Below are 225,911 nucleotides of genomic sequence, written 5' to 3'. Positions count from 1 at the left end.
TTGAGCGGATTAAAATCAGTGGAAAGTTTGTTCCAGTAAGCAACTTTCAAACATGATGTTTCCGATATGGTTTAACTCAGATAAATGCTGATAAATACTTGTGCTTGCAGGTGACATCTGCAGGAAGTTTACTAAGAAGTTTGCACAGTAAATTCAACCCGTCCCTCTCTGCGGGAATGGAGCATTGAAATGCTTTTTTCAGCATTTCCTGAATCTCTGCAGAGATTGCTAAGCTTCAGCAGTGGAAGAAAGTGCGTTCTTCTGACTCGCCCACTTTGAGCCATGTGTGTGACTGTAGGTGAGGAGTGCCATGAAGGCAGCGGTACGTCCCTGCTGGTTTCTTTCTGCTGGTGTAGCTGTGGCCGATTATTTCACTTCTAGCTCTGCAGTTTTAGTGGATTTGCGAGATCATGCTTGACTCACAATAAATGTTTCCTTTGTAATGCAAGCATGAGGATCCTGGGTACGTTGGTGCTTCTGTCAGATAATGTGATCTTTTACAGATCTCATTCATACAATGAACTTGTAATGTTTTTGGAATATAATAGGAAGTAGAAACCCTACGTGAATTAAAGTTTCAGCTTCTGGATCAATTCTGCCCTCATTGCAATCAGTAGGACTTTGGCTATGTAAATATTTGTTCTTTGTAAATTATGTTTCTTTAAATACTCTTAGGGTTTGTTAGTACAGTAATAAGCATTATAGAAATATGCATTAATATTTTATATACAGTTTCCAAGTTATGGGTGTAATATTCAGATATGAGACCTTCTATTTCCAGATACAAAGAGCTGTGTTTTCTTTACAATTGTTGTTTGTAACAAAGTGTTTATTTTTTTTCCCTTCTCTCCAAATGCTTACTTAAGATTGAAACAAGAGTCTCCAGCAGATGTGAGACCTCTTTGTATAAAGAACATTTGAAGAGCTTCATTGTAATCATCTTCAAGTGATGCCCTGTATACCCACCTCTATTCTATTAGCTCGTTGCTAATTTAGGTTTGGTTCTTGTATATATTTTATACAAATATAGTGTGTCTCAAAGGGAATTCCACTGAAGAAAACAGAGTAATACGCACAAGTGTCTGTAAACTTGGAGCCTTACTATGGACAAGGTATTTTTCTCATGAACTAGGTCCTTCAGAAATGATCCAAACCTGCTGTATAACTGGATGTCTGGACAATGCAGAAAGCTAAATTTCCTGTGAACCTCTGATTCTGAGAGCAAAACTCAAACTTCTCTAACTATAGCTAACTTTAAAGGACTCCCTAAAATATTGGCTCATGGCTAGCTGGTTCTCATCTAACTTGTACCAAATTATTTTAATGAAGTTGCTGTTGTTTGCTTGTGGCACTGTGATCTGTAAGAGATGTAGCCTCGTCTATTTGCTGTATGGCCTGGCTGCAGGAACCTCGTGAGAGGCCCAGGCCTGAGGTGATGGCTAGGTGTGAGCCTGGGGGAAGGAGGTGAGGGTGTCACACAGGTGTCCCTGCGAGGGTACTGAATTGTGTGTCTGCTTTACCTGTGCTAGAGCCCAAGGTCTGACCCAATGCAGTTGTGCTTACAGTTGCAGCAATTGCATTTATAGGTTAATCTTTGAATATTTGGAAATATGTGTGTGTGCATATTTGTTAAAATTATAAATGTTGACTTAAAGAGCTGAAGTTGCTGTGATGATCAGTCACTGAAAGAGAAGCCCTTGACTTCTATATTCTGTAATTTGAATCCACGCAGAACCATGCAGAAATCAAAGTACTACTCAAACTCATTAGTGCTGCCTGCTGCCCTTGAGCCTAACTTCATAGCTGGCAGCAATTCCTAAGCAAATAGGAAGTATAGGCTTACTTATCCAGAAGCACTCGTCCCTAAGCAAATTAATTCAGAGACCAGTTAGATGTACAAAGAATGAAAATGCAGCTATTATATTGAGTGGTGGCAGCCCTGGGACTGGTGAATCTCAAACACATTTCAAGCAGACACCTACCCACCAACCCTTCTTCCTGCAGCCACTTGTGCATGGCACTGCGGCCCCCCATCAGATTGCTCCTGCTCGCAGCATGAAGCCAGGAGGGTGCTCAGACAGACCTCACTGTGGCACGATGGGGTCCTGGCAGCAACTGCAGCAGCAGATTGCCTTCCACCGAGTCAGAAATGGATGAGCAGGATATTTTGTTTTACGCTTCTCCATCAGCTCAGCATTTAGTGGTAACTGAATTGATTTCTATACCTAATTTTGTGTTTTCTAACACTAGCCATGCTATTTAATGTCACTTCCTGGAGTACTTGACTTTTCAGGTGATCCTTCCATACACTACCTTCATAAGGACTGTCTGGCTTCCGAGATGTGGTAGAAAAGGGTGTGCTCAGTCAAGCATGGCACTTGAAATATATTTGTGGGGTTTTCTGTATAGTTTCTAATTATACAATCCATTTAAGATTTTTTGGGAAAAAAAGGGCCATAATGTTTTTTGAAGAGGGATGAGATTGCTGTCCTAGTATCTGATGCAAAATCCAGCTGATGGGTTGATATCCTGCAGCTCCAACAGGATAGAGTGCTTGTGTGCATTGCAATTTTTTTTGTTCTATGAGATGGAGGTTTTTTTTTTTTTTTTCTGTTTGTTTCATTTACTTGGTGATGTGCTGCTAGACAACTGCCGTATTCTGCACTAGTAGTGACTGCATTTCTGTGGTAACTGAGACAGAGAAATCTCTTACTTGTCTCACAGGGCTCCCAAGCACCTCAAGTCCACATGGTACGGCGTATCACAAAAGCAAATAAAGTGTCAAAAAGACGCAAGTGGTCTGTCTTTAAACCAGGTAAGTACAATTCTGCTGAGCTCTGTCCCCTGCAGCTGTGCTGCTGTTGGAGAGGTGTATTTTGTGCTGCAGTCATCACTGTGTCTGTAATACTGAGCATCCTTGGGAAGCTTGGTCCTCTCCATGTGGTTCTGAGAGGAGAGCGAAAAGACCTCTGACAATGGGAGACTTTGACCTGATGCCTAAAACCTGAGTTCATCTTTGGCTCAGCTCCCTCCTTGTTTCTTTTGTGGATGGAGAAAGGCATGTTGGAGAGACAGGAGGGAAAGGTAAAATATCTGGCATAGAAAGAACAGATTCCTCCTCCATTGTAGGTAGGAAAACCTGTTGCCTCAAAGTCAGTCCACATGTGGGCTAACATCATGCATCTACTGAGCTCCCATGCTGTAGAACAAAAAGTGTCTATTATTAATGAGTGGTCATCCACAACTGGTGTCTCAGCCGATAATAACCATCTTCTTTAATTTGTGGCTGTTGAGGTGCACAGACTGTTTCAGGTACTTACTGGTTGGCTTCACTGTTCACTACACGATTGGAATCATTTATCTTTTACGAGAAGCATATACATACATTTTTTCTTTTATGTTCCACATTAAAAGGCTTTGCATATTAGCTGGCAGCAGTGAGCACTAGGTACTTCTCATTTGCTTGTGGCTGTCTGTATTTCCTGCTGCTACCAGTCCAGCAGAAAGCCAAAGGACAAGTTTACCTGAGTAGCAGTGCTTAGGCTTTTTTTTCAGTAGATTTTCCAATGATTGCTACTTTCACACAGGACTGTTTAAAGAATATGGAAGTTTACAGGTCAACAAGGATAGAGAGGCAAAATGAGTGGAGCACCCCTCCTGCGCAGCCATTAGCACTCGATGTGGGATTTCAGTCACACCCCATGTCACACCGTCTGCTTTTCATCTCACACTGAGAAAGGATGCACCCCTTTTTCAACACAGAGCTGATCCCCGCTCCAAGGCTTGTGAGCTTTGGTGCTTGGTTCCTGCACAGCCTACAAGGTTTGGAAACATGCGTACATCCTTTTATGATGGCGAACACAATTAGCGAAGCCACCGGGTGATGTGTTTTCTTTCCCACTTGCACAACAAATGGGATGAGACAGTTCCTCCCTAATGGACCGGTCTTTTTCCCCGAGGAGACAAGTTTCCAAGACTCGCGCTCTTAAGCGAACTTGCATTGCGCTCTCCATCTCCTTACAGCACACCCACCTCGCTTGGCCATTCCTGCTTTATCCCCCCCTCCCCAGGCACACATACACTTCTCTGGGACACCCGGAGCCCCACGGGCGGGCAGGCTGAGCGGGGGGATGAGCATCTGAGCATCTGGGGGGGACCCTGCCGGGGGGGTCCCCAGCCTTCGGGGGGCACCGCCGCGGGGAAGGGGGGGGGGGGGGGAGGGGGATCGCTTTTTCCCCCAACCTGCCGGCACCGACGGGACCGGGGGGGCGGGCAGGGGGGGGTGCGGAGGGGAGCGGACCCCTCCTTGTCCCGGGGGCGGTGGCAGCAGGGGGATGCTGCTGCCGGCGAGCGGAGCGCAGCCTGACGCAGCGGCGGCCCCGGGCGGGCGGATGGCGGGGGGCGGCGGCGGCCGCGGGGCGCCGCGGGGCTGAGGGGCGGTGCCGATCCGAGCCGAGCCGTGCCGTGCCGTGCCGTGCCGTGCCGTGCCGTGCCGTGCCGTGTCGCGCCGTGCCGCGGTCGGCCGGGCGCCGCTGCAGGCTGGCCCCCTGCGGCTGCCTGCGGGGCGGCGGCGGCGGCGGCGGCGGCAGCGGGCGGGCGGCCGGGATGATCCGGTTCCGGAGCTCCAGCATCAGGTCGCTGAGCCCGGAGATGAAATGCACCGTGCGGCTGCTGGACGACTCCGAGATCTCCTGCCACATCCAGGTGCCGGCGGGGAGAGGCAGGAGAGGGGCGGCGCGGCTCGGCTCGGATCCGATCGCATCGCATCGTGGGCGCAGGGCCCGGGCGCGGCACCGGCACCGGCAGCTCCTCGCCCCCCGCACCTGGGGCTAGGGCTGGGGCTGAGGCTGGGGCTGAGGCTGCTCCTGTCTTGGTCTTGGTCTTGGCTGGAACCCGCCCAGGCGAGGAGGGGGAACGGGGATGGCGGCGCCCCGGGGGTTCCTCTGGGGAGGGGTCCGGGGAGCAGAGCCCGGCTCGGGGGGCGAGGTCCGCGGCGTGGGGCGGGGGCGAGCGAAGCCCGGGGGGCAGCACCATGTCCCCACAGCCCCCCAGCTCCCGGTGAGACGCTGGCGGTAACTCCAGCCCACTCCGGAGGGCTCTCGATGCCAGGAGCTCTGCGCGGGGAGGCAACTTTGCTGTGGTCCCCGACACTAATCCCGTGGTGCCGCCACCCCGTGGTGCCCCCCTATCCCCGCGGGGAATAAGGGTGAAGGAGGCAGAGGCGAGCAGCCGGTGGGGTTCAGGGGGTGGGCAGCATTTGTGTCGTGCGGGTGTTTTGCCTGTGCCGGGCAGGTTCCTGACGAGACCCAAACTCTGGTAGGAACCAGGCTGCACCGATCGGCGCTTCGGGGGCATCAGCAGAGGCACCGAGGTGAGCTTGGTGGCCAGGTGAGGAACCACGAGTGGTTTTCTGCAGAGTTGTTCAGCACTCGCAGTTGGTCTCCCCTGCTCTCTTTTTCCCCGTGATAGGATGAGACACCAGTGCTTTAAGCCACACCGGTAGTCTTGTACAAAGACCAACTGCATCTGAAAAATAAAGTGCCGTGAGACACAAGCTACCTTTCTGCTTGAACCAAGTTCCTTATTCTGTTAGTTTTGGTGGGGCCATTTAAAGGCAGTGACACTCAGTCAGTACAGAGCCTGGAAGTCACAGGAAATAACTGAAACATCTTGTACCCATATCATGGTAATGCTCTCGCTAATGAATAGCGTGGTTATGAGATCATGGCTTTAATGTCTAAGAAGCAGAATGGCCTTCAGAGTCTTTTCTCAGAGCCCAATACAAGCTTCGCATAACTTCTCTGATATCTTCAAAAATTAATCCCTTTAAAGTAAGAATCTGAGATGGTGTGAAGCATTACAGCTCTGTAGATTTAAAGTGTTCAACAGACTTGCTTGTGCTAAAGAGTATGCCCTTTTGCTGCCCACGGGGTACAAAAAACCAACCATTACATTACATTTTCTGTTGTGCAAGGTGAGGTAGTGAGCTCAGAACTGGTTGAGTTGTGCTGCATTGTTGTGGCCCATTCCACCCTTAAGGCACGCGGGGGAACTGTGTCCTGTGGCACAGTTTAACATGTCTTAAGTATTCTGCTTCTAAGGCTAACCCTGAAAGTCCAATTCTATTATCAACTCATCTAGAACTGCATTGCTTGAATCAGCACTCCAAAAATATATAAAAGATGGGAATGGCGCATTTTTTTTCCTGCGACTTTCAGGCTGAACTTCCAGCATGTAAATACAGATCATGATATTAGGAAGTACTTTGCTCTTGGCCACTTTGACAGAAACACCCAACTTAAATGAGGACAATTCCTGGTTCTGAGTTACATTTTGCTCTTTTCCCTTGCTTCGAACTGCCTAATCCTATGTACAGGTCACTACCACTTACGTATATACAGAGGAGTTGTAACTTAGCTGTACTATTTATTTATCCTCTAATACATGTGTAACTGTTGAGACACTAGACATTAACAAACCCCAAATCACTCAACTTTTTAACTTTAGCCTCTTGAACAGATTTGTATTTGAACTTTGTAATGTGGATGAAACTTGCTAGGAGCTTTCACAATACTACAGTTTTATAAGTGATTGGAAAAAAAAAGTTTTGAGTTTGTTGTACATATGCATTATTGATGCATGCACATTCAGCGGGACAAAATAGCCCAGATGATGTGCTGCTGGGTTAGCAGCAGAGATGCCAGGGTTGTGCCAGCTGGAACATGTTGGACAGCTGTGTTTTGGTCATTAAGAGGATAAGAAAGCCTAATTCTACAACACTGCAAAATGCCAACAGAGTCTCTTAAGGACGCAGGGTGCAGTAAAGAACAGTGAAATTCTGGCTGTGCATTTTCAGGGGGAACAGAGGGGAGACAGGCAGAGTCTGAGTGGTTCTGTATGTAGCTGATGGCATGCTGCGTGTTAACCCTCCCAGTTTTGCCAGCTCCTGCTTTTTCATTTATATCTTTCCAGCAGTTGGCTTGCACACATGGTATCCAGCACCACCCCAGTGCTGAGGTGTCTGCTAATTACAATCTTTGTGGATGCGCTGTTGATTTCGGACTCTACAAAACATGCAGTCAGTTACTGGGCTGAAGTGTTGTCAGGTAGCACTGGGAAGAGCAGAAAAGAGATGTGTTCAGGTGCAGCAGCATATATATGTATATCTATACTTTTGCTGTGTGAATTTCATAGTGCTTAGGTAGGAGCATAAAATTCAGTTTTCTTTTTAATATTAAAGTCCTTTCAAAGCAGTGCTTCAGCTACATAGGAGGCTGACAGTGCCAGCTTATGGAAACTGCATTTTGCAGCCAGCAGTCCAGTGACAGCACGCGGGGTAGTGTGGGGAGAATCAGAGATGAATCACGTGTTTGCAGGCTCCAGCCAACTAGTTACCAAGCTGTGCAACTGCCATGTAGGTCACCAAGTCGCCCAAGGCTAGGTTCCCTGCTCAGGGGTCGAGGTTCAGCATGTCGTCCTCTTCGTCTGAGAGACTTCATGACTGCAAATTAGCTGACGTGGTGACAGGCACAGTGACGGGCTGGGGCCCGAGGGATGCTAAACTAATTCTTGTGGTGACATTTATTTTCCTGTGTCTTTTGCTTGTTTGTGAAACTTCCCTGGGACCTGTGTGTCTCGCGGTCTTACAGCAGCGCTAGGGTGAAGTTGTAGTGGCACGACTGAAATAGAGAGGTTATGAAAAATTGCCCAGAGGGCCAGCGGCCACTGTCTGTCCCTGTTTGCTAAAGCGAGAGATGACCTGCTTGTGCTGACTGCCTGATACAGCGCCTGTAGGCCTGAAGGAGAGCAGTGGGGGAAGTAGGTCTTCAGAGCTACTGGAAGTGTGACTGGAGCAGCAGGAAGACCTCCTTTCTGGAGGTACTAATGAGATACTTATTTTCTGAGTCACTGAGATAACAAACACTTTACTCTTTTTGCAGGCTTAATGCAAAAACTTCATGCATCTAGTTAACCTTTTGCTGACAGTAACCTAAACATTGTTAATAGTAAGGAAAAAAATTTATTTATTTATTTATTTATTTTTTCCTGGCTTGTTCTGTAACATTACTTGTGCTTATGTAGTGAGTAAAGCCAGCTGTCAGGGTCCTGTTTTGGTAGCATGTTTGTTATTAAATAAGTGAGTACACCTTGGCTTTGGTGGTTCCACTTGTGTGCTTGATATAAGGTGTGGGCTTAAGTATACCACGTTTAATTGAAGAGTCTCTCGAGCATGCTATTAGTGTTTTGTTAATTTTTTTTTAAGCTATGAGTAAGCATGTATTAGGAACCACTACAGCTCTAAATTTAGTTCTCTGTAAGAACTTAAAAAAAAGCCCCTATCTAGAATAATGTGACATTTAATATGTTATTTAGTTTTAAAATTAATAAAAGTTCTACTTGACTCCTTGAGCTGTTCAGTTCCAGCTTTACTAAACTGGAAATGAGATTGGTGTGAATAGGCTTTTCTCTCTGCTGGAGCTTATTAATGGCAACAGTAGTGAACTTTGCTTTCTCTGTGTTTGTTTGTAGAAATACTGTATGGCTAGATCTTCCTGTGCAGCAGTCAGCCCATACGTAAATTCATTGCATCGTTGTGGAGCCTTTATAATGTCAGAGGCTTTGCTTTGTAAGAACTTTCCCAAACAAAAATCTGTATAGATATCCCCCAAAATATCATCTGGCTGCACTACTTTTTAGTTTTTACTTTTATCCTTTTAAACCCATCTAAATGACTATTTGCTGTCATTTAAAAGCACAAACTTGAAGTTCTGGATGTGTCCTACTTTTGAGCAGGAGGGAGCCATAATTTTAAGAAAGTGGTGTAGAAATCAGGAAGAAAACAAGTAGAGCAAAGCTTTGGTTTACTTGTCTGTTCTTAGCCCTTAGCTGAAAATGAAGGTGAAGAAGTCTGAGAAGGGTCATTACTTCTGCCAGAGATGATCCAGTAGCATAAGACAGTCTTGTGCTTTCTTACTCCTAATGCAGGATCAGCTGCTGTGCAGGATGAGTGCTGCTGCCTGTAGTTTGGCTAGTAGTGCACGCTGTTCTCTCTGGCTCTTTTTGTAACACATTGAAAACCGGAATATTAAGTTCTTGCTTAGTATTTCCTTCTTTGCCTGTATCTTGCAGACAGATGATAAGTTTAATATAAATCTGTTAACGAAAGAACTCTTTGTAAAATTCCCATCCTTCAATAAAGTGTAGAAAACAATGCGATATGCTGAAGCAGGCTGTGCAGTAGAAGAGCAGTGTCCATAGGGAAATGAATCTCACTGTGAAAATGTGCTGAATATGTTGATGATTTGGGAAAATAAGTGGAAAAGGGAAGCATGCGTGCAAAATGAATGAAGCAGAGAGGCCAGAGATGAGAACAAGGCAAAGAACCATGGCTGCGGGAAGCGAGAGGTTAAGGGATTATGCAGACAGCAGGCAGGAGATTTAGTGAATTTATATTTATCCTGTAAGCGATGTCAGAGCCGTAACCAGCAAGCGCCTTGAGCTGCGGGGATGATGCTGGAACGGTTCAAAATAGTAAGACGAGATAAGGAAGGGGATGCAAGTGAGGAGGGATTCTGTGCTATGTTTTCCTGATGTATTTTAAAAGACGCACACTAGGGCTTGTATTCATAACGCTGTGCTGGAGCCTCTAATTGTACGATCGCAACAGGTACACTTGGAGAGAGGTGCAGGTGAAAAGCCTGCCTAATTAAGCTAAGACTGTGGGTTAAACCTACCTCTGTTGTCATTTCATGTGTTTGATTAAATCTGCAGTAATGTGTTTTCTTCTCAGTAGCACTTACAGGTGTGCTCTGAGCTTCTTCCAGGGCTGGAAGTGAAACAGTGAGTGGAAGGTGTTACTAGAAAGTTACTAGGATGTTATGAGCTCTTACTTATAAATGAAGTAATTAGCTTATCTGGAAGGATTCTGATAAGTGTTTGTGAAGCTCAGTGGTATCTTAACAGTACTTTCTGTATCCCAGGTAGGGGAGAGGCACATATCTACGTGTAATGCTAATGTGTTGCTACCACTTCACAAACTCTTTTATTCTCTATTACTTTTAAATGAAAATATTTAAATTTTTGGCTTATGCAGGACTTTGTCCAATACATACTCAGCTGCAGTTGAATTGCTATTCTGTTGCATAAACTTTACTAACAATGTTGAATTAATTTTGTTTCCACACTCTGTGTTGTTAGATTTTTAACAAAGTCTGAAAATCCTGTATTGGTAAGGCAGTGCTCTCACTTTTCATTTTACTTGTGTATTTCCTGTGGATTGTAGTTGGTGTCTTCCTTCGTGTTTTTGTTGCTAGTATAAAAAGATAGGCTACTTACCTGTGTGCTTAAGGACTGGCCTGATCCAGGGTTGAAGAAGAACATACATTTTAGTAAACACAAACAATGTAGTCCAATATTTCAATGTATTGGTATTTCAAGGTATTGGTGGGGCCTGGTGCTGCAATGTGGGAGGAAGAGTATGAAAAAAGCAGGTATCTGTACTTGAAGTAGCTAGTTAACAGTGACAAGCTAAAAGGGTAGTTAGTGATTGAAACATTGGTATAATCTTTTCACTTTTACCCATCTTTCTCTTTTTCTTTATAGATTTGAAACAAAATTTTTATGTTCTTTGTTGCCATGCACGTTTGGGCACTGGCTGAACAGTAGGAGGGGAGCTGTAGGAATAACAAAAGGCAACTGGAAAATGGATAATGCAGTGCAGGACTGCTTAGCTCTCCAAATCTGAAATTGTTGGTTTGTTGGAGAGTGTCTCCTGTGAGATGCAGCGTGCTTTCTGCTTGCATGAACTTCGTATGCTCGTTTGTCTTGACTGGGCTTTTGGCACCTCTTAATGAAAGTTAGCCTTCTTGCACCTTGAGATGCTCTCATCTGTCTAAGCATCTTCAGTGCCTATATACAGACCTAATACATGAAGCAGCTGAGAAACGATCGTTTGGCAGAATCAGTTGGCCCAAGATTAGAGCCCAAGTGAATCACTGTTAAGGAAGCACTGTGTTTTCACTTTTTGGTTGTATTTGCCTAGATTGAATTTTCCTTAAAATGCATGAATGGTTCAACAAAATACATCAATGTCCCTGAAATTATCTTAAAAAAAAAAAGAGAGGTTTGTGCCTTTTCTGTCAGAAGGACAATTAGGGAGATCTGGATTTTGCTTGTATGGATGTCGCTGGTCCTCTGGAACTGACAGTATATAAAAAGCATAAAGCGTACACATTTAGAGAATGGGAAAAATGGTAGCTGATTTTATTGTTATACCTCAGAAAAATCAGCTGGGTTGGGAAGACAGGAGGTTGATTCTCTGATAAAATGCTATTTTCTGTAGTAAAGGTCTCTGTCCTTTTGGGTATTTTGGCTCATTAAATCAAACATACTGGAAATGTCTTTATCATCTTTTTTTTTTTTCTTTTTTTTCCCCCTTTTTCTTTTATTGCCCTTCCCCACTTTTCACCAGCCTCTGGTGTGGATAATATCAACCTGTTAGCAAGGTTCATAACATCCAGATAATCTTTCTCTCCTTTTTCTGTTAAAGTTAAGCTGTCACCAGATGAGTTCTTCTGTGTCTTTCTCTGCTACATACGGAAAATATCTCCTTATAGTATTTCCATTCGCTAAAGCTGCCCGTCTGTTCCTTCATTGCTTGTTTGCTTAATATGCCTCATTTTTCTCTCTAATCTTGCTTTCTTAATGCCCTTTTCTAGACCTTGCAAATTATCTTTTTGTCCAGACTGGCTTACCTTCTTGTTACTCTGTTTTAATTCTTTGTCTAGTAATGAAAACACAATTGTAATAATTCCATAACAATTAAATTAATACTAAATCTTTTTCTTTCTGGCATAAAAATGAAAAAAAATATCATACAAACATTCTTTCTTCTTTTCCTCCTCCACTTTCAGTTTATTTTATTCTTTCCAGCCACAGGCACTCAGCTCATAAAAAGCATTCCTGATTTCCTCTTTTCAGGGTTTAATACTTTGATTTTGATGGAGGTGAATGAATAATCAGCTCTTGCTGTTTCAGTCTTCTGTCAAGGTAGATGCTGTTATCCAGCTCACAGTTAACTATTTCAGTAGTAGGCCAAGTGTGAGTAGCAATCATGCTATTCATGGTTGCTGTTTGTGGGAGTTATCGAGTAACTCGATAAAGAAGGACCCAGGGATGAAGAGTGTACGTCAATATTCTGCTAATGTTACATTTAGAGGAAATAATTGCCCTGAGTGAAAGTAGAGCTGGAAACCTGAGATAAAATGGATCATACAAATATGTGTAATGGTAAGCATATTTCTCAAGGTTGCTCACAGCCAGAAATTAGAAGATATGAGCTATATCCAACGACTTATTTTTCAGCAGAAAGGTTCATGAATACAAGTAACTCCTAAAGCTGCAAGAATTGGAAATCTGGCTATTCAAGATTGTTACAATACAAAACTTAAGTGAGTCTTAAGTGGCAGCAAAATAATTGCTCTTTAAAAGTTTCCTTTGGAAAAATGTTAAATGAGTCAACACCTTCATTAAAAGCACTTGTTATTTCTCCCTTGTTTACTTAAACTCTAGAAGAAGTAAACAATCTCGACTGAAGACTTTCTTTGTTCCTCCCAAACATATGGTCTCACAATTATATTTTTCCCATAGCAACTCTCTTTGGAGAGAATTGTGCTTAAAAAAAAAAATTCTAGATTTGCACCTCTCCCTTTTTGGCTTGATGTTGAAACATACAAGCTTACTATACAAGGGTGTGTGTTGCAAGCATGACTTTCATATTTCTGACAAAACTGCATAAAACCTTTTTTATACAGTCTGTATGCCCTCATTTTTGTTGGTCTTTCACATAACTGCAACAGAAGCAAATAGGAAAGGGGATTCCAAAAGAATCTGCTCTACCTCTCCAAGCCCAAACACTATCAGGAGAATTTACAGCAGGATTTAATAATATAAGTCTAAGGAGCCTAAAAAGCAGGCAGTTTCAGTATTAATAGTGAAATCCTATGGAAATTGATGCGTGAAGTTCAGGCTGTATTGGTACATGCGTGTAGTTTCCAGGCGCAGAGGCTATTGAAATGCTGTTGTCTCTGGAGCAGAGTAGGCTGCATGTGAACTGCCTTTCAGGAATGGTTCCTGGGCCATTCTATCTGCCAGGCGCTGCCTGGGAATCGCTCAGGATAAATGTTCAGTGGCACAGGGCAGATTGCTCTCAGGCAGCGGTCCTAATAGCATGGGCGGTGGACTTCAACACCCCGGAATGCTTGATGGGTTTTGGAATAGATGCAATCTCTGCTCTCAAAAAACAGACAAACAAACAACGACAAAAAGATGTTGTGAATGACTGAAGATATATTTTGTAGCTCTGATACTAATTCTGTGAAATGTTAACTGTGTTCACACCACTGTCATTCTAAATGGGAAATCTGTAGTATTGTGCACAGCATCATAAGCAGTTGGTAGTAGTTAAACTAGGAGCAGTACTGATTTCGGTGAGTGCTTACAAAATCACTGTGTTTAGGATCTGCAGCTGTAATCTTTGATATGAACCTGCAGTCTCTCCTGGGATGACAGGTTGATTATGATAATGATGATATTATCTTTGCATGCTCTGAACAACAGGGTCTAATACAAAAGTACTCTCCAGGATCAGGAGATCAGGACCTCAGGTTGTGTTGTTCTTTTATTTATTTTTTATTTTTACTGGCACAATAAACTCCAAACCCTGTAGTGGAGCAAAAAATAGGACATGGCTATTTCTTTGAAAAGTAGTTGCAAAGATGCAGACGATGCCACTCTCCAGAGATACCAGAGGACCGACTTTTACTCCTATTTCTTTAGTCTTTTTGGATTACAGTGCAGCCCATCCTTCATTTCTGCTCTTTCGCTTTAAAATTGTAAAATAAAGATAAATACTTCAGTAGGAGAATGATGGTTACTTTTGCATTAGATGGGGCAGTTACCCGGGGTGTGAGTTAAGATCTGAAGCTGTGTGCTATCAGCCTGAACTCAAGTGACTCCACTGATTTACCTTGAGACACTCAGTGTGCCAGTAAGTGCAGTGCACCGACTCTGCTTTCTCCCGTTCATGTGAATTTTCTTTAGCTCTGTCCTGGAAAAAGAAGAGAAATAACAGAGGCTTTTACAGACGGTGCTGTGAATGATTCAGTGTGCAGACTGAGCCATTCACACAAAATTACTCCAGCAGCTTGCTGTGCTTCAGTCAGTTGCTAGGTGCAGAACCAGAGAGGCTTTTCTGTTTTGACTGGAGAATCCACTCACGTTGCCAGGATTTCCGGATTAGTTTTCTCATACAGTCTGACAGTTTGTACTTTACAGCCACCAGAACTGGGAAGGCTGAAGCAGGAGTCATTGGTCCCCAAACCAAAAGGTCCTGAAGGCTAGTATGCCTTACAGCAGGCAGAGTGGCACATCTAAGGGAAAAAATGAACAGTAATCGACACAGTTTAAGGACAATCTGTTGTCTGCCTGGTGTATCTGGTTATTTTTTGTGTGTGGATTACGTGCACCAATTAATAACTTCATCCAGTAGTATGTTGTGAATCAGAGGCTGGTTTGCATCTTGCCCAGAATAGTTTATGGTGTACTTTCAAGGAAAGCGCAAAAAGGGAATGCATAATTAGCCTTGTGATGATGAGGCTGCACCAAGTAGTTTGTGTAGTCGTCTCAAATTTGACTTAAGCTGGGGTGGGAGGAATACTACCATTGAAGAAGAAATTCTGACTTGCATGCTGGTTTGTGTGGGGCAAAGATCGAGAATGTAGAGGTTTCAGCATTGTGGAGAAAATGTCAGTATTCACTGTGCTCTCCTGGTGCTTGTACACGGTTTTTGTGTTAGTCTTTTAGGTGCGCTTTCTGATGAAGGAAAATGTTGTTCATAAATCTGTGATCCCAACTGACAAGGTAATTTTTACTACTCTAATCCATTTCCTCCCTTATTGCTGACTTCATGTTTGTTTCGAGGTAAGAAGTGAGCGGTGTTGTGGTTAGGGTCATGTAAATAACCTGCCATCTCCCTGCTGTACAGAGGCTAGTGCAATTTGTGAATTTAGCAAGAACCACAAGGAGATGGAAATGTTAGGTGTAATTCTGCCCTGTACATTCACTGGTTTTAATGTCTGCTCCTGCCCTTCAGCAATTTATAGCTTACTGTCTTCTTCATCACAGAGGAAGATATCAATACCCAGAAATACCCTAAACCCAGATCCCTGCAGTACCCTTCTGAGACTGTCATCCAACCCGCCAACTAGCATTTCTCTTCCTTCAGTCCTCTGGACAGTTTCCACTCCTTTCCACAGTGCCACATTGCTTGTATTCATGTTACTTCAAAGTTATTTCTAGCTTTTTTTTTTTTTTTTTTTGGAAGTGGGGCAGCATGCTGTTAGATGCACAACAGAAATCTGTTAATAAATGTCATTTCCTGGTTTGCTGATTCCTGTGATTATTTCATAGAGAAAGTTCAAAGAGCTTTTATAGATTTATGCTAATCGTTGCTTACATTTGTCTCATTGACTTTTTTTTCCCCAGGATACCTTTTTGGTTCATCATTTTGATGGTGATCTGGAGTTAGTCACTGGGTAGTAATTACCAGAAGTAGTACTTTTTGATGTTCAATGCTTTTAAGGTGTTTTTTTTTTTTTTTTTTTTTTTTTTAGTAATGTGGTGTAGTTTATTGGCTCAGTGAACTCTCTTGACTCCTTTCTTACAATATTGCTGCTCTTGGCCACATATCATCAACACCTGGTAATGTGCATGTGTGTGTGTTGTATACCTCCTATAACTTACCTGTAACGGTCTGTGCTGTTTTAAGACTTTTACAGTCTTCATTGTACAGTATTTCATTGTTCGTGTCTTTGTTTTGCCAACTGTGACTTAAAACAATCAGGTTTTCTAACAATGAGGTCTTACATTAGAAACTACAGTTTCTTTACTTTTTAGTCATTAACTAATTTATTCTTACCAGTTTAGTTTCTTTTTATTGATGTAAAAAATCTTTTATTTTCATGGTTTGCTAGCCTGACCCCTCTCATCTCACATTGCATTTTTTTCAATCTTACCCAAAGCCTTAATAGATTTTATATATTTTTTAAATTGGAGTCAACACTTTTGGTCTTTATAGTACAGATTTTTCCCCATTCTTTACATTTCGACTGTTGTGTGAAATATTGAATGATACTGGAGTACTTCAGGAATTCTGGAAATATTTCTATATCCTGAAGGGTTTTTTTCATAACATCAGGAAACACAGATAATTTTTGAAAACTAAAGCTGCCTTCCTCTCTAGAATGAATTTCCTGTTAAAACTCTTCGCACTGCTGACATGCTTTTCTGTATGCATATTCACATCTTTTAATTTTTTTTGTGTGTGCTAAAATTTATTTAGACATCCTGTCTTGTTTACAGAAAATTATGTACAGTTTTCCGTCACGGGCTGATAAATAGTTCAGTGGATATCGTGTGTCCTGAAAAATTAGATACAAACTGAATGTTTTTGTATTCATAGCTCTAACATCTGTCATTTTAAGTGCTTTTTCACTCTGTGAATATTTATGTTATTGTTGCTTTGTGCTCAGAGATATTGTAATCCAAAAACTGCAAGGCAGTTGTATTTCCTTCTCAGTTTTTCCATACATACCTGATATTCTGAGCACAGAAGAAATTTTGCTTTATTTTATGGGTTCCTGTTAAGTTGCTTTTGATATTTCTGGGTAGCAGTATCTTTTATTGATTAGGAAATAAAAAGGAAGATGCAAATATGGATTTTGGCGCTTTCCCCTTTCCTCCACCCATGCAGGTGGAACTCTTGGTCGGTGTGAGGGCACTGATTTCTAATGGTGATTCCAGTCCCTTCCTCCTGCTTAGAAAAATGGATGATGAAAACTGCACCAGGCATTTGCAGGTTTTGGCAAAGCAATCTCTCCTTGATGTCCAGGCAGATCGCTAACCAGCCCTGTGATGTCCGTACCCCTCTCCTGGCCCATGCTGACCTTTGTGGTCCCCTGGCTTGCCTGTCTCAGCAGTGGGTGCATCCCGTGTTTGACTTGGGAGCAGAGCAGTGGAACACACACCAAAGGGCACATGTGTGGTAGGCTGGTGTCAGGGTCAGGAGGAGAGAGACACAGCCTTGCTTTCTCCTGGAACGTTGCGGCTGGCCCCTCCAATGGGTCTTGGTTTATGGAGGTGGATGGGTGGTGCAGAGTGTGGTGTTGTACAACTTTGTTCTTTTTTGGTCTTTGACAGCAGAAATAGTCCGCATTTTCCTTTTTCTCATTGAAGGAAAACTTCACTTTCCTTTCAGAAGATCTTTTTTCTGTTCACTGCATCAAAGTGGTCTTTTTCCCCTTTTCTAGTTGCTCTGTTTCTTTTTTTTTTCTTTTCCTTTTTTTTCCCCATTTTTTTGTTTTGTTTGTTTTTTAAGAATAAGCAGGTTGGCATGTAAATATACAGATGTTTTTTGAAATTCCTAATTTGCTGACTTGACATTACTTAGAGAAGACGAGAAGAGCTATGCTCACTGTGAACCTGCAGAGCTGCTTTGTGTCCTACATAATGTTTGGCACCTCTCTGAGAGGTACAGGAGGAATTGCATTTCCTAACCTATTGTCGCTTCCTCTGTCTCCAGAGGATTCATGGCTTACTTAGAAACCAAAATGTTTGCTTGAGGAAGATGATGAGTGTTTTATACTGCAGGCTGAAGGATGAGAAAAGGTTATGAATCCACAGGGAAGTGATTTTAATGAATTCTGTTTTCCTATAGTGTCCATACAGATTTGACATTGCTTTGTAATTAAAATTGAATCTGCTTCTGCAGAATGCTGTTTTTCTCATTTTGAACTATGTAGCCTTTCCTATGCATTCCTGAAATAGAACAGCTAAATGTATGCTCCAAAAAAGTAGAAAAAAAAAGAAAAAGGGAAGGCAGTCTGTTTTCCCAGAGGTGTACCGGGATTCCTACAGCAGTACTTCTTTGCAGAAATATCACGAGATGAGTTTCTAGCCAAGAGAGAGAGATTTTTGCCTTACGAACAAGATAATTGTATATTTCTGTTCAAAGTAAACATCATCCTGACACATTTCATGACCACAAGATATTTTATGCGCTCACTGGAATAAACAACACACAGGGCTGTCTCCAACACTTGGTCAATGGGTAATGTTGTGCCTGCTTTTACGCGTCTTTCCGCTTAATCAGAGATCAAAACTGAACTCCAGCACTTGAGGGCATTCAGGGAGGGTTTTTGACACTCTGGAGGAAAGTGAGTCCGTGAAGCCTTAATGATTGCTTCTTCATCTATGCAGATTTGCTTTAACTGGTGCTAAATCTGATGTAATATTGATATCATTCCTCACCTAATTAATGTCCTGAACATAGCAGAGTGTATGCTGGTAGCGTACTTTAGTTCTCGATGCAGGGAGAACACAAATGGTAAAGATTGCATATAAAGATGTAAGCTATGACTACAAATTTGACGTGCCTTCTGTTAAGTGAATGAGAAGTATTTTAATCTCTAATTTTTGTACGTCGGGCCATTCCATGGCTTAGCTGGCATAAGAAATTTTATTAAACGTATTCTGGAACAGTTCCGCATAAGAAATTTTATTAAACGTATTCTGGAACAATTCCCTGACAGGGAGGCAATTAATTAAATGTTGCGAGCTATATTGCTGAAGAAGTAGGTTGAGTGACTGACTATCTTTATTGCCAACAGAGTATGTGAATTCATGGAGGTGAAAGTTGCCTTTTGCTTTCCATCCATCCTGGTCTGTGTGGTTTGGAGATTTGGCAAAGAGTCTGGCAGCTCGAACACAAGCAGTATGAATGCCTACCCACACAGGACTGGGCAGCGGTAGTGTTTGGGTTTGCTGGTTTATGATATGGACTGAAATTTAACTGAGCTGGGGCTGTGAGGAGCTGTGGTTGTAGTCAGGGTTGCTCCTGGGAAGTGGGTGGCTCACGAAGCCTAGTCCTTCTGAAAAATAAGGGGTGAAGTGAACAGAAAAGCTTCTTTCCATGACATTTTATGGTCTTGGTGAGACAATTCATTCTCAAATGTCTATTTCTAGTGTTCCTATAGGGCACGCTGTAAAGTGCAGATCTAGATTTTAAAGATAAAAGTTGCTGTTGGGGCTGTGGTGGAAACTGTTAAGTGCCCAGTCACCCGTGAAGTGGCTGTAGTGGAAGCTGTTTAATTTGGAGCTCCTTAAAAGCTTTGCAACAATGACTACAAACTTTCCAAATCTGGGATAGAAACACTCGTGCTCCTCTGTCTGTACTAGATGTGTTCACATATGAACATCTTCCCTGAGGTTTGCTAGAAGCATTTAGTTCCTCAGGTGGCTCTGTAGGTGGAGTGTCCTCCTCCCATCTGGAGCTCAACTGCTTCAGGGTGAATGAGAGTGGGCCTTTCAGTGTGTAGCAGTGGTGTGGAGACACAAATTAACCTTCGGTTTTGTTGTCTGCCTTGTGAGCCTCTCCTGCTTTGCAGAGAGGAGTGACTGAGCCTGCATTGCTCGTGCTGTAGCTGTAGCACTCCTTTCTCGTCTGCGGGATCACTGCGTCCCTCTGTAGTCCCCTCTGCAGTGCCCAGGGGAGGAGTAGCCATCCAGGCCGTCTCCATATTGGCACTGCTCCAGGGCTGGAGGAGATTAATTGATGAATGTCTTTCTCTGCTGGGTGGGGTAGATTTCATCGTGTCCCGGAGAGTGCCACAGCCCGTAGCTTTGCTGTGTCTTGTGATTGTCATGAGCAGAGGTATGGGCTCATCCATGGCCCTGGTTACTGCCAGGCCTCAGGTACCTCAGGTGGTTTGAATGTTTGCTGTAGATGAGATAGCTGTTCAGGAGTACAAATAGAGAGCCCAGCACAGGAAACACTCAAAATTTAGCAAAGACAAAGAAAAAGTCACAACAAATGCCTTTTGGAGGATTTGTTGAAGGCAGAATCACATTTCTTTCATAACCCATTGTTCCGCAGTGCTAGCATTGTTACAGATTTTTAGTGGACCCCTTTCTGTTTTCTTGCTAAAGGAACTCATATGTATTTTTCTCCCTGACAGGAATTTGCTTCTCTTTAGCATATTACCATTTTATTTTTGCAGAATTTTCCATCATTAAATAAGTATTTGTCTGACAAGTTTGGGTGACTTTCATTAGGAAAGTCACTCTTATTTCATTTCTGTAATTAAAAAAAAAAAAAGAAAACTCAGGTGCTTCAGTTGTCTCAGTATACCTAACGAATGCAAGGAGCTTAGAGCTAATGCACAAAGGGCAGCTTGACACAAGGAACTAAACATGCAGAGCGCATTTCCAAGGGTGGTGATATCAGTGTTCACTGTGTTATCACAGTGGTAGCTGGGAGCCTAGGGTGTGGATAAGGACCCCATTTTGCTATGTGAACACGAAGTAAAATAGTCTTCCTAGGCATGCCTGAGGTCATAGACACCTGGTGGAATAGTGAGTTAAATACATAACAGCTTATTGCCATTTAGATGAGAAGTCTTACTTGAATCTGTATGCGTTCCCAGTTTGTGGCAAGCAGGATTGAAAACATAATAGTGTAAATCCTTTTTGCTGGTACATTTTAATATATTACAATTGGACAGTGTTCACTGAGGCAGGCAGTAATCTGTTCAATCTTCAAATGAGACCGAGTTGTTTTCTGTGCCCACATCCTTAATGTAAGATTGCTGCCCAGGTGGGCATGGGCACACAAAGAAAAAGGATTGGAGAGCGTGATGTAATGATCTCAGCATGTTGTTATTTTTGCAAAAACAGGGGCTTAGAAAATTGTAATGGAGCGTGTTTTTGTGTTCCCTCATTCCTGACTGAAGGGCTTACCTGGAAGGAAACAAAAAGTTACTTGTTTTGGAAACTCAAGAAGGGGACTGGGGTTTCTAAGAAAGGTTGGTGATTGCTATCCTCTCTCACTTGGCAGTAAGAAGAAAAGGAACGAGAGGGTCCTGATAGGTAGGGGTGAATTACAGATGAGAACAGATGGGTGAAGTGTGACTGGTAGAAAGGATGAAAACTCTTGGTGGCGTGCATGAGGGACACCCTGAAGCAGTAGACTAGGGACAAGATCTTTGCATCAGCATCTGGAAGGAATATGAGTGGAATGAAATGTCATTTAGCAAGGTCAGAGGATGTGATACTGGGATAATATAGACATAAAACAATGGTAACAAAATAATGTCTTGTTTCATTATACCCTTGTCTACTTAGGGGTTAGGAGGAATAATGATGATTTGTAATAATAATATGGTTTGAGAAACAAAGTAGGTGTGTGTTAGTAGAACATCAGCTTTGTCATACTTTAAAAATTAATTGAGCAAGTAAGAGCTTTTTAAAAGCTTTCTTTGACAGGCCAAGGATTCATGGGCTATGAAGCCTGTTGTACTATATTATAATTGTGTTTCCAAGAAGGTAATAAATCTTTGGATGCCTAGCAGTAGAATCCCATTTTCAATTAAATAATATTTTAATACTTTCCTGTTTTGAATCTGGCATGGAGGATCCATGCTTAGACTTAGTCACTATCTTCTGCCAGGAGGGTCACTGTCTTCTGGATGATGTCATCTAGATTAAGACATGCCCTGTTTTGGGATGTTTCGTAATGATATCTACAGACTTTAAAGCTGAGTCTCAGCTATGACCTCTTCAGCTACTAGTGTTATATTTTTTTGCAACAAATTATGGGTACTCTGACCATGAATGGTGCAATTTTCAATACAATCAGTAATTTTTAATGCTTCAAATTATGTTAAATTCTGTAACAATAGAAAAAGGCTGGCACCTCTAACATGAAAGTTCTGGTGTGCAAAACCCAGGAGTTTTTAAGAAAAAGTTAGGGAACACTGGAACAGGGTAAAAGTGCTGATGAGCTGCTCATTGTCTTCCAGTGTGATTTGCTGCTTTGGATAAAAAAGTTGAGGCACAAGGGAAAATGAAAATGAGTTTACAATAATAATGTAAATGTTTCTGTTGATTTGGGTTTGGAATTTGACTAGCTAAAGTTGAATTAGACTAGATTACTTTAGTTTAAAATTACGCTAGATGAAAGACTTTATGAATGAGGCAACCAGCTTAAACATTAGTGCTGAAAGACTGCAATATAAGCAATGTCTGTTAGAAAATTAATAAGCTAAAGCACTTAAATACTTTTTAATGAACATTTCACAGTTGGCTTTTAAAGGATTGTTTAATGTGATTAAGGATTGTGTGGTGAAGAATGCTAACAGACTGTGAGTGTTCTCAATTCTTGACCAAAATGTGAAGGAAATCATTCCACATTTACTCCAGTGTTCATGAATTATGTAGAGGTATTATGCATAAGGTTTAATATGGTGTACCTGAATTATGAAACTGGTGTTCGTACTTGCACCATGTTTCCTCTCAACATTATTGGATAATCAGAGGTGAATGCAAGTATGTATACTGCTCTTCTTACCGCTGACACCAGGAAAGTATGAATGGGATATGCAAATACACGTACCTTTCATTACACAGAGTGAATTTTAGAGTATTTAAGATGTTTTTCTTCATCATCTGTAACTGGGCTGCGTGACAGATTATGTTTGTTAACTGCAAAACATACACTGAACCAATGCCTTTGAGTACAATGGGACAGAAGTTCAACTATTTTAAAATGCCTTGACACCAGTTACATTGGTGTGTAACTAAGTGGATGGATCCGTGCTCGTTGAACTCTGAGCAGAGTGGATTTGGAGAGAAGTAAATGTACGTATATTGCTTTACAGCTAATGTATATTGCTAGGTGAATAGGGTTTTAATTTATATCAGCTTTAGGCAAAGCTATACCATGAATAATATGCAAAACATACACAAAAATTGTCTGTTTAGATTAAGGTGTGTACAGCTACTATTTGTTTGACCAGTTAATGACATCAGTTAAAAACAAATCTTTCATGCAAAACATCCAGCTGGAAACAGATTGGTTTTCAAGTGTAAAATACTTCAAAAGATCAGTCTGGGAAGCAAAGACAGAAATTCATGTGTAGGGATTTTAGTTGGGGAAAATGATTTGCTCCTTTTCAAGAAATCCTCCAAAATACGTTGAGGTGAGTGGAACCAACTGAGTGGTCCCAATGCAGTGGAAATCAGTATGATTTAAGATACATGGAATGTACATTGTTATATGGGAGTCGCCTCTATCTCCCAAATCTTTCTTGGAATCTAGGACTAGCATGTGCACAAAACATTAGTAGCTCTGAAGTGTATGTGCTTTCTTATAATTTTGATATATTTACACTGATCAGAGACATTTTCTTGAATAAAGGTGTTTTGAATATACTGAAAGTAGTTTTCTAGCTTGCTGTTTTGGAGATAACAGAAACAAGATTTGGAATATTGTAACCAGGTCTTCTGGTGTAGAGGTACCCATAGGCTTGGAATTTGGGCAAGAACACCAATTGCTGTTTAAAATGTTACAGCTAGTACTTTCGGTACTGGTTTTCCAGGAGATTGAGGATGCACTCCCCAAATCACATGAGCATCACAATCAGCTTTGAAAGTTAATTTCATGTAACAGCTCTGAGATCTTGTCAGACCAAATAAATAATTTTCATGAGGCTGCATAGTTCTCATGAAGATAGTCTTTAGCAAGCACTTGGCACGCTGAGATTGTTTGCTTTATGTACTATAATAAAGCCTGATGCAAACAGATAATGAACTGGAGTTTCCTGTGGTGGTGATGTTAAGTCTATCCCCGTGTGTGAGTTGCAGGCAAGGGAAAAAGGGAGAGTTAGAAACTATCCCACTGTCATAAGAAGTCACTAAACCATGTTTTGGTTCATTTTCTCTGCACAATATGTTAGCGATTAGATGATATAATACCAAGTGGAATCTGATCTTTGACATGCCTAATGGTACCAAATAAAAAAAAAAGTTAAAATGACAGACCTCATAAAAGCTGACTACCTACTAATGGTCTTTCTTTATTTACAACAGTAGCTTTTTCTTGAACAATCATAGAAATTGTTCATCTCAGTGACTTGTACAAACTTCAGAAAGTGACGAGGAAGAATTTTTTTCCTCTGAAGCACTATGAATGAAATGATAATAAGATGACAGAAGTTCAGAAACATACATGGAAATAGTAACATAAATAGTCTGAATCTCCCACTGTAGATGGTACTTTGGTAAGTTTTTTGTACCTAATGTATTTAAATGACCTGCTGGATTCCATTCCAATCTATAATTTAATTATTAGACATTTATTTTGTTTACTTTTCAATTGAATTTTCTGATGCACATCCAGTTAGAACGCAAATAGAAATGGAGTATTGATCATCTTCTTACATCCAAGCAAATTCATGCATAGCAATATAATTGCTTAAATAATTATATATGTATACTCAATGCAATGGCGTGGTTAAGTCAGTTAATGTTTTAAGGCTTATCAACTAAAGATGCTTGAATTAAAGAAAAAAACCACAAATATTAAAATGGAATTGTTTGTGTGTCAGTAGTCTTCTGGTTGGTATTGTAAATCATATTTAAACCACTATTACTTAAGCAGTACATTTCAATATGCATAATGTCTGCAGTGCCAGTTTGGATTCAGGTTTTACTGGCAAAAATAAGCAAGGAAAATCCTAACTTGTTAAGAGCTTAAGGTCCCTCCCTGTCACTGTAAAGTGTGCCTGCAAGGGGTTTTTGTAAATGTTTCCACCTTTGCGGTTTTTATTGCGGGCTAAATCCTGCCTTTAATTTAGAACCTCTGCTTGCGGTCGATTTCACAGTGCAGAGGATGTCAGAGCTGCAAACTGCTGGGCTCATGCGCTGGCTGTGCTGCTGAATGCCTTTCTGCTCCTGGTGCAGCCTCTGCTGTTCTGTAAAACAGAGTGAATTATCCATTTAAAGAGAATGTGTAATGCTATGTGTTGTTTTCTTAAAATCATTGTGCTTAGGAGGGGTCGAATGTAAAGGTCTCAAGTATTCACATTTACTTAAATATACATATTTTTAATGTGTATACATATAATATATATATTATATATATATATTTAATGTCACACAGAAGTGTGACAGTCCTAACTTTTATTATTTTCCTTTTATCACAACAAAGTGATCTTTCAAAGCATTTTGAAGGAAAGAGCCAGAATTAGGTTGGAAATTCCTTTCAACAATAAATTATGTTCTGAGAACAGGAAGACAGCGTTTTTGGAAATGCAAGTCTTAACTCTGCTTACAAACTAGCAGAAAAGAATCAAATCCATTAAGCATATGGATTTTTGTAATTATTTTAAGAGCAAAGACCTAGCTTTTGCCATTTTCAGTCACATAAGCCTGATTTATCCTGTATAAAACAAGTAAGTAAAGCGTATTATTTAAGTGGGAGACTATAAACACCCATATTTCAACTGAAGAGAGGGAATGCGGGGGGCATGCAATCTGTCCTGAAATGTAATTCATAGGAGGGATTATTATGAAGGTTTTTGCAGTTCCTGCTGATTGTGTCACTGAATGCTACATAATAATGCTATAGATTGAATTACTGGTCACAGAAGATGTCCTTGTGTCATCAGAGGTTTTTAAGTGAATGAGAAAGAGTGCATTTTATTATTTGGTCATAAAAGCGTTTCTTTGTTTATCTAAAGAAGGTATATGTGCCTGAGGGGAGAAAAGCATATGCAGTATCTGCTTTGCTTGTGGAGAATTTTTTATTTTTAATGGAACTCACCTTACTTTGGGACGGAGGTCATTCATCAGGCAGTGTTACGCAACATTTCCCACATCCTAGGTATATGGCAGTTCTGCACTGAGGTCTGCCGTTGCCATATGTGGGAAAGACCCGTATTTCTTTTTTAATCTTTAAACTTTTTCTTGTTTTTTTTTTTTTTTTTCTCTTTCTCTCTCTCTCTATGTTATGTTATGTTATGTTACGTTATGTTGAGTTATGTTACGCTATGTTATGTTATGTTATATTATATTATGTTATGTTATGTTATGTTATGTTATGTTATTACGACCATGCTTTTAGTTTTTGTTTTGTTTTGTTTTGTTTTAAATTTAGGGCTAGTATATTCAGGTATAGATTCACCTGAAGATCCCTGAAGTCAAGAAGCTGCTACTATCATCACCAGAAAATTTTGGTCTGATTATTTGGCTCCAGGACCAGCAGGTAGTTTAAAGAGGAAACCTTCCCTGCTCATTTTCTTTTGATGTATGACTAAAGTCTCAATCATCTGACATCTCTGGTCTGAAATCAGGTCTGTCTCTCTGTGTTATTGTTGCACAGTGTTTCAGAGAGTATGTTCATCTCTTCATACAACCCTCCTTTTCCCTGTACTCTTTATATGGATGTCTTATAGGTGGTGGGAAGGCCTAGTTTGTTTCTCAGGATTCCAAGTGGCAGTGACAGCCGTAATAGCTATAGCCGTAGGGCTTAGGCTTTTTAACCCATATTTGTCCTATTTAGCATTTCAAAGGAACATTTGCTTCTCCTAGCCATGCTACCAAGATAACAAGTCTACATTCTCATTCTCTCACAGATTTAGATTTCACTTTTTTTTTTTTTTTTTTTTTTTTTTTCTGACCTTCCAGCAGTCCTACACTGTTTCTTTCTCCGTTTGGTCTGTGAAATACTTACTTTATTGAGAGTGATTTTTGGCAAAAAGTCCATGAGAGTTGGTGAGCTTTTGGTTGCTGTGTTAATCCAGTGAAGGGATGTCTGTAACAACAGCTGTCCTATGGTTCCTGGTCTGCACTTTGAAACTGTGGTGTGCTGGTTCTTTCGGGGATCCACATAGCAGTATCACGTGGACCTTGACCTGAATGCATTTCTCACATGTGTGCATCCCAGCTCATCTGTACAAGACTGAGGGGAGACCTCATCGCTCCTTACAACTACGTGAAAGAAGATGGTGGTGAGGAGGGTGTTGGCCTTGTTTCTCAGGTGACAAGTGATAGGATGCAAGGAAATGGCCTCAAGTTACAGCAAGGAGGTTTAGATTGGACACTAGGAAGAACTAGGGTGGTCAAACATTGGAATGGGCTGCCCAGGGAAGTGGTGGAGTTGCCATCCCTGTAGGTATTTGAGAGACTTGTGATGTGGCACCTAGGGACATGGTTTAGTGATGGGCTTGGCAATGAGGTGATGGCTGGACTTGATGATCTTAAGGTCTTTTCCAAACTAAATCGTTCTGTGATTCTGTTTTGCCTACTGGGATGGGAGGTAGCATCACTGGGTGACACAGCTTCTGCCCTGGCTGAAGTTTTTAGCAGTGTGACATTAAGAATAGAAGCATTGGTATTGTAAGCGCTTCACATGTCGTCTCCCTTGCCCAAGTTACTTTGTGCCCCAGCGGAGCAGGATATCTCAAAGCTGCTGTTCTGAGAGGTGCTGTTGTTTGCACAGGCAGCAAGTAGGCAACTAGAGGCAACTTCCACAGCTCTCTGCTGATGCCAGTGAAAAGGAGATGAGTAGTACCATCTTCTGTTGGAGGAGTCTGTGACTGTGCCACCAGGAGTACAGGCCAGCCCTTGGTGGCATCTGCTATGTCTGTTTCCTTGCCCTGAGGCGAGGGAGGGTGCTATATCTGTAGGCTGGGGAAGGATGGGGGTGATTAGAAATGATGCTGAAGGGTTACATGGGGTACAGGTAAGTGGCTGTGCAACTGCAGTGCAAAGTGAGCAATGGAGAGAGGTTGGCATGTGTTTGGGGCTCCTGTGTTGTGCTGGGTATAGTGCCATTTCAATTACATGGTGTATCTTGGAAAGTTTTCCGCTCTAGTATCAGTACTGTGTCTGAGTGTAAATGGTTCTTTAGGAATGGGACAGGCCCATTGGTTTAAGCCATACCGAATGGTTGAAAATATAGTAACATGACACAGACGAAATACAGCAAGTCTGATTTTGTTCTTTACCTTCTTGCTTTATGGACTATTCTTATGCCACATCTTATGAACTCATGTGAACTCAGTCTTTATTAGTAAGACTAATAATTCTTGGGGTACCCAGCCTGCTGAGCTGGAAGACAGAGGCAGGGAGCAAAACTAAGCCTTTATAATCCAAGGGGAAATGGTTAGTGACCTGCTACACCACTTGCAAACACACAAAATCTATTGGGCCAGATGGGATCCAACTAAGGGTGCTGAAGGAGCTGGCAAAAGTGCTCACCAAACCACTTTCAATAATTTACCATCAGTCCTGGCTGATTAGGGAGGTCCCAGTTAACTGGAGGTTGATGAATTTGGCTCCAGACTACAAGGAGAGCAGGAGGGAGGATCCAGGAAACTACAGGCCTGTCAGTCTGACTTCAGTCCCAGGGAAGTCATGTGTCCATAACAGAGCAGATCATCTTGAGTGCCATCAAACTGTACATGCAGGACATTTGCATGATCAGATGCAGCCAGCATGGGTTTATGAAGGGCAGGTCCTGCCTGACAAACCTGATCTTCTACGACAAGACGACCCACTTAGTGGATGAGGTAGAGGCTGTGCTTTTTGTCTACCTAGATTTGAGTAAAGTGTTTAATGCTGTTTGCCACAGTATTCTTGTTGAGAAACTGCTCATGGTTTGGATGTGAGCACAGTTTAACGGGTGAAGAACTGTCTGGATGGCTGGGTTCAGAGAGTCATAATAGTTCAACACAGTTGGCTACCAGTCACCAGTGGGGTTCCCCATGACTCAGTACTGTGGCTAGTTTAGTTTTGCTGGAGTGGCCAAGAAGGCCAATGGCATTCTGGCCTTCATCAAAAACAGTGTGGCCAGCAGGACCAGGGAAGTGATTGTCCCTATGTACTTGGAACTGGGGAGATTGCACCTGGAGTACTGTGTTCAGTTTTGGGCCCTGAACTATAAGAAGAATATTGAGTTGCCTGAGCGTGGTCAGAGAAGAGAAATGAAGCTGGTGAAAAGACTAGAAACTGAGTTATGAGGAGCAACTGGGGGAAACTGGGGTTGTTTAGCCTGGAGAAAAGGAGGCTGAGGGGAGACCTCATTGCTTGATGACTACCTGAAAGGAGGTTGCAGTGAGGAGGGTGTCAGTCTCTTTTCTCAGGTGACAAGGAGGCCAGTAAACAGCCTCGATTTCCACCAGGGGAGCTTTAAATTAGGTATCAGGAAGAGTTTCTTGATGGAAAGGGTGGTTAGGCATTGGAATGACTGCTGAAGGAAGTGGTTGACTCACCATTCCTGAAGGTATTTAAGAGATGTGTGGATGTAACACCTAGGGATGTGGTTTAGCGATGGACTTGGTAATGTTAGGGGCTGGTTGGAATTGATGATCATGAGTATCTTTTACAACCTGAATAATTCTATGATATTTAAACTCAGTTCTCCAATTTAGTTATAACTTGCATTATTTAGTAATCCTGAGGAGTTTGCATCCATTTTTGATACTCTTAATTGATCTTTTTAAAATACTGAATGTATCTTCACAGAAGGCAAAATATTCCCATTCATATGGGATATTGTAAGAAATGTATTTTCTGTTATGTTCCATCCGTGTATAAAGTATCAAACCTTCCAAAATGCTTCCTGGGATGCTTCATTTTGTGGCTGTTCTGTGATTTAGTTTCGGAATGCCAAGTAGACTTCACATACCTTTGTAGCCTTAACATGATGGAGACTGTGATAGTCTAGTTTCTACATTCACTACTTTCCCTGCAAATAAGCAGGTGAATAAGTAAGTAGTATTCCACAATATGATAAAAGGGACTGAGAAAATCTGTTGTGTTTTCTCTCCTTGATAGATTTTTACTGTATGCTGTTCTCCTGAAAATATTTTCTTCTGTGATACAGTGATGTCAAAATGTTAAGCTGCAACTGCTGCGTGATAATGATGACCTTTATATATGTTGGTTACTATACTATTCGATTATTATTGTATATATATACACTGCTGAATGATGATGGTGATGATGATGATTATTATTATTTCATGTATTCCAGGACTGGTTCCAGATACATGGACCAGGTTAAGTAGAAATATGAAACTACTGGGTACTAAGTTTAATGACTGCCATGCATTTTGCACAGCCTGTGGCGCTTAGGTTAGAATGTCTAATGGTAATTTTCTTTATTATTATTACTATTTTTAATTGTTCATATAATACAAGTAATGTGGTTCAGGTTTATGTAATTCTGGTTAAGTATGAAAAGTAAATACATTATTACCTAGTATACTAAGAATCCCCTATGGACAGTTCTGTAACCTGAGCTACTTAATTCATCCCTTATCTCTTCTGTCAAATGGTGCCTGCAGTGAGAATTTTCATTTACTCTTGTGCTTCTTGTATTTTGCATTGCCCTTCAGTGCACCCCTCTCAACAGCACGGGCTTTTCAAGGGGGTTGCATGGCGTGACAAAATATCTGATTCAGCTACGAAAGCTAATGACACATCTGGCTCAGTTTCAGAGCCGGTTCTAATCCTATGTGGAGACTCTGCTTTTTGCAGTTCCAAATATGTTTTCTTCTAGTTGCTATTGCCTCATTCAACGTGTTATTGCTGGCTTTTTAAGTGGAACAATGCATTGTATGGTCTGTCACTAGTTAAGCTTTTTTAACCTCTCCATAGTCCATCTGTCTCTCTTCCTCCAAACCATCTCTCTTCTTCCCTGCACACAAATCCATTTGTGAAGTTAAGATGTGCTTCCCTAAAAAAGTTATTATTTATCTTGATGCAAGTTCTCCCAATAGTTGATTTGTAGAGAGATTACATATGTTTCTTTCACAAGGGTTAGATGCAACACCTGAATTGCTTACAAGCACCAACTTTCTAAACAAGCTCCACTCACAGGCTTTTGGTGAAAATTTTGTGTCTTTTTGATGATCTGTAATCATGTTATGAATTGTACTGACTTGGTCATTGAGATGTTTACTCTGTGAATATCATAGCTAACAAAGGATACATAATTAATTTGAGTCTAGTGAAAGTAGACCTTGATTAATTCACTGTCCATGAGGTCAGGCATCAGGGAGTAGTTGCTGTGTGCTGACTCTAGCTATGCAATGCCAAAAGGCACTACATGTTTTCTAAGCAATTGGGAACTGGAGCAGCACATTGCAGTTACTTTCCAAAGCCCTGGGAGAAACGAAGAAGGATTTCCTGCCAGAGCATAAGAGGCATTGCATATCTGGGCCATTGGTGAAGCCTTGAAAAAGCACAGAGCTGGCTGTGGACTGGAATCTGCCATTTAAAATCATTTTATGCCTGGGTTAGCTTGTTAGAAACCCATAAACAGCAGCAGCTAGTAAGAAAACAGAATTGTTCATCAGCCACTGCTTTCAAAACACTGAAGAACTGGTTTGAAAAAAATGTATATGTGCATGTAGCAGGTCCAGAATTTTTTGCACTGGCTGGCAAACACTGCCGTCATTTTATAACATATTTATGGCATTATAGTTAAAAGAAATAAAAACAAGCTACAGTCTACTAGTACTGCTGTTGACCTTTGCTTCTTTTTCTTTCCTGCTGTATTTTTTCTGCTTTCTTTGAAGTGCTAGTTTTTAGTAATTTGTAATGATGCTTACCCATAAATCTTATCTGGAGAAGACTAGAGAAAGAAAAGGGGAAAATGACTGAAATAAAGCGTGAAAACTAAGAAATAAATGAGAGTGGAAAATATAATACTGTGGCCAGAGACTGAATTTAAAACAACTAACTACTCTTACAGCTTTATAAAAGAATAATAGATGGTAATTTGCAACTTTTTCTTGTTCTCTTTAATCTCTGTCAAATTATTTAATATATTTTCAAAGTGTCGTAATTAAGCCTGCTGTCTAAAAATGGTTTAGAAAATATAAAAACTATCTATTAAACCAGAGTGAATTTATTATTATTATTATTATTATTATTATCAGAAATGGGAGGAGAGTGTATTTCATTCTTGGGCTAAACAGCATCAAAATGCTTTCATGGTTTGACCTCATGCTGGGTTTGAGGCCAGTTTAAATTTTTCACTGTCCTAAATTCAAATGAGATTGTTTCACATTTCCTAAATGTTTGCCCTAAATTTGGACATGTTGACTTATATATTATTACTGTTGCTTTTGTAATCCTTAATTTCTGTCATTTGCACACATGCATGTACATGTATGTATTTATTTATAAAATTGGATACAGAGCGGAGGTGAAATGAGATGTATCCTAGATAAGCAAAGAAGGTGAGAGTTAGGATCATCTTTTCTTGGGAAACAGTCTGATTTGGGTAAGTGTGGTCTTGCCTCTAAGTTTCATGTATTTTCAGTGAATATCCTAGTGTCATGAAATATCTTTGGGTTTTCTCTCTGTTTTTGTCATAGAGTTGGTGTCTGTAGCACTTTCCTCAAAGCTTCATATTTGGTTAACTGACATTGCTACGAAATTTTTTTTGTGTGTATGTGATTAAGAAAGGAATCAACTCTTTGAACTAGAGAAGTTTACATTTAACCTATCTTAAATTTACATTATGTGTTCATAAAAGCACATATAGATACGACAGAAATTATCTTAATGGCTATAGTTTTTTTTTTTTTAATTATCTTCAGTCTGGACTGTTAAGGTTTCCCTTCTCCCTGTTGGATATTGGGTGCATTGCATGCTATGAATTTTATCGTATGAGCAGTTATGAGAGGACAGCATGAGTGACATTTTCTGCATTTAATGCTTGAGTGTTAGATGATGTGTAAGGAAAATATGTCAGTTTGTTTCTTGTCCTCAGTAAGACAATAATTTACTTTTCTGTCATCATCTCTTACTGTTCCTTTTAATTAAGTATCAATTGGCACTGTTTTTCCCAGCGCCACCTCAAGCCATCCAAGCGTGGGATTTGGAAGGGACAGACTGATGCTCATTTAATACTTTGCAAGAACTGCATTCTCCTTGGGATAGATTTTTCTTGCTTCACTTGTTCAGTTCCAATTAGCTGTTTGTGTAGGTGTCAAAATGTGCAGGCAGTATGGCCAGTTAGCTCTGAAGTATTTTGCTGACATGCTTCAAAGGCTTTGGTGTCTATGCAGGGTTCTTCTAAGAGAATGTATATCTGCCTAGGATGATACGCAGCTAGCAAAATGCAATTATCTTGGTGCTTTGGGGGCAGACCTAGAAAGTCTGATAATTGTTGTTATTTTTTTGAACTGGCCGTGGCCTCACAGACTGCCTGAACAAGGAGGGACTCAAGACTGAGACTACCAGCTCATGCTGAATTGCTTAGTGTATGCAACTTCCAGTGCCTTTGTGATGAGTTCATACAAAGTAGTGTATTAAGGCCTATTTTCTGTAAGAGGTTTCACAGAAGAGTGGAATACAGTTGCAGTTTTTTGCACCATTTTCTTGTATGGTCTCTTGAGTTGAAATGTATGGCATGTGCACTGGGGGAGGTCAATGGTTCTGCAATAATTTCAGTCCTCAATTTTTTTTGAAGAAGCAGTTCCAATTGGTTTAATTCATACCTGTTCTTCTTGGTGTGATCTGATCTACTACAGTAGTACTTGAGTAAAAGTTGCAATTGCAAGTGGAGCAGCTTGCAAAAACACCTGTCTGGGACTGAGCTGCTTGCTACCTGCAGGGCAATTTTCAGAAGCATGTTTTGCTGAAGTCAACTTGACTCCTTATGTGAATAAGCCTTCTCTTTGTCATAGTGGGGAGCAGCGGTTGATGGAAAGAACCATGGGGGGGGGGGTTAGATCGACAATCATGCAGGTCAAGCCTCTGTGTTAGTTTCTCTTTTTAACAAAAACATGAAATATTGCATATGGGGAGCTAGAGACACAATCAGATGAACTGTGGCCAAATTGCATTTTAGTAAAAGACAGCATCTGTTGTGTAATCCTTGTTAAAGGAAAACACTTATCTCATTTATTTTTTCATGACATAGTTTTCTCCTCTTGCGTAGCTCAATGGGAGTGGCTTATACTGTTTACTAGGCAAGATACATATTGTAAGAGTTGACTGAAGGCCTTGATGTGTTGTTTAATTAAATCTATAGAGAAGGTTAACTATAGACTTGTAACACAATCATGCATAAACTCAGTGTTCAAGGCATTTTAAATGAAACTCCAAAGAAAATGGAATCGATTGAGTGATTTATTGTAAAAAAGTAGTAATGGGAAGAAAATAATTTGAATATTGATTGTGAGCTAAACTTGTGTTATAAAGATACATAAATCTGATAAACAAAAATGACAAGATGAGGTGTGTTCAACTTTTCCAGTTACAAACTCCACCTTGCAATTAAAATTTGCATACTGCAAAAATGGCAACACAATTAGTTCAATATTTGCTTGTACTGGGATCTACTTAGGCAGATAAGCGGTATAGCGAATTTTAATCCAGGCATAGAAACTTGGATATGGTCCAAGCACTCCTTTAATTTCTGCCAGAAGAGTTCTGTTCAGAGCTTATGGGGTATTTTTACCTGGCAGTGCATTCTGGTACTTTGATGCATGCCAAATGTTGAGTCTGTTGCTGCTATTGCTAATGCATCATGTGCTTTCCCTTCTCTGCATCTGAGAAAAGGCAAAGCTGCAGCTGCTAACAGGAGATGTTAGCAAAAAAGAAACAAATTTAATTATCTTCCTTCCTAGCTACAATAATGTCCCTTTGTACCTCATCTTAAAAGAGAAACAGGAAATGTTTCTGGAAATGGAAGTATCATGGTCTTAAGTGGCCATTGCGTATTTTCTGAGAAATGGCATTGCATGTGGGACCTACAGTGTTCCTAAAAGCAGCTGGGAAATCTGAGACTAAGGTTCTGTAGCTAAAACATCAGAAAAGCAATTACAATTACACCAGAAAATGCTTTTATTTCACAATTGCTCAGTATTTCAAAATGTTTTATTTCTGAATTGGGCTGCTATCTTTTTTTTTGACATTGTAATTTCAACATGCTTCTAGCTGATGTTATCTCCTTCTAGAGTAGAGATTAACACTGTATATCATTTGAAACTGTGATTACAAGCTTCCAGTTGGAATGCACAGGAAACTACTAATTTTTTTAGGAATTATAGGTAGTCTGGGTCAGTTTCTGTACTTACAATCCTCAAATTCATGCTGAAGATAAAAATGCTGACACGAAAGAGTCCAGCACTTTTAAGAACCGTGCTGGGGAGGAAGGCTTATGTTCTTAATTTGGGTTTTGTTTAGTCATTTTACATGCAAAACTCCCAATAACTTCAGTTAGACCTTTACTTCTAATTATATCCCTAGAAGTGATTACTGCATAGTACTGCTTACCAGTGCTTCAATCAATTGTGCATTTTTTTTTCACGGGTCATGAGAGAGATGTGTTGAGAAAAGTGGGGTTGCAAAGTATTGTGATGCATTAAGTCTTTATGCCAAGGTAAGACCAGAGAGAGACCTGCTTTTCCAGCACATCGTGCTTGATTCCTGAGAGGGAGAATTGTAGGAGGATGGCTAAGATTTTTGAATGCCCTGTATCATGGCTTCTTAATCTTGTGGGTCATCTTGAGACAGGTCAATTTTCTGCTTTTCTGTGGAAGAAACACAAGTAAAGATGAATTTGGGTGCCGAATAGGTAGGGTTATTGTCCCCAGTGTCTTTTATAAAGTGATAATTTATTATAAAAAAATTACTGAACCCCCAAATAATGCACTCTAAAATGTTGTTGCTGCTTTGAAATTTTTCCTCCTTGTAACTCTAATGTATTACACTCAACTTTTATATAGTACTGTTAGTCTCATATTTCAAACTCCTTTCCTTTTTCTTTGATTGCTCAGCTATCTTTAGTAACTCCCCAAACAGGGCTAAAGATGAACACGAGAGAATGTGTGGTGGGGGAGGGGCAGATGCAATTTTAAAGCTGGAAACAACTTCCAGACAGAGCATCTCTATTGACATCAAGGAAAGGTCAGAGCTACTTGAAGAACTAATACTAACACTTCAGCCTCGGTCGAAGGCTTATCCTGTACCAAAATCAAATTTTTGCAGTACCAGATGGATCAAATTACTGGTGGGTCTGGTTCCTTTGAGATCTCTTTGTTTGGCTCTAAGAGGAGGAGAAGTTGTCCTAAGGCAAGCGGATGTCAGACCAACCTCACCTGAAGCCATTCAGGGACTCCTGTTCAGGAGCATGCACAGTGTGTGCCGGCAATATTGGTGGTGCAGTCAAGGCATGCCTCCTGAGGAGCCGCTTCTGCAAGCAGGCAGTCTCTGTTTCTGGGAGCAGTTGTGATCCCTGCACAGCCAGGTGACAAGCTGACATGCAGAATATGCACAAGTAGGAAATTTCACAATATCATGTTCTTATAACTGCAGTCAGCCATCCAAGCTTGAGGAGTCCCATGGAAATTATCTACCACGGGGTTTAACGGAGAAGACTTCTGTTCTTTGCCCCGTAAGAAAAGCATTCTAGGTAGAAGTAGCCTCTCTCTCCCTGACCCTTTCCTCCTCCCCATATCTTTTGTAGGGACAATGCTAGGGTGGGGTGAAAAGGAAAGGAATAATGACCAAGTCCAGACAAAATCATACCATTTTACTCTTTTATCAACATGTTCCTAGACCTAATTTTGGATATAAAGTGACACTGAAGGTAGATTTCTACTGCAAGTCTAACCAGGATAATCAATTTCAAATAATAACGATAAGCAATTAGGATCAGATTAGTAAAATTTAGAGGTTCACACTGTAGTATGAAATTGTGTTTGCATTTGTTGCACTTGTCCTGCATGAACACAAGTGGGCTTACTGTTGAGTTTCTAACTATCAGCCTCTATACTTGCTAACTGTGGAGAAGCATCTCCTGGAGTCAGTTGTGGAAACATGGATGCATACCTGCATGCACCTTTTGTGACTGTCTCTCACACCTGACTAGTGCAGTTGTGGTCTGTGCATTGCTGAAAGGTCAAACAAGGGTGATGTATGGACTCCTCCAACTTCTCAGCTTCCATCTGGTTGCAGGTTCAGCAAATAAATCCTTAACGAGGTACTTTGGTAAGTTTTGATTTTTTTTCCCCTGCAAATTTGAACTCTGCAGTGGAGAATAGACTCAGCTAATAATGATGATTTAATGAAGCGGCTAGGCTTGCTTTAGTACATTTCCTGTCTGTAACACATACTGTATCCCTCAGAAATGACTTCCGAGGAGACTGTTGTGCTCCTGTGTTAACTGGCTTGGCAAATGGTAAAGGGGATGGGGTAAACAACAGTTCTGGTTTGCCGAATGGGGTCTCTTCAGAGAAGATAGGGATATTTATGGGTTAGTGGAAATTCATGAGTGAAAAGGAAATGTCCTTGCTATCACATAATTAACTGTATCCTCCTCCACTTGCTACCTGGCTGTCTGTAACTCTTTCAGGCAGTTTGTTGAGGACTATATCCTGCGTAATAGTTTCCATAGAGACAATGTAGTGAGTCTCTTCACTATTGGTAAACAGAAAATAAATCCTCTTTTGTGTTTTTCTGGTCATGCAGTACGAATAACAAATAAGAAATAAAACGTCCACTGAAGAAATTTTTGCAGTGAAGACCCAACTACTAAAAGATTTGAGGAACCTTAAGGAGTACTAAGAACTGATCTTTCTCTGTCTTTGGTATTATTTTATCAAAGCAAGAATCTGTACTTGAACTAGTGATATTTATTTTTCTTAGGTAAATGCTTCTGAGGGTCAAGTAGAAACATATTGCAAAGGCTTTAAATGCACAAATACAAGTGCAACAAATAAATTGAAGCCGAACTGCACAAGCAATGATATTTCCCCTGTGTCTTAAGCATGTGCTCAGCTGCTTGATCTTGGATGATTCAGACTCCATATATTTTACCATAAGAATCTCAGCTTCCAAGGACGCAATCCCTCTCCATAATGATTTGAGGAAACAGTCACATTTGTTCATATAGATACAATGGTGATTTGTGTGGAGCTAGTGAGATTTTTGTCAGCTTTTTTGTGCTGTCCTGTAACTGTTGTTCTTAGGAAAGTAAATGAAATACTTAACTTTTAGTCATATGTATTTAGAAAGAACTGGGATATGGAGGCAGAAGAAAGTGGTAAAACTAACATAACTGAGGCTGATTGTAGAATGCGCAGTGATATCATCATCGTACTGCTTATCCTAGAAGGTGCGGTACAGGGGGGATATTTAGGATACTGCATATTCTGTTTTTCGGTTATCTCATTAGTGGTATTTCATAATAGTTGCTGGAAATGCTGTATATGGAGTTGTTTTAGTATGTTAGATACCACTCATCCTGTGTTCAAAAGTAGCATGTTTTTGGATGCATCTCATGTTTATCAATAACTGTGTCCGAAAATTTAAGATGCTATTCTACATCATGCTATTTTTTTTCTGGAAATCACCACTGACAGAAGCATAGTTCTTTCTGTCTTTAAATAACTATTCATTCTTCTCTTTTCATGGCTAGACCTCGTACCGTCTTTTGAAAACTATTTTTAGCTTTTGTAGCAAAAGTGTGCTACAGTCATTCATCCTCTTGCCTCTGTCAGTTGTTAAATGTGCAAGTCACGGGAACTTGGATGTTACCATGCTTCTCAGAGGATTTGTTTATGCTTTAGGGTTTGTATACGTGGGCTTCATCACATATTTGCAAGGAATAAATATTTCCTACATCCGTACATACAAAAAGATTTTTTTTTGCATATAGTGATTTGTGACAGCTCCTGAGAATATAAGTGGGAGGGTGGAGGGAGAAGATATGCCTCTTCAATCTAATTATATATTGAGTTTCTGTTTTGATGTATGTTTAATAGTGTTATTGGTTGATGTAGATTGGTTGTTTTTGATGTGGTGTATTTCTTCAAAGATATTTCACAGGTTAAGTCAGAAGTTGAACAGCTGTTCACAGTGAGTTGCTGTTGGCACACAGGATTAGTTCACACATGTTAAACATCTGAGTTAGAATGATACGTACTGATCAGTTAAGGCAAAGTAAATAACTAAATGCAAAGTACTGTTCTATAAAACACAGTTCTGCCTTAAAAATGCTACTTGAGATTTATTAACTTGTCTAAGAATAATTGAATACCAAATACGGTAGTTTAAGTAGTTTGCAAATGAGCCGTAAACTTATTGCTGTAGGGTCTGGAGCAGTTTTTAAGCCAAAAAACTGCTGGAACAATACGGTATAAGTTGGAAATTAAATGGAGGGCAGTCCCTCCAGTCTTCTTCACTCATTCCATAAGTACGATTGTATTGAGATAATGCATTGCCACATCCAGGGCTTTGCAATTAAAGGCTGTCCAGCTTGCTGTGCAGTTATGACCTGGACTGATGGATTACACAGCAACGGCTGATTTGCACTTGCACTTACTTTCATGTTAGGGGGTAATCTGAGGGCAATAAGCAGTAGAGTATCTAGAATGAAATCCATAAAATATAAAAGAAATTGAAGCAGTAAGTGATTGAACTAATACAACGAGACATTTCTCTAGCTTACATAGGTTTTACCTTGGTGGTAAAGGTAGGTGCCATAAATACTTGTGTTGCTGCAGTAGTTGTGTACCTAGTCATCTCTTGATTTACAATAGCTGCTCTTTTGTGTGTGGGTTCATCCCATTTCCCATGCTTTGTTTTTAATTAATAGTGAAATATAACTTTATTTTGATCTTTAGAATCTGAAGCTGCCCGATGTTTTATATGGTATTGATTATACACCTGTAATTTATTAAATGATAATAAATTGGATAAACCATGCGCCATTGCATTACTATTCCCTGTATTTTCCTGTGCTTTTCTGTGTGTGTTGGTACCTACAGAACATCTGAAATGTGAAACACAGTAGATTTAGTGCATATTCACATCATACTCTCAGCTTCTGATTGCTGGGATGGGAAGGTCTGCCCTTCTTACAGACTTAAAGCAAGTTTGTTGTAAAATTTTACATAAAGGTTCTTACAAATCATCGGCAATTTACCTAAGACTCTGGATAACATTTGGCACAAACTTTTTTTTCCCTTTTTCTTTTTAGTTTGTGTTCTGATTTAAATGCTTTTTTTTTTTTTTTCTTTTTTTTTACAAGTCCTTAGAAATTGGAAGCTGCAATGTAGCATAGAGGATGTTACAGCTACAGCAGAGGCCTGGAAGAGCTCAGGTTTTATCTGCCTTTGCTGCTGAATTCTTAGCAAGGAATCATAAAAATGTAAAGCTGGTACTTCACTGCTACTTTGTCCTTTGTGAGCAGTTTACATGGCAAAAATACCATGTAGTGTTTTCAAGGAAGAGAATAGGAACACAACAAGGAAGCAATTCCTTTATTTAAATATTTTACTGTAGTGAGCTTCTGTTTCTATACCAGCTATTTACTAGCTATTTTTGAACTTGAACTTCAAGTCCTATGAAAATTTGCACTTACCTTCTCTAGAGGGTATAGACCCTAGTTTAGGAGGAACAAGACGTTTTGTATCTTTTTCATAGGAATTTTCTGATAAAATGTATCACAGGTGTGCGGACTGAGGGAGGTCAGTGTTAACCCTCTATATTTTACTGCCATGTGCATTTCTTCCTTTTCTTTTTCATGTTTGCTGCAAATAGATGTACTTTAATATGTATACAAACTTTCATGTTGGAAGCAGAAAACTAAGTATGAAGAGGCTGACAGAAGTGAATCTGCAGTTAATGAAACTGTCTGAGAGACACTTTTAATAAAACTGCAGTTGCCTGATTTTAAAGAGTACTAGTGCTCAGCTTAGAATTTAGATATCTGTAGGTGAAATATCTTTGCCCGTTCAATTTTGTACATAAGCATAAATGGTGTGCATTATCCTGTCAGTTGACCAAGAGGAAAATACAGAAGTAGCAGGAGCCAAAGCTCAGACCACTGTATACCCATGTGGTGAGAGGGAAGACTCGAAAAGCCATTAACAACACTGGGGCAGGTTTTGTTAAGGTACACAGGTTTACTTGAAAGTGAAGTGAAAAACAGATAAATGAATTCAGCAGCACTGTCTGTGTATGTACTACTTTTTCTTTAATAGGTAATGTGACTATGTTGATTCTGTCCATGGTGACACAAATTTGTAAGTCATGTCCTGCTGTAGTGTTTGCCTAAAAGATAATTTGGTTGAGTATCAGTGAGTCTTTCATTTTTGGGGTCTCTGAAGCTTCTGGAATAGTTAAATTTAGTTTTCAGTGTGATTGCTCTATTCAATTTTCAATCTGTAAAATAAAATTATAATGTGCAAAATACACCACCCCCACCCCCCACCCATATTGAGGAATTTCTTCTTCTCAAAATGAAGATTCTAGCTTCTGCCAGGTGAAAGGTGAAATGAAGGTGGTTTTCTTGCTTGCTCCCCTGTGTGCTTCCTCACTGTGGGGCTGTAAACCCTGGTTCTACCCCATGCTTCACATTGACTCCCCCTGGAGCACTGGGAGTCACTTTAAAAGGAGTGTACTCTTGCAAAATGTACAGGCATCCTGCTTTTGAAAGTAATCTTTAAATTCCAGACTCATGTTCTATAAAGGGAGGACTGTTTTTGTGGGGAGAAAGAAACTTAAGTATTTTTACCATCTGTAGACCATTCCCTGAGATCTGATATATTGATATCATAATTATATCACTAAACTCAGCCTCATTAGGCACCGGTGTTTGTTTATTACAGGTTTATTTTAAGGTGAATTATTAAGGAATGCAACTAGTTTGCCCTTTTATGTCAACAGTTTTGAAGAAGTTTTCTGCTAAGGTTTTATACTAACTTATAACTAGATATAAACTGTAACATTAGTATATAGTTACCTTTATTTTATATATACAGGTAACAAAAATAAAAACCAAAAAATCATGCAAAACTTGAACAAGTTATGGGGTTTACATTGATAGGGAAAAAAGTTGTTTATCCCCATGAATTGAGTGGCATCACTATAGTGCAGGACTGCAGGGGTTAACTTCTAGTGCTTACACATGAAAATTGGTATGCAAGTGGGAAGTTGAATAAGTGGTGGGAGGCTTTTATCCCTTCTCCCCACAAGAGTTTGGCAGAGCTTTTATGAGAACAACGAGACATACTCCTCTGTTGTCCTGTTAAAGAACAGTGGTCTTCTGTATTCTTGTTAAACGCAACCTCTGTGGTATTTTTAACAGGGAGTAGATCCCTTGTTCATGCATGTTTCTGAAGAAAAATGACGTGCAGATGAATAAAGTTGTAGGCTGTTGTTACATCACACAGCTACTAGCCAGGCTGGTTGGAAAACAAGTAGGATTGTCAGCTGGGGACACAAACTGGCACTTCTGCAAAACAATACTCTATTGGGGTCTGCTGTAAATATGTTGAACAGTCTTGGGGCACTGAGCTGATAAGGTCCAAAATTGTTGTGGAGAAGGATGAGATTGAGGGGGAGTGGGCAGTAAATATGAATTTACATTGCCAAGCAGTAGGTATCTGTCCATGTTGGCAGCCTGCTGGAAGTGTTTGTGCAGGTCATTGGGACCTGGTTTGTAGTAGAGGCAGAAAAGGAGTAGGAGGGACACATTTATGAGTTAAGATTGGATCTCTGCTAATTCACTTAGTTTCCTGCTTTCCTGTCTGAAATAAGAAGCATGGTGCTAATTTCCACCACAAAGATACCATGAGAACGATGAATCCATTAATTTGAGAAATGTTACATGATGATGATGGGACCTTCTATTACTCATTAAAGTGGAGGACTACAAAACTTTCTGCATACATTTTTTCAGTGTTGTGATAAATGGCCAACTTGTTAATGGAATAGAGACTTTGGTTAACTGGGCTTCTGCAGCTTTTACCCATACAGAACCTTCAAAGGGATGCTGTCATACTGGCTGCTTTTACCTAGGAAGTTCACAGATCTCATTCTGCTGAATCTGAAAGCTCAAGCCTCTTCATTTCTGAGGAAACTAATGTTTAGGAAGTGAATTTTCAATGGTGTGTGTAAGAACTATTTCAGCCCTTAACTTTTCTCATGTTCAATCTTCTAGTACTTGTCCATTCATTTTATCTATTAAGTAATTATTTTTAAAAAGGCAAATCTGTTTTCCTGCATTTTTTGTCTCTAGCTATGTTTTTTACTAGAGACATGTTCCATCATCAGTAATGACCTCACCTCCCTGTTTGTAAATTTGTGAGCTTCAGGACAGATCAATGGCAATTTAGTGCACAGTTTATAAGTACAGAGGTTTCAAAACCTTTTTAAGATTTTGTTATTGTTGCAGAAAATATTAAACAATCTCTCTGGACAAAAAAGCAAAAATTGTAGTGAATCTATATAGTGAATAAAGAGGAGGAGGGAACATAGGGAGGGAGGAATACTCCAATCCAGTGAACCTTTGAGTTTCTCTGATGAATCAGAAGGGTGTTTAATTTTTTTATTTTTTTTCCCTCTTGTTTATCTTATTTTCTTAAGGGAGCAGGCACTGAGGACTTTTTCCATTTCATTTTCTGTCGCTTTAGGCTTTCAGTTCATTCCCATGGTGACTGAGTGTTTTGAAAATTGGCCCAGAGCACACTAATCCGTGATGACATTTTCATCATATTCTGTGCTGCAGTATTGCCATTGATACACTGCTTATCGCAAGGCTAAAAAGCTTGATGTAGAGACAGATTGACTGGAAAAGAATTACATGTGTACCCAAGAGACGGTTCTTTTATGGCTAGGTTAGACAAACAAGTCAGTGTGGTAACATGTAGGTCTTCTTCCCTTCTCGTTTTGTGAAGTATTTGCTTACATGCCCATAATGTTGTGCAAGTTTGAGTTTGTAGAAGTCCGTAGCCCTTTTTTTAAGACCGTAAAAGAAACTTACTTTAGAGGAAGTAATGAAAATTTAAGTTTCAACTGACGTTTTATGGGCTTTCTAGATGTTTCAATAGTCTGAATATTTTAAAATGCTTGCTTTTTGTGAACCCGAATTTTGTAGGTATTTTCAGAAGACAATGTTTTACTTTACAAAAAGATTGAAAATAAGTTGAGGAGGTTGGCAAACAGATAGTCTTATTGTAGCCCTTGTGCCTTAACTAGAAAAAAAGGAAGAGAGCAGTAAGAAGCTTGGTAGTGGATATTGTTGTAGCTCTATGAATAAATCAGAACTAACCAGTGTATGAGTGTGTGTATGTGCATCTGTGCATGTAACAGTTGATGCACAGTGATGGATGTGTTTTGCTTTCAGATAAAGGTGACTTTGCTATCTCTTGACGCAGAAGGCTACATTTTTGTAACAGGAGACCCCAGGTGGCAATGATCCATTCTATTCTGGCACAATGCTGAATGGCCATGGAGTGCACAGTAGGTGACTGCTTGAAATCCTAGGCAGAAGGTAATTTACTTTATTTTATCCATTTATTTTGTACTGCAGAAACACATTTTTGATGGTCGTTCTAGTCAGTTGCCCCTGCCCAGGTCTCAGTACTGCACTTTTGTACTGCTTACCTATCCACCACAGTGTAGGGACAGAGGCGGTGGGTTAGGTCCAGCCTGTGCCTGGGCTAGGCTCTGCTGGTACCTGGGATGAGATCCTGAAACACAGCAGATTGCTGTTGTAGGTCTCCTTTAGATTGCCCTTTACCACTCTTGTGCTTGTTAAGGCAGAAATATAGAGTAGGAGGGAGAACATTTTTTTCTGTCTCCTACTCTCTCTCTGATTTCTTCATCTGGTTGCTTTTCTCATCAGAACTCATTTTTTATTCAGCTTTGGGCATGCTGGAGATCAGTAAAGAGTGGTACTCTACAGGAGTTGGTATTGGGACTGATGCTGTTTAAAATTGTTGTCATGGACATGGACAGTGGGATTGAGTGCACCCTCAGCAAGTTTGCTGATGACACCAAGCTGTGTGGTGCGGTCTACACACTGGAGGGAAGGGATGCCATCCAGAGGGACCTGAACAGTCTTGAGAGGTGGGCCTGTGTGAACCTTGTGAAGTTCATCAAGGCCAAGTGCAAGGTCCTGCATCCAGACCAGGGCAATCCTAAACACAGATACAAGCTGGGCAGAGAATGGACTGAGAGCTGCCCTGAGAAGAGGGACCTGAGGGAGTTGGTTGTTGAGAAGCTCAGCGTGAGCCGGCAATGTGCTCTTGCAGCCCAGAAAGCCAACTGCATCCTGGGCTGCATCAAAAGCAGCGTGGCCAGCAGGTTGAGGGGGGTGATTGTCCCCCTCTGCTCTGCTCTCATGAGACCCCACCTGGAGCACTACATTCAGCTCTGGGGCTCCCAGTACAGGAAGGACATGGACCTGTTAGAGCAGATCCAGAGGAGGGCCACAAAGATGACCAGAGGGCTGGGGCACCTCTCCTGTGCAGACAGGCTGAGAGAGTTGGTGTTGTTCAGCCTGGTAAAGAGAAGGCTCCAGGGAGACCTTATAGTGGCCTTCCAGTACCTAAAGGGGACCTACAGGAAAGCTGGGGAGGGACTCTTAGTCAGGAGGTGGGGAGTGATAGGACGAGGAGTAATGGCTTTAAACTAAGAGAGGGTTGATTTGGATTAGATATTCATAAAAAAATCTTTACTCAGAGGGTGGTGAGGCACTGGCACAGGTTGCCCAGAGAAGCTGTGGATGCCCCATCCCTGGAGGTGTTCAAGGCCAGGCTGGATGGGGCTTTGGGCGACCTGGTCTGGTGGGAGGTGTCCCTGCCCATGGCAGGGGGGTGGAACTGGGTGATCTTTTAGGTGCCTTCCAACCCAAACCATTCTATGATTCTATGCTCTGATGAAGAGGAAGCATCAGCATTTAAGCCTCACCATGTGAGACAGGAAAGCAGCCAGGTGTAAAAACTAAGAAGGGATTTGTTTAGGTTAAATTTAAAACCAAAATACAGAGAATAGCATGTGACATGAAGAGTGATCACAGTTGTTGAAAGCATTTTTCAGTGCTAATAATCATTTTTTTTTGATCCAATCCATTTCTTACTGAAATAATTTCAAAGTGATTACTTTGAGGAATCATTCTAAATATTGTGTGTGCTTCCAGAATATTACATGGAAAAGATCTTTTTTTTTTTTTTTTTTTTTTTTTTTAATTTGGAACTGATGATCACTGAAGAGCCTATCATTTGCATGACTCCCAGGCAGATACTGCAGGGATGGATATTTATTCTTTGTAGAGCCCTTCTGAAGCCAGTAGCATCTCAGTTGACTTCAGCCAACTCCCCAAGGCAACTTCAGAACTCCAGGGCCAAGTGGTGCGCACTGAACTGAATACTAGGCTTAATTTAACCCTTAAATGGATGTGTGTGGAAAAAGAAATAAAAGTTTAATAAGGAAGGAAGTATATTTTGTTGTTATAGGAAAATTACATCTTTTTCTGAGAAAGAAAATTGACCGTTCTTTGAGAAGGTAAGTAGTAGCAGTGCAATGAAAAGGCTGACCACTTTTACAACTGGGTGACTTAGGGGAAAGGCCACAGTGAAATTCCTTTATAGTGACCCTGATAGTGCATTTTTTTTTATGTTCACCCTCAATGACAGTTCAATATTAGTTAATCATGACTGTTTTGAATTTAAAGATTTTGCATATATAGTGTAGCATCATATTTTTAGACCTTTTCACATTTCTTTCACTGATAGCTTCCCCTCAGTACTGATGTGATCTATTAAAATGGTCAGAACTGTCAGTATGTATGAAAGTAGCAAGAATTTCCCATCAGTTTTTGAAAATATATATTATAATTATACTTCCCTGTGTTTTTGCAAGTCTAAGTGCTGTCAAATCATCACTGTTTAGTGCCTGCATAACAAAGGAGCGTGAAAATGTGGAAAGGGGCCATGCTGGCAGCAGTGCTGTCCATTACAAGTTTTACCCAAAACAGTAGCAGGAAAACCTTACTGTTTTGATTCAGTGAATGTGAGAAGAATGTGCTTGACATTAGTAGCAGGCTCACTCCTGCCTCTGCATAGTGATCACTTCTGCTATAAAGCGATCTTTTAAAGTGGATGATGGTCCAAGTCAAATGCTAGTCTCCACTGTATGCTGGTGCAGTTTTTTGTTCGCTTGGTGTTGTGCTGTATTTTTAATTTTCCTGGCACCTTTGTCATATCAAGAACCATTTTTTTTCCTTTAAAAGTTATTTACAAGTGCCAAATCCTCAGCGAAAGAAATGGGGATCCGCTTTTGAAGTCAGAGCAAGGTCTAAGTGCTGTAAGCCGTAAACCATATGTTGTTCCACATCAGCTATTTGTGCAATGACACCCAGAGGAGAACTGAAGAAGAAACAGCGATAGGTGGATCACTGAAATGTGTGAAGCCACAGGACAATTCCCATTACCTACCATTAGAGGTAATGCATGGAAGGCATGGCTGCAAAAATGGCCAGAATGGTGTTTTGAAGTGGGAAAACACTTCATTCCCTCACTTACTGCATTAATCATACATGCAAAACCCATTTGCTTCATCTTTATGTATAAGATGAAAAGATGACCCTAAGTGCTGCTTTTTCTGATTCCATTTTTTTATCTAAATGACTTATTTTTCAGCTGCAGGCAACAATTGTCCAATAAACCTTTAGTGATATATTAAATCTATTAGAGTGCTAACTGCAAAGAGCTTTTTTCACTTTTTTTTTTTTTTAAATAAAATCAATATCAAGTTCCTGTAGGCTGAGTTGATTTAAGATGTGCAGTTTTTCATTTGAAGCATCTTTGGAAGCATTAGGTATGCTAAAACATAACAGGGAAAGCCTGGCATTTCCTGGGAAGAACAATTAAAGACCATAAAGATCGTACAAAACAGAGATCAGTTGTGTTACTCAGTTTCTGAGGAAATTTCAGTGAAAATGTCAAGCCCTGCTACTTTTAAAATATTTAAGAGTTATGCAACTTATTGGTCAGCTTACTTTTGAACTAATGAGCATAAAAGCAGAGCTAATTAATTAGCTTTTTCATCCTCAGAAAGAAAACTTTAAACTTAATCATAATTAAAGAAATTAATACACAGATGTCTTTGCTTTATGTGAAGGGAGAGCTTAGGCCACAACTTTCTGTTTCATTGCATAATTAATTCTTATATAGAAATCCATTTGCCTTGAAGATGCCATTGTTCTGCTAGTGCAAGTTCCTACCTTCCATTGAACAGCGCTTTTCATGTAATTTCCCATGACTGTACCAATTGATAACTGGGGACAAACCTAGTCGTCCTGTCTTTCCTCTGGGAATACAGCGAGTTTTTCAAAGGCTCCTGTTGCAAGTAGGTTGAAGGAATCCAGCCATCCCAATGTTTCATTCTTAGTAGTTCTCCTGTGTATTTCAGGATCCCATGAATGCTGCACCTTGAGTCCTGCAGTGCAACAGTCCCTGTAGCCACTGGTAAAAAGCTGTGTGTATTTGCACTCTTTCAAGTCGATGCCTCTGGGCTATTCCTGAGTCTTATGAATGTTGCCAGTGTTTCTGGTTTTCCCTGCTCTGCACTGAGGACATGCAAGTAGACAGGGTAATTTGGAAGAAGAATGCACACACTGGGCCTGTATGTTTTCCACTGCAAACCTGTGGCTGGTTCTCCTTATGTTTTTTCCTGAGAACATGATATGCATTGGAACAGGCTCCCCAGGGAAATGGTCATGGCACCAAGCCTGATGGCTTGTTGAAGAAGCATTTGGGTAATGCTGTCAGACATATGGATTGATTTTTGGGTGGTCCTGTGTAGAGACAGGAGTTGGACTTGATGTTCCTCGCGGTTCTCTTCCAACTCAGGATATTCCATGATTCAGTGATTCTGTATATACATGTGATATTACCATAATATATGCACGTATTTCAGACCATCAGAAATCTGCATGATGTGCAGTGCTGCATTTTGCTACGTTAGTGCACTGAAAACAGAAAAGATTTAATTTGAGAGTAAAGAATGTAGGCAGGCATGTCAATGCAAAGGCAAACACAAGAATGGGTGACTCTTGCTCATGTTATATATACCTTGAATTTTATTGAGACCAAGACAAGGGAGCCTAAGCACTGAAATCTTTATTCCACTTTCGGAGTTGAGTGCAAGCTTCAGCTCCATAAATTAGCACAAAGAGGTCCTTTTGTGATGTGCATATAACAACTTGCATTGTAGGCTGTGACACTGACCTGAAACTGCAAAATGCTGCACAGTGTGTTTGCTTCTTTTTTCTTTTTTTCTCCATCTTAGATGTGAACTTGTTCAGCCTCCATAAAATGTGAAGTTAGGGGGGTCTTTGACCCTTTGCAGATTTAAGCTCTGAACTTTTAAAAATAAAACTAGTCAGATTTGCAGAGTTGGGTCTGTGATGTATAATAAATAACTTAAAAACATTGCCTTTTCCCGGAAGGATCCCCTAAAAACAGCCTTTGAACTAAATTAAAAAAATAAAAAATGAAATTCAAAAACATACTGAACTGAATTTACTCAGTTAGAATAGCCTAACAAGCCTTCTAAAAATTCTTCTTATGCATGTGTTCTTGAAAGCAAGGAAGAATTCGTCATGGTAGCCTGAAAGTCTGGGTTGCTGGCTTAGAATCACTGAAGTTTATTTTATGTTTATTATAAGTTGGTTATGGTACCACTCTTACTGTTAAGTGCTTTAGGTGTGGGACATCCTAAAGTAAATTAATTTTGATTAAATTATTTTAAAATATTTTAATTAATATTGAATGTTTGAAGGTTATCCTTGCTTTCCCCTATCTCGGATGGTAAAGCTGGTGTAGAGCTAGCCTCAGCAACGTCTGTCAAGACCAAGTTATGTCCACTGATGTATGCCTCCTTAGGTGCCCTTGTAATCTTTCCCTCCTCTGGTATCAGATGGCTCTGCTTTGATGTACCCTGTACAACAGCATCCTGGCAGTAGAGTCATCTCCCTGCACTGGGCTGATACCCAAATGACTGGCTGGGGGATTAAAGTGTTGTCCATATTTCCTTTGTGTGATCTTCAGGATATGTTGGACCATGACTAATGGGCAGAATAAGACCTTGAATTTGCTTTGATCTTCTCTGAGAAGCCAGTATATATGTAGGGAAGTTTGCAGTTTGCCTTTTTATTTCCTTTTTAGTGCTTTGGGATAGTGTGGGGAGAAGATCTTAGACTTTTTCTTAGCTTAGGACCCATGCAGCAAGGAGCTGGTGTACTTCCATAGTTATGTTTCTGAGAGGAGACGTGCTCTAACATTCGGTGCTGCTGCTCTTGACATTTTTTTTTTTAATCAGAGTAATACAAATATGCAACTTAGATGTTTTCCATCAGTGCACTAGACAACCTTGCAATGTTCTTATCAGTAGATAAACTTCCTCGCACATCCCTAATACATCTCCTGTCTGGAGGAGTTAGGTTATATATTGTTCCTTAAGTGGCCAGGAGACAATCATTCCCATATTACAGTGAAAAGTTAATAAGAATTTATTCACCGATTCTTTGCACAGGGACTGATTCATTGTTCAGGATAGTCCGGAGCAAGACTGTCTTCTTAATGGAAATGCTGGTGTTAGCACACCTGAAGATGAAATGGATTGATGACTAAATTATCAAGCGTCATAATGTTCCTAAGCACCCAGTATTTTTGTTGCTGTATTTTAGGGTGTTCAATGCTAGTGGAACATAACAGAGAAGGACATGGAAGTTTGTTGTTCCTTGCTATACTGAAACAGTATAGGCAGTGGAATACAGCCTTTTTTTTTTTTTTTTTTTTTTGTGCACATGAAGATTGATAGGAAAGAAAGTGGGAAAGCAAAAAACTGTCAAAATGTAATTCATTAAATCAATGCAATTTGTTTCTAAAATTTTATATTACTGAGCACTAAAATTTACGAAAAGGAAAAACTACCTGATGTTTATCGTAGATTATAAGAGTAGAGACAATTTATGCACTTGGTGTAGCATTTAGACAGGAGATATTTTTCTGCATTGTCTTGGTTCTGCAGTTGAAAAGCAATGCTGATATTCTTAGCAAATCAGTTTTTCAGGTGTTTATATTTTATTGTTTGAACCCATTAAGCCATCTCAATAAAATTTGGCACTCTCATTCCCAATTTAGATATAATGCTGAAATGTATTTTTCATTTTTTTTTTTTTAATTTCAAATTTTAAATCTCTGATGCAAACACCTTTTAAATGTTTGCTTTTTTCACAGTCTAGACATGAAAGTATTGCATTAGGAAAGAAGAATCTTTGTTCTTGACATGGATTAATATCTCTGTGTGCAGAAAAAAAAACCCTGAACGGAGTCTAATTTATGTAGTCCTGACAGGATTCTGTTGAAGGCTGATTGTTCACTGATACTGTTTTGGTTGAATTATTACATTTACTGCAAGTCATGCAACATATTTGCTATTCTTTTCCAGTACTTCCAATAGCAAGTAAATGGAAATCAACCCCAGAATTGCAAGGCTGGCTTATATATAAAAACAAATTGTATTTACACAGTGCAGTTTGCTTCCTTATTTACTTTCTGGTGTGTTGAGGAGGATGGGTTTTCCTTAGCTTGGGGCTCATGTTTTGCTTGTTACTTGTTTACAGTTTAACCAGAGATTCTTGTCTAATTGTATGGCAGCTGAAGCCTTCAGGAGTGGATCGAGTATCATAACAATTTTAATGCAATAATGGGAGCTGTCAACATCAGTCTGCTAGCATCAACCTTTACAGTAGGTGATGTGCAACAGGAGGCAGATGTTGCTGTGGAGAAAGGTAGGATGGTTGATACCTCATGCAGTTGAGAGGTTGTGGTTTGCTCCTGTTGTAACCCTTGTTTTGGAGTATCAGTGATTTGTCTATTGGTGATTAGAGAAAGAAACTGAAAACAGTATGTGAGTTGTTAAACTAATGTGTCTTGATGTGTACTATGTAGTTATCTGATAATTTCACAAGCAGCAGAAGCTCTGTGTTGTAGCCTTCTGTTAATTTTGAAGCTTTCCAACAGAGACCATAGGTCGGAGTAGCAGGTGAGGGTGGGTGAAGGAAACTGGGAAATGTTCTAATTTAAAACAGCAGAAGTCTAAAACGGCCACATGGAGCACAGTGGGTGGAATTTCTACACGCTGTAGTCAGAATCTGTTTTCTAAGTTTGTTCCCTTAGCAGAGATTTAATTTTTTTTTTTTTTGAGGGGGGCGGGGGAGAACTTGGCAAATACGAAATTCAGCTCGTGTTCTATGCATGGCTCTTAGGATTTCCCTTATTTCTGCTAGCAGAGAGGGGAGACACATGTTTTCCCCCTTGATGGGGTAGCATTAGAAAGGTTCTGTGGCACGGTGAGAAGGGGACTACAGACATTGCACAGCCAGGGCTGACATCTGCTCCCCTGTGATTTTGGTGTGGGGGCACACACCATAATTTCCTCCCAGGCTGCCTGCCTGCCTTCTGTTTCACTAATCTGTCATTAACTTTTTGGAAATGGGAGCTTGAGTGCAATGGCAAGTGTTGCTCCTTGAGGTCCATGGCATATGTGCAGTCGACAGAATCCAGTGCAGAGGAGCTTTTGGGGTATGGGAAATTCCTCAAAACGTACATGGAGAAAAACTGCACTGAGCAAGGAGCTGAAAACCAGCTGGATTCAGCAGAGCTATTCTCTTGTCAAATAACAGCTTTGCCCTGCATTTATAAGAAACTTCAAGTCTGTAGCTCTCACCTAAAATTAAGTATACAACAAATTAACTGCTTTCAGCATAAATTAGGCAGCCGAACTAATTATCATGTGGGATTCTCCTTGGATGTTGTTGTTCTGTTCATAATTTTTTGAGAAAGGATATCTAAACTTTATAGCTGTTTAAAATATTAGAAACTGTTGGGATGGTGAAGTTTTGCATCATTTTAAAGGATGATGCTGAAAAACAAGGTAGATGTCGCTTGGTTGGTCTGGAAAAAGTTTCACCCATTATGGTGCTTCAAGTTGGCTGCTCATTTTAGGGACCCAGTAAGATAAGGATGAGACTCTATTCAAAACCTCTTAGCAAAAGTTGTGCTTAAAACTTTGGAACGGGTTCAGGTTCATGAGAAACTGGACATTATTAAATATGACAGCATATATTTTTTAAAATAACTGGTTTTGAATGCTGTCAAGTAGATCCTGGTCTGTCATTAAAAACCATTTGATGAAAGGAGATTGTTCTAGGTAGCTCTTTTATTTTAGTATTTTTATTTAAATAAAAATATTTGTAGGCAATTATGGTACTCCTTGATGCTGTGCAGTTTAATTGAAGCATGATTTTTCCAAGTTTTTTTTTTTTTGACTTATAATACAGTAGAATAAACCAGCAACAGAATTTCCATCTCTCTTTTTTTTTTTTTTTTTTAAAGCTGTAAATTACAATTGACTGCCTCAGCTGAAGACATACTGTAGAAAAATGTAATTATTGAGCCTGACAAAAGATAAAGCTGGCTAGTATAGGACATAAAATGAATAAAATTGTGTTTACCAAATTTTACAGACAGCCCAACGATCTAATTGCCTTCTCTAATTTTAGAATCCTTTAATCTTTTTCACTGACATCTTTCTTATGTATTTATATAAAAAGGTGTGTCTGTGCATGCCTGCATAGGCACGGATGCATAAAAAGTATGGTGTATATCTGTGGTGAGGTGTCAAAGATGCATTATAAGTGAGGCAAAGAAGTGCATTTTATCACCTGAATACCGGATGACGTTCAGCATTTTTGATCTGTGAGGTATTGCTATTCTAGGATCTTAAAATTAGTATTTCAAGACTATCATCTGTTGCAGTCCAAGACAACCACAGATGAGTCTGTGTGGCAGTGACTCAGTGGGGTCACTGTATAAACAGGTAGTCAGTCATATGTAGAAATAAATATCGGCAGATAATTACTGGAACATCTTTCAGCCACACAGTGAAGCTGTGCACTTCCCTTCATTTATTTCTGATGGCTGTGCACTGCTAACCTCTTATGCCTGCTTTCATGCCATGCCTGTAGCTCATTGCAGATGCTTGGAGCTTGGTAGATGAAGTTCATTCAGTTTTAGTTTTCTACTTCCTATTGAGAGAAAGTTGAGTGAAGACAAAGCTGCAGAGCACCCTGGCCACTGGGAGTCCTGATGTGCTCTTCTCACCCACGTGGGAAGGGGCTGGACATGGTCTGCTGTGTGCCAAAGAGGACAAAGGGCAGGACTGGAAAGGTTAGCGAAGATCGGGTGCGGGAGACAGGGCAGCCTGAGAGAAGCATCTGGGCAATGCTGACAGCCATGGTTTAATTTTTTGGTACTCCTATGTAGAGCCTGGGGTTGGACTTGATCCTTGTGGCTCCCTTCCAGTCTGGGATGCTCTGTGAGAGGGGGCGTTGGTGCTCTTCTCAGGCTTGATCTCATGGTGAAAGGGGACCCTCTGCCTTGTCCAGCATATTTGGTGTGGTCTGGGAGTCCAGTGTCTGGAATACTGTTGTGCTTAACTGTAGTGCTTTCCCAGCTGATTTGGGAATCCAGTCCTTTCTCTTGGGATGAACATGTGCCTGTGGATGGGTTTGGGTTATTGACAGAAATGTCCGTGGTGCTGGGGTCTTCCCCTGCCTCTCTGTCCGCCTGCTGCTCATGCGTGTACGTAGGGCCCACGATCAAGTGTTGTTGCTGTATCCCAGAGGAAGCGTGCAAGGTTACTGAAAGGCTCACTTGTTCTCTTGCCCATTTCTGTGCTGGGCTGTTTCTTGTTTTATTTCCTGAAAGTCCTTTTTTGTTTGCTGTGTCAGGCAGAAAGAGAAATCCAAAATGTTGCCTTGTGCTGTAAGACAAAACTAGTTTTCTGTCTTTGGTGTCATCTGCTCATTTATGCATCTTCTTTGATTTTGAAAGAGAAAATCATTATAAAATAATTGCATGCTGAGGTTTTACAGTCAGTTTTGGTGCAGCAGGTATGAAGCTGTCAGAGCTCCGCTTGTTATAATCTGCATATCAGCACTGTGCTGGCTTTTTTTTAAGAGATTTTTTTTTTTTTTCCATAAGCCCATATCAGCCATAGATGATCTGGGTGAAGATAAGGGAGAATGTGGCCTTAATTTCCTCCCAAATTACAGGATGTTCAGTGCAGATGTTTTAAAACTTTTAGGGGAGAAAAAGAAGCCTTTTGTAACATTGTACCTGGGGAAGATATTCAAAACTGTTCACTCCTTCACCAAGTTACTCAGTTTTCTTCCTGACTTCTACTGTGGCTCTGCTTTAACTCTGAATGTGACAGGAATATAAAGAGAGGCCTTTCTAGTGCAACAGGTGTCCTAGGAACAGCTGTACAATACATTTACAGATGCTACTGTTTTTTGTTAGAATTTTTGACTGGCCTTCTCCCTATGCCAATTTTTTTTTTTTTTTTCCCCAGAAGTCTGCTTTGGTGCTTAAGTACCTCTAAACAAGTTCCCATTTAGGAGCTTTGACTTACCTGAAGAGACTTGCTTGGGAGAATTATGCACTGCTTTATTGCCTACAGAACATAGTTTTCACTATGTGTCTTTCTTATCCAACAATTAAATGAATACAGGTGTTCCTGTTCAGTAACTTCCTTTGGTCTTTTCTTATTTTAATGAGTTATCTTCTACATGTGTTCAGATGTAATAGGGAAGAGGGACAATTAAGGGAAAATGGTTAGTGTTTATAAAGATCCTTTGCATATATACCATAACTGAATGTCTTTAAAATGCTTTTGTTAAATGTTGTCTGCTGTGGAGTATGTCAAACAACTCTGTGTTAGTTTTGTTTAGAAGTATATTCTGAGGTTTGGTGTACAGCTAAAATGTTGTAAGACAGCAAAATGTATTGTGAATTGCTATCCACGGTGTTTTTGTGAGATCATGGCTTGAATTGGGAAAAGCGTAGCTGTGCTATGAGATGTCATTTGGTATGTAATTCAGGACTTTGCTTTCCTTTTTCTAGGTGTAAGAAACGTTTGCAGTATCATAGGATTTATTTCAGATGAATCAAGAGTAACTACTACTGAGAACCAATCAAGTGTCAAGAGTTCCCGATTCAGTCAAAAAATGTACATTTTAATAGCGTATATGTAGTAGGTATCAAAGACGTAGAAAATAGAGCAATTACTGAAACAACAAAAAGAAAGGTCAGTTTGTGTTTCGTCTTTCTATTACTCTGCTGAGTTAGTGGAAACAGGGAGTCTGGGAAAAGGACAAAAAATGAACATGAATCTGACTGAGTAAGGGAGAAGAGTGAAATCCAGTAAGAGGAACAATTCATTTGCTATAGGACCTGTAAAATGTATTGCTTTATTATCTTCTTTCTGCAGCTGCAGTTAATGGAACAAGCCTGTAGAATCCTTTGCTTGGATTTCTGCCACCTATTATTTAAGATGTTTGTCTTGTGTCTTTTGTAGTGATATTTAAAATAAATTAAGAAGTAAGTTCTGTTTTAAATCTGGTTTATATCTAATCATTCTTCAAAGAATCACAAAATATTTGCCATAACTGTAATATCATGGGTGATGATTAGAAATGGAAGGGGGATTTGTTCTGACTGTGCTACCAAATAGAGGTATTATTTTAGGTAGTGCTAATGAGGCAGTTCGTGTGGCTTTCAAGGACTGAATGACCTCCGTAAAAAGAGAAAGAAAGAAAAAAATCAATCCAACTCCCCCTACTACAAAAAAACTGCGAGCTGAGAACATTTTTTTTTGGCACAGAGAGAGAAGCTTATATGGCACAGAGAATGAGTTCCTCCTCTGACGCCAACAGCTGACTTTTATTAAACATATTGGGGTGCATTGGTATAGGCACTCTATCCAAGGAATGCTTCTGGAATACTTCTATTCTCCATAGTTTTTAATCTAACATAAATCTGCTTTTCTGAAAACTGGATGTCTAATCTTGCAAATTTCATGTTTGTTTTGCTTCTCAGCAGGACTTTAACATCTGGCATTTACAAGGATGCAGGGGACAGGAGGGGGAAGTATTGATGAAAAAGTTCATTTTGTATTATTATTTCTGATAGGAAAATAAGTTCATATATGTGTGTCTATGAAGCACTAGTTAAGCAGTTTGGAGATACACACACACACATATATATATATATATATATATATGTAACTTTTTTTTTTTTTTTTGGTGGTAAAAAATTTCTTTCAGTTCACTCCGTGCCTAAAGGGTATAACTGGATAAAACACTTTAGCAAGTGGGAAATGACTCAGTGTGCTCCTTAAAGTTATGAAATTTCTGCAGTCAAAACACATGAGAAAAGTGAGAGAGCATAGTGTAATACTGATAAAGACCAAATAGTTTTCTCATAAAAGGAGTTATTTGCCATGGACAGGTGAGCCAGATGAGTATTTGAAAGGCGAAGTGTGTTGATGAATACTAAATTACTAAGAGGTGGGAGGGATTTTTGTGTGTCCCCACCCTCTTCCAATCTATAATAATCTTTTTGGATATCCTCTGAAGGTATTGTGATGGGTATCCTCTGAAGCATTATGATATGATTATATGGTATGACTATCAGACAATTCAAGTGCATGGCATGGTGAGGCTTCCTCAGCTACCCAAAAGGTTTCACCTAGGCCTTTATCACATTAGATTAGCATATGAACTGTACTTTCAGCTGGTTCACTGGGAGTTGTTGAGTTCATCACTGTGGCTGAGGGTCTTGCCTGTCAGGAGACGTTATCTCTGATTTGCAGCACTTGGAGAGACTCAGCGTGCTTCTCAGTTGATATTCCCAGACCACTACCTACACAGCTGAGCTTGTGATTCTGGAGTAATCCACATAATGGTGGGTTGGACTCCCATAATATCTAGTCATATATTCTGCTTTTTGTGTAAGCTTTTAGCCTCACACATCACTCTGATAGCTTTTCAAATGGGCATTAATCCAGCACTTTTCCTGTCTCTGCCTCCAGGGATTATCTTCCATGATCTTCCATTTCTTTCTCCTTCCTTTCCACCCTGTGCATGCACAAGCAGTGTTGCAGTTCCCCGAGCAGAGGAGAGGGACGTGGGGGGTAACCCCAGCTCTGGGGAGATGCGTGGAGGTGCCATTACCAGGGGCTTCAGCTGCCCTGTGGCAACAGCAGCTGCATAGCTCTATTTATCTGTTTATCCAGCTTGCCCTTCTCTGTTGCAGTCCTGCTTTTCCATTTAGTGTGGAAACAGCAGTGTGGCTGCTCCTGCGTGACCCTCACCATGGCTTGGGTTCAGCGTGTTCAGCTGAGCTCTGGAAAGCAACAGGGTGCTCTTGTCCCTCATCAGTCTGAATATTTTTCATGCACTGAAAAGATTCAGAAATGCCTGGAGTCCAGAGAAGTGTTTCTGACCATCAACCCATACCTGGTGACATCAGGAATCTTTTGTCTAAAACGTGATTTGGCTTTTAGGTTGCTCTGTAGATAAGGGCTGAGACCTCCTTCTTGGGATCTGTCATTTGGTTTGCTGGATGAGGTGCGACGGTGCCTGCTAGCTGCATCTTCCAAGTTAGTTTTGATTTTCAGGGTACAAGAAAGAAGGCAGCATTAGCTTTGTCAAAAAATACTGGGAATTGTGTAAAATGATCGGAAGTTTTACTGACAGAAGCACTCAGTTCCTTTTAAGAAATCAATAGTGCCTCAGTTGGCATCACGAATCCTGCACTAATGGAAGCTGTTACCAGAAGTGAGCAGCTAATGCTGCAAGCCTTCTGTGAGGCCATCGTTTCAGGGACATAAAACCTAAATGGCCAAGTATTGCCCATGTGCAGAAGGACAGAAAACAATGATGAGTGCTCTAAATGAGTACTGCATTTGTGGTTTCTTTAGTGCCTGCCTGCCAGACTGGTGGCAACTTCAGAGAATTGCAGTACGCGAACTATAAATATTTCTTTTTATCATTTATAATATAGTAGTGGGTCAGAGTAATTTACTTGCAGAATAGCAGTAAGGTCGAGAGCTGATTGTGTGAAAGCATATTCTCTCTTGTTATCTGTTTTCACTCCTGCCATCCAGATTTTACTGCATAGTAGAATACAATTTCCATTTTACATATGATTTTGTACTTATGATAGTTTCCCTTGCATGGACTGGCATAGTGGAATTTTTCTATGGTGTTATTGTTTCTTTTTCTCTTTCATCCTTTATTATTTGACCAGTATCATCCTGCAATAACCTCTAATTCAACAGAGAGCAAAAATACACTGTTGTGTGGATGAAAAATACATAACCTCATATAATGTCCTTCATTTCCCAACTGAGATAGCATGCAAGAGGAGCCGTCTTCAACAAATTTGTTTGTGACCTCAGTACAGGAGATACCTGTGGGTAAATTTTCAGTGCTGCGTACATTTAGCTATGCAGTTTCATTTAAGATTAATAGAGCCGCCACAGCTGCTCTCACACATATAGCCTTGTCATTGCTCTCCACTTTTTCCTTCTCAGCATAGACACTTTTCTCCTTTTTTCCTTGCTTTCTCCCTTATCCTTGAATGGTGTTTGTCTATTTGTTGCCTAAATGAAAGAGTGGGAAGATAGACAGATTTAATTTAGGTCTATTAATTAATTTATAGCACTTGGGGCTAAACTGATAATTAATTAAGAGCTCAGAAATCTGACTTTAAAGACTGCTATCGTTGTAAAAATGATGTTCTTCAAAACTCATTTCAGCTTAGCAAATGAGTTTGAAAATGGAGAAGTACCATTTATGAGTGAAAAATTGTCATGTCACCTCTGTTAATTTCTGGCATATCTGCTAACATAAATCCACTGGGCATTTTGCGGGGGGTGGGAAGCTGTAGTGTAGGTGTGGGATTTGTTGTTTTGTGTATGTTCTTCCTCCTTCACACCCTCCAAATAGCTCCTGAAATTTATCTCTTGAAATACTGCACTTTGGAGTAATCTCACTATGGTTTCTCTTAAGTTCATATCTTCTGTTATCACTGGGGAGAAATACAACTTTACTACAGAAATCTGGGAAATGCAAAGCCTGCAGTTCAAATGCTTTTGCAGCTTAATTTTTTTCACTTTTTTTTTCTCTTAACAACAAAAAAATAAATAAAAGTTTCTTTAGAATAACAAATTCTAGTTCGTAGGCTTGTTTGAGACTTATTTCCTGGGTGAACAGCATATATCATGGAACCAGAGGTAGAAGAGAGCAGCTGAAGTCAGAGCCTTAGGCTAAGTGCTTCCTCTGTGCTTATGCAATTTGTAAATAATGCTCAGCTTCTCATATGGGATGGGTGTTCTTTTACAGTGTAACTGTGGTAATGGTGGTTTGCCTCTGACTTGAGGTGTTCTTGTGGACAAAGGTTATCGCTGGTGACTGCTGAATTCTCTATGAAATATAACTCTGATGCTTTCACTTGTTTATTCACATCCCTCCCTTTTCTCCCAAAAAGCCTTTCCTGCTTCAAAGTGGGGTAAAATAAGATGAAAATTCAACTCTAAAGCTCTACTTCCTGTAGTTTTGAGTGAGTTGGTGCTGTTGCATCAGTGTGCATTTCTACAGCATGTGCTCCTGCGAAGGCCTCTGCTGAAGCCATGCTGTGAAAGCATAGCAACTAAGGGAAGCGTGTATTCTGGTTATGGGTTGTAGTGGGGGGCTTTTTAGGAGTGAGATGCACTTATCTACTCACTTCCTGAAGATGCAAGTATAGTCTTCCTGTAGTATGTCTTGATACCGTAAGGTACATTTCTGTTTTGTGCACTAAACATAGTAATGTTTAGTTGTCACTCGCCTTCTTAGAGAAGGATTTTCCAATACATCCCTCAGATCCTCACAAGTCCTGAGCATGTCTTGTCATGCAGCTTCGTGTGGCTGACATTTGTAATGGGGTGGTATTAGGGCTGGATTTCCAACAATGTAATAGAGTGCCCCTTTTTCTCTTCAGTTAAAGAAAAATAATGGAAGCTTCGCTATGCGGGCATGTTTTTTGATTATTTCTCCTGGATTAGATGAGTGATGCAGTTCATTGGAAAGACCTGGGACGTACGGAAGTAAAACCTTCTTACAAAACCTAATTCCATAAAGTCTTGTAGTTAAATGAGTAAACTTATGCATAAGTAAATATATTTACAGACACAGACTTAAAAAAAAAAAAATTCATCTTCAACTACATTCTAGTGTTAGGAAATGTTGATACAAATTATGGTTGGGTAATTGAATAAACAGAATGAAATATATCATTTGCAAGAGGTAAGTCATACAAGGTAGTGTATGGAAGAGTACTCTTGTAATTAAATAAATGCCAACTGCTTTATTGCAGTGTTCTTTTTTTTAAAATCTTTTTATTAGTACTAGCATTCCCCTCCCCCCCCCCCTTTCAGTTTTGTAGAAATACAATTATTTCCTCATTGTAAAGAAAAGAAAATTCTGTTATGTATCCTTTGCTTCTAAAATGAAATCTGCCAGTTCCAAGTCAGGTTTTGATAAGAAATGTTCATTTCTCCTCCCCAACTTTAATCAAAAAATAAATACAGCTGGCCTTTATTACAGTTGACAAAACTTTCCAGTTAAATGTGTATAATAGATTTCCATTGTATTTGCAAGTACTTTAAAATACTGGAGGATACCAATTATTAGAAGGCAGGAAATCCTTTTGAAAGGTTATAGCATTTTACTTCAGGAATGAATCGGGAGTGGTTTTAATCTTTATATTTCAAAGAGATTATGTGATGTTCAGTTCTTGCTAAATGTCTGCAGTGGTGTGTTCCTATCGCTGTCTCAAAAGGTGGAGCAGTAAGGGCAAAGGTTACCAGTGCTTCTTCCATCTCATGAGTAGCTGCAGTTATGGGTAGTCCCAGTGACTCCATAAATCAAAGGAGCTGTGAGAAGTTTGCTCAGGTGCTGGGGGCTGTCAGTGTTAGGGTTGGCCATTGCCATCTTGGAGCTGAGCCTGTTTCTCCTTGCTGCCTTCAGTTGTTGCAGGGTTGGGATTCTTCTCTTGATGCTTCTGTTTGGGCAGGACTTAAAAATTCAGTTTGAGTGTGCTGCAGAATTCAGGCACACCAAGGTACCTGCCTTCTCTGTGCCCTTGTCACTCCCTATTCAGCTCCCAAGGGTTGATTTTAAACCAGACCTGGTACACTGGTTAGGTAGCATGTGGCCCCGTCCACCAGTGCTGCCAGGTGAGCTTATCACTGTGCCACTGGAGACAAATGCAAGCGTGGTGACAGCTGCCCCAAAACTGAAATTAATGGGGAATTGCACCCAGGTGTCATTTTACAGCTGCATTTCATTTCTGTGTAGGAGAGTAGCACCTAGTACCGCGTCACAGAATAATTACGAGTGAAACGACAGGTGTGTGCCTGTTGGGAGTCGAGGTGTTTCTCTTGCAAAAAGCAGAGCAGGATTTTGCTGTGTCCAAACAGGAGTCAGAAATGAGAGAGGTGGCAGGTGAGGAAGCAGCTTAGTTGTGTAAATCTCTGCTGCTTTTTGTCAAGTGTGATGTTGTACTAGTTCAGTTTTCAGTGGGCTCAACTAGTTGCTTTCTGAGTTATGTTTTTACCTTCTAGGAACTTCTTTTTTCACTCTGTTTTTCTGAGCTGGTTAGGTTTCATTCAGTGGTGGTGTTATGGTTGTTCTTGAATTTAAATATTTAGGATTTTTAGGTCCATAGAACTTAGAGAACTTTGAAATACGTCACACACTAAAGAAAGCGAGCATCAGAAAATCAAACATTATTCCTGTCTTGCCTGAGAGCCTGAATTTTCTAATATTTAAATCATAGAAATATTGGTTTGATTGTGGCTTTATTTTATTCTTAGGGTAGATTTACATTAGTCTTGCAAACACTTTGTTGTATGATCAGCTTTACGCAGTTAGTTGCTATTCACACAAGGAAAGACACTTGTAGGATGAGGATTGAACCCCCGTGCACAAATAAATGCTATGCTTAGAACTATGTGCTGCTGCTTAGTGATGTCAGTGGCTTCCTGACTGATATAAGCGCAGCTGGCAGGGTTTCACTGGTTAGGTAGCAGAGCAGAAGTGTTGTTTAATCTGCTCATGACGCTTCCTTGTGACAACATGCAGATAAATAGACCCAGAAGTGAAACAGTGAAACAAATGCAAACAGAGAATTCATTCCACTGAATGTAAGATTTCAAACTTCTATAAAAGGTTTTCCTCTTACTTTCAGAATCGTGAAACAAGAACAAATGTTTTGTGGTTTCATTTTACATCATCAGAGAAGGCTTGAATTGGCAGAACAAGGTACACTCTCCCCTGATTTTTTTAATGTGCACAAAGAAACTAGGAATTAAAACAAGGAAACAAACAACAAAACAACAACAACAAAACTCGAAAACAAGCCCAAGTTTGGAATATTACTCTTGTGTTAGATTAAAAGTGCCCAAGAGCCACTGAGACCTTTGGACTATTTTCTGCATAACATAGGAGTTACCAAGGAACTGGGTTTCTCAGTCATGTATTTGCAGAGTTGCAGAAATGGAAACAGTAAAAATAGTATCTGGCAGTGAATATGAAACATCTCTGCAGTGTCTTCCTCAGTTCCTAGAGCTGAGGAGTAAAAAGCAGGCAGGATTGTCTTGTGAGTCCATTCATCGATGGAGGACTGTATTTGACTGTGTTTTGTTGGAGTGGAGAATGTCCCTTGTTTAAATTTCTGCCAGAGCTGTTAGTTTAATTTAATATGTACTTGTTCCCATAGAAAATAAAACTTTGATCTGGCTTAAAAAACAGATTTTAGCAGTTATCTGCAAGTATCTGCAATCCCTGTTCAGGGATTCTGTCATTTATATTGTATGATATCCCTTGCATATGTGTAGGGGTTTGTTGTGGCATTTTAGTGGTATTAAGGTCAGATACTCAAATGCAGCCTTAGGAAGAACATATGTCTTGTTTGTGCCTACTTATCTGAACAAAAAAGATAGTTATTCTTCAAATTATTTATAGAAATCTCCTAAACCTTATTTTCCTGTGCATGTGTGGAAAGGATACATTATAGAACCTGAAGGCTTTTTGAAAAAACACTTTTCCTAGAGTATGGGTCAGAGAAATTTGAAAGAAAGTATATCTCAGTTGAGATGACTAGATATTGTATTTCAGTTAACAGACCTAGAGAAAAGTGGCTTAATTAACTTCTTATTCTGTTATGGAAAAGAATGCACTGATTGCAATCCATAATATTTTGGCTCTCTTGCTTCTACGTTTTAGTGACGGTTGTTTCTGCCTGGGTTGTTTTTCTCTACTTGAGAATATTTGATATTTTCTGGGTGAGATATGGTATAATTATCAGCCTCAAAGCTTTTAGAAGTCTGATGTGATTTTTATTCTCAGATTCCTGTGGTCTGCTGACATTTTTCAGTGGTATTTCAAATAATGGCTTTTTTATGATGTCATTTTTGTCTCGTTCTGACAAAGTTCTGAGATGTAGCATAAAAATATTTTTGGAAGCAGACGGCTTTATTGGTATAGCACTTTAAAAAAAAAAAAAAAAAAAAAAACAACACAAAAAACCAGGATCATATAATTGGAAAGCCATATAGCAACTGTGTGAAGTTCCAGGCAATATTTTATATTCATTATTCTGTGACCCAAATCCATTCTTGTGCTCTGTTGTGGATGACTGACAGTTCCTAATTTAATTTATCCATATTCTTTCACAAATTAGGATAAGCTTTGGATTTAATGTATTCTTTTGTACTATACTATGTAATAAGTATATCAAAGAGCACAGGAGACAGCAAAGATTATCAGATGCTAAAGCTCAGGAGAATTTGGAGCATTGTTAGAGAAATCTAGAAAATGTTTATGGATGCTATTTGCAGTAAACAAAAAGAACAACCATTGCCCACCCCTCTTGACATACAGTTTTGAATTCAGACTTGAGGTGCTCTGTGCCACATTGAGTATTTGTATTTTGTGTGTGAAATATGATCAGAATTTTTTCAAATACCAGATATTTTGAAAACAAAATAGTGGAGTAGTTAAAACAGTATTTCTAATGAGAGCACATTATGTATGTATCTACTTAACCACTTTTGTCAATTTAGAATCTTTTCTTATACCTCGTAATGAAAGGTGGATCCGGAAGCCTGACTGAGTAGTGCTATTAACTGAAGTGTATATTAACACAGGGTGGACATATTAACTAGTCCCTTTTATTCATCTGTGGAAGGTTTAAGAATTCCTAGAGCATGAATTTAGCTTGGAGCCTTTTGTTTGCTCTTTTTTGTTCGGTTGATTTCCATCATCTACCTTTCAAGCAAGAAAATTAGGGCAGCAATTCATTTAAGAAAGGGAGCTTTGTTATTGGACTGAAGAACACAGTATGTGTCCTCTCCTTTTATCAGATTCCTCAAGAACTCAAATGTTGTTCTATGATTATTTATGTGGATGAAGCCAAGGACTTGTTAAATGAATGGATTGGAATGTGAACCTATAGGGCTGAGCAGATTTATTGACTGTTCTTCCAGTAATGCCCTTTACTACCGTCAGATGAAAATCTGATTAGTCCATTTTCCTCATTTACAGTGTTCTAAAAATTGAATTTATTTTATATGCTGTTGTCAATAAAATCTATTTTCATGTTCAACTGTACCTGAGTCACCTAAGAGCTTTTATTCTCCAGTATAATTTAGTTCATTGTATGTTTATCTTAAAAGCATGTGGAACTGAAGTTTCATATCTGTGTTCACGTTTTTTCTTACTGCCTATGTATTGAAATGTCACCGTGCAATTCTTGCCTTAATATTTTGATGCTCTTGCTTGTAGCACAGTCATATAAGTTAGCAGGGACTTCTAAGATTTTAAGCTAGAAAATACTTCATTAAGATACAGACCTGAAGGAGTTTTTTTATTTCTCTCAGTCACAGGGAGAGAAGCAATCTTCTTTAAGTACTTTCCAGCCTTTGATAAAGGCTTTGCCTTTTAAGGAGAGTTTTCTCTATGCTGTCACTAGCATGCCCTTACCTGTTACTGCATACAGTATGAAAAGCCAGTGTTTCTGTTAATCATTTTTAACACCAAAGAAGTAATTTTTTTTAAGTGCCCGGAAGCTGGAGAGAAACAATTAGAAAAGGAAATGAGTTGTTGCTATGTTGCAAAGGAGGAAGGTAGTCACGCAGGGTGCAAAGCAAGAGGTTGAATGAGCATGTACAGAAACAGACAAACTGGGTTAACATCTCTTGCCACTGGCTGTTTAAAAATAGGAAAACAAAGTGCAGAAATACCATGGTGCAGACAAGGCAGTGATATCCTCTGGGCAAGGTGTAGCATGTAGAAGAGTAAAGGAGGCACAGTGAAAGGTAAATACGTAGGAGGTAGAAGGGAGCAGAAGAATGGAGTGGTGCAAGAGGGGAGAAAAGCAGAGGCCCCAGACTGAGGAAAAGACATCTAGTGAGAAATGAGTGGTTTCCTTGTGGCTGGAGGTGACCTCAGGAGGACAGAAGGTCCATGGGGCGAGGAGAGGGACAGTGCAGCAGCCACTGGTGCATGGGAAAGGCTGTGTGGCACTCTGGTGGTGGCTTAACTGAGGGTGCTTTCTATTTAGTTTATTTATTCACTGATGGAAGTGGAGGGACAAGCAACTATGTCCATGACAGAGAGTATCTTATTAATTGCAAAAGTAACAAAACAGTTATCAAAATAGTGCAGTGATGTTCTTGTCTGTGTAACATTCCAGTCTTGAAGCACATCTTGTGTAGTCTTGAAGCACATCTTGTTTTTTTTTTTTTCTTTTTTGTGGGAAGTAGTAAGTCTTACTGGATGGTGGTGGTCACAAGGCCATTTAGATCATTTATAGATCGTTTTAGATCATTATGCTCTTTAGATCATGACCTTGGACAGGTAACAGCACTGTTCTTGCCTCAGCTGCTCCTGTGTAAAGTGCAGATGAAAATGATGTCCAGTTTTGTAAGGGACTACTTTGTTTTTTGTCCAGCCATGCTGTTCACATTTTAAATTCCACATAACTTCTTAATTGTTGAATAAGCCATAGCATCCAGTTTTCAAGGAATCATTTGGAGGAACAATTAAACATTTTTGAATCTATGGTGATTACATATCCCATACAGTTTTGATTTTGTAGACATTAAAGAGTTAAGTACAAAGACTCCAGTAGAAAGAGGGACAGAAATGCAGAGACTCTGTGACAGAGGGAAGCACTTCTGCCTGCTAAGAATGGACTACGAACAGCTTTGCCCCACTGTTGATACTCACAGGCGTCATTTTTTTGGTAACAATATGGAAAAAAATACACCACAAATCGCTTGAGTAAGAAGAAATGTGAAGATTTATGTCAGTTCTCTGTACCAGGCAGTAGATTAAGGAGACATGAAATATAGTATTAACATTGAAGAAAAGCAGAAACAAAAAATGAGGTCATTAACTAAACATCATGTGTATGGCAAGTATCCTCATGGTTGTTGTTATTCAGTGACAATGCAAAGATGAAAACATCCAGTCATTCATCTGTGCATTTCTTCCTTGTACTGTAGTGCTAGCTGGGAATTAAGTATCAGGTCTTCCTTGCTGTGGACATTGTGCGTGGATCCAGTAAGATACTTGCTCCCAAAAGTGCTTGAGGACTCAAAAAGCCACACACAATTTTGAAATTCTGTATGTAAATAACTGTTATGCCATTAGAGCATCAAGTGGACATATGGCTACATATTAAAATGTTATAAATGTGCTGCTATTAGAGTACAATGAGTTTTCCTGAGGCAGAAGTGGCGATGGCATTTTCTTAAGGAATCAATTTGTTAATGTGCAGGGAGTATATTGATCACTAATCTGTTGCATCTTTTAGAGGAGATGAATTCTCAGACCCTTGTCCTCATGTGAATAACACTAAATGCCATGTGATGTTTTCCTTGACACTTTGATTATATGTAATTAAAGTTTATTATAGCCAGCAAGTTTAGAATATTCAGAATAATATACCAATTCTTTTTCTTTTTACAGAGGGAAACTAAAGGTCAGTTTCTCATAGATCACATCTGCAACTATTACAGCTTGCTGGAAAAAGACTATTTTGGCATTCGATATGTTGACCCTGAGAAGCAGAGGGTATGTATATAAACTCTGACTATGTTTGCTTTTAATTAATGCTAACTTGATTTTTTTTCAACAAACAGAATAGTTCTAATGCAAAGTTATGTATCTCTGATGGATTATACTCTGACCATAATCCATAGAGATTCCTGAAGTAGCATTATTAGATTATTTTTTCCCTCAGTTCATGTATTTAGTTTCAGGTAAATTGATGTATTCTGATCTGTGTAATTCTCCCCGGTACTGAACGTAGAAAAGATTTATAGACATGACTCAGGGTAGCTCTAGGCTATGGCAGTGCACTGGAATTTGGGGATTCTCTCTTTCTTTAAAAAAAGAAAATGTTTCCTGGGAGATGTAGGCAGGAATCCTGTTGAGCTTAATAGATAAAAACAGTCATTCTAGGTTGCGGGGAGTTCTTCAGGTTAGTTCTGTCTGTGAGCATCCTTATATTTGCAGAGTAAATTCTACAGGCCTCTGCTCACAGTAGTTATGTGGACAGTGAATTGTCTTCTCTCCTAGGAGGAAGGTCGTCCTTCAGGTTGTGTTCTATAGGTGCTTTGCTACAGCCACTCCCTTTTTGGTTTCAGATGAATTTTACTGTGTGACAGTGGGAAGGGATGGTCAACACAGGGAGCCAACAGTGAAACTCAGAAGTGCTTCTTCCGTCTGTGATTCTGCTGGTCTCAGGTTTAAGATTTAAATAGGACTTTGCATATGGAGGGCATATAATGGCATTTAATCTGTGGATTCACTGCTATGATTGAGGAAGAGAAACACATTTTTTTGGGTATCTCTTGCTATACCCAAATTAGTTGTCTCAAAAATCACTGGAATCAGCACTCTCTTCTCAGACTTACGGAACTGGAATTGCTTTGCAAAGCTGCAACAGGTAATTTCCACAACATTCTCATTTTAAAATTAAAAAAATTGCAGAATAATTAGCTATTGTTTTGACCAGTGTACTTGATCATTCATGATCAGTAAAATTATAGAAGTTTTAACCTGGTTGGAATTGACTGAAAATGTAGGTGGACTGCTGGATTAAACAATAATTAGGTAGGACTTAATGAGTAGTTATTTCTGTTAGTTCTTTCTCTGACAGTCATTCAAAAATTGCTGTGGTAAAGTTTATTTTACTGAACAGCATAGAGGGGTGATTTTAGTAAAAACATTAACTTTTTTTGGCAGACTACTACAAAAAAAAATGGTGCACTGGAGAAAACCAAAAGTTACTCTGATGTGCCTATTATATCATATATTATACAGTTTGCCTTTTTATCAAGGAAATGCTGGAGTACCCTATCCTTGTTGGCTGTACAATTGCCCATTTACATCTTACAGTATAGTTAATTCTGTATAATGTTAATGAAAGATTATATTTTATACTGAAGCTTAAGTTTGCTCTTGGCTGCTAGTGAAATATAATCTGAGAAAACTCTGAACGTTCTTACCCCCAAAAAATCTTATGTTCTCATTTCACTTTTTATTCAGTGCCTGAGAATACTGTGGCCGTCTTGTGTCATAGTATGTTTTATATCAGCTGGCCCTCTCTTCAGCTGAATTTTGTTAAGCAAAGTTCTCAATCCTACATTTTCTATATGTGTGTTTTTAAAGCTGATGTATAATTACTCCAAAGTTTTAAAGCATATTTATAACTTCTCTAATTACGTATTAGTTCTTGATTTTAAATTCTCTTATGAATTAGGACATGAATGGCATTAAATTATGTGGGACATTGCTTAAAACAGACTTAAATTCCCTGGGTGATGAGTTGAAAGCAGCATACACTTTTCTTTTAGGTTTATTACAACTCATGAAAATAAGTTGTTTTCAAATACACTATCTTCTGTTGTCCCTTCTTTGTGCTGTTCTGTTGCATTTCTAGACATTTATGTACATAATGCTTCCCCTCAGAACAGATGTTTACTTGCAACAAACCCTGTCCTAAGAACTAGAATGAGACAAGTGTTATAGTAAAGAAATACTGGTTTTATGACATCTAGGTCTCTTTGAATCTGTGATCTTGCTGTGGTTTGCTTACCTGAATTTTATCTCTGTATCAGATACACAAGTACCTCCCAGCTGGATGCAGGAAAACTGTGAAACTATTATTGCATTTTTTTTCTCCCATCAATAGAAGACTATTCTGATCTTTGTCTGATCTTAAAAACACATGCTAACCAACAGTCTCCAGTACTATCACAGGCATGGTACATTATGAATAAGTATGCTGGGGCCCAAGCATTGTAGCTAGATGAAGTTGATCAGCAACTGGATCAGTAGAAAACTAGAAGAAATCACAGTATTGAAATGATGAGGTTAAGTAATGATTCTACCTATGGTTTTATATTTTGGTAGTTGTGAGTTTAGCTTGCTGAAATCAAAAACAAATCAAAACAAAAAAATACTCTTCTGTAATTGCAAAGTTGGATTGTTTAAGTATGTGGTTAAAGAGCTAAGCTGCAGCAAGTAAAAGATATAGTTCAGTAAAGATCTGTAAGTGCAATTCACTGTGTGTCTTGCTTGAAAACAAAAGATCCATTTGTATTTTGTTTAAAAAGAGCTTCTTTCTAAAGTTAGATTTGGTGATTTGACTGAGAACAATTGCTTTGAAGGGAGATGATAATTCATCCTAAACCCAACTCTGAACTTGTGCGGAATTTGCTGCTGTGTCTGAATGCACATAAGTCTATTGGGCAAGATAGGATTTATCCCAGGGTACTGAAAAAGCTGGCAGATACCATCATGAGATGTCTCTCACCTGTCAGTGGTCTTGGGAATCTGGGGAGGTCCCAGTCAACTGGAAACTGGCAACTGTTGTCCAGATACTCAAGAAGATTAAGCAAGAAGACCTGGTAATCACAGGCCTGTCAGTCTCACTTCAGTGATTGCGATGTCTTTCAAGTGTTTGTCACTATCTTCCAGAATAATCTTCTTCATAGTTTTAGCAGTCATTGGTCATAGCCAGCATGGGTTCATGAGGAGAAAGTCCTGCTTAACTTAATTTTCTTTTACAACAAGGTTACCCACCTAGTTGACCAGGGGAAGCTATCTGATGTAATCTTTTTGTATTTTTACCAAAGCTTTCAATATCTCACAGTATCTTTCTGGGCAAAATGTCCAGCATACAGCTAGACAAATAAATAATATGATGGGTGAACAGTTGGCTAATGGGTTGAGCTCAAAGGGTTATAATAAATGGGGTCACATCAGGCTGGCTGCCAGTCACTAGTGGGATTCCCAGGGCTCCATGTTGGGACTAGTTCTCATCATTTTTTTTATGAATGATCTGGATGCAAGAGGTGAATACACACTGAGTTTGCAGATGATGCTAAATTGGGAGGAGCTGTTGACTCCCTTGGGGATAAAGAGGCCTTGCAGAGAGATCTTGACAGACCCAGAGGACTGAGTGGTCACTAACTGTGTGAAACTTAACAAGTGTCGGACAGGGCAACCCTGGCTATATGCACAGACTGGGGGTTGAGAAGCTGGAGAGCAGCTCTGTGGAAAGGTATGGGGGGGTTCTGGTTGCTGGCAAGTTGAACATGAGCCAGCAGTGTGCCCTGGCAGCCAGGAGGGCCAACTGTACCCTGGCGTGCATCAGGCACGGCATTTCCAGTCGGTCAAGGGAAGGAATTGTCCAGCTCTGCTCTGTGCTGGTGTGGCTTCAACTTGAGTGCTGTGTGCAGTTTGGGGCACCATAATAGAAGGTGGACAAAACTATTAAGAGAGTGTCGCTTGGTTTGTTTGTCTTAGCGAAGAGTGGACTGAGGGGAGACCTCATGGAGGCCTACAGCTTCCTCATGAGGAGGAGTGGAGCATGAGTCGGACTCAGTCATCCTTGTGGGTCCCTTCCAAGTCAGGATATTCTATGATTTGGAGAGTTTAACAACGTGTGTGACAATATACATGCCCCAAAGGAAAAGAAGTATAGGACAATGAATAAAATGAGCATTGCCTGGTCTGTTTTTGGCAATATGCCACCAGCATGATGTAGCAATGATAAAAGCAAACACAGTCTGTTCCTTAGGATTGTATTTTCAGGAATGTATTAATGTAATTACATCCTAATGAGGCCTCAGCTATTCTGATCTAGCTTGTCTGCTTTCAAGAATGATTAATTTAAATAAAGCAGGAGGAGTATTTGAATGATCAAGAGAATGGAAAGCTTTTTTTAGACAATATTAGGAAGGGCATAACCTATTTAGTTCACCAAAACAAAGGATAAGAGGATATGGTTCTGTGCGCATCAGAATATAAAGCAGAGGAAAAAGAAAGTTTCAGGAAGAGAGTTTGTTTCTCATTTAAACCAGCTGTCAGCACATCTGGAAAAACCTAATGGGAGCAATGGGGCAAAAATTTTAACTATTTTTTTAAAGTATTTTAAGATCTCTATCACTTTATTGAAGGTGTTTGTATTAGAGATCAACAGGAACAGAAGCTAGGCACTAGATTCTGAAGTGTATTTAAAAGAATATTTAATAAAAGCTAAAACAAGAAAACAATATTTTTAGGAGAGTTACTAAGAACACTGAAGATAAGGCAAGGAATGGTACAGTGCTGTCTGCCAAGGCTGAGGAGAACATCTACGCTGTTCCAGGGAGTACTGCTGTTGTAGAAGCACACCAGAAATGCTTGTATACCAACATAAAGCAGCATGAGGAATGACTGGTATGAACTGGAAGCGTTGGTCCTTTCCCAGAGCTATGATATCACTGGTATTAACGAGACTTGGTGGAATGCATCCCGTGACTGGAGTGCTGGGATGGAGGTCTATCAGGAGCCTTTAGGAGGGATAGGCAGGGCAGGCAAGGTGGAGGTGTTGCACTGTGTGTATGGTAGAGGTTAGATTGTACAGCCTTTGAAGATAGGTGTGATGCAGTAGAGAGCTGCTGGGTGAGGATTAAGGGGATGGATAGCAAAGCTGATGTCATGGTGGGTGTCTACTATTGATTGCCCGCACAGGTGAGTTATTCTATAGGCTATTAGGAGAAATCTCTGGATCAGTAGCCCTTGTCCTTATGGGGGATCTCAACTTCCTAGACATAGACAGGGAATATTTTAATGCTGTGATAAGCAAATCTAGGACATTTCTAAAGAATGTTGAAGATAACTTACTGTCACGAGTACTTAGTGAGCAAAGTAGGAAAGATGCCCTCCTGGACCTGTTGTTTGAGAACAGAGAAGGCCTTGGGAGAGATGTGGTGGTAGGTGGCTGTCATGGCAACAGTGATCATGAAATAGTTGAGTTAATTTTTTTTTTTTGGTGTAATAAGAAAAATCATCGGAAAGGGTTGACATTCTGGATTTTAAGACAGCAAATTTTAAGCTGCTCCCAGAGCTAGTTAGTAGTATCCCTTGGGAATCTGCTTGAGAGAGCTTAGGGGTCCATAAGAGTTGGTCATTTTTTAAGAACCACCTTTTAAAAGCATGGGAACAGGCACTCCCATTGTGTTGGAAGTGATGAAGACTGGCTTGGCTGTACAGAGAACTCCTTGTAGAGCTTGGCCAGAAAAACAAACAAACAAAAACAAAACCAAACCAACCAACCAAACAAACAAACAAAAAAACAAAAACAAAACAAACAAAACACCAGATGATATCTGGAAACAAGATCAGGCTTCACAGGGGGATTATTGTGGTGGTTCTATCCTGCTGGAAAGCCGAACTCCACCACAACCACTCCCTCACTCCACCTCCTCACAGGAAAAGAGTTAGAAAGTACAATGAGAAGGGCTCACAGGTTGAGAAAAAGATAGGGAGATCACTCACTGATTATTGTCATGGGCATAACAGGCTCAGCATAGGGAGATTAAAATAAGTTATTGCCTATTACTAACAGACTAGAGCAGTAAAAAAGTAAAAACAAACTAAAACCCACCTTCCTCCCATCCATCCTCTTCTACCTCCTCCCCCTGAGCAGTGCAGGGGAACGGGGAATGGGGGCTGCGGTCAATCCCTAATGCTGTGTCTTCACCACTCCTTCATGGTCACTCTCTGCCCCTGCTCCACTTGGGGTCCCTCCCACGGGATGCCGTCCTTCCTGAACTGAGCCTGTGGGGGCTGCCCAGAGGCAGCAGCTTTTCAAGCACTGCTCCCACATGGCTCCGTACCATGGGGTCCATCCCCCAGGAGCAAACTGCTCCAGCACGGGTCCCCCATGGGTGGCAGCTCCCCCCAGACCTCTTGCTCCTGCGTGGGCTCCTCTCCACGGGCTGCAGCTCCGGCCCGGGGCCTGCTCCTGCGGGGGCTCTCCATGGGCCACAGCCTCCTCCAGGCCACCTCCACCTGCTCCACCGGGGGCTCCTCCACCCATGGGCTGCAGCGTGGAGATCTGCTCCATGTGGGACCCGTGGGCTGCAGGGGGACAGCCTGCTCCACCAGGGGCCTCTCCACAGGCCGCAGGGGAACTGCTGCTGCGTGCCTGGAGCACCTCCTGCCCTCCTTCTGCACTGACCTTGGGGGCTGCAGGGCTGGTTCTCACTCCTTGCTCTCCCAGCTGCTATTGCGAAGCATTTTTTTCCCTTTTTTCAGTCTGCTGTCCCAGAGGCCCAACCAGTGCCTCTCTCTGGCTTGGCTCTGGCCAGCAGTGGGTCCCTTTTGGAGCCATCTGGAGCTGGCTCTGCTGTGACATTGGGCAGCTGCTGGTCTCTGCTAACAGACGCCACCACTGCAACCCCTCACTATCAAAACCTTGCCATGTAAAACCAATACAATTACAGAACTGCAGTTAACATTTGTAGGGAGAAAACAAGAAAAGCTGAAGTTTAGCTTGAGTTAACATTGGCCAATGTGGTGTCAGACAACAAAAAAGGCTTTTTAAGTATTTCAATTGCAAGAGGAAGTCAAAGGAAATCATTGGATTGATACTTGATAAAGATGGTCACCGAACAAATAGGGATAAGGAAAAGTTTGCCTCAGTTTTTAATATTAACGATAGGTCTTGGGCTGCCTGGTCATCTGAGTTGGAGGACTGGGGCAGCAATGACTTCACATTTGTGGCCACTGAAATTGTAAGGGACCAGTTTTATCAGTTGAATGTTCATAAGTCTGGGGAACCTGACAGGATTTGTTCCAGAGTACTGACGGAATTAGCAGATGTTATCTGCTATCTGAACCCTCTTAACAATTTACCAGAAGTCTAGGGAAGTCTGGAAACAGGCCAGTGTCATTCCAACCTACAAAAAGGGCATGAGAGAAGACCCAGGAAACTACAGGCTTGTTAGTCTAACCTCAATCCTTGGAAAAGTTATGGACAAGTTTATCCTGGGTGATGCTGAAAGGCATTTGAATAACAATACTATTATCAGGTATAGTCAACGTGTGCTCATGAAGGGAAAGTCCTGCCTTAGTGATTCAACCTCCTTGTGTGATAAGGTCATCCACTTAGTGGATGAAGGGAAGGCAGTAGATGTAATCTTTCTGGACTTTAATAAGGCCTTTGATAATAGTCCTTACAACATCCTTCTGGAGAAATTGTCCAACTTTGAGATGAACAGGTTCATGCTATGCAGGTGGATGAACGGACTGAATGGTAGCACTCAAAGTGTTGTAGTGAAAGGGGCTAAAACCTGGCTGATGGCCAGTCACTAGTGGTGTTCCCACAGAGCTCAATTCTAGGGCATGTTCTGTTCAGCATTTTTTATCAGTGATCTAGATGCTGGAGTGGAATGTCTCCTTAGCAAGTCTGCTGATGATAGTAAACTAGGAGGTGCTGTTGGCTCTGTGGAAGGACAAGAGGCCTTGCAGAGATATCTAGATAGATTCAAGCATTGAGCAATCATCAACAGCACGAAGATCAACAAAAGTAAATGCCAGGTGTTGCACCTGGGACAGAGTAATGCTGGATACCAGTACAAACTGGGAAATGATTGGCTGGAGAGCAGCTCAGCAGAAAGAAATCTGGGGGTGCTGCTTGACAGTAGGCACAACACGAGCCAGCAGCGTGCCCAGGCAGCCAAGAGGGCAAACCGCTTTTTGGGGTGCATTAAACACAGCACAGCCAGTTGGTCAAGAGAGGTGATTCCCCCACTATGTTTAATGTTATTGTGGCCTTACCTTGAGTATTGTGTGCAGTTCTGTGCTCCGCAGTATAAAAGGGATATTAAGATACTTGAAAGCGTGCAGAGGAGGGCAACAAAATGGGTAAAGGCTCTGGAAGGTATGGCTGATGAAGAGAGGCTCAGGGTGCTTGGGTGGTTTAGTTTGAAGAAAAGGAAGCTGAGAGGTGATTTATTGCTCTCTGCAACTTCCTGGGGAGGGGAAGTTGAGAGGGAGCTGCTGGTTTCTTCTCCCTGGTTACCAATGATAGAGTGCGTAGGAATGGCACAAAACTGTGCCAAGGGAGGTTCAGACTGCACACTAGGAGAAATTTCTTTTCTGTGGGGATCGTCAGACACTGGAACAAGCTTCCTAGCGAGGTGGTTGATGCCCCTTTCCTGCAAGTGTTCAGGAGGCATTTGGGCAGTGCCCTCAATAACATGCTGTAATGTTCGGTTAGCCCTGAAGTGGGCAGGCAGTTGGACTTGATTTTTGAAGGTCACTTCCAGCTGAACTATTCTTCTTCCCTACTATTAATGATTCTGATGAATGTAGCATAAAATACCTGTTGCTTTGTTCATTTGTCTTGAAAGTGTAATTGCCTCTGTTGTAGTGTATAGCACTGCACAGTCTCTGTGTTTGCATGCAAAGGACTGTATCTGTGGTTCCAGAAGAAAATGACAAAATCATGCATTTGATTCTAATGATTTGTTCTGGATTGGCTCTTTGCATAACTAAGCTATATGAAATAATAGTATATATACATGTGTATACTGCTGTCTGAATGTGAGCCAGCAGTGTGTTCAGGTGGCCCAAAAGGGCAATGGCTTCCTGGCTAGTATCAGAAATAGTGTGGCCAACAGCACTAGGGAAGAGGTTGTCTACTTGTATGCAGTACTGGTGAGACCACACCTTGAATATTGTGCTTAATTTTGGGCCCCTCACTGTAAAAAGGATATTAAGTTGCTTGAGCCTGTGCAGAGAAGCTGGTGAAGGGACTTCAAAAAACCAAAACAACAACAAAAAAACAACCAACCAACCAAAACCAAAAGAACAACTTACGGGGAGTGACTGGTGAAACTGGGGTTGTTTAGTCTGGAGAAGAGGAGGCTGAGGGGATACCTCATTGCTCTCTACAACTACCTGAAGGGAAGTTGCAGCAAGGAGGATATCAGTCTCTCTTCTGAGGTCCCAAGTGATAAGGCGCAAGAAAATTATCTCAGGGAAGGTTTAGCTTGGATGTTAGGAAATATTTCTTCACAGAGAGATTGATCAGGCATTGGAGTGGGCTGCACAAGGAAGTGGGGGAGTAGCTGTCCTTTGAGATGTTTCAGAGATGTGTGGATGTGGCATTGAGAAACATGGTTTAGTGATGGGACTTGGTAGGCCAAGTTGACAGTTGGACTTGATGATTTTGAAGGTCATTTCCAACATAGATGATTCTATGATTCTATAAATATTATGCAAAATTTTTTTAATGTTGAAATTTAGTCTACGAGTCATGTCTACCTCCCTTTTATTTGTTTGTAATATTCTGTGAGAAGGTTGTCGAGTTGCTCCAAAAGCTCATTTGCAGTCCCATTGAAGTAGCTCAAGCAGGGAAAAATACCAGCTTTTATTCATCCTAGATGTCTTCTTTCAGAATATTGTACCAAAACGTAAATTTTGACTTAGGAGTGTTGAAGCTCTTGACTGAGTTTGAGAATTTAAAAAATAAAATGTTTCAATATTTCTGATTAGAACACTCAGAACTTTTGGCTATTGAGCTAATCATCTTAAATTGAAAGGAAATGTTGACATTTGGGAATATTTCCACAACTATGTTGTGGAAACAGTTTTTGTTTTTATAATTATTTTTCAAGTAAGTTATAAGGTATACTACTTTCCCCCTTCCTTCCCTCCCCATTTAATAATGACTCTTTCTTTCTGTATAAGTTAATGTGTGTGAATATTTTAGGCGTATTTGATCTATGTAAAAAGTTTCTGTAGGTTTCTATTCCAAGCAAAAAAGAAACCCTGGAAGACATTCTTGGCTGAATGCAGTGTGGTAGCTTTTTGTAGGTCTTTGGATGTACAAAAAAGGAATGATGCCAGTGACCGCAAGTTGAACTAGTAGTTAAAAGACTATTGGTTCTACTCCATCTCTGCTGTTTTATCTTCTAGTGTCACACTTGGATGTCCCTTTGGGGAAACTGCACCTTAGAGTATCTTTGGAAAAGCCAGGTTTATACTAAAAGTTTGTGGTAAATTGCAATGCACCATTTTATGTCTAATTGCACTATAGTAGGAACTAATGAGTTCTTAGTGTTCGTAAGTCAACTGTTGAATTTTTATTCTGTATTCCTGGGGAAACTAGGTATATGGCATCACCTTGCTTTTCTCCCTGATTCTCTACTGTAGTAACTTTTGAAGCCAGTTTCAGTCAAGTCTGGCTGAGGATATAAGTCTCAAACATTAAGTTCCCATAAGATTTCACAAAGGGGAGCTGCCATATCTGTGAGTAAAACCCTGTTTTTCTTCTTACTAAGTGAGACGCTGCAGTACAAACAGGTCCCATAGGGAATCTAAAGAGAGTGGGGAGAGACACTGTGAGAACAGACGGATCTTCATTTGGAACTTATACATTTTTTAGGCATAAGTGGAGACATACCTGGAAGATGTGTTACTGACTCTGCTGCTCAAGGAACTATGTATTGATACTTTTTCTTTGTTTTACCTATTATATTGAGGTCAGTTATCACACTCTCACCCTTGAGGATATACAGCATGGCTAATTCTGTGCCAGAGGCCCCAGGTTAACACAGCACCTGTTTTGCATCATTTGGGCTGGTAGGAGATGGGGCTAAGGTGAAATAATGCACCTACTCTTCAGCAGCTCTGGCTAGAGGGAGGGTTCTTGTTGAGGGAGGCCACTGGTTTTCAGAAGGATGGAGGACTGGACCGAAGGAATATGGTAGTGTGATGAAATCTTTTCTTTAAATCTCTTTAGGAGAGCATCTGAGCAGGTTTAAAGTTGGAAATGTGCAAAATTAAACTGGTGGTTTTTTTGTTTGTTTTATTTTTATATTTTTTGTTGGTGGTAGCTAGGTAAAAACACCTTGGAGCTGTCTAAGGGGTAGATTGGAAGAGTTTGGTGTTATGAAAAGCCTTTGTAGGACCCTATAGCAGCTGTGAAATCTCACCGTTTGCTGTAGGAGTGTTTGAGACTGTAGTCACCCTGAAGCATTAAGGTACTTTCTCATCTGAACAGGCTGCTGGGTTGAGTGGGAACAGTGTAGTGTGTAGTAGTTCTAGCTCTGCAAGTGTATGCCTGACAGTATGAAAACAGAGCCTTTAACTCAGAGAAATTGTTGTGTCAATACACTCCCACTAACAGAGCAACAGAGCAGATCTGAAGCAGTGGCTGTGACTACAGTGGGATTTTCTGACTTCCCCAGAGCCTGGAGCCTGTCTGTGTATTGTTAAAAAGACGACACTGTGCACTACTGTCTTGCTGGTACTCCTGTCTGTCGTCCCTTAGAAAACTGTCACAAATCCAATCTTCATTTTGCTTTCAAGCTTAGAAGCACTGAAAACTGATAAGCACATCTTTACACAGGCAGTTGTCTGACAGATTATATGCTTATTTCACTAGCAAGGCTCCCGGAGAATCCCTTTTGTATTCTAGGGTACATCACATGTAATGGACCTGGACAGAGCATTTGTTTAATCTTACAGCCCAAGTTGTTCAGCATTGTCTCAGTATTTACTAATGAAGGAAATTGGAGACTTCTGTCCTTGAGTAATAGATTTTTTTTATCATGAAGTAACAGTTCTGTTTTTAATGGGGCATGTACATGAAGTGTACAGCAATGCCTCATCAGAGAGACTTTTTGAAAGAGTCAGTAAGTCTTGGGCACAGCTGATCTCTGCTTTAACAGCAGAGACGTTTTTCAAGTTGTGCGCTTAGTACCATGTGAGGGTGGTGAAAGTTGACAGAAGGAGAAAACAATCAATTTCCAACCTCAGTTTAACAAAGCTACATCTTTGCATAATGACTTGTAAGACTCCATACACCTACAGAAAGAGAACTGAGACTTCTCCAGTTTCTTTGAAGGGGTAGAGCAGAAGTATTACAGACTGAATGCTAGACTGCCACAGCCATAGGTTAATTAAAAATTTAATGCTCCTCTATGTATATGAATACTCTGTACAGAGTTATCACAAAAAATTATGTGCTTTTGCATAAAGTCTTGATGTGGTATTGCTCAGTGTGTACAGTAAGGTCGTGCTGTTTCAAAAAATATAGTAGAAGTAGAAAAGGATCAGAGAAGGCCATGAGAATGACATAAAGGCTTTCATGCAAAGAGAGGTGGATTAGACTAGGATAATTTGGCCAGGAAAAGAGGTAATAGGTTGAGTAGAAGATACAATATAAAATGGCTTGGAGAGGATGACAAGGGAAACATTGCTAGGTAATTCTTAGAACTTAAGGCACTTAAAGTCATGAATAATTGATGTACTAAAACACTTTTTAAAAATTACTGTATCTAGCCATAACATTTATTGTTGTAAATGCCAAAAATACCAAAAAAATATGTTGAAAAATAAATGTTCGGATAAATTGGTGAAAGCCTGCAAAGACTAACAAATAAACGGAGGCTAATGTAAAGGATGCTGCTGGACAACAAGCCCAGTGAATAATACAGCAACTACTCTTGTTCTTTTTCTAAGCGTTTGCTTCAGGCCATTTTCAGGAATAGAGTGATGAGTTAAATGGGCGCTTGTTTTTAGCAGTAGAGGTGTATTTGTGAACAGTAAACAATTTTTTGCACAAGTAGAAAAAACAGTGTGAATATACACACACTTAATCCAGCACTAATGCTGCTAACTGAAATGTCTTTGATTTGTAACCTTGTAAACTGAAAAATTGTGCAGGCTGGTCTGATAAAAATAAAGATCATTCTTCCATCAGTTGTGAAGCTGATGGCTGCAAGAGCGTGGCGGCTCCATGCATACATCAATAAGTGAAGATTTTAGGACCAGATGTTCAGCTGATATAGAGGTTATGAATCAGTTGAGCTACTCTAACTTAGAGCATTGAACAGTCTCTGAAAATGCCAGTGTGTTTGGAATAACAGAGTAAGAATTTGGAAATTTGTTTAATAAATTCCAGCCTGGAGTTGTACAAATGTCGCTTCTGTTCCAGTGTGTGGTACTGTTTCTGGACCAGATTCATTTTTGTGTTGGTGACGTCTGTTTCTTTTTGCTTAGTACACTGCCAACTAGGGTCATTGCCCTAATATGAGAACAGTAGAGAGGAGCAGCTCCTTTACTGCAACAGAACAGTATTGATATTCTTGTTTTAGATATTCCTGAAGGCGTGAAAAAATGGTGTCAGCCCCAGGGCATGAAGAAAGAGACATGCAGGTGCCATGGGTCATTTGTCTGCTATAGAGCAGGCACCAAATTAATTTCCCCTGTCTGAGCTGCCATTAACTTTGGATACTGTTACTATTTTTTTGAGTCTAAATTTTGGCAGGCAGTGACCTGGTGCAAGTCACTGCCTTGAGGCTAAAGCAAATTGATTTTGCTTTCCCTTTTTATTAAAGGGGAAGGGTAGGTATTCATTTTAAAGATTAATACAGGGATGAGGTTTAAATAGAATTAATTTTGTTATTTTTTTAGCAGTGTTTTCATGCATCTCTCCATTTTCCTGCTCTCTTCTGTTCCTTAAAATCTTCAATCAAATCCTTCCTTGGCCAGATTATTGTGATATCTGCCGGCTCTTCTCATTCTTTCACTGTATGCACATGTGAGTACCTGACTGGGTATTGCTTGCTGAAGACGATTTAAATATTAATGGCATTTCACCGCTTCTGGTTGTCCCTTCATTACCATTCCTCTTGCAAGCACAGAGACTAGATCAAAAACCTTGTGTTGAGTCCCTGAGTTCATTGCCCTTACGGTTGGTCAGGTCCCAAGAGCCTGGCTTGGGAATTGTTTAGGAGCTTAGCTTTGTTTTAGTCCAGGCTTGCACAGAAGTCTGTAGGAAGTGGAGATGGAGCACACATCTTTGCATTGTAGAGTGTCTGTCACTGCGTGGAGGAAGAGCAATATGGGGATTATAATGAGACCTGACCCCTTACAAGGACTGTGAGAATAGGTACAGAATATTGTGTGCTCTTTTCTTCCCACTTTTTATTCTAAAAGCCTTGTCCCTGTGCTGTACTGAGACCAAACTCAGTCTTGCCTGAGCTTTGCAGTGGATGACTGCATTTGAAGCAGGTTGCTGGCTGCAGTATCTTTTCCAGAAGCACATCAGTGTTTGCAGAGTTAAATCGACTTACTAGAATGGAGCATTTACCCTTGTGTGGTGTCCTTGCTTATCCTGAGCTTTTGCAGTGGAAGCTGGTAGCACATCAGCTACTCAGCATTCCTGGGTAAGCAGGCACACACCTGGCCACGCTAATGATTACTCAGTGCCACTTAAATGCTGATCAGAAGTGAGGGCTGTATTTACAAAGTAAAAATTGCTCTAGTCTGAAGCACAGCTTGCAGTTGCAATGAACCCTTAGTGAGAGAGCCTGTAGTTACTGAAGGACAGACCCAGAAGACAATTTTAAGGATATTTTAGGATCTCAAGACCAAAGGTGGTTATCTGTAGTATTTTGCTTACTCACCATTGGCACTTGAAGCATGAAGAGTCAGTAGCTATCCTTGTGACTGATCTTCAAGACCTCTAAGCGACTTGCTCTCTGCCTTCTGCTTATGCAAGGACGTCTGTCTGACCATCCAGATACCCAGCTCCCACCCAAACTTCTTTCAGCACTAGAGACTAGAAGTTGTCAGTGTGGAGCATGAATCTCCACACAAGGGCCTTGGTAATAGATGTTAGTTGGATTAGGATCAAAGTCTTTTCTTCAGTGCTGGTGATGACCAGGTTGTCCCTCTCAGAAACAGGAGGCTCAGCCCCTGAAGGAATGATTTATGATCTTTATTAAGGACTATCCTGTATAAAGCCAAGCTAGTGTGAGGGCATATGTGATTGTCCAATTAAAGCAGCCTGTACGGACCGTGGTGAAATTCATCAGGCAAAAATGAAGCTCTGTAAGATTTTTTTCGTTGTTCCTAGTTTGTGCATTTCATTAGATGGAGAGAAATTAAATTCTTATCTAGAGTTCCAGGCTTAAGTCTGGTTTATGTTGTGCGTCTCTTCTATTTGTCCTGTTAGGTGTTAACCTTACAGGAGAGTTTGAAACACTTGTGCTCTGTTCCCACAAGACAATGTGGCATACTGTAGTAATGAAACTTTTTTATAATTGAAGATCTAAAATACTTTAAAAATTTTGCCTAAAAAGCTAATTCAAAATGAAACATTGTATTTTCCTTTCAGGTGTGTTTTTTTCTTTTCCAGTAAAAATGTGAAAAACAAACCCCGCACATTTGAAACATAAAGACATTTTGCAATGACAAATGCTTTTCAATTGAAAATTGCTGCAGAAAACCTTGTATGAATTCATAGGAACCTTAATCTGGTCCTAGCTATAACAGCTAATTAATCTTGGAATAAATATAGCATGAATATAGTAGAGAGGAGGAACAGTTATTAATTATTAATAGTTAACACTGTAAGACTGGAAGATAAGTACTCAGGGGAAAATCTTTCCTAAAAATCAAATTGAAATATGCAAACAATATAGGGGTGGCTATTTTCAGAAGTACTAGCAGTGACTAGGTGTTTATCTTCCCCTGACACTCAGACAGCACTTGGCACCTAATTGCTGTGTCTTTGAAAATCTTCACAAATTATAAAGTAACTGCTTAGTTTTCTGGGAAATTCAGTTGAATCGCCTACATGTTTGCACCAACAGAAGGTCACCACGGAAATCTGAGCTTCTAAAAACTGCCTGTCAGTTCTCTGACCTGCAAGTGAAAGTCTAGGCTGCTTAATTGCTTGTTTCTTTTCTATCCATTTTTAACCCATGAAAATCAGGTCTTGGTGAAACATCTGTTTGCTTCTGGACACATGAGCTAAATCTGCATTCCTGGGAGTTTGGTGCATGAGGCATTTGATCCATGTTTGCACAGCCTATTTTATGTAGTGCTCAGGGTTTTTTTTCAGTCCCTGCTCCATTCACTTCTTGCCTTCCTTAATTAAATAAAGAAGATAATTGGATTAATTGTTCTGTCCAGGTTGCCCTTTTTCACTATTCATATGATGAATCGTGAGGGTTTCATATTTGCATTTTTTTTTTTTTTTGCATTTGCTTTTTGTTCGAATAGGTAATTGACTTTTTCAAATATCTATAAAAGCTGACCTGGTCTGTGCTGGTATTTCAGCTTGGCCTTTCAAAGGGAAATATCAAGCAAATTGTGTCCTGCTCATGCTAGATGAAAATAATGAAATACCTCTTAACTCTTAGCTCCCTGGGAACAGCACAGGACTGCACCTTGTCCAAGTTCCTCTTTTCTGTCTGAGTCTTCTAGAACTGTCTGTATCCTGGTGGAGGTGAGGTGGGCATGTGAATAGGTTAAGGAAAGTAAATTTGCGTATCCGTGTGACTTTACTGGTATCCTGTCTGCTAATTAATTCTGGATTATATATCTATAAAGTACTGCAGACTGCAGCAGATTTCTTGAATTACTTTACCATTTTCTGAACAAACCTCACTGCCAATCCATTCACCATTCCTTCAGAGCAAGATGAGGAAATAATGTATCTCTGTGGTCTAGAAAAGATTAAAACAAGCTAGACATTTCTGGTAAGCTGGTAACAGACATTGTTTTCTTGGTGTTTCTTTCTTCTTCCCTACCCTCCAAAAAGAGATGTACTAGGTAGAGGGAAGAGGAAGATTTTTATTTATTTATTTATTTTTGTTAGTTGGTTAGGGCTTGGGGTTCTTTTTCTCTTTTGTTTGGTGGATTTTTTTTTTGAGTACCAGTGTTCTGTATCAGTCTCAAAGTGGCAGGCAAGTTTCAAACAGAAATACATAATAGAAGTTATCTCCAATATTGCTGTTAATTGCTGTGACAATTTCTGAAAAGCCACAGAAGTTTGGAAACTTCTTTCCAAGGTATTTTAATATTACACGTTTTTACAAATGCTGTTTTCTTTTTGCAGTATATTATAGGGTTTTTGAGATAGAATGAAAAGGGTTAAAAATGCAACCCTCTTGGTCCAAGGCCCTCCAGTGTTGATTATGCTTATTAAAACTGAATAGTATGCTTTTTGACCAGCTGCTTCTGCAGCACAAATCTCATTTTAGTGTGGAGATTTTTTTGCTTACGGGAAAAATCCTTGTACAAATGCTTTTGGCTGTGGTCAGAAGTGGTGCTTCAATACCAGCATGTTCTTTTGTCAATCAAAACATCCTCCTGAACGGTTCAGCTAGTGTTAGCAGGAGATGTGCTAAGGCTCTTAACTGAAATGTGAGCATAGCTTTTTATCATGGAAGCATCTGAGTTTATTTTCTAGGAGAATAAAAAGTGATTTTTTTTCCATTGCAGTCCTTCTCTGCAAACTTAAAAACCAACTGGTGGGCCTGGTGGGCATCCATATCTCCCCATTGTGCATTGACTATCCATAAAGTAAACACTTCATGGAAAAGTATGTTCTTTTCCCTTTCAGATTTTTAATTTTTCCTAGGAAACAGAACATTGCTCTTTTTTGAGGGTACTGAGTGAGAGTACAGTATTGATAGATACTTTAGTTATAGGGACTGTAAAAGACAGCAGTAACAAACAGATGTTTACTTTTCTGAGTAGTCTATCTTACTTGTTCATTATGATCATTCTTCTGGAAAAAATGGTTGAAAGTGTAAGACTGAAATGTCCCCTGCAAATTAATCAGTAGAGCATGACCACTTTAAATTTGTATGTGAAATATTTGTCTTATATTTGTGTCAACTACACTTTACAAATGTGGTAAGATCAAGTACGTTTGCACACTACAATTGTAGTATTATAACTGCTTGGAGGTGGTTTTTCCAGTTTGTGTGCCCGGTGAAGCAAAAATCCTACTTCCTATTTTTGGTACCACATACATCTTCAAGGATGTTGTTGCCTCTGTGATCTGTATTAACCTCTGATCTTTGCTTTGCCTTTCCAGCACTGGCTTGAGCCCAACAAGTCCATCTTCAAGCAAATGAAATGTAAGTGTTGAGAGCTCATGTTTTAATCTGCTTTTGAAATGCCCAAAGCTTTTTTCTATGCTCCCATGCAGTAATTTAGGACGTACTTTATTTATTTCCTGGTGGAAAGAGGCCTTTCATGTCCTATCTACTAGAAAATCCATGCTACCCTCATTTCACTTCTTTTTTTCCCCCACAATTCTGCACATCAAGAGCTTTTCTTTACTGTGCAAGGCAGGAGACAGCTGACATTTGTGGAGCAGCAGATCTGGCGAGGAGAAGACCTGTATGTTCTCTCTCTCTAAGTCAGCTATAGTCAGCCACTGGAAGATGGAGTGTGACAATCTGCAGTGTTGTTTGTGTCTGCTTGTTTGTTGCTGCTGTTGTTGGTGGTTGGTTGCTTGCTTGCTTTCCACAACCCCTTGCTTCTTGCCAACGCAGAACATTAGTTTAAGATCATTGCTGCAGCCAAGTAAACTCGGGTGCTAGGGACTGGCAGTTTAGGTAGTGAGTTTCTGCAATAGACAAGTAGAAAATTATAACTGTTATTTCGAAACAACTCCTTAAAATAGAAATGTATCATTTGAATTGTCTTTTTGACATGCTCTGATCTGGCTCATCTTTTTCATTAAATGGTCCAACTGTGCGAACTTCTTCATTAAACAGACGTACTTTGATATTCAGAAGATTACATCCAACAGCAGAAGAGTGTTTATTTTGCTGTTCCTGAAGACTTGACCTAGGTCACTGGGAGTTGTTTAATAGAAGTTGTCTCTCGACTTAGTTTATGAAATGAAGGAGAATTTTACTCACATACGTACCCCTTTGTGTGCAAGTCCTTTGTGTTTTAAGCATGAATACAAGGCATCTTTTGTATGGGAGACTGTTTATTTTAAAATGAGATGAGGTTAAAGAGATTGTCAGATATGTAAAAACAAGCAAACAGGAAACCCCCTAGGTGCTGGCTGGATGACATGGAATACTTCAAAAAATTCTTCCACTAATGCAATAATAACATATACTGCAAGATGGGTATATGTGTACATATAAGTGTGCACACACGTGCCTAGCATATTCAATGTGAACTGTGTCTAGTGTTTAGGTAGCTGGAGTGTTATGCAGTTTGCAAAGCAACAAATTCAGGAACTCTGCCAATAGATGCACTGAGCGTGTTTTCATTTATCGAAAACAACTCTATCTGCATATAGATGTTGCCTAGATATGATCGATGGTAGTCAATAAATTCCATAGATGCTGTGATGTGGTGGGCTAATCAGAGGGCTTGTGTGGCTTTTGTTGAAGACTCCTAATCAAAACTCTGAAAATGTGTAGAAAGAAGCAAAATAAAATGCAGCTAATATGAGGTTATCAACAACAACAGAAAATTAGAATGAGAGGCCAACAAAGGTGTTTTGTTATCATCCTTACATTTAGCACACAAATAGAATTAAATGTGTTGTTGGCTTTTCATGAGCAATTTCAGTTTAATGCTGCATAACTTTATTTTTTGTCACAGATGAAGAACTTCAGTTGCTACCATAACAGGTGCTTTAAGGCAACAAAACAAGGAGATATATTTTATATAAATGTGTAACACCCACGTAGATTATGGCTAAATGTATCTTTCTCTACCACAGGTTTCAAGGACACTTTTGTAAGCGTTTCGTATCAGGAACCTCTCAATTTATTTTTCTAAAAATATACTATGTAGTAGAATACTAAACAATTTCTAAAGGCACACAAGGTTAATTGATATTTTGTCTAAAAATATTCAATTCACTATGAAAATATTTAGATTCAGAAGCTAGTTTATAAATTACCAATATTAATTTAAAACGCATCACCGTCTCAGGTGACCTAAGTGAGTACTGAAATTAGCAGCAGGTGGAAAGCAAAAACTGAAGCAGTGAAGTGGCTGGTTAACAGAACATACATTATGTGTATCTGACTTCTGGGAGAAGTAGTGGCAGAAAGCTGTTGACAGTGAGCCTATTAGATGGAGGCTTCCTTTTCTTTCTTCGCCATTAAGGAATTCAGATGACAATGAAATGATCTGTTTTGTAAGAACAGATATTCATTTCCTCTGATGCAAGAGTAGTTTGTATTAAATACTAATGATTTAAAATATTCTAAATTCAATTGTATGCTTTGATTTACATATGATTACAAGGCATTTGGATACCTGCAGCAAAAACAGAGAAATGCTGCATGCCTGATCTCAGCTACCATTTGTGGGGGACTTATTTTCCCCTACTCACTGACAAGTTTTGCTGTGGACTCATACAGCCTTGTGTTTTCTGTCTTCACTGAAATGATTTTGTCCTAATGTGATGTGTAAATCCTAGTTTAGTGCCTCAACCATTTTTGCTACTAATTTTGCATGAAAGGGGGAATTTTAGTCTCTGAGAAGTGTCCCGAATGACTACCCGTCTTGTTTGTACTGTCTGAAGTCAGCTGATGGCTAGCTATTAGGAACAGTGAGCACCGTGCTTCCAGAAATGCATTTAAAAGTTCCCTATAAGGCTACTTAAGGTACTTGCATCTTTGTAGATAAAAGTCTTTTTAAACCAGTGTTTGTGTTCTTTGCATGCTGCTTTTTTTTTTGTTTTTTGTACTGTTATTCTCCCCCTGATGTTGGCAATAAAGCACATCTCTATTTGGCTATGCTTTTATATTTTTTTTAATGTCTGGAAACGTCTTGGTGTAAGTCCTACTGGTCACTTCAGCAGTAATGTTTAAAAAGGACAATTTTTCCATCCTCTCTCTCTCATCCTTCCCTGCCTCTCCCCCCCCCCCCCCATTTCATTTTTAAGGTTAATTTGTATAATAAGAATGCAACTCTCCTGTAACATGGGGTGTGGGAAATATCCAAGTATATGGGTTTTTTTTTGGTGACAGTGGAACAGGATCAGTTTTGTTTATCTGAATTCAAAACGTACATTTTTCTTACTGTCTTACATCTCAGATTATCTGAGAAAGGAGTGCAAGAAGGATATCTGCCTGTGTCAGGCCACTGGAATTTGCTAAGAAAAATAAATTTCCTTCATCTCTAATGCTGTTGTCAAATCGGTGAATAGCTGGAATGAACCAAGGAAAACGAGAATGAAGGCGTAGAGATGGACTGTGCAAAACTTTCAACCTGATTCTTAAACAAACTCATAATTAATTTTTCATGCCTCAGTACAAATCTAAAAAAGAATTTAAGCAAATATGTTGTTTGTAAATTCATGCATAGTGAAGACAGGAAGTTTCATGTGATTATTTGGGCACTAACCTGCGTGCCCTATATTCTTTATCTTTGACCCCATGTGTATTTAATAACACAATTTGAAGCATTTTCATAACCGGTTGATGAAAATCCACCTTGCCCTGTGTTGTACTGTAACTAATTAAGTACAATGAGGAAGATACCACAGTTAGAGGTTTGTGATTGATCAGGTATCTCTTAAATATAAAATAAAAGCATAGGGTAGTGTTTTGTCTTAGATGTGCTCAGCCAGTGGTCTGGATAAACATCTGATTCACATGTTAAGGGAGGAGGTATGTAGAATTATCAGCACACGTCTTAGGGTTCCCCAGAGGTCCTTCTGCAGCGTCAGTGAACATGAAGACAGTTTGAGTGTAAAAGATTATTATTATTTTTTTTCTAACGAGCAGTAGCTTTTGGTACAATAACATAGTTCAGAGACTCTGTAACATCAAAGAGCGATACAGGAAGTTTTCTGTCATAAAACAAACAGCACTGCCAGTACAGATCTTTGCAGAAGCTAGTGTTTATGCTGGGTGAAAAGCAGGTTGTTAAAAACAAATCCTTCCCAGAAGTGGCAGCTGAGAATTTTCCACCCTTTTTCCTATATTTCACACTTCTAGAACTTCAATCAAGGTGTTCACTATCTTTTAAAAATATATATTTTCTCTTAAATATTTTTTCCTCTGTTGTTTCAGGTTGTCTGTCAGCGAAGGAAACGATAGTATGAATGTGTAGTTTTTCTTAGGCTTATCATTCCCTGTAAGTGTTTCACATACATAGAAGACTTAAATGATTCAGAAGCAATTGCTTAAAAATAGATGCACCTGAAACTGAGTTCCTTGCACACTGGTGTCTGTGCCAAGGGGTATCACTCCCACATCCCTCTTTGTTTTGTTTTTCAGTTAAGAGCTTGTTACTGACTAGTACATTGGATAGTTTGTTTTAGTCAAAGGCAACTGAAATATTAAAAACATACAATCAGTTGCCACAAAAAAATCTTCTGCACTGTGTATACTGTTCCTTCATGAGAAGCTAGGTCATGCTGTCGAAGGTTTCAGCATTTGACATAACTTGAGTAGTTTTATTCATTCTTTGCCTTCATCTCCTGTGTGCTGTTAACACACAAACTGGCAAACTAGCAGCCCTATTGTGACAGAGTTTGCAGTCAGTACTATTGTCTGGAATTAAAATCCTTTGAAATGACTGCAATTGTGAATCTTTTTTAGTGAGAAAGCAAAGCTTGTGATGGTAGGATATCCTTACAAAGCCTTGGGCATTTCACTGCAACAGCTGGCCCTTATCTGACAGATAAAGGACCACTCTGAGAGAAAAGGCTTATAGGTATTATAAGCCTGATTGTATTCAGACTGGTTCGGTGTTGAAGAAACATTCTGATAAAAATTGAGTTCTGTTTTGGGAAGGTTTGTTTTTGTTAGTGTATCCACTTTAATGTGTGAGTAAGAGGTAGCAAGTAATTTTAATTTTGAGGAATTGAGGAATTGTCTGGTTTGACAATCTTATTTCTTGATCTGATGCAATACGTTGCCTGTCTTGCTTTCCACTACAAGAATACAGAGAACGAAAGAATGTCAGGTTCTCTTGTGTGTTTCTCCAGTGCTGTAAAATCCATAAGATAAAGGCCTTAATAAACACTTACATATAGTCATCTGTGGTTTTGGAGGAACAATAGGTTTATGATCCATTTTTAAATTAAGATGGGGAGGAAAGTGGATAGTTGCATGCATTCTCCCTTTCATGTTTCAAATGTTCATTGTTTGTGGCTTGTTGTCTGGTCCGCTTTCCCCAAATAGACAAAGAGAATCCGCTGTTTCTTTCTGTAATTGAAGGGTACCACATTGTAACACATCTGGAGATGAATTGGATGGCTGAGGTCACGTTCTTTTCAGTATTTCACATTGCAGGTCAGGATTGTGCTGTTCGTGTGGGTGTTGCTGAGAAAGGAAATCTGTTTAGCAGGCTGCAGCAGCCTTGTTTTGCTTTCCTTGCTGCTCTCCTGAGGAGGAATATTGTTACAGAAGCCTGAGTCTAGGAAAAGGCTTGCAAAGCCTTCAAACTGTCTTGCCCAATCTCCTGCATATTCTGTGTGTTTAAGTATAATTCTGTCATGTACTGTCCTCCTGCTACAAGTACAACATTTCTATTATAAGCGTAGCTGGTGACTGATTGTGGGCTGTTAGTGCAGTGTATGCTGTCCTTTTCTCCCTGTGATACTCTTTGCATGGGGACAGCTGTTGCTTTTCTGCAGCTACCATATACCAGCAGAGCTTGGCTCTTACACCATCTTCCCTTTTTTTATTTTATTTTATTTTATTTTATTTTATTATTTTATTTTATTTTATTTTATTTTATTTTATTTTATCTTATTTTATTTTAATTTTTACCACAGCCAAAGTTTGTCATTTCACTGACATCCAAAATTTGGGTAAAGTTCAGCACATTTTTAGTGTCTTGTGGTAGGCTTGTACTGGGTAGGCCCTTGCAGAGCCATGCACTAGCTGTTCTTATTTCTGCATCCCTGTTTCAAGCACAAACTAGTTTTAAATCTATCAGGAGATTTAATAGTCTCCTTTTTCTTTTTTTCTTTTTCCTGAGGAGTATCTTCTATTCATTTAATACAAGTTGACTTTTCTATCAAGTTTTGTAAATGGATCCATATCCTGAAAGGACAAGTTTTTCTGCCTTACTTAGTTGTAACAAGGCTATTAAGAAAAGACAGAATCATTTAAAATTATATACATTATCTTTCACTTTTTCTGTGCAATATGATTTCTTCGTACATTGTTCGGTGACTGTTTTCCTTCTGGGACATTGAATTCGGTTTACCTTCTAGTTTGCCACTACAGGGCAGGAAGGAGGTAGCAATGTTGTCTGTTTCACAGCCAATTTCCAGTCACTTTAAGTCAATGCTGCAGTCACATCTAAGCCAAAGCCCATAGAAAGCATTCTTAGTGCTTCTCTTGCCTTCAGTGGCCTTGTCCAGATTTGATTACCTTGAATGTTCAGACCATGCCTAGAGAACACTTAAGGCTTTTTTTCTTTCTCCATTACCTTTTGTTGCCGCTTCCTTGCTTTCTTTTTTATCTGCACTTTTCATCTCTCACTCCCCATCTCTTCTGATATTCCTCCCCGTGTCTCAAATAAGAAGTTATTTAAACAAGAAAAAAAAAGTGAAATCAACTTTTTTTTTTTTAGTTGAGGCTGACTGACCATATTAAGAAAAAATGTATTATGAAGCCTTGAAAGGGTAAAATATTCTTTTATCTTCAAAAGCAGTTGAACCCTCCAAAGGATAAGAACCATAACAGAAAATGTAATACATTTTTATTTTCTGTTGCTTTACCATGGAATGATGTGTTTCTGGAAATTTGCAGCATGCAGGTAAATACTGCAGCCAAAGTAGCATCAGTAATATCAGGATTGTTGAACCAATTACTACTTGTAGTTTTGCACAAGCCAATGAGCTAGTAAACTTGAGAAGGTGCTAGAGTAAAATTTTCTAGTAGCTTAGTAATTACTGATAGATTACAATAAGTAAAACTTAATCTGTTTCAACAGTTTTCTTCTTCCATTATCACTATTTTTGGTCTGTACTTTTCTTCCACCTTTTCTTCTTTTCCCTCTGTAAAACCACCATCTCTTCCAAGATTCAGGAAGGTTAGACTGCCTCTGTGCCTTGAATATACATTAAGACTAAAGGACTTTTAAAACTAACTAGAATATTTTGTATCTATACTTTACTATGATATAAAGTTGCATAAATACTTTCCTTAAAAATAAAATAATTTAAAAAAGAATGAAAACTTGTTAAGAGTCTATACATATTGAGAACTACTGTAATTGTGTGTAGAAACTTTTGTATGTTAAATATTTTAATAAAAGGTTTATAATGCTACACTTGTGTCTCTAGGACACTTTCCCAAACGAGTGCAATGATTACGTATTCCCATTTTATTTGAAGCCTCAGTTCTTCCTCTTTTTCTGGCCGTCTAAAAATGACGGTGTTGGTCAATGTTTTGGTACAGTCCGCTTGTGCTGCTGGCAGAGCCGAGGCCCTTGCTGCTGGGACAGCAGTTCTGCCTTTGTGCTTGATCCATCCTCATGCTTTCTAATGAGTTTACCTGCAGGCTTGAGAGTTACCATGGCTTGTATAATAGAGCTGTGGCTTTTCTGCCCACACCATTTACTTTTTGAAGATGCAATATTTTTCTTCTTGTTTCTCACTGAAATCTAGAACATGAGTGTTGTCAGGCTACAGATTGCTCTGAGGACTTTTCCTATCTCTGTATCGTGCCTGCTTTGATATTTTTAAGTTCTCTTTTCACACTTCTTTTATTCTATTAGGATTGTGGCAAGATTCCTCTTTATTAGAATAATGGTCTTTTGTTTGCTTTCAATCCCATCTGTAATCACCAAAAGATCACTGGCCTAGGGTTAGATAATATCTTGAACACTATCAAAGATGCAACAGTAGGATGTAAAGCTGTGTAAAGTGAAATCTTCTGTTACTGTGATAGTCTTTCTCTTTTTGCTTTATTTTTTCTTTCTCTCTTTCCCTGTCTCCCCTCCCCTCTCCCCCATCTCTTTCCCTTCCCTTCTCCTACCTTTTCCCGTCTCCTTCTCCCTCCCTCCCTCCCTTCCTTCGTCCTTTCCTCTCTTCCTTCCTTCCTAGAAGTGAAAGTATATTTAAGGCCTAATACTGATAAGTTAGCTGAGGAGTAGGTAATGTAGTATTATTAAATACTGGAATCAGAAACAGTCCTGTCTCTAGCTTACTTAGCCAAAATTAATTAATGGGTTCTTCCATTTTGTTGTCTGGGCATTATCATTACCAGGAATAATAGTTATTCATAACACCTTCATACCTCATTGTGATCAGACACAAATGTTTCCTATTTATCATTTGCCAAAAGGAAAGGAGGAAGGAAAAAACAAACAAACAACAAAAGTGCACTCAAAAGAGCAGTCCAGATGTTTTTATTCATACTGCTTGGATCAAGCAATAAGCCCTGTGAGGTGCAAAACCATGTATAAATTGCTTTGCGCAGGCTGTCAGTATTTTGCATGTGCTTTAGCCTTTGTCATTTATTCAGTTCTTTTCATACACATAATATGTACTGGTTTTGTTTGATTCCCTGCATAATTCTTCAAAGCTGACCTTCACACGGACTTTGTGAGAGGCAGTTCCTTCAGAATATCTGAGACAGTGTTGTTTGCTACAGTTCTCATGCTTTTCTTTTTTATAATCTTTCAGCTCATCCACCATATACCATGTGCTTTAGAGTGAAATTCTACCCACATGAACCCTTGAAGATTAAAGAAGAGCTCACCAGGTATTTTTTTTTTGTCTGTACATTTTTAACAAGTCCAAAATAAGACTGCTTGTTGTGTAGGCTAGGGTTCTCATCATTTATGATAAAATGTTATAGCAGACAGACGTTTGCACTACTGATAACCTTTTTTATTTACTATGATAACTATGGAGATTTAAAAGCAGCTTAAGGGGACTTTTCCTAACATACAGAGAAGTAGTGATACTGTTGCAGAACTTCCAGGAAGTGGCAATGATCAAATTGCTGGGCAAGTATTATGCTGAGTCTCGCACATGGAAGGATTGTGGACTTTATTAAGTTTCTTTTGTTTCTAAGATTTTCTTTTATTGTGTGTGTGAAATAAACTGTGAAGTTTAATTCAGTAGTGGCTCTATCTTTTTTAATAGGAACATGATTTTTTTTCTAATTGAATTTTTGAATTGAAGTGTCTGTCATAAGGACCAGGAACAATATAGTATTTCTAAAGCATGGATGGAATTTAGAAAACTGATGTAGAAGTGAAATTTATGTATATTTTTAAAGTATAGCTACTGTAGAGGTTAAGAAGACTTGTTGCTTACATTGGAATTTTCCAGTGTTTTGAAAATATACCTGTGCGATAGATCTTAATAAATAGTACTCAATAGTACTTAATAGTACTATTAATTGATTAACTAGTAGTTAACTAGTAGTTAACTAGTAGTTAATTATTAACTATTAATTACTATTACTAAATAATTAGTACTATTAATTAGTAATTAGATAGTACTTAATAAATGGGATTTTTGTCCTTCCTGCTAACCATTTTGAATATTTTATTGCTCCAGATATTTTTCAAGAAGAGCACTGGGCAAAAATGTAGGGAAGTAACAGCTATTTTTACCTCTGCACCAGCTGTGCAGGGCTGTCATACCACATTGTTAGTCAGCAGGACACACTGCTAACTGATAAGTGTGTGTTGCAGAAGTACAGAGCAGTGGAGCACTTGTTGCCTTGAGCTCTTCATCGATGCTTTCCCCAAGCCCTGCAAATTCTTATGCTCACAAGTCACTTTGTGAATGGGAGCATTCCCACTATCCCTGGTCTCGTAGTGAAAGTTTCAGGAACAGCTTGTATTCTGCTGAATGGTAAGTTTACAGTTTGTATAGAGCAGCTGGAACATGCTGTTCATATTATGGCTGTTTATCTTGGGTGAAGTACTGAAACTGTTTAGCTGAGGGAACAGGTTATAAACCAGGAAGTTTAGGGATTTTCATTATTTGTATTTGTCCTTGAATGAATGTTTTACTTTTTATGAGCTGTAGTTTAAATCTTCTAGGAAGGTGTAGACTTTTCTCATTCAAGAGCCTTAATTGATTGATTTTTTTTTTCTAACTGCTTGGATACCCTCTCAGCAGAAGTTTAATGAAAATGCAAAGCACCTTGAGTTAGCTCACTGAAATGTATTGTGCTATCAGTACGTTTTAGTATCTCCTGGAACACTTCAAATTGATTTTTAAAGTCAAGCTACTGTTTAAAAATATTTTATGGACTTTTATTAGAAGTAATACTATTAAGGTACTAGACAATCTTAAAAAGGAGAAATAATCTCTCTTTTCATATGTTCACCTAGTGCACATGACTTGTTTTTGCATTTGATCAGCTTTATAGTTTCCTAATGTTGCTATTTCTAAAGCTTTGCTTGGCGTCCAAATTTCCAAGGTCTCTTACACAATAATAAGGTATGGGAAATACTCCTGAAATCACTAAAGCGGAAGGTCAGATTCAAGATGATGCTCTAAACTGGCTGGAGTTCTTTTTTTTTCTTTTTTTTTCCTTGAATTGAAACAATTGGTGAAACTCAAGGAGAAGAAGGTCAATTAGTATTTGACAGAGGGCAGTCATCAAACAGTCAACCAGTTGTCAAGGTTTCGTATGTTTTTTTTTTTTGGTGGTAGGGGTTGGGGTTTTTTGTTTCTTTTTTTTTTTTAGGACTTCTTTTCTATTCACATGTTCCTTTCAATGTATCCTTAAGACGATTGGAAAATATATTAATAATATTGTCACCCATTAATATTGTCACCCATTAACTTAAAAGCCATCTGTACTTTATAGCTGTATGTATGGTCAGGTGAGTCACAGTAAAAGTGCTTTACATTTCTCATAGTGTGCATGCCTAAATGTATCACAGAGCTGATCTCTTCCTTCTTCAGCTGTGTAGAATCTGTTGGGTGTCTGTAGTCCCCATTTAGTAGGTGAAATTAAGAGACAGTAAGACTCTTCCTGCCACATTGTCATACTGTTTAGCTCAGAATATTAATTAACCCTGTCTGAATTCTACATGTGGATTATTGTTGGTGCAGTCTTTGTAAAAGCTTTATAGGAATAAATCCTTAATAAAGCATCTTACAGACATCAGGGAGATGTGCAGGTATTTTTAAAAGCTGATTTTCTTGCTATTCAATGGCAATATTTAATATAAGAAAAACATATTCAGTATGTGAAGCTGTGTATATGGGGTTAATTGTGTAATTTCTGTGAAAATATTATAAAATAGAGAAATAGTACTATGGATTCGGACATCCCTAGCAGGAAGAAAACTGAGTATTCATCTTCTCAGACTACTACTGCTGCTTCATTTCTATTCTACCTTGGGTAGGCTAGACTGTAATCCTTGAGGTAGTGTATTGTTTTCCAGTGGGAGTGTTTTCAGGAAATTAAAGTGGAGAAAGACCTATCTGAAGTCATCCCTCTGTTTGCAATATTATAGAAAAGAAACCATGAGAATCTGAAAAAGTGTGTACATAGTGGCCAGGAATGCCTTGGGCAAAGCATCAAGCCATGTGCTTGTCTGTCACTGTGTTTAGTTCCACTGTTCAGGATGTGTGAGAATATTGTCAGTCACATTATACCATTCCAGCTGCTTACTTTCATCTTCTCTCATTTTAATTAATGATCACTTCTATAGCTATGCTTTTGAAATAAAATCAATGCTTGCCCCTGGATATTAAAGCACTTGGAGATACAGCGTTGCTGAATCAGAAGTTCTGTGAACTCAGACACTAAGGATAACTAAAGAATTCAGGACAAATTTTCAGCATTTTGCTGGAGACGTAGGCTCTGTGTGGTCCTTGATCACTGTGTTCTCTAGAGTCGGCTAATGTTAGGATTTCAATCCAAAAGTTAACTTCATTAGCCACGGGGATTGTTGCCTTGAGCTGTCTTGTTTCTGTAATAACAAACTATGTGAAACCTGACCTGTCGACAAACCTGTCAACCTGTCTTAATGCACTTGAACGTTTAACTTTCTTAACTTATCCCTTTAATTTGTGTTAACATGGATTTAAATGGTCTGTCCTTGATTTTGGAAATATTGCTTCCTCAAAGGGGCAGTGAGGCCACACCTGTTTGAAACCACTTTGAGGAAGACTAAAACCACACTTTTTCTGTAAGAATCAAACTATTCAGGTAGTTTTCCCAGAGTCTTTTAAAAAATGTGATGAGAAAGTGGCAAGGATTTAACATATTTTGCTCAAATGAGCAGGCCTCTGAATTTAATTCAGGAGCGCTGGAGGGTCAGCAGGTTACAACACAAAAAGTGAATATAGATTTTTGAATGGTTTGTGTAATATTTTAAACCGAGAAGTACTCAGTCTTAGTGAGAAGAGTGGAGGTCTTCTGTACTGCGGACATCTCTGAGGGGTTGACTTCTGCCTTGTGTAGAATCTGGAGAATGTCGGTCTTTTCTGAGTGGTGCATTTGTGGCTTTCTGTTTCACATGATATAATAGTCTTATTGGTGATATGAAGTCAGAGCAAAGTTCTTCAGCTTGGGAAAACAGCATTTAACTGTTTTCACTGAACATCCTTAATGAAAGGAATGACTACTAGTTTTAAGTAGGCAACAGCACCATAACAAGCACGTTGGCACATCTCTCTTGTTCTCTGCCACACTCACATGTAAAACATAACTTCAGTCTCTTTTCTCATTAAATCAGCATCTGGTCACAGATTGTTTTCTAGCTGACACTCCACAGGGCTGGGGTAGAGACCCTGAATACATATGCATATACTTACTTTATTGCTGCTAATTTTGCTCTTCTCCTTACTTCCTTTTACTTCATCTTTTACTGCAGTCAGAACATTGTAGTTGTTTTTTTGCACAGAGGATGATAAGTCTGGGTCAGGAGAGCATTTTTTTTCTTTAGCCATGTGTACAGAATCACATTCAGAAAAACTAACACGATATTCCAGGGTTCACTGTAATGGTTAATATTATTCTGGCTCAACAGGCAAAGACGTAAAGTTGCCATGAAAGGAACTACAGAGGCCATTCAAATTCACTGTATGCACAGCATCCCAACACCCTCTGCAAAGCACAGATGTTTTTGCTCTCTGCCTCTCTTCGCTATTCTTTAATCAGAGGTCAGAGCCCTGGGAGGGTCCACAGCTGTGAAAGCATGACATGCTGCACGTGAACAGAATAGGAACAGCTGAGGGAGTATGAGCAGATGGATCCAATGACCCATCACACTCAGGCACAGATTTTTACTGCTTGCTTCTTTTCAATGTTCTTGTTTAGGTAATAAATAAATCAGTGTTTGTTCTTTTTTATGTAATAAAGCAGCCCGAGGCCTCCAGCCTTCTTGTCTCTAAATCCCTACATTATACTGTGTATGTATAATTAAAATGAGAAAATATGAAGTCATTTGAGGTCCCAAAGGAGTGATGCTACAGATAATACTGTATCAACAGTAATCCATGATTATTGTAGAAAAAAATGAGAACTAGAAGGGGGCATGGGTGAGTAGCTGGTGGAATTAACCAAAGATGGATTATTTCATCTAGCTGTCATCATGCATTTTTTTCCTAATCCATGTTTCATAATCCAAGAAGCAGTTCTTCAATCACTAGACTGTCATAAAACAGTGTAATAGGTACTTTGGTACAAGAAAAGCAGATGAAAAGTGTTTAACTGGAAATCATATAAAATGACAAAGACGGGGCATATAAACATGGCAAATTAAAGAGCCCTGAGTGAGCTAGCCTGGTCAAGCAAGAACAAACAGTACAGCTGCATGCATGCAGGGATTGACTACCCTGTCACAAACAGCTGTATTCAATGCTGCTTCACACTGGAAGAACTTGTGCTTTTTCCTCCAGATTGAGGAGCTAGTTGGGGCCAGTAGTCTTCCTTTAGATTGCTAATGCTTCAGTATCGAGCCATTTAGTATTGCAGTAAGTTCATCTTTCCAAAGATGAGCTAATATTGGGTACAGCTGTGCTGCTGAACCCTATTCCAGATATAATTTAGGAATACCTCTACCTCCTTGGGTGCCCTTGTCAGCTCTTCTGAAGACATGTGGTGGTAGCTATTCTGATGCTGCTGCAAGCCCACTTCTCTGTTTTGGCTTTACAGAGGTAATTAGCAGTTGTCAAGTGAGTTTTTAGTTTTAATAGTATTGGATTCACAATCAGATAAAATACCATAGGACTTAAAGATCAGTGAGAGTTGTTAATAAGAGTACTTAGTACTCGCAGGCTTGCATCTAGCATTCAAGGTGGCAAAAATAAATTAAAAAAAAAAAGGAGGATTTTTTGGTGAAGCTTGTGCCTGTGCATGAAGGACATCTGAGAGGTTCGTAGTTCCTCTTGTGTCTCAGTGGGGAAGGCAGGAGAGCTGAGAAGATGCAGTTCTGTTTTGGAAGCCTGCAGAGAACAAACTATTCCTGTGCTGTGTTGAGGCTTTTATGTACCTACTTTTCAAAACAATGCTGCAGCCTGTCCCTTACTATTTCTTTGTCTTCTTTATTCACTATTTAATTAATTATTGTGTAGCAGTAACGTTTTTCCCATGTAGCCAATGCTTTTAAGCAGCTGGCTGGTACAGCAGTGTTTCACACTTTTTCCTATTCCCAAGGAAAGACCATGCATAGTAAAGCAGATGCTGACCAGCTCTGCAGCCAGGACAAGCCCATGTATTGCTAGATCCAGGTGGCAGTCGTCATTTTGACCACAGAAATGAAAGGTTAGAGATTGCTACAAAGCTGTCATTCAAGTCATGTTCCCATGATGTTCCCATGCCCACCCCAGGCAGAAAATGGACTATTTCTTTCTGAGGGAATAACTTTATTTATTTTTTAATAAGTAATACTGCTGGTTCAGACTTCTCTGATGATTTTTACCATCCAGGAATTGCACAGGTTCAGTATGGGGTTATGGGATGCTGCTACACTTTCTTTTTTTTTAGTTCTTAGCATTAAAACAACTTTCCACAAAGCATACAGAAAGGTGTTTGTCCTTTCTACAGATGCTTGTTAATACAAAAGACATGCAGTTACCCAAATATGGTAACAAAGTATATGCTACTAGTTTTGTTTTTTTGACATTTGTGGGTGGATCATACATTCGACCTTTTCTTAGTAAGAGAAATATATTGTTTTTTCTCATGTTTGAACAAAGTTCATGTTTTGAAGTCATGATGGCTATGTCCCTAGCTTCTAATTCTTCTTATTTGGCTTATGACTGGTCAGGTGAATTGTAGGGCTGACTGATGTACTAACATCACTGTGGCATACTTATTAATGTGTGTGTTGTACAAAAGTTTTGAGGGGTTTAAGCCACTGCAATGTGAATAAAACTTTCATATTTTTTCAGAAAAACAAGAAAGCAGATAGATGATCTTCACCCCATCTGCATTCACTAAAGTCAAGCTTCTAGAATTGTTCTATTAGGAATTTTAACAATTTAATTCCTACCTATTCATTTTAGTAAATTTCTTTTTCTGGATCCGTTAATCATGAATTTGTTTAATACTTCCTTTTTTTTGGACTTAGTAGTACTGTTTTGAATTGACAGCCTCCTGTGGCACTTAGCAAGTACCTTACACAGCAGGTAGTGGACTTTCACTGCCTTAAGCAATCCCTTGATTACACTGACTTTCCCCAGCTCTGGTGTTGCAGGACTTGGCAAGTAGCAGTTCTTAATTCACCTTTCCCACTGCCTTTGTGATTTTGTAAGACTCAGTCTTACTTCACCTCGGTCACTCTCTCTCCTTTCAAGGAAAGCTCTATCCTCTTGCTCATTTTAGTTGTTCTCTTTATCAAGCTCAGCTGTATCCTCTGTAGGATGCAGGGGCTAGAGTCTAGGTATAGCATTTAAAATGTGATTACATCAAGGCTTTAAGTAGCAACAAAATACCCCTCTGTCTTGTTCTGAGTGTTTTCCCTAATGACGTTCAACTTTTTTTTTGGTTTGGTCTGCAGTTACACACTAAGTTGGTGATTTCAGAGACCTGTTTGTGGTAACTCCAAGAGCTATCTGTCAACTCTGCATTTTGTCAATAGCACGTAGAGTGATGACTTTCTTTAATATATAAGATAACAAAAAATTCACAAATATTTGTGAGTAGACAAGTAAATTTTTTTTTAAAGAATATATTTTTTCTATTAGTCTTGCTATCTAGGTGGCAGTATAGAGCAAAGAACAGATGTTCTCTTAGTTGTAGTATTAGATACTGGCATGTAGTAATTAGTGCTTAGGTTAGATTCATAGACCTTGGCAGGAAACTAGAGCTCCTGCAGTATAACTGACTCTGTCAACTGTAGAATCTGTAACTGTAAAATTAGTGTCCAGAAGAATGTTCATAAAGGGCTCATAAATTCTTCTGGGAGACAAGGCCACCCAATCCAGGAATACTGTAAATATGGGCATTTGCACTCTGCTACTCTGCACCTGAGTATGCACTGTAGCATGGGAAAGACCAGTAAAGTCAAAGCCAGACACCAAGCTGAGATAACAATTTTTTGAAACATTGCTGGATCTCTTAAAACAACTGTGTCTGTTGGCTGGAAAGATTGTGGGAACACTGGGAGAAATGCCTGTTACTGGAATAAAATGAGTGTAGTGACTTGAGCACAAGAAAAAACCAACACTGTGTGGACAAACCACAGATTTTGATTATGGGAAAGCTTTCTTTCCTCATTGAACAACTTAAAATAGGTAAAAACAGGCAGTTAAACAATTAGAAACATGGTTTCTGTGGGTCACAAATACTGCCTGAAAACAAGAACTGATATTGCTGACCCTCCACCTGTAGAAAGGACTTGGCTAACTTAGAGTTGAGTCATCTGTATTGTAAACATATAATAGATGGAAATGAGGTTATTCAGTGTTAGACAACTGTGAACATAAATGCTAGAAGCATATGTTTGCTGCCTTGTTGGTAAGCCTGAGTATTTAGATAAGGCTGGAAATCAGGCTATAAAGTTGTGCTCGGTCTTAGAAGAAACACAGCAGTGGTGGAAGGGCATGAAAAGCAATAAAACAGATCTGAATCTGTTGGTTATTTCTGTTAAGTGTAGGCAATTTTAAGTACGTACATAAACCTTATTGAAGTCAGTAGTCAGGTGCACATTCATAGGTCGTCTTTGATGATCTAGGACATAAATTACTTTAGGAGGATTATAGGAAGTGTCTGAGGCGGAGACAGCCTATTGCAAAGCTTACAACTTCAGTGTTCAGTCCCAAGCGCATACATCTCTTTCATTTGAGAGAACTCTATAATGTCCAGGATTTGTTCCAAGCTGCCCTTGTTGCTTTGCCTGAAGAAGATGAACAGTATCCCATGAAGCTTGCTGTGTGGCTGATCTCTGAAAAAAAGGCATTTAAACTCCAATTCTGGTTTGCATGGGTATTCTTCTGCCCTCCTTGTAAGTTCAAGTGTTTCCCTTGTGTCCCAGCCAACAATTTCTCCAGGCTCCACTGGGAACCATGCTCTGTGCCTCTTTTCCCCTCTTAACTGCTGCCTTCTGTCTTAGAAATGGCTTTTTTCCAGAATTGAAGTAATTCTCTGAAAGTAGAATTTAGAACTGTTTGAACAAGGATTTTAAAGACATCAGAAAGGCCAAACCTAGTTTTCTCTACCTGGATTTCAATGGTCAAATTCAGTCAGCAACTCAGTAGCATAGAAACTTAGTGGCAGAAAAAAAAATAAATTTTAATACTCTTATTTCAAGAATTATGAGTGTAATAGGAACGTATTCGAACAATTCAACAGATCCCACCCCCAAAACAACTTTGCAAAAACTTTGCAAAACCTACTCCCTTTTATTTATGGTAAGAAAATAAATAGAGCTTCTTTCTCAGACTAGCTAGCCCTATGAATTATACATTTTAAAGAAAAATGAATCACATCTGTGGCCCACTTCTGTGACAGAAGCTGGCCTACATGATGGCTTGAGTTCACCTGAATTACTTCAGGGCTATCATTCGGAAGAAATCAGCTCTGAGGCAGACGTTATTTTCCGTAAAGTTAGGTCTTATGTGCTGGTTTGGTTGTATGTTCTCTGCTTACTCTTATGTATTTGCTGTTGACATACTTCTCAGCAAAAGTTGAATATATACTTCTGTTTTGACAGTTTTTACAGATAGGAAATATTCCCTAGTTTGTCAGTGAGACAAAACAAGACAAGGAGAAAGGTGTTATATTAAACTTACAGAAAAAAAAAAGTCATAATGGAAAGTTTCAGCAACTTTTTAATTCTGATTTTTTGTAGTTGTTGTTCTGAACAGCTTACAAAACCGGTGATTTATATGGGAGTGATGGATAATAATACCTTTTTTGTTAGTTCCATGTAACTGGCAACAATGCATATACTGAGAATTTAGATTGAAATAGTAAGGATTACTTTTTATAGTAATGAAGCTAACTTCCGGGGGGTGAATTTTAGTACTTCAATATTGTGGACAGGCCTAAGCAAGAAAACAGTATAATAACTGTATTTATTCCTATTTGATTTATATGGGGAGAAAAAAGAAAAGCATTTCTTGTTTAAGATTAGCTCAGATCAGTGAGATTATTCTGGATGTAGAACTGTTACAAGGATATTGAGGATCTTTGATCCTGGCTAGCAACAAACTATTTTCTTAGAAATGTCACAAGTATGCACACTCCCACCCAAACACCCATGTTCATCTATATAGAATTTTAGTGGAATGCACAGAAATGTCATTTTTGGAGTCATTCTGTGGAGTTTCTGTTGGTGCTGCTATTGTTTTTGATTCTAAGTGCCAGTAATATCATAGTGATCCATCACAAACTCTTGTATTTAGTACTGTCCCTCTGTATTAAAGAAACAGGTTTTGTATTCTGTAAAATTCATGTATGTGTGTTTTGGGGCTTGTCATAAAATAACACTCTATTTGAGGGAGAGGGAATCCCTACCATCTCAGTTCAGGAATCTAACTTATGATTTATTGCTTTGTATTAAAGGGAGGGGTGGGGAGGGAGAGAGAGAGAGAGAGAGACTGATTCTTGAATAGGTGCTTTGAGTCAGTTCCCAAAGGTTTTCCATTCTCCCTGGGCTGTGAAGATAATGGCCTGTAATAGATGGCTCAGATTTGGCAGTATTGGTGAATAGTCCTATTGCACAGGAATCAATTTATTTTAAAGTTTAATTTTTCTTCTTATAAATAGCCATATACGCGTAGAATGGTAACAGTTCATAGTGCTTGCTCCCATCCATACAGCCAGAGGGTTGTACCTGGTGCAGCTCTGAGATGTCAGATTCATAGCTGTCATCTCAGACAGATATCTGTACATCAGGTTGGAAGCAGTGGGCTACTATGTTTCTCCACAGTCCTGTTTACTTTCAAATATCCTTATAGTAGTTTTCAAACTCAGAAACAATCAATGTGCAGCATCTTTGGAGAACTGTTGACCTTACAACTTGGCTAGCAAGACATGCTGTGAAACCTTGGGATGCCCCTTTCATAGGTGGCTTTTTCATCATTTTTTAAAAGGTGAAATGCAGTTTGTCCTCAACCTAATGGTCATTCTTCAGAGAACTGCAAACTAATCTTTCACCCTGGCAAAACTTAGCAGAGGTTTTAGGACTGGGGAGTGTTCATTTGTCTGAGTTTCGTGTGGTATCTGTATGAATATACTTTTTCAGTAGAGTAGAATCATTCAGGTTGGAAAAGACCTCTAAGACTGTTTAGTCCAGCCTTTAACCTAGTACTAATGTCCACCACTAAACCATGCTACGAAATTCTAAATCTACACTTTTCTTGAAGACCTCCAGGGATGGTGACTCAAGCACTTCCCTGGGCAGCCTATTCCAATGCTGCACAACTCTTTAAGGAAATAAATTTCTATTATCCAACCTAAACCTCCTCTAGTGCAACTTGAGGCCATTTCCCCTTGTCTTATCACTTGGTGCTCTGGAGAAGAGCACATTGATACAACCTCTTTTAAGGTAATTGTAAAAGTACAATAAGGTCTCCGTGAGCTTTCTTTACCTCAAGCTACACAAACCCAGCTCACTCAGCCACTCCTCATAAGACTTGTTCTCTAGACCCTTCACCAGTTTTGTTGCCCTTCTTTGGTATGGTGTCATTGCAGATACCGAATTTTTACTGCCTCCCACTGTGGCCTTTAGTTCATCCCAGTGCAAGCAGATTCTCTTCTGGGAACTACACACACAGTAGCAGTACTAAATTATGGGAGTGAAATAAAGATCTGTTACTGGGTGCTGATTGCAAGAAAAAAACACAGGTATTGCCAAAAAAAAAAAAAAAAAGGCCTTGAAGAACAAGATTCTTGTAGGAGTTTGTAATACTGTAGCACAGTGAAGGGATGCTTTCACCCTAAGAACAAGTTGCTTTTCTTTGTGGTACAAACTAGTTTTTCTGTGTCATTTAGTAACAGTCTAAAGAAAGGAGGCAAACTTCACTTGTCCTTCAGATAATGCTTCCAGTCTTGCTCAAATCTGCAACTCACTTTATACTTCAGATAAGCTACTTGGTATGCATACACATAAGCTACTTGGTATGGTACACACAGAACAAAGCAACTTGGGCAAAATATGTCTGACACCAGTGTTATTGGTAAAGTACATTTTTATTGGCTACACTGTAGCTCACGGTTGGACAGGACTCCCCGCATCAGGGAACATGTTGCAAGATTTACTGAAGCTGCTGAATCTGCTAAAACCCTCATGTTAGTTGACTTTATCAGGCTAAAGCAATGCTCAAATGATGTCTCTTCCCAGATGGGCAAGGCTGCTGTGTGGCCCAGCTGTATGCAGCGAGGTGGCTGGGAAAGGAGCTGTGGGTGCCTGACTGGGCCTCGCACCAGGCCGTGTCTGCTGACCAGGCCTGCGGCACTGCTCTACAGGCCGGAAAGCAGAGGAGAAAGTGATGGCCTCCTGGCTGTTCCTCTCCCCTTGCTATTGTGGCAGGAGGCAGAGGGCAGCAGGAATGAGCCGTTTCTTGTCTTCTTATCAGTTCTGCTCTGTGAGGAAAAGCTCAGAGAGGAAGAGAGCTGGCAACTCCCTCAGGCAGGTCTCTGATGCCCCACAGTGCTGCTGGGCCCAGGGAGTCTCTGCTGCCTCAAAATTTCATCTAGGATTAAAGAAAGGCAGAGAAATAAATTGTTCCCACAGTGGTCACTATGCTATTTTGTCTGCAGTGATAGAGAAAGGTTATTTCTTGTGTAAAACTGTTTTTAACGAGAGAGGGTATGCTCAAGAAAAATAGAATTACTATAATTTATTTCACATTATTAATGAGCATTGTAATAGCTGTATGTTTCTAATCAAATACTCTCCATGCTATCTCTTAGTGGGTTTTTGTTACTTCTGCTGCTATTGCTTCATTTTTCATGAGAAAAATCTCATCTAAGATTTTTTTTTTCCTATGATTACACATTACCTATTTCCTGCCATTTAAGGTGGCAAAAGAAAGATTCAAAATAGGTGTACAAATGGTTTTAGTTAAGTCTGTTAAGGAAAGATGCCACAATTTCCTTTCTTATTTTTATTTTAACATTTCAGATACCTCTTATACCTACAAATAAAAAGGGACATATTCCATGGCCGTTTGCTGTGTTCTTTTTCTGATGCTGCCTACCTGGGTGCCTGTATTGTCCAAGGTAAGTAAAAGGAGCAGGTTTGTGAGAAATAATTCATAACTCTTAGAAGTGATCAGAATAAAGAGAAATGCAAAGCTGGTGTGGGGATATAACTAACAATATTTTTTTGTTTTTAGTAGTACTGTTTCCCTACATTGATAGGCACTCTAAGGTTTTTAAATAATTTGGCTATTTAGCCAACTTAAAACAAACAGGAACTTAAAACAAACAAGCCAAAAAAAAAAAAACAAAAACAAATAAACCCTCCACAACAGGTCGTCTTAGCATTTAAGTGAAAAAATGTGGCATAAGTGTTAGATTCCAGTTAAAAAGAAAAAAAAATTCTATTCTTTCACTGTCCTGAATGTAAATATATGTTCCAATTGAACTAAGCAGTAAAAAGTTCTGTTCAGTGACATTTCTTGTGGTAAAGATAACTTCTGTGATGGTGAAATCCCTCGCAAAAGTGGTAGACACAATTTGAGGATATAGACCTTTTTTCTCTTCTTCTTTCCCCATCCTTTCCTGAAGGCAAAATTGAGATAAGTATCTTGGATTGCATTCAGGAAAATAGTTGGCTAGATGTCCTATTAGGCACTTCATATGTGTGCAAGTCCCTTTTATCCTGCCTTCAGATGAATGAAGCTCTTAATGCATTATAAGGTTTGCTTATCCAAAACAAGATCAAGTCTAGACCGTATTAAAAGAGGCTTATCTAAAAAAAAAAAAAAAAAGACACCAAATGCCTCATTTGAGTATCTAAAGGATCATCTCGTAGAAGGGGAATAAGATACTCTGGGACATCTTTAAATAATGGTACAGACTGTGTTTCTCTGCTGGAACTGAATTAAACCACTCTGTCAGCGGGGATAAATTGGTGTAGAAAAGAGGATAGTCTGGAGTACATAATTTTAGTTTTGCCTGGTACCAGAATGATGAGTAGTGAAAGGGGGAAGGTTTCCTATGTTTGCTTTATAGACTGTGTTTTTGCCAAAGCAGATATTTTAAGATTGCTAATTACTTCTGCAGTTAATAAAACATGAAATTTGCTTGAAACTCAGAGATTGAAGTTTCAGTTAACTACCAGTTCTTCAAAGTAGCATTTCTTCAGAGCTGCTGCATTCTTACTGACCGTGAATTACACTGTTTACTATCTTTTTTTCCTTATTAACTAACATTGCAATTGATTTTTTCCATTCTGCTTTGTATTTTGGATCTATTTAGCTGAGCTTGGTGATTATGATCCTGATGAACACCCAGAGAATTACATCAGCGACTTCAAGATTTTTCCCAAGCAGTCACAAAAGCTTGAGAAGAAAATAGCTGAAATACATAAAAATGAATGCAGGTAAATAAGAATGCTGCTTAGTAAAGTCAGCTAAGGTTTACTTTTATCTGTTTCTACATAGTGTGTATTAACTTAGGAGGGTTTGTTCCTTTGATTATAACTGGTGCTCTAGCAATGTGTTGTCTAAGATGCTGTATTTGAAAATTCAGTTTCAGCTTAGTGGTTTTTCTTTTCCTGTTAACCTTCATCAATCACAGCTGATTCCTACATGTGTGCTGGTAAATTAGACTGTATTTGTTTGAAATGTAGGTCTGGTTAGTGTGAATATCTCACGAGTGCTGCTGAAGTTGGTTAACGGAGCGACATCTTTCAGTTAGGGATCACAGTTATGTAGAAGACTGTTTTGCTGTGAAATTTCTGTATGTAATGCAATTACAGAATTCTTGATAGATACTGAAACTGTAATTAAGTCATATCACAGTTTGTTAAGAGTGGTGAATTGTACAGAAAAGTGTTTAGATAAATCCTTTGGGAGACAAGAGAGATGAAAATCAAAACTATACACGTTCTTTTTCTGAACCTAAGCTTACAATCAAGTTACAAGGAGGAATGGGTAGAGATAGATTAATTGCTCTTCAGCTTTCAAAATTGAATGTGTCCCTAAATATCATCTTTCAGAAGAGAAGTACCAGTGCTTTGTGCAACTGTACCATCTTCAGGATTGTCAACGAATAGCATGCACAGTAGTAGAGACAGAATTTTGATACCCCAGTCGTTTTGCTTAGTAGAGGACGGTCCTCGGAGAACCAGGAGAGGAATAGGATGTGAAGAAAATAAAATAAAAGCAGCAAGTTATTATATAAGTAGAAGGGGTTTTTTTTGTTTTGTTTTTAATTCAAAGATTATGAGGCTCTTTGCACTTCCTTAAAACACCTATGTATTATTTTCATATTGCTAAATATGCAAATGCTTTGCTTACTTATGTGAATACTACTTGTACAAAAATAGGCTTGTGAGTCACCAAAATCTCTGAGAAAAACAAATGGAAAATTCCTTTTCAGAGGAGCTAAAGTACAAAGCATGGCTTTTCAGAAGTCTATTATATATGTTGTTCGAGCATAAATGCAACTATATAGACAGCAATTGTGTTAGTGTTAATGTCTCCCCTTTTTTCTTCCCCAAATTTCTGTGTTTTGCTTATATTTCTTTCAGTAAAACAATGTTTTAAGTGGTAAAACTGTGGTTAATATTTTTAGTGCGGTCCAGGCTGAACTTTTTTACAGATCTAGAGAAACACTGTTTAAAAAAAAAAAACAACGAAAACCAACTCTTACTTTAAGTACTGTTCCATACAGTGGCTGCAGCTTTCCAAAGGCTAAATTCAACCTTTAGAAAACAAGATCTTTCATCAATTAAGCTATAGTGAAATTGAAAAGATTTTGATCAATTCAGTTTTGCAAGAACAGACTAGTCCTTTATTTAAAGTTAGGAGAGGGTAAGGAAGGCTTGTTAGAGGAAGCTGTTTTTTGTTGTTTGTTTGTTTTTTGTTTTGTTTTTAATAGCCCTGGGAGTAGAGGTATTTTTCCGGCTGTATTTTTCCCTTGTGCATAATTTTGCCAATCCATTGTGAATTTAACCTGATAACTTCTCTATTTTGAATAACCAGGTGTATTTTTAAGCTCATTTTTAATCAACTTGCCTGATTAGTGTAGTATCCCTAGTCCTATGACAGTGCATTTTATAAGCCTTTGCACAGCCCCGTTTGGGATTCTGCTGGTGTCCATTCCTGGCCCTCCATTCCTCTCGCCACTGCCTGATCACCAGGTGAGGATGTCCTCTGAATTTTTTTAGTATTCTTGGTGATGGAATTTTCAAGCAGATTGTATCAGGCCCCTTTTCTTTGCCTGCAAATCTGCTGATTCCTTCAGAGCCCCAGGAAGTGTCTGAGGCAGAACTTTAATTTATAGCAGAACTCTCCTCCTATATCACATTTCCATGTCTGTGTTGCTAATTCTCCATTCTAGGTTTTCAACCAATTTGTGCACTATTAATGTTAGACTCTGTGGTTCATATCTCTTTTGAGTCCCCGTGAAGTGTTTTCTTCCCTCTCACTTCTTCCCCCCTCCTTTAATTTTTTTTTCCTTACATCAACACACAGTGTTCCTTAAATATTTGCCTATTTACAAAGACAGTTTGAGAGCTGTCTGCATAACTACTTTCTGGTCCTGGCAGTTTGCTGCTTTAGCCCTGTCTTCCCATAATTGATCACCCTATTACTTTTTTTTACATCATTCAGTTGTCGCATAAAAGTTTTACCTTTTTCCGGGTATTTAATTCCTTGGATATCTGTTCTAGGAGTACAAATGAATAAAATATACCTGTCATATAATGAACCACATACAGAAAAGTCCAGTGCTAAATGATCAGATTCCAGTATCTAAATGGAAAAGATGATTAGAAAAACCACTGAGCTTGCAAGCTAGTATTTCTTATCGATCAGCACATGTTTCACTGCATTCAGCAAGTAGAATTTTTCTGATAAGTATTAATATTTTTGCTGCTCAATGAGTATTGTTAAAATGCTGAAGAAGGTTCCCAGGCCTTTTTTAAAAAAAGACATTTGAGTCACATGTTAACTAATATGAGAGCAGAAGAGACTGAGAGCCATTTTAGTCTAACTGTCCTTTGGCTAACTTCAGAAGAGTTACTTCTGAGTATCAGCACTGCAGGTGAATCTGTTTCTTCATTTTCTTCACATATGTAAATAGGCAAAGATCACAGCATCTGTTCCTTGCAGCAGGTTCCTGTGTAATCAAAGCCATACGGCTTGGAAGAGGACAGTTTTTGACTGAATCCTATCTCAGCATTATCATCCTCAAAGGCTATTTACCGGGGACATCTTCAGTTCTACAGCATAATGGAAGAATTTGCCTTCTGAAAGACGCATGAGAATAGTGAGGGGAATGTCTGGGAAGCAGCGATAGGGTATTCTTGACAGTTGCCAGTGACTTAGTGTCTCACTTTGTGTCATTCAGAAGTCTTGTTCTTACTAGTTGAAACAGATGTATGACATGGTGCTCCTATTTCTCATTCTGCTTGCCTGTGAAAACATCACTGGATTTTAGCAAAATGCAGCCTTTCCTATGACCTTCCATTGCACCTGGTTGCAAAAATTATAAATGTGACAGACAGACAAACGTATGACAGCTTCATTGTGCTGTGATTAATTGTCTTGTGGATTTTGATCAGTTATTCTTCCCTCATTGTGAAAGGAAGAGGTACAGGAATAACCTAATTGAACATTACCAGTGGTTGGGCAACACACCTGCTGTGATTTCGTATTCTCATTTTCCTGTCATTCCAATAAAGACCTCTTTTGAAACATGGCATACTGCTGAGAGAAGGAGAAATAATGGTCTTTCAACTTAACACCTTAGATTGTGTGAGGATGCATTAGGAATTGACATGACTTGAGGCTTGTTCTTAAATGAATTCAAAGTTGATTTGAATGTTATGTGTTTGGGTATGAATATAATAGAGCATAGCTACTGAACTCATAGCTACTTGCATTTCTGTTTACCCGTCACTCCTAACAGATTGGAACAGATTTGGGCCATAAAAATCTAGATATTCTGTGAGTATATTCTGGTATACTTTCTCTTTCAAGTGAAATGAATGATAACGTACCTCCCTGGGTTGTTAATTTTCATGTCCCTTATCCTTTTCATTTAGACAAGTGCAAGTATTCATAAAGCTGCATTGTAAATAACATCAGTGAAAACAATCCCAGTTAAAAATTACTTTTAGTTTTTGCTTGACTTCTGAAGAAAAGTATATGGAATCACATGTGCAGTTCTCAAACATTTTGGCAGTATCAAAGATATTTAATGCACTCTACTGTGCTCATTGTATATCGATGTAGCTTGTTTTTATTTCTAGTCACCAGTTTAACAAAAGTATATTGAAGAATACTGTATAGATTTGGGGGAGTGGGGGAAGGAACAAAACCACAAAAAAACTAATCCATCAGGTGAGGTTAGGTAGAATCATGAAGTCTTGATAGAGGAGAGGGAAGATAAGTGAAAGGTTATTTCATCAAGTGGAAGGACAGGGACAACTAAGATAACTTTTTTTAACTTTTTTTTTTCATTTTTTTGGTATAAGATCACTCAGGTGGAAAGTACTCAGTGGTTGAAACTAAAGATTTTTTTTGTATCCTACCTGAAGATTCATTTTTTCCTACTTCTGATATGAAATATAAACCATGTAGTTTATATGAGTGTATTATGTAAACAGTCATTAATTTATCCGAATGCCCTAAGTAAACATTAACTTTGCCCATTAAATTATGGAATTACATGACCAATTCAAATGGGTGTTTCTCAGGCTGATTTCATAGGTAAATTAAAGTTATTTATCATTGCTCTGGGTAGCTGGTGTGGATACAGGCTCAAGGGAATTGAGTTCTGCTGAGTGGCTGTTCTCTCTGTTGTGTATATCAAATACTCCAGATTTTGCAAAAGTTGAATGTGGGAGAAAGTCTTTTGGGAGAAGGGAAAGTTTCCTCTGAGGGTGTGAAATCACTGCCATGTTCTGTTATTAATTATCTGAACAGAAAATTAAACTGTTAAGCTAAAGTGTAGCATTTTCTTGAAAACCAGAGTAGTTTGTCTTTGATCCAAGTTAAATGAGAAGTGTTGTTTAAATCTGATTTGAAAGGCATATAATATCTACACTGTAGCTATGCAACGGTGACTTGAGCCTTTTTAACTTGACCCCACCACTCTGACTCCTTATTCCCTTTACTGTACCATCAGATACCATGGGTGTTCATATTCTGGTGTCAGCAGGAGTACAGGTTTTTCCATTGGGAATCCACCCATCTGTGGTGATGTGGCTTTCCAGCTCTTCTGGGAGCTGTCAGTGGAGCCACTGGCAAGCACAACTACAAATGTTACTGTCAGAGTATATTCTGAAAGCCTATCCTGGAAGGCTTGGCAAGGGTTTCTAGAAAGTGTTTCCCTTTGTGGTTGTTAATATCATTTGATCCAAGATTAAAGCAGCTTGTTGCATGCTATTCAATTCATGAAAAAAATGGTAAAACTGAATTCCCATTTAGTAAGTCTGGAATAAGCTGGATCTTGTATACCATTTAAGAGCTTCTTACAATTAAAAGTACATATTATCTGCTTTTATGCACTTAGAGCTAGCACCACACTCATCTACACTTTACTTTTAGCTTCTTGTACCACCCTAATCACATTGGTATCTAATGGCCTCATACACTGGAAGGGAATCCAATCAGAATGACATACATTATGCTCCAAAACTTGCAAGTCATGCCATAGGAGGCAGAAGCCAGTTGGCTGGGGACCTAGCATCTGTTGCCATTTACATGGAGAGGGAGGAGTTTGCAAAAGAGCAGCATTTGGGCTACAGCACCAACAGATGACTTCCAGGCTTAAGGAGCCAAAGTCTTTGTAGTTCTCATCTATGCAAAGTATACCAAGGACTTTGCAGAGGTGAGGAGGAGGAGGATGTGTTGGGGGAGTTCACACCTACATTACAACCCTGGGCTATGCTGAATGTCCTCTTCATTTCAGAATTGATAGTCTGTGCTGGCTTATTTTTTGTTTCCTGGAGCAGGCATTTTTAATTATCCATCAGGCTGTATGTTGGCACATACCACTGCAACTTCAGAATTGTCTAATTCTTTCGAACTTAACAATCTGGTATTAACATGCTGTTGTGTTTGCTTTAATGGGTGGAAAAAGTTGTTTCTGTTCTGCTATATTTTCCTGTTGTATTCTTCCATTCCATAATTCTTCTTAGCAACAGTGATTTGACTGAATTAGAGAGATGGCTACAGTGTGTATCGATTAGAAGTTGTGTATAACAGGTTTCCCTCACCACCTGGTCCTTTCCCTGAAGAATGTTGTGTGTGCTACATTCCTCAAAGCTTTGTTCTTCAGAAACAATTTGTTTTTTCTTACCACATTGTTCTTAAAAACAATTAAAATTAACCAAGCAGTACCTGTAATTCTGGATGCACTTAGTGGAAAATGATAGGGGTGAGATGCTATTTTTTGGGGTGGGTCTTTTGAGTGGCATAGAGAGCATTTCCAGCAGCTTTACGTCATGCAGCAACTTTACCTGAGCAAGATTTTTATGGAAGATGCAGTTACAGAAGTAATACACAGGAATGTAACTTCACAGACTAAACAGATGCTTTTCCTTCCCTCCTCTGCTGTTTGCTACAATGAAAAACTAAAAAGATAGATCAATACATGTGATTTTTCTTTTAATGAGAGTTCCAAGAAGAATTCAGTAGAAAGGATAATTTACTTTAATTGAATTTTTTATTATTATTGTTATTGTAATATTGATTTTTTTTTGTGTGTGTATGTATTTGAGTGTTAATTTCTTTCTTTCTATTCCCTGCCCCCAACTCCCCCCCCCCCCCCCCCCCCCCCCAGAATTAGCAGTCATAATTGTGATCAACAAATGTAGTTATTTTCTTTACCAAGCTAGTTCTTGTCAGTTTCATGGTGAGGTTTTGTTTCAGGTCCTGTGTATTTAGAATACTGCTGAATTCACGTCTATATGAATTTTCGTAATGTAGGGATTTCTTCATCAGCTGAAATCCCCCTTAATGTAGAGACTTCTTCATAAGCATCTGCCTTTCTCTTCCCTCCCCACCACTTATTTATCTGGGAGAAAGCTCTAGGGGTTAGGTATATCTGAAACTAGCAGGATGCATCTACAGTGCTATTAGCAGCATATCTCAGTAGATGTCCCTGTATCATGGGAATAGATTTTAATTTAATTATAAATAAATAAAGATTGTATCTGCTCTATAAATTGGTGATGTTGAACAGGCTTAAAGGTTTTTGTGTCACTGAATCAGTTGTTGAAGTTGAAATACAAATACGTAAACACAAACTTTGGAGATACTGTCTCAGTCTGATGTTTGAAGCCACACAAGTAATTAGAAATGTTGTGGCAGAAAGCCTTAAGTAAGGGGCACATGTTATTACAGTGTTCAGGGTGTACAATTAAACAATAAGCATTTAATCGTCTCAGTAAAAGATGCTGATTATTGCTTTAATAAAATTATTTATTTTTTTCTCTTCTCTATCTAGAACTCTATATGGAAGTATATTTTTGTAATACAAGTTCAAATTGGTATTTGGGTGTTCCATAATTTTCTAGTTTTTAGGTTTTATAAGTTCTAGCACCATCTGAGCAATTCAGCTAATTGATAATCTCTCTTTTCATATGCAGATCTGCTTTAAGTATTTTTCTCTCTCCAGATGCCTGTAGACAGGGCAGTTCTAAGTGCAATGCCATCACGTGGGGAATGTGCAAAGCCTTGTCTTGCTGTTCTGACAAGTTGAACCTGAGCCTAAAAAGCAATTTCATTTGTCAGTCTTAATTTAGTACTTTTCTCTGAAATTATCATCACAATTGTACTATTATATCCAGCACAGCTGAAACTCTGATCATTGTATTAGACTAAGGACTAATAGACAAAGTATTACTTAGTCCTCCTTAGCACCATTATTATGACTAAAAATATTACCTGACTGTATTTAAAACATCTCTAAAGTCTGCTAGAATCTCCTGACCTTAAAGGAAAACTATGCAAGATTTTTAGCCCTATAATTGTGTGTTTATTGGAGTCTCAACTACCTTTAAAAAGATTTGAAGAAACACCAACAAAACCTTAGCCATGTGGTAGGTAGTTCTGAGATCAGTATATGATGTAAGTACACTTGCTAATGCTTTTAAGTAAAATTCTTTAAAGCTTTAAAAGAAATCCAGATAACCCTGTTCTGCTGAAGGATACCTTGTACAAGATTGGAGATATAAAGGATAGTGCTTCATAGATGCGTATCCCCCTTTAAATAGTCATTGTTGCCTCTCCTGAGGCTGCAGGGAATATTGCAGGGCTGGAAAAGTGCATCTGATGGAGATTGAGCCTATGTTGTATAAAGCTTTATGACTTGTGCTTTTCCCTGGTTTGAATGGAGGTGAATATTTCTAGAGGCCAGATTGTTATGTAATTTCTTATGTTCTTTGAATTACTTTTAAATACCCTACAGATCGTAAATATCCAGAAATGATTCCTACATGGGGCATGCTGAAGTCTTGTGCTGCTATTGTATTCTGCAGCTGGTAACTTTGATCAACACAGAGATGAAGCAAAAGGGTGGACAATAGTTATGCTTTTTATTAATATCAGTAGTAGTATATTAATAGTAGTGTCTTAAAGCACTTCATAAATCAGTGAGAGAAATCACATAACATGAATGAAATGATTTGACTGATGTCATTCCAAACTAAGTTACAGAGAATGGCATTGAAAGTGCTTTTTGCTTTGCTGTTACTGCTATATAGGCTTCTGTTTATTGAAAGGAATTAATGCACACTCTTGTGGTATTGGGTAACAGATACCTCAAAGGAAAGGTATGAAGGAGAGAAAATCCTAGAATCAGTGTGGGCAGCCAGCAAAGCAAGCAGATCATTGCCATGGCACACCCTGAAAGTATTCGTTGTTGGGCTTCCTGGCCTTTGAAATGCTTCAGGGTTGGAGGCCCTCTGGGGAATAAACAAAGCTTGTACATCCTCTAGTGTGGACTCCTCGTGTGTCTCAAAGAAAAAGTAAAGCCTGTGCAGACTTCTCATTCTTATTAAAGTTTTTGTTTGAAACTTTTATTAGGAACTTAGATTTACTGATTCCTAGCATGAATCATTAATTCATAGCTAATAGCTGTGGAGATCTAATTTCAGAAATTCCTATTTTATTATTGCTTTGGTATACAGAAACATTTCTTTGTAATGTGTTACTGGTCCTGCTCAAAATATTTGTCACTCTAGAGCTGGGTACTAGAATGGTTGCAACATACGCAAAGGGGATACATCTCTGTTTTAATGCTGGATACACATCGAGTAAGTTGAGCCAATCACATAAGGTCAAAAGGAGCGACTGCACTTGGCGACTTTCCTGGGAGAACTAACTACAAAATGTGGTATTTTCACCCTGTTGGCTAGCTGAACTCCACTACACTGCTGTCTCACTCCCCCTGCTCAGGAAGATGGGGAGAAAATACAATAGAAGAGGGCCCAGGGGTTGAGATAAGAACAGGGAGATCATTTGTTTGCCCATGATTAACAAAATGGACTCACTGTAGGGAGATTGATGTAATTTATGGCCTATGACTAGTGGACTAGAACAGTGAGAAACTAAAAGCAAACTAAAAACACTTTTCTCCCATCCACCTTCTTCTACCTCTACCTCCTGAGTGGCGCAGGGGAAAGGGGAGTGGGGGCTGTGGTCAGTCTATAGCACTTTGTCTCCACTGCTCCCCTCTGCCCCTGTTCCACGTGGGGTCCTTCCCACGGGATGCCGTCCTTCCCGAACTAAGCCTGCAGGGGCTGCCCAGAGGCAGCAGCTCTTCAAGAACTGCTCCCATATGGGTCTGTACCATGGGCCATCCATCAGGAGCGAACTGCTCCAGCACAGGCCCCCAACGGGTGGGTGGCAGCTCCCCCCAGACCCCCTGCTCCTGCGTGGGCTCCTCTCCACGGGCTGCAGCTCCGGCCCGGGGCCTGCTCCTGCGGGGGCTCTCCATGGGCCGCAGCCTCCTCCAGGCCACCTCCACCTGCTCCACCGGGGGCTCCTCCACCCACGGGCTGCAGCGTGGAGATCTGCTCCATGTGGGACCCATGGGCTGCAGGGGGACAGCCTGCTCCAGGAGGGGCCTCTCCACAGGCCGCAGGGGAACTGCTGCTGCGTGCCTGGAGCACCTCCTGCCCTCCTGCTGCACTGACCTTGGGGGCTGCAGGGCTGGTTCTCTCACACTTTCTCACTCCTCTCCCAGCTGCTGTTGTTACACAGCATTTTTTTCCCTTTCTTCAGTCTGCTCTCCCAGAGGCCCAACCACAGTTGTGCACAGGTTCAGCTATGGCCAGTAGCAGGTCCCGTTTGGAGCTGGCTGGAGCTAGCTCTGACCTGACATGGAGCAGCTGCTGGTTTCTGCTCACAGAGGCGACCCTTGCAGCCTGCTTGCTACCAAACCTTTGCCACATAAATGCAATGCAAAAGTGCATGATCAGACAGTGTTCTGCTTTGTTCTGTTCTCTTAAGGCTTTCCCTGGTAGCCATTTGATTTGCCTTTTATCTTGTGGCATCAAACTTGTCCATGTCATCTGCATTGTTTTCCAAATACCACAGCTCTACAGCTCTTTCCACTTGACATGACAACATATAAAGACAGCATAGTTTCAGAGGTTATAGGTGAGGAGAGCATGTTAATTCTTTTTAATGCATCTCATTGTTTTAATAATTATTGTAATTTAATAGCATTTTTCCCTTTTGTGAAAATGACCAAAATGCCAAAACAACCAAATCCCCACATCAAGTATTCCAAATTATATGTCACTTCTCAGTGACACACAATTTGAAACTACAAGACTCATCACTTGACTTTATACCAGCAAAGAGAGGTGATAAAAATATTATTTTGTAAGATCTCATCTAATAAGCAATGAAATCATCTTGTATTTTTTCGACTTTTCACTATGCAACATAAGCAATCTAAGTAATTTAGGTTGATTTAGTTAATTTTGTCCATTCTGTGCAGTTTGTAGGTACACAGAACAAACTTGTTCAGTCAGAACATAGTTATTTATTAGTATTGAAAAGTGACAAACAGTCTAGAAGATACATCAAAACGTTAATTGGACAAAACAAACATTTGGTTTTGTTTGTTGCTTTCATGCTCTCTTCTCCTTAATTATTTAGCTGTGTAAATGCACATTTATAATTTTTGTTCCACTTGGATACACATACTTTTCCTTTGGAAAGTGCTGAGAAAAAGACCCAAAAATGAAGGAGAAAGAAAGGTATTTCTTCTCTAATCCTTTTTTTTTTTTTTTTTTTTTTTTTTTCCATTTAAAAGCTAAGCACTGTCAACAACACATGATCTTAATTGAAATGCAAGTAGTATAGTAGCAAGAAGGACCAAAAGCCATGAAGAAAAAGCCAAATAATTATCCTGGAATTGACTGGGAGATGAAGGGCAGTGGAGTACAAATGACCATGAGTTAAAACTTTGTAACAGAAAAGGTTATTGACACTGATATTGCCACAGAGGATTAACATGGTAGGTTCAAAATAGGATTTGACATCCACAGACATGCTGGACATCATCTTCAGAGTTCATCTGAACTTTGGGCAGGGTACTGAAACTCGTATGCCAGTATTTTTTGGTTTCTAGCTATTGGCAGAAATACAGGGAAAGTATTCCACATCATTGCACAGAGCATTACTTTAATGCCTACTCCTGGCTGACGCTGGTCACAGAGTGAGACAGGATGCCAAAATGGAGGTGTATAATAAAAGTATGATCATTACTATGTTCCTTGAAGATTTGTCTATGCCTCATTTTTTGGATAATGTGCATGTGAAGCATTTACGAGGTCTGGCTTTCTGAAAGTCCTAAGCAGTGCTTGTCACAAAACCATGTATCTATCAAAATCATGTTCTCTAGTCATGCAAATAGCTAAACAAAGTAATACTCAGTTCACTGACAAGCAGGCACTGCAAGTCTATGTTAGGACTTACGGTAACACGAGTTAGAGGAGCTAAAATGAAATAATAAAACTTACTCCAAGGCTTGCATGCCATGTTTCAGGCTTTAGTGTATATTCATGGTTGATTATAGATACCCTAAAAATAGGGGCATATAATGGAAATGCTGACAGATTCTAAACTATCAAGATGGTAACAGGCACAGCTATAATTAGGCATGCATCTGAGTAGACTGTAATATGATTGCTGTGTTTATGCCCTGTGCTGGAAGGAATGTTTGTTAATCTGGACAATCCTTTTAAATGAGTTTGGGAGTAAGAGTTTGTGGAAAAAAAGATGCTGAGGTTTATTTCATATTCAGGGTGTTGTGCTTATGTATCAAAAGACAACAAATACTTGCAGGATATTAGATAACTCTGGTTAACTGCATAGCATGCCAGTATCCCAGAAGTAAGGAAGAAAAAAGTCAGAATTTACCTGAAAAGATAAGGCATTGGGCAGGTAGTTGCAAAAATCATGTTAAAAGTCTCCTGTCTTTATCTTATAAACAGAACGCGGTCTTTTTGTTGTCAAACTACTGTTTCTTTTGTAATTTTAGAGGTCAAAGCCCAGCTGTTGCTGAATTTAACTTGCTCTTGAAAGCACATTCTTTGGAAACTTACGGTGTTGATCCTCATCCTTGCAAGGTAACAGTTCTTTTTATTAGCATTTAATAATGATAATAAAAAAATAAAATAAAATGATTGAGTTTTTTTTTTTTTTTTTTTTTTTAATACAGTCAGTTAGAAAAGAACTTGCCCTGGTACTACTCATTACGTTTAAGCCATAGAAGAACATTGAGATCTGTGCACCAAAGAAAAGATCTCTTCAGAGGAGCCAGACTATCACAGGACAATATAGTAGACTGTTGTGCTAGAAGCTTTGATATTTATACTAGATTTACTTGATAGTTTCTTTCCATTTACTGCAAAGATTTCATTAAATGCACTAGGTATTAAATACTTTGTATTTGCCAAGATGTTCAGGATTCAGCGTTATTCTTAGAAGAAGATGCAACAAATTGTTAGACCTTGGCAGATTAATATTTCAAACACCATCAAAATACTCAAATTTTAGGAATAATAGCAAACTAAGTGTACAAAGAGGAAAACCAGATATATGTTTGCATATTCCTCTACTTGACTGTTTTGTGGTTCTCTAAAAGAAAGTGATTTTAGTTACCAGTTCAGTTTATCCCTTCTGTATTTTTAGTTGTTTGGTTTTATCTGCATACTCTGCAGTCTGTTAGTTTTTAATGTTAATTTTTAATTTTACTCCAGCTTGTATACCATCTAATTTGGTGGAACAGCAGAAGTGTGCAGTGCTGTCCAGTTAGCTGCTCTGGTGATGAGAGCCTTTAAACAGTCACCTCTTAGGACAAATCAAAATTTGTTCAGCATCCCCTCTTTACCTGTGAGGGGATATGCAGGGGTCCATAGCCCATGACAGAGGAAAATTTTTTCAGACTTCCAGAAGTGGACTACAAAGCACAATGTTTCCCTGGCTCCTCACAAGGTGGTCCTTCCAGTCCTTCTGCTGTTTCTCAAGAAAAATCACATTTTTTTTTTTCATTCTTGTTTTCTTAATGGCACAATAAAGCAGATTAATAAGGTGAGGGTCTGGAACTTGGGACAGACAAGAAATTCAGTTAATAACAAACTCACCTGATTCTTTGCTCAAAGAATTTGAGCCAGAACTTTTATTGTGGAACTAAAAGTTAAATAAATAACAATAATAATAAAAATATATTTCCTAATTTAAAGGCAAATATCACCAGATGTTCTGGTTCATACTTAAGAGTTTCTTGCTTATTGTAGTAAATGCTGTCTGTTAAAAGTACTTTCACATTAGAAATCTCACAAAGAAACCATCTTAAAAATATCAGTGTTGAAGCTGATGTGAATCCCTGGTTTGTAGTTAGTCTGCATAGTAAGAACAGGGCATAAAAAGAAATATGGTTTCAACAAAATTAGTAAGTATACCTAGGGATTCTTTGTTGTCATGAGCTACAAGTAGATGAAGACAAAGAGTAAGATTCTGTTGATCAGTGAAATGCCTAGAAATAAATGAGGCTTGTAGTACTTCTGTTTTTTAAAAATCTTTGTCTTTAGAAGTATACACTTTGGAAGGAAATTCATTTTGAAAAGGAAAAAGAAAATACAGATAGCCTATAATACAATTACAACTTATGCTGTCGGTAAGGAATACCAATACCTCACTGGATAAGGGGAAAATTATGTTTCTTTTCTCTCTTTCAAGGACTCAACGGGGATGACTACGTTTCTAGGATTTACAGCTGCAGGATTTGTAGTTTTTCAGGGGAATAAACGAATTCATTTGTTAAAATGGTAAGCATATAAACTAAAACTAGATTAATATGCAAGAGTCTTTTCTCCTATAGCTTTCCTTCTTCATAGTATCTTCACCAGTATTTGGTTTCTTTAAGGTGAAGCATGTGAATATTCCTTCTTTTGCCCCATCATGTTTCTGTTTTAAAGCACCTTAGATAACAAGTATAATAATAATAATTTGATTTTGTTCTTCCTACAATGAAAATTATTCCACATGGTGCATTAGTCAACATAATGTACAAATGCTAAAATGAATAAGATGATTTTTCAACTCTGCTTTAAATCATCAGTGAAACTTATTGACAGAGATGTCTGGAAAAGTTTACAAGTGTCCACCTGCATTTTTGTTTGACTCTTGGAAATACTACCATTTCCTCATTCAATTAACTTCCTCCAATTCAAAAACAATGTATTTTATAAGCAGAGGATGTGGTGATAACACCTTTTGAATTTTTATTTTTCAGCCTGTTTTTAAAGGAGTGGACACTTAGGTAATTCCTCTTTGTCTATCTGTCTTTCTTTTATTTTTATTTTTCTCTTATTCTCTCTTTCTTTCTTTTACTTCCTCTGTCTTTCTTCTCTTTCCCCATTTCTCCCTTTTCCTTTAAAATATTTGACTTAGTTGATCAGCCTCAGCCATGTATAAGGAAGAGGTAAAATTGAGCTCCCACAGGTGGTGTGACAGGAGATGTCCATGCTATCAACAATGTGGTGCAGAATGCGCACAGGCATGCTCAGACATCAGTAAGTCTCACTTCAGTCCTGCTGCTAAACAGGTCTCAACAGCAGCTACATAAAGGTACTCCTTGCCCTTCTTATGGGAAGGAGGTGAGCAGGAAGTGAAGAAATGGCGAGGCAGTTATTATGTAGCCATGGAGTCTTTTCTGGCTATAGAACCTTCCTAAGAGCTGACTAACCAGAAATCGGGTACAAAGGTATAAAGTCAGTGTAGTCCTGCCTATACTGTTTGCTTCCCTGTGGAGCTCTGGGTATGTTTGTCAAGTACCATGCATTTGTGATCCTGTATTCATATTGTAGTTTCCCAAGGGGTAATATCAGGTTGCCCTAGTAACAGTGCTTAGGTGGTTTGTGCTCTTGGTGTAACATCCACGCAACTCTAATGTCATTCTACGGTGGAGGAAAGACAGGATATCTCTTGCCAAGCATGTGTCCACCATAGGAGCCGAGTTTCACAGTGCTTTGTCTTTTTTGATGTTTCCACACAAGGATAATGTGACCTTTTGGAGATCTCTATGTATTCATGTAGACTGTTGGCACATAAACAAGACGCAAAATGAAATAGTGATACATAAAAAGTCATAAAGTTGTCTCAGTGTTAACTCTAGCTACTGAAAGGTCAATCTGAGATTTATCTGGATGTAGTGTAGTACTCCTTTCATTTCTAAGACCTAGATCTGAGTAGCTTTCACTGGTATTAGATGAAATTTGCAACACTCAATAAAAATCCGAATTCACATTTGAGGTTTTGTTGTCTTCAGGTTTTACTGATCTTGCCCCACAGAATCTCAACAGATTTTAAGGACCAATGAGTTAGATATTCATTAAGAAAGGCATTAATTATGATGGACATACCAAAAGACATTTTCTTTAACCAGCACAATAAAAAAAGCAGCAAAAATTGATATACATTTTAGTTTGGGTTGCATTAAAAAAAAAAAAAAAAAGATGGGTTCTGTAAATTATTATCAGTATAATGTATTGATAATGCATTGTTTTTGTGCATTGGCTCAACCAAAGTGGTTTTAGATTCTTGGTTTACTTTAAAGATTTATTGTCTTATTATTGTTTCCAAAAATTCTTTTATTTTCTGAATAATTTTTTGATTCAGAATTCAAGTCATCTCTGTAAAAGGCTCTTGCATCTTTGTAACCTGTCTCCCAAACCCATTTTTGAATAATATAACTTTTTTCACACTTCATTATATACCAGAACATAAACTTATTTCAAATTGGTTTATCTTGAAAAGCAATCAGTCAATCAGTATTTTTTCCTCCTTACTTTAAAAAGCTTGTCTTTTTTTCATCTTTCTATCCTTCTACTGGAATGAGACATTTTTGTTGCTAATGTTAAATGTTAGAAAGTTTATGGAATATCATCCTCCTTACCTCAAGAATCTTTCCCATTTCAACAATCTGTCATCCAGAGTCTTCAGAGAAATTTATGAGAAACTATGTCTCCATTTCAGCTGTAGTAATGACAAAATTTCCATTACAGTTTAAGCAGGGATACTGTATTGTCTTAATATGGAATAGCATTATTCCATATGTAGATTTTACTATGGAGCTGGGTTAAATTCTGACATAGGTGTGAAACTCACAAGACCTAGTAATAAGTGCTGTCAAACCTTTTCTTTGTCTTCCTGTTGTGTTCTGGCTGTAAGAATCAGTTTCCAAGATGTGCAGTATGAAATCACACAGAAATAAGGATATAGATGACATTGGTGATAAAATGTTCCTGCATATGAAAAGTTGTATGCATTTTATGCAGCATATGCATGCTAACAGTATTACCTTTATCTCAGTTTTAATCACCTAACATGTTCCAAAATTTTAAGTAAGAGGAATTACAGAAAGTATAGTAAATAGTGTAAACATAGCCTTCTGTCTACTTTTAACTTCCTCTTCTTTTTCCAGCAGCTAAAATGATTTATTTTTTATTTTTTGAAAAGGGATGTAAAACAAATGCTCTGGGCTTATTTTCTCTGCTGTAAAGGAAATTAGAATATTACATGTTTTTATGTTAAAGGTTGTAAGACTTCTGTTGATGCTTTTTGTCATTTGAGAGCCTGCTTGATGTCTGTGAATCAGTGAAATCTGCATGCAAGTTACTTACCTGTAGTTCTGTCTCTTGTTCCCATACTTGAATTATTTTTCTCTTTTTAGGTGTGATGTCTATAAACTGAAGTTTGAAGGGAAGACTTTTTATGTGTTTGGAGCTCAGAAAGAGGTCAGGTTTATTATTTTTACAGATATTCTGTACTTGATTTAGAATCAGCTTAAACATAACACCATTTTTAAGCCAAATGTAAAATTCTAAACAGGTGATAACTACACTTCATATTGTAATTAAAATACAGAGTACAAGTGAATGGGAATATTGCCTTTGTCAAAAGAATGTCGAATTTGCAAGGTGTTGAGATGTTTCTCACTTAACCTGCATGCAGTGCAGTGTTGATTGCTCATGGTTTTGATATCTGTGTCATCAGGTTTTAATGGATTTTAAAAAAAGCTGTACCTACCCACTCTACACCAGGTATGATCAGCATCTCTGTATGAATTAAAACTCTGGTGGGCATTGATTCCTGAGTGAGATATTTTTGTTTAATTATGATCACTTCCTCAAATCTTGCTCACCTAAATAGCCTGCAGTCAGACCTAGGCAGTTAGGAGTATTGTCACTGGACTGTTGTCATTAAAATTCTAGAGATTTTGCCTACAAGATGCTAGCAGTACATCCCCTAGGGCAGAGTGAAATAACTCAAGACTATTGTTTTGGATTGCAATCTAGTTGAGGAATGGAAAAAGGAGGAAGAAAGTAGTGCCCGAGGTAGCAGGGTCTGTGTGAGTGCAAGGAAGACTTGATGGTAGAACACAGTGAATGGGGGGAAATGGATGGTAAGCAATGCAGCAACATGAAATACTGAAAATAGAGACCTTTGCTCCTTTGATTTTGGCTTGAAGGCACTTGGTACAGATTTATCCTTGAAGACACTTGTATATATGCTCTTCTATACCCCCCTGAAAGCATCCAATTTTATTTATGAAACTGTTGCCCAAGCAGTTTGATTATCAGCTATATAGGGTTTTCATTTCTGTGGGTGAAATATAGATGGAGGCTACACAGGAAAACTTGACCTTCAGCGTATCTGGTTATTAATGATTGCCAGCAGGTATGGCTACTTTGATCTTTCAGAATTCAACACTTCTGTTACTTTTATTTGCCTTCTTTTCCCCACACTTAGAAAAAGGCTGTGCTGACATTCCATACCTCAACACCAGCAGCCTGCAAGCATCTTTGGAAGTGTGGGGTGGAGAACCAGGCTTTTTACAAGTATGTAATCCCAAAGTCATTATGTATACTAGAAGTAAAGGAATGTGCATATTGGTAGAAGATTGTTCAATGTGAAATGTTCCATTTCATTTGCAGAATTCAAAATGTGAACAGAAAATATGCAAGTTAATAGGCAATATTATTTCATTTCAAGAATAAAATGTTTAATAACAGAAAGATGCAGATGGGTTATGGGAGTGAATAAGCATGTTTTCTCACTGTTTCTGTGACTCCGTCGTGTGATGTTGGATGGACATGGTACTGCACTTGTATTTGGGAACATACTTGTTACAGTTAGCCCTGCTGCTGAATGCTTTGAGAAAGGAGGAAGTAATCTGATATATTTGATTCCCTGAGCTTTTCTGCCAGGTGGTGGTATTCTGCCACTGAAATCCAAAGCTTAGTAAGAGTTGATAAAATAAAAATTAACTGCAGTGAGTTTTAAAAATATTCTTAGGGTTTTAAAGATGTCAGCTGTGATCTATTTTTTTTCAAATATATAAAAAATTGCTTGTAAATTAATGAGATTCTATTCTGTCAAAAAGATCCTGACTATAATTCCTCATTAAAAAGCCTTTATGCATTCTTTCTGCCCTCAGCTGACCTTGTTAGGTATTTCTCCTTGTTTATTAACACCTCCCGTTGGGCATGTAACTTTTCTTGCTACTCAGTCTGTCCTTACAGCATCTTGCATATTTCATAAAAAAAAAAAATAAAAAATTGTTTCTCTGTAAGTACATAGCATCCCAAGGGGGCTGGTGTAAAGGTAAATCGTAACTGACCAGGATGAATGTGTCTTCTAACATGGATGTTAGTGACATGCTTTATTTTGAAGAAGATTCCTTCTTTCATTTGAATGGATACATTACCGTATTATTATAATCTATTCAATTAATATGTTCACTGAAAAAAAAAACAGGAAATATGAGGTGCTACAATACAGCTGCTAATTCTTCTCTATGTTAGCATCTACTATGTTTGAAACTGAATTAATAACAAAAAATTATCAGAGAATGTTTTGCCTTGAAGGTACATGTAAGTAGGAAAGTAATGTATGGTGTTTGGTAAATTTTATTTTATATTACTACAACTAAGTGTGGGGAATAAAAAAACAATTCCCACTTAGAAGAAAGGAATTTGTGCTCAAAGTAAATGTTTGAGGGGGACTCATACGAATACCATCTCTCTGCTCTTACTGTTAAATGGTTGTAATATTAACTGTTTGTGTTTTGGTTACAAATATATGATTGTATTGGGTTTGACCTTTACTGGCTTCCAGATGTCCACCCAGCCTGTCTCTCACTCTCTATACACAGGATGGCAGGAAAAAATAAGATGAAAAAGCTCATGGATTGGGATAAAAACAGAGAGATTGCTTACCGATTACTGTCATGAGCAAAACACACAACTTTGGGAAGACTACATTAATTTATTGCCATTAAAAATAGAGTAGGGTGGTAAGACACAAAGAGAAAACTAAAATCACCTTTGCCCCCTTCCCAGGCTCAACTTCACTCCTTCATTCCTGACTCTTCTACCTCCTTTCTGTGCTGAGCCATGCAGTGAGGATAGGGAATGGGGATTATGATAAGGTAGACAGTTCCTCACTGCTGCTCCTTCTTGTCATGTCCTTCCCCTGCTGCAGTGTGGGGTCCCTCCCATGGGGGTACCATCCTCTAGCCACTGCTCCAACATGGGTGACTCCCCACGAGCTGCAGTTAGTCAATAACCACTCCAGCATGGATCCTCTGTGTGGGGTGCAATCCTTCAGGAACAGACTTCTCCAGTATGAGCCCGCTATGGTTCGTGGCTCCTTCCAGAAAACCTCTTCCATTTTGGGCTCTTCTCCACAGACTGCTCTCCACAGGAGAGCACCAAGCTCCTGCCAGGAGTATGCTCATGCATGGGCTCTCCATAGCCTGCAGCCTCCTTCACCAAGAAGGATCATCTGCCCCAGCGGGAGGGGTCCTCCCTGTGTGGCAGTCTGGATGTCTGCCCCACCACAGTTCTCTCCATGAGCTGTGGTGTAATCTGCTCCAGCACCTGGAGCATCTCCTCCCCCTCCTTCTTCACTGACCTTGGTGACTTGAGGGTTGTTTCTCTTGCATTTTTTTCCTCACTTCTCTCTTTCATGACTGGTGCACAGTGTTTTTTTAACCCTTACAGTAGCACAGAAGCAGCAGTGGGTCTGTTTTGGAGCCAGCTGAGACTGACTCTCTCCAGCGTGGTGGCAGCCCCTGGTCTGTTCTCACAGTGGCTATCCCCTGCAGCATCTTGGGATACCAAAACCTTGACACATAAACCCAGCAGAATATCTCACTCTTCTGTTTCCCAAATGTCTCCAGGACACTATCATGGAATTATTTCTTCAGTATGGTTACTCAAAATTATGCTTGCATGTTTGATTTTTGGTGGGTCTTAGAAGAGGACTAATTCAGTAAAGACTGGTGTTGATATTCAGTGGACAGGCTGATTGACTGGGAAATGATTAATGATTAATAGTTAATGCAAAGTGCAGAAAAATAATGCCAACCCTCCAAGCATGGAACAGAAGCCAAAGAAAATTTGAAGATGGACTTAAGATAGTAGTTTTCAAACAGAAAAAGTGTTGATATGGTTTATACAGAGAAACTGAACTGTATATTGTGATTGTTAGTTACTTAACAACATTAGATATTTTAGGGTCTATATTAGAGCCCCATTGTCTCTTTATGTTCTGTATAATACCAACAACATATTCTGATTAGAACAAATATAGACAAGTCCTGCAAGTAATTCATGATAATAACACTCTGCCTTAATTAGATTTGGGCCTCTCCTCTACTTAGAACAGCTTGAGACTTGAAATTTAAGATAAGATCATGATCTGTTGGTGAAAAATGGGTCTTTATTCATTTGGAAAATGGAGCTTTAATCCTGACTCAATCCAGGCTCCAGGTTAACTGTTTTGATTATTTTCAACTAGTTATAAATCACAGAATATTGTCTACTAGGGTCTGAGATTGAGAGACTACATATAAAATCAGTTTGCCATTTTGAAGCCACAGTATGTCAAGGAAATGACAAGTCTCTTCCATGATCTGTATAGGTCAAACTCTGATTGTTGTGGTAAAAGGTTGCTGTATACTCTGTGGCTAGGGAGGAGTGGTATGGTATGATTCGGGCTACTGAGAAGTTGACTGCATAGTTACCAGAAATGCAAGTGCTGTTGGAGACAAATATTACTGCTTCCGTATTCTTCATATGTTTTACTAGTGGGAATAGCCATTTTGTCCTCCTCTAGGCTAAACATGTCCTCAGGGCTGTTGGCTTACTAGTCTTTCCTTCATCCTAAGAATGAAAGTCCCTGGAGATGTAGCAAGTATCTGCATTTCATTGTCGTGCTTTCCTGTCAAGGTGATCACTTGTTTTATGTTCAGACATTCTGCACTGTCTGAATTGTTTTAGGTGTCAGATTATATTCAAATTTGTAGGTAGGCCTAAAAACAGTTGTAAAGCCAAATTATTGAGTATTGCTTTGTGATATATACCAAACACAGCTTGTAAGTGGCCTTGTTCATTTTTGCATATCCTATTTCTTCTGTGCTGAAAATGTGAGAGCCTTTTTTCTTTTTCATCAAGGTATGCAAAATCCAGTCAGATCAAGACCATGTCCAGCAGCAAAATATTTTTTAAGGGCAGTAGATTTCGTTATAGGTGAGTACTTCCTCTTTCTTTTTCATGGTAAACCGTTTCAAAAAGCAAGAGAAAATTTCAGTTAATACTTGTGGCAAATCGAAGGCTTTTTCTTCCTGAGGACATTGTTCAAACCTGGTCCAGGTCAAGATTCAAAATATTTTTTCTTGTCTCTTTAATGTCTTTTTATAAAATAAAGTTAACACAGACTTCTGTCAAAGAGCAGTTCCACCATAACAGGGTCCCTCTTTTGGTGTAGTTTCTATAAAATAAGTACGCTTCATTTATGTAGAGACTGACTTTCCCTGTCACTAGGCAACTCTGGAAAAGGGATGCAGTAGTGGGATGGTCTTAGTAACACCTTCCATTCCGCTGTAATAAGCTTCTTTTTCTTCAGTAGCTTTACAGTTAATTGATCAGCAGAATTTTTACTCTGTGACATTATATATCAACTATACAGGAAATTTTTTGTGCCTCCCCCCAGCCCCTTTTTTAAAAAAATAACTTAATTGCTGATGTATGTATAGTGCTTGGCATGTAATGAGCTCATCTTACTATTTATTTGCTTGAATATGTGATTTATGTTTTAATGCAGTGGAAAAGTAGCCAAAGAGGTTGTTGAGGCAAGCTCTAAAATCCAGAGGGAACCTCCTGAAGTTCACAGGTATGTCATTACATTCAATATTAAAATTTAAGGACAAAAGAGGATTATTGTGCTCCACAGAGAAATTCTCGTTCCTCTTCTTTGAGATGTGATGACTGTCATCCTGAACCTCCACACTGAGGCGTGCGAGCCTAGGGAAATGTATTTTGTCAGTGTCACAGAATTTTGACAATAGTGTATTGTCTCATAGGGAAGAGAAGTTAATCCCTGATGCTTCGAGCCTAGTTTTAATTAATCAATCAGTCAGATAAGTAGCTTATATTATGACATCGAATGTTGTCACATGATCGTGACAGAGGAGTAAATTTTCATTTCCTTCCTAGTTCTTGCCCAGTTTTGAAGGATTCTATTTTGTTTATGAAGATGGGTATATTTAGAGGTATACTTGCTTTTTCATAACCCAGTCTGATGAAAATGCAAGAAGTTCCTTCAGTATTTAAGAAAAAAAAAAAAGATTTGACTTGTCAGAAATAATCACACAGAATCACAGAATAGTTTGGGCTGGAAAGGATCTTAAAGATCATGTAATTCCAACCTCTCTGCCATGGACAGGGACACCTGCCACTAGACCAGGTTGCTTAAAGCCCTGTCCAACCTGGCCTTGAAAATAAGCATCTGGACTTTCTAAGTAAACTAATACTTTCTAGATTTTATCACTCATCATGAAAATGAAAATTGGTCAAAGCCTAATTAAATCTAGCAGAGTCATTCAGAAGAGGAGAAAGAGGCCAGCAAGAAAAGCAGAATCATAGAATTATCTAGCTTGGAAAAAACCTTCAAGGTCACAAAGTCCAACCATCAGCCTGACCTACTGGCTCCCATCCCATGTACATATTTCTTAAATACCTCTAGGGAAGGGAACTCCACCACTTCCCTAGGCAGCCCCTTTCAATGCTTAACCACACCCTCTGTGAAGAAATTCTTCCTAATGTCCAATATAAATCTCCCCTGGTGCAACTTGAGACCATTTCCTTGTGTCCTGTTGCTTGTCACCTGAGAAAAGAGACTATAAAGCTATATAAAATCTTCTTAATAGTTACTTAATTTTCTGAATATTCTGCAGCTATATCCCTAGTTTTATTTATTTATCTATTTGTTTTGGTTTTGTTTTGGTTTTGGTCAGGGAGTAGGGAGACTTTTTGTTTTATTTTTAATCGGGTATGCTTACTCCACCTACACTTGAGAGAAAAGTCTTACTAAAGTGTAGGAATATATTTGCAAAAAATATAAATACATTGTCCAGCCCTACTATGGAATTAATAGTAAATACATGCAGAAATAGTTTTGTACATGTTTTTGCAAATTACATTTAAAAATGGTGAAAGCAATGGTCTTAGGAAGTGTTAACTGGGAACATAGAAGGCAGAATATAGGTCCATCACTGAGACAGGGTAGAATGCTTGGACGTAAAAATGCATTTTAAATGAAATTAGTTACACAGAAAAGAAGTATCTTATCACTTACTTTCCATAAGGATTCTCTTTTTTATAGGATAAAAAGAGATTTTTAAGGAAAAATATTTTGAACATATATTTACATTTGCTTTCAATATTTAAAGAGCACATTATTTAAACTCTCACTGCATATAAAGAAACAGAGCTGGAGTAAGTTTATAGAACAATGACACATAGATTTAACACTCATAAATAGGAAAGCTTATTTTTTATGATCAACCTTCTTAAAAATGCTTGCATTTACAATATTATGGTAACTCCAAATTCAGATTTTTTTAAACTGACCACAAAAAAGTCTCCTGATGTCAAGTGTTTTTATAATGCAGATTTTGAAATGGGAGACAGTGGGATATAGCCCTGTCATAATAGATATGCAAAAGGCATAGAACTAAGTAAAAGATATAGCAGAATTTCAGCTCAAATATATGTATTATATAATCAGACTTTAGAAACAAATTAGACTCTGAAAGAGGATCTGGAGCCTGAAAACAGTAGCTTTTTCAGGTGCAAAACATTTAGAAGAAATGGTATGGTTGAAAGTATAAATTAAATATATTTAGTCTCCTCACAATCCCTCCCCAAAAAGTCAGTTCAGTTGTACCATGGCTGTGTTGAGAGAGAAATAGCTCTGAGGTTGTTCCTGCACAATGTTGTTGTGTTCAGATATTACACTTAAATAACTATAGACTGAAAACCTGCTTGAGTGTGTACTCATACAACATTAATGCAGTGGGAAATTATTCTGAAAAATATATACTGAGTGATTTAATTTATTTTGCTTCCAAAGCATGCCTGAAGGAGGGATCCCTGTAAATGAGCAGGAGCCTTATGGCGTTAGCAGGCACAACTCCCATTTTGGGAATTGCTGGATAGCTTGTTTCAACAAGCACAAAGATCAGGGGCCGCACAATAAGCCTGCAGTAATTACAGTCATGTCGGTGGAAAACTTCTCTGGACAGTGAAAATTTAAACTAAATAATTGTTAGTGACTGCTCACATAATGCAAATGAGGACATATATTGCTTTGGGTATATGTTAATAAACAATCATGGCAATTGAGCAAGAAAGCTTGTTTATCTCCAGGGTATTTACTGACATGTAAAGTGACTTAGAGCAGGACATCTGTGTCCTGAGTTTACCTAAACCCTCAGCAACATTCAGTCCCTTCTTCTGACTTGCAAAAGGTGTTTTACTCAGCGTGTTTATCAGTGTGTGTTATTGTAAGTCGTCTTTGTGCAAACTTGGAATGTATTCTGTGAAACTTCAGCATTGTTCCTGGGTCTGCTGCCTTTTCTTTCACCGGTGATTTTAAGACAGAGACTAATTTGGGGAAAACTGAAGATGGATGAAGAGAACACAACATGAGCAGTATTCCCACACTATAGTGAATTCAAAGCTATATACTATTTGAAGTCAAGGAGAATCCTCTTTCCTTTTGTTTTTGTCAGAAATAAGTATTTTTAAATGTGATGGTTCGGATTTACTGTAGGATTCTTGCTTCAGGCTTGTGTCATGTACGCCCTAGATAAGTAATTTATTCTAAACAGCCATTTTACTTTCTCAGTAATACGATTTTAGGCTAGTTAGCCATGTGACTGAAGCAATTCAACAACATTCCTTACACTTTCCTGAGAAAGTTCAACACCTGCTACCAGGAAAGCCTGTTAGAGGCAAGAAAGACAAGAAAGAAAATGAGCTTGAGCACCTGGAGGCATGGTGCAGAGACAAAGTCTGGGGCGCATAAGAATGAAAGCTCTTTATCTGTTAACTACAGGGATAGAGTTGTTTCAGCTTTATTCTTTAGTCTGTGGTGCTCAAGCTGCAACAAATCCTTCAACCAGTCCCAGAGGCAATGGAATAACATCAGCAAAATGATTTGTATCCTCCCTCCCCTCCCACTCCTTGAGGCCAAGTACTCATGTCTGCTGTGTGGTGTGGAGAGGAGCAAAACACTAATACTGCATGAGATGAGAAGGAGCCAGGCTTCATAAAAGGAGGTCCATCAGCACAAAGCCTTCTCTTATGCTTCAGATATTGAAAAGTTTTTTATCGACCAAGGGTGCAACATAACGTTGCTGAAAGCAGGGTGCAGAGCTCAAGGCCTATCATAATTGTAAAATGATTCCGAGGTGAGATGTGTTTATATGACCGTAGTTGTTTCCATGTGAATAAATTGATCCTGTTTTCCCTATTCTTTTAGAGCCAGCATTACCCAGAGTCGCAGCTCTCCCTCTCTGAACAAGCAACTCATAATTAATATGGAACCTCTGCAGCCTCTCCTTCCTTCTCCATGTGAGGAGGAAGAGGTTCCTTTAGATGAAGGTGAGTCACTTACCTGATTCCTGGCAAATGCTAACAGTATGTATTAGAAAATATATGGGAAAAATATAAAGGTGTGTTACTGACTCAGGGATATGGAAAAAAAATAATCATTTCCACTAGGAGTACACAATTAAGGCTCTGTACATCACACTGAGAAATGACCTCCAGCTCAAAGAATTGTGCACAAGCCTCATGCAAAGTACACTGTGAGGAAAATTAATGCTATTCAGTTTCTGTTTCTAAAATCCTTTTTGTGATTGTGAAGTGAAAGGAACTTAACAGAAAATAAATAATCTCAATATAGGACCATTTTATTAACCAATAACTGCAGTTTATTGCTAGATATCATGTTCATTTTGGTTCCCTTTTATATTTATTAATTGCTGTTCTAATGCTTGGAAAAAGATTCTACTACTTCAATTCTATGGATAAAAAGAGATGTTATCTGATGATCAGTTCAAATGCATTTTGTATAACAAGGATTTCCAAGTGTTAATTCCATGATATTTTAAAAATCATGTTGAATGCCTGTCTCCAAAATGCACTCATTACAAATAATGGTACGAACATCTTAGCCAGTTTAAGTGAGGATAATTGCATTGTTCATAATAAAAAGGAAGCCAACTAACTAAACAAAATCTACCAGTGGTTCTTACTTGAGATATAATAATTGAATCGCTTCAGACCTTGGGAAATACAACATTTACTGCTACTTTATTATGGTCAGTTCTTGGGAAACAGAAAAGCTGAGTGTTTCGCAAGTGAATTTATTTCCATGGGCGTATGTTCTGAGTTTCATTTCACAGTAGTCATATGTGAAATCCTGTTTTGTTCATTCTTTGGAGTTTCATCACAAAATGTTGTAAGAATAGGATGAATTAATTGTCTGTGTACTTGGATTATAATTATTATTAGTACGAGCTGATGACAGGTAGTTAATTTTAACAGTTACTTATTTACCTCTGCTCTGACATACCTCTATCTTGTGAGAATTCACTTTCTGGCAGCCAAGTATCAAGCTACTGTGTTCCTGCTAGGCATTTCCCACCACTGAAGAGTAATAACAGCTTGCTGCTTATGCTGTACTTACAACCCTAAACAATGAAATCCATTTCTGGAAACTGCTGACTAATCATTGCTGTATGCTCACCAGGGAGTGTGGCTATGCTTCAAATACATAGATTACATAAGTTGGAAAGTCATGTTTCCTTTTAGGTGAGCAGATTGTTCTTACTTCTACAATTCAATACAAATATTTGTTGTTGGATTTTGTGTAGAAAATGTTATGTATGTACAATTAAATACCACCAGCTGCTATGTAACAGTGCTTAGCTCTTGTACGGTATTACCCTGCAGTGAGCTTGACTTGTTCAGATTGCAGTTTAAGCTGATCTTGCAGCTCGGACACTGATGCTGGTCCTTCTCCAACCTCCCCACATGCACTCATACGTCCTTCTGCTGTAGTTTCCCATCTTCTCCCTAGCACCAGCACTAATCACCTAGTGAGCTGACACAAGGACTTAAAATATTAATAATAATAAAAAGACAACCCCTAACTGTGCAGTGTCCCAGTTCTTGCTGGCTCAACCTTTAAGAGGCTCATCAAGAGGGCCAGTCAAAGTGCTTTTTCAGCGCAAGGGCAGGAGCAAAAGTTTGTCAGCAGGAAGAGGGAAGGCAGTTGGTCCTGGGACTGACTGAACCACACTGGCAGACTTTATTAGTGTGCTACACATGTAAAACAGCCTTGGCATCTCTCTAGATGTTGGGGCCTGAGGTTGGGGCAGACAGTCTGGGGGCTTTCCAAAGTGCCTGTAAATGCTGCTGAGCACAGTGCAGCCATGCCAGAGGTGGCTGCAGGGCAGGTCCGCTGTCTCTGGGCTGTGTGGGTTGGCTCATGCAGCTTCCAGCACCCATGCACATACTTCTGCAAGGTGTGCCTGTATGCGTGTGATGTTCCAGCTGCTGACGGCAGAGACCTTGACACGGCGCTGCACTGTGCTGCATAGGAAGGGCCAGGCAGCTCATCGGCAAGGCTGACAACAGCACTGTCACCACAGCATGCCTTGGGCAGACTCAGGGCAGTGCATAGTTTTCTCTTTTAACTGAGCAAAACTTATTTGTTCTTAATTTTATATCAGCTTCACATATTATGAGCAAATCACATGGCCAAAAATACAATGATTGTGGCGTTACCCTTTTTAATTGCTGTCTTGAATAAGCATCTCTGCTCCTTAAGCAGCTGGAGAGATTAATTCTGAGTTGGCTGTGTCTGAAGGTATGAAACTGAATGAACAGTAACTGCTGGGTAAGAGAGAAGATTTTGTGTCAATTACTCTGATGTTGCTAGGGAACAAGTCAATCAGAAATGATGCTAACAGAGTTTGTAGGGGATTTTGAGCAACCTGCCTTGTTATCCTTAGGATAATCCTTTCAGATGGGGGAAAAAACAACAACAACAACAACAAAAAACACAAAAACAACCCACAGTGCAACCAAATATTAAAAAGCAACTACAGCCTAGCCATCCTTCCTTATGAGATGTCAACTTTACAAATCTGCGCCATCTGTCATGCTGAAGGGAAACAGTCTTCCAAAAATCCCAAATTGTCCAGTGGATTTGCTGACATATAAGAAAGTGTATGCTCACTAAAGAATGGTCATAAACAACTGCTCTCTGTGGGAAGAAGGATACTAGATGTCTGCAACACCACTATAGTAGTTATTTTAGCAGTTAGCTCTTATGTAAGAGGTTTTGAAAACAGGCATTTGTTAAACTGGCAGCAAAAATATCTGGAGTTTGTCTGCTGATGTCTCATTGCTCAAGATGCAATTCTTCATTCTGCCCTTAGAGGCTGTACACAGGTGTCCAATTACGAACTTAAACAGATTTGAATTGGAATTCTTACTTAAGCATAATTGTTTCCTTTTTAAAATCATAATTATGTAGCTGTATTAGCTAAGAGGCTGGACACCAGACAGTATCTCTTTTACCAAATTAGACAGTAAGTGTGCCAATGTCAGCTGTATATAGTATTTGGCTTCTGTGTAAGACACTGACACCCAAATGTCAGTGGATTTCAGAACTGGGATTCAGGATCAAGGAGCTGATGCCCCACTGATGGTGCAGTCACTTTCAGATGCCAAGCCCAATGTGTAGTACCCAAATTTGTCTTAGCAAATGGGGTTAAGAAGAGCTACAAGACTGATGATGATGTATTTCATAGAATTACTAAGGTTGAAAAAGACCTTCAAGTTCATCTGGCCCAATCATCACCCTACTATTCCTTGTTAAGTTTTCAACTGCTTTGTGACAGCATCAAGAACTAGCCAGAAATTCTTAATTTGTTGATCAATTAAATTGTTTGATTTTTATGAAAGCCCTGAAGAAGAATAGAGATTTGCTTAAAAAATGTGTTGTCAGTATTTTGCTGCTGACTTGCTGCTGAAGTAAACTATAGCTAATGCATTTTTTAAAATTATTTAAAGACGTGATTTTCTCAGGATTTCTCAGGTTTTACAGGGAAAAAAAAAAGAAAACAGTATGCCTCTGGATTAATGTTTTTATAGATTTCTTTCTGGTAATGACTACACATTTTATATCATTTTAATCACATTCTGTCTTCTTTAACTTAGTTCCACCTGGTTCTAACATATTTGTTGAGGTATTCTAAGGAAATGAACTATCTCCAGAAATAATGGTAATATTTCCCTTTTTTGTCCTTGGACATCCTGAACATTTTATTTTTGTTCTTTTGTCCACTGATTTTTTGTTCTTCTCTGTGGCCTGATCTGTGGCTTCATACTCTGTCTGACGTCTGTATTTCATTTACAAAAATTGAATGAAACTCCAGACTTTTTTTTAATAGCTGTTTTATGCGTTAGCATCACAGCTTCTGACATCTGATTCTCTCCCTCTAATGTTGCTCTGGTTTTGTATGGTTCTAGTACCTGAGCTTCTCAAACCTCTAACAAGTTCTTGCAGTATGTGCTTCCCTTCTCCACTTTGATATGTCTGTCTTTGGAAAACTAATCTGAAGTCCTAATGCCTTAGGTTTTGCAAGTCAGTTCTCAGATCTTCGTGGATATTGCTTAAAATTCTTCATGTTTTCCTTGTTATTGACTCTTGATTTCTTTCTTAGGAGCAGAAAAGAGGTATGGTAGTGTACAGATAAAGCATAAAATGACTGACCTGCATAAAAGTTATCACATGGAACTGAATCTAACATGTATGAGAGGTCATTTTTACCTTTTGAAATGTAAAGACGTTCTTTTGAAGACACTCTACTACACAAGTTTCACCTGTATCGAGGAGTGTGTTTGCAAAATTTATCTTTGTCACAGATGGCCAAATTATTTCCTTTTGAATGAACATTCAAAAATGTTCACTTTTGAAATGAAAGAAAATGAATGAAAGAAAAAAATGAAAAAATGAATGAAAGAAGTGAAAGAATGACAGAAATGAAAGAATGAAATGAATGAAAGAAAAAAATATGCATTTTTGAGATGTTTATTTTTTAAAGAACCATTAGGTTCTTTCCATGTTCCCTATTCTGTAGAATATGTTTCACCACAGTGCAACTGAACACGTTAGATTTCTTTTGGTGTTGCTGTAGTAATTGTGTGGGTGCCTTCTTTCACTGATTTCGTAATGTAGATTAGTTCTTGTCTTGATTACCTGGCAATTATTTTGAATTTGGTGAGTATTGTCTTTGGATTTTTCAGCACCAGCTGCAAGCAAGGCTTCACACGAGTAGTTCACTTCCTCAAATTAAAAACTATATCTCTAATACACATTAATATATATTATGTTAATAGTATCTCTAAGACTCAGAGGTGTGGTTTTGCTATGTGATGAAAACTTCTAAGTAATTCCATATACGTGTGTTCAGGTTTCAAACAGGAATTATTTTCTTGGTGACATTAATTTTTGCGTTTGGAGCAATCAAAGTGGAAATAGCATGCTTCAGTGATTGGTTGGTCTACCTCAAACTGTAGTTTAGAAAAGAGGTAGTCGATTATACAGACTCTTTCTAAATTCCTTCTGGTTAAAATTCATGCTCCTTACTTTTTGCTTCCCCAGAGAGTTCCATGCTTTTTAGATGTCCTCATTGAGCTGGACGACATTAAGTTTTTTTTTTTTTCCCTTTTGAAGATGTATGTCTATGTATCTGAGTTGTGTATGAGGAGCTCTTACCCTTTATTCAGTACTAGTAGCTGTCTGTCAATAAAGGATGTGTGCTTGACAGATATTCATTGCAACATAAAAATTTGCAGCGACTGTGTATTTTACTAAACCTACTACCGATGTACTGCAGGTGTTCAGGAGCCTCGCCCTGCTCCAGCGCAGACTGGATCAGTCCATGGCAAATGGCAGGGCTATGTTTCCACCCCTGGGGCAGCCGATTCCAAGTATATTGGACTCCCCTCCAAGTGAAAGCAAACTGTGGCCTGCACTCTGCTGCTAGAGGGATGGAGAAAAATGCATTAGCAATATCAATTGTGGCATACCACTTGGCTGCCTTTGATTCCAGTTCGTACTGGAGTTCTAGCATGTCCGGCACTGCAGCACTCAGTGGTGGCGTGACTTCGTTCAGGCCACGATAGTCCACTGTTAGTCTCCACTCACCATTAGACTTTCGCACTGGCCATATGGGACTATTAAAAGGTGAATGGGTCTTGCTGATCACTCCTTGGCTCTCCAGTTGACGAATTAGCTCGTGGATGGGAATCAGGGAGTCTCGGTTGGTGCGATATTGCCGCCGGTGCACAGTTGTGGTAGCGATTGGCACTTGCTGTTCTTCAACCCTCAGCAGCCCCACAACAGAAGGGTCCTCTGAGAGACCGGGCAAGGTAGACAACTGTTTAATGTCCTCTGTCTCTAAGGCAGCTACGCCAAAAGCCCAGCGGAACCCTTTTGGGTCCTTGAAATATCCTCTTCTAAAATAGTCTATGCCAAGGATGCACGGAGCATCCGGGCCAGTCACAATACGGTGCTTGTGCCACTCATTTCCGGTTAGACTCACTTCAGCCTCCAATACAGTTAACTGCTGGGATCCCCCTGTCACGCCATAAATACAGATGGGCTCTGGCCCTTTACAGCTTGATGGCATTAGAGTACATTGCGCACCGGTGTCTACTAGAGCCTTATACTTCTGTGCGTCAGACGTGCCAGGCCATCGAATCCACACAGTCCAATAAACTCGGTTGTCCCTTTCCTCCCCCTGGCTGGAGGCAGGGCCCCTCTAGTCCTGGTCAGAATCTTCGTTTCTGTGTTTAAAAGACTGCCTGCTGGAAGTTGTAGCAGCAAACTTTTCAGAGAACCCCTTTCTCCCGATTGTTTTCTTTTGCAACTCACGTACCCGTGCCTCTAGGGTCTCAGTAGATTTTCCATCCCATTTTCTCATGTCCTCTCCATGGTCACGTAGGTAAAACCACAGGGTGGCGCGGGGTGTGTACCCACCATATTGTCTTCTTTGCACGGATGCACGTTTACCCCTAATAGCCGAGACGCTGGTTTGTACAGGTGGGGAAGAAAATACACTCTCTTTAAGTTGGTGGACCTCTTCAAAAAGTTTCTCCAAAGTATTCTCTTTTAGTTGGTGGCCACTGGTTTGTTCAGGTCGGGGGAAGATAAATTCTCTTTAAGTTGGTGGAACTCTTCAGAGAGTTTCTCCACAGCCGAGACGCAGGCCTGTAGGGAAGAGGAGAGATTTCCTTCGTACTGCCGGAGTTGTTTAGCCATGTCACCCACTGTGGGATCTTCACCGTCTTTCCAGGTTATTACTGTCAATGTGCTGGCCCATGTTGATGGCGCATTCCGTACAAACTTCCGCCACATGGGTCGAGTACACTGGACTTCATCTGGATCTGTGGATGTTTGTGCGTCGTCTAGGTCCTTATAAATTACTTCCCGTACGGCTAATTCCCTCAGGTACTGAATTCACTTCTCCATGGTGGTCCACTGGACTGGTAGACATACAAGTTCTTCCTTGTAGGGATACCTTTCCTTCACAGCTAACAGGAGACGCCTCCAGAGGCTGTGAGATCGTGCTCCATCTCCAATTGCTTTGTCAATGCTTGCATCTCTAGCAAGGGATCCCAACCGCCTGGCTTCCCTGCCCTCTAATTCCACACCATTGGCTCCAGTGTCCCAGCACCGGAGCAGCCAGGTGACAAGCTGTTCACCTATACAGCGACCAAAATCTTTTCGCACATCTCGTAGCTCACGCTGGTATAGGGTTTGGGTAGTTACTGTTGATTTTCTGACATCCTCATCCTCATCTTCATCCTCCTGCACACTTGATGGCCCAGCCCCGTCTTCTCCACACCCAGACTTAGCAGAAGACTTTCTGCGTTCTAAACGACCTGAGTCTCTATACCATTTTTTCACCTTTTCTACAGGGGCAACTTGCACTGCTACAGTTTGTTTCTCTGACCCAGCCACAGGGTCTGCCACAGGGGTTGGAGTACCCTGTGCAGGGGCAACTTGCACTGCTCCAGTTCGTTTCTCTGACCCAGCCACAGGAGTGGGAGCGGCTGCGGGAGCTGGAGCAGCTGCAGGGGCTGGAACGGCTGCGGGAGCTGGAGCTGGAACGGCTGCGGGAGCCGGGACGGCTGCGTGAGCTGGAGCTGGAACGGCTGCGGGAGCTGGAACAGCTGCGGGAGCTGGAGCCGGGACAGCTGCGGGAGCTGGAGCTGGAACGGCTGCGGGAGCTGGAGCTGGAATGGCTGCAGGAGCCGGGACTGAACGGCCGCAGGGTCTGTCACTAGGTTGATAGTAGCATCAATTGCAGCTCGATAGGCACAAGCCAGACCCCAGCACGCCACAGTGATTTGTGTCACTTTGGAACTGCCAGAGTCATGACACCTTTTTTTCAAGCATTCTACCAGTTTTTTAGGATTTTGCAGTTGTTCAGGGGTGAATGTCCAAAACACTGGAGGTGCCCACTGCTCTAGAAACCTGCCCATATCCTCCCACACTCCCTGCCACTCGCAACTATCCCGCCTCAAGACAGATCTCCGGATGAGATTCCTAAGTAGTTGTTTAACCTTAAACAAAACCTGAAGCGCATTCAGGAGACATAACAACAAGAACATGCTGGTCTGAGTATCCCAAGGATATTCAACAGCTTGGAGAGCTACCGTAACTAGCTCGGGGGATAAGAGGGTGGTGAAGGAGGAAGGGAGAGTGAACAGGTAGGAAAAAATATCTTCCCCTGTCCCCTCCACAGATTGACTCCCTGATGAAAAAAGGCAATAGTTGTAACTGCTAATTGTTTCTGAGATATGGTTTCCGAAGTATAGAGTCGACAACAGTGCTGAGTACAAATACCAGGTTAGAGTCATGACCAGATATCTCATCATTTCATAAGTCATCGTTACACCACACAGTACCATAACAATCTTAAACCAGGGCCCGGAAAGGATAAACAGCACGACAGGGAGAACATACAGTAAGTAACATGCTATAAAACTCAATTTGGGAAACAGGCACAGCAGACTTGAGATTAAGGCAATCAACATTGTGACTAGCAACTATTAAGCAGGTCGAATACTTATACCAATTTTAGTTTAACACACTCTGGTCAAATCTGTCGATATCTCAACCCTTCGAGCCCCACGTTGGGCGCCAAATGGACTGTTGTGGTTTAGCCTGGCTGGCAGCCAAACACCACACAGCCGTTCGCTCACCCTCCCCCCTCCCTCTCCGGGATGGGGGAGAGAAACGGGAAAGTGAAGTCTGTGAGTCGAGATAAAGACAGTTTATTACGACAGGGAAAATAATAATAATAATAATAATAATAATAATAATAATAATAATAGTATTAATAGTAATAATGTGTACGAAACAAGTGATGCACAATGCAATTGCTCACCACCCGTTGACCGATGCCCAGCCTATCCCCGAGCAGCCGGCCCCCCACCCCGGCTAGCCACCCCTATATATTGTTCAGCATGACGTCAGATGGTATGGAATATCCCTCTGGCCAGTTTGGGTCATCTGTCCTGGGTCTGTCCCCTCCCAGCTCCTGCTGCACCCCCAGCCTGCTCGCTAGCAGGACAGAGCGAGAAGCTGAAAAGTCCTTGGCTTGGTGTAAGCACTGCTCTACAACAATTAAAACATCAGCATGTTATCAGCGCTCTTCTCATTCTAATCCAAAACATAGCACCCTGCCAGCTACTAGGAGGAAAATTGATTCTGTCCTACCTGAAACCAGGACAGCAAGATAATTACATTTTCCTAATTTTTCATTAAACTTAGTTGAGGCCAAAATGAGCATCCTTAGCTCAGGCCACATATATAACAATTTTGTACTAATTGTTTGGTAAATTTTAATGATGATTCTTTCATTTATGGAATAAAGTCTGCTCCTTGTAAGTTCCTCTACTGTGCACTTTGACTTAAAATTTCTGGGAGTTTCCTAAAGTGTGTTGTGGAATCAGGAGATCTTAAGATCCCTGTATGTGTTGTTATGTCTATGTTCAACAAATTAACTTGGATTTACAGTCTCTAACCATATAGTATAGCCCTACGAGGTCTGAAAACAGCTTTTCGTACAAGCAAACCAAGATAATACCTAGTGTAAATGGCAATGAGCTCTGCCATCTTTCCTTTATCATATTTATAAATTCTCAGATTTCCAGGTGTTTACCATCCTCTTGTGTGGGCTCCTCTCCACAGGCTGCAGCTCCGGCCTGGGGCCTGCTCTGGCCCGGGGCCTGCTCCTGCAGGGGCTCTCCATGGGCCACAGCCTCCTCCAGGCCACCTCCACCTGCTCCACCGGGGGCTCCTCCACGGGCTGCAGCGTGGAGATCTGCTCCATGTGGGACCCGTGGGCTGCAGGGGGACAGCCTGCTCCACCAGGGGCCTCTCCACAGGCCGCAGGGGAACTGCTGCTGCGTGCCTGGAGCACCTCCTGCCCTCCTGCTGCACTGACCTTGGGGGCTGCAGGGCTGGTTCTCACTCCTTGCTCTCCCAGCTGCTATTGTGAAGCATTTTTTTCCCTTTCTTCAGTCTGCTCTCCCAGAGGCCCAACCACAGTTGTGCACAGGTTCAGCTATGGCCAGTAGCAGGTCCCGTTTGGAGCTGGCTGGAGCTAGCTCTGACCTGACATGGAGCAGCTGCTGGTCTCTGCTCACAGAGGCCACCCTTGCAGCCTCCCTGCTACCAAAACACAGCCACTTAAACCCAATACACCATGCTGGAGCAGTTTGCTCCTGATGGATGGCCCATGGTACAGACCCATATGGGAGCAGTTCTTGAAGAGCTGCTGCCTCTGGGCAGCCCCCACAGGCTCAGTTCAGGAAGGACGGCATCCCGTGGGAGAGACCCCACGTGGAGCAGGGGCAGAGGGGGACTGTGAGGGAGCAGCGGAGACGAAGCATCAGGGACTGACTGCAGCCCCCATTCCATGTTCCCCTGCACTGCTCAGGGGGAGGAGAAGGAAGAGGATGGATGAAGGGAAGGTGTTTTTAGTTTGCATTTAGTTTCTCACTGTTCTAGTCTGCTAGTGATAGACAATAAATTATATTAATCTCCCTATTCCGAGTCTGCTTTGTCCTTAATAGTAGTTCATGAGTGATCTGCCTGTTCTTAACCCCTGAGCCCTCTTCCATTGTGTTTTCTCCCCCTGTCCTGATGAGGAAGGGGACGGAGCTAGGCAGGGTGCTGGAGTTTAGCTAGCCATCAGGGTGAAACCATCACACCTGTTCACTGTTTTCATTGGCATGGGAAGTGTATCAGCTTTGAAGAATGTTTTATTTGTCATAGTTTTTTTTGCTTTCGGGAGGGGATTATTTTTTTCCTTTTTGAAACACTTTGTTTTGATTTTAAGAGAAGTTACAGAACCATCTTCTGTTTTCAACCTACCCTGAAACTCTACTTAAATGGTAAGGGTCTCTCTAACGCAGTTTCTGCCAGTGGTTAGCATTTCAGCTGTATCAGTCTAGAACAGCATCTTAGGAAGGAGGAGAGTGGACAGAGCTGCAAAACCAAATAGTTACTAACACTGGTGTTATTGCCTTCCTTTCTGTCTGCTGGAGAAAAAAAAAAAAAAAAAAAAAGAGTCCCAGGCAGCCCTGCAGGAGGAAAACAGGCTCCTCTTCTGAAAAATCTTTGCTGAAAAGTGTCTTCCAACCATTATGCAGGATTCACTGCCAGTGCCAGGTCATGTAAAGTCTTTTTTCTGTCTCCAGAAACAGAGCCTATTCCTTACTTGCACCTTGAGAGAGTGAAGACAAAGAGTTGCTGACTCAGCTACAGTATTTCAGCATAAATCGCCCTTAGCTTTGTATACATGGTATTGATGGGAAATGTCTTGAAATCTCAGTCATTTCTTTTTTATAAGAACATGGTTATGTAAAACATAAATGATATACATGTATTTACGCGCATGAATGTGTTTCTGTTGGAAGTCATTTACAGCCTTTTCCAGGTGATCCTTGTGTCCTCAGTTAGGCTTTTCCTTGTGTTTGAGCATTTGCCCTGCAGGAGGAAGGACTGAAAATGAGCACTGCCGCATATTCATATTATGGGCCTGGGAGGCAGAGGAAGAGAGCCACCACAAAGACACTTTCCAAAAAGTTCCATCGAAGTAGACATCTTTCATGAGAGAGCACACATTTGCAGGACTGTGTTCCCCTTCCTCCCTTATCTCCCATGTATTTGCATGTGTGTCATTGATTTTATGGTGCAGAGAGAACAGGGATGCCAGATAATAGACTCAAGCAGTACGAAAATTAAAGGTAAGTATTTGGGGAAGTGAGAGACTATGTCTCCCCATACACCCCTTCTCTCTGTGGCTTCAGTGAACCTGGTAAGAACTCCTTTCCCACTGGAACAGCATGACACTGTGCACGTGGTTGCATTCCAGCTTCCAGCTGGAGCAAGTTATCAGCAGTCAGCATCTATGTGTCATGCCTTTTTTAGGATCCTGCATATCCCTTCTGCAGAGGAGCAGAGAAATGGCCAGCCTTCTAAAGCAACACTTCTCTCTGGTGAATGTGAAGGCATTCAACAGTTACCCACAACTGAGAACTGGAGCCCATATGCAGAGAGACATTTTTCCCAAACTTTTTTCTCTTCTTGTTTATTCACAAGCAGGTTAGCTTTGATGCTAGGCTTGACATGAAAGCATTTTCATCTCATTGGTTTCCCATCTGACTGAGGCTTTTAAGCATACCATGGGGTTTTTCCTTTTGTAACTCTACCTTTTCCCCAAGTATTTTCCGGGTAGCACTGGGGAAATTGACATCAGTTATCAAATTAAAGCTCTTTAGAAAAATAATGGCTGCAGTGTCAGTTTGTTCTGTGAAAAACAGTCCCTAAATTCTGGCCTTTTGTTTCATTGCACTGTGTTTTGATGCCTTGGATATTTTTATGCTTGTGTGTGTGTGATTCAGCTGTTATGCTAGCAACTGCTAACTGAGCTGGATGCTGTGGAAGTTCGTATTGTACGTTATGAGGCATGTGGAAATGTTTAAAAATAACGTCTCGTTCTGTTCCCTGCTGGGATATTTTTGTTGTCCATGTTAGAAGCTTGTCATTTGATTCATTGAGAGGGACTTGAGTTAGTCTTTTAAAACTCAGTGGAAATGCAATAAAAGGTCAGAGACAGTATGGGTAGAGACTTTACAAGACTTTGAGACCACGGATTCATAGCCAAAATGGTGAAATGCCTTGTAAAAATCCAAACCAAGAGAAGCATTCATTTACGGATGGTTAACCACTGTAGCAAGGAAGTGTGTATTCGATTACTGCGGCATGGCTCCAAGATCACAGCCAGAAGGGCTGGTAAATTTAAATTTATTTTACTCATATATATATATATATATATATTTATTTATTTATTTATTTTTTCCATAGTTTGTTGTGCTAGTACTAGTCACTTGGAAAGAAACTGTATTGAAAATGATGAAATACTACATTGGGTACAGCAGAGAATAAGGATAAGTTACTGACCAGGAGGATTGGAGAATGAATGACAAAAAACCTAAATGAGATTTGTTGTAATATATTGCTGAAACAGTGGACTAATTCACTAATTGCTAATGAATGAATGACTGGAATTTTACCCTTGCAGTTTTTTCAACTTAGGGGGAGAAAAACTTTAAAAAATAGTAATTTCTAACAAACCAAACAGTTCTTAAATTAGCAGATAGGTTGATAGCATATTTTGAATATTGACTGAATACAGTAGTTGATACAGTTTAGTTTTACTGTGATTGAGTGGCTTGTGTTGCCAGACCATAACTTTGTTGCTGTTATTTTTCTAGTACTGAGTGATAATAATATACTGAAAAGAAAAAAGGAGCTTGATTTTTTTTCCTTATACATAAAAGGAATGGAACCCAAGGAACAAAATGTATTCAATGTTGCTCTGGATAGCAACCACAACTAAGATTTTTATGTGCTTTTATATCATAATAATTTGTTTTCCAAAAATGGGTTCGTCGACCCATCAATCTATATATCTCTGCTTCCTTAATGAAGGTTGGCATTTCAAAATTTGTTTCTCCATGCTTTCTGTGATAGCGTTTACTTTTCATATTTTTGCATACATGGGTAGACAGATTTCAGTTACACACTTGTATACAATCATGCCTTGATATTGAATCTTCATTTCAGAAACGGGTATTTACAAAAGAATTAACTGACGATATTCTGGCCAAGACCAGAGTATTGTCATATTTGTAACATTTAAATTCAGAAAGCAGCAAGCATCTCAGGTATGGGAGAACCTGCTTCTTGCAGTGACTTGTCTCTGAGTGGCAACAGCTCCTGGCTGGCTCTGGTTCATAACATTACCACTCAAGGAAAGCTCTAGTAACTGTGGGAATGCACTGAACTCCCTCGTTTCAAAAAGTAGTAGCAAAATGGAAAAAGCATTACTGTTTACGTGTATTTTGCATTCATGCTCCTCAGTTAAATGCTGTCTCCTAATACATACATGCAAGATGTCTTGTATTAGATGCCAGTCGAATAATGGACTTGTGCACTGGGGCTATGATGATTCTTATAAACCTTGATGTTGTGCTACTGTTTACAGGATGTTAGCCTTGTTGGTGTATACGGGTATAAAATCTGTATATCAGCATATAAAGCCAAGGACTGTGGTTAGTTTGTGTAGAAGGGGAAGGCATAACTCCTTGGGACAGCACCGTTCTGCATGCAACCATTTCAGAACAACGCTGACTTGTACCAGAAGTGCTCTTCTAACTCAGTGGAGTTGCTGAAATGTCCCACTTGTCCTTTTCTCAGGTGCTAAGCTTTCACATTGGTGCCAGTTCTTTGCAGCCTTGCTCTTGTTGGCCTTTTGCAAGAGAGCCAGTGGTTGCAGTCTCTTCACCAGCTCCTCCCCTTTCTATAATCTGCTGACAGACAAATCTTCCTCTTTCATTCCTGTTTCCAGGATGGACATTTCTCCTTCCCTGCTACTCACCTTAACCTTTTCACTGCTAAATCCTATTTCTGGATGGGGCCAGCAGTGCTGGGGTGAGCTCCTTCCAGGGCAGAGGGTTGCTAGAGACAGTATCCCTCAGAAAACCTGCTGTACTGCATGCTCTGCATTGCTTTTATTTCTGCACTTCGGGTGTGCATTGCAGGGTGTAGAGAGCAGAGCAGAAGCCTCTGGGGGCCACACAAACTGTGGCATTAGCTGAACACTGTGACTCAGTGCAGTTGTGGGGCCAGTTGTGATGCCTTAGAGTTACAGTGTCTGCACCTGATGTGAGCAGTCCTCACAGAACTTTACTGCCTTCTACAAGTTGCAGCAAGAATAAAACTAACTGGAACTGCCATCAAGATTGCCAGGTCACTGCCTGAAACGGAGTTACTAAAATTTGTCATTGATTTACTCTCCTTGCAAAGCCAGATTAGGTGTTTTATCTGAGCACAGGATGTGGGTAGGGTATGGCCTCCTACTTCTGAGGGCTGGGCATCGGGCTGTGATGCAGATCTTGCTTTGATGTAGATGCAAGGAAATATTTGAGTGCAATTCTAGATTCTGTTTCCCTTTCCTATGTTTTCTTTGTGATCTCCATGCATTCTGTTCACGTGAAAAAGTCACCCCCTCCTTCAAGTCATTTGATGAATAGTACATATGAATTATGTCTGCAATGAAGTTAAGTAAGGCGTACGCAATATTTCTAGAGGAAGTGGTGAAAGGCATAGGAAGGAACTGTTCCAATTGCAGCCTGACAAACGTAGTTCTTTACACACTCATATAAAGTATTTCCAGCAGAGAGTCCATTTGCTCTCCTTTTTCTGGACTGTATCTGTTTTTTCACTTCTCTGTTTAAAAGAAGGAAGTCTTTATACTTGTTCCTTCTCCCTGTAAAAGTCCTAGGCCTTTTACAGATATGTAATTGCGTTCGCATGTCTGGTAAGTAAAGCTATGTGCAGTATATCCAGCCACAAGACAAGGGACAAATTGAATTTTTTTTAATAAGAGTACACATTGTTCTGGAATGCTGTATTCCCAGCAACTGTAGCTTCTTAAGAACAGGGAAGTTAGGGCTGCCCTTCAGCCTGTGAATCCTCAGCTGCTGTTTTTGGCTCCTTTAGAGACACTAGCTGCTGGCAACATTTATGTCAGACCTCTTACATATTCGTGTTCACAGCATATGACCACTGTAAATTTGTGTTTTATTCAGCTGTTCATGTTCCCATCCGCAGTAGCAAGTTAGAGGTTTGGAGGAATCCCAGTATTTGGTGAAAGGGAAGTACTGAGTTTTGACTCGTATAATGAGATCTCTCTGGCTCTGTAAAATTTGTCCAGTTGCCAGAAAAGTATAGCAAGTCTTTCCTGTAGATATGTAAGAAGTAACATTGGTCTTATTTATCATACAGAATCACAGAATGATTTGGATGGGAAGGGACCTTAAATCTAATTCCAAGCCCCTGCCATGGGCAGGGACACCTCCCACCAGACCAGGTTGCCCAAAGCCCCATCCAGCCTGGCCTTGAACACCTCCAGGGATGGGATATCCACAGCTTCTCTGGCCAACCTGTTCCAGTGCCTCACCACCCTATGAGTAAAGAATTTCCTCCTTATATCTAATTTACACCTGCCCTCTTTTAGTTTAAAGCCATTCTCCCTAGTCCTATCACTCCACTCCCTGACAAAGAGTCCCTCCCCAGATTTTCCACCGGCCCTCTTTAAATACTGGAAGACCTTTATAATGTCTCCCTGGAGCGCTCTCCAGGTTGAACAACCACAGCCCTATCAGCCTGTCTTTGTAGAAGAGGCACTTCAGCCTTCTGATCATCCTCATGGCCATCCTCTGGACTCATTCTAATACATCCATGTCCTTCTTATGTTGGGGGCCCCAGAGCTGAATGCAGTGCTCCAGGTGGGTTCTCATGAGAGCAGAGCAGAGGGGGCAGAATTACTTCCCTTACCCTGCTGGCCATGCTTCTTTTGGTGATTTACCTAATATGTCAGTAATAGGTATTAAATCTTTGAGCTATGGACTGTAAATTGCAGATAAAATTAAAAAATGAAGAAAGAAAAGAAGTGATCTTAAATATAATTTAATACTCAAGCCAGATTCCTTTAAATCTGAATGTTATATAAATATTAACTGTTATTAAAGAAACAGTAAACTTTTCAAAATCCATCTCCAAATTGTTGCCTTACAAGATCGACAGCAAAGTAATTGTTATGTGTGAATAAGACCAAAGCATTTGCAGCAGACTTGTAGAGTTAGTTAAAGGATATTGGCTTCAGGCTTACTTTATGTTTTATGTTCTCTCTTTCCATTGGAAGATTGAGGAACTTTTGTTTTAAACCTGGATTCGTTACTTTGGATAACTGCTTGTCATAAAGGATATACTAAAAGCAAATTATCTGAAAACCTTTTTCCTTCCTTAAACTTGTGTCAGTGGAATATTTCTTGTTGTCTAGAAAAATTTTGAATTTTGGTCCTTTATCGTGATATTCTCATGCCTGCATAAGACATCTCAGCATTGAAAGCGATAATATGCCATTGCACTTGTGTCATTTGAAATCATCAAAGTCTGAGTGGCCCAACATATACGTGTACTGTAACATGACTGGAACTTTGCTGTGGGCTTACTTTCACCCTGATTAATAGCTAATTGTTTCCTCAGGCCTTGACTTGAGAAATGTTGCAGTGTCATAACAAACATGAAAGAATAACAGCTTTTGATATTTGATATTTTAAATATCAAATGAGTTTACAACAGCATCAACTAATGCTCACTCTAAATTTTCATATATTTATATTAAAACATTTATTTACACTTTTATCAAGCTGATATAAAATGTTGTTTTGATTTAATGTGGTTTAACAACAGGTAAAATAGTTGAAAATACATTTTTTTCTCTTGCTTTGAGTCTATGGATTAGGATGATTTATTCATTTAATTTTTTAGCACTGTATTAGGGAAAGAGCATGGGTAAGAATGATGGGCAGTAGTAATTGTTTTAGTTTTGTGTGTGCCTTCCTCTGATTGTGTCGCTTATATGTTATCAGCTCAAGCTAAATAATGGACTACAAAGTTGATATACACTTTGGAATTGTGCCACATTGCAATTTTAATACAGTCCCCTCAGAAAACACTGATCTGAAAAGGTTACTCTGCTGCCTTCTATCTACAGGTTGATCACAGTGAAAGAATGTTTGCCAGCTATAGGAGAAAAAAGCAATGTTTGTAGAAGTTAATATGATCTTTCTTGTTTATGTTCACTATGCATGTTATGCACACTGGAATTTACTCTGGGGAAGGAGAGAAGGCTCAGAACCATAAATTGGGGTGACCTTTCTTTGGAGTAGGTGCAGCTGTCCTCTGTATGATGAGAAACATGATAAACAGATATAATATTGACCTTGCATCTAAGCAGGTATAGAGAGCCTTACAGCCAGGATTTTCGAATTTGGGAGGTTATAATTAGGTCTTTTAATCCATACTGAGGTGTCTCAATTTACCTTTTACTCCTATTAAGAGAAAGTGAAAAGCACCTTGGAAAAGAAAATTGTTGTACTTCTGTATCTAAATATATATGTAGATGCTTAGTGTTGGGCTACAGTGTTTAAAAAATTTGGCTTTCATATTCAATGCATGCACTCTGAAATAGATCCAGAGTGTGGTTTGATGATCCAGCAATACGTGCTGTTACAGTATGCTTAGGAGAAAGATCATCCCAAATCTTTTCTTACCTCTTGATGGTCATATACTGTTGGGTCCAGTGTCAGTCAGTTTGTACGCTCTCAATGGCTGTAGCAAGTATATTTGTTAATGCAAAGACTCCAGCACAATGCTTGCTTCGTTTCAAAAAGTGATGAATTTTTGAAGTGGCTATCATAGGAGAGGACAGAGTAGTTGAGGCAAGAAATTAATAGCTAGACAGTCAAATTAGGCTAACGAGGAGACATCTGCATTTTCTTTATTGAGGGCGAGGCTTCATTTCAGCTGTGCATGGTCTGCTGTCTTGCAGCTGGTGAAAGGAGCACTCCTTCTCTCTCTCCATTACTGTTAACATGGTGTGCTCCTGGGAACACCTGACAAGCCAATTCAGGAATAAAAACCATCAGAGAATTAACCTAGGAAAAAACAAAAATAGCTGTTTTCTTAGGTTAGCTTTACATATGGGCTCAGTCAGGGATCAAACAAAAGGGAGCAGAAATGGTCTTTTTGGTTGCAGCTAACCTTTAACCAGGGTGTGAAACCTCACCTGGAGGCATGGCCGGCTTATCTCCTAGAGAGCAGGAAAAGATAATAAATCACAGGGGCAGAGATCTGCCTGGGCCATTTTGAAGAGTTAAAAGGGAAAATGAATGTAACATCTATCATGCTCTGCTGAAGGGGTGTTGCTTCCCAAGGATTGTGCTGTATAATGAAGAGGTTTTCTCTGATGAATATAACATGAGGCACAAAGCTTTGCATTAAGAAGGGGATCCAGAAAGCTGTCCTTTCAGGTAAGGAGCAAGCTGGCTTGTTCAAGGAGTGCTTTAATGTAAGTAAGTTTCAAGTGTAGTTTTACTGTCACTGCTTATGTATTTTTCAACATATTTGTAACATATTGTAACAACATATTTGTAATATATATTTTATATGTTGCATTTATTGGCATTTCACCCCAGCTAATATTGAGTATAAAACAGTATAATTTTAAAGTTAAAAGATATTAACATGACATCACTCACCCAGTTTTTGGCAAGTCTATAAGCTGTGGTAACTACACAACTTACTTATCTATTTGATAGGCTGGAGAACATGTTAATGGACCTGCACAGGTTACATGGAAGATTTTGGGGCAACTCTCAGGCACTCTGATATACAGCATCATGCTGCGGCAGATATTTTCATGCGTATACATTTTAACAAGCTTTAAAATTCCCAGTGCTGCAACTCCATCTTGCAAAGTATTGATCTGTTGATTTAATTTAATCTACAAAGTTTGATGTGTTAGCTTTGTATTGACAGGTTTTCTGCAATTATTTTTTCCAATGAGGGGGACAGAGCATGAATAAAAAAATAAAGCTGCAAACCCTGAGTATTTAGGGCTCTAGTGGAAGTGTGATTGTGTGCCTATGTCTGGCCCAGAACAGGTCTATGTTTGGGTGACCTGGTAGTGCACATATCTAGCATCATTTGTTATAAAACTGAGATTGTCATAGATATGTCCTGTCTTGAGAGTATGGTAGCTGTTAAAAAAATAAATTTAAGACTTTGTCATTCAAGAAATGAAAAATGTGTTAACAGTGAGAAAGTCTAGGCTGTAGTGAATATCACCTACTCTACTGGAATACAGTTATGGCTTGCTCTCAGTTTAATGATCAAGAGACCAGTGACATATGAATATTCTTGTGCTATCTAGTCAAATAGAGGGCAAGTAGGTTTCAGAAACAAAGCTTATCATTTCAATATAGTGCATCTAAAATTCTTAGGACTAATAATGTTTTTTTTTTTTTTTTAATTTAAAAAAAATCTGACATTTTCAAGAAAAATCTGAAAAGGCTTCTGCTTTCAAAGTGGGATTCTCAGCAGCATTTTAGTCAATTATAGTTGAGTTACTATTTATAATTCTAGCTTAGAATTGTGATCCAAAATGCATGTAAGCTTTATATCTTCTTATACTGTAGATGTCTTTATGACCAGGATTTTTGCTTTGATTTTTGTTCTGTATCATTTTTACAGAGTAGTGCTGCATTATTTTTATTATAACATGGTTCAGGTCATGCTTCTTTTACTTCATCTCAAAGTTATCATCATGTTTTATTTCTTTATACTTTTTTTTCCAGTGTTTGTTGTTCTTTAATAGAAAACTATAATAGAGCTTGCAGAGACTTTCTTACTTCACACTGAAAATCATGATGCATCTATTGTAATTAACAGTGGAGATGTATTACTTTTCTTAGTACTTGTTTTTCTGTAGTAATACATATTGTTTTATACCACATTATTTTAAAGTCTCAGAACCTTAATTTTTACTGCATTAAAACTGGAATTAATCCTTAATGACGTCAGTACTCCATCTTCTGCAGACCTCTGTTGCTAAAATCAAAGCACTGGGCTAATTTGAATTATAAATGCTAGGTTGCTGTGATTTTCGTGGGTTACTTGTTGGATAAGTCATATAATCTTGTTGTGTTGGTTTTACCTGATATATCCTTATCTCTGTTGCATCTGGATTAGTCATTTATAAAGAATGGAGAGATGGAGATCACAAAATGAGATGTACTAAGTGCTATTATATATTGCTGGTGCACATAGCACTGTGTATGGTCTGTTCCTTTTGCACATAGATGGCATCTGATGATGTTAATGAGTGTCAGACATGGTATAAATTTAAAGTGTTCTCCCATCACTTTGTTCCATCCCTGGGCCTAGTTTCCCCCCCTAATACTGACTCCCCTCCAGTTGACAACTAAGAAGAATCACTGCAGTGTTCATGTAGCTGCAGAACAGCTAGACACCTTTGCAGATTTACTGCTGCTAGTGCTAGTCCGGAAAAGGGGTATTAAGTCCTGAGAGGACAGAGTTTGAGCACAGAGTTGGCTAATAAGAAATAATCATACAAGTAGGGCTAAGAAAGACTTCTTTGTGAGGGGAAGAGAGAAATTTGAAGGAGAGAGAGAAAAGGGACTGAGTATGAGGATTGGAAAGATGACTGGAAGAAAAATGAGATATGAGAGGTAGCTCATTAAAAAGGTGAGGCATTTTCACTCGGTTTCAATCATATCAAATCCTCATATGGTGTGCCAGCCCCCCTCTCCTTTTATCCTGTCTACTTCTAATATGAATTTATCATGACAATCTATTGTCTCTCTTTAATGTCATTCTCTGTTGAAAAGTCCCAATCTCAGCCATTATGTTATCACTTTATTTCTTTGAGATGAGTGAAGAGAAAGTTGTGCTTTATTATTATTGTGAAAACAAATAGCACCAATGCACATCTGCAGTAGGTATTCATTTATATCAGAAACCTGACTGTCCATGGAAGATAAACTGTTCTGTTTTCTGTTTGCATTACACTGTTATTGGTGGTAGCTGCATCAGACGACTTTAGTCAGGTCTGGTGTACTGCAATGTTGTAAAAGATGTTGTCCTCCTCTGGCAGAGATGAAATTTTGAAAAGGTTTTTCCAGTGTTTGCTAATTGTGTGTGGTCAGGTTTCAATATGCAAAATGATTGCAGAATCTTCTTTCCAATCTACATTAAATGCGATTGGAAGGCTGAGCTTTGCCACCAGGGAAACAGAAATTTAGGATCACTGTTTTCATCTCTTTTTCAGGTATCCAACTGCCAAAGGAAGATGATGTTTCAGTCCCTGTGATTTCCAGCTCCCCAGTTAAAGACACTGGGGAGAATGTTGATCTTGCTATTGATCAGGAAGAGAAAATGAAAGAGGAACCTTTAACCATCTCAGAACTGGTATACAATCCCAGTGCCAGCTTGCTGCCCACACCAATTGATGATGAGATTGACATGCTTTTTGATACCTGTCCAAGAGCAGAGAATGAGAAAGATGATACAGATTCATTTGAGGAACTGGATGCAGACGAAAATGCCTTTATGATTGCAGAAGAAGAAGAACTGAAAGAAGCTCGAAGAGCGCTTAGGTGGAGCTATGATTTTCTAATGGGCAACATAGAGGTGAATGCCTTTGTGAAGAGTTTCTCCAGACTTCTGCTTGTAGGCCTTGGACTGTTACTGTTTGTGTTCCCTCTTCTCCTTGTTCTCCTGGAGTCAGACCTTCAGATCTCTTTTCTCCATGAAATCCGTCAGACGCCAGAGTTTCAGCAGTTTCATATTGAGTATTACTGCCCGCTTAGGCAGTGGGTAGCTTGCAAAATAAACTTCATTCGTGACATGCTGGGCAGCTTTTAAATTTTAAAGAAATATGACACAACTAAGGGCTATATTCAAAATTTCAGTTAGTGCAGCTTTTCATTATGCCCCTGGGGCCATCAGTCTGTCTTCATATTTAGTTCATTACAGACTCCTCAGGCTCTTATGTTTCCTTTACACACTTAAATTGCTCCTTTAGGTTCAGGCTTATACTGTCACCTTTCAGTAACCAAAAAGAAGCTTTATTTTAATTGCATTTCAGATTTTCTGCTCATCTGTTGCATCATACAAGATGGGATAACAATAAGGTTCATCGTCTTTAACCTTAGAATCCATGACACTAATGAAAGGGAAAGAAAACCTTTTTTGAATATATTCCTTAGTGCAGCAATCTCTTCTAACCAATGCCTATACAAGCAATGTTTATGCTGGGTTTTTGTTTTTGGTTTGTTTTTCTGTTTGTTTTTTTACATTTTTATGTGTTTAAAATATTTTGGTAAATTTTTAGCAAAAGATAACTTCTGATGTTATTTAATTGTACAGATTGGTAAGAATAGTGCAGAAGGGCACATAAGATACTTTTAGTGTTTTAGCAATTATTTGTTTTTAACCTACTGGCTGGAGAATGAATGAATGTCTCTATAAGAGAGACAGTGGTTTGGGAAGTACATAGAAAGTTCACTCAAGTTCAGTAGGGTCTACCTGGGGGAGGTGAAATGACACCAAGTACTCAGAAGAATTTCTGAAAGGCATAGTTGTAAAGCTTAGGGAAGTGAGCAGAACTGAAAGTAATGATCCTTCCTCTTATGTTAGTTTGTCTTACACTTTATCAGTGCTATAGAAAGTCTTTATAAGATAGTCCAAGTATGTTTTGGAAGAGAGTGAGTCTTCAGTCTAAATGTAGATTATTGTACATAACATGGAAGAAGATAATAGTAAGTAGGGAGAGAAAAAAAAAAAGCGAAAACCCTACCTAAATCAGTAGGCGAGTGAGTGACCTACTTTTAAAAACGTTAGAGAAGAAAAATGTATTCCTTTTTAAAGCAAAACTTTAGACTGTACAGTTGACATGAAAACGTTCTGACTCACAGTTAAAGGATTAAACACTTTAGCAGATGCATCTTCATCCTTGATGACCTTTATTACTAATCTCCAAGACAACACACTTTCTGTGCGTGCTGATATGCTTCCTTTTACATATAGCAGCATACTTACCCTCTTGCCCTATTAATATGAGCCCAGTTACAGGACCTAATGCTGTTTCATGTAACATGGTTTTGTATATCTAGTTATTCCAGTATTGCATAGAGAATATACTTAAAAAAAAAAAAAAAAGACTTGTCAATAGCTGAGAGCATTAGAAGGCCCTCAGATGCATCACAGAGCTTCTATCTAAAAAGAGAGAGTTTTTATTTTTTATTTTTTTTTGTCCCCTGATCTTAGTGCAGATGTATCTTGTATTTAAACTAGGGAACTCTGATTTCAGCCTCAGAGTTGTTCTCCTGCTTAGAGAATTATGAACTGGAGGCATATATGAGGCTGTTTTATTAGAAGTACATTTAACGTATTGTAACCACATCTCTTAATTCCTACTGAGTAAACTCCTTTACTTCTGGTATCAGAGAATTGGTTTTGCTTGTGTTTTTCTCATGTAAGCCTTTGCAAATATCTAGTTTGACGATTTCCTTACAGGATTTCTCCTTCCCTTTCCAATCTTCTCCAGTTTTTAAAGGATGAAACAGTTACAGGGCTTAAAAATTCCTTTTCTCAGTTGAAAACTCTTCAATTGCTATTCATTTCCCAAGCAACAAAGGCTAAATTGAACAATTGCCTTTTTCTCTTCACTTTTGTTTTTTCTTGACATTCTGTTCCACAGAAGAATCGTTATTGATTAGATACTTGATGAGGATTTTATCTTGTGCTACCTGCTGTTAAATGATTCTTTCCAAATATCATTCAGCTTAATAGAAATGGAGAGTAAACTAAAGTAGACATCGGGCCTTAACAGGAAATTATTCACTGATACTGTTTTTAAGCAAAGGCGTCAGAAAAGGTGTGAGTGGTGAAGGCTGTGAGAGCTGGTGTCCTGCTGGACTATAGAGACAAGATTCTGTGCAGGCTCCTATTAAGTCTGGAAGTTATATTCAAAAAAAAGTAAAAAAAAAAAAAAAAAAAAAAAAAGTTAGATCCTGTGCTCTAAAATATAATCTTGTCCCTGTAAATTATAACACACCAGAAGTAGGAATATTGTTTTGCTTGATCTAACTCTATTGGAAAGTGGTTGAGTTGCATGATAAAATAATCTCAGAGAATGTGCAGTGTAGTGAGGTCTTATGTAGGGTTAAATGCAAGAGTATGTGTGCACATATCCTTGCCTTTACTACCTATATGCATACACTCAGGCCTGGCCTTTTAAAATTCTTCCCTTTCTTCCTAATCTTCCTAGTATTCTCTTGCATATCAAAGTAATTTAACTGAAAGTCATGATAGTCCTCTAACATAAAGGCCAGGACCACCTAATGCACACAGAAGCATATGGTTGGGCATATTCAGACAGAGTAACAGTCTAGCATCTTGTTGGTGAGAATTACAGAGTTGGATTATGGAGCATCTATAGGTACAGTATTGTGTATTTCTGTCTGTGCTTGGATTATATTGTAAAATGTACTTGAAATCTATTTTGTGGTTTGTCTAACATTTATAAACACAACTCTGGGAAGAATTAAATATGGTTTTATTTCAATGGAGACTGGGGGGATAATATATCTGTAACTCGAGCCTTATCTTTGTACAGTGAATTTCACATTTCTATGTCAACATCCTGATTGTTTTGTATGCTGATACGATGGCAGGAATCCCTAATAAAAATACACTGGAGAAAAGCTTTCTGCAGTTACAACAGTTCTTATGATGTGTTGTGGTTTAGCCCGGCTGGCAGCCAAACACCACACAGCTGTTCGCTCACCCTCCCCCCTCCCTCTCCGGGATGGGGGAGAGAAACGGGAAAGTGAAGTCTGTGAGTTGAGATAAAGACAGTTTATTACGACAGGGAAAATAATAATAATAATAATAATAATAATAATAGTATTAATAGTAATAATGTGTACGAAACAAGTGATGCACAATGCAATTGCTCACCACCCGTTGACCGATGCCCAGCCTATCCCCGAGCAGCCGGCCCCCCCCTCCACCCCGGCTAGCCACCCCTATATATTGTTCAGCATGACGTCAGATGGTATGGAATACCCCTTTGGCCAGTTTGGATCAGCTGTCCTGGGTCTGTTCCCTCCCAGCTCCTGCTGCACCCCCAGCCTGCTCGCTAGCAGGACAGAGCGAGAAGCTGAAAAGTCCTTGGCTTGGTGTAAGCACTGCTCTACAACAATTAAAACATCAGCATGTTATCAGCGCTCTTCTCATCCTAATCCAAAACATAGCACCCTGCCAGCTACTAGGAGGAAAATTAACTCTGTCCTAACTGAAACCAGGACATGATGAAAGACTTTTTTTCACCAGAACACTTTTTGTTGCAAATTAGTTGGTGCAAGGAATGGTAGATTTCTTAGCTCTCTTACAAATTCCTTTCCTACATACATTTTTTCCCATTCACTAGCTAGAGAGACACTAAGAAAGCGGTGGCCTTAAAGATGTTAATAACATGGCTTCAGATGTGTAGTGCCAAGGGCCTAATGGTTTGCCCAGTTACCATGTAAGAAGTAGTTGCCGTTTTGAGTTTGCCCCTAAATAAAATTACTATGCTCAGAGTACAAATTGAGCAGTCTTGTTTTAAAGACAGGCCCTGGCTATAGACATATGGCTGAAACTTTTTGGTGGGCAGATCTAACTAGAGTGTCAAGCAAACAAAGCTGTGCAGCTTTTGGATGGAGCATGCTTACATTAAGCTGGTTTGGAACTCAGACAGTGCAAAAGCATCTGGTAAAAAAAAAAAAACAAAAAAAAACATATGGTCTGCAAAGAGCCAATTCCTAAGAGACTTCAGTAACAGGAACAGTATTTGGAGGAGCTAAATCAGAACCTGAGGCAACTTGAGCACATAAAATGTTTAGATGCAGGCATGTCTGTGCTCTATCTAAAAGACAAAAATTTAAGTGGAATCTCAGGCAATTTGAAATGTAATTTTCAAGGACTACAGACAGATCCATTTATTCAGTTAGATGTATGTTATAAAACTACCTTCAAGAGGGGTTGCTTTCCTATTTTAACATATGAAATATACAGCATATCTGCCTTGACATTATTTGAATTCTAAAGTACTCAGCATAATTTATGAAAATAGTATGCGTAGTTTGGGTAGAAATTCAGCAGTTGTCATAAATTCTTTCCAAATGATGAGAAACAATTTTAGACTTTCCATTAAATTACAAGCCACTGAAATGTCATGCCAAATGTATGTTGGTAGAAATCTAGCTACATTTATTGGAGCTAATGGTTACTATAGATAACCCTTAGCATTTGATAATATATGTTATATATTGATTTGCTGTATGTTTTCTTACAGCTGTTTCATATTACAAAGGGTCTCTGAGAAACCTCGTGAACACCTCTACCATTATAGCAGTTAAATGCTGTGATTGTCTGATCTTATGTCTTCAATTATGTTCCTCTACGAAGGTGAGTCCTTCATCAGCCTCCTCATCTGAAATTTGTAGGAGCTGCTCATTTTGAAGCTGATTTGCTTCTAGTTGCTTTCTTATAAGGCAGATTATTGCTGTTCATCTCAGCCAGAGGAACCCACTGCAACAGCTCCACTTTACACTATTACAAAGGATATTACAAAGGATCACTGTGGTGGCTTAATACTGATGGGCAGCTAAGTTCCATGATGCCATTACCTTGCTCCCCTTCAACAGAACAGGGGGAGAAAATACCATGGAAAAAAAAAGAAGCCCGTGGGTTTAGGTAAGTTCAGGGAGTTTATTGGAGCTCACCAATTACCATCACCGGCAAAACAGACTCAGAATAGGGAGATTAATGTGATTTATTGCCTATTGCTAGCAGACTAGATCAGTGAGAAATTAAAAGCACCTTTCCCCCATCCACCCTCTTTACATTCCTTCCCCCCCCTCCCCCCCCCCCCCCCCCCCCCGGGGGAGGCAGGGGGACAGGGAATGGAGGCTGCAGTCAGTCTATAGTGCTTCGTCTCCGCTGCTCCTTCATGGTCACTCTCTACCCCTGCTCCATGTGGGGTTCCTCCCACGGGATGCCGTCCTTCCCGAACTGAGCCTGCGGGGGCTGCCCAGAGGCAGCAGCTCTTCAAGAACTGCTCCCATATAGGTCTGTACCATGGGCCATCCATCAGGAGCGAACTGCTCCAGCACGGGCCCCCCATGGGTGGGCGGCAGCTCCCCCCAGACCTCTTGCTCCTGCGTGGGCTCCTCTCCATGGGCTGCAGCTCCGGCCCGGGGCCTGCTCCTGCGGGGGCTCTCCATGGGCCACAGCCTCCTCCAGGCCACCTCCACCTGCTCCACCGGGGACTCCTCCACGGAGGGGCTGCAGCGTGGAGATCTGCTCCATGTGGGACCCGTGGGCTGCAGGGGGACAGCCTGCTCCACCAGGGGCCTCTCCACAGGCCGCAGGGGAACTGCTGCTGCGTGCCTGGAGCACCTCCTGCCCTCCTGCTGCACTGACCTTGGGGGCTGCAGGGCTGGTTCTCACCCCTCTCTCCCAGTAGCTGTTGCACAGCATTTTATTTTATTTTTTTCCCTTTCTTCAGTCTGCTCTCCCAGAGGCCCAACCAGTGTCTCTCTCTGGCTCCGCTCTGGCCAGTGGTGGGTCTGTTTTGGTGCCGGCTGGATCTGGCTCTGACCAGACATGGGGCAGCTGCTGGGCTCTGCTCACAGAGGCCACCCTTGCAGCTTGCTTGCCACTAAAACCTTGCCACATAACCCGAGCAGTTTTCTATGTGTCTTGTAACTCCCTCCTGGAAACGATGGGCACATTCTATCCCAATGAAGTGGTGCTTAGTGATGTAATGAGAATTAAAAACTGTGACATAATTTTATCGTGAAAGTTTTCTTCTTATAGCCAACCGCTGCTCAGTGCTTCTGCATTACAATAGCTGGCTCCAAAAGCAATCTGACAACATTAAAGTGAGAGGCAGTTCTCATTTCCTTTCTCATTCTTTTTAAGTGTGAGCTACTTTGGCTTGTAATTACACTGAGCTGTGAAATACGGACAAGTGATTCCTGCATATTGTATGCTGAACAGCTATTTTCTGAGACATTACAGCACTCACTGTCCTTACATATTTTCTAAAAATCCACTACTATAGCAGATGATACTATGATCAGGCACTCTTGGGACCCTTATGAAGTATGATAGCATCTGTTTCAAAGATTTTGGCTCTGCTGGTATCTCTGCTCTCCTGCCTGTGTATAACACCTCTGAATTTATGGTTGTACTTTGCATATTGACTTCTGGAGTGGTCAGGAGTTCCCTGGCAGAACGCTGAGTAGAGCATTTAGCAGAAAGCAATAAGCAAAACTCTGGAGTTGCAAAGTAACCTCCCGCAAAGTCTGTTGCTATAAATCACAAAATAACAACTTTGAAAAAGAAATACAGCAAATTTGAAATTATGTAATCATAAATAAAGTCAGCCTCACATCTAGCTAAATCTTTCTCCAACTGTGACAGAACTTCAGAAAGCCTTGCTAATTATGAGCTCTTGACTTTTTCCAAAGATATACAAAATGAGGAGTGTAATCCTACTCACAGTTATGTTTATCTAAGTGTTCATCTCCCATGCATGTCACAAGACAATAAAAAAAGAGAGAGGAAAACCAAACAAATGTAGTTCATATTATTATCAGCTATAAGCTGGGTATGCTTCAGAAATGCACTTCTGGTTGTTTTGATACGAATTTCTTTGCATTCTTCTTATCCAGGCCCTTGCTGGATATTTTTGACATGTTAAATCAATGGAATGGTTACAGGATGGTAAATTTAGCCTGCTGGAAATGCTGTAGTGCATCAGACAGGAGCTGGTGATGTAGAAAAAGCTGTTTTGCTATTACTGCATCAGATGGAAAAAAATCAGCAAACAGATGTAAATGGTGTAAGAAAGCGCAAAATGTCACAAGATATTCTGATATTGGTTGGTCAGAACAAAGGTAATCACAGTCTCCTGCGTCCAGACAGAATGACAAAATACTGCTAAGTTAGAAGTGCAATTTTGAGGCTTTCAATAACAATTTGAGGTTCCTTTCCTTCCCTCTCCAAAAACAACCATTATAACAAAAGCATGAAGGTCCTACTCAACTTAGTAACAATGTCATTCAAATCTGTGACATCTTTAAGATTAAGTTATGTATGAAACTTACTTGTCTCAGATAAATCCAGTATTACCAGCTATCTTCAACTTAGCAACAATGTTCCTAATTAATTGATTTATTGCTAAGCTGTATGTACAAAGAAAAAAATTAATGATTTAACTAATAACCTAAATGGAGGAAGATTCTACCTCTGTTGTAAACACTTGTTCCACCAGACATTACTGTAAGGAAGCAACATATTTTATGCTTTTGTGTTCTTTCTGTTCCAAACTGATGACTGAGTTACAAAAACATAGGTGTTTTAAATATCTAATTCACATACTGCAATTACTTGCTTGGCTCTCAACAGAAATCTCACATCCAATTTCTCTAAAATAATGATAAAGCACTGACAATGTATTATTTCAACACCTTTTATACTAATCCTATTTTTATGAACATAATTTTATATTTCTAGAAACTGAAATCCTAAGTAAGAAAAAAGCCTAAAGGCCCAGTTGCTTTGAACAAAAAAAGACAAACATGTAAATACTGGTAACAAATTAGAGATCAGATCAGAGAATGGCTGAGGTTGGAAGGGACCTCTGGAGATATCTGGTTCATGAACTCTGCTCAAGCAGGGACACCTAGGACAGGTTGCCCAGAACCATGCCCAGATGTCTTTTGAATATCTCCAGGGAGGGAGAGTCCACAACCTTTCTGAGCAACCTGTGCCAGTCACCCTCGCAGTAAAGAAGTGCTTCTTGATGTTCAGAAGGAACTTCTTGTGTTGCATTTTTTTTTGTCCATTGTCTCTTGTCCTGTCACTGAGCATCACTGGAAGGAGCTTGAAAAGAGCCTGACTCTGTCTTCTGTGTATTCTCTCTTCAGATACCTGTAGACATTGATGAGAACACCCTCATCCTGCTCTTTTTCAGGTTGAACAGTCCAAGCTTGCTCAGCCTTTCCTCCTATGGGAGGTGCTCCAGATGCTTTGTTGGACTCTGTGAGTATGCCCATGTCTCTGCTATACTGGGGAGCCCAGAACTGGACACAATACTCCAGTGGTGACAGCACCAGTGCTCAGTAGAGGGGAAGGCTCAGCTCCATCAATGTGCTGACAGTAATTTACCTAATGTAGCTCAGGATGCAATTATCCTTTTTTGCAGCACGGACACACTGTTGGCTCATGTTCAACTTGCTGTCCACCAGGATCCCCAGGGCCTTTCCTGCAAGGCTGCTTTCCATCTGGGTGGCCCCCAACATGTATTTTTGCCTGGGGTTGTTCCTCCCAATGGGCAGGACTTTGCATTTCTTATTGAACTGTGTGAGGTTCCTGTCAGCCCACTTCTCCAGCCTGTCCAGGTCCCTCTGGATGGCAGCGTGACCCTCTGGTGTATCAGCCACTCAACCCACTTTTGTGTCAACTGCAGTCTTGCTGAGGGTGCACTCAGTCTCATCATTCAGATTGTTAATGAGGATGTTAAACAAGACTGGGCCTAGGATTGACCTCTGGAGTAAACCACTAGTTACTGACCTCCAACTAAACTTTGAGCTACTGATCACCATGCTCTGGGCCTGGTTGTTCAGTCAGTTTTCAATCCATGTCACTGTCTGCCCATCCAGCAGACATGAAGAGCCTTTTTATGAGGATCTTATGAGCTACAATGTCAAAGGACTTACTGAAGTCCAGGAAGACTATACCCACTGCTCTCCCCTCATCCATCAGGCTGGTCAGTTCATTGTAGAATCTTATCAGGTTGGTCAAACAATGGCTTCCCCTTGGTGAATCCATGCTGACTAGTCCTGATGATTTTCTTCTCCTTCATGTGTCTGGAAATAGTTTCCAGGATTATTTGTTTCCGTTTTGTTGTTGTTTTTTGTTTGTTTCCCACGATTCCAGGGATCAAGGTGAGGCTGACCAGCCTGTAGTTCCCTGGGTCCTCCTTCTTGTCCTTCTTGGAGATAGGCATGACATTTACTTTCTTCCAGTCTTCAGGCACTCTTCCAGTTGCTCTGATCAATCAAAGATTATGGAGAGTAGCCTCGCAATAACATCTGCGAGCTCCCTTAGTACGTGTGGGTGCATCCCACTGGGGACCATGGACTTATGCATGTCTGGTTTGCTTAAATATTCCCTGACCTAATTGTCTTCCACCAAGGTTACATCTTCCTTGCTACAGCTTTTCTCCCTAGTCTCTGGAACTTACGATTCCTGAAGGCTGGTCTTGCTGCTGAAGATGGATGCAAAGAAGGCATTCAGTATATTGACCTTTTCCTGTCCTGTGTAACATGGTCTCCCATTTCATTCAGCAGTGGACCCACATTTTGCTTAGTCTTCCTTTTGTCACTATTGTATTTATATATGTCTTTCTTGTTGCCTTTGGTGTCCCTGGCCAGATTCAATTACACATGGGCTTTAGTTTTCCTAATATCATCCCTGGATGCTCAATGACTCTGCATTCCTTCCAGGTTACCTGTCCCTCTGTAGGCCTCCGTTTTCTGTTTAAGTTTGGCCAGGAGCTCCTTGTTCATCCACAGAGGCTTCCTGGCATTTTTACCTGACTCTGTCATTGTTTGGATGGACCATTCTTCAGCCTGGGGGAGGTGATCATTGAATATTAACCAGCTTACTTGGGCCTCTCTTCCCTCCAGGGCTTTATGCCACAGGATTCTTCCAAACAGATCCTTGTAGAGGCCAAAGTCTGCTCTTCTCATGTCCATGTGAGCTTGGTTTTTGACCTTCTCTCTGCCCTCAGAAGCTTGAACTCCACAATTTCATGGTTACTGCAGCCAAGTCTGCATTTGACCTTCACATTTACCACAAGACCCTCTGTTAGTGAGAATGAGGTCCAGCCTAGCACCTTGTTGACTCTTCTGTCACTTGGAGAAAGTTGTCATTGTGCTGATTTTACCATTCTGGGCAGCTGAAATCCGCCACAGACACTTTCTCACTCCTTCTCCTCAAGGGAAAAGGGGGAGAAAATACAATGGAAAAGGCTCAAGGGTTGACTCAAGGACAGAGAGATCTCTCACCAATTATTGTTATGAGCAAAACAGACTCAATGTAGGAAGAGTAATATAACATTGCCTATCAATCACGGACAGACTAGAGCAGTGAGAAACTAAAAACAAACTAAAAACACCTTCCCCCCATCTCACCCTCTCCTACCTCCTCCCCCTGAGCAGTGCAGGGGAATGGGAAATGGGGGCTGCGGTCAGTCGCTGACATGGGGCAGCTGATGGGCTCTTCTCACAGAGGCCACCCCTGCAGTCCCCCTGCTACCAAACCCTTGCCACATAATCCCAATACAATCGTCAGCACATTCCATGAAACTCCTGGATTGCTTATGTTCTTCTGTGCTGTCCCTCCAGCAGACACAAGAGTGGTTGAAATTCCCCATGAGGACCAGGGCCTGCAAATGTGAGGCTGCTCCTATCTGTCTGTAGAGGGTCTCGTTTGCTTGTTCTACCCAGTCAGGTGGCATGTAACAGACACCCGCTGTAATGTCACCTGTCCCTGTCCTCTCTTTAACACAAATCCATACATGCACAGCTGGATCCTCATCCACCCCCCCTGTCAGAGCTCCAGGCACACCAGCTGCTCTCTCACAGAGGGCAGCACACCCTTCCTGTCCGCCCAGCCTGTCCTTCCTAAAAAACTTGTATCCAAACGAAAGAAAAAAGTTTCTAAAAGTCTTGTAATTAACATGTAAAATATTTCAGGATTTCAGAGAAAAGCTGTGAGTGCAGAAATGAAGAAAGCTTTAAGAATTAAAGTGTATGCAATTCTTAGAAAGAAATGTGTAAAAAACTATAGCAGCTGTCAGTTGAGCTACAATTTTGAAAGAAAATATACTAAGAAATTGTGTTTATTATAGGGATTTTGAACTTAAGCAAGATTCCTTGAATAACAAGAACTGTCTTTGCCCCAGACACATTTTTGGCACAGAAAAGTGTATTTATCACTGAATACAAAAGATTTGTAAACCAATGGGCCTCATTTACGGAAAGGAGAAAAAAGAAAGAAAGAAAGAAAGAAAGAAAGAAAGAAAGAAAGAAAGAAAGAAAGAAAGAAAGAAAGAGAAAGAAGGAAAGAAAGAAAGAAAGAAAGAAAGAAAGAAAGAAAGAAAGAAAGAAAGAAAGAAAGAAAAAGAAAGAAAGAAAGAAAGAAAGAAATAAAGAAAGAAAAAGAAAGAAAGAAAGAAAGAAGTTTAAGAGCGTCCTCTTGTGGCAATACAGAAAACTCCATCAGAGCTTTTTTTTTTTTTTTTTTTTTGGAGTGCTATTCCGTGTTTTTCATTGTTATTTTAAAAATAATACTAAAGAAATATATATTTGCAGATAGTTAGAGTTAGATAGTTTTGAATGATCAGCTTATAATTTTAGGCACAAATCTTTAAAAAGTTTTGCTGTTCTAGGAATAAGCTCTGTCTTACACTGTTTCAGGAAAACAACACTGAAGCTTGGCTGCAGCTGTTTCTGTATGTGTATATCTCCCTATGTATACACTAAATTTCCCGTGGTATACCCATAGAACCTTTTTCATAACGTGGTAAAAGTGAGTTCTTTTTAAGTCGTGTTCTGGCCTCCTGTGGTTGTAAGAACCCACATTGTGCACCCCATTCACACACCAAGCTCTGCTTTGGCCATACCATAGCCCTGCTTGGAAATGAAAAATACTTGTTACATTACGAGTAAATGCAGCTAAACACAGCTTACAAAGATCTATTTTTGTCCAAAAACCTTTAGTCACTTTCTCCCCTACCCATCCTCTAGCTTAGGTATCCCAGAAATTACCAGAGACTTTAGTGATGATACATCACATCACAGAAGGGAAATCAGTTCTCTCAGGACTGATGGCCTCTGCTATGCATTTATTTGCCTTCTAGATTGCTTCAGAAAGTCCCAATAATAACATAGTGCTGCATTTCTGTGTAAGTAGCTGCTCTTCAGCAGCATGTAGTAGGAAGGGAGGCTTCAAGAGTTTGATACCAAGTTGCAAAATTTGGCTGTAGGTTAAGATGGTGCCTGAGAGATTACATGGAAAAAGCGGGAAGAGTAATGAAGACAATACAGTTATGCAGTTGGTGAGGAGTGTAATGCCAAACGGAAATATTTCCTTTATAAGGGTGTTTTCTTTTTTTCTCAACAAACAATTACTGAAATGAGGACCAGGTCTTCCAGTACCCTGCAAGGCCTGGTGGAGCAGTGTTTTCCACAGACATGTTTGGAACGAAAAGTTCTTGTCAGCTCTGGTGAGCTCCTGGGTTGTGGAAGTACCTCTGTTGCATTTCACCAAGTGGTCTAAATTTAAAGTGATCACCTTCATCAACTCATATGGCCACTGTCTTGAATTTTATGGGAAAACTCTCATTGTCAAAATTTTCTCACTGTTCTGTTATTCCCCGAAAAAGCCCTGAAGTACCTGATAGGAAAGAAAAATTTCACTGGGAGAATGTTACTCAGATGGCAGATAACAGCAGAAAATCATGGAAACCTATCCTGGGATCAATCAAGATTAGTGGTCCACAAAGCCTATATACACATGCATACTGCCACACAATGCACAACTCTGATCTTCATATCTAAAAACTTGGTATTATTTGATATCTTCTTTTCCCTCGTTACCTACATAGATCAGATTTTTGATTTTGATCTTTTTCTCTTAGTGTTAAAGAACAGGTTGTACTAGTAAAAACTAAGAATTTGATTTGAGCCAGAGAGCTTTAGATTTTAAATTAATTTTAGAAAGAAAGAAAGAAAAAATGAAAAGAATATTTGAGAATTATCCCTGGAGAAGTCAGGCAGGGAAAAAAAATGTAGTAGAGGCTTGCTTTGAAAATTATTGTGGACTGATAACCTGAAAAACAGGTTTCTCAGAAAAGTTATTATAAAAATGCATAGTGTAATTTTCTCACCAGTTCAGACAGCTTTTATAAGATGAAGTTAGCTTCTGTGTTCTTGGATATTGTTTCTGTGTCCATATTATTTGGAAATTATTTGCAAATGCTAATTATTTGTTTGATGTTGCTTTTTTTTTTTTTTTTTTTAAATTAAAGCTGCAAGAGTGTGGTTTGCATTTCTTGCTGTGCCAATTAAGATTTTGGGTGAGCTGCTTAGTTGTTTTTCTTCTCTTTAGCAACTGAGTTAATGTTTATCAGCCCCAAAGGCAACATCTGAAAGGTAGAAATGTACAAATTTATTATTGCTTCTCAATTACAAGTGGAGAGCAGACAGCAGGCAAAGAATTTAGAAAGAAAAAGCAGAAAAAAGCCCTTGGTATGTACTTGGAATGTCAAGTCATTGGGTCTTAAAAGAGCTATGTGGGAAAGAAAGCTCATCTGTGAAGTAAAAAAAAAATAAAAAAAAATTCCTGGAAGGAACTTCAAGTAAGTTTTAGAACAAGAAGACCTGTCTCCCCTGCCTTCCATCTCTCATTTGCTGCTGTGTCTTGCATGGCTTACTTATGGCTTGCATGGCTATAGATACCAGTGACCATCTCTGCTGTATTTTACAAAATCATTTGATGATATTTAATTTATTGGGCATATCATTTGCAGCCTATTTTGTTATAGATGTGATTCACTCTGTAAATGTTATAGATTCTTTTCCATGTTGGACTGATGGGTGCCACTTTGTTTTTACTGTCCTTCTGACAGTCTTGTGGTGCCTTCCTGCTGCCTGCTCTGCTGGCGTCGTGTGGGCTGGTACACTGTTTGCATTCACTCCACTGGCTTTGCTGATGTGGAAGTCATTCCTGAGGCCAACAAGTGTGCTAGAACGCTTTATTAGAGTGGAGACTAGATGGAAGAATATTTTTTTTCCTGATTGTTTTGATATCCGAACCCATTCTCTATGACCAAAGTAGCCAAATGGGAGTGGTTGGAAGATCTGTGTCGGTAATGAGGTCAGCTTAACCTTATCCTTAACCTAAGGAATGATACCACTTGGCTTGCAGGTTCATACTAGACTCATTTGTTATCTGCTAAATATGAATCAGTCTGGCTAGCTGAGTTACTTGGGCAGGGGACTCAGATCAGTATGGGCACAGAAGTCCATGAATATACAATGTTTTCACCTAAATTCTTGAACATCTATATTAGGTCACGGTAGTGACTTTAAGCCTAGTGGAAGCTTCAGACTTTAAAGAATCCGGCTTGACTTTAAAGTGTCTGCTATTAATTTTCTTGGGAGAATTTGTTCTAATAGCAGCCTCTGAATTAATTTAACTTATTAGTTATATTAATGTATAGAACTGATCTTTTGAAACACCAAGCCAGTCTTAGCTTTGCTCTCAATTTGATTGCTTCACTGCTCTGTTTTCACTTAGCATTTAAATTGTGATTGTGACCTTTTAGTGTAATTTATTGCCGTGCTTCCTAAAATAAAAAAATAGCAATATGGAATCACAGAATCATAGAAACATTTAGGTTGGAAAAGATCTTTGGGATCATCAAGTCCAACCATCGACCAGACCTACTGAGTCCAATCACTAAACCATGACATTTAGTGCCATGTCCACACATCTCTTAAATATCTCCAGGGATGGTAACTCCATCATTTCCCTGGGTAGTCTGTTCCAGTGCTTGATCTGTGAAGAAAATCTTCCTAGTATTCAATCTGACTTCCTCTCATGCAACTTGATTCCATTTGCTCATGTCCTATGGCCATTTCCTCATGTCCACTTGCCACCTGAGAAAAGAGACTGACATCCTTCTTGCTGCTACCTCCTTCTGGCATTTCTTTTACTGGGGGCAGGATAAAGTCTGTAGTCACAGTTATTACTAGATAGTAAAATACAACAATATCTTCAGTGAAGGATAAATAATTTCAAATGGATTTCTGTGTTTGGGCATTTTTTCCCCACTAACTGCTTTCTTCCAATAAAACAACGCAGATTTGCATATATTAAAGGAAGATTTTAGTTTATTTTGGTGTGCATATTTTTTCGCCCTTGTTGTGGTTTAGCCCGGCTGGCAGCCAAACACCACACAGCCGTTCGCTCACCCTCCCCCCTCCCTCTCCGGGATCGGGGAGAGAAACGGGAAAGTGAAGTCTGTGAGTTGAGATAAAGACAGTTTATTAAGACAGGGAAAATAATAACAATAATAATAATAATAATAATAATAATAATAATAATAATAATAGTATTAATAGTAATAATGTGTACGAAACAAGTGATGCACAATGCAATTGCTCACCACCCGTTGACCGATGCCCAGCCTATCCCCGAGCAGCCGGCCCCCCCCTCCACCCCGGCTAGCCACCCCTATATATTGTTCAGCATGACGTCAGATGGTATGGAATACCCCTTTGGCCAGTTTGGGTCAGCTGTCCTGGGTCTATCCCCTCCCAGCTCCTGCTGCATCCCTAGCCTGCTCGCTAGCAGGACAGAGTGAGAAACTGAAAAGTCCTTGGCTTGGTGTAAGCACTGCTCTACAACAATTAAAACATCAGCATGTTATCAGCACTCTTCTCATTCTAATCCAAAACATAGCACCCTGCCAGCTACTAGGAGGAAAATTAACTCTGTCCTACCTGAAACCAGGACAGATAGCCACCCCTTATTCCATACCATTTATGTCATGCTCAGGTTACACTCTTTCCAATACCTTCTAATTAATCACCATTTTCATCTATGATATATAGCAACCATGGTAGTGATGACATACAGTGTTATATGATAATTAACATACTACAATTCAACTCATGGGCTATTCTCACCCAATATTAGGTCCCCTTGAGGTACACACCGGACCTCCCCATTCTTTTGCATTACCCACCAAGTGCATCCAGGTCCCTGGGCAAAAGCAATCCCACGAATGGGCTTGCCTTTTCCTGAGGCAGAAGTAGCCCAGACTGTTTTACCCAGCATGTTTCTTACGTGCACTACAGGAACTTTATCCCCTTCTACAGTGCGTAACAGGTTTGATTGGGCAGGTCCAGCTCGGTTGGCAGATCCTCTAGTATTGACTAACCAGGTGGCCTTTGCCAAATGTGTTTCCCAATTTTTGAATGTCCCAGCACCCATTGCTTTCAGTGTAGTCTTTAACAGTCCATTGTATCGTTCAACTGTCCCGGAGGCTGGTGCTTGATAGGGGATGTGATACACCCACTCAATACCATGTTCTTTGGCCCAAGTGTCTATAAGGTTGTTTCGGAAATGAGTCCCATTGTCTGACTCAATCCTTTCTGGGGTGCCATGTCGCCATAGGACTTGCTTTTCAAGGCCCAGGATAGTGTTCCGGGCGGTGGCATGGGGCACAGGATATGTTTCCAGCCATCCGGTGGTTGCTTCCACCATTGTAAGTACGTGGAGCTTGCCGTTGCGGGTTTGGGGGAGTGTGATGTAATCGATCTGCCAGGCCTCTCCATATTTGTATTTCAGCCATCGTCCTCCATACCAGAGAGGCTTTGACCGTTTGGCTTGTTTAATTGCAGCACATGTTTCACAATCATGAATAACCTGTGCTATAGTGTCCATGGTCAGGTCCACCCCTCGGTCACGAGCCCATCTGTATGTTGCATCTCTACCTTGATGGTCTGAGGTGTCACGGGCCCATCGGGCTATAAATAATTCACCTTTATGTTGCCAGTCCAGGTCCACCTGAGCCACTTCAATCTTAGCAGCCTGATCCACCTGCTGGTTGTTTTGATGTTCTTCAGTAGCCCGATTCTTGGGCACATGAGCATACATGGCGTACCTTTACAACCAGGTTCTCTACCCGGGCAGCAATATCTTGCCACAATGCAGCAGCCCAAATGGGTTTGCCCCGGCGTTCCCAGTTGTTCTGCTTCCATTGCTGTAACCACCCCCACAGGGCATTTGCTACCATCCATGAATCAGTATAGAGATAGAGAACTGGCCACTTTTCTCGTTCAGCAATATCTAAGGCCAGCTGAATGGCTTTCACTTCTGCAAACTGACTCGATTCACCTTCTCCCTCAGCAGCTTCTGCAACTCGTCGTGTAGGACTCCATACAGCAGCTTTCCATCTCTGATGCTTTCCCACAATACAACAGGACCCATCAGTGAACAGGGCATATTTCTTCTCATTTTCTGGTAGCTTGTTGTACAGTGGGGCTTCTTCAGCACGGACCACCTCCTCCTCTGATGATATCCCAAAGTACTTGCCTTCTGGCCAGTCCATAATCACTTCCAGGATTCCTGGGCGACTGGGGTTTCCTATTCGAGCCCGCTGAGTAATCAGTGCAACCCACTTGCTCCGTGTAGCATCAGTTGCATGATGTGTAGAGGGGACCCTTCCTTTGAACATCCAACCCAGTACCGGCAGTCGGGGTGCCAGGAGGAGCTGCGCTTCAGTACCGACCACTTCCGAAGCAGATCGAACTCCCTCATATGCTGCCAATATCTCCTTTTCGGTTGGAGTATAGCGGGCCTCAGATCCTCTGTATCACCGACTCCAAAACCCCAGGGGTCGACCTCGAGTTTCCCCAGGTTCTTTCTGCCAGAGGCTCCAGGTGGGACCATTCTCCCCGGCTGCGGTGTAGAGCACATTCTTTACATCTGGTCCTGTTCAGACTGGCCCAAGGGCTACTGCATGAACTATTTCCTGCTTAATTTGTTCAAAGGCTTGTCGTTGCTCAGAGCCCCATTCAAAAGCATTCTTCTTACGAGTTACTTGGTAGAGCGGGTTTACAATCAGACTGTAATTTGGAATGTGCATTCTCCAAAACCCCACGACACCTAGGAAAGTTTGTGTTTCCTTTTTGCTAGTTGGTGGAGACATAGCTGTTATTTTGTTGATCACATCCATTGGGATTTGACGACGTCCATCTTGCCATTTTATTCCTAAAAACTGGATCTCTCGTGCAGGTCCTTTAACTTTATTTTGTCTTATGGCAAAACCGGCCTTCAGAAGGATTTGGACTATTTTCTTCCCTTTCTCGAAAACTTCCTCTGCAGTGTCACCCCACACAATGATGTCATCGATGTACTGCAGGTGTTCAGGAGCCTCCCCCTGCTCCAGCGCATACTGGGTCAGTCCATGGCAAATGGTAGGGCTATGTTTCCACCCCTGGGGCAGCCGATTCCAAGTATATTGGACTCCCCTCCAAGTGAAAGCAAACTGTGGCCTGCACTCTGCTGCTAGAGGGATGGAGAAAAATGCATTAGCAATATCAATTGTGGCATACCACTTGGCTGCCTTTGATTCCAGTTCATACTGGAGTTCTAGCATGTCCAGCACTGCAGCACTCAGTGGTGGCGTGACTTCGTTCAGGCCGCGATAGTCCACTGTTAGTCTCCACTCACCATTAGACTTTCGCACTGGCCATATGGGACTATTAAAAGGTGAATGGGCCTTGCTGATCACTCCTTGGCTCTCCAGTTGACGAATTAGCTCGTGGATGGGAATCAGGGAGTCTCGGTTGGTGCGATATTGCCGCCGGTGCACAGTTGTGGTAGCGATTGGCACTTGCTGTTCTTCAACCCTCAGCAACCCCACAACAGAAGGGTCCTCTGAGAGACCGGGCAAGGTAGACAACTGTTTAATGTCCTCTGTCTCTAAGGCAGCTATGCCAAAAGCCCAGCGGAACCCTTTTGGGTCCTTGAAATATCCTCTTCTAAAATAGTCTATGCCAAGGATGCACGGAGCATCCGGGCCAGTCACAATACGGTGCTTTTGCCACTCATTTCCGGTTAGACTCACTTCAGCCTCCAATACAGTTAACTGCTGGGATCCCCCTGTCACGCCATAAATACAGATGGGCTCTGGCCCTTTACAGTTTGATGGCATTAGAGTACATTGTGCACCGGTGTCTACTAAAGCCTTGTACTTCTGTGCGTCAGACGTGCCAGGCCATCGAATCCACACAGTCCAATAAACTCGGTTGTCCCTTTCCTCCCCCTGGCTGGAGGCAGGGCCCCTCTAGTCCTGGTCAGAATCTTCGTTTCTGTGTTTAAAAGACCGCCTGCTGGAAGTTGGAGCAGCAAACTTTTCAGAGAACCCCTTTCTCCCAATTGTTTTCTCTTGCAAGTCACGTACCCGTGCCTCTAGGGTCTCAGTAGATTTTCCATCCCATTTTCTCATGTCCTCTCCATGGTCACGTAGGTAAAACCACAGGGTGGCGCGGGGTGTGTACCCACCATATTGTCTTCTTTGCATGGATGCACGTTTACCCCTAATAGCCGAGATGCTGGTTTGTACAGGTGGGGAAGAAAATACACTCTCTTTAAGTTGGTGGACCTCTTCAAAAAGTTTCTCCAAAGTATTCTCTTTTAGTTGGTGGCCACTGGTTCGTTCCGGGGGGGGAGAAATAAATTCTCTTTAAGTTGGTGGACCTCTTCAAAAAGTTTCTCCAAAGTATTCTCTTTTAGTTGGTGGCCACTGGTTTGTTCAGGTGGGGGGGAAGATAAATTCTCTTTAAGTTGGTGGAACTCTTCAGAGAGTTTCTCCACAGCCGAGACGCAGGCCTGTAGGGAAGAGGAGAGATTTCCTTCGTACTGCCGGAGTTGTTTAGCCATGTCACCCACTGTGGGATCTTCACCGTCTTTCCAGGTTATTACTGTCAATGTGCTGGCCCATGTTGATGGCGCATTCCGTACAAACTTCCGCCACATGGGTCGAGTACACTGGACTTCATCTGGATCTGTGGATGTTTGTGCGTCGTCTAGGTCCTTATAAATTACTTCCCGTACGGCTAATTCCCTCAGGTACTGAATTCACTTCTCCATGGTGGTCCACTTGACTGGTAGACATACAAGTTCTTCCTTGTAGGGATACCTTTCCTTCACAGCTAACAGGAGACGCCTCCAGAGGCTGTGAGATCGTGCTCCATCTCCAATTGCTTTGTCAATGCTTGCATCTCTAGTAAGGGATCCCAACCGCCTGGCTTCCCTGCCCTCTAATTCCACACCATTGGCTCCAGTGTCCCAGCACCGGAGCAGCCAGGTGACAAGCTGTTCACCTATACAGCGACCAAAATCTTTTCGCACATCTCGTAGCTCACGCTGGTATAGGGTTTGGGTAGTTACTGTTGATTTTCTGACATCCTCATCCTCATCTTCATCCTCCTGCACACTTGATGGCCCAGCCCCGTCTTCTCCACACCCAGACTTAGCAGAAGACTTTCTGCGTTCTAAACGACCTGAGTCTCTATACCATTTTTTCACCTTTTCTACAGGGGCAACTTGCACTGCTACAGTTTGTTTCTCTGACCCAGCCACAGGGTCTGCCACAGGGGTTGGAGTACCCTGTGCAGGGGCAACTTGCACTGCTCCAGTTCGTTTCTCTGACCCAGCCACAGGAGTGGGAGCGGCTGCGGGAGCTGGAGCAGCTGCAGGGGCTGGAACGGCTGTGGGAGCTGGAGCTGGAACGGCTGCGGGAGCTGGGACGGCTGCGTGAGCTGGAGCTGGAACGGCTGCGGGAGCTGGAACAGCTGCGGGAGCTGGAGCTGGGACGGCTGCGGGAGCTGGAGCTGGAACGGCTGCGGGAGCTGGAGCTGGAATGGCTGCAGGAGCCGGGACTGGAACGGCCGCAGGGTCTGTCACTAGGTTGATAGTAGCATCAATTGCAGCTCGATAGGCACAAGCCAGACCCCAGCACGCCACAGTGATTTGTGTCACTTTGGAACTGCCAGAGTCATGACACCTTTTTTTCAAGCATTCTACCAGTTTTTTAGGATTTTGCAGTTGTTCAGGGGTGAATGTCCAAAACACTGGAGGTGCCCACTGCTCTAGAAACCTGCCCATATCCTCCCACACTCCCTGCCACTCGCAAATATCCCGCCTCAAGACAGATCTCCGGATGAGATTCCTAAGTAGTTGTTTAACCTTAAACAAAACCTGAAGCGCATTCAGGAGACATAACAACAAGAACATGCTGGTCTGAGTATCCCAAGGATATTCAACATCTTGGAGAGCTACCGTAACTAGCTCGGGGGATAAGAGGGTGGTGAAGGAGGAAGGGAGAGTGAACAGGTAGGAAAAAATATCTTCCCCTGTCCCCTCCACAGATTGACTCCCTGATGAAAAAAGGCAATAGTTGTAACTGCTAATTGTTTCTGAGATATGGTTTCCGAAGTATAGAGTCGACGACAGTGCTGAGTACAAATACCAGGTTAGAGTCATGACCAGATATCTCATCATTTCATAAGCCATCGTTACACCACACAGTACCATAACAATCTTAAACCAGGGCCCGGAAAGGATAAACAGCACGACAGGGAGAACATACAGTAAGTAACATGCTATAAAACTCAATTTGGGAAACAGGCACAGCAGACTTGAGATTAAGGCAATCAACATTGTGACTAGCAACTATTAAGCAGGTCGAATACTTATACCAATTTTAGTTTAACACACTCTGGTCAAATCTGTCGATATCTCAACCCTTTGAGCCCCACGTTGGGCGCCAAATGGACTGTTGTGGTTTAGCCCGGCTGGCAGCCAAACACCACACAGCCGTTCGCTCACCCTCCCCCCTCCCTCTCCGGGATGGGGGAGAGAAACGGGAAAGTGAAGTCTGTGAGTTGAGATAAAGACAGTTTATTAAGACAGGGAAAATAATAATAATAATAATAATAATAATAATAATAATAATAATAATAGTATTAATAGTAATAATGTGTACGAAATAAGTGATGCACAATGCAATTGCTCACCACCCGTTGACCGATGCCCAGCCTATCCCCGAGCAGCCGGCCCCCCCACCCCCACTAGCCACCCCTATATATTGTTCAGCATGACGTCAGATGGTATGGAATACCCCTTTGGCCAGTTTGGGTCATATGTCCTGGGTCTGTCCCCTCCCAGCTCCTGCTGCATCCCTAGCCTGCTCGCTAGCAGGACAGAGCGAGAAGCTGAAAAGTCCTTGGCTTGGTGTAAGCACTGCTCTACAACAATTAAAACATCAGCATGTTATCAGCGCTCTTCTCATTCTAATCCAAAACATAGCACCCTGCCAGCTACTAGGAGGAAAATTAACTCTGTCCTAACTGAAACCAGGACACCCCTTTCAGATGGAACACTTCCCTGATAAAGCAACTGAACAGCTGTATGCCAAAATCCCTAACAAAACAAAGACACCCTGCATGTGAGATCTCAAGTTCATACAGGCCAAGTGCTTAGCTTACTGTGAGAAAAGGAAGGTTACCCATCATAATACTGATGACAAAGCAGTATTAGAAGCTTCCAGGGAAACAATTTCATATTCCATAATGATGACAGAAGAAGACAGGAATCAGTCTTCTGTATCAAATAGCACTCAGCCATCCTATGAGACAGTGACTAGCAGGATATTGCTAATGGAAAGACCACATGAAATATCACATCCAGAAAAAAATAATGAAATAATTTGTACTTTCAGAAGTGTCTAGAAAATATGTAGGTCAGAGTCCTAGTAAAGCTCACAAAGGAAATCATCTATAAAGAAATTCACAGCTGTTCCAGGCACATATCTTTTTTCAAGGCAATAAAAGTGAGAAAGCATCATTTAACAAGATGGAGAAAACTAAAAATTCAGACAGCTTTTGTTCTGTGTGGGCAGACAGCCTCAGTTTATTTGTTGATGCATGCAAGACCTGTAGACTTCGCACTCTTTCATCAATATCATGGAGTGTTCAGAAGAATTCACTCTTCATCTCTTAAGGGAGAATTCTTTATCTTCTCAAAGCAAGTGTAGCTTTGCTCAAAGCAAAGTAAGATTCAGTCTAATACTAATCAACAAAAGAGTGATTTTGGATAAATGGGAAGGAAAATGGCTGACAGGCTATTTGGCTAACAAGTTAGGTTCAAATGTTTATAGTAAATAGGTTACTTCAAGATGGAGGACCAGTCACTAGTGGGATTCCCCAGGGCTCCATTTTAGGGCCAGTTCTCTTCAATATTTTTTATAAATGATCTGGATTCAGGACTTGAATGCATACTAAGTAAGTTTGCAGATGGTACTAAATTAGGAGGAACTGTTGACTCCCTCAAGGCCTTGCTGAGCGATCTTGACAAGCTAGAAGTATGGACAATCACCAACCAAACGATATCTAACAAACGTTAAGTGCCAGATTCTGCACCAGGGACAGGGCAATCCTGAATATATGTACAGACTCAGGGATGATAGGCTGGAGAGCAGTCTGGCAGAAAGGGATCTGGGGGTTCTGGTCAATGACAAGATAAATATGAGTCAACAGTGTGCCCTGGTGGCCACAAGGGCCAGCCATACCCTGCTTGCCAGCTGAGGGAAAGAATTACCCTGCTTTCCTTTGCACTGGTACAGCCTCACCTTGTTGTCACGTATTTTTAGACAGGAATCTCCTCAGAACAGGAATTGTTAGAACAAAAGCAATGGCTCAGGGAGGCAGTAGGAAAATTCTAGCGTTGCATCATCTTACATACATGCAGCTGAAGCCAAGGTTTGCTTAATTTTTAGTTTATATTTTATACAAGGTATGGTATTTCTTATCTTTAGCAAATATTCCAGTGAGGGTTCGAATACTTAATTTTAACAATGTAGTGTCCTTAATCCTTGTCTTCAGCTTTAATACTTTTTCTCAATTTTTAATGTATTGCCTGTTGGTTACAATTGTCCCGACAATGATCTGATTTAACTCAAAGAAATCAAATTACAATTGTCAGAGTTTACTTTTACAACACTTTAGAGTGAGGTGGCTGGCTGCAGTAAATACATTATTTTATCAGTGTTTCTATATGTTTTGAGAATAGCCATAAATGAGACAAGATAAGTCCTCTATTGTTAATATACTGTAAAGCTTCCATAATGCCTGTGGTAAATTTTTGTTCAAAGGTCTCAGAAATTCATTTATTTTTGATTAGTAAGCAGCCTAATATTTAAGACAATGAATAGAAAAAATATAACAATAACAAGAAATAGAAAGATGGTATACTTAAATAGTTGAGATTGTTTAGGACAGATTGGATTAGCACTTAAATTAGACATAACTGTAATACAAAATGGGGTAAAGGGTGACCTAGTCATGAATGAAAATCAAGCCCACTGAAGGAAAATAGCAAGAAAAAAAAATTTGGAAAATAGTTCAGGAAAAGAGCATTGAAAAACTGTTTACATAACAAGTAACTTTTTTTTTTTTTTTAAATTATTTTTATTTCAGTCCTCCAAGGCCCCCTTATAGCACCAGGACATGGGGTGCAAGCAGGTTGGCTGACTCCTTCTTTATGGTATGTTTTGAAACCTCCCATTTTCAGCAGGCACTGGAATTGTCCAAGGAGGCCTTTCCCTGTCCTGTCTGTGAAAGGTGCGTGTCCATGTCTCTGCCGAATTATTGCCCACCCAGAACCTCACAAAAGCAGTAGGACTCTGGACCAGTGGGTTTTCCTTCACTCTGCCACCCCAGCCATGCATTTTCACGCTTCATAAATCTCCGAGTCTGAAACTGGGAAAGACAATGTGGTGGTCCTCTGGGCTTGTGCTCAATTCCTCACACCTCCTTCATTCTTATTTTCAGATAATGTAATGGCAAGAGTGGACAGAGACTTAGATAAACACTCTTGTCTTATCTCTCTGTCAGCATTTGGCTGATTATACTGCATACTAGGTCCATTCATACTTAGGGAGAGTTCCTGGCCTTCATGAATACATTGATTCAATTTTTTCTCACCAGCTAAAGACTCATTGCACAAGTGATTTTAAGGAACTTACTGCTGTATGGGCAGGGCCTAGGATATGGGCTGGGAACTGTGACTGTGTTGTGTATGTCTGGGAGAAAGGGGAGAGTATTGCTTTGCCTGATTTTTGGCTAAATCAGTCAGGGCTGCTGAGCTGAGTTACTTCTATGAAGCTCTCATTTACACAGACATCATTATCTGATGACTGAAGTACTGTAAATAGTCCTTTTCAATATCTCTTAATTTCTCTTGAGCAGAATTTGGCTTGAGTGGGAAAATGGTCCTGTTCACTGATTTTTAGGGGAGGTGCTGGTCCACGGATTACTGTCCCAGCATCTTGCCCTGAGGAAGGCCTCTCACTTTCATTTTTCTTCAGAATCTTTTGCTACATTTTATTCTAATTTTATGTGAGATTAAGCAGAAAAAAAAAAAAAGTTTTCCAAAAAATGAAAATAAAATCTTATTGTCATTGTCAGAACCATATAACAATATCATGTTTTGAAAAGAAAATTTGCAAAGAAAAATTATGTAGAGATAACAAAAAAGTAACAAAATTAATTTGAAATACAAATGTATTTTATTTTTGAGACACTTGATTTTTTTTAATTAAGTGTTGTCAGAATGGTGCATTTCTGCTTAAGCTTGCATTCAGTTGAGAAACACCTTCAAGTGGCAAACTGCTCCACCGCTGCTCCATATTTCAACTATCTCTTCTGAACTAAACCATCCATGCAGTGTCTGCAGATTGTTCTTAAACTAACATGTTGCCAAAACTGCTTGTAACTTTTTGCACTACCATGTCAGACAGTTTCATGAGAAGAGGAAAGAAAAAGAATCACAGAATCATAGAATCATTAAGGTTGGAAAAGACCTCCAAGATCATCTGGTCCAACCATCACCGTACCACCAACGTCATCCACTAGACCGTGTCCCTAAGCACCAGGTCCAACCTTTTCTTAAACACCCCTGGGGACGGTGACTCCATCACTTCCCTGGGCAACACATTCCCGTGCCTGACTATCCTTTCTGAGAAGAAATGTCTCCTCATTTCCAACCTACACCTCCCCTGGCACAACTTGAGGCCATTCACTTTAGTCCTATCACTAGTTATCTGCGAGAAGAGGCTGACCCCCAGCTCCCCACAACCTCCCAGTTGTAGAGGTATAACGTCTCCCCTGAGCCTCCTCTTCTCCAGACTAAACAACCTCAGTTCCCTCAGCCGCTCCTCACTGGACTTGTGTTCCAGGCCCTTCACCAGCTTTGTAGCCCTTCTCTAGACATGTTCCAGGGTCTTGATGTCCTTCTTGTAGTGAGGGGCCCAAAACTGAACACAGTACTCAAGGTGTGGCCTCACCAGAGCTGAGTACAGGGGGATGATCACCTCCTTGGTCCTGCTGCCCACACTATTCGTGATACAAGCCAGGATGCTGTTGGCCTTCTTGGCCACCTGGTCACACTGCTTGCTCATGTTCAGGAGAACGTTGACCAACTCCCCCTGACCCTTTTCCTCTGCACAGCTTTCCAGGAAAATCCTACTTCCTATTAGTAGTAATTAGAAGCAGAAATCCTACTTTCAAGGCTCTCTGGTTGTGCTTTAGGCCATGTTTCTGGTTTAGGAGAGTCAGGTTGCACTAAAACATATCTGAAAATGTTTTGGGGACATGAAGGAGAATAAAATGAGATTTACTACTATAGGTGGCAAGTCAAAACATTAAATGCATCACTCTGCACATTTGGAACCAAGAAATACATGGTTTTAACACTTAGGTTGGAAGTGTATTCAATAAGTAAAGTTGTCGTTGTCTACTCTTTGCCAATAAACAAAAGAAAATGCTCTTCCCTTCAGTATCTGACTTTGCATCCTTATTTTCTTGGACCAGAACTGACTGTTAGATACTACTGTATCTGTTTGTTATTTATTTGTCATACATGTAGCTTTAATCTACTTTAAGGACAATAAAGGAAAAAATGACTTTGCAGTATGGCTCCTTCTGTCTGTTGAGGTGAGGCTATGCATTTCCTGCTGTTCCATAAGGAACCTTCACAGGTTGTTCATCCACTACAAATTCCACTGAGATGCAAAGGATGAATTCAGTATCTGAATTAAGATCAGTAAGCAGAAGGGAAAGAAGTCCCACTCTGGGAAATAACAAAAGAAAACTCTGAAAACCACCCTTATAAGCACTGATAGAAATGTGGTCATTTTTATGTTTTAATTATGTAGATTTTAAATAACCTTGCATTCAGAAAAGTTCAGACCTAATTTTAATTTTTTAATACAGGCCTAATTCAAATTGAAAAAGTTTTTTTTTTTTTTTTGGTAGAATAAACTTCTGTCAATATTGTATTTGCTCAGAGAATAACTCCTTTACTATTATACAGTCATTGTTGTAAACAAGCTACCAGTTGTGAATTGATGCAAATATATATAAATATAAGTATATATATATATATATTATTATTTTTTTTTTTTTAAGGAAAATTTTGAAGAAGAATGATCTGCTCACTTTTGGAGCAAATAAATGTAATTTTTATAAGCTACAAGCCTATTCTGAAATATTAATTAAAATTGTAGATATTTCCTTTGTCTCTACCAAGTTATGTTGTGGAAAGATGACATTTGGAATAAATTTCTGTGTATTGATAATCTATATAGTCATGGTAACAAAGAAATGTATGTCTGGAGGGGAGATGGAAAAGAGCTTAATTTTCATGGTCTTACTACAAATCTGTTAGGTGCACTGTTGCATGTAATGTCCCCCTTTTTGCTTCAGTATGTAATTTATGTATTAGATATGCCATGTTTTTGTTTGAACATGTTTTGTTTGAATCTCAATATTACTGGAAATTGAATTTAGTCTAGGTTTATCCATGTGTTCAGCTCTGGACACCCTACGTTTACTACTTATTCCACAGTGTTTCATTTTTTAAAGACTATTTTAATTTTACTAAACCACTTGGAACATAACTTTTTGCAAATTGTTTTATGCTTGGCCTATATTATAAATCAAGGTAATGATAACATAATGATTGAGTAGCTGCTTTATATGATACTACAACAGATATTACTACACTTGTTTTGTTCCTTGTAATGTATTTAAATAAAAAAAAAAAAAAGAAAATGAAGAGAAGAGCAGAAGGAGAGGAGAGAGAAAAGGAGAGAGAAAACAAGAAAAAGAAAGAGAGAGAAGGAGGTGAGGGAGAGGGAAAGAAAAAAAGAGAGGGAGAGGGAGAGAAAGAAAGAGGGATAGGGAGAGAAACAGTGAGGAGGAGGGAAAGAGAGGAAAAGACAAAGAGGAAGAAAGAAAAGGACAAGGAGAGAAGGAGTTATGAAGAGCTTGAACATGTTTATATATAAGTTGTTTAAATCTTTTTACATAAAGACATAGTCATTAATAGTCCCATTAACTTGGGACAGTTAAAAATTCTAGGTAATAATCCTTGATAAAATGTGACTTAAACATTATTTTTACTGTTTTTTTTTCTTTTTCTTTTTTTTTTTTTTTCCAGTTACGTCAGTTCTTCTGAAGTGTTCCTATTACAGAAAATTCTGTTGTACTTCTCTTTAGAAAGTGATTTCCCCTAAAGTTGTCATCTTCATTTCATGCTTTTATTTTCGTTTTTAAGGTCACCTTGACATGGTTACTATGGATTTTTTCCAGGTACTGTAACTACTCCTGCATTCAGTACCCAGCTTGGATGTAAACCAAGAATGAAAAAAATACTTTTATTGTTGTAAAAGGACACATAAATACATGTCATCTTATTAAGTATGATCCAAAGACTGAATTTGACCAATGTTACTTGAACAAGTTTTCTGTAATGAAAAAGTTTTCCTGCAGTCCTCCTTCAGCAAAGAAGGAGGAAACCCCTGTAGACTTACCATACAGGGAAATTATATGTGAGTGATTAATGGCATTTTGATTCAGATCTTTGCCACAAAATTTTGTTTGGGACTGAGGAAAGTCACTGAACAAAAGTTTCCTCAATTTCTTCATACAGCTAGCCAGAATCTCTTAGCCATGGGAAAGTTCCACTTATTGTATGGAAACAAAGTGAAAACAGAAGATTTTCCATTGTCAAACCAAATTTTTCCTTCATTCTTCTCAAGAATTTAAGTCAAATTTTAATAAAATATAAGCACTGTCTAGATTTTATCCAAAGGAAGAAGAGGAACAGTTCAGAAACAAAGCAAAAAGAAGTGAATGTGCACTTGAGTGACCTGAATGGTTAAAAGGAAAGAAAGCATCTAAAAAAAGCACGAACTCAAGGCTGTGACTAAGGAGGCAAACAAAACCGCAGGTCACCTGCTACAGGTAGCTCTGTCATGGCTTATGTCACGTTCTCACGGTGAATTCCTGAGCAAATACTTACACCTTGCCCAAACAAACGTCAGGTGTTGCATTTCAGTGGCGCTGAACAAATGTTCTAGCAAATAAGCATGTTGTTCTTTCAGAGAGGAGGTATTCGCTGTGGGCAGGAGCCCTACAGCCAGGCAGAAACGTCCTGGCTCACCCCAGTTGTATAGTTTGAGGATCTTGTGACAGAGGAAACAGGCTTCTGGGTAGGATTTTTATGCCGTTTTATTGATTCTGATAAATGAGGTAAACCAGTTAGTCAGCCAGGCATGGAAAAACCCAAGTCAGAGAGGGATTTTTCATCTTGTACATGTGTTTTATTATGGCTTCGTTGTTCTGCATGTCACAAAGAACATGTCACAAAGTTTCACAGCTTAGTGAGATTTTTCAGTTGTACACAGTCGGTTTAATAACAAAAAGGCTGTCAACCTCAGGATAATGAGGGTATGTATGTAGTACCTCCAAAAGCAACATATATATTCATTTTCCAAGACTGATATAGGGCATACTATTATAATTGACATTAGGTACTTTTGCACATATATTTCTATGCTACCAGTTTTCTGCTACTAATAACGCACAGTTTACAGATATGAAGGTAATGCTGACAATTTTTAGTCTGTCTGGAAGCCTTTAACAATTGAATCTAGATTTTTACCTGAGCCAAAGGCACCGTAAGGGTTAGTCTACCATTATTGTGTACTATCTTTTCAGACCAATGTAATAACACATTCAGCCCATGATGCTGATACAATTGTGTACTTTACACACATTTTTATTTTTTAATCAACCCCTGGATGTGTATAAATATATCAGACAACTTTAGTTACTTACCACTTCAGTGGTTCCAGTTTCTCAACTGGTACCATAAACAGTATGGCAAATACTGGGCAAAGTTAATGCTAAGACAGCTTTTTAAAAGTCTTTCTGCTAGTGCCAAGCTGTTATTGACAGAAAGATTCATGGTCATATGAACAGTGATCTTACAAAATTCATCTGCAGTTGCCAAAAGTATGGCAGGGTGGGAAGGTTAGTATTCTGAATATGCTAAGGTAGTAAGATCCTTCTTTTATATATATATGTATATATGCTGTAGGTTATTCTAGCCATCAAGGTTACTAACGTATACTTTATATTTAAGAGTTTCTTCTCGTTAAGAAAAAAATAAAAGTCTATATTAATTATCATTTGTAGTCTGTAAAGAGATAAATATACTATCTAATCAGGCTGAATTAAAAATAATTAAATCATTTAGTTTCACTGTAGCCATAAGTGCAGACAGCTGTTTGGGGTTTTTGATAGTCTCTCAGCTAGTTGTGCTATACTCTGTCATGCAGAAAGAGTGAAGTGGGAGACATCTCTCTGTGTAATTCCTGCTTTTTGCATTTACAGCCTATGTCCCCCCAAATCAAGTTCTGTTCTGCTTCTAATGCCTCGTTTGTACTCATAATTTCTGTTCTCAACCGCTTTTTCAGATTTTTTTTTTTTTAGTCTGTAGTAGTGGTGAATATCATTTTTCAAAGTGAGTGTTATGCAAGAAGGATCTGGGTGCTAATCATGGGTCAATATGATGTAATCAAGCAGTTTATTGGGGAAATGGTATTATTCTGAGTGCCTGCATTATAGTGGACTGTTTTAAGAGCTGGCTTGTTTAGCTCACTGACATTTGTCCCTGTGTCCTCTTTTGAGGAAAAAGCTGAAAATGGATCTTAACCAAAGATATGGATTCTTTCTTACATTTTATATGAAGCCCTCTTAAATAAAACCCATAGAGGAGTGTGTGTATATATACACATATAGAAGCAGTGATTTAAAAAGAAGCAAATCTTTGCATTAGGAACTCTGGAGAATAGTACTTTTTAACGTATGCACTACTTACATAAAATTGGTTGTGTGTTTCCTAAACTAGTAAATTATATTTAAGTGACTGTCAGTAAATGTTAACATGTCTTCTACAGCAACAAGCCACAACCTTAGACCAATGCCCATTTTTTATGTCTATAAAGCTATCTTTCATCTTTAATATCATATTCATAAAATATTTAATTTTTATTCCTTTTGCACCTTGCATTTTGAGGTGCTCTGGACTGAATCTTAGAGCATCAGCAGTTTCACTAGAAATGAATGTGTCCTGGGAAAACCCACTGAGATCTCCAAATAAAGCCCTAACTTGACAATACACTACATACAACTAAGTCATTTATATATACGGTTTGAACTGATGTACATGGTGTATAAAAGAGATTAAATCAGTACATAGAAATGATAAAGGTTTGTCAGCCACTTAACAGATTTTTTACAGAAAACTTGGCACTATTTTGAACATTCTTCTTTTTGGAACTGATTTTAAGTTAATGAAGGGAAGTTTCTGTGATTGCTTTGTGTTGTTGTCAAATGCTAGTGACTTCTAATACAGAAAAAGAAGCTACGGTGATTAGCTGAAAGTAAGATAACATGGGTAAATGACAGAGTCTGGATCTTTTGTGAATTAAGTTTGTTATTGTTGTTATGATCATAGCTATATATACAGTGCCTGATATGCATACAAAACCTTATGAACAAGCAAGAATACTATTTTAGTTTTGCTTTAGATTAAATTTCATGGTATTTGAAACAAAAGACAGTGAAAAAATGTGAATGACTGTTAACAGGATCTTGGTATAGTTTTGTGGCGCTGTGAAATCCACAGCTGTAGGTATCTGAAAGTGGGAAAATGGAGGAGTCATAAATTGCTGCAACCAGGTGTTTAAACAATGGTGTCAAATATTTCCCATTAGCAGAACAGACTTTAGAACTGTTTTGGATGAGGCCAGTGTATGTTGAGGATCTATAAAATAAGGATACAAAGAACATAGGATAGTAACAGTTATTATCCTTTAGTCCTTCAGTTTGGATGCAGAATATAGGTAGATGTACATGAGCAGAGCAATGCTATTAGCTCAAGCCATAGTATGTTAAATATTTAAGTAACCTACATAAAATCATTTTGACAACTAAAATATAAATTTTTCTTGACACCCTAGATCTGGTTTCTTCTGCAATCCCTTGTGCACTGTGCCTAGCTATGCATAATCATTTATTTCTTCATTTATCTGTCCAGGATATTTGGTTTTATTTTCTTTCTTGCTATGCATTGTATATGTCTCTTGATATCAAGCAGCCAATTCAAAGAGTATTTAAGATATTTATATAGTGCATTTCCTGCTGTTGGATCAGCCCAAGTAACAACATTTTAAAATGGAGAAGGGGAGGTAAAATGGGCCTTTTTTAGTGCCTTGCCACACCCACTGCTTTGGGCTAGGGCTGTGTGAAAGTTTACCCTGAAGCAGTGCTTTATTATGAGGATGCTATGGGCACTGGTATACAATGGCGTTGCAAACACAAAACCCACTAAACTTTCCAGGGTAATAACAGTCAAAATTAATCTTTGCTATAGTAAAGTGTTAACATTTGAATGGGTATTAGAGATCTTTTGGTTATTTTATTTAGACATATAAAAGAAGCAACTCACGTTTCCTTTCTGCTCACAATTTGCCTCGGTGATGTCCCATGCATTCATTGTAAGTCAGTTAGCTAGGCAGTCAGTCAGTGTAGCATGCTTAAACAAGATGAACAATTCTAAATAAAGAGTCACAGCTGGAAAGAAATAAAGTAAAACCCTGGGAGATAAGATACTTTCAATACGAAGATTAAACAAAGATTTTCAAGCCAAGAAAGGCCCTGCTTAGATGAAAACTTTTGACAGATGAAGAGCATGTTGAGGGGTCAAATTAGAATATAAATTTGGAATCTATTCTTGAATGTGACCTGAGAAGTGTGGCTTAAGATCATGAGTTAACTTGAACAATTTTATTGTGCTTCTTGTGTTAGCCCAGATACACAGAGCCTTGTTGAACAGGCCCAGGCAGTGCAGAACTAATTAGCTGACATCAAAGACATTGCTTATTTGGAAGGGGATGAAATTGACATGAGCTACCTGAGCAACACGATCGTTTTCTGGGAAGTAAGCAGAGCATGACTGAGGTTGAGCTGTTCTTTATGCAAAGCCTGACATACATCCTAGAGGAAACTGTTAATGTACCTTCAGTTTTTAGCAAGCAGAAGAACTTCAGCAAACACCATAAAGTAATATTTTTTCCTCCTGCAGTTGAAGAGTAACACTATTAAGGAAGTGATTGGGTGAAACTATATGAGAAAGAAAACTGTCTGATGGTTTCGTTTCAATGTTATTAAAAGAAAGAGAGATTTGTGTGCATCTTATGTGAAGAAACAAAATTCCATCAATGAAAGAATATGACTTTATTATAGATTTTCCTTCTAAGAGAGATAACCTGAGAGGAACCCAAGAGATGTCAAGATTTGCTGTTAACAGCTAAAGATCTTGCAAAATAACCAATATGCAGCATAACTGCATTGTTAAAATCCTTGAAATATATATATATACATATATTTTGTAATAGCCTTAGATATTCCTTGTACTAAAAATGTGTTTTGAAAAGCAAGCTTTTTTCTTTCTTTCTTTCTTTCTTTCTTTCTTTCTTTCTTTCTTTCTTTCTTTCTTTCTTTCTTTCTTTCTTTCTTTTTTTTCTTCTTTTCCTGAGTGGTTTTACATAGAATAGACAGAATTACAGGAGTCTTCATCTCCAAATATACTAGAATGTTACCTGCTGATTGGTGTACACCACGTAGTGTAGTGCTGTGATCAGAGTATAGTCACATCAGCATGGTTCTGTCCTGTGAAATTCAGGCTGATTGGCAGAGGTAATTAGCCTGGATGCAGCATTGTGCTGATGCAGTTATACAGCTTTTTAGAATCTAAGCTAATATTGTTGCATGCTAATGTGGTGTTCCAGTCCATTAATTGCTACATCATCTGTTTCCCTAGTATGGTATTACATTCCCTGGTGTAGGTATGCTTACAATGACATTGCACTAGTGACAATTTCTGAAAAATTTCCATAAACATTAACATGAGCCTGGAAACACTGGGAGCCTTAAGGTAAAAAGGATTGAATTTGCTGCAGAATTTTTTCAATCATGTATTGATCAGACATGTAGTAGGCAGGAAGTTCTATAAAAGAATTCAGTCATATTCACTGAGACTAAACTTTACAGAAAAAGAAGAGAGTGTTTAGAAAATTATGCCATAATAGTCATAGGCTAAGAAGGGTTTAGGATTTCTTTGTTCGATAGAATCAGAGTGGATGAAGCAGGAGGGACCTCTGTAGACAGTCTAGACTGCAGTCCCTGCTCAAAGCAGGTCCTGCTTTGGAGAGGTTCAGAGCCATCTCCAGTTGGGTTTGAATATCTCCAGGGATGGGGATTTCGCAGCCTCTGTGGGCAACATATTCCAGTGTTCAATCACTCTTACAGTCAAGAAGGAATTTCTTGCATTTCAGTTTGTGCCCATTGCTTGTCCTGTTACTGGATAGCACTGATTGAAGCCTGGCTCTGCCTTCACTATACCCTTCCTTCTGGAATTTATGCACTCTGATCAGAACCACCCCCTCCCCCCCCCCCCCACGCCTTTTCTTCCCCAGGCTGTACAGTCCCAGCTTTCTCAGCCTCTTCTTTGATGACAGGTGCTGGAGTCTCTTAATCATGGACTTTCAAACTCCTTCATGGCTCTTTGCTATAACGGGTCTAGTGTACTCATGTCTCTCTGGCACTGAGGAGCCCAGAGCTGGAGCCAGCTCTGCAAGTGCATCTCACCAGTGTGGAGAAGAGAGGAAGGGTCTCCTCCTTTGACCTGATGGCAAAGCTCCTCCTCATCCAGCCTAGGCATCTCTTGGCCTTCTTTGCTGCCTGGGCCCAGTGCTGGCTTGTGTTCAACTGACTGCCTGTGGGGCCCCCAGGTCTTTTTCTGCCTGGCTGCTTCCCAGCTGGTTGGCTCATGGCTTGTTCTGGTGCATGTGGTTATTCCTCCTGAGGTGCAGGCCTTTGCCTTTCCCTTTGCTGAACTCCATGAGGTTCTGGTCAGTCCATTTCTCCAGCCTGCTGAGGTCCTTCTGGATGGCAGTGCAACTATCTATGTACGAGCCACTCCTCCCAGTTTTGTATCACCTGCAAACTTGCTGAGGGTTTACTCAGTCACATCATCTGGGTCACTAATGAAGATGCTAAATGGTATTGTCATGAATGAAGTCCAGAAACCTACTGACTGCTTGTGCGCTGCTGTATTGTTCCTTCAGGCATCTGGGTGGTTGAAATCCACCATTAGAATCAGGGCCACCATTAGAAAGTGAGGCATTTGCCGGTTGTCAGAAGAGTAGACAACTAAATAATGTAGCTTATATTTTGTTTCATTTTTTTATATTTTAAAATTATGGGTGTTAATATAATGCTGGTGTGTTTTGCTAGCTCTTATTTTTCTTCCACTTTCCCTCACAGGAGTTTGTTGTGATTCATTAACTGTGATGATATTTTCACTATGATTTGGTTGTTGTTCTGTTAATGCTGGCATTTACATACCTAAATTACCTTATAAAAAAAAAAAGGTAGGGTAAATTAACTATAAATTTATGCTGTGCTTCCTGGAGCCTCCCTAAAGCCTCAGAGAAGGTTGCAGAATATGCTGCTGTCAGCTGCCTTCTGTTCTGTGGATGGCAGAAATGGGCAATACATGGGCCTTGAAATCCTAATGATAGTGTTTCAGGATTTAATTTGTCACTCCATAATAAGAGCAAGACCTGAAAGGATTTTCCATGCAGTTTCTCCTTTATAAAAAATGATTTTTTTTCTTAAATTAAAAAAAAACTATGATAGAAGTAAATGGAAACTGAGAGCGTTTGTTTTTCTTGGGACAAGCCTATCTATAAAAGATGTTGCAAAGGGCAGAGATTCAATAGTTGGCTTACTTTCCCTTGATCATTGTGGATTATTTCATTATTTCCTCTCATTTCCTTACTACATTGGCAGGTAGGTGAGAACTGCTTTTGTTTTTCAGCCATTTTCTATCAGGTGGAGCAAGTATGTGCTCCACCATGAAGTATGGAAGTATGGAAGTATGTGCTTACTTCCATATATGCTATAGCCTTACCTTTCCTTGCTGTCTGTCCTGTGCAGCTCCATCAGAGCACGGTGTTTCCCAGTTCTGTGTTTGTAAATCAGGAAGTCCAAGGCAAAACCTAACCTGGATTCCAGAATACTTCCTACGAAGTAATATTGATTGGATTTCAAGTTTTACAGCTTTTATATACTTAATCATATGGTACTTTTTGCCGTTATTTTGACTAGGAATGGCATCCAGCTACCTGTTGTACCATTACCTGATCTACCAGTAAGCCTTTTCTTACAATATTTTCTCAACATTTCAAGGTTTTAAAAGACTGGTTATTTTCTGCCATATGATCTATTTAGCCAACTCATTTGGAAGTGTCAGGTTTGATGATTTTAAAAGGATTCTAGTCAATGTATGTTTTAAAATATAATCCTCTGCTCTTGACAACCTGCAAATCTTCCATTGTACAGGTAAACTATCTAGATTCTTTTCAAATACAGAACAGAAATATGCCGAATGGTTTTGCCTTACATGCAACGTTAATAGTTTACCATCCCTATCCTGAAATGGGGTTCAATCATTGACATTATTTCTTTTGTTGCTAATATAATTCAAATATTTTTTTTGTTGGACCTTCATCTGGCAATATAGATTTATTTCAGGAATCCTTAGTTTTCCTTGTCCTTTTCCTGAATTTTATAATTTCAATTTTATTACCATCTACTAAAAAATTAATTAACTTCTTTTTGTTATTTCTAGCTGTTGCTTCTAAGTTCAAATCGTCGTTGTTTAAGTGAAGAAGACTGGAATTAAGGAGTTCTGCCAAATGCAGCATTCTTTAGAACTTCTGGTTTTAATTTATTGTTTTCTCTGATCATTTGTCTTCCCAGTAATCTTTATTATGATTTTCTGCATTGGGATATTTAGTCCTTCTGAATAACTTATTATGCATAATTACTTGTCAGGACTGTCTTCTGTCTTCCCACATTGCATAAAAATGTGTCACAATAACTGGTCCTTAAGCAACTACTACTTTCCAGGCTTGTAATTCATTCATTTTTATTCATTATAGTGAGATGAAAAAGAGACATACTTACTGTTTTGTGCAACACCTTTGCCTTACTAGATTACCATCCATAATATTAATAAATGTGATGTTCTGGTATTCATTGCATGAAGGATCCTATATGCCACCTAATTTGAAGCCTTCACAAGTTCCAAATTTTAATTTTCACCCATTACAGGCAAGCTTTTTGAAGAAAGAGTTGTTATACCATTGTCTACTTTGATCTGGAAAAACACAATATTATTTTCCACATAACACATATTGTTGAATTCTATAAATGGGAATGTGGAGAATTCTTCACATTTAATACTGAATCTGAATAGCAGTTGCACTGCCTACTGGTATTAGTATTCTGTGTCACTAGTTTTAGCATATCAGAAATTCTTTGATTTTAAATGGAGTGAAATAAAAAAATTGAGAACCTAGATTAGATTAAAGCAATTTATAGATGCAGTCAGATGAGAAAATTAACAGTCCTTCTAGCGGAACCATCAGAATTATAGGCCAGCTGTAAGGTAAGAACTACTGATATGCAGTAATTATTGGGTATTTATTGACCTAACTCACCACACAGATGGACTCTTGAATGCCAAACACAGCTGACTTGAGACTGGAATTCTGCTTTGACTTGCATGTTCTGATTTTCATTCTCAGCTGTAGGAAGAAACTGATGGTGACTTCAGAAATCACTCTTCTTTTTCTGCTCACAGTAAACCAGTTATTATGCTTTTAAAGTAAAACAATGTGATTGGTGTACTGTTGTTTATACTTTGGCTTTATGGGTGTCCGAGATGTTTGGATATGTCAAGTATAACTAAATTAATTGACTTTAATTAATGTAATTATTTGTATCAATTAATTGATACATTAACAATGTAATAGAAATAGGCTTGTACCTCCTTGTTTGGCATAGTAGTATGACCTTTATGCAGGAAGGCAGATTCAGATTCCAGATTGCCATTACCTGAATGATGAGTGGCTGACCAGTTTAGGACTCCATTATCCTCATCACTATTTCACTCTACCAGTGAAATGATGTAACACAGAATCTTACTGACAAGGGGTTAAAGCATCTAAGGGGTATTTCATTTATTTTGTGTTTCACTGAAATGATTGCATTTCACAGTGGGTTAGAACTTAGAGAGTTTCAGTTCAGTTTTGTTGATCACTGGTTATTTATATAAGGACTTTGTTCTGGAAAATGAAATACATTGATTTATATTTTGTTCCCATTAACTTTCAAAAACATTGGGATAATTCTCATAGTTTTCACTTTGGTTTTCTTTTATGGAAGATCAGGATTAGAAGTCCCTCCTGTTCTAGAAAATCTGTGCAAAAGTGTGTCAATATACATATGGCATTGCACTGTGGAAGGAAGCCTTAAATTTGGACTAGGCAGTGGACTCTGGGGAGATTAATGCATGCTGTTACAGGCAGGAAGGAACAGACACAAACATTTAGCATGGTAAAGCTCAGTTTGTTCCCAGAGAAGGTTCGAACAGCATTCTGTATGGGCACATCCACCTTTCTAACCTTTGCAGTGGAACAAGAGAAAGACCAGGTATTGATCTGGCATGATTTGTTGTGTCTCCAGGATTACGTCTGTATCACAAATTTACCAGCAATAGCATTTGTATAATTTGTCAGTCCTAGGCAAGCATGGCATGTCTGTACCTAACATGATGCAAGACAGATTAATGCGCAGTGGATGCTGCAGATAACAACGGAATACTGCACATGAGTGAGTGAACTGCAGGAGACTTGCAGGAATCCACATTGCAAGTTAGGTGCCTTAGTTGTCCCTGTGCAGCCTTGGTTGCACCATTCCAAACACACCAGTGGGATGCTTGAGTACACACTGCATAGCTACCAGTATAGACACAAGGAAAACATGCACCTACAGGGAACCTTTCCAATGCATTAGATTGCTAAAGTGTGTTCATTCAGTGAGTCCCTTGATAGTGTGATGCTGTAATTGCAGATAGGAAATTTTTACCCTCTCTGTACCTCCATTTCTCTTATGCAAAACAGGAATAATACCAAACATCTCCGTGAACTTTCCTTGTATGTGAAGGACAGTTTCTGTCTGTGAGACGTTCTGTCGCTGTAGTGAAGGTCTAATTCCAGACCTGGTTTTGAGTAGTGGGCAGCGGGTAGCACATGGAACCAGGTGCTGAAAAGTTATGATAAAGCAAGCTGTTCTGCACCTGCCCATGAGGTAAACACATCCATGTAAAGCAGAGCAATTTTTGATGAAAAAGATGAATGTTTCTGATGAAAAGTATGTGGTAATGTGGTATGTGGTAACTATAAGTTAAGGCACTTAAACTGGATTTCCACAAACGCTCATCTTTCTAGACATGCCAAGACAACAATTAAAGCTATTCTAACTCACTTCCAAAGGAGATGGAATAAACTTGTATTAAACTTTTATTTAGTTGTACAGATATCATATTGATATAAAATCCTTGATATGTTTTAAATTGAATTACTCGATTCTGGGTTGGTTTTTATCAGTACAAGCTAATGATTCAAGAGTTCTTTTATTTTTATCTTTTACAGATGAATGAAACAAAACAGAACAAAACAAAACACGTTTTTACACAGAATGCATTTAATTTGAAAACATTCCCTTGCTTGGATTTTTATCTTTCATTAGCAAATGTAATTTTCTCTGTGTAAAATATTTCATAACAAATAACCACCAGGGGGAGCCCGTATCACCACATATTTTTAAAAGTACTCAGCAGATGATCCTCTTTTGCTTGGAGTTAAATATGCCCATATATCTTTAGTAGTTGGAGGTGTTCAGCTTCTTGTTCTGAAGGGCCTAACCTAGTCCTGTTATCTGATATACTGATAATCTGAATATTTCAGAATAATACCTGATACCTTTAAAATTAGGTAGAATTAAGCAGATAGGATTCTTATTTTGAATATAAACAGAACCAAAGAAGGTTGTGAAACTCAGTTGGCTCAGTTGATCTCTACTGAACCCAGGTGAAGTTTTCCTGTCAGCTGTAATGAGATCAGAGTTTCATCATAAGCCTCTTAATGACAACTTGCATGAAACTACACAACCCTTGGTTTCTGTTGATTTTTTATTTATTTATTTACTTAAGAATTTTCAAGGACTGATGTAGAGAATGGAGTCACTTCTGTTTGATTTTAGAGTATTGATAAGGGCTTCAAGAGCTTCCAGTAGCTATATGGTCACTCCTTCAGAAGTGTGAAAACTAGTACTTGCTGAAGGAGAGGCACAGACTGGTAGTGAAAGTTTCTCCTAGTAAATTTTCAGACACAAATTCATTCTGCTTTATGGTCATCTGGGTACAGAAAATATATAAACTGAAGTCAAGAAGAAAACTATATTTGAAATACAAAAGAATAACAGTAATATATCTGACTGAGTAGTATGAAGTTAATTACACAAGTTTAATTAATTAATTAAAAATATCAGGAGAATGTCTACTTGCATTTACCTTGCTTCTAATGCAGTTGTTTTAACCTTTCTTTTAATGTACACTAATGTAAGTAGCAAGAGGGTGATCTTGCCTAGTGAGCTCTTAACTATTGCTAGTAATGGCCATAAATCTTACACTTCTATATCAGCACAGTATTTAGAAAACTCCTGAGCTATCATAGTGAAGAGGGTACACGAAAATAAAGACTAGAAAATATGGGCTTCCTATTCGCAGTATGGGATTGTTTTGTATTCTCTGCTGTCATACTGTAGGGGAAAACAATCACAGGAACAAGCTGCCATGGATATGCTTTTGCATTACCAAGACAGCATAGTGCAGGTATATTTGGAGGTAGGCAAGTGTTTTCAATATAACAGGTGCCGTACCATGAATAGAGAGTTAGGTATACATTTGGCTCTGTAAACTTCTGTGTATGTATTCTCATTTTATTAGGTGAAGGAGAAAGTTCTTCCTCACTAGCAAATATTACCCTACCTGAGGATATTGAATGAACTATAGCTTTCCCTTTCTTCAAAAATTTTAGTAGGTGCCTGCTCTTTCTGAGGCTTCCATTCAGAACAAGATTTTAAGAGCAAGATTTCAAGACTGGCAGCAATTCTTGCCATTGTACCCAGCTAACCCACAGAAATCTGAGCTGTGAAAAGTCATGAATATTTTTCCCTTGATAAACTTAAAAACCTGTCATATCATATGGTTGACATTGCTGGCATACATCTTTGATCACCTGTAAATTACAAAAAACTCCTTGAAACTCATTTTACAGTGATGAAATTCATACAGTGCTCATCTCTATATCACGATGCCAAGACTTTCCAGTGGACAAAAAATAGAAAAGAAAGAAACCCATTGTGATGGCTTCTTCTTACTAACAAAATACATTGTAGTGGCTGCTTTATAGAAATCAATAAAGGAAATAAGTGTATAACATAAAATTGGTGGGAGGGGACTTAGATCTATAATGGCTTCCTGGTGAACTATCTCAGAACTAGAAGATGACAGAGAATTTGGTGCTTTGAAATATTTATTATTAGGAAATGTTTTGTGTAATTTATGAATACTTATTAACTAGATAGTCACATATTTCTAGAAGAGATGTAATTTTTATCAATAGTTACAAGAAGTATCAATAGTTAAAATAAGTCATCCTACATGAGAATTTTTAAGAGGATGATTAAGGAGAAAGGATGTTATATAAGACTATTGACAGATAACTTGGGAGAAATATTTACATCAATTTTTGTATAAGGTGACTACATTCATCTGTATAAAATCATTGGTAAGAGAGACAAATGGGTAAATGCTCAGCATCTTTAAGGGAAGGAACAGATTAGAATATACTTGCATAACTTAGATGTTTGCAACTGCTTGGGCCTTCTATGCTTCCTCCTGGACTGCTGCTCTTAAAGAGCAAGCTGATGAAGCTGTGATTTATCATTGTGATAGAAGAGATAGTAGAAGACTGGAAAAATCCAGTAGTGCTTATCTTTGAACGGAACAAGAAGAAGGAAGCCAGAAATTTTAGGATAAAAAAAGATTAACTTCTATTCCTTAGGAATTTTTCAGATACATAGTCATATTTCACTATTAACCTGGAAGAAAAAAAAAGTTAGTAGCTACCCTTTTCCAATCTATCAAATCTCTTTCTGCAGTATGCTAACAGGTCTTGCAGAAAGACTACAAACAGTAGATATCAAATAGGCTTTTGACTCTGTTTTTTTTTTTTTTTTTCTGTGTTGTTCTTACAAGCAATCAAGGGAAACAATCTGACAATCTACATGTGAATATACAAATGAATGAACAAATGTTTGAAATCTATTTCAAGAGTAGATAGAAGAGATTTGCTTCCAGTATTGGGAGAACATTTTGAGCTATTACAGTCATTGCCTCTTCTTGGTCCTCTACTGTTCAGACTTTTCAGTGATGATCTTTATGGCAGTGCAGAGTTCACTCTTTGCATTTGCAGATGACAGCAAACTGAGAGTCTGTGCTAGAGCTTTGGAAGCCAGGATTAGATAACCAGCCTGAGCATTTTTTCAGCTGTGTCATGCTGCTGCAAAAAAGGCAAAGAGTGAAGAAACCAGGTAGCTTTTGACACCTTGACTCTTGAAATCTCAGAGCTGCTAACACTTATCATTGTGGTGGAAGATGTATCACAAAACTGGACAAAAAGTAGTGTTATGGGCTGATATTTTATATGCAAAATGTATGAACATCCAAGTGCATATACACAGCTATAGATAAATGATTTAACATGCTTTATATATGTAATATACCTGAAATAGGTAGTCTCTTTTAGGTAGCAGCTGAGTAAAGTGAATAGCAGCAAACATAAAGTGTCCGGTAAAAGCATGTATCTCGTCAAAATAAATTGTCTGTTATATGAATTAACTAGTCTTCTTCAGAACATTAGCTATGGCTGAACGCTCCCTAATGAGAACATTGTGTTGAACAGTAAAACTATTTAAGACATAGAGAATTACTAGGAATAATTGAGTTAATTTCTGCAGCAGTTGATCTTCTGTGCAATTATCATTTAATTATATGCACTTTTCTGTAAGTTTCAGATCAGTGAATAGAAAAAATCTGTTCTGGTAAAACAGTTATAGGATATGTTTACTAGCATTTAGCAGTTTTATATTTAATGGTAATATTAACTCAATTCTGCTGTCGGAAAATTGATGTTATATGAAATGTGGACTAGATACTTTCTCTTTCCTTTCCTTTCCTTTCCTTTCCTTTCCTTTCTTTTCCTTTCCTTTCCCTTCTTTTCCTTCTTTTCTTTTCTTTTCTTTTCTTTTCTTTTCTTTTCTTTTCTTTTCTTTTCTTTTCTTTTCTTTTCTTTCTTTTCTCTTTTCTTTTCTTTTCTTTTCTTTTCTTTTCTTTTCTTTTCTTTTCTTTTCTTTTCTTTTCTTTTCTTTTCTTTTCTTTTCTTTTCTTTTCTTTTCTTTTCTTTTCTTTTCTTTTCTTTCTTTCTTTTCTCTTTTCTTTTCTTTTCTTTTCTTTTCTTTTCTTTTCTTTTCTTTTCTTTTCTTTTCTTTTCTTTTCTTTTCTTTTCTTTTCTTTTCTTTTCTTTTCTCTTCTCTTCTCTTCTCTTCTCTTCTCTTCTCTTCTCTTCTCTTCTCTTCTCTTCTTTTCTCTTCTTTTCTCTTCTTTTCTCTTCTTTTCTCTTCTTTTCTCTTCTTTTTTCTTTTCTCTTTCCTTTCCTTTCCTTTCCTTTCCTTTCCTTTCCTTTCCTTTCCTTTCCTTTCCTTTCCTTTCCTTTCCTTTCCTTTCCTTTCCTTTCCTTTCCTTTCCTTTCCTTTCCTTTCCTTTCCTTTCCTTTCCTTTCCTTTCCTTTCCTTTCCTTTCCTTTCCTTTCCTTTCCTTTCCTTTCCTTTCCTTTCCTTTCCTTTCCTTTCCTTTCCTTTCCTTTCCTTTCCTTTCCTTTCCTTTCCTTTTCCTTTTCCTTTTCCTTTTCCTTTTCTTTTTCTTTTTTCCCACTTACTGTACATTTAAAATAACTATATTTCAGACCAAATGCAGCTTCCATTGTTGATAACATAAAGGATGCTATTGGCTTCTGGGGCAGAATTATTCTTCCTTTCCTCCTCATTTGTAGACTTTTAGGTCCGTCTAAAGTTCATATGTTGTTCTCATGCCAGTGTTCTATAGCAAATATGAAGAATCAGTCTTCACATCTGTGTAGTGACTTGTTTCTGCACGTGCAGCAGAAACTGCAACCTGGCTGTTATCCTTTTTGAACTGATAGCAGGCATGGGCTATTTGGATCTCTTCCTTTGAACACTGCTCTTCAAACTTGTGTATCCACTTGCATCTCATTTTCTTAAAGGGCAGAAGGGAAAAGAAGAATATATGTATGGAAGAATAAGGAAAGTATTGACACTAAATCTGTCGTTCACGTCTTTAGTCTCTACCTTCAGTGGCAAGAACTAACAAATGAGGAGAGGGTCTGCAGCTAAAGCTAAACAGTAGATGACAGGAAATATCATAAAGCAGGAATTTTCAATAAAGGCACTGAAACAGTGATATGGGAATTCCTGGGTCTGTCACAGACTCCTTGTGTTATCTGAATGAAAATTTCCAAGGAGAAATGAAGACAAGAATTCCCATACTCATCTTTTCATTTCAGATTTTATTTATTAACTGGGGCTGATGATGTCAGTTCTTCTGTCAGAAGTTGCTTGGAAGATATGTTCCTTATCTATCAAGTGTTCTGATAATATGGTCATAGAAAATACAAAATTATCTAGGTAGATGGGTAGAGGAAGTATGTCAGCTAAAAATATATATAATTTTAGATATTGTTGTTTTATCAATCATGTGAAATTATGAAAGCAAGAGGAAGACAATGCCTAAAATATTTAACTGGAGTCCAATGAGTCAATTCAACAGAAACATTTCAATTGTAATATCCAATTATTTTGAGGTTGTATAGGTGAACCACTAATTGGCAGTTGATTTTAGAATTATACCAAATGTAATAGAAATCAGTTTCAGCACTTTCTTCAGTACTAGAATAACAATAAATCTTTTATTGGTTACCACAGTGAGAGTTTCCTGCCAAAATAAAGGTTTTCTTCTTCTCTTTGGAAATCGACGTTCATATCCTGTCGTATAGAGAAATGATTTGTGGCACCATGGTAAAGTTCTTGGCATTTGCAATTACTTTCATGCTATGGCAGTGAATACACTTCAGAGCTGGGTAGAGATAAATCAGTTGCCAAGGGGACAGAATGTCAAGTAGAGAAAAACCACAGGGGATATCTAAGGCTGGGGGTTGCCACATAATACCTGGCAGCAGCTCTCAGACTCTGGCATTCAGTGGGCTGTAACCAAGCGAAAAAAGATTGACTTATAAAGGACTTCAGATTGCTTTGTGAGGAGTGATTAAGGGCAGCCACCTAATATGATTATCAGCTGCAAACCTGTTTTCTGTTCAGAAGACACAGTGGAGTTCAAGTCCCAAAGGCTTCACGGCACAGTGGTTTGAATGGGGGGGGAGGGAGGGGGGGAGGGGGGTAACACTGAGCAGGAAGTGCATTAGGACTCAAACCCAGGCTCTGGCTACGCTTAATACACACTGTAAATACTCACTGGTTGTGTATAAGGGTTTGGAGAGGGCTGTCACAATGAGACCTAACTATAGATAAACTAGCAGTGGACTAACAGAGTAATTGCTCAGCACTGTTAGCCCACTGCTAGTGTTGATAACTCCTGGGTATAAGAAAATACCTGTGGGGAAATAACACAATTCAATTTACTGTCTGTAGATTGATGTCTGTATTTCACATAATACCTACCCACTCACCTGTGAAAACAGGAGTTCTGAGGGCTCAGAAAAGGCAAGTAAAAGGAATATGGAGTTAATTGCAATTAATTTATTAAGTAGTATAATTGCAAAATCATAGAATATCCCGAGTTGGAAGGGATATGCAAGGATCAATGAGTCTAACTTGTGGACAGGACTACACAGGACTACCTAAAATTTAAATCACAGATCTGAGAGTATTGTTGAAATTCTTCTTGAACTCCAAGAGGTTTCATGCTCTGACCGCTTCCGTGGGGAGCCTGTCCCAGTGCCCCACCACCCTCTGGGTGCAGAACCTTTCCCTAACACCCAGCCTGACCCTCCCCTGTCCCAGCTCCATGCTGTTCCCTCGGGTCCTGTCGCTGCCCCCAGAGAGCAGAGCTCAGCGCCTGCCCCTCCGCTCCCCTCGTGAGGGAGCTGCAGGCCGCCATGAGGCCTCCCCTCAGCCTGCTCTGCTCTGGGCTGAGCAAACCAAGGGACCTCATCTGCTCCTCATAAGTCTTCCCCTCTAGACCCTTCACTACCTTTGTAGCCCTCCTTTGCACACTCTCTAATAGCTTTACGTCTTTGTTATATTGTGTCACCCAAAACTGCATGCAGTTCTTGAGGTGAGGCCGCACCAGCGCAGAGCAGGACAATCCCTTCCATCGACCAGCTAGCAGTGCCGTGCTTGCTGAACTCCAGGGCATGGCTGGCCCTTTTGGCTGCCAGGGCACACTGCTGGCCCAGATCCCTTTCTGTGGGTCTGCTTTCCAGCCCCTTGTCCCCCAGTCTGTACGTTTACCTAGGGTTCCATCCCAGGAGCAGAATTTCGCTCTTGTTAAACTTTTATGGTTGGTGATTGCCCAGCCCTCTGGCCTGTCCAAGATCTCTCTGGAAGGCCTACGTCTGAGCGAGTCAGTAGCTACTCCTAATTCAGTGTTATCTGCAAACTTACTTAATATGAATTTGAGTTCTGTGTCCAGATTATTTGTAAAAACATTGAAGAGAACTGGCACCAACATGGAGCCCTGGGAAACCCCACTAGTGACTGTCTCTCTAGCCTAATGCAACCCCATTTACCATAACTGTGTAAGATTGACCTGTCAGCCGATTTTTCACCCATCATATTATTTATATGTCTAGCTGTATGTTGGACATTTTCTCTGGAAGGTTTACGTGAGAAACCTTTGCTGAAATCCACCCCCCCCCCCCAAATTACTTCTACTGGCTTCTCTTGTTCAAGAAGGTGGGTAAACTTGTTGTAAAAGGAAATTAAGTTCATTAATCATGACTTTCCCCTTGTGAACCCATGTTGGCTATGACCAATGCCTGCAATGTCTTTCAAGTGTTTGTCACTAACTCCCAGAATAATCTTCTCCATAATTTTACTTTTCCGGAAGGCCTGTCAGGCACTGAAGTGAGCCTGACAGGCCTTCCGTAATTACCATGATTTTTGTAATTCTCTGGATTTATTTGTATTGGCTGTATGATATTTCTAGCTAATGTTCGGGAAGTTGAAGTCACCCATAAGGATAGGGGCAGTTGATCTGGAGATGTCACTTAATTCTTTGTAGAATAATTCAGAGGTGGTGTATTCCTGGCTGGGTGGCCTATAGTAGACTTCCAGAAAAACATCGTCTTTATTTGCTTTTCTCTTAGTCCTTACCCAGAGGCTCTCAACTATGTCTTGCGCCTGGGTTGGGGCAATCTCCAGTGCAAATACAAGCTGACTAGAGAATAGATTGAGAGCAGTCCTGAGGAGCAGGACTTGGGGGTATTACATGGTCAGAAGCTCAACATGAGCCAGCAATGTGCACTTGAAGCCCAGAAAGCCAGCCATATCCTGGGCTCCATCAAAAGAAGCATGGCCAGCAGGTCAAGGGAGGTAATTCTCCCCCCACTCCTCTTGCGAGACCCCATCTGGAGTATTGCATTCAGGACTGGGGCCCTCTGTATAAGAAGGACATAGACCTGATAAAGCAGGTGCAGAGGAGGGCCATGAAGATGATAAAAGGGCTGGAACACCTCTCCTATGAAGATGGGCTGAGAAAGTTGGGCTTCTTTAGCCCAGAGAAGAATAGGCTCCAAGGCTCTTACAGTGGCCTTTAAGTACTTAAACATGGCCTACAGGAAAGCTGGGGAGGGAGCCTTTGTCAGGGCGTGTAGTGATAGGACAAGGGGTAATGGTTTTCAACTAAGAGAGGGTAGATTTAGATCAGGTATTCCTAAGAAATTCTTTTCTCAGTGGGTGGTGAAGCACTGGAACAGGTTGCCTGGAGTTGTTGATTAGGGTTTGTTGTTAGCTGTTGATTAGTTGTTGATTCCCTCTCCCTGGAAGTGTTTAAGGCAAGGTTGGATGTGGCCCTGGGCAACCTGGTCTAGTGGGGGGCATACCTGCCCATGGCAGGGGAGTTGGAATTAGATGATCTTTTAGATCCCTTCCAACCCAAACCATTCTATGGTTCTGTGATTCTATGATTCTATGATTATGTCCACTTCTGATAGATGACCTTATATGTTTTGTTCCAGCCATGTTTATGAGTTATATGTTTAAACTACATGGACATATTCACAACATGTATTCGTTCTCCTTGGTTATGCTGCCATTAAGTTGTTCAGATTTGAGACTGCATGTATTTTTCTCTAAAAGAGTTCTTTGCTGTAACAGTGCTAATAAAAACTGGAAGAGTAGAACTGAATGTGTGAATGGCTTATTGCCTAGCTTTATACAATTTCAATTGGTTGATATGCTGTGTAACAACCTGAATATGAATTTAACTAAATTTTGTATTTTGGAGTGTATAATAGACATTAGATTTGAATGATTGACTAGAAAGAAAAATCAAACCCTGTGGAACCTAGGAGTTTGTTAACTGTAAGAGCTATGTTAGCATGATACCTGGGGGGAAAAGGAACAAGATGCATGAGAAAGAGAAAAAATGAGTGAATATTTTATAATAAGTTGGTGTCTATGTACTTTTTATAATACTCAGCTCTAGGGAGAGGCAGGAGTATATTGTGACTCTGTGTGTTACTCATATGTTGCTAATCAAATAACGAAATAATTTTTTTATGCCAGGTATTTTGGCAGTAGGGTATCAGGAAGCATGTGCCACCCTGTGATGGAAGGAAATCTTGGCTGTGTGGTACCTAAAAAATAAATAGAAAAATAAAGAACATGAGCTATGACATTTTACACCTGCCCAGACAAACAGGTACTGTGAAACAATCTTGCTTGCTTCTCATTGATATTCCTTCTAATACATGGAATCAGAAAACACATACATCTGTGTTGGTTGTTGGCTGTTTTTTGTTTATTTGTTTCTGACATTCTACCTGTTATTGCTAACAAGTAAGATGGAGAAGATGGAGAAGCGTAGCCAGATGAGACCTATCTTTCTTTTGTTTATAGTCAGTGACCAGTTCTTCTCCTCAGATGTTTGCTTGGAGTGGTGCTGGAATAAATTCTTGTGAATGATATTAATGGTTAAGTAGATGTTTCTGTATGTTTCTTCTTGAATGGAGCAGTGCTAAGTTTGAGGCAGAAACCTTTGGTTCAGGAGGAGGCAGACAATAACTCAGACAGTCACTTCATCATTTCTGTTCAGGAACAGATTTCTTACTTTGATTTGTTGGGAGAAATATTGGATATGCTGCTGTCTGGACTTCTTCCTCACATGGAGTTTGTTAGACTTGCTCAGAACATCTTTGGTGCACTGACTTGACCTCAGGAGGAAGGGAAGTTCTCTGCTGGTGTTGGGGCAACAAGTGAAAATACTAGAGAGGGTCAACCTCCTGAGTTGGCTGACGCAGCCAATGCAGCCTTTGAACTGAGCACTATTTAAAGTGATTTTTTCTTCTTCTTTCTCAAGGGATGTATTAATCCTCCTCTTTACACTGATTCTTCCAGCTGAAGGGAAAACCCTCAAGTGGACAAAGATATCCATTTCTAAACTTGCTTGTTAGCCAAACAGCTGTCTTCTCTGGATTCGCATTTTGTGCCCCATATGTCTGTTTTAGTCATATGTGTCTTTCATATTTATCTTTCTGAAAAGACTATTTTCATTTTGTTTGTCTTCCAGGGCTGTGGAAAAGGCTTTATTTCTTGCTACTTTTTTTTCTTTTTTTTTTCTTTTTCTTTTTCTTTTTTTTTTTTTTTGTATGGGAGAGAAGGGGAGGAAGAGTGAAGGGGATGCAGGTACAGTAAATACACAGTTGTTCTGTGCTTGTTGACTACTCAAAGGATGAGTAGGATGAGTAGTACTCAAAGATCACACTAGCATACATTGATTTTTAAGTGTATAAGTGGTTTCATTTTGTCAGGCTTAGTTGTAAAATTACTTCTCTTGTAAACAATACATATGAATATATATCTATGTACATATACATATAAATGAATACACATAAAAAGAACTGCATTACCTTAAATAAAAAAGGTACCACATCATAAAATTATTATTTTAATCTAATAGACACTAACCAGTACATTTTATTTGCTCAGGTATGTTAATTAATAGAGTGAGACTGTAAGGTATCTGTACTTCAGTAGAGAAATACTAGGTATGTTTGCCTGGACACTCTGTAGTGATCATCACATGATCAGTGAGTGCAACAACGTTTGGACCTACTGTGTTAATGTGTTTGAGTATGACACATGTACAAAGAGACCAGTGTACCCAAGATGTGCTGACTCACTGTATGCGCCATCTGTATAACTGCAGAAGCTTGAGATGTCCAGATTTCTGGTAGCCATACAGAGCAGTAGTCTGATTTTACAGGAATGTAGAAATCCTGTACTGAATTCTTCTCAATTTCTACGAAGATCTGTTGGGGGAAGATGTTACATGTGGATTACACATGCTAGTCACCTACTTTGCAGTACATCATGTCCTTCTTCATCTTAAGAACCGATGCTGTAAAACACCCAGTTTGGTGGTGTCATATGTGTCTTAAAAATTTGCAAAGCAGTTGTCCATGTACAAAGAGGAAAAATATCTGGTACTTCCTAGAGGAAACTTGTAGTTCCTGAATCTTCCCTTTTTCAAAAATGTATGGAAATGTTCATGGTAATGTCAGACATTTTCAGTTAAATTGCCAGAAGTTGAGCACTATGAATCAGTTTTCATGTGTTTCAGCCTCCTTGTTAATTGTTTACTTGACAATGGAGCCTATGTGTCATTTATTGGTAAGGATGACATGCTTCATGTATTGTAGTAACGTCATTTAATGGACACTAATACCACTTGTAGTGCTTTTTGCAGCGAAGAGTGTATATATATATATATATATAATTCTTGAATTCTGATACATATATACATATATATACATATATACACATATATACATATATACAAATATATATACACATATATACATGTATATACATATATACATATATATGTACATATGTATTAGAATTCAAGAATTTCACAGTATGGTGTATTCATTCAGATGAATTAGACTAACCAACAAATATTAAAAAAATGAAGAAGGTAGCATAGCTGCATTGTCTTCAAAGAAGATCTTTAAAACTCTGTACAAAGATTATGTATTATGGATTAGGATGATGGAAACAAAACCTTGTCCATCACTTGTTTTTCTTCAGTGTGGAGGTTTCAGATCTCTGAGGATGCTTAAATATTTCTTGCTAGTTTAGTGTCTGTCTGAATTTTTTATTTAGAATGACATTAAAATGTCTTTATATGATGAATTGCTGACCCTTCATGTGTCCTTCCTATTTCATATAATGCAGTAACATGAACTATCATAAATTAATGCATATTAAAGCCTAGGGCAGGATTCTGCTAACAGTAGTGTTGTTTCTTACTGAATAGGAATTGTGTATGATGGGTTAGATCCCTGGCTAGTGCAAAAGAACTCAGTACAGTACTAACTGATTTTACAGGAGCATCTAACTGTCCAGACCATGTCAGGATTTGATCTGATTTGTTTGTATGTACGGTTTTACATTTCCTTGGCAGGACGTTCTGATTTGGGTAAAGGTTGGAGAGAAATTTGTACCTGGAATCCAGGTACAAATACAAACTCCTCAGTATAGCTTCAAAAATATGAAACAGTTATTTGTAATGTAATACTATATTATCACAAGAAGACTTTTCTAACTCACATAATGACAATGGTATCTTCTGTAGTAATTTTGACACAATTTTAAGTCAGTGTTGCCTATTTCAAGCTTAGACATCTAAACTCAGATTTTTACAGAGCCACTTTGAGAAGTGATTTTCCTGATTTTCATAGCTATTGAACACAGTCTTTATGTCTGCCATACATTTCACAGTACAAACTGGATTTCGCAGTCTTAAAAACAACAACAAAAACAAAACAACAACAAAACATTAATTGATTTGGGTGTGAGTAGAAGTCCTATAGTCAGGTACCTGCAGGCAGCTTTGCAGGACCAACATTTGTATCCCCAGCAGTGACTGAGCACACAAGAACTTGTCAGCTGCTGTGATTCTCCTGCTCTGGGTGGCCCTGTCACAGTTGCCCCAAGAAACTCCTCACGATTTGCAGCATGTTATGTGGGCTTATCTGTACTGGCTTTTAACTAGCTTTGCTGTGCCCTGGGGTCACAATAGAGTGAAATGCCATACAGGCTATCTGCACAAGTATATATCTAACAGGTCTGGCTGTTTATAGTCCCCCAAGTTATGCTCTGTGTTGGTGCAGCTTTGTGTTGACGGTGAGTCAATAGTAGCTCAGGCATGGCTCACAAGCTGTGATCACGGCGATGATTTTGTATGCATTCTGAGTACTTGACTATCGAGTGCTGGTTTCATTTCCTATACGTCCAAGTGTTGCTTCATGACAGGGTGAAAGCAGGTGGTTGCCAAGTGCAACAAAATATTTAGATACATACAAGCCAGCCAGGATCCATATCCTGTAATTAAAGTTCCACTGCAGTTCCTGACAGTTCCTCTCTGACTTCTCTTTAACCAGTTTTGGAAGAACACCTGTTCCTCTGCTTACATGTCTGTCTTGCATTAAATATTAATCCTCTCTTACCTCAATCCTTCAGGCTCACATTTTATAATACGGGAGTGACTACAATGATCTGTAAAATGTAAAAACAGAAGGAACAGGTTATGCAATATGTGGAGAAGGAAATTACTCTCTTGATTAGGTCTAGCAGAAATTTAGAAGAACTAAAGAGGCAAGGGATCAGAGGCAAGTAATACAAAGTAACTGATTTTTGTTTCTTTTCTTCCTGGAATGGAATAAAAAGATTTTGAAGGAGGAAAAAAAAAGAGTAATCATGGTCACATATTATGTAGAATAAACGGGTTTCTAAAAATAGATTTTAAAGAATCAGAGAGAAGGAAAGATATCAAAGGAAAATCTTATTAAGAACAAAGAATAAACTCAAAAATACTAGATGAAATGAAGTAAGACACAATCCTGCTCAGAAGGAATGCTCTGCTCTTTCGTATCCTGGTAGATTCAGGAAATAAGCACATTAAAACACATTGCAGATTCAAACTTATGGCGAGAAAAGAACAGGTACTTTCTTATGTGAGTGAATCTTTGCCATGTTGAAAACAGCTATAAAACCTACCATTGTGAATACGTACCACCGTGACTCTACCACCGTGATAAGTACCACTGGACTCTTCTGAAAAATGGTTTCAGACTACAGTATGGTTTGTTGCAGAATACAGAAAGTATCTAATGAATAATTCCAGTTAATCACTAAATGATATTTACAAGGCAGTCTGATCCTTATGAGGCTAGAATTGCAATATCAACTACAAGCGAGGTCTTGGTAGCTGCTGTTGCTCAACAATTCCTTTAATAGTAGGACACACTATAGATGTGAGTAAAGAGTTGGGAATAAAGCGATGTCAAATTCTGTCTTTATTTTGTTTAGTTAAAGGTACTCTGACCTTTGTCAAGTCACCTTTTCTTAAGTAAAGGTAAAGTAATAAAAGATGATATTATTTACTTACCTTTTTGAGGAATCATAAAGAGACTTTTAACTGCATTTCAAAGGATTCAGATATTTTGTGGATGTGTTCCTACAAAGTGTCTCAGGAAAAAAAAGAAAAAAAAAAAAACATGTTCTGTGCAATGCTATTTTATGACAGTACACTGTGAGTAGTGCAGAAGGATATTTTCCTAATTCTCTCACGTGAGCTGTTTTGAGCCCTGATTAATAGCTGTATTATCATACCACTGAAAGCACCTTATCAGACAATAAGGAAAAGATGGTGAATTATTATTGTGTATTTGCTCAAGCCTAAAACTTCAAAGGTTCTGGAAGTTTAATTTTGAAAACAATAGATTTTATTAAATAGGTTTGTGCTCACATGATATTAGCAGACTAATGAACTATGAAATAGTCCTGAAATAACCACACATGTCAACACCTGTTACTGCTTTCAAAAATAACCACGTACCTTTCTCTTTTAATCTGTTTTGTTTCTCATCCTTCATTCCCCTACTCTAATGAATTTTGTGCTGCTGAAATGTGAGTCATAGAATGATAGAATCCCAGAATGGTTTGGCTTGGAAGGGTCCTAAAAGACCATCCAGTTCCAAATCTCTTCCCATGAGCAGGGATGCCACCCACTAGACCAGGTTGCCAAGGGCCGTGACCAGCCTGGCTTTGAACACCTCCAGGGATGGGGCATCCACAGCTTCTCTGGGCAACCTGTTACAGTGCCTCACCACCCTCTGAGTAAAGAATTTCTTTTGAATATCTAGTCCAAATCTACCCTTTCTTAGTTGAAAGCCATTGCTCCTTGTCCTATCACTGCACTGCCTGACAAAGAGTACCTCCCCAGCTTTCCTGTAGGCTCCCTTTAGGTACTGGAAGGCTGCTATAAGGTCTCCCCAGAGCCTTCTCTTCTCCAGGCTGAACAATCCCAGCTCCCTCAACCTGTCTTCATAGGAGAGTTGCTCCAGCCCCTTGATCATCCTTGTGGCCCCTCCTCTGGACTCGTTCTAATACATTCACGTCCTTCTTGTGCTGGAGGCCTCAGAGCTGAACGCTGTACTCCAGGTGGGGTCTCACGAGAGCAGAGCAGAGGGGGACAATCACCTCCCTTGATCTGCTGACCATGCTGATTTTGATGCAGCCCAGGATATGGCTGGCTTTCCGGGCTGCAAGCGCACATTGCCAGCTCATATTGAGCTTCTCATCAACCACCACACCTAAGTTGTTCTCCTCAGGGCTGCTCTCAATCCATTCTCCACCCAGCCTGTTTTGTGCTTGGGATTGCGCCAGCCCAGATGCAGGACCTTGCACTTTGCCTTGCAGACCTGTATGAGGTTCACACAGGCCCACTTCTCAAGCCTGTCAAGGTCCCTCTTGGTGGCCTCCCATCCCTCCAACATGTCAACTGCTCCACTCAGCTTGGTGTTGTCATCCTGGGAGAGTGCCTGAAACCTTCCAGGTTCTTAGTTATGCTGTACTAGACACTGTGGCTAAAAGGGCCTAGCAAGGAAAGAAAGAGGGAGGGTCAACGTATAGGAAATTAGATGCCCTGCTGACAGATTTAGATTCAAATTCTCATCCAACAAAATCTTCAGTTTTTATGGCTCTGAATTATAGTCTATTGGGATGAAAATTTTGTAAGATTAAATAGTCCAAAGTGGTTTCTGTCAATCTGATCCCCAGAGAAGGATGTCCAGATAACAGAAACTAATATTTTGATGACCTGTTTCTTTCTCTGGGCTTGTCGTTGAAGTTTCTGTTTTGCTTGTTTCCTCCCACATTATACCAGAACTGGACTGCAGGAAATCATCAGTTCTTTTCTGTCACTGTATGCAACCTTTTTGATTTATCAGGTCCAGTCCATTTAGGAAAAAGAAAACTGAAACATTTTAGAACAATTTTTTTTTTTTTTTTTTACTAATGATTTTGGATTTGATATTTCTATAATTTCATCCACCTCTCCCCATATTCAGAAAACCATAAGTATTTAGCTGTCATTCTCTAGCAAAGACCTAAATTCTCCAGCTAGTAACTGTCCAAATGTGAAGATACCGATTATTGACAGAGTCCTGAGCATTACTGATGTGTGTTTGTCACATATTTTGAAATTTCTGAAAAAAACAAGCAAACAAACAAACAACACCCTGCGGTCAACATAACTGGGCTCAATGTGGTAAGGAAGTTTTGATTACCTGCTCTTCCTTCAATTAGTTTTAAAACAAACTGTAATTTGACATATATCTGTAATATTTGCATTATATGCACTTGCTGATGTTTGTGATTATTCTGTGTTGATATTTGCTATGTGCTTGCAGTGTTTTGTGTAATTTATAGGATTCATAGTACTGCCTGCAGTTCTTGTTTCTCTATAGGCCTGTGAGCATGGTATTATATAATTGGTGTAATACAGAGCATAAGAGTGTCTCCTACATATTATACAACAGAGAGGCCCCTAGAAATATTTTGATAGTATCCCCCATTCACGTGCTAAAAACTATACATTATGTTGCAGACTATTTTCATATATTTATGAATAAGTACATATTTCATATATAGAAAGAACAGTAAGGTACCAGGTCTCTGTGAATATCAGCAGCAGTCATTACCTACAGCATTTAAAAAATACTACTAGGGTAAAAAGTGGAAAGCTATCTACAGTGAGTGGATCTGGCTGCTTCATGTGATAATGAAGAAAACACAGGCACTATGAAATACAAGAAATTGTGGATGGAAGACCTTCTGTTACTAAGAAAATAAACTCTTGCTGAGGTCTTTTGTTGCAAATAACTTCCTTTATTTACATTGCTGTTATGCTCATAACAACCATATTTTAGAAGTAGGCATTTGTTATGAAATCTACAGGTATCTTGATATTTGTAGCTGTAGAACGATGACAGATGCAGGAATGCAGGCTTTGGCAGACAGCTGTCACCAGCTTCATTATCTTGATCTCTACAGCAATATGTGAAAGACAGCAAGGCACTTGTCTGAGGTTTAACATATGGAAAGTAACTAGCATTCTTTTTTTTTTTTTTTCCTATTCTTTTTGGTAAGAAACATATTACAGTTTTGTTTCTTTTGTAGAATTTTACTTGCTAATTATAGACATTCAAACATGGCCTACAAGCATAACTTTCTGTGTAAAGAATATACAGTGGATGTCCCTAAAGAATAGGTGTATGCTAATCACGTTTTGATTAGCACCCTTCTCAAAGGAAACAATATGCCAGAAATGCTTGTTTAAGACAAACATTATATCACAGTGATGCAGATACGTAGGTTTTAAAGGTGCTTGCTGTGCAGTGCTCCACAGATATTTGGATGGTTCATTCTCTTCATTACATTTGTTTGAAACAAACTGTTGGCATAATAACACCATGCATTTGTGTGGGGTGCTGCCGTAGTAGACTTCTTATTCTTCAAATGCACAAACTCACTCTTTGAATGAAAAATTATTAGTGAGTCAGATATTCTCTGTGGTATTCAGTCTTCTGTCCTCCAGTTGCCTATACAATCCTAGATGGTACCTGCTCATGCTATCCTTGGAGGTAACATGAGGGTGCCCATCATGGTATTAATGGCTAACTTCCCTCTAACCACAGTAACCACTGACTTCTCCCCTAAGTGTGACCTAGACTCTTCTCAATCAGAAAATCCTTCATGCACAGCCCTGGTCGAAATATCCTTGCTACTAGTAAAGCTTTAGAGCTGAAAACAAAACATTAAAATGTTTTATGGTTTGAACGCTATTTGGCTGTCATTATATTTACTACTACATTTATTTATTTCCTATTTAAAAGTCAAAATTAAAGCCCCACCTTCCATATATTGTCTTGATAAAATCTTCATGTATCAAATACTTTTAAGTTATGTGGAGTTAAATCAAAATATAAAGTTATGTGGAGTTAAATCAAAATATATTATAATTCAACTGTATGTCATGCTTTTTCATAAGCAAGTTGAAATAATGTATGTATAAATTAAACAGAAATGTAATTTTGGAACATTTCTCTAGATATGTAAACCCTCTTAGAAAAATCAATTTAGTAATTATGTCTTTGTGTTAGGGAGTGAATATTAGGAAAAAAAAAATATTTTTGCTTGCTCTAGACCAGATACTTTAGATGTAACATAGGTCTGTTTAAGCACAATTTAAAGTTCTTTAAATACAATTTAAAACATAGTTACAATTGCTGGTTTTGAGACCTGGGGTTTGACAGGTATGCTGTGTTCTGGTCTCACAATGCTGGAGGAACCTGTAAGCACAAGTGGTATTTCCCCATTTCTTCCTGAGGCACTTAGAGATAGGGCTGCGTCCTGAAATGGTGGATGTAACGTTCTTCCACTTCGGGTATTCTTTAGCCATTTAAAAGCCTCTGTATGTGATCTCTATGTCATATTGCTGGTGCTTTTCTCTTCTTTTCTCATTTTGTGAAATCACAGAAAACAGGTCATGAAGACCATCATACCTAAATTATTCTTTAGGGAATGTGTCTCTTAACCCTTTCCTGAAAATCCTCATAGTGGAGTGTAAGCAAGCCTAGGGCTGGAACTGTTCACAGACTGGGAGACTGTTAAGGTGGAGAGATCATTTTTGTATGACTGGTTCTGATACTCTTTTCTGCCTATCAGCTGTTTGTCAGTCAGAGGTAGGGTACTGGGCTAGCTGGGCCTGACATAGCCCTTCAACTATCTTGTGTTACGCTCTAATTTCCAGAAGGAATATATTCCTTACTGTTAGAAAGATTCTCCTAGTGAGCAACAAGTTATTCCCTACATGCTTACAATAGCCCTATACTGAAGATTTTTACAGCTTTTTTCAGTGTTCCCTTGTCCTCAACAACCTTATTTTTTTCAGACCTTTTGTATAGGATCATGTTTCTCAGGCTGTAATGCTTGTTATTCTCTTCAGGATTTTCTCCAGCTAAGGATCATGTTTCTCAGGCTGTAATGCTTGTTATTCTCTTCAGGATTTTCTCCAGCTAAGCCAAGTACCAAAATTATGGCATAGCTCTCCCATTGAGACATTATTAGTGCTGAACACAGTGGAATTTCACTTCAGGTGTCTCTGGGGCTGTGCTCCTCAGCATAGATACCAAGTATGATGAGTGTTTTTTTGGCAATAGCATGACACTGCTGATTGATGCCCAGCTGATGACATGCACACCACCTACATCCTTTCCTGAAAAATTACTGTCTAGACAGTTATTTCTCAACAAGTTTGTACAGTTAATCAGATCTGCCTAAATATAATGTCTTATTAATTTTAAGGATTTGTCCTCACCAATTTGTGTCCTGTTTATTCTGCAACTTGCCCAAGTATTTCTGAACTCAGCCTGCTATTTCACTTGCTAGTTTCTCTTCTCAGGTAATTATTGTCTGCAATTTTGATAAGAGTATTCCTAACTCCAGCAAGGTAGTAGCAAGAAGTTGAACAGTTATGTACCTAGGACAGATCTCCAGTTTGAATTTGAACCCTAGGAAAATACTCTCCAGGTGTATTCTTTTGAAGGGAGCATTTTGCTTACATAAGAACACTTTCACATAAATCATATTTTCCTTACATAATGTTAAATAAATCAATAGCTAAATCCCTTAATGACCCTGAACTACGTAACCTCTGCTGCTGTTGCTTATCCTCTCCCATTTACAATGTAGTAACTGCTATGTAGCAAAAATAATTTCAGAATACTGTTTCTGATTTTTTTTAGCTTATTCTGATGTGTTTTACCAGCTCAAAACAAGAAATTACTTTACCTATTACTTCATCAAAGGCTGGTCCACAGTTAGTTTCCTTGGTCAATAGAAGGGAAATAGTTTTCCCTGCATAACTTCTGATTAAACCTATTGCAACTCTATCCTGATTTAGAAAGTCTAGAAAAAGAATTGTTTGCAAAAAAATTATTTGCACCAACATGATAGTTTTATTTTTAACAAATGAAAACATATGTCTTATACTGGAATTCAGATTTATATTTTTCAGTAGTAAGAAACCTGCTTTATTTATTCATTGATTTATGGAGAATGAGGGGCTGCCATACACTAACTATTGGTAAGTTCTTGCTTATGGTTGTGGATCTTTGTCTTCTGATTGTAATAAACTGAAACTATTTTTAGTGAGAGAAATATTTACATTTAAAAAGATCATTTCTGATGGAGTTGATGGTTGTCACAGGTTTCAGAGCTTCGTGTTGAGATAATAGTTACTAGCATGTATTATGAATATATTTTCTTTTCATCATGATTCTATCTTTTAAGAGTCTAAGAGCATGCTAATTAAGTTACAGCAGAATAGGTTAAAAGAGCAAAAGAGCCTCTCAATACATTTTCAATTTCCTATCTTGAATCACAATGTATTAAGATTCTAGTCTGTGTTTCATACGTAGCTATAGTAACATATTTTTTGCTGCCTTTTATGTTTCTTTAATGGAGTTCAGTGCTATAAGACTATCCATTTTATTCCTGTTGTTGTCCAATTACACATAACTCACATGAACTTTTCAGTTGATCCTGAATTTTTTTTTTCTGTGATGAAAATGAATTAAAGTGCATTTGTGCTGACTAAATGTGCTTTTGGTAATTATACTTAGTTTACTGCTGTGTCTAATAAATTATAGGGATCGTTTTAATGGACGTTTAAGTCTATGAGTACCTTCTACTTTGTTGACCCTGTGGAAGGCTCTCTGAATTTGAAAGGTTTAGACAAAAGGTGTTTCCATCTGTGCTGTATCATTTATCAGTTAGATTGATTGAATATCTAACTCTAACTTTATAATGATTACATCTTTTTACATTTAATTTTTTTCCCCAAGGATAGACATCTCTAGTTTGACATTTAAAAAGAAAGTGGAAAATGTTATTATTTATTTTAAATATAGAAGAAAAGTGATTTTCCCAGTATTTTATAAAGCAATATTAGCTGTTCTTACCATTCAAGAAATTTCAGAAGAAGAAATACTTAGCTGTGATCTTGTGCAGATAGCATATAATTTTGGGATCTAGATTTTGATGTAACAGCATTTGTGGAATGGAAAGTGGGATATGCTGGCACTGCATTTGGCAAGGACTCAAATAATGGTAAGCTGTAGTTTTGTCCTTGTCTTCCTCTCTGCTCAGGCTTTCTGTGCCATCATGTCATCGTATACTGGAGAAGGCTGACTCTTCATTCTTTATTCCTTCCACATACCTCAGTCCTCTTGCTCTCCTTTGTAAGTCACTAAGGAAGAAGTTCTCAGCTTTAAAGTCTCATGGTGTTTGGAGTATTCAGGCAGCTGGAAATGTTTTTATTGCAGCGGGGTCTAAGGTTACTTGTATTTGAAATTATGGACCTGAATATAAATGTCTGCTTGGGGTTATCCTTAATGTCATTGAGGGTCTTTATTATCTGTTTAACACCTTTGATGATGACAACCAGTTGGAGTTAGTACACCCTCATTAAATTTGTGGACGACATGAAGCCAACCATATCCTGGGCTACATCAAAAGAAGCATATCCAGCAGGTCAAGGGAGGTGATTTTCCCCCTCTAATCCACTCTCTTGAAACCCCTCTGGAGTACTGCATTCAGAACTGGGGCCCCCTGTATAAGAAAGACATGGACTTGATAAAGCAGGTGCAGAGGAGGGCCATGAAGATGATCAAAGGGCTGGAACACCTCTCCTATGAAGACAGGCTGAGGAGAGAAGGCTCCAGAGAGACCTTATAGCAGCCTTTCCTAGAGGAAATTCTTCACTGTGAGGTTGGTGAGGCACTGTAACAGGTTGCCCAGAGAAGCTGTGGATGCCTCATCCTGGGAGGTGTTCAAGACCATGTTGGATGAGGACCTGAGCAACCTGATCTAGTGTGTGGCATGCTAGGGGGGCTGGAATTAGATGGTCTTTAAGATCCTTTCCAACCGGAGCCATTCTATGATTCTATGATTCTATGCTTATGGTTTCTATTAAGTAAGCATTTATATTGAACTACATGGAAGATATGCATTTTTTTTTAAAGCTGCAGTGGAACTACAAGCCAGAGACCTGTTAGTTCCCTGTTAGTGTAACTTCTCAAGGATGATTCTCTTGAATTATGGAATTGTTATCATAGCAGAAGTGGTAGTCCTGTGGATCTTCTGCTATGAGCCTGTGGAGTGCCTGTGGCGTCCTGTGTAGCTTTTGACTGTCAAGGACTACCTTGTGCATGTGTTTTCCTCTATTTATAAACATAAATACTAAATATTCCAAAGAGCAAACATATTTTATGTCTTTTTTTTTTTATTTTTAGTAAAGAATAGGACTTAGAAAACTTACCAGTTCTCTTCAGCCTAACCAGTATAGCCAAAGGTCTGTACAGCCATGTGTCCCTCAATAGAGTAATATACGTAGTGTCTTTCAAAAACCCAGGATTTTACATACTATTTTCCACAAACAAAAGAGAGAAATGGACTGTGTAGACTTGTACTAGCTATCAGCAACTAACATGTAGCCAGAGCCAAATATTACTCCTGCTGCTTCTTTTGGCAGCCAATTCAGTGACCTCTGTCCTGTTTGGATTTTGTCAGATGAATAAGACTTGTGGATTTTTTCAATTTAACTTGTGGATTTATTTATTTATTTATTTTTATATTTATTTATTTATTTTAATTGAAGGTATCCTTATTGATCTGGAAACTATAGTTTTTTTGCTTCAGCAAATGGTGCTGTCAGTGATCATCTTTCTGAGATAGTTTAATCAAAAGGAATACTTACAGCAGAGTTCACCCAATTAGGAGCCACATTCTGTCAATTAAGAAAACACAAAGTAATGTAGTCATCAGAATTAATTTTAATTTCTCAATTGTTATTAGATACAATTTTATATTTATGCTTTCTATGGATTTGTTTACACTATTACTTTCCTACTCTATGTAGAAAAACAGATGATTTGTCTTTTGATTGTATTAGTGATTAACTGACACATTGTCACTTTCAAATCTTATTCTTTGGATTGCATTAAATGGATAAATTTGAGTACTTAGACATAATTATATATTTTGAAAATGAGCACTAATAATGATCTTAATTGAAAACAAGCTCTTACAGCTTACTGCTTGATGGATGTACTTTGTAGCATAATATATATTCATGTCAAAATAGCACTTAAAGATACACACACATACACACAAAACCAAAAACAACCAAACAAAAAAACAGCCTAAAATGAGAATGATAACCATATTCCAAGCTACAGGTTACACCTGAGACAGACCGGTACAGTGCTCATTGCTGTTACTTTTCCTAAGTTCTTAGATGCTGTGTTTTGAATTACAGTAATTCCTCTTGCTTCTATGAAATGAATGATTGTAAAAAGTATTAAAAAAAACACCAACACATAATAATATTACATTTCTGTTTCTATCTTTATTTAAATATGTTGGAATAAATTTAATTTATTCCCCTAAGACTTCTGTCTATGCTTAACAGTAATTAAGTAGTTTGTCCTGTTGATATGCCCTATTTGCAAGTTTACATTTAAGTGTCTCTTCACTGTTTACATGATTCAGACTGTAAATTCTGATTCTTCAGGACACAACAATTTAAATTAAGACTTCTCATTTCTTCTTCCAGACTTGGTACTGCAAAAACCCAGGGTCCTGCATGTCTCTTATTCAGGTGTAATTAAAGAACATTGAAGCTGCAGTTCAGAATATAGAAGATATTGCATGAGTGGGATTGCAGCCTCCAAAGTGGGTTGGCACATGAAAAATGTTGTTTTGCAAGTTACAGAAATTTACCACACATGGCTGGTTCATCTTGCATTTAACTAGTCTGAAATAAAATCTAGGTGAATAGCTGGTCCAATGAGTTGTTACATATGCCTCTTTCTATTAATACTTTTGGTGCATGAATTATATTTCATTTTTTGTTACTTAAGCTGTCTGGCTTAAACCTGACCCTGCTGAACAAGTGGCATAATTCTTGATGCACGTATGAATCCTCTTTCATTTATATTGACTAGTTCAAGCTCAGTTACCAAACACACAAAACTGCAACAGGACAGAAATACTTAACTCTTCTTACCACTGTTGGAAATGGGAATTGTAAAGGAAGAGGAGCTTCTTTTTCTTTATCCTAGTCATCAATATATTTATCTATATCTAGGTTGTTTTCCAGACATGTGCCACTTGACAATCATTCTCCAGAATTAATTGCCACCCCAGGGTCCTGTGAGAACTACTGTAGCTCTGTTCAGGTGTAGTCTTGATGATTCCCTATACTAGCAAATAAATGAACGTGCCTAGGAGTATTCCTGGGTGCTGCAATTAGTCCACATGGCATGGCACATGTCTGAGGAGCTGATTGCGTGCACACCCAGTTTTGGGAACTGTCTCTGGACCATTTTCACTGCCTGGGAATTGTTCAGAGGCTGCTAGTTGGAACAGGTCCCATTTGTGCCAAATGGTCTAATAATTTTCTAGCTGTTACAGCTGCATTGTAGTGTCTAGAAACAAGCACTGAAATGCTGAGGATGAGAAGAACTAGCTATTTAAGTTGGACACGTGGATGAAGTGTCATTTCCTAACCTTGAAAGTTATGCATTAAAATTCACCTTTAGTTAAACATGTTTACAAATTCCTCCATCATTTCTAGAGCTTTTTTCTTTCCCAATTTATGCATCATTTCCCTTTCTTTCCCTTGATTTTTCTACATCATGGAAAATGAAATTCAAATGTCATCAATATTTGTAGGATTCTGCATTTAATATTTATGCTTGGCTTTCAAAATATAAAACTGGATCAGGCCTTATGGTGGTGCCATGTGTAGATCTCTTGTGTGTATAAAAACAATGAAGGTATTCATAAAGATATTTGGCAGAATTTAGGGTTAACTTGTCTTTCCTCTGTGGGTCTCTGGGTACGCTTGTTGGCTAGATTTTGCCATGTCGGTCTGGAATGTATGAAGCACTGCTTCTGCAGAGATATCACTTTGGATGTAATTACAAAACTCCATAGTAATGGCAAAAGTTAAAGAGTTTGGCTTTCCAGAAAGATATCCTTTAGTCCTTGACTGTAGTTTCAGCATTTTCTGCTAGATCCTCATAATTTAATGCAAATATGAAAGATTTATTATTTTCTTTATATCCAGAATATAATTTTGAAGTCATTCACAGCTTACATTTAAAATACAACCAGTTTGTATTATCCTTACAGGATCTTGCCAGCACAACAGTGTATTATACTCACATTACAGTAATTCACAGTCTTTTGTTAAATTATCTAATTTTATAAGCTGTACATTACATTTTTCACAATCACAGCTCTCAAAGATGGCCTGTTTTACAACATTTATGATGTAGCTATTTTAAGCTACTTTTTAACTTTAATACTGTATAGTACAGAAATTAGTGAAGAATAAGTCTGATGCAGATTGTATTTTATTTAAAGCCACACTTTAAAAAAGTTTCATCTTAAATGTAAGAATGATTATACACATATTTGAGACAGTTGCAATGAATTACATAAAAATAATTTGTTAATTAAAAACAAACCCTTTTCTGTTGCTCTGGATTACCTGTAAACAGTTTAACCTTTTTTTTTTCTTTTTTTTCTTTTTCTTTCTTTCTTACTTGCTTTAAGCCATTTATTCAAGATTATCCACTATATTGTCCTTTCTTTTAGCTTGAAAGTTAAGAGCTCAAGATGTGTTTTTGAAATTAGAGCTGTCCTCATTCCTGCTAAAAGTAAAGTCAGGTAATATGTTTTTTCTCCCTGATCAGATGGGTGAGTGTGGTCACCCATTTGTGCTAAAAAAAAACACAAGTCAGCAGAGTGCATTACGTTAACTGACACATAGCTACAGAGTTTTATGAAATGCAATACGAATATATCTAAATGCTCTTAGCTCAACAGTGTAGTCAACCAAAGCGCTTAAACTCCATCACAGCCAAATTCTAGCCTAATGTAGCTGAGTGAGCAGCAGTTCTTTGGGCTTCAGAAGCCAGTTGTTTTAGGCAAAGGATCATATTGCCACTGAAAACACTTATTTTTACTTACCCAGAATTCACTTTCCATGGATGTTGTCTAATATTTACTTAGAGCTTGCTGAATACATGAACATCGTACACTCACTGTAAAAGATTCGTGAGCAATACAGTTTGTGCAAAAAGTTTCACCTGCAGAAAAATAACACAATGAAAGAAGTTATTTTTGTAGTCTTATCCAGTTGTGTAACTCTTTAATATCTGTAAGATGAGACACATATTTAAAAGCTGTAATAAGTCTGTTAATGGATTTGTGTTCATAAGATCATTATTTTTCTTCATGCCTTAGAAGCTGATGAGAATGAGTCTAGTTTCAGAGAGTTTTTAGAGGAGAAAATGTCCAACTGAGCTGAATGTATTTTTTACTCATTTTAGACTATGTTGCTGATATGCATTGTCTTTTCTACAGTTTGTACAATGAGAAAAAAGACTCTCTTAAATTGGCAGAAACTCTGGCAGAAGATTTCTCACGTCTTTTGTCTGAGACTTGCCTGAGACTGAAATCTCATTCCTCTTCAAGATTAATGAGCACAGTATTTTATCTAACATTCTAGAAGAATGAGTGTGGCTTTATAACTTTGCACTTCTTTTATTGTTTGTTTTACTTTTCAGCTCTGAGTCATGTAACCTTTAATCTTCTTAGGTATAAGGAACCCATGAATTTCCTTTAACACTTTCTTATTTGGGAGATCCTTAAGAGATGCCATTACTATACCTTTCTTCTTGCCCTGCCTGTCTGTACTTCTATTGCAATATTTTTGGTTGCACACTACCTTAAATAACAATTATAGTAAATAACTATTTTTCTATTATTGTTTATTGTAATAACTAATACCTATTGCAATAAATAATTATTTAATGTTTCTTAATGCCCTTATTTTTATTTCTCAAGTGATACAGAATTAACCTTGCTTAGGTGGACAAAAGTGAAATCAGTTTTATTCACATTTATTCAACAGTTGTGGCCTGGCTGTGAAATAACTATTTCCAAACTGCTATATATTCAGGGAGTAAATTCTTATAACAGCATCATCTCAAGTATTTTTCTGAACTTTTATACTTACAGAGGCCTACGTGGGATAGTTCCACGCTGGTACATAACACCAGAATTTTTCTCTGGCACTGAGGCCATGGCATTGCTCATTTCATTATTTAACTGACTTGCCTTCCAAAACACGGTGGCCACATTAAAACTGGCTTATCCTGTTTTCTTAACTGTGTTTGTTAGGACAGAGAAATCCTTTTGTCCCGTGCTGGGGAGTTGTTCTAAGCAATTTTTAAGTTTCAGTGCCTTTGGCTGAGATCTGGCACTTTCAAAATGGTTGGTTGCCATCAAGGGGGCTGAGAGACACCTTTCAAAACTGCTTTCAAAGGGGCATTGACCAGTTCTGTCTTACCTAGTGAAATTGTGCAGATGCCTGATGTTCTGGGCAATACCCAGAGCTTGCCTAATATGAACAGGAGAAAGTTTCATATAATGAAACAGTGGCAGACACTTTCACCAAAGACAAAGTAGAAAGAAGTATTGATTGTGTGTCTTCTTTACAGGGCAGCATAAACGTAAAAGCGTTGCACACAGCCTGGGAGACTGATTCAATAATCACTGTCTGAACCACTTCTCAGTTTGAGCGGATTGAGATTTTTTATTTACATATAAGGAACCCTGTCCTCTGGCTGTTTTACAGCTAAGTTAATATACACCTTTTAGCAAGAATCTATGAAAATAATGTAAGCATTTTGGGGTCGGAGAGAAATGAAGAATGGATCAGTGATCCATTGGCATAAGGAAAACTGACACCTGGTATCTGCTCCAAAGACCTTTTGATCTAGTTACAATGCACTGTAAAACACAGAAATGGTACTTTGAGCAGTTGGATGCTTCTCAGCTCTATTACTGTCCCAGTTAGCTTTGTGGTTAGAGCATTTTACAGAGAAAAAATAAAGGTAAGTTTAAATTGCCTCAGGCAGGGAGTTAAACTTGGTTCTCCGACTTCTAGGGAAACATTCCAACACATTGAGCAGGAAAGAGGTTAAGAGGAGGGTTAAACAGGTACCTTTCTGTCTGAAAGGAAAACCTGTACCTTGCAATATTTTTGAAAGTGCTTTGGCACCATTCTGCAGAAAAAAGGTCAAAACCTATCCTAACTGGAAGAAGGTACGTCCATCACATGAACAATGTTGAATGCATGTGGGGAATCACATTTCGAGATGCCCACTTACTCAAGAGGAGAGAAGGCTTTAAGCAGATAATTCTATTTATTTATTTATTTGACTATTACATTTGGGAAAAGTATGAGGACTTACAAGCACACAAGGAAGGCTTGCATGCCTGATAATTTGCATGTTTTTCCAACACTGATAGAAAAAGAAAAGTGACTATTGTAACCTGGAAAACTTGCTTTGCTTATGTATTGAGACTACTTTGTCCTTTACAGCACTACAAGCGATTCTCTTCTTGATTTCTGCAGGAAACTTAGGATACTGTTTCATATGAATTTCATCTTCTAAGACCATGCCCAAAGGAATGTTTGCTCCATGGTGAAATACAAACTCTTAATAATGAGCAGCATATAATAATCCTAATTTAATAAATGACTTTTCCATTGATATGTTTTTTTCTTTGTTCACAGGATAACTTTCTTTTCAGTTCTGTTCATCAATGGACCTGTAGAATTTTGGTTTAGACTAGTTTATTTTACAGCTATGGAGGAAGAAATAGTAAGAAGTTAGACAGTGGTCAGTTTTTC

The 225,911-nt window shown here is 39.3% G+C and overlaps 1 protein-coding gene across 3 annotated transcripts; it reads left to right on the top strand.

Annotated features, from left to right (window-relative positions):
• The first annotated feature begins 4,535 nt into the window (after nucleotides 1–4,535).
• On the top strand, nucleotides 4,536–160,004 carry FRMD3 (FERM domain containing 3). Of its 3 annotated transcripts, none has more exons than XM_035565303.2 (14): nucleotides 4,536–4,704; nucleotides 67,649–67,753; nucleotides 85,872–85,914; nucleotides 94,416–94,494; nucleotides 107,288–107,385; nucleotides 108,589–108,712; nucleotides 120,847–120,934; nucleotides 122,547–122,635; nucleotides 125,542–125,605; nucleotides 126,621–126,709; nucleotides 130,331–130,405; nucleotides 130,980–131,048; nucleotides 134,703–134,824; nucleotides 156,586–160,004. In XM_035565303.2, the coding sequence occupies exons 1-14, from the start codon at nucleotides 4,606–4,608 to the stop codon at nucleotides 157,179–157,181; spliced, it is 1,740 nt and encodes a 579-aa protein (XP_035421196.1). In that variant the 5' UTR covers nucleotides 4,536–4,605; the 3' UTR covers nucleotides 157,182–160,004. The 3 variants fall into 3 exon arrangements, with proteins under 3 accessions (XP_035421196.1, XP_050572400.1, XP_035421197.1); XM_050716443.1 differs by lacking the exon at nucleotides 156,586–160,004 and adding an exon at nucleotides 138,964–139,853 and having other exon boundaries at nucleotides 4,592–4,704; XM_035565304.2 differs by lacking the exon at nucleotides 4,536–4,704 and adding an exon at nucleotides 26,018–26,158.
• The last annotated feature ends 65,907 nt before the right edge of the window (nucleotides 160,005–225,911 follow it).

This window comes from Cygnus atratus, chromosome Z (assembly GCF_013377495.2).
Source record: "Cygnus atratus isolate AKBS03 ecotype Queensland, Australia chromosome Z, CAtr_DNAZoo_HiC_assembly, whole genome shotgun sequence".
In the NCBI taxonomy this organism is placed as follows: domain Eukaryota; kingdom Metazoa; phylum Chordata; class Aves; order Anseriformes; family Anatidae; genus Cygnus; species Cygnus atratus.
This window is presented reverse-complemented; position numbering and strand designations above follow the sequence as displayed.

What these genes read in the sequence shown, in the direction of transcription:
- FRMD3 (XM_035565303.2), top strand. Translation starts at nt 4,606, where the DNA reads ATGATCCGGTTCCGGAGCTCCAGCATCAGGTCGCTGAGCCCGGAGATG. An exon ending in CATCTTCAAGCAAATGAAAT is followed by an intron (nt 85,915 to 94,415) that starts GTAAGTGTTGAG and finishes ATAATCTTTCAG; the next exon opens with CTCATCCACCATATACCATG. An exon ending in GAACCTCCTGAAGTTCACAG is followed by an intron (nt 131,049 to 134,702) that starts GTATGTCATTAC and finishes CTATTCTTTTAG; the next exon opens with AGCCAGCATTACCCAGAGTC.